The sequence below is a fragment of the Microcaecilia unicolor genome, chromosome 3 (assembly GCF_901765095.1).
Source record: "Microcaecilia unicolor chromosome 3, aMicUni1.1, whole genome shotgun sequence".
Taxonomy (NCBI): domain Eukaryota; kingdom Metazoa; phylum Chordata; class Amphibia; order Gymnophiona; family Siphonopidae; genus Microcaecilia; species Microcaecilia unicolor.
In genome coordinates, this window is record NC_044033.1 from 5,545,853 (window position 1) to 5,834,210 (window position 288,358).

At 46.1% G+C, this 288,358-nt stretch overlaps 2 protein-coding genes and 1 long non-coding RNA gene across 7 annotated transcripts in view; 1 reads left to right on the forward strand and 2 right to left on the reverse strand.

Moving 5' to 3' along the window:
- The first annotated feature begins 97,880 nt into the window (after positions 1 to 97,880).
- Positions 97,881 to 210,778, forward strand: STUM (stum, mechanosensory transduction mediator homolog). 3 transcript variants are annotated; one of them, XM_030194597.1, is made up of 6 exons: positions 97,881 to 98,097; positions 158,193 to 158,372; positions 176,760 to 176,768; positions 187,265 to 188,284; positions 205,041 to 205,241; positions 210,182 to 210,778. In XM_030194597.1, exons 1-4 carry the CDS (start codon positions 97,926 to 97,928, stop codon positions 187,297 to 187,299), a joined length of 396 nt encoding a protein of 131 aa, XP_030050457.1. In that variant the 5' UTR covers positions 97,881 to 97,925; the 3' UTR covers positions 187,300 to 188,284; positions 205,041 to 205,241; positions 210,182 to 210,778. The 3 variants fall into 3 exon arrangements, with proteins under 3 accessions (XP_030050457.1, XP_030050456.1, XP_030050458.1); XM_030194596.1 differs by lacking the exon at positions 205,041 to 205,241; XM_030194598.1 differs by lacking the exons at positions 176,760 to 176,768; positions 205,041 to 205,241.
- LOC115464208 lies at positions 100,323 to 104,539 on the reverse strand. Its single transcript, XR_003941244.1, has 3 exons — positions 104,227 to 104,539; positions 101,870 to 101,878; positions 100,323 to 100,332 (listed from the first exon to the last, which is right to left on the reverse strand). It is a non-coding gene; the product is annotated as an uncharacterized LOC115464208 (long non-coding RNA).
- Positions 210,779 to 260,517: 49,739 nt separating the features above from the next.
- The window catches only part of ITPKB (inositol-trisphosphate 3-kinase B), a 163,922-nt gene continuing 136,081 nt past the window's right edge, over positions 260,518 to 288,358 (reverse strand). For 2 of the 3 annotated variants that reach the window (XM_030195734.1, XM_030195732.1), the window contains 3 exons: positions 278,519 to 278,620; positions 273,471 to 273,542; positions 260,518 to 260,968 (listed from right to left, as the gene is read on the reverse strand). In XM_030195734.1, coding sequence (XP_030051594.1) covers positions 260,753 to 260,968; positions 273,471 to 273,542; positions 278,519 to 278,620 — 390 coding nt within the window. In that variant the 3' untranslated portion in view covers positions 260,518 to 260,752. Of the gene's footprint in view, positions 260,969 to 267,688; positions 267,756 to 273,470; positions 273,543 to 278,518; positions 278,621 to 288,358 lie in introns of those variants that run through there. The other variant, XM_030195733.1, reaches the window with a different exon arrangement.

Here is a 288,358-nt window from a genome sequence, read left to right on the forward strand (position 1 = left end):
TTTCCCAGTGTGGCATTACTTATGTACCAGTAGAAGTGATGGCAGGTAAATTGCATAGCATGGCTGGTGGCAAATCCAGAAAGGGAAAAGGAGAAGAGGGGTGGGTGACATTTGGGCAGAGGAGGGAAGGATAGGTTGGAAAATAGAGGAGAGGAAAAGATGTAATGAAGAGATTTAGGGGAAATTCAGAGAGGGGATATTGGGAAATAAAGTGTGTAAAGGTAAAAGAGTGGTAAATCAATCCACAACAAGGAATAGAGAGTCCTAAAACTACTAAACAAAATAATCTCTCTAGTATAGGTAGCAAAGTACGTTAACAAAACCATAGTCCTGTGAGGTGCAATAGAACCTTGATAAGAAAAAGGGAAAAAGCCTCTGAACCCAACCCAGCCTCCAACCAAAATCAATGTTTTCAAAAACAAAGGTTGAGGAAAATATATGGGTTACTTCTCTTCATCAGCATAAAAAAAACCCTTAATTCTTTGGTTCAAAAATGCAAAACATCACAGAACTGACTACTGATGGATCCACAAAAAGAAGTAACATAGTAGCATAGTAGATGACGGCAGAAAAAGACCTGCACGGTCCATCCAGTCTGCCCAACAAGATAACTCATATGTGCTAATTTTGTGTATACCCTACTTTGATTTGTATCTGTGTTCTTCAGGGCACAGACTGTATAAGTCTGCCCAGCACTATCCCCGCCTCCCAACCACCAGCCCCGCCTCCCGATCTTGACTAAGCTCCTGAGGATCCATTCCTTCTCCACAGGATTCCTTTATGCTTATCCCACGCATGTTTGAATTCCGTTACTGTTTTCATTTCCACCACCTCCTGCGGGAGAGCATTCCAAGCATCCACTACTCTCGCCATGAAAAAATACTTCCTAACATTTTTCTTGAGTCTGCCCCCCTTCAGTCTCATTTCATGTCCTCTCGTTCTACCACCTTCCCATCTCCGGAAAAAGTTCGTTTGCGGATTAATACCTTTCAAATATTTGAACGTCTGTATCATATCACCCCTGTTTCTCCTTTCCTCCAGAGTATACATGTTTAGTTCAGCAAGTCTCTCCTCATACGTCTTGTAACGCAAATCCCATACCATTCTCGTAGCTTTTCTTTGCACCGCTTCAATTCTTTTTACATCCTTAACAAGATACGGCCTCCAAAACTGAACACAATACTCAAGGTGGGGCCTCACCAACGACTTATACAGGGGCATCAACACTCCCTTTCTTCTGCTGGTCACACCTCTCTCTATACAGCCCAACAACCTTCTAGATACAGCCACCGCCTTGTCACACTGTTTCGTCAACTTCAGATCCTCAGATACTATCACCCCAAGATCCCTCTCTCCGTCCGTACCTATCAGACTCTCCCCGCCTAATACATACGTCTCCCGTGGATTTCTCTTCCCTAAGTGCATCACTTTGCATTTCTTCGCATTGAATTTTAATTGCCAAACCTTAGACCATTCTTCTAGCTTCCTCAGATCCTTTTTCATGTTTTCCACTCCCTTCCGGGTGTCCACTCTGTTACAGATCTTATTATCATCCGCAAATAGGCAAACTTTACCTTCTAACTCTTTGGCAATGTCACTCACAAATATATTGAACAGAATCGGCCCCAGCACCGATCCCTGAGGCACTCCACTACTCACCTTTCCCTCCTCCGAGTGAATTCCATTCACCACCACCCTCTGGCGTCTGTCCGTCAACCAGTTCCTAATCCAGTTCACCACTTCGGGTCCAATCTTCAGCCCATCCAGTTTATTTAAGAGCCTCCTTCCCCTCATTCCCTTTCCTCCTTTCCTGAAGTTACTATTGAGGAAACTACACTTCTCCTTTCTTCCTCAAAATGTACCACCTATTCCTCTGATCCCATTCCCACCCACCTTCTTAATGCCATCTCTCCTGCTCTTATTCCTTTTATCTGTCACATTCTCAACCTCTCACTTTCCACTGCGACTGTCCCTGCTGCCTTTAAACATGCTGTGGTCACACCTCTCCTTAAGAAGCCTTCACTTGACCCTACTTGTCCCTCTAATTACCGACCCATCTCCCTCCTTCCTTTTCTCTCCAAATTACTTGAGCGTGCTGTTCACCGCCGCTGCCTTGATTTTCTCTCCTCACATGCTATTCTTGACCCACTACAATCTGGTTTTCGCCCTCTCCACTCAACCGAAACTGCACTTACCAAAGTCTCCAATGACCTATTACTGGCTAAATCCAGAGGTCAATATTCCATCCTCATTCTTCTTGATCTTTCCGCTGCTTTTGACACTGTCGATCACAGCATACTTCTCGATACCCTGTCCTCACTTGGATTCCAGGGCTCTGTCCTTTCCTGGTTCTCTTCCTACCTCTCCCTCCGCACCTTTAGTGTTCACTCTGGTGGATCCTCTTCTACTTCTATCCCTCTGCCTGTCGGCGTACCTCAGGGTTCGGTTCTTGGTCCCCTCCTCTTTTCTATCTACACTTCTTCCCTTGGTTCATTAATCTCATCCCATGGCTTTTCCTACCATCTCTATGCTGATGACTCCCAAATCTACCTTTCTACCCCTGATATCTCACCTTGCATCCAAACCAAAGTTTCAGCGTGCTTGTCTGACATTGCTGCCTGGATGTCTCAACGCCACCTGAAATTAAATATGACCAAAACCGAGCTTCTCATTTTCCCCCCCAAACCCACCTCCCCGCTCCCCCCCGTTTTCTATTTCTGTTGATAGCTCTCTCATTCTCCCTGTCTCCTCAGCTCGAAACCTTGGGGTCATCTTTGACTCTTCTCTCTCCTTCTCTGCTCATATCCAGCAGACCGCCAAGACCTGTCGTTTCTTTCTTTACAACATCCGTAAAATCCGCCCCTTTCTTTCCGAGCACTCTACCAAAACCCTCATCCACACCCTTGTCACCTCTCGTTTAGACTACTGCAATCTGCTTCTTGCTGGCCTCCCACTTAGTCACCTCTCCCCTCTCCAGTCAGTTCAAAACTCTGCTGCCCGTCTCATCTTCCGCCAGGGTCGCTTTACTCATACTACCCCTCTCCTCAAGACCCTTCACTGGCTCCCTATCCGTTTTCGCATCCTGTTCAAACTTCTTCTACTAACCTATAAATGTATTCACTCTGCTGCTCCCCAGTATCTCTCCACACTCGTCCTTCCCTACACCCCTTCCCGTGCACTCCGCTCCATGGATAAATCCTTCTTATCTGTTCCCTTCTCCACTACTGCCAACTCCAGACTTCGCGCCTTCTGTCTCGCTGCACCCTACGCCTGGAATAAACTTCCTGAGCCCCTACGTCTTGCCCCATCCTTGGCCACCTTTAAATCTAGACTGAAAGCCCACCTCTTTAACATTGCTTTTGACTCGTAACCACTTGTAACCACTCGCCTCCACCTACCCTCCTCTCTTCCTTCCCGTTCACATTAATTGATTTGATTTGCTTACTTTATTTATTTTTTGTCTATTAGATTGTAAGCTCTTTGAGCAGGGACTGTCTTTCTTCTATGTTTGTGCAGCGCTGCGTATGCCTTGTAGCGCTATAGAAATGCTAAATAGTAGTAGTAGTAGTAGTAACCCTGTCAAAAGCTTTGCTGAAATCTAAGTAGATTACGTCCATAGCTCGTCCCTGATTCAATTCTCCTGTCACCCAATCAAAGAACTCAATGAGATTCGTTTGGGATGATTTCCCTTTGTTAAAACCATGTTGTCTCGGATCTTGCAACTTATTGGCTTCCAGGAAATTCACTATCCTTTCCTTCAGCATCGCTTCCATTACTTTTCCAATAACCGAAGTGAGGCTTACCGGCTTGTAGTTTCCAGCTTCTTCCCTATCACCACTTTTGTGAAGAAGGACCACCTCTGCCGTTCTCCAATCCCTCGGAACCTTTCCCGTCTCCAAGAATTTATTAAACAAATCTTTAAGAGGACCCGCCAAAACCTCTCTGAGCTCCCTCAATATCCTGGGGTGGATCCCATCCGGTCCCATGGCTTTGTCCACCTTTAGCTTTTCAAGTTGTTGATATACACTTTTTTCCGTGAACGGTGCTCTATCCACTTCATTCTCATTTGTACTATTTCCAGTCCATCGCGTTCCTTCTCCAGGATTTTCTTCTGTGAAAACAGAACAAAAGTATCTATTTAGCAAATTTGCTTTTTCTTCATCATTATCCACATAGCGGTTCGAAGTATCTTTTAGTCTCACAATTCCCTTTTTAGTCATTCTCCTTTCACTAATATACCTGAAGAAAGTTTTGTCACCCCTCCTTACATTTCTAGCCATTTGTTCTTCCGCTTGCGCTTTTGCCAGTCGTGTGTGTGGTCAGTCAATAACACCAACTGCTTAACTTGTAGTGTTGATGGGATGTGAGACCTCACTTCGAGAGCAAGGGTTGGGGGATGCCCAGCGCAGGTTTACTCTACTGGCTACTCTGCTAGTAAAGAAGTGTATATTACAGGCCTGGGTAGCTCCTGAAGCTCCTTCCATAGTTGCTTGGAGACGAGCCATGAGGGAAATGGCTTACTTCACTGAAATTTGCTTCTTCCTTGGTATTCCGACAGTATCAGGATTTGTGGAGCAGGGTCCTTTCTTTGTTCCCTTCTGTGGGCCTGCTGGATGAACCTTGCTGATCTGACGTTAAGCGGACAGGGTTGGGGGGGGGTTGATTTATTTTATTGTTATTATGAAAAGTTAAAATGAGTAAAGACAATGTGATTTACATGGAGGGGCAAAATGGAAAGATCGTCCAAGTACGAATTAGGGCGTTCTTACGATAACGTCCAAAAATAGACCTGTATAATGGAAAAATAGTGTGGGCGTTTTTCGATAATCGATTATCCCTGTAAGAAAACAATCAAATGACGAGCGCAGAAGCGTGACTAAATTGGGCGCCCTAAGATGGTCGATTATTGCAGGTGCAAATGACCAAATCACGTGGTGTGTAAAATAATGTACAAAGGTGTATCGCAAGTACAGTACATGTTGACGCATATATGTGTCAACTACAGACATATCATGCTGCTCCACCCATACTTTCATCATATGTGCCCATCTGAATGTCCGGATCTGCATGCACTGTACACCTACTGAACATGCAGTAAATGCATATTGTGTATATGTGAAAAGGGTCGGGTGGGGTGCGTCATACTCATCTATATAAGGCACGTTTCACACTCCTGCAGGCATGTGCACGTCAAAGACGTCTATGCTTACGAGGGCGTCCACGTGCTGATAGGGGCCATATATGGAATGGTCATCCATATATGGAGCTGTGCATGAAACGACGTCCCTCACGCAAGGTCGTCTATATAAGGCACTTCTTTTCCAACACGTGGAAAAATGGCACAAAGGCGAGAGCCCAATTTTGGCGAGGAGGAGAGTTTGCTCCTCGTCAGGCTGTGCCTAAGGCACCGGCACACCCTATTCATTCAGCACCATCACCTGCCCCCCAGGCTGCAGGCCATGCGAGCCTGGTCCCGCATCCGGGAACGATTAGAAAGGTAAGGTTATGGCCCAACCCCCCTCCCCTCCTGTACCTACACATATAACAGCTCCGTCATCAATGTTACCACCAGTAACTGGAGTGTCCATGCAAGGATCATGAGTAATATAGGAACATGCACAATCACTAATAATTTGTATGTTATTTAAACGACCACCATTCCCACATCCCTACAAGAATGTATTTCTTAGGTTAGTATCGTGACTATGCTATTAGTGTTATGTGAAAATTTCGTTAGTTATGTGAAGGCCACATTTTCCAACCCCTCTTTGCAGCCAGTGGGTCCGAATAGTGGAAGCATGAGACCAATAAAACCTATACCATACTTTATAACATGGTCATGATAACACATATAAAGTAGTTTAACAAGCATACATTATAATGTATACAAACGGTACTGTCTGGCCTCATGCCCACCTCTCTGGCATCATCTGCATAGGAACCAACTCGGTGGCTGCTGTGGGTGCTTCACCACCCCACCCCCAATATCAAATATGTATGGAGGGAGGGGTCATCTCCACTGGGGGTTCCACCCCCCAAAATGGTAAAAAGGTGGCTCCTATGATTCACTACCAATGGAGGTGCCCCCCCCCCAACACTGTAGACCCTCTCTCTCTGGTATGTGAATAGCAAATGAATGTGTGCAGAGGACAAAAAGGACCAACACCCCTGACCCCTGCTCTACAAACTTATATCTTACAGACGCTTTGGAGTCCACCGGGACCTCGAGTCCCTAAGGAGGCGGTTCCGCCGGGTAAGGCGGGAGAGGCCCGACCTCATCCGGGCGGTGCGAAGGCACCTCAGGGCTCGCCGTAAGTATTCAAAAACAGGACACCTGTACACATTACTACATACATTTCATGAATAAAGCAAATGTGTTGTACAATATCACTTCCCATGTGCCTAATAGCCACCTAGTAATACCATATCTGTCCCAGATCAAGGATGCAGGTTGCAGGGGTTCTCCCATGAGCGTGCTTGCAACGTCCGACCATCCCCCCGAGATGAATGAGATGATATGCCACACTTTACTATTCCCCTTATTGTGGTGGCTGATTACTGTGTCCTGGTACAGGTGCCTGAGGCCCTACTTTTACTGCATGTTATGGCCTAAATCACATAAAAGAATTGTGCTCAACACCCTTCCCACTGCCCCCCCCCCCCAATAACTCCTACAACAACTGCCCATCAACCCCTCATTGCATCTCACAATGCAAACATGCTGGTCAGCAATGAATTTGGTATGCCCACATGTCCTGCATGGTGTGTGTCAGAGGAGGGGCCAGGGTTCTGTTTCATGTCATCTGATGCAGCTCATTCCCCGTGGGCATAGGCTACGCCTTACCACACCCTGCCCCATCCCCTGCCTCACGCCACCCAGCTACTGCACTATGCAAGCCATGGTGTATGCACTGATCTCAATCACACTCCTTTTACATACACAGGGCTCCACCAGCAGGAAGTTGAGCGGCAGGATGAGGAGGGCCACCACCTCCAGGAGGAGGAGGAGGAGGAGCAGGAGGAGGAGGAGGAGCAGGAGGAGCAGGAGGAGGGGCACATGGAGGAGGAGGAGGAGCAGCAGCCAGGCCAGGAGGCGGGCCACCAGGGAGAAGAGGAGGAGGAGGACTCGGAGGAGGGAGTCCTCATCATAGACATTCCTGAGGACCCCTCCCCACCTGCAGCTCCTTATGAGGGCTCTCCCTCCCCACCTGCAGCGCCATCGCCTGGCCCACCTCCATCCCCTGGGCCAGCTTCTGTGTCCCCTGGCCCACCTCCATCCCCTGGGCCATCTTCCGTGTCCCCTGGCCCACCTCCAGCCTTTGGCCCGGCTACGGTAGTGCGCCTCCTGCAGCAGCTGGTAGATGGCCAGCACCAGTTTATAGTTGGCCAGCAACAGCTGCTGCAGGAGGTGACAGCCCTACGGCAGGGCAATGAGCAGCTCCAGGGCCCACTAAGGGTACTGCTGGGGCTGCTCATTGCCCTGCTACAGAGGGCCTTACTAAGAGGGCGTGGCCGCCCTTAATTTAAATAGGGGGGGGCCTGTTGGGGTTGTGTGTGTGGGGGGAGGGAAATGTTGGGGTTGTGTGTGTGGGGGGAGGGAGGGAATTGTTGGGGTTGTGTGTGTGGGGGGAGGGAAATGTTGGGGGTTCTGTGGGGGGTGGGGGAGGGAATTGTTGGGGTGTGTGGGGAGTTGTGGGGGGGAGGAGGGCATTGTTGGGGTTATTTTGTAGGGGTGGGGGTGGGGGGGGGGAAATAAATGTTTGTTATAATATAACTATCAGGGTGTGTGTGTGTGTGTTTGTCTCCCTTGTGCATTACATATCACCAAATGGTGCCGTTGAGTTGAGAGGAAGGAGGCAGCAATATGCATAGCATTAAATGTGCTGTGTGAATGAGAAGGTGATGTATGTCTGAGAATGTTGGCCAGACAGAACGCCACCTGTTCATTCCAACCTGCATGGCTATATATGTGCAGGGGGGTTGGGCCGGGGAGGCTGGCTGGATATTTGTGTTCATGAATAAAAATGGCCAGCCAGCATCTCTCTCTCCCTTCCTCCCTCCCCTCCACCATACTGACCCACAATACAGAGTGCCATCAATAAGAGATGAATATTGTACCACGTGTGATCTGCCAGGTACACACTTCCACATAACTCCAGGTACCACATACACAGTGTTTGCTGTCTGATGGACACATATCCTTACCCACAAGCCACATTGGTGGGGTGGGGGGGGGGGGGCCAAGAAGGACCTACAAACAGCTGGCTCATATTTTCACATTGAATACATCAGCTATGGTATATAATGCTGAGGAGCAAAAGGGAAACAATGGGAAACCCAATAGATGGATGGTTACTTCATCACAGTTGCAATGTAATACTTGTGTTAGGGAAGGGCACAAATAAAAATGGTGCTCATTATTTGCAGGTGTGATCACACTTTCTCCAGTAGTTGATCAAGGTGTGTTATATTCAAGTATTCTGGGTTTGTGTCAAACTTTGTCCCTGAAGTGACTTGCCTTAGGTGGGATTTGAACCAGCAACCTTATGATTATAAGGCTGGTGCTCTAACCACTAGGCCACAGCAGCCACCAGGCTTTAGCCACCACCAGTTACTTTGGGTTGGTACCTGTACACACACCCCTCTCCCTCACCACCACGTCATAGGCCTCAGTGGCACTACCTGTAGCCACCTCGATCATTTTGTCCAGGCTACCGATTAAAAACAATGTAATGTGCATGTTCCCTACCCTACTACCTATGGAGCAATTTAGGAAGGTGTTCCATAATGTGCTATACACATCCATTGCATTAATCATTCTCCCCTCCCCCGCCTATGGACCTTGAGAATGGGTGGCCACTTCATAAATGGGGACTGGGGTACACCACATAAACAAGGAAGATGGAACCTACCGGGAACCAATACAGCACCTCCAACAGCTGGCCCACACCACTGAGGACCTGCCAACCCCACAGTACAGTGCACAGGAACCTGGTGAAAACAGAGCTACCTAACATCTGACTCCAGACTACATACATACAGTGAATGCACACTCCTTGACTATGAGCACAAAGAGAGCTTACCATGAACGTCTGTTTCAAGACTGTGTAGTGCGCCTTTTATCTTCTGGAACATTAGCTGCACATCTCCCTGATTGAAATGACCCTTACCGAGGGGTGCTTGATTTGGGGTGAGTGTAGCAAATTCGTGGCCCCCACACACTGCCTGCTACAACCAGGCAGAGAGAATGGGAGAAAGGAAGGGAGCATCAGGCGATGTGGAAGAGAGGAAACGGAAGGCGTGGTGGCTGAGGGCCAACAATAATTTCCCCCCCCCCCCCTAAATACACAGGTGTACCCAAGCATGCTAAGTGAGGGTAAAACCCTGTAAATGATTATTACGAACAACCGGCAAGGTCTCAGTGCAGGAAATGGCAGGTAAAATGGCAATGAAGAAAGGGAAGGCAGGTGGAGACGCCCATACTTAACTACTCATAATCGAAACCATGTGTTCCTAATCGCTATCTGAGCTGGGCACGCTTAGGAATTATGTGTATAATGGAAAAAGAAACGCCCATATCAGAATCGCCTATTCCCCCGTCTCAATGGGCGTTCTTGGCGCCCATATAAACGCCCACTCCGTATTTTCGAAAACCCCATTGGTACAATGCCACCACGCATGCCGCCGACCCGGAAGGGTAATTTTGTCGATGCAGAGGTGGAGCTCCTGGTGCAAGAAATTGTACAGCGGCACCGGAGTCTGTTTGCTCCCACAGGGCAGAGGCTGGCAGCAACAGTAAAGCAGCGGGAATGGGAGGCAGTACGGGACAGCCTGAATGCTGTCTTCCATGCTGGGAGAGACGTGGAGGACTGCAAGAGGAAGTGGCGGAAGCTGAGGAGGGATGTTCGGAGGATGGCGGGGGCCAATCCCCCAGGCAATGACACTGCCAACCTTACACCCATGGAGCTGATGGTGTACTCCCTCCTACCCCAGGAGGGCATCCACGGGATTGGCTCCATGGACACCTCGGGCCAGGCTGAGGACTCAGGTAGGTGTTTCATTATGCAGTTGGGGTATCTGTTGTGCTGCAGTACACTTGTGTTATAGAAGTTGGGGTCAGGGGGAGGGAGGTGAGGAGTGGGGGGCAGGAGGAGGGAGGGAGATAGGTGGGGGGGGGGGGGAGTATCTCTGGCTGTCTTTATGTATATTAACAGGCCACCTTTATGATGCTGTTTTGACCTGGTAACCCCTACTCACTAGCTCTCTACCCTTACTCCCTATCCCTACCATTGTCATTGGGTTTCCTCTTACTTGTCCTGTGTGCCCATATTTATAGAATTAATTGTAAGCTCTATTTGAGTAGTGGTAGTGGTCATGTGTGTTATAGGAGCAAGCAGACAGGGTGGGTGCTGTGTGTGTGTGTGAGCACCCCCAATATTGAGGAAAGATCATGTAGCTGTGCAGGGAGGAGTGTTGGTCACTGGGCTTAGCACCCCCAATACTACTTTCCAGTTGGCTCCTATGGGTGTGTGTAGGTTACTACTGTGGCAGAACTTTGGGGGCCGTCCTTCCCTACTACTCCCTCCTATTTTCCCATTACCAAACCGTGCCTAGTTCCTCCTGTGACCTCTGTGCTCTACTGAGTGTGGGCCACATGCATTCAACTGAAGGAGCCTGTAATGGGGGTCATAAAGCAGTTCTATGCAGTTTAGCAAGTCAGTAGTAACACAACACATGCTGCAATGTTGTTCAATTTAACAATTATACAACTAACAGCTTGAGCACAACGTTGTGAGTGGTGTCCTTCTCTTGGCTGCTCATCCACCACCTCTACCCAGCTGCCTGCGGGCCTCTCTCTTTCGTACCCGTGTCAATTCCATTCCTCCTCACCATCTCTTTGCTGGGTCATCAGGTTGGAGGACATACCAATGTATATGAATGCTGAAAGACAAAAGTGGGTTATTTGCACCAACACTATTCCTGACTCTTGTGCTATACAGGTGAAGACTCAGAGGAGGCTGGCCCTAGTGGCCTGCAAGGCCAACGCCCTACACCATCCGTCCAGCCTCAACCTCCACAGCCTGCAGCACCAGCAGTCCAGCCTCCACCACCTGCACCAGCTGTGCATCCTCCGCATCCACCACCACCTGCACCAGCTGTCCAGCCTCTACCACCTGCACCAGCTGTGCATCCTCCGCGTCCACCACCACCTGCACCAGCTGTCCAGCCTCTACCACCACCAGCTGTCCAGCCTCTGCCACCACCACCACCACCTGCACCAGCAGAGGCCGCACCTCCAGCACCGGAGGACTTTGTTGAGGAGGAGGAGGGCCCAGCTCCCCGCCAGAGGCCATCCGGCCAAAGGAGGCAACTCCTGCGGCTGGCCACGGAGCTACTCCGCCACAACGTGCGCTTGGAGGAGTACCGCCAGCAGAAACTGGAGCTGCAGCGCCAAGCACTGGAGGCACAGCAGCGAGCACACCAGGAACTCCTCCAGGCGCACCGTGAAGGCCACCAGGAGGTGCTCCAGCAACTGAGACGGCTGGAGCAGAGCATCCAACACCTGCGCCCTCAGGGCACCGCGCCTACTCCAGCCCCCGTGCTGCTGGAGCAGCCCCTGCCATCAACATCCTCCTCCACTGACCACCAGCAACCACCAGCTAAGAGGTGGGCATTGCGCTCCTCAGCCTCCGCACCCACTCCTGCAGCACCCGCGAATTCTGCTCCCATTCTGGGTCCTGTGGCCAGACCACTAGAAGCAAGAAGGTGGCCCGATTTCCACGGTGCAGCCGAAGCCGCAGGCTGCCGTGGGGATAGGGAGGAGGACACTGGGAGCAGCAGCTCAGAAGAGACTTCCCATGCAGCACCAGCTGCAAAGGAAGGGCGTGGGAGGGGTAGGAGGGGACGGGGGAAGGGAAGGGGAAAATGATGGGACATGCTGTAGGGTGAGGGTTGGTGGGAGGGGGGTGGGTGTGGGAGGGGGGTGGTGATGGTGGTGGTGGTGGGGTTGACCAAACACATATGCACTGTATGTAAAAAATAAATGTTCACTTACATTCACCTAAAACTTGTTTCAATGAGTCTTTGTCTTGCTCTTACGCCAAGCTGGTAGGCATTGAGCTCTGCTCTGTGGGCTGGGGGTGGAGGGGGCTCCTCTTCCAGCTCATCTGGGGCCTCTTCTGGTGGTGGCTGTGGCTCCTCTGGGAGAGGCTGTCCTCTGCGCTGGGCCAAATTGTGTAACATACAGCACGCCACAAAGATCTTGGCCACCTTTTCTGGACTGTAGAGCAGCTCTCCTCCAGACCGGTCCAAACAGCGGAAGCGGTTTTTCAATAAACCAAAGGTGCGCTCAATGATCCCCCAGGTGCTGCGATGTTTCCTGTTGTAGGTTTCTTCTGCCCCTGGTTGTGGGTGGATCAGGGGGGTCATGAGCCATGTCCTCTGCGGGTAGCCTCGGTCACCTTTGCAGAAAAGCAGAATGAGATAGATGAGTGTGTATCGCTTGGAGCAGGTACAGGGGGGGGCGGGGGGATTTGGATAGTGGGTTGTGGTGGAGGAAGCCAGGGCGGAGGGTTGCCCAGTGGAGGAGGTCTAGTATGGGTGGTACATGCATGTTGCACTTACCTAGTAGCCATCCACCAATGAACTCCCCTCGCTCGAACCTGCGGAAGATGCCCGAGTGCTGTAGGATGTAGGCATCGTGGCTGGAGCCGGGGTACCTGGCACACACGTCTAATATCTCCCCCTGGGCATCACATACAACTTGCATGTTCATAGAATGAAATGCCTTCCTATTTCTGTAGGTGGCTTCGTGTGCCCGGGGGGTCTGAGGGCTACGTGTGTGCAGTCTATCACACCGATGACCGAGGGGAATCTAGCAACAGCATAGAAGGCGGCCATGTTGTTGTGCAGGGCCTGGGGGGTGGTGGGGAAAGTGATGTAGTGTGAGGTGTGAGTTATGAAGGCATCCAGGAACTGGGTGAGACAGTGTGAAATAGAAGCCTGGGTGAGGCCTGTGTTAGCAGCTAATACAGATTGAAAACTGCCAGTGGCCAGGACAGAGAGAGCGGAAGTGATTTTGAGGTGGGCAGGGATGGGGTTATTCCTACGTGTCTGGGGCTGAAGGAGGGGTGTCAGCTGCTCACACAGCTGACGAATGGTGGCCCTATCAAACCTGAACCTTGTTAGACACTGCTGGTCAGTGAGTTGTAGGAAGGTGGTGCGGGGCCTAAACACTCGGGGCCGTGAATACCTCCTGCGGTGGGTGGCCTCTTCGTGTAGCATGCATGCCACAAGTGCATTAAGTGCATCCATATCCCCACCACCAGTGCAAGTATTAGGACTAGTAGTCAAACAAACAGCAACACACACAGATCTGTCACTTCCAGCCACTACGCCCCTCTGGCCACTCACTCGCCAAACAGTACAGGCACACAGAGACAAACGGAGGTCAGGGAATAGAGTATACACGTGGGAAGAGTGAATGGGGAGGGATAGGGGGAGGGGAAGGGGGCGATGGAGCAAAGGAGTAGGAGTAAGGAACGGTGAAAGGGTATGACACAAAAAGAGGCAGGGCACACAGACGACGGTCACAGGTACTCAACACGCTCGGCTTTCTCTCTTCAACCACCACTTCCGCTCTTCCACCAACAATATCGCCACTCTCCAACTACACACAATCGCTAATGGGTCTCAAGATGCTTTCGCCCTTGCTCTGGTCGCTTTTATTTCGGGTCCATCATATTACGCCCATCTTCCCGCTCAACCAGAGCCATTTCGCTATTCGTTATACGTTGTACCCATCCACGTCGTATCACCGCCCCTAACACGCCCCCGACACGCCTCTTATTTGGGCGTTTTTACGTCCACGTACGAGCGACACGGACGCACTGAAACATTGCTTTCTATTATATGGATTTACTCGTTTTTGTGAGATTAACGTCCATCTCCCGATTTAGGTCGGCTCTTGGGCGTTTTTTTCGTTCGATTATAAGCAGGTCAGTAACATAGTAGATGACGGCAGAAAAAGACCTGCACGGTCCATCCAGTCTGCCCAAGAAGATAAATTCATATGTGCTACTTTTTTATTTGTACTGTCCTCTTCAGGGCACAGACTGTATAAGTCTGGCCAGCACTATCCCCGCCTCCCAACCACCAACCCCGCCTCTCAACCACCAGCTCTGGCACAGACCGTATAAGTCTGCCCAGCACTATCCCCGCCGCCCAACCACCAGCCCCAGCACAGACCGTATAAGTCTGCCCAGCACTTTTGTATAGTAAAGAGAACCTAATTATTTAGTGGGGGCTGTTTATATCCCCATACATTGTTCTGTAAAAGATTTTTCTGTATAGATGATCTGCTGGGGGAGTGATGCGAGCTACTCATTTGTTTTGTCATTGTCTTTGTGAATCAATAAAGAGATTTAAAAAAAAAAGAACTACTTAACTTAAACTTGAAAGTGCAGGTGAGCAAAAACGTGTGTGTGGTCAGCCAATAACACCAACTATGGCCAGAGTTTCGCTGCTGGGAGCTGTCTCAAGGCGTGCATGACCTTAAAAGGAAATGTGTATTAAACAAAATAATAATTAAAGTGCAAAAACACATAAGTGAAAATGTGTAAAGTAAAGAATGCAAAATACAAACAAACTTGATCCATAAAGTCAAAGACTAAAATATATAGTTAAAGGGAAATACTTGCCAGTAACTTTAAACTCTATGCACCAGGGGATTAAGGGGCTGGGCCTTTAGTATTTATTTTGTGGGAGAGTCTTCAGGAGGATGAGTTAGTAGATAGAGACACTGGAAAATATTGGGATTTGATTTCTGTGGTTACAATCAAAGAGGTTTACATATTATATACAGGTATGTATTTTGTACCCGGGGCAATGGAGGGTTAAAGTGATGCCCAGAGTCACGAGGAGCTGCAAAGGGAATTGAACCCAGTTCCCCAGGATCAAAATCCATTGCACTAACCACTAGGCTACTCCTCCACTAGCAGCATTCCATGTAGAATCTCAAATAATAGCAACATGAACCTTGGAGCAGGGACCTGTTCTACCAGGCATGTCCCCACTTCCCCCCTGTACTCTTTCAATCAATAACTCTTTTGCACACAATTGTGGGATAACCATAGGCCGCAGCTTGATTTATTAACATTTAAACTTCCAATTAACATCCGTATAGGATAACCCCCAGCCCCGAGCTACAGTTGTCATAAAAACACAAACAGTTGCCCCCTCCGCCGCTCGCCATGATAGCAAAGCAGCAACTTCCACTTCCGGCTGTCACCGCAACTCTTCACCTTTCCGACTCCGCCTTCACAGCAAGAGCCCTGGCCTGTGAGGACCTCCACACATTCTTCCAGGTCACCTGACCTATCTTAATGAGCTGGCTCAGCCCCCCCATGAGCCATTGCTCCTGTAGCTCAGTGTTTTTGCCGCTGCGACAAACTCCAATGCCATTCCTGAAAAACAACATCTACAACACCACACAGATAAGCCTCCTCACATCCAGTACATGCGAGGGTGGGAGGGAGGGAAAACTGCCTCCGAGGATCAGACAACGCCCTGAGCCTCGGAGGAAGCAGAGCCCTTATTCCCTTTCCACTGCCCCCGCCCCCCGGCAACCTATTCTCCAATCAGCTGCCTGTATCGTGTCTGGGCTGTTAGCTTCTATTGAGCTGACCAATCCCAGCTGCCCTCATGCTCTCCATCCAAACACAACCCCCACCCCCACCCCCATGACCACACGCTCTTCTCTCCCCCCTCCCGCCTTCAGAGCCTTCCCGAATGGGCCCAGCCCTCGTTTAACTGAGCCCGTCGAGACAAGCCCTCGGGCCTTTCATTCCATGTAGAATCTCAAACAGTAGCAACAGAATCTCAAATAGTAACAACATTCCATATAGATTCTCAAATTGCAAACTGAAAAGTGCAAAACCCCTAATAGAGAAATTACACTGGCTCCCACTTAAAGAACGTATCGCGTTCAAGATATGCACGATTGTTCATAAAATTATTTACGGAGACGCCCCGTCATATATGCTTAACCTCATGGACCTTCCACCCAGAAATGCTAAAAGATCTTCCCGCACTTTTCTTAATCTACATTTCCCCAATTGCAAAGGATTAAAATACAGACTAACACATGCGTCCAGCTTTTCCTACATGAGCACGCAGTTGTGGAATGCACTACCAACTCACTTGAAAACGATTAACGTAATAACTAACTTTCACAAATCGTTGAAAACCTATCTCTTCAACAAAGAGAATCTCTTCTACCACGAGAATCCATAACTAATCCACAACACATCACCACATCCTCTCTTATTCTGATTGTCTTATCTCCATAATTGCTTGATTAGATCGACTTGTTAGCCTCGATATCTTTGTAACACCAATTGTATCTTTTATACCCTGAAAATGGTGATGCCATAACAGGTCTTTGTAAGCCACATTGAGCCTGCAAATAGGTGGGAAAATGTGGGATACAAGTGCAATAAATAAAAAAAATAGTGGCAACAGAATCTCAATAGTAGCAACATTCCATGTAGAATCTCAAATAGCACAACAGAATCTCAAATAGCAGCAACATTCCATGTAGAATCTCAAATAGTAGCAACAGAATCTCAAATAGCAGCAACATTCCATGTAGAATCTCAAATAGTAGCAACAGAATCTCAATAGTAACAACATTCCATGTAGAATCTCAAATAGGGAAAGGGAACTGGGACTTGATATACTGCCTTTCTGAGGTTTTTGCAACTACATTCAAAGTGGTTTAAATAGGATATACAGGTACTTATTTGTTCCTGGGGCAATGGAGGGTTAAGTGGCTTACCCAGTGTGTGTGTGTGTGGTGTGGGCGGTTGCTGCAGGGAAATGGAAGAAAACATTAGACAGAGGTTAGACCAAAAACTCCTTCCTCCATGGTACATCTGATTAATTTGCAGTACAAGGTTCACTCTCAACAGCCTAGCGATCCTGCTGTGATGGAAGGAGTATTGTAAGCCCATGTCAGATGCACAATTTTCACAGCAGGTGAGAAAGGAGACCAGGGAGTAGGTGTTTGGTCCCAGAAGTATTCTTTGTTCATGGGAGTGATACTTGTATTAGCCTCTGTTTCTGACAATGGCTTAAATGCTGTTCTATTTAATATATTGTATAAAATTACAGGCAATTCCTGTTGCATAATTTTGATCTTTTTGGCATGTAGGTTCCCTGGGGTGTGAGATATTCAGGAAGCGAGTACAGCAGTTCTGAATGCTTCCACTTTAAAGCATTTGTTAGCCTCATTAAAAAAAAAACCATGTGCATGGTTGGGTTTCTTTGAACAAAATAGATGTTTTTGGCAGGCTGGATGGTGCACTTCTATTTCAGGAGATACAATTTCACATCACATCATTGTACAAGCAGTGGTGTTAATTCAGAAAACCAAATATTGTATGAAACCAGGCACCAGTTACATACAAGAACCAGGTTACTATAAATTTCCATATAAGAATATAAGAGTAGCCATACTGGGTCAGACCAATGGTCCATCTAGCCCAGTATCCTGTTTTCCAAACAGTGGCCAAGCCAGGTCACAAGTACCTGGCAGAAACCCAAATTGTAGCAACACTCCATGCTACAAATCCCAGGGAAAGCCGGTTCAATATGGATTTTTGTTAAGTAACTGGTGTTTGTTACGTGCCACATATTTGTAAAGGACATTGATATTTAAATTTTGAGAGACATTCAGACCTGTGGAATATTGGTTCATGAGACGCTTGTAGAAGTGAAAGATTGTTAAAAGTGAAAGATTGTTAAAATACTGCGGAAATTGATAAAGTGGAGGGGTTTTTTTGGCGACATGATGGTGCGCAGTACCTATACCTTATAGTCAGTTGAGTCTGGTTGGCTGGGTGGCTTTTACTGAAGCCTTTTTTCTCCACTTTTTTTTTAATGTTTTAAATTAACTTTATTGATAACTCAAAGTTAAACAACATAACTTACTCAATATTTCCAACATACAATCAATAAGATACCATGCATGAACCATACAGCTTGTAAATTGCCCTTTCCCTCCCCCTCCTCTCCCCTCCAACCCAACCCCCCTCCCACTCAATTTCCATAGTCTCAGGGAAACTTCTCCACTTTTAAATAAGTAAATTTAGATACTGCCTTTGCAGAGTCCAAGCGTGTCGTGTACCTAATATACGACACAGTGAGTGTAAAGCTGTGGTGTTGGATCTTCTAATTAAGAATAAAAAAACTTGAGAGAATTATTAATGTTTTAATCCCAACAACTTTATTGCTCTACAATACTAAATTTTGAAAATGGCTGTCACTCATGCGAGTGCACTTGTGAGTCATTAATCCAGCGCAGCTAAAAAGGTGATCTACTGCACAAGCATAAAGTGGATTGTTCAGACTGCTAAACTTTCCTTCAAATCAGGCCAGACTTCAATACTACTGATGTCTTCTGACTGGATCTGCAGACTTATACAGTCTGTGCCAGAGCCGGTGGTGGGAGGCGGGGCTGGTGGTTGGGAGGTGGGGATTGTGCTGGGCAGACTTATATGGTCTGTGCCAGAGCCGGTGGTGGGAGGCAGGGATAGTGCTGGGCAGACTTATATGGTCTGTGCCAGAGCTGGTGGTGGGAGTCGGGGCTGGTGGTTGGGAGGTGGGGATAATGCTGGGCAGACTTATACGGTCTGTGCCAGAGCCGGTGGTTGGGAGGCAGGGATAGTGCTGGGCAGACTTATACGGTCTGTGCCAGATCCGGTGGTGGGAGGCGGGACTGGTGGTTGGGAGGCACGGATAGTGCTGGGCAGACTTATACGGTCTGTGCCAGAGCCGGTGGTGGGAGGCGGGGCTGGTGGTTGGGAGGTGGGGATAGTGCTGGGCATATTTATACGGTCTGTGCCCGATCCGGTGGTGGGAGGCGGGACTGGTGGTTGGGAGGCAGGGATAGTGCTGGGCAGACTTATATGGTCTGGGCCAGAGCCGGTGGTGGGAGGCGGGGCTGGTGGTTGGGAGGCGGGGATAGTACTGGGCAGACTTATACAGTCTGTCCCAGAGCCGGTGGTGGGAGGCGGGGCGGGTGGTTGGGAGGTGGGGATAGTGCTGGGCAGACTTATACTGTCTGTGCCCTGAAAAAGACAGGTACAAATCAAGGTAAGGTATACAGAAGAAGTAGCACATATGAGTTTATCTTGTTGGGCAGACTGGATGGACCGTGCAGGTCTTTTTCTGCCATCATCTACTATGTTACTATGTTACATTGGTAAAAGTAAAAGTAACAAACGTTATCCTGTATTTCTTTACTAGTAAAAGTGACAAAACCTTTACTTAAGAACAGAAACAAGTTACTTTCATACTTAGTTACTATACAACAAAGCCACTTTGGTTGTAGCACAGAAAGACAGTATATCAAAAATGCATGACCCAAGTTGTATTAGGATGGTTTTAGGTATTTAGGACAGTTCATTAGAGATCATCCCCCACAGGGAACAAATATCACTTCTGAGAAAAAACCCAATTGTGACAGTCATAAAAAAGGCATATTTCAAATATTTACGTGAAAAGGTCAAGGTATCCAGAGCTCTCAATTGTAAAACTCTTGTCTCGTCAGCAAGAGCTGCCTTCCATTGCATTTGGGTAGACCGTGCCACGCTGGAAAAACTCCCCGTTTAGTATAGCATAATAATTAGATGGAAGCCAAGGGGACAGAGGGAAGAGGACCCTTAGTCTGGTGAGAGTGTCTGACAGTGTTCCAGAGACCCACACAAGAGGAAAGAGCTGGACCCAGTCCAAGCAGGAAGGAGCATTGGAGGAGAGGTGAATCCTGAGGGAGATTACCACCCACAATTCCATCAAACCTGTGCAGAAAACCTTTTTCATTTCGAGTTAGTTAGTCTTTCCATAAGAACTGATAAATTACAGAGAACTGGTTTACTCTTATTTGTTGATCACCCAGTAAATTGATATTTTTAACCAGTTCATTGGGTGTAGTTAACATGTGTGAAGGGATGAGAACGGAGAAAGCGCCTACAGAATGTGTTGTGCTCTGACGTAGGGCCTTGAAGATATTCCTCCTACCGCCTCTGCTTAGGACCCAAACAAAACTCACGCTATCCTTGGGGGCCCCAGACACTTAATGATAAGTTATTTCCTAACTGATGTCGGAAAACATCTGTAATGACATCTGTTTTTCTATCAAGATGCTGCATAGGGGTGATTGTCTGTGTATTACTCACTCAAAGACTTAATTTCCCACTGCTCACTATGAGGGAGGTATGTTCCGCTTGGAGAAAAGGTGGCTGAGGGGAGATATGAACGGGTAGATGTGAAGCGTCTGTTCACGCTTTCCAAAAATACTAGGACTAGGGGTCATGCGAAGAAGCTACAATGTAGTAAATTTAAAACGAATCAGAGAAATGTTTTCTTCACTCAACGTGTAATTAAACGCTGGAATTCGTTGCCAGAGAATGTGGTAAAGGCGGTTAGCTTCTCGGAGTTTAAAAAAGGTTTGGACGGCTTCCTAAAAGAAAAGTCCACAGACCGTTATTAAATGGACTTGGGGAAAATCCACTATTTCTGGGCTAAGCAGTATAAAATGTTTTGTACTTTTTTGGGATCTTGCCAGGTATTTGATCTGGATTGGCCACTGTTGGAAACAGGATGCTGGGCTCGATGGACTTTTGGTCTTTCCCAGTATGGCAATACTTATGTACTTATGTACAGAAATGACCGGACAATCAAAGAAATGTGACAGGGCTGGTGCCTGGGTTTTTAAAGGTAGCACATGGGAGCAAAACCTCATGGTGCTTTTCACAGCATGTTCTGCTTGAATGATCTGTTCCTCTGGATTTTTTCTTCTCTTTATGGAAGCTGCAGTAAATTAAATCTTGGGCAAAAGATGTGTTTTCTGAATTGTGGAAGCAGACGGGCTTGTTCTTTTTGCAGGGTTTTGCCCAAACTGTGAGTAGTTTCAATCTGGTCCACGGCACTTCTGTTTGGAAGCAACATCATTTGGCTGGAAATTCATCATCAGACTTACTTCTTTTCCCTGTTGAGTCCGTCTTTTAATTTTCTTTTATTTATGCATTACAATTTTCAAGCAAGATGTACTTGTAAGGAAAATTATGAAAGAAGAGAAATACTTGTAAGCAATGTACAGAAATTATTCATAATAAGAAATAAAATTATTTCTACTAACATAATCCATAGTCCACAAATGTAAGGAATGGAGCTATTACCCATGGGAGCAAACTTTAATAAAGCTTAGCGTGTGCTAGTGGACATTAGAATGCGCTGGCATGTGGCCCATAGGCATAAAATAGGATATCAGGCATTTAGTATGTGGTTATGTCCCTTAGCACACGTCTCCAATCTCGTCTCTATTCCCCTACTCCCCCCTTCTTCCCTCCCCTTCTCCTGCGCCTTGTGGAATGCTCACTCAGTTTGCAACAAACTGCCCTTCACCCACGATCTCTTCATCTCCCACTCCCTTCAACTGCTCACCCTAACCGAAACCTGGATCTCCCCGGATGACTCTACCTCAGCCGCAGCCCTTTGCCATGGTGGTTACCTCTTCTCTCACACTCCCCGCCCAGCTGGCCGCGGTGGAGGTGTTGGGTTACTACTCTCGCCCTCCTGTAGTTTCCAACCCCTCCTCCTACCGCAGTCTCACTGTTTCTCATCCTTTGAAGCCCACTCCATCCGGCTATTTTACCCGCTACCACTCAGAGTGGCAGTCATCTACCGCTCCCCTAATAAATCCTTCTCTTCCTTCCTTACCGACTTCGATGCTTGCCTCGCTGTTTTTCTTGAACCCTCATCTCCGTCTCTCATTCTTGGAGACTTCAATATACATGCTGATGACCCATCCGACCCTCACGCTTCTAAGTTCCTCACCCTAACATCCTCCTTCAACCTCCAGCTGTGCTCTACCACCCCTACTCACCGTGACAGCCATTGTCTCGACCTCATCCTCTCCTCATTCGGCTCACTTTCCAATTTCCAAGCTTCAGCTCTTCCTCTCTCCGACCACCACCTGATCACATTCACACTTCTCCACCCCCCCTCCACCCCACCCAACCTTAACCACCACATCCAGGAATCTCCAGGCCATTGACCCCCTCACCTTATCCGCTAGTATCTCTAATCTCCTCCCATCCGTCATGTCCTCCGAGACTGTCGACAAAGCGGTCTCCGCTTACAATGCTGCTCTCTCCTCTGCCCTTGACACTCTCGCACCTTCCACCACCTGTCCCACAAAGCGTACTAATACCCAGCCTTGGCTGACCCCTTGCATCCGCTACCTTCGCTCCTGCGCACGATCTGCTGAACGCCTCTGGAGGAAATCTCGTACTCATCCAGACTTCCTTCACTATAAATTCATGCTATCCTCCTTCCACTCCTCCCTATTCCTTGCAAAACAGGACTATTACACCCAATTGACCAATTCCCTCAGCTCCAACCCCCGTCGGCTCTTCGCCACCCTTAACTCTCTCCTCAAGGTGCCCCCCGCTCCCACTCCCCCCTCACTCTCTCCTCAATCACTGGCTGATTACTTCCACAACAAAGTGCAAAAGATCAACCTTGAGTTCACTACCAAGCCATCACCCCCCACCCCCCCTCTTCACCCATTAACCCTCTCCCTCAACCAACCAACCCAGGCCTCCTTCTCCTCCTTTCCAGAGATCACTGAGGATGAAACCTCCCGCCTTCTTTCCTCCTCGAAATGCACCACCTGCTCCTCTGATCCCATCCCCACCAACCTACTTAACACCATCGCCCTTACTGTCAACCCCTCCATCTGTCGCATCCTTAACCTCTCTCTCTCCACTGCAACTGTCCCTGATACCTTCAAGCACGCTCTAGTCACACCTCTCCTCAAAAAACCATCACTTGACCCTACCTGCCCCTCCAACTGTCACCCCATCTCTCTCCTACCCTTCCTCTCCAAAATACTTGAACGTTCATAGCCGCTATCTTGATTTTCTCTCCTCTCATGCCATCCTCGACCCACTCCAATCCGGCTTCCGCCCTCTCCACTTGACAGAAACAGCACTCTCTAAAGTCTGCAATGACCTGCTCCTGGCCAAATCTAGAGGCCACTACTCCATCCTCATCCTCCTCAATCTCTCTGCCGCTTTTGACACTGTCAATCACGATCTACTTCTCACCACTCTGGCCTCATTTGGGTTCCAGGGCTCTGTCCTCTCCTGGTTCTCCTCCTATCTCTCCCACCGCACATTCAGGGTGCACTCTCATGGATCTTCCTCCACTCCCATCCCACTATCTGTTGGTGTTCCCCAGGGATCTGTCCTCGGACCCCTTCTCTTCTCTATCTACACCTCTTCCCTAGGCTCACTGATCTCATCTCATGGCTTCCAGTATCATCTCTACACTGATGACACCCAGCTCTATCTCTCCACACCAGACATCACCTCAGAGACCCAGGCCAAGGTATCGGCCTGCCTGTCCGACATTGCTGCCTGGATGTCCAACCGCCACCTGAAGCTGAACATGTCCAAGACCGAGCTCCTCATCTTTCCACCTAAGCCCACTTCTCCTCTTCCCCCACTCTCTATCTCAGTTGATGGCACCCCCATCCTCCCCGTCTCATCTGCCCGCAACCTCGGGGTCATCTTCGACTCCTCCCTCTCCTTCTCTGCGCATATCCAGCAGACTGCCAAAACCTGTCGCTTCTTCCTTTTCAACATCAACAAAATTCGCCCTTTCCTCACTGAGCACACCACCCGAACTCTCGTCCACGCTCTCATTACCTCTCGCCTCGACTACTGCAACTTGCTCCTCAGTGGCCTCCCACTCAGCCATCTATCCCCCCTTCAATCCATTCAGAACTCTGCCGCACGTCTTATGTTCCGCCAGAACCGATGTACTCATATCACCCCTCTCCTCAAGTCACTTCACTGGCTTCCGATCAGATACCGCATCCAATTCAAGCTTCTCCTCCTTACTTACAAGTGCACCCGGTCTGCTGCTCCTCACTACCTCTCTACCCTCATCTCCCCCTACGTTCCTGCCCGTAACCTCCGCTCACACGACAAATCCCTCCTCTCAGTACCCTTCTCCACCATTGCCAACTCAAGGCTCCACTCATTTTGCCTTGCCTCACCCTATGCTTGGAACAATCTTCCTGAATCCCTACGCCAAGCCCCCTCCCTACCCATCTTCAAATCCTTGCTTAAAGCTCACCTCTTCAATGCTGCATTCGGAACCTAACCTTTCGAACATATAGGTTGCCCCAATCTGTCTGACCTTTCAGATTATCTGTACATTTGTCTTTTAGATTGTAAGCTCTTCGAGCAGGGACTGTCCTTCCATGTTAAATTGTACAGCGCTGCATAACCCTAGTAGCGCTTTAGAAATGTTAAGTAGTAGTAGTAAGGTAAAAAAAAAATCCTACCAGAAAAAATAATTCAAAGACTTGCAAACTCAGTCATTTTTGATATGACGTCTAAATTTTTTTTTTTTTGCTAAAAACATCCAAAAATCAAGTGACGAACACAGCTATTTTCAAACCAGAAAAACATTCTTGTTTTAAAATAGCTATTTCCTAGACATTTTGAGCTCAGTGCATCTTTCTTTTGTAACCATTAAAAAAAAAAAAGTCCAAGGGAAAAATACACAAAAACAAATCTTTGGGATATTCGGGGGGGGGGGGGGAGGGGGGCATTCTTAGTAGACTGGCCACACAGACCAGTGGCATAGCTAGGTGGGGCCATGGGGGCCTGCCCCCCCCAATTTTGTCTGGGCCCCTGGTTTTGCTGGCGGGGTCCCCAACCCCCACCAGCTGAAGCCTTGTCTAATGCCAGTCTGGGGCGCCACCGCATTCACTTCCCTGCTCTCTCTTCCCCCTGACGTCCTGCACGCTTCTTTCACTGAAATAGAGCATGCTCACTTTCACTTAATGGAGTGTGCAGGACGTCAGAAGGAAGCGAGAGCAGGGCAAGGAATGCAGCGGCGGTGGCACCGGAGACTGGCGCTGGAGAAGGCTTCAGCTGGCCAGTTGGGGTTGGGGACCCCCACCAGCCAAGCTATTTGCTACTGTGGGGTGTGGCAGGGTGAGCAGCGAGGCGGTGGCAAACTAAAATGTGCCCCCCCCCCCACTTTGGGCTCTGGCCCCCTCCTACTGCGAGGTCTGGCTGTGCCCCTTACACAGATATCCCGGCAGAGCAGTGGGGCACCCTAACGGGCACTGCAGTGGACTTCATATAAAAGGTCCCAGGTACACATATCACCATTACCCCCTTATATTAAATGGGGAGCCCTCCAAAACCCACCAAAAAACCTGCTGTATTCAACTATACACCACTACAATAGTCCTTATGCCTGTAGGTGTCACCTATATGTAGGTATAGTAGGATTTTGGTGGGTTTTGAAGGGCTCAACATTTTCCACCACAAGTGTAACAGAGTCTCTACTGTGCACTGCACCAACCACCAGGCTACAGCAGGAACCTGCTTGCTGCTCTAATAGAGCTGGCTATAACATCTGAAACGGTCATGGGGGGGGGAAGGGAAATAGGACTTGAAATACCGTCTTTCTGAGGTTTTTGAAACTACATTCAAAGCGGTTTACATATATTCAGGTACTTATTTTGTACCAGGGGCAATGGAGGGTTAAGTGACTTGCCCAGAGTCACAAGGAGCTGCAGTGGGAATTGAACTCAGTTCCCCAGGATCAAAGTCCACTGCACTGACCACTAGGCTACTCCTCCACTCATTCCACCAATAAGAGCCAGCCTCATCAGTGATGTCACAATGGCTTGATTGCCTGATACTTGGCTCACTTCTGATATTGTGATGTCATAAGGGAAAGGGAACTGGGACTTGATATACCACCTTTCTGAGGTTTTTGCAACTACTTTCAAAGCGGTTTACATATATTCAGGCACTTATTTTGTATCAGGGGCACTGGAGGGTTAAGTGACTTGCCCAGAGTCACAAGGAGCTGCAGTGGGAATCGGGCTCAGCTCCCCAGGATCAAAGTCCACTGCACTAACCACTAGGCTACTCCTCATAGAGGTTGGTATGTACTGTTTCAAATCTTTGGGGGGCAGAAGGGGTTCAGTGACTGGAGGAGTAAAGGGGAAGGTCATGCCTTAATTCCGACAGTGGTCATTTAGGGCACCTTTTAGTGACTTAATCGTGATTGAGAAACCTCCAAAAAAGGCTTTTTTTTTTTTTTTGGCCGAAAATGAACATGTGGCAAAAAGGAAAATTGGCAAGCATTCATTTTGAACCTGAGACCTTACCGCCACCCACTGATCATTGACTTAGCGGTAAGGTCTGATGCGTTAACTGAGCAGTAATCATCAGTGTTCGTACAATGCCCATATTAGGAAAGGAATGGAAAACACAAATGAGGATGTTATAATGCCTTTGTATCGCTCCATGGTGCGACCACACCTTGAATACTGGGTGCAACTCTGGTCACCGCATCTCAAAAAAGATATAGTGGCATTAGAAAAGGTGCAGAGAAGGGCGACGAAAATGATAAAGGGGATGGGACGACTTCCCTATGAGGAAAGGCTAAAGCAGATAGGGCTCTTCAGCTTGGAGAAAAGGCGGCTGAGGGGAGATATTATAGAGGTCTATAAAATAATGAGTGGAGTTGAACGGGTAGATGTGAAGCGTCTGTTCACGTTTTCCAAAAATACTAGGACTAGGGGGCATGCGATGTAGCTAAAATGTAGTAAATTTAAAACAAATCGGAGAAAATTTTTCTTCACTCAACGTATAAATAAACTCTGGAATTCATTGCCAGAGAATGTGGTAAAGGCAGTTAGCTTAGCGGAGTTTAAAAAAGGTTTGAACGGCTTCCTAAAGGAAAAGTCCATAGATCGTTATTAAATGGACTTGGGGAAAATCCACTATTTCTGGAATAAGCAGTATCAAATGTTTTGTACATTTTTGGGATCTTGCCGGGTATTTGTGACCTGGATTGGCCGCTGTTGGAAACAGGATGCTGGGCTTGATGGACCTTCGGTCTTTCCCAGTATGGCAATACTTATGTACTTATCATAAGACTCCTGAAGAAGGTGCTCCGACGCCGAAACACGGCTGTGTTGAATCTTTTTTTTTTATGCTACTAATAAACTTCTTTTAATCATACGTCTTTCTCTCTGTTTGGAAAGAGTCTACCTTCCCCATTCCTTCTCTGCCTTGTGTTAACAGTAAAGTAACAGATTGGAAAGGTGGCTTCCATCGATGACTTATCCATCTAGATCAGGTCTATATGTTTAGCAGATAAGTCTGGCTTAAAATCCCCATGAAAATATCCAGATTCCTGCCCAACTGAACATTTCCCAAAATATATGTACTTTGCTAGTACCACAATCACTTTCACTGAAAAACTGAATTTTTCTGGTTCCGATCTTTTTAGGTGATGCATTTCAGCTTCGGTGTTGCCTTATTGACAGGCAGCAAAAGTCAAATCGCGGATCGCCTCAGAGAATGCGGAGGGCTTCATTCATTCACCCTATGTCCAAACGCAAGGCTTCATCTCTCTGGCTCTTGACAAAGGGTTTTGCTGGACAGAGATGACTGGGATCTGCTGAGCTGTGATGGGATCCAGGTGGTAATTGCATGTTCTCACAAAACCTTTCAGAAATAAAATAAAAACACACACACGCAGGCGTGTTTGCTTTCAAGTGTTCCTCATCTGAACAGTTTCTCTGCTTGTGGTATCTGCAGACAAAAGGAAAGAGGGTTTATTCAAATCTTAGCAATTCCTCCTACTCTTTTCAAACACCATGGCAAATGAATTTTTCTCTCTCCCCCTCACCCCACAGATAAAATGATCTCTAGGCTGTTGAAAAAACATAAAAGAGAAAAAAAAAACCCTATAAACTTGAACAAGCAAAGATTGATCTGCTCAGTGATATAATTGGGTCCAGGCAGACTTTTAAAATGTCATTATGCCACTCAATCTGCAGCCCCCCATTACCTCTCTACCCTCCTTTCCCTGTATGTTCCCACCCATAACCTCCGCTCTCAGGACAAATCACTCCTATCTGTACCCTTCTCCACCACCGCTAACTCCAGACTCCGCCCCTTCTGCCTCACATCACCTTATGCCTGGAACCGACTTCCCGAGCCCATACGCCATGCCCTCCTTGCCCATTTTCAAGTCCTTACTCAAAGCCCATCTCTTCTCCCTTGCTTTTGGCGCATAACCACCTTCCCCATTCATGATACCTACACTGACTACATAGTTTGTAACCTTTAGATTGTAAGCTCTTTCGAGCAGGGACTGTCCTTCCCCATGTTAAACTTGTACAGCGCTGCGTAACCCTGGCAGCGCTATAGAAATGCTAAGTAGTAGTAGTAGTAGTAGTAGTCATTATGCTGGTGAATAAGCCAGGCAAGATAAAAATGAACCACAGCACTAGAGAGATCTGGGGCTTAATGTGGAGCAGGGGTTCTGAACTCAATCCCTGGGACACACCCACCCAACTCAGGGGTTTCAGGATATCCACAGTGACTATGCAGGAGAGAAATCTGCGTGCAGTGGAGGTAGGGCGTGCAAATTTCTCTTGTGCGTATTCATTGTGGGTATCCTAAAAACCCGACTGGTTGGGTGTGTCCCAAGGGTTGGGTTGAGAACCCATGGAGTAGAATGTTGAATGCTCCCTGGGTTGCAAATTTGGATGCTTTGAGATTCAAAACAGAAACTACGATAGCAGGCGACAATGAAAAGGCCCCCCGTAGGCTATTTATCGTCCTCCATATTATGATACCATAGACCAGTAGTTCTCAACTGAGTCTTTGGGTAACATGTAGTTAGTTGGGTTTTCAGGATTTCCGCAAAAAGTATGTACGAGAGAGATTTCCATACAATGGAGGCAGTGTACGCAAATATATATACAGCATATTCATTATGGCTATCCTAAAAATCCAGTTATATTGTGTTAAATTCTGATCGCCGCATCTCAAAAAAGATATAGTGGAATTAGAAAAGGTGCAGAGAAGGGCGACGAAAATGATAAAGGGGATGTGATGACTTCCCTATGAGGAAAGGCTAAAGCGGCTAGGGCTCTTCAGCTTGGAGAAGAGACGGCTGAGGGGAGACGTGATAGAGGAATATAAAATAATGAGTGGAGTGGAACAGGTGGATTTGAAGCGTCTGTTCACGCTTTCCAAAAATACTAGGAGTAGGGGGCATGCGATGAAGCTACAATAGTAAATTTAAAATGAATTGGAGACAATTTTCTTCACTTAATGTGTAATTATCTGGAATTCGTTGCCAGAGAATGCAGTAAAAGCAGTTAGCTTAGTGGGGTTTAAAAAAAGGTTTGGCTGGCTTCATAAAGGAAAAGTCCAAAGTCCAAAGTCCCCATTAAAATGGGGAAAATCCACTGCTTATTTCTAGAATAAGCATCATAAAATGTATTGAGCTTTTCTGGGATCTTGCCAGGTACTTGTGACCTGGATTGGCCACTGTTGGAAACAGGATGCTGGGCTTGATGGATCTTCTGTCTGTCCCAGTATGGAAACACTTATGTACTTAGGATATCTGGAGAGGGAGTAGCAGTGTAGAGCGAGCTGTGGTTCAGGAATATTAGCAATGAGTAAAGCAGTGCAAAAAGTGCAGACAATTATATTATATTTATATTTATTGCATTTGTATCCCTCCTATTTGTAGGCTCAAAGTGGCTTACAGAGTGTGGCTATGTTTTTCTACATCTTTTTTTATTTGTTAAACACAGTTAGGACAAAGGTGATGATGGTCACAGCCTGGCACACTGGGGCCGATATTCAGACTGCAGGAAGTAGCTGGGCTGACTCCCGCGGTTGGTGCTGAGCCCGGGTATTCAATGCTGGGCTGTTTCCAGTGACCAGCATGGATCATCCAGGCGCTTTTTGGCCAGTTTAAACTTAACCGGCTAAGTCAATATTCAGCGCTGGCCGGTTAAGTTGAAACCAGCCAAAGATAGACTTGCTATTTCAGCAGCCTAATTTGGCTGCCAAACTTAGCATAGCCAGCTACCTGCTAAGCACTATCCAGCAATATTCAGTGGGAGACATGACCAAGACTGAGCGTCTTATCTGTCCCCCTAAACCAACCTCTCCTCCTCCCCCATTCTCTATTTCTGTGGATAACACTCTCATCCTTCCTGTCTCATCAGCTCCTAACCTTGGGGTCATCTTCAACTGCTCTCTCTCCTTCTCTGCACATATTCAACAGACTGCTAAAACCTGTAATTTCTTTCTCTATAATATCAGCAAAATTCACACTTTCCTTTCTGAGCACACTACCAGAACCTTCATCCACACTCTTATCACCTCTCGCTTAGACTATTGCAACTTGCTTCTCACAGGTCTCCCACTTAGCCATCTCTCTCCTCTTCAATCTGTTCAAATTCTGCTGCACAACTAATATTCCACCAGTGTCATTATGCTCATATTAGCCCTCTCCTCAAGTCACTTCACTGGCTTCCTATCCATTTCCGCATACAGTTCAAACTCCTCTTATTGACCTATAAGTGCATTCACTCTGCAGCTCCTCAGTACCTCTCCACTCTCATCTCTCCCTACATTCCTCCCCGGGAACTCCGTTCACTGGGTAACTCTCTCTTATCTGCACCCTTCTCCTCCACTGCTAACTCCAGACTCCGTTCCTTTTATCTTGCTGCACCATATGCCTGAAATAGACTTCCTGAGCCGGTACGTCAAGCTCCATCTCTGGCCGTCTTCAAATCTAAGCTAAAAGCCCACCTTTTTGATGCTGCTTTTAACTCCTAACCCTTATTTCATCATCCTCACTTTAATATTCCCTTATCTTTTTTTTGTCCTGTTTGTCTGTCCTAATTAGATTGTAAGCTCTGTCGAGCAGGGACTGTCTCTTCATGTTCAAGTGTACAGCGCTGCTTACGTCTAGTAGCGCTATAGAAATGATGAGTAGTAGTAGTAACCAGGTATCTCCTGCTGAATGTCGCTGGATAGCCGTTCAAGTACCATTTAACCAGCCAGGAATGGCTTCTGACCAGTGAAATCGTTTTAAATATCATCTGGAGCTGGACTGTATGTAACACGTGTCCTGATTTTCAGTGTGCTGCTTGGTCTGTACTGTCAGACTTAGCTCTGCGCTGCGAGCGTACCTCGGATAAAAACCCAGAAGTGGTTAAGAGTCTTTTGTTGTTTCAGAGAAACAGTAATAACAGAATGCCTTAGTTATTACAGCAACCAGCACGGCACGCCTTTACGCTCCTCTGTGAGATAAGCCAGGAAAGCAGCCGTCTCTGGTCCATCCCTGGAGATCCTACAATGAACATCTCTTCACTAAGGAGAAGCATTTAAAAAGCATCTTCATTTACAAAAAGGAATTGACTTTAATTACCATAATTATGCTAAATGGAAACTGTGAGTGTTCTCTATTAAAAATAAAAGAAAAGAAAAATTGCAGGTGCCTCACCTTATTCTAGGCTTTGGTTGTTTCATTAACTGCTCAGAATTGGGATGGAAAAGGTTGTCCCCTGCTGAGAAATTCCCTCATGACCTACTGACGCTTCTCCTTGAAGGCTCTTTTGCACCTGCAATATTATCCTCAAAGTATGCCTGAAAACATACCCATAATCTCTTCCCATTTTTCCTACCCATGAGTCTACAGTCTACTTTTTTCTAGGAGGGCTTGATTTGCACTTGTATTTTGTCCAAGGAGACGCTGATCACAAGGACTGGCACTTCTTCTAAAGTGCCGCTCAGACAAAGCCCCCTCTGCAATAAGTTCCTTGATACAAACTCCCCACTGCAGCAGAATCTATTCACATATGGAGACCCCTTGGGATCTACCAGATTTGGAGGGTCGCGACCTCTATTACATCTTCTAACGATTGTATGTGACCTTTTTTTTGCCACCCAGCACTTTTACTACTACTACTACTACTTATTTCTATAGCGCTACTAGACGTAGGCAGCGCTGTACACTTGAACATGAAGAGACAGTCCCTGCTCGACAGAGCTTACAATCTAATTAGGACAGACAAACAGGACAAACAAGAGATAAGGGAATATTAAAGTGAGGGTGATAAAATAAGGGTTCTGAACAAGTGAATAAGGGTTAGAAGTTAAAGGCAGCATCAAAAAGGTGGGCTTTTAGCTTAGATTTGAAGACGGCCAGAGATGGAGCTTGACGTACCATCTAAGGAAGTCTATTCCAGGTATATGGTGCAGCAAGATAAAAGGAACAGAGTCTGGAGTTAGCGGTGGAGGAGAAGGGTGCAGATAAGAGAGATTTACCCAGTGAACAGAGTTCCCGCGGAGGAATGTAGGGAGAGATGAGAGTGGAGAGATACTGAGGAGCTGCAGAGTGAATGCACTTATAGGTCAATAAGAGGAGTCTGAACTGTATGCGGAAACGGATAGGAAGCCAGTGAAGTGACTTGAGGAGAGGGCTAATATAAGCATAATGACACTGGCGGAATATTAGTCGTGCAGCAGAATTTTGAACAGATTGAAGAGGAGAGAGATGGCTAAGTGGGAGACCTGTAAGAAGCAAGTTGCAATAGTCTAAGCGAGAGGTGATAAGAGTGTAGATGAGGGTTCTGGTAGTGTGCTCAGAAAGGAAAGGGAGAATTTTGCTGATATTATAGAGAAAGGGCCCTCCTTATCAACGAAGTAATGCAGGGCTGGTGCAACCCCGTAGGCACTGAAAGAGTGGCAGAGGGGTGCTGACATTTGGAGCTGACCAAAAACTGCCACAAATCAAGTACTACTTGTTCTGCTGGCCCTGCCACATTTGGGCCTCAGCTGATTTCCCCTCTCGTTGCTGCCTTTGCAGTTACCGTGTACCACTACTGGACCTCTGTTCCGACTCTTGGGGGCCAATGTCTCCCCCAAGTGTCCAGCCCATCTGTCTCCCTTTCTTCTGCCCTCGGGTTCAGCATTTCGCCCTTCTCTATGAACCCCCCCTCCACAACATTGTACCTTAAATGGTGTCTCGCCCCGAGTCCCTCAAGTCTACAGCTCACCAGCAGCAGCAATGATTCACCTACACCGCAGGTGGCCAGTCCCACAACCTAATTCTCTGCCGGAGGCAGGCATTAGGGTTTTTGAAGAGAGGATTCCCATCATTCTCTTCCTTTAAATCTGCACATTTTTCTCTCCTACCTCTATCCCCCCAAAAAGCAGGAAAGTTGAATTTGCACCACAGGAAATTTGCAACCCCGATTGTTCAGCCTTCTCAGTTGCTCCTTTTTTTTTTTTAACTTAAGACAAAGAAGGGAGCTTTGCATTACAAGGGCTTGACTGCATGGCTAGGATATCAATAAAAAATCTCTAATGTTTAATGTTTGTCATGAGCTCTGTCGCCGAACTGCCTCTGCTCCCCGTTGACTGGGCATGAGCGTAAGAGTTGTGCTTACCAAACAGTCCTTGTGCGCAGGCCCCACACACACAATCCTTCTCCTTAATTTCCTAATGCTCTATGCTAACAGTGTGCATGTCATTTGCATACTATTAGCATTGAGTATTAGAAAGTTATTTTTCGGTACTGTTGTGGCGGTATTTTCCAGCGCTGTACGGGAAGAGCGCTGGAGTTTTGAGCATCTGCCTGTCAGTGCGTTGGGTGCTTCCACCCACCCTGTCTTTAGAGGCCTCACCCTAGAGCTCCATGTTAATGCCCGACTCTTGCCTACTCAAGAAAGGGTTGTTGGGAAATGTAGTCCAATTCTGCTTTCCTTGCTCAGAGGGATTTTTGTTCACTAGTACCCACTCTAACCTTCCCCTGATTCCCATAAGCATATAGATACTCCTTCATAACCCCATTATTTTACATCATAAAAGAAAAAACAATACCTGGCACCATGCAAGCCAGCAGAAAGACCCCTACAATGAACAGCAAAGTTCACGTCTCCAGGTGTACAATTCTAGAGATCACATCTTTAAAAAATATTAACAGGATGGAGTCGGTCCAGAGAGCAGCTATTGTAATGGTCAGTGGTCTTTGTCATAAAGCGTATGGGGACAGCCTTAAAGATCTCAATACGTATTCTTTGGAAGAAAGGTGGGAGAGGGGAGATATGATAGAAACATTTAAATACCTACACGGCATAAATGCACATAAGGTGAATCTCTTTCTATTGAAAGGAAGCTCTGGAATGAAGGGGCATAGAATGAACATGAAAGGGGGTAGACTCAGAAGTATCCTGAGAAAATACTTCTTCATGGAAAGACTGGTGAGTTCATGGAAATCCCTCCAGGTGGAAGTGGCGGAGACAAAAACAGTATCTGAATTCAAGAGAGCTTGGAATAAGTACCTAGGATCTCTAAGGGAGTAACAGGGAGAGTAGATGCAGTGATGATCCTGGGTCAGCTGCCAACTGGGGCGGATCGCCACTGCGCACCCCCCAGGTGCAGCGGCATCCGTCCCCCCAAGGTACAGCACGACACCCCCATGGCGCAATGACCCCCCCCCCCCCCCGGGTGCATTCTTAGTTGCTGGGAGCAGCCGCATGGCTCTCAGCTCCGCTGGCTCCCTGCTCCCTCTGCCCTGGAACAGAAAGTAACCTGTTCCGGGGCAGAGGAAGCAGGGAACCAGCGGAGCCGACAGGCGCGCGGCTGCTCTCTGCACCCCTCCAGCAGCGTGCACCTGGGGCGGACCGCCCCCACCGCCCCACCTCTGTACGCCACTGAGTAGATGGCATGGATGGGCAGACTGGATAGATCCTATGACAATGGTTCTCAAACCTGGTCCCCAGCCAGTCAGGATTTTAGGATATCCACAATTAATATTCATGAGATAGATCTGCATGCAGTAGAAGCAGGGCATACAAATCTCTCTCATGAATGTTTATTGTGGATATCCTGAAAACCTGACTGGCTGAGGTGCCTCCAGGACCAGGTTTGGGAACCATTGCCATAGGGTCTTTATCTGCCTTCATTTTTCTATGTTTCTATGCTTGTAGGTATTTTGTCTTTCCCTTTCTCCTCTGCCTAGAATTGCTGGAAATTCAGTCTGGCCAAAACGGAATTGTTGTGGTTTTATAATGATGGGAGTAATTTTACAGCTCCTCTTCATTGGTATTCAAATGTGTGTTATTGCCTATTCTAGTATCTGCTAGGAGCCTGGCAGTAAACATAGATTCACAGGTAACTTTACCAATGCAATTTAAGATAATAATTGTGTCTTCATTCTCTAAGTTAAGGCTCATTTGCAAACTGAGGTATCTGTTTGTCCCTGATCAGTTTCATGTTGTCTTGGATTACTGTGTATAGACCATAACGTTCTACTCCTTTAAGGATTTGCAGAGACCTCTAGTGGCTCAGTATGAGTAATGAATTTTAACTTTTGCATAACCCCACAACTTCTGGTACAGCCTCAATAGCGAGACCATTTTGTATTAGTAAAATATTAGTTTATGTTGGTTCCTGTTTTTTCTGTTCAATACTGTTCTGAAAGGTGCAGAGGAGGAAAATGGATGTTACTAAGAGTTTTTGTGTGGTGTTGTTTGATGTATTTAATGCATTTGACTCCATTAATTTGGAGCTTTTGTTGTTGAGATTGAAGCAGTTGGGAATAAGTGGATGCGTACATCAATGCCTTTCGTCCTACCTTGTGGGACATACTTTGTGTGTGAGAAGTGGGGAGAAAGTATCTCAGGTGGTGCATGTGGATAGAGGGGTGCCACAGGGTTCAGCCCTATCAGCGCTCTTATGTAATATCTACATGTTTGAGTAATTGAATGTGTCATATTGTATGTATGCAGATGACGTGTAGTTTTTTCCCCCAATCAATGTCTGAGGGGATGCATTAGCTGCTCGGTTAAAATTATGTATGGGGAGTATACAGGAATGGATGTTGGAAAATGGTTTGATGCTCATTGTAGCTAAAACAGAACTTACGATCATGGGCTAGTCTGTGGTAGATCTTTGGCTTGAGTGTTTGTGTGTGGATGGGGTGTGGTTGTGTCACAAACTCAGGGAAAAGTGAGCTCTTAGGCAGCAGGCGAACCACCAAAACAAGGACTGGAACTGGAAAACTGGACTGGACAGGTAGGACTGGAACAGATTAGAAGTGTAAATTTACACAGGCAAGAACAGACTAGAAGTGCAAAAATCACACTGGCAAATACAAAGAAACAGCACTTGGCTAGGCAGGAACAGGATACACAGGAGCAGAGCTTAGCTAGGCAATAACAGGATACACAGGAGCAGAGCTTGGCTAGGCAGTAACAGGGTACACAGGAACAGAGCCAAGTAAAACTAGAAAAAAGACACTAAAATGTGCCGCAAGGCCAAACTGGAACCCAAGCATGACAGCAAAAGGCAAAAGAGAAGGCACATACACACAGGCAGCAAGACTGTGCTGGAACCCACAGAGACACAAGAGCAGTAGACAAGCCCAAGCTCACATAAGCACATAAACAAGAACCAAGGCAGATGTGCAACACAGCACACTAGCAAGCAAACCAGAACCGAGGCAGAACTGCTGCAAAGTTAGGGTTACCATATTTGCTCCCCCCCCAAAGAAGACACATGCCCCACCCTTGCCACACCTACCCCATGCCTGTCACACCCTGCCCTGCCCCCTGTCACTTCCCCCTAAGGGTATCCTATTCTCCCACCCTCCTTTACCTTACTGTAGTACCCTGGTGGTCTAGTGATCTCTTTGGGTGCAGGAAAAAGCCCCCCCTTTCCTGCCTGGTGCAGCTGCTGCCTCTCGTCCTGGTGCTGATTCAAAATGGCTGCCAAGAGTTCAAGCAACGATCTTGCAAGACTTCTGCTGTCAGGTAAAAAAAACAACAACTTTTATTCTTCACCTTTTAAGGCACTGGGCTGAGAAAGGGGGCAGGATGGGAGAAGGGGGGAGGGAGAATAGAGAAAGGAGATGCTGGACCAGGGGGAGGGCACCAATTGATAATTTGCAGGGGGGTGTCAGAGACCCTAGCACTGGCCCTGTCCTCTTGGTCTTTCCGATATACAAAAGCTTACAGGGACACACGATACAGAGGACATTAGCAGTATTGCAGTCTGATGTATGGTTGATATTGTACTTCTTGTTAGTGCAGGGATGAATGAATGATGAGATCTCCAGAGCATGCTTGCAAACACTACATGTTCCACATTTAAAGGGTCCCTGGGGAGTGGTGTTCAAGCTGGGATCTAGTAACACGCGAAGAGCAGATGGTACTAATTTTTCTCCGAGGTTCTTTTTTCTAGAGTAAGCTACACAATGAGCCTTTTCTCTTTACAATATTCATGGCTTCACTGGATGCACTTCTGGATTTGTCCAGCTAATCCAGCCAGAAGTGAAAATCTAAGTGTGCAGATGATGTCTGAAGATGACTTTTCTTTATCCTGAATTTGTTCCTTCAGGTAGCCCCAACTTTCAAATCTTTTTTTCATGATGCTGGCTTAAGTACATAAATACTGGAAGAAGCACATAAGTACTGCCATACTGGGACAGACTGAAGGTCCATCAAGCCCAGTATCCTGTTTCCAATAGAGGCCAATCCAGGTCACAAGTACCTGGCAAGATCCCAAAACAGTACAATACATTTTATTCTACTTATCCTAGAAATAAGCAGTGGATTTTCCCCAAGTCAATTTTAATAATGACTTAAGAACCTTTCTTTTAGGAAGTTAGCTAAACCTTTTTTAAACCCCGCTAAGTTAACTACTTTTACTACAGTCTCTGGCAATGAATTACAGAGTTTAATTAAACGTTGAATGAAGAAAAGTTTTCTCTGATTCGTTTTAAATTTACTACTTTGTAGCAGTTAAAATTTAATGCCAAGAAGTGAAGTGATGCACTTGGGGTGCAAAAACCCAAAAGAGAGATACCAAATAGGAGGGGAGAGATTAATAAGCTCAACTCAGGAGAGAAACCTTTGGGTGTTGGTGTCAGAGGATATGAAGGTGAAGAAACAATGTGACAAGGCGACGGCCATGGCCAGAAGGATGTTAGTTTGCATAGAGAGCGGATTAACCAGTAGAAGAAAGGAGGTGTTGATGCCCCTCTACAAGTCATTGGTGAGGCCCCACTTGGAGTAGTGTTCAGTTTTGGAGGCCGTATCTTGCTAAAGATGTAAAAAGACTGGAAATGGGGCAAAGAAAAGCTACAAAAATGGTATGGGATTTGCATTGCAAACCATACGCGGAGAGACTTGCCGACCTGAACATGTATACCTTGGAGGAAAGGAGAAACAGGTGTGACATGATACAGACGTTCAAATACTTGAAAGGTATTAATCCGCAACGAACCTCTTCCGGAGACGGGAAGGTGGTAGAACTAGAGGACGTGAATTGAGGTTGAAGGGGGGGGCAGACTCGCGAGTAATGTCAGGAAGTACTGGGCAGAATTCTACAGCCTATGCCCTGATCGTAACTGAATAGATATGGATGGGCTGGAGTATAAATTTTAAGAGGCTTCAATGTTAGCTTCAGAACTTTTAGTACAAGAACAGTACTGGGCAGACTTCTACAGTCTGTGCCCTGAGAAAGGCAAGGACAAATCAAACTCGGGCATACATATAAAGTATCACATACCATGTAAAATGAGTTTATCTTGTTGAGCAGACTGGATGGACCATTCAAGTCTTTATCTGCCGTCATTTACTATGTTACTATGTTCATTGTGTGCCCCCTAGTCCTAATATTTTTGGAAAGAGTAAACAAATGGTTCACGTCTACCCGTTCCACTCCACTCATTATTTTATAGACCTCTATCACATCTCCCCTCAGCTGTCTTTTCTCCAAGCTGAAGAGCCCTTAGCTGCTTCAGTCTTTCCTCATAGGGAAGTCTTCCCAGTCCCTTTATCATTTTCATCGCCCTTTTCTGTACCTTTTCTAATTCCAGTATATCTTTTTTTGAGATGTGGCGACCAGAATTGAACAGAATATTTGAGGTGCAGTCACACCATGGAACAATACAAAGGCATTATAACGTCCTCATTTTTATTTTCCATTCCTTTCCTAATAATACCTAACATTCTATTTGCTTTCTTCGCAGTCTCTGCACACTGAGCAAAGGGTTTCAACATATCTTCAACGTTGACAACTAGATCATTTTCCTGGTCGTTGACTCCTAATGGAACCTTGTATCACGTAGCTATAATTTGGGTTCCTCTTTCCCATTTTCATCACTTTGCACTTGCTCAAATTAAACGTCATCTGCAATTTGGATGCCCAGTCTCCCAGTCTCATAAGGTCCTCTTGTAATTTTTCACAATCCTCTTGCGATTTAACAGTGACCACTGAAGAACCCCATAGTCAGTGTCCATAATCTGGATATTCATTGGTAGGTCAGGTTTACTAGACTGAAATAAAGACCCAGTAAACAGCGGAATAAAGATCATGAACTGTCATGTATCTACCAAAGAGAGGGAGGTGGATGCTTGTGGACCTGAACATGTATACCCTGGAGGAAAGGAGAAACAGGGGTGATATGATACAGACGTTCAAATATCTGAAAGGTATTAATCCGCAAACAAACCTTTTCCGGAGATGGGAAGGTGGTAGAACTAGAGGACATGATATGAGATTGAAGGGGGGCAGACTCAAGAAAAATATCAGCAAGTATTTTTTCACGGAGAGAGTGGTGGATGCTTGCAATGCCCTCCCACGGGAGGTGGTGGAGAGGAAAACGGTAACGGAATTCAAACATGCATGGGATAAACATAAAGGAATCCTGTTCCAAGGGAATGGATCCTCAGAAGCTTAGCCGAGATTGGATGGCAGAGCCGGTGGTGGGAGGCGGGGCTGGTTGGGAGGCGGGGATAGTACTGGGCAGACTTATACGGTCTGTGCCCTGAAAATGACAGATACAAATCAAGGTAAGGTATACACAAAAAGCAGCACATATGAGTTTATCTTGTTGGGCAGACTGGATGGACCATGCAGGTCTTTTTCTGCCATCATCTACTATGTTACTATGCCCTCCCAGAGGGGGTAAGCACTGCGTACGCCTAGTAGCGCTATGGAAATGATAAGTAGTAGCAGTAGTAGTCCAGTGAAGAATTGAGAGAATTAAAAAAAAGGAGTCGGTTATACATAGAGGATGGAAACTGAACATTGAGTGTTTCTACTACTACTACTACTACTATTTAACATTTCTAAAGCGCTACTAGGGTTATGCAGCGCTGTACAATTTAACATAGAAGGACAGTCCCTGTTCAAAGAGCTTACAATCTAATGGACAAATGTACAGTCAGTCAAGTGGGGGCAGTCAAAATGGGTCAGTCTAGATTTCCTGAAAGGTAAAAGGTTAGGTGCCGAAAGCGACGTTGAAGAGGTGGGCTTTGAGCAAGGATTTGAAGATGGGTAGGGAGGGGGCTTGGCGTAGGGGCTCAGGAAGTTTATTCCACGCATAGGGTGAGGCGAGGCAGAATGGGCGGAGCCTGGAGTTGGTGGTGGTGATGGTGGAGAAGGGTACTGAGAGGAGGGATTTGTCCTGTGAGCGGAGGTTTCGGGCGGGAACGTAAGGGGAGATGAGGGTAGAGAGGTAAGGAGGGGCTGCAGATCGAGTGCATTTGTAGGTAAGAAGGAGAAGCTTGAACTGTATGCGGTATCTGATCGGAAGCCAGTGAAGTGACCTGAGGAGAGGGGTGATATGAGTATATCGGTTCAGGCGGAATATAAGACGTGCAGCAGAGTTCTGAACGGATTGAAGGGGGGATAGATGGTTAAGTGGGAGGCCAGTGAGGAGTAGGTTGCAGTAGTCAAGGCGAGAGGTAATGAGAGCGTGGATGAGAGTTCGGGTGGTGTGCTCAGAGAGGAAAGGGCGAATTTTGCTGATGTTGAAGAGGAAGAAGCGACAGGTCTTGGCAGTCTGTTGGATGTGCGCAGAGAAGGAGAGGGAGGAGTCGAAGATGACTCCAAGGTTGTGGGCAGATGAGACGGGGAGGATGAGGGTGTTGTCAACTGAGATCGAGAGCGTAGGAAGAGGAGAAGTGGGTTTTGGTGGAAAGACGATAAGCTCGGTCTTGGCCAAGTTCAGTTTCAGGTGGCGGTTGGACATCCATGCAGCAATGTCGGATAAGCAGGCCAATACCTTGGCCTGGGTCTCCACGGTGATGTCTGGTGTGGAGAGATACAGCTGGGTGTCATCAGCATAAAGATGATACTGGAAACCATGAGATGAGATCAGTGAGCCCAGGGAAGAGGTGTAGATTGAAAAAAAAGGGGTCCAAGGACAGATTTCGGTTCAAAACAGGTGTGAAATGACTTTTGCACTTCTAAGGTGGGGTGGGGATAATAAGTTACACCATGTGGCAATATCATATTGAGCCATCATAAACGGCCTAACATCAAAACTCTATTAGAACCAGATGAAACCGTATTCTCTACACCTGATTGCATCAATCAATTTGTCACCAATGAACATTAACGCACTACCCCCTTATCTCCTATGCCTGTAATGAACTGTTTATCCAACTTACTTTATAATTTCCTGTCTCATTCCGGAAATGGCGATTGCCATTACGGCATAATGTAAGCCACACTGAGCCTGCAAAAAGGTGGGAAGATGTGGGATACAAATGCAATAACTAAGTAACTAAGTAACTAAGTAACTAAGTAACTAAGTAACTAAGTAACTAACTAACTAACTAACTAACTAACTAACTAACTAACTAACTAACTAACTAAGCCAAGCACCTTGCAGGGCAGAATCTAGACTGAGTTTGAGTCTTTCATCTGTAATAATCTGCCATTCTTTTGTTTTTTTAAATCTCTGGCATCCTTTATATATAAAGAAAAATAAGTCAATACAGCAGAATGGTTGGAACCATCGACTGTGTAAACTGATTTGCTGTTCATCTCTGAAACGCAGTTAAGCAAATCACCAATACATCAAAACTAAACAAATCTAGTCTGTTACGTCTTAAGTGAAAACCTGCAATCAGCCTTTTCAGACATACCAGTAACAGGGGTTCACTCAGATTTTACAAAAGGGACAAGAGTGGAGGTGGGATTCAAACCTGAGAGTTTCTGGTGCCCTGTTCAGGGGTAAGTACTCAGACTGCACTTTGGAAGAAAGTTTGCTGCACTTTTTGACTTGGAAATGCTGCACTAAGAAGAAAGTACGCAGGTTTTTGTGAAAGTAGATTTGCAAGCAAAATGGATGTAGACTTGATAATACAATTTACAGGCCTCAGTTTCCAAACCCAGGGGAATAGCTCTCTTAAATACGGTTAATTTATTTTCCGGAGCTACATAGTAACATAGTAGATGACGGTCCACCCAGTCTGCCCAACAAGATAAACTGACGTGTCATTTTTTGTGTATACCTTACCTTGATTTGTATCTGTCAATTTCAGGGCACAGACCGTATAAGTCTGCCCAGCACTATCCCCGCCTCCCACCACCGGCTCTGGCACAGACCATATAAGTCTGCCCAGCACTATCCCCACCTCCCAACTACCAGTCCCGCCTCCCACCACCAGCTCTGGCACAGACCGTATAAGTCTGCCCAGCACTATCCCCACCTCCCAACTACCAGTCCCGCCTCCCACCACCGGCTCTGGCACAGACCGTATAAGTCTGCCCAGCACTATCCCCGCCTCCCAACCACCAGCCCCTCCTCCCAACCACCGGCTCTGGCACAGACCGTATAAGTCTGCCCAGCACTATCCCCACCTCCCAACTACCAGTCCCGCCTCCCACCACCAGCTCTGGCACAGACCGTATAAGTCTGCCCAGCACTATCCCCACCTCCCAACTACCAGTCCCGCCTCCCACCACCGGCTCTGGCACAGACCATATAAGTCTGCCCAGCACTATCCCCACCTCCCAACTACCAGTCCCGCCTCCCACCACCGGCTCTGGCACAGACCGTATAAGTCTGCCCAGCACTATCCCCGCCTCCCAACCACCAGCCCTGCCTCCCACCGCCGGCTAAGCTTTTGGGGATCCCTTCCTTCTGAGGAGGATTCCTTTATGTTTATCCCACGCATGTTTGAATTCTGTTACCGTTTTCCTCGATAGTTTTCTTAGGATGGAGTGGGGAATTTGTAACATTAGGTGACAGATTGCTCCTCCCTTTTTCTGTTGCATGCGCATCTGATGGATGTACTTTTTGATACTGTCATCAATAAAATGTTGAATGATAAACGGATTTGGGGGCGGGGGAAGTTGGGAAATTTTGCAGAGTAGGGTAGGTGGTGGGGTGGTAATGGGAGTTTTATGTTTGGAAAAAATATTTATTTGTTTCAGTATTTGCTTGTTCTTTTTCTGAATATCATCAATAAAAATGATTTGAACAGGCAGCTGCCACTGGAAACGTAAGATCACAGCGAGATGGGTTCTGAGCGCCAGTCTTCCCCAGGCCACATATATCTGCATGTACCGAATCCGAGTGCATCCTGTGGGTCCTCAGTGGTTGCATTCAGAGTACGGCTGCCCCTTAGCTGCCTCCTTTCTCAGACAGAACTAGACGACGGCTGAATTATCCTTTTAATCAAACACCGGTGATACAATGAAGACAGGCCATGCTAATTTCTACAAGCACGGATAAAGGAGGCCACCGTGGCTTAGCTGATCTTCCCCAGCTCACAGCCATCATGAACACAGGATTGTATTCACCTTGATGCCAGCCTGCTTATGATTCACTAACAGAAGAAATTGTAGGGTAGATTTCTACAATGAAACTCTGGATTAAAAAGAAAAGGCATGAGAGTTAGAAGTGTGGCTTTAAGAAATGAATAATAGGTACGGCTTCTTCCCGGTTACTGTGTGATTAGCTAATGCTTCCGACTCCTTTAATGCGATGGTGCCCTCGTCATTTTTTGATAACTTTATAACAGGGTTGCACACACACACTCTCTCTCTCTCTCTATGTATGTGAATATCATTGAGAGAACTATCACAGCCTGAAAAGACAACCTGGAAATCACTGGGTTACGTTCATGGCCTTGCATTTTGAAACGGAGATATCCAGCTCTGGATCTGTCCAATTCCAGCAGAACACGGAGCCTTTTGTGAAATATATATAAGGGCACAGGGGAAGAGGAATGCCTTTTTGTTTAGGGGCCCAAAATCTACTCCCAACCCCACCCCCACTATCTCACCTTCCCTTACCTACCCCCCCCCCCCCCCTGAATAGAATCTGTTCTGCCCTACCTCTCAATCCCTCCTCCTATGGCATCCAACATTTCTCTCCATCACTAATTGTCAACCCCTGCCCCCTGCCCAGCATCTTTCTCCTTCCCTTCCCCCACCTTTTCAGTGTCTCTTCCCCTATTCCCCATGATCTGCAGTATATTTTCCTCACTTCCAACTCTCTCCCCATGTTACATGTTAATTTCCTTATTTTCATCCCCTGAGGCAGCGATCTGCAGTCATCAGAACAGGCATTGGGTCGGCCAGCACAGGTCTTGAGTAGAGAGTTGCACGGGGACAGAGATCTTACCCATCCCTGCCCGTCCCTGCTAGAATCTCACCCATCCCCACAAAAATTTAATGGTACATAAAAGAAAATTCTGATCAGCTCCCTCAGTCTCTCTCTGGATTTCAGCCACATCACTGTAGGCAAGGAAGGAATGGAAGCTGAAACTTAGAACACTCTGGTGTGCACATGTAAGATTTGTCTCTGATTTCTGGCACTGTGTGCTGAGAGGTCACCACATGCACGCGCCAGTAGGTCAGGTGACATCCGATGCTCTTGCCTGTGTCAGAGCTGAGGTCTGCGCATCAGCCCGGGAGCAAAAGAGGATTAATTGTAACATAGTAAGTGACAGCAAATAAAGACCTGAATGGTCCATCTAGTCTGCCCAATAGTCACACATTATCAATCCATGATTAAATCAACGAGTGTGATATTATATACTTTCTTTTGTGTTTCTGGAACATAGACCATAGAAGTCTATCTGGCCCTATACTTATGTTCCAACTGCTGGAGTTCTCATTGAAGCCCACTCCAGTCTATTCGTCTTCTCATTTGTGGGATACAGACCATAAAAATCTGTCCAGCACTGTCCTTATGTTCCAGCTACTGCAGTTGCTGTCTAAGCCCTTTCTAGCCCATCCTAAACCAGATTGCCATGTATGAGACACAGACCATACAAGTCTTCCCGGTATCGGCCCCAGTTAATCACAGCCAGAGTCGCCATCTAAGCATCACTTGACACATCCACACACATGCAGCCATTTAAGGTTAGGTTTTATATAACTTCCATTTTCTAATTAGAGATCCTCTGTGTTCATCCCACGCCTTTTTGAATTCCGTCATCATTTGTGACTCTACCACCTCCTTAATGGAAGACTTTCCACATTTGTGCTGTTAAAGCAAGGAGGAAGAGGAGGAGGAGGAGACAGCACTCAAGGTACTCGGTAGATGAGAGACTGATGCAGTGCAGCTTACACTTCCACGGGAACCCCGCAAAACTGCTTCCATCCCCGCGAGAACCCCGCAGGACTTGCTTCCGTCCCCCTGGGAACCCTGCAGAACTGCTTCCGTCCCCACGGGAACCCCGCAGGACCTGCTTCCGTCCCTGTGGGAATCCCGTTCCCGTGCAGCTCTCTAGTCTTGAGCATCATGTTGAAAGCCCGTCAGCTCCTACTCCTCTGAACTTCCTGTTTTAGTGAGGGGGGGGGGGGGTGAGCCCAACAGGTCTAGAGCATGTAACTTCCGTCATTCTGGAGTTTCCCTTACTTGCTAACTGCAAGCTTCCAACCGCGGTATTAGCCCTATCTTGGCATATTTTTGTTATCACTGTACACCCCCCTCATGTTACATTTTTATGCCATCTCTGCACTGCTCCTTGACCTCACTTGTGACGCCTCATGTCTCATATCTCAGAAAAACTGGCCAACCGACACCAGGTGCAAAAAGTCCTTTCTTGTTCTGACCTATGTGTCAGAGAGTGGAATATATTTTTCAGCAATTTATTTCCAACATCTTAACCCTTTAGTAGCTTATTACCCCAGGCTGGTTCTCCTTTGTCTATTCTTATAGCGGTCACTTTGCATACCACACAAGGTAAAACGCCTCTGTAATTCAGTAAATACAGTCATAAGCAGGCCTCTGGCTGGCAGGGCCAAAACACAGTCACCTTGTAAGTTCTTCTCTGCCCTTCTCAGAGTTCCAGGTCTGGTTCCAGACCTCAGAGCAAGGCCTGCAAGTCTCAAAACAGGAAAAAGGGTGGTTTACCTCAGCCACGTCATGATCATTAGACATAACTGTGGTGGCATATGCTGGGGCTTCAGTTCTTCCTTCCCTGGGCCTCTTTAACCTCAGTCCAGGGTTGCCAGGTACCCGGTCCCCAAACTCGCCCAAAAAGTTCACACCCCCGCCGTCATCAACCCCGCCCCCACCTCTTCCGTTATTGGCCCTGCCTCTTCTGTCATTGGCCCTACCCAAAATGTAATCAGCCCCGCCCAAAACGTCATCTAACCCCGCCCAAAATGTCACTAGCTCCGCCCCCGCGGCCCAAAAAACCGCACAAAAACGCGGAAATAGCCCAAAAACAAGCCCAAAAAACCGCAACCCACAGCGGGCAAAAATTTCCCGCAGCGGGTCGCGGAAAACCGCCCACCTGGCAACCGCGCCTCACTCTAGCCCTGCCTTTTGTACTTCCTGGTTCTGACTCCACCCCTTCCGGCTCAGCAAACTTAAGGTGGCTCAGGCTATCTGAGGGATCCTTCTTAAGGGTGAGGGGCACTGTTCTGTATACCCCCTCACCTACCCTTCCCCTCAGCTCAACCCTATCCAGTTGAGCACCTGCCATGTCAGGGTCCACCTTCCAAGATAAAAACCCAGCCAGATTTTGGGCATGTGACCCCAGCCAAAGTGGTAGACAGTGGGGTACAGGCTTCTCCCCTTCATCAGTTCCACCCTCTTCCTCTGTTGAATTAGTCTAGGGCTTCCTGATCATCCACATCAAAAGCCCAGACCTGTCAAACACAGGGGCTGGAGGTCCATGGGACCACCAGACCCCAAGCAGTATGGCCCTGGTGGCCTAATACCCCCACCTTGAGCCAAGCGACACAGGGGCAGAAGGTTCCAGTCCCCATTCCCCCCAATGCAGCAGCCCTCCCCACAGGAACCTTCAGTCTCCCCCAATCCCTCCACGATACAAGTTCAAGGGGGCTGGAGATCCAGGGCATCTCTAGCCCCCCTAGCATCCTCTCAAATAGAGCCCTGGTGGCCCAGTGGGCCACAAGTCGACCCCCTCCCCAGACCTGGTGGTCTAGCAGCCCTCTTTCCCACCCCCTACCTTCAATGGAGAAGGTAGGTGGTTTCCCTCCTCTTCCACCATGCGCCGCCTCGAAAATGGTGGCGCCCAGCCCTGCCCAGTGTATTTTCGAGGCAGCACCGATGGAAGAGGATGTAGGCCACCTCCCTCCTCCAATGAATGTAGGAGGTGGGGAAGAGGGGCCGCTAGACCACCAGGTCGGGGGGGGGGTCGACTTGCAGCCCACTGGGCTGAGGGGATGCTGGGGGGGGGGGTTATGGGGGCTGGAGACCCACCGGATCTCCAGCCCCCCCTGAACTTGTGTCGGGGGAGACTGGATCTCCAGCCCCCATGTCACTGGGGAGGGGGTCTGCTAGCATGCAAATGAATGCTGGACAGGGCTCACCATTCCTCCCCAATGGTCTGCAAACCCTAATGCCAGCTCTGAGCTGCCATAGGGTTTGCCGTGGACAGAACGAGAATGGTGCGCTGGTCGCAAATCATTGGGGAGGAATATATTTAGCATATTTCACACACTCGGGGGTTCTGATCATGGGGTGGTAGCAAACGCAGGCGCTATAATGGCGCTAACAACCTCTAAACCCTGCGTTTGCTTCTGATCATTGGCCCATCAGTATTTCACAGAAGCTCAGGCAACTCAATCAAAGCTAAACCTCCCTCCTGAACTAAAAGCAATCAGGCCCCGACTTGTCTGAACCCGCCCCCCCCCCACACACACACAACCTCTCAGTCTCTTAATTTCTGGCTTCTGCAGATGCTCCAGGTTTTCCCTCTTGTAGAGCTGAAGCTGGCTGGAAACTGAAACTGGATATTTACAAGGAAGAAAAGAAAAAAAAAGTAATCAGAATTGAGAGAAATATTTTTAAAATAACATGAAGAAAATAGACAAGAGTTGTGTAAAGAGAAGAAGGAACTTGAAAGGCTGTGACATGGTTGCTTGGTAATAAATAAGAAAATGTAATAATGCTGTGAGATCTCAAATCAAACAAATCTGTGTGGATCTGAAACCTTTCTGCGAGATTTTTCTTAGCAACCCATTTAAAATGCTCATTTGATACAGCAACTCACACTTCCTAAACTATCAGAGCAAGTCTCCCCCTTTTACTTGCTGAGATATTGCTTTTCTTATTCATTTGGAATCTAATTAAGACATGATTCTAGGTCACCAGGGACAGATATTTTTTTTGTTGTTACATTTTTGTACCCTGCGCTTTTCCCACTCATGGCAGGCTCAATGCGGCTTACATAGGGCAACGGAGGGTTAAGTGACTTGCCCAGAGTCACAAGGAGCTGCCTGTGCCTGAAGTGGGAATCCAACTCAGTTCCTCAGTTCCCCAGGACCAAAGTCCACCACCCTAACCACTAGGCCACTCCTCCATTCCACATAGAGAATTGAAGTCCTGCTTTTTTTTTTTAATTTAAGAGAAAGGAAATCTAAGGTCAAGGAATCAATGGGACAAAACCTGGGCTGGATTAGTGGGTCCCTGATCTTACTCAGAATCAAAAACCTTGTCATATATGGACCAGGATTGCTTGATCTAACCCCTCACCCCCTTCTCGGATGTCAGTCGTCTGACATATAACAAGTTAAGGCGCTGGTATTAGCAGATGGCCTTCCTGCAGCCAGAATATGTAATCCCCCCCCCCCCCCCCCCCCGTTATAATGAGGATAATTAAACTGATAGAGACCCCTCCCTTGAGTTACTGGGGGAAGGGAAGTAGGATGGAAAGTAAGGAGTGTGAAGCCCAGCCCCAAGGGGAGTGTTTTTGGGCAAGTGGTGAGGGACATGTTTCTTCTTATTGAATGACTGTAGGGGAAGAGTTCGGAATTATTAAAAGTTGATGTTGGGGAAAGCACAAGGTCTTTGGTTGCCTTTACCCCCGCCCGCCAAGACCCTTGAGGAGAGGGGGAGTCCTGAATGGGTTAAAGAAACAAAGGCTGACCAAAGAGGAGGTTTGTGCTAGTAAAGCATTAACTGTGAAGTTGATAATGCTCCAGGTGGGAAACAGGGAAACTCAGAGCCAGATGCACAAAGGTCCCGTTAAGAATCCGTCCGCATTTCCAAATCGGAAAAGATTTACCAATTTAGAAACACAGAGGGATTCACAAAGAGAATCGCATGCAAATGAGCTGCTTGTTGCTTTTGCGACCCAGCTCATTTGCATGCGATATGGGGGAAGCCAGTCGGTGAGCTGAGCAGCGCAAAAGTGCTACAGACTCAGCCTTAGGTTGTTACCAGGGCCGCCAAGATTGGGGGGGGGGGGGGGGGAATTCCCTGGGCCCAGCCAGCTTCTTCCTGCCTACTTCTGGGTCTGTCCTCTCCTGCGTGCCACCCAGGACCTGGATGATTGCATTAATCCAGGTCCTCTTGGGTGGCATGCAGAAGCAGGAAAGGACAGAGCGAGGGAGCAGTCAGAAAGGTGCAGGAGCGGCAGCCCTAGTGTGGGGGAGCAGGGGTGTGGCACAGCGGCCTAGGTGGGAGGGAAGGCACGGGGGTGGGTGCGGATATGGCACTCCAGTCCTGCCCTGGACCTAGCTGTGTATCTCGGAAGCCCTGGTTGTTACACTAGAATGGATGGGTATGGACAGGAACAGCTGTAAATATGTACATGCTTAGGGTTGCCATACGCCTGGTTTTACCCGGACATGTCCTGTTTTTTAAGACATGGCCGGGCAACCAGGTGGGTTTTTGCCCATTTGTCCGGATTTGAGGCAGGCAGGTGGGCCTCAGGGTATCCTATCCTCCCCTCCCCTCCTTTACCTTAGTGTAGTGCCCTGGTGGTCTAGTAACCCCTTCAGGGCAGGAAAGAGCCCCTTCTTTCCTGCCCAGTGCGTCTGCGGACTGTCTTTCTCCCAGCACCGATTCAAAATGGCTGCTGAGAGTTCACACGGCAGCCTCGCAGAGACATCCGCAGAAGTCTTGCAAGGTTGCTGCTTGAACTCTCGGCAGCCATTTTGAATTAGTGCCAGGAGCAAGAGAGGTCTACAGCCGCACCGGGCAGGAAAGAGGGGGCTCTTTCCTGCCCTGAAGGGGTTACTAGACCACCAGGGCACCACACGAAGGTAAAGGAGAGGAGGGGTAGTGAATGGAGTCATGTGGGTGGAGGGAGGCTGGAAAATTGGAGAGGGGATCTACATGGGGGGAGAGAGAGGGAATCTGGCTTTCTTTGGGGGGGGGTCAAAGTGACGGGGCGGGGTGGGTGTTACAGGGAGCGGAGTGGGGTGTCATAGGTGACAGGGTGGGGTGTCACAGGCAGCAGGGCAGGGTTTGATGGGGCGGGTGGGGTGCGACAAGGGGCGGGGCATGTGTCCTCTTTTTTTCTTAGGGCAAATATGGTAACCCCTATCCATGATGTAGGATTTATAAATGGAACTAGAGAAGGTACAGAAGTAAAATAGGAAGTGGGAAATAGACCAGGCTGACCAGAGACTTCAAATCAATTGTAGATAATTTATTGGTAAAGACTTGACAAGTACCATGTCTCTAATTAGATTTAATTGGCACTTACATGCCTAAATTTTTATGCGTGTTTAAAAAAGAAAGGTGCAGAAATAGGAGGGTTATGGGTGGAATGGGGACGTTCCTAGCATTTACGTGCGTCGTTATGGACTACTGGGGATACGCGCCCAATTTAGGTGCATACATTTCCCCAAGTTTCAGCTGCTGCAGAAGTTTGAACAGATTGAAGGATGTAGACACTTTTCTTATAACAATAGATTCACTGTGGGATTCTTCCAAATAGTATTCTCTCCTACACACATCAGAGGGCATTTGCTCAATGTACTTCCCGAAAGGAATCTCTGCCACACCACTAACTGCCCAGGCAGGTTTCTTTGTCTGATTACTACTTAAAAAGTTTTCAATCAGCGCCCTATGGTCAAAGCTTTTAAGGCTCTTCCGCAGAGCGGATAAATGGAGCTCATTCCCTGACTGATTTGGAGGCGAGAGGTCGTTCCTAATGAGCACCAATAAATTAGTTCCTGACTGACATGCATGGCTCTCCAAGACTATCCAGATCAGCTCATCAGTGAAAATGATTATTACAAGTGGATGTGGGTGAGCCTCGCAGTTCACGAAAAAGATGTGGGCTGGAAATGGAAATGGAGAGAAAAGATCAGATGAAAACCTGGATATTTATAAAGCAGCAACAGCAGTCTTGGTTATTGCTTGGGGGGGGGGGGGGGGGGGGGGGGGGGGAAAGAAATCTTTTTACACCATAAAAATGTCTTTGTTTCTTAAAGCTTCCTAAAGAGTTATTTACTACTACTACTACTATTTCTAAAGCGCTACTAGGGTTACGCAGCGCTGTACAATTTAACATAGAAGGACAGTCCCTGCTCAAAGGAGCTTACAATCTAAAGGACAAATGTACAGTCAGTCAAATTGGGGCAGTCTAGATTTCCTGAAAGGTATAAAGGTTAGGTGCCGAAAGCAACATTGAAGAGGTGGGCTTTGAGCAAGGATTTGAAGATGAGTAGGGAGGGGGCTTGGCGTAAGGGCTCAGGAAGTTTATTCCAAGCATAGGGTGAGGCGAGGCAGAATGAGCGGAGCCTGGAGTTGGCGGTGGTGGAGAAGGGTACTGAGAGGAGGGATTTGTCCTGTGAGCGGAGGTTTCGGGTAGGGGCGTAAGGGGAGATGAGGGTAGAGAGGTAGTGAGGGGCTGCAGACTGAGTGCATTTGTAGGTAAGAAGGAGAAGCTTGAACTGAATTCACCCAGTGAAGACTTTAACCTTCCTCAGAATACTTGACCCCTAGGAAAGAGCGACAGTAGCTGCCTGTGTTAAATGTAAGATGCTCCAATCATCCAATAAATAGAAACAGAGATAAAGAAATCCCACATGTGCTTTTCACCCTCGTCCAGTATGAATCTTTAATCCCTTTATTCTTCAACAGGTCAAATAAATTTGGGTCCCTTTTACGAAGCGGCTGTAAGCACACTGCGGGTCACTGTGCGCCAATCAGGAGCTACCACTGGCCGAACTCGGGCACCGGTGGTACTTCCACACCCAGCGTGCAGGATTTCCAGGACTAGCAAAAATATTATAAGTACATAAATATTGCCATGTTGGGACAGACCAAAGGTCCCTCAAGCCTAGCATCCTGTTTCCAACAGTGGACAATCCAGGTCACAAGTAACTCAAACAGTAGCAACATTCCACATAGAACCCCAAAGAGTAGCAAGATTCTAGAATTCTAAAGAATAACAAGATTCCATGCAGAATTTCAAAGTGTAGCAACATTCCACGTAGAACCCCAAAGAGTAGCAAGATTCTAGAATTCTAAAGAATAACAAGATTCCATGCAGAATTTCAAAGTGTAGCAACATTCCACGTAGAACCCCAAAGAGTAGCAAGATTCCATTCAGAATCCGAAGTACATGCCATACTGGAACAGACCAGAGGTCCATCAAGCCCAGCATCCCATTTCCAACAGTGGCCAATCCAGGTCACAAATACCTGGCAAGATCCCAAAAAAGTACAAAAACACTTTATACTGCTTATCCCAGAAATACTGGTTTATGGTCTATGGACTTTTCCTTTAGAAGGCTGTCCAAACCTTTTTAAAACCCTGTTAAGTTAACTGCCATTACCACATTCTCTGGCAATTAATTCCAGAGTTTAATTACACATTGAGTGAAGAAAATAGCAACCACTGTGTATATGTATGACCACCGGCAGTAGTTCCACACCCAGCGTGCAGCATTTCCAGCACTAGCAAAATATTATAAGTACATAAGTATTGCCACACTGGGAAAGACCAAAGGTCCATCAAGCCCAGCATCCTGTTTCCAACAGTGGCCAATCCAGGTCACAAGCACCCAATAGTAGCAACATTCCATGTAGAACCCCAAAGAATAGCAAGATTCTAGAATTATAAAGAATAACAAGATTCCATGCAGAATTTCAAAGTGTAGCAACATTCCACGTGGAACCCCAAAGAGTAAAAAAATTCTATTCAGAATCCCAAGCACATAAGTACATAAGTACTGCCATACTGGGAAATACCAAGGTCCATCAAGCCCAGCATCCTGTTTCCAACAGTGGCCAATCCAGGTCACAAGTACCCAATAGTAGCAACATTCCATGTAGAACCCCAAAGAATAGCAAGATTCTAGAATTCTAAAGAATAACAAGATTCCATGCAGAATTTCAAAGTGTAGCAACATTCCACGTGGAACCCCAAAGAGTAAAAAAATTCCATTCAGAATCCCAAGCACATAAGTACATAAGTACTGCCATACTGGGAAAGACCAAAGGTCCATCAAGCCCAGCATCCTGTTTCCAACAGTGGCCAATCCAGGTCACAAGTACCCAATAGTAGCAACATTCCATGTAGAACCCCAAAGAATAGCAAGATTCTAGAATTCTAAGAATAACAAGATTCCATGCAGAATTTCAAAGTGTAGCAACATTCCACGTGGAACCCCAAAGAGTAAAAAAATTCTATTCAGAATCCCAAGCACATAAGTACATAAGTACTGCCATACTGGGAAATACCAAAGGTCCATCAAGCCCAGCATCCTGTTTCCAACAGTGGCCAATCCAGGTCACAAGTACCCAATAGTAGCAACATTCCATGTAGAACCCCAAAGAATAGCAAGATTCTAGAATTCTAAAGAATAACAAGATTCCATGCAGAATTTCAAAGTGTAGCAACATTCCACGTGGAACCCCAAAGAGTAAAAAAATTCCATTCAGAATCCCAAGCACATAAGTACATAAGTACTGCCATACTGGGAAAGACCAAAGGTCCATCAAGCCCAGCATCCTGTTTCCAACAGTGGCCAATCCAGGTCACAAGTACCCAATAGTAGCAACATTCCATGTAGAACCCCAAAGAATAGCAAGATTCTAGAATTCTAAAGAATAACAAGATTCCATGCAGAATTTCAAAGTGTAGCAATATTCCATGTGGAACCCCAAAGAGTAGAACGATTCCATTCAGAATCCCAAGCACATAAGTACGTAAGTGTTGCCACACTGGGACAGACCAAAGGTCCATCAAGCCCAGCATCCTGTTTCCAACAGTGGCCAATCCAGGTCACAAGTACCCAATAGTAGCAACATTTTATGTAGAACCCCAAAGAATAGCAACATTCCATCTAGAACTGCAAAGCATAGCAAGATTCTAGAATTCTAAAGAATAACAAGATTCCATGCAGAATTTCAAAGTGGAACCCCAAAGAGTAGAAAGATTCCATTCAGAATCCCAAGCACATAAGTACATAAGTGTTGCCACACTGGGACAGACCAAAGGTCCATCAAGCCCAGCATCCTGTTTCCAACAGTGGCCAATCCTGGTCACAAGAACCCAATAGTAGGAACATTCCATGTAGAACCCCAAAGAATAGCAAGATTCTAGAATTCTAAAGAATAACAAGATTCCATGCAGAATTTCAAAGTGTAGCAACATTCCATGTGGAACCCCAAAGAGTAGAAAGATTCCATTCAGAATCCCAAGCACATAAGTGTTGCCACACTGGGACAGACCAAAGGTCCATCAAGCCCAGCATCCTGTTTCCAACAGTGGCCAATCCAGGTCACAAGTACCTGGCAAGATCCCAAAAAAGTACAAAATATTTCAGCAGGCGCTAACTCAGAGGTAACCTAGCAGAGCCATGTGCTACCCAGTTACTGCTGGGTTACCTCTTGGTATATTTCACTTAGTTTCCACTTTATTCATAAATATGTTTTAAAATTTGATTATTGATATATACAGTAAAATTCATATGTATCTCCATTTGCAAACCATTTAAAAAATATTTAATAATTTTATTTTTAGGATTTAACTTCTGTTCACAACCCATATTATCTTCTTTAATTTATATTCAGTATTTTGGTCCGAAGTACAATAACAGCATCTATTGCACTGATTCATGATAAAACCTATCCCAGTCTAGCAAGACCAAGTCCAAATTAGCAGCCCAAGCACTAAAGTAACAGCTTCTAAACAAGTTTATTTATTTATTTTGTTTGTTACATTTGTACCCTGCGCTTTCCCACTCATGGCAGGCTCAATGCGGCTTACATGGGGCAATGGAGGGTTAAGTGACTTGCCCAGAGTCACAAGGAGCTGCCTGTGCCTGAAGTGGGAATCCAACTCAGTTCCTCAGTTCCCCAGGACCAAAGTCCACCACTAGGCCACTCCTCCACTGTTGGTGCTATTTGAGATTCTACATGGAATGTTGCTAGTGGAATAGCAACATTCCATGTAGAATCTCCAATAGTAGCAACATTCCATGTAGAATCTCCAATAGTAGCAACAGAATCTCCAATAGTATCTATTTATTTTTGTTACATTTGTACCCTGCGCTTTCCCACTCATGGCAGGCTCAATGCGGCTTACATGGGGCAATGGAGGGTTAAGGGACTTGCCCAGAGTCAGAAGGAGCTGCCTGAAGTGGCAATCAAACTCAGTTCCTCAGGACGTCAGACTCACAGAAACAGAAGCCTGCGCAGCCTTCTACATGGAATGTTGCTAGTGGAATAGCAACATTCCATGTAGAATCTCCAATAGTAGCAACCGTATCTCCAATAGTAGCAACATTCCATGTAGAATCTCCAATAGTAGCAACATTCCATGTAGAATCCCCAATAGTATCTATTTTATTTTTGTTACATTTGTACCCTGCGCTTTCCCACTCATGGCAGGCTCAATGCAGCTTACATGGGGCAATGGAGGGTTAAGTGACTTGCCCAGAGTCACAAGGAGCTGCCTGTGCCTGAAGTGGGAATCCAACTCAGTTCCTCAGGACCAAAGTCCACCACCCTAACCACTAGGCCACTCCTCCACTGTTGCTACTATTTGAGATTCTACATGGAATGTTGCTATTCCACTAGCAACATTCCATGTAGAAGTCGGCCCTTGCAGATCACCAATGTGGCCGCGCAGGCTTCTGCTTCTGTGAGTCTGACGTCTGTACGTGCAGGACGTCAGACTCGCAGAAACAGAAGCCTGCGCAGCCTTCTACATGGAATGTTGCTAGTGGAATAGCAACATTCCATGTAGAATCTCCAATAGTAGCAACATTCCATGTAGAATCTCCAATGGTATCTATTTTATTTTTGTTACATTTGTACCCTGTGCTTTCCCACTCATGGCAGGCTCAATGCGGCTTACATGGGGCAATGGAGGCTTAAGTGACTTGCCCAGAGTCACAAGGAGCTGCCTGTGCCTGAAGTGGGAATCGAACTCAGTTCCCCAGGACCAAAGTCCACCACCTTAACCACTAGGCCACTCCTCCACTGTTGGTGCTATTTGAGATTCTACATGGAATGTTGCTAGTGGAATAGCAACATTCCATGTAGAATCTCCAATAGTAGCAACATTCCATGTAGAATCTCCAATAGTATCTATTTTATTTTTGTTACATTTGTACCCTGCGCTTTCCCACTCATGGCAGGCTCAATGCGGCTTACATGGGGCAATGGAGGGTTAAGTGACTTGCCCAGAGTCACAAGGAGCTGCCTGTGCCTGAAGTGGGAATCGAACTCAGTTCCTCAGGACCAAAGTCCACCACCCTAACCACTAGGCCACTCCTCCACTGTTGCTACTATTGAGATTCTACATGGAATGTTGCTATTCCACTAGCAACATTCCATGTAGAAGTCGGCCCTTGCAGATCACCAATGTGGCCGCGCAGGCTTCTGCTTCTGTGAGTCTGACGTCCTGCACGTACGTGCAGGACGTCAGACTCGCAGAAAACAGAAGCCTGCGCAGCCTTCTACATGGAATGTTGCTAGTGGAATAGCAACATTCCATGTAGAATCTCCAATAGTAGCAACATTCCATGTAGAATCTCCAATGGTATCTATTTTATTTTTGTTACATTTGTACCCTGCGCTTTCCCACTCATGACAGGCTCAATGCGGCTTACATGGGGCAATGGAGGGTTAAGTGACTTGCCCAGAGTCACAAGGAGCTGCCTGTGCCTGAAGTGGGAATCGAACTCAGTTCCTCAGGACCAAAGTCCACCACCCTAACCACTAGGCCACTCCTCCACTGTTGCTACTATTTGAGATTCTACATGGAATGTTGCTATTCCACTAGCAACATTCCATGTAGAAGTCGGCCCTTGCAGATCACCAATGTGGCCGCGCAGGCTTCTGCTTCTGTGAGTCTGACGTCCTGCACGTACGTGCAGGACGTCAGACTCGCAGAAACAGAAGCCTGCGCAGCCTTCTACATGGAATGTTGCTAGTGGAATAGCAACATTCCATGTAGAATCTCCAATAGTAGCAACATTCCATGTAGAATCTCCAATGGTATCTATTTTATTTTTGTTACATTTGTACCCTGCGCTTTCCCACTCATGACAGGCTCAATGCGGCTTACATGGGGCAATGGAGGGTTAAGTGACTTGCCCAGAGTCACAAGGAGCTGCCTGTGCCTGAAGTGGGAATCCAACTCAGTTCCTCAGTTCCCCAGGACCAAAGTCCACCATCCTAACCACTAGGCCACTCCTTATTGGGACCCAACATGCTCAGTGTTTTGGCAACAAGCCTTCTTCAGGGGTCAAGTAGCATAAACAACAGCAGCAAGGCCAGAAGGCACAGATGTGCTAAAAAAAAAGCACAGGCAGGATAACAGGGTAGCCACAAAATACAGTCTGTGGGAAACAGCCTTATCCCAGTCCCAGGACCAGCCATGCCACTAATGGACTGGGGATCAGCCTAGGGCAACAGAATCTCCTCTTCCCCACTCCTCCGTCCCGTGTAAAGCATAGATCTCTCCTCTGCCTTGCCATCACTGCTCTATCTGTTCCCTGGCCCAAGTCACATGTCAACACAGCACTGGCATGGGCTGGGGCCTTTAGTTTTCAGGTTTTTTTATTGACGAGAAAACAAAACAAAGCTTGTTCATCAAATTGCAAACCACACAGAGTGAAAAACACAGATAATACAAGCATAAAAAAGATCCATCGTCAAACTTTTCATTTTCACACCCCACCCTCTCCCTCCCTTAACCCCACTTTGATGCAACACTATTGGATAACAAGCCTCTTAACCTGCTCTTTCAGAAATAATCAAATAATGAAATATATGGGCAGACTTGTACGGTCTGTGCCAGAGCCGGTGGTTGGGAGGCAGGGCTGGTGGTGGGGAGGTGAGGATTGTGCTGGGCAGACTTATACGGTCTGTGCCAGAGCCGGTGGTTGGGAGGCGGGGCTGGTGGTTTGGAGGCGGGGATAGTGCTGGGCAGACTTATACGGTCTGTGCCAGAACTGGTGGTGGGAGGCGGGGCTGGTGGTTGGGAGGCGGGGATAGTGCTGGGCAGACTTATACGGTCTGTGCCCTGAAGAGCACAGGTACAAATCAAAGTAGAGTATACACAAAAAGCAGCAAATATGAGTTATCTTGTTGGGCAAACTGGATGGACCGTGCAGGTCTTTTTCTGCCGTCATCTACTATGTTACTATGTTACTATGTCATCCAGCTGTTAACTCGTACTTCCCCCCTACTACCCTACCTTCTTTAATATAACACTGTAATATGCAGGAATCAAAAACTGGAACTACTCCCCCCCCCCACCTACCCCCCTTCTCCCCCCTACTCCCTAAGCCTCCTCTCCCTTGTACCCACCTAGACCTGAACTCTGATAGTCCAGGGGGCCCAGCCCCCCCTCTTAAAAGTGCTGCGCGGGGCCTTTAAATACAGGCCCAGACTCACGTACTGCCGTGTCCCACTCCCTCTCTTATCAACAGTCCAGTCGATTATCTTGCAGAATCTTCTCACATCCCTAAGCATTGCCCTGACTTGTCGATATCAAAACTGTAGATTGCTACGGTGTGAATCCTGGCATAGGCCATTACCTAAAGGGCAATATTTTAAATCAAGGAAGTGAAAAATCTGTGGCACTTGAATTCATAGAAGAATGCCAAATTTCTGATCTGTCACGAAGAACACCAAATATTATCATTGCAAAATGCAAATATCCCTTATTAAAGCATTCCTGATTCTTAGCCTGCCCATGGAAACAGATGGAGTTGCTGGAACATTTTAATAAGGGACTTTTTTCATTCTCCTGTCACGCTTTGTGACAGATCAGGACACTACTGTCTTGTACATATTTATTAATACCACTGAGAACAGACTCAGTTAAAAACAATTCCAATGCAGAATTCCAGGTTTTTCAGATATTAGAAGTATATGCTTGTATTGTTCAGGAAGGTGTGTTGGCCCTTGGGGACAGGAGAGGAAGCTGAGATAAGACCTGTAGGATGCCTGTGAGTCAGATTGAGAGTACCTTTATCCAGCATTTGGGCACCATTTACTGAACCTAGTCCCAAATGATTTGATAACATCGATATATTTGTGTGTGCTGGGTTAGGGGAGGGTAGGCCAAAAACTGATCCAGATAGCAGTGGCTGAACGGCAGCTGAGGTACAGAGACTACAATCAGGGCCGCCGAGAGACTGGGCCGGGCCTGGGGGAAGGCCGTCCCTGGGGTCCCGCTGCTCGCCACCGCCGCTCCCCCTCTCCACCTGCCCCCCTCTGTCCGCCACTGGGCCGGGCCCCCTGCAGTGAAATCACAGTGCCTCTCACCTCCGTGTGAAAGCGCTGCAGGCAGCAGCAGATTGCCTCCCTTCGGGCCTCCTTCCTTCCCTGTGTCCCGCCCTCACGGAAGTTATGTCAGACAAGGGTGGGACACAGGGAGGGAAGGAGGCCCGAAGGGAGGCGATCTGCTGCCCTGCTGCCTGCAGCGCTTTCACACGGAGGTGAGAGGCGCTGTGATTTCAACGAAGGGGGCCCCGGCCCGGTGGCAGACAGTCGACGACGGAGGGCGGGTGGGAACTTTGTCCCCCCCTGCCCCCCCCCCCCGACTACACTACATATGTATTGAACACTGCTACCTATCCGAATAGAGGCCCTGAATATATATACTAGCTCCCAAATTCTATTTATTGTGGCTTCATTTCCGTGCGTAATTGAAGCATATTCTATAACAATGCGCATAAATTCATTGGTTAACTAGGTAATCAGCGCTGTCAACTGGATGTTAACAAACAATTATCAGCACTAATTGGCATTAATTACAATTTACATGCACAAGTCGCCAAGTGTATTCTGTAATGTGTTGCGCCTAAATTCTAAGTTGCATAGTTGAAAAGGGCCATATGCAGAATCTAACCCTATGAACTGGATTCGGCACCTTAACATAGTTCGGTCACCGCCTGAACTGAACATTGACCCCCCACCCCCCATTGCTACTGCAGAAGAAGTGGGTCTGAAGAGATCTTTAATACAGACTTTCATGAAATTTTTTCTCTACGGATGTGTGAGACTCAGAATGTTAAAGTCTGTTCCCTGATTTTCTGCCAAATTGAGGGAGCGGAACTGAAAGCACTGACAGGTGGAGAGATGCTAGAGAAAATCTTTTTCACATCCTGATATGAATTCCTATAAGCCTAGGGAGAGTTGATTGTATCATATCTAGCTTTTTTTTTATTTCAAAACAAGATAAGAACTGCACTGAATCATCCTTGTAAAATGTTTTCCATTGTGAAGTTCTTGATGTTAAAAGCTGATCTCTCTCTTCATTACAGTATAAAAAAAAATGAGGATTTTGCTAGTTTTGTTTCTTTTTCCAGCAACATTTTTCTGTGATTTCTGAGCCTTTTTTTAAATATTCCCTTCCCCTGCTCCACTGACTTTAGTAGCAGTTAATGGCTGCTGGAATCTCTCTTCACTGGTCTCACTCAGAGGAGGAAGTAATGTATTACCCCATCTTCAAAAAAAACACACAACGAAAACGGAAGATGTACAGAAAGACCAAACTAAAATCACAAATGTAAAAAAGCCAATATCATTTATTAAGACCCATTTGTGATTTTAGTTTGGTCTTTCTGTACATCTTCCGTTTTCGTTGTGTTTTTTTGGTGCTTTTTACGGGAGATTTGGACTCTTTTTGTCGTTGTTACCCCATCTTCAGTCTTTCAACGTGCAGTGGCCTGACAACCTGAGGAACTGGGATCGATTCCCACTGCAGCTCCTTGTAGGGCTGCCATATTTGCCCTAAGGAAAAAGAGACCACATACCACGCCCCCTGTCAACCCCCCCCCCCCCAAAGAAAGCCAGATTCCCTCTCTCTCCCCCCATGTATATCACCTCCCCAATTTTCCAGCCTCCCTCCACCCACGTGACTCCGTCCACTACCCCTCCCCTCCTGTACCTTACTGTAGTGCCCTGGTGGTCTAGTGGCTTCTTTGGAGCAGGAAAGAGCCCCCTCTTTTCTGACCGGCACGGCTGTAGACCTCTCTTGCTCCTGGCTGGCACCAATTCAAAATGGCTGCCGAGAGTTCAAGCAGTGACCTTGCAAGGCTTCTGCGGATGTCTCACGAGGCTGCCGCTTCCCTAGGGTTACCATTCGTCCGGATTTCCCCGGACATGTCCTCTTTTTGAGGGCATGTCTGGGGTGTCCGGCGGGTTTTGCCCACACGCACATTTGTCCGGATTTCTGGACAAACGTGCGGGCGGGTGGGCGGTGCGGTGGGTCTCCCCTCCCCTTCCTTACTATCTGCCCTGGTGGTCTAGTGACCTCTTTAGGGCAGGAAAAAGCCCCCTCTTCCCGCCCAGAGCGCTGCCTTGCCTTTCATCGGTCTCGGCTGGGGATTCAAAATGGCCGCCGAGAGTTGAAGTCTCACAAAGCTGCTTCAACTCTCAGTGGCCATTTTGAATCCCCAGCCGAGACCAAGAAGGATGCAGGGCAAGGGCAGGCAGCGCTCCGGGCAGGAAAGAGGGGGCTCTTTCTTGCCCCGAACAGGTCACTAGACCACCAGGGCAAATAGTAAGGAGGGGACTATGTGACAAGGGGGAGGGGAGGTAACAGGGGAGGCAGGGGATGGGAATATGTGACCGGGGGGGGGAAGGGAAGGGGAGGGGAATATGTGACTGGGTGGGACGTGGATCCGAAAGGGACGTGGTGTGGGCGGGGTAGGGGGCATGACATGTGTCTTCTTTTTCAGAGGACAAAATATGGTAACCCTATGCTTCCCCTGTGTCCATCTCAATAACAGACTATAGACTTTTCCTCCAGGAACTTGTCCAAACCTTTTTTAAACCCAGATACGCTAACCGCTGTTACCACATCCTCCGGCAAAGAGTTCCAGAGTTTAACTATTCCTTGAGTGAAAAAATATTTCCTCCTATTTGTTTTAAAAGTATTTCCATGTAATTTCATATTTAAGGTTTGCAAATCAGTAAGTGTTCCCTGATTTTTTGGGTCAGTTGTTTTTTCTCCACAATTTGGAGTTTTTTATGACTGCCCTTTTTTTCTAGGAACACTTAGAAACTGATCATAAGATTTTACTCCCATTTTAGAGTGGTTTTGTCTCACACAGGTATTTCTGTACCTGGGGAGTTCTGAGGTTTCATTTTTTTTCTAAATTTGAGATATGCTAAATATTCTTATGCTACATCCACTAAACTGAGTTGTTGCAAACGATAATTATGCATAGGTGGATGTTTTTTGTTTGCGTCCTCTTTTTGTGTAAAGATTTGGAACAATGAGAAAGATTATACATTTTACACTCTTATTCCACATTGGATCTTTGGCTGAGGGACTCATTGTCCCGTAAATATATTTGTGCAGTTGAGATACATTCCAGAACATGGTCTGATCATGCTCCCATCACGGTGCACCTGACTGTGGAGAGAAAAAGGCAAAGTTCTATCCCATGGCATTTGAATGATGCTCTCCGACACGACCCTCTTCATTTACAAGGTTTAAGTACATAAGTACATAAGCATCGCCATGCTAGCACAGACCAAGGATCCATCGAGCCCAGCACCCTGTCACCGACAGTGGCCAAAAGAACAAGCAATTTGTCCTGCCCATCCTAGAAATAGTGTATTATTCCCTCGTCCATTCAGTAACATTTTATGGCCTTTTTCTCCAGGAAGCCGTCCAACCTTTCTTTGAAATCCGCTAAGCTAACCGCCTTAACCACTTTTTCCGGCAGCAAATTCCAGACTTTAACTACGCATTGAGTAAAGAAACATTTCCTCCGATTTGTTTTAAATTTACCACACTGTAGCTTCATCGCATGTCCCCTTGTCCTAGTGTTTTTGGAAAACGTAAACAGACTTTCCACATCTACCCGTTCCGTTCCACTCATTATCTTATTGACCTCTATCATATCTCCCCTCAGCTGCCTCTTCTCCAAGCTGAAGAGCCCCAGCCTCTTCAGCCTTTCCTCATAGGGAAGTCATCCCATCCCCTGTATCATCTTTGTTGCCCTTCTCTGCACCTTTTCCAATTCCACTATATCTTTTTTTAGGTGCGGCGACCAGAATTGAACACAATACTCGAGGTGTGGTCGCACCATGGAGCGATACAACGGCAGAATAATATCCTTATTTTTGTTTTCCGTCCCTTTCCTAATGATACCCAACATTCTATTCGCTTTCCTAGCCGCAACAGCACATTGAGCAGAAGATTTCAACGTATCATCAACGATGACACCTAGATCCCTTTCTTGGTCCGTGACTCCCAATGCCGAACCTTGCATGACGTAGTTATAGTTTAGGTTCCTGTTTCCCACATGCATCACTTTGCACTTGTTCACATTAAATCAAAGAATTCCATATATGAAATAATTGCCTCGGTTTTCGTCAATTGTTTTCGGACGGATTATCGATGAAAACCGAGGTATCAGATAAAAGGTCTTGCAGAGAAGGACATTTGACGCATTATCTCAGAAGCTGTGGAACTTCAGCGCCGTGTCCCAGAACAGAATCTGCAGTGATGGAAAACAGCAATTCACTTCCCTCTAATATTTGCAAGGGGCTTAATTTTAAACTGCACATGCCCAAATCAGGAAAGCGGAAGAGGTAGCAACCATAGGAGCCAACTTTTCAAAATAATTGGGGGTGCTAAACTCAGTGGAAATGACCAGTTACACACTCCCTAGACAGAGTCAAGGAGTCTGATCGATATTGGGGGCACACAGCACTCGGCACCGGAGCCTATGGTATCAACAGTAGCAGTAGTTAAAGCCAGGCCTACGGGGCATTGCGCACTTAACGAAAACTGCTGAAGACTTACCTCTTCAAACAAGCCTATCCAAATGACCCATCCTAACTCTCAAACCTAATTTGAAACCACTAGTATTACCCATACTCCAATCCTTTCCCCATATCTCTTACTAATGTCCTACTCTATGTAATTATGTCATCTCTGCGACACTTTGTTCCATATTTTGTATTATCTCTGTGATACTTTGTAAGCCGCACTGAATCTGCTATCGAGTGGGAAAGAGCGGGATATAAATGCCACAAATAAACATCATCTGCCATTTAGACGCCCAGTCTCCCAAGGTCCTCTTGTAGTTTATCACAATCTTTTGAAAAGGATCTGCTAGAATCTTTGCAATTTAACAACACTCCAGATATGGCCCCTCTTACAATATGGGAATTTTTATTTTTGTTACATTTGTACCCCGCGCTTTCCCACTCATGGCAGGCTCAATGGGGCTTACATGGGGCAATGGAGGGTTAAGTGACTTGCCCAGAGTCACAAGGAGCTGCCTGTGCCCGGAATCGAACTCAGTTCCTCAGTTCCCCAGGACCAAAGTCCACCACCCTAACCACTAGGCCACTCATCTCCTACCAGGTCCATGCTCAGAAAGATACTGGAGTGGCGGAGTGGCCTAGTGGTTAGGGTGGTGGATTTTGGTCCTGAGGAACTGAGTTCAATTCCCACTTCAGGCACAGGCAGCTCCTTGTGACTCTGGGCAAGTCACTTAACCCTCCATTGCCCCATTGAGCCTGCCATGAGTGGGAAAGCACAGGGTACAAATGTACAAAAAAAAAATACTCAACAGAAAGAGAATATGTTAAGAAGAGAAATTCATTCCTTGGAGAACTTATATAAGGGGGGTGGGGCTCCCCTGGCCATTATATGGGTCTCCATAAGCTTATAGGAACTAGAATACCATGTTATTAATGAACAACTAAACAAGAATATTTTGAATTTAATAATAAGATCAGCAGCCTATTGGCCCACAAATTAAAACATCAGCGTACTCGTAATTATATCCATAAGATCACAGATAAGGGACAAGTCGACATACAGATATAAAGCAGTCCTTTCTGGCAGTCTACAAACAGCTTCCTACGAAGGCAATGGTCAATAACTTTTTAGCACAGGTCATGCTACCTGTTCAGGCCCTCTCAGAAACTGCAGGACTAAGGAAGTATTGTGGGCAATGATCAAACCTCTTCCAATGGATAAAGTCCCAGACTATGATGGATACAGTAACAAATGTTACAAAAAGATTCAAGGGCTTATTGGCCATGCTCTTGACTAGAGTATTCATAGTGGAGAATTGGACGAAATCCAACTTTCTTACATTTATGACTGTTTTACAGTAACAGTGTGCTTCTACTCAGGGCCGCAGAGAGACACAGCCGGGCCAGGGGCAGGACTAGGCCGCTGTTCCACCTCCGCTCCCTCACATTTGGGCTGCCACCCCCGCACCTTTCTGTCGGCTCCCTCGCTCTGTCCTCTCCTGTGCTGTTCCTGTCAATACCAGGAGTCGGGACCTGGATGATTGCATTAACGCAGGAGCAGGAGAGGACAGACGCGGAAGCAGGCAGGAAGAAGCTGGCTGGCTTTGAGCCCGGGTTTCCCCATTTGGAGACCAGGCTCAGGGAATTCTGCCCCCCCCGCCCCTCCCCTCTCGGCGGTCCTGCTTCTACTTCAGCTGCTTTAAAATATAGCCATATACCCTCCAAAGGGACACCACCTTGTAGGGGTGGAGGGGCTTCTGTGTTTCAATGACTTAGAGGGCTATGCTGAAGGGTTACCCATATCAGACAGGCCTCTGAGGAGAAACCAGACAAAGAGTGTCCCAAACTGGGAGAGTGGTAAGATGGTGACCTGAAGTTCGTATGCCCAACGGCCCAGCTGCCCTCTGAAGTTTCATCTTCTTTACGTAAATTTCCTCTCTGCAATTGCAGTTACCTTAACTGAGAGGAAGGGGCAACCGGCGGTCAGCTGCCGATGGCCAGCGATTTATCCCCTGAGCAGCAAGTGCGGGACCACTGTGCGACAAACTGCCCACAGATGAAAGGGTTGGCGAGTCCTTTGATTAGCGCCGGCGAAGGAGCGTCGACGCTCTTGGACCTGGAAAAAACAACTCCATCGCTCCCAAATTATTCAACCACCATGCCGAAAGGAGTAGAGGAGTGAGTTACAGGTATATGCTGGAACGGAGGACGTTAACAGCAGAACCCGAATCGGCGGAACCACTCCTAAACACCTCAAGAGAAATCATCTTGGAGTTTTTGGCTCCCGTGGAGGTTACATTGAATACCATCTGGAAGGTGCTTCGGGACCTAACGGTGGCAGTACATAATTTTTGTTTCAGATATAATTTTATTAGAGAGTTACATGGACAATTCAACTGAACCCTTTGAGAGTAAAAAATTGATATAACAAATGATTCTACATGAGCAAGAACTGGTTATGATTTTGAAAATGATAATAGACCAGAAATTTTGAATAATAAAATGAATATTATTATAGATGATTAATATCGAGATTATTGTTTTTCCCAGAATTCCGGGTATGACTCCTAAAGTTTTCCTCAGAAATATTTCCTCAAATTATTACTTTAAAAGGAGTGAAGCCTCTGAAAACTGGGATTACTTTAATCAGTGGGATTTGAATTAGAGACTTAAGTATATGTATTGTTAAATAACTTCAGGTTTTTAAAAGAGAAAGAATGTAATCAGATGTATTATTTCTAACTAATATTGGACAATAAGTATGTTTTTCAATTAAATGATTTGACTATACACCGTATGTTGTTGTTATATTTGTACCCTGTGCTTTCCCACTCATAGCAGGCTCAATGCAGCTTACATGGGGCAATGGAGGGTTAAGTGACTTGCCCAGAGTCACAAGGAGCTGCCTGTGGTGGGAATTGAACTCAGCTCCTCAGGACCAAAGTCCACCACCCTAACCACTAGGCCACTCCTCCACTCCTATTGGCCTTGAAGAAGCCAACCAGATGATCAATGTGGAATAATGAATTAGACGAGTAATATCTGAGGATAATCAGGTTAATACCACAGGGTTTTTTTTTTCTGTTTACTGTTTAATTGATCTCCTTGTCTTGTTTCACTCTCCCTATTTAGTGGTCTAAGGAAGAGAATAGAATTACCTGACTGAAATAATTCCTACATATTACCTTCTCTGTATTTCCAGCAAGTTGTTTTATCGCTTGTAAAAAATTAAATGGTTATAAATAAAAATTAAAAAAAAAATATATATATACAGTATATAGGCATATAGGAGAGGGGGAAATAAAGAGAGAAAGACTGAGGCCTAGTGGTTAGAAGTTTAGACTGAGAATCACTGTTCAAATCCCACTGATGTTCATTGTGGCCTTAGCAAGTGACTTCAACCTCCGTTGCTTAAAGTATTTAAAAACTGCAGTTGGAAATGACTTCAAACATTTATACCCCTATATTTAAATACTACTACTACTATTTATCATTTCTATAGCGCTACAAGGCATACGCAGCGCTGTACACCATACACAAAAAAGACAGTCCCTGCTCAAAGAGCTTACAATCTAGATAAGACAGGTAAACAGACAGACCAAATAAGGGTAAGGGAATAATAGGTGAGGTTAAAGGACAGGGTAAGTGAGAAGTGGTTAGGAGTCAAAAGCAGTGGTAAAGAGGTGGGTTTTAAGTCTGGACTTGAAAACGGCCAAAGACGGGGCTAGACGCACAGGCTCGGGAAGTCTATTCCAAGCGTGGGGTGCAGAAAGACAAAAGGAACGGAGTCTAGAATTAGCAGTAGAGGAGAAGGGGACGGATAAGAGAGATTTATCTACAAAACGGAGTACCTGAGGGGGGGGGGCATAGGGAGAGACAAGAGTGGAGAGGTACTGGGGAGCGGCAGAGTGAATACATTTATAGGTCAATAGGAGAAGTTTGAATTGAATACGGAAACGGATAGGGAGCCAGTGAAGTGACTTAAGGAGGGGGCTAACATGAGTATAGCGACTTTGGCGGAGAATGAGTTGCGCAGTTAGCATTTAAATTGATACCAGTATATTCAGCACTGGGCTGTATCTGGATTCCAGCAGGGAGTATCTGGGTGTAAGATGGCCGCCAGATACTTACCCGAGTATCCGCATTGACTGTTAGAGCCCCCAGACCACCTCGGTATTATTCATTTAGAAAAAGACAGCGCACGAAGGTTTGCAGGCCATGGCTGAAATAGCTCTGGACATGTTCATGGTACAGAATAAACTGTAGAGCACAGAGCAAACCTGTAAAAACGTTCAATTCAAGTGGAAAGGACCTCCAGCATTCACAGCACCCCAGAGACAAGTACCAGCTATACGCCATAGCAGAATCTAGGGCTGAAACTCAGGACGCAGGCGGAATGGCTCCCCTGAATGGGGGAGGAGGATTAAAAATGGAAGGACACCCCAGAGAGTTGCAGAGAAAGGCTTGCTGTATCCTACAGCCAGTACGAACAGGTTCTGATTGAAATGGAAATCTGACAAAAGCAGAAGGAAGCAAATCTCTTCTCCCGGAAAAAATATCCACCAAAATTCAGCTGCACCAAACCAATGTTGGTAGAAACTCCTGAAGTGAAATCTGATCACTGCTTATTAATTGCCATAATTAACCTATGACTAAGAGGGGCAGGCTTATGTTATTGTAATTTGCTTCAATCTGCTCCCTTTCTAGACATGTATCTCTAAGATAAGGCAGATGATAATCCACTGTAACATCAGAAAACACTCTTCCCTTTCATAAGCATTAAGTCCAGTATGGCACCATCCTGCATGGGTGCCATTACCAGTTGCTAGAATTAGAGGCAGCCCACAGTAATCTGCTGCTGCCTGAGGTGAGCGATGAGATAATTCCCCCAGCCCCCCATTATCCCGCTCCTGCCAACTTCATCCTCAGAGCTACAATCAGGAAGTAAGGTGGTGGGGAGAGATAGAAAACTACAAACTGACAGAAGCCAAGCAATAAAGTTTATTACAAAACCATACATATTTACAGGGCCGTGCCAAGGGTCTGTGGCGTCCCCCTGCAGATGATCAGTTGGCGCCCCCCCGCCCCCGCAGATGAACAGTTGCTCGCCCACCCCCCCGTTAAGGTGATCGCTGCCCTCCCGCTCCCTGGGCCATGTCCCAACTGCCCGCCCTCTTCTTCCCCCCCCCCCAAGATCTCTTTTAAATTTACCTCCGGCAGCGAACAAAGGCGCAGCGAGAGTGAAGGAGGCGGCACTTCCGACGTCTCTAGTCTTCCCTTCGCTCAATGTCCCGCCATCTTCTGACGTCATTTCCTTAACGTCAGAAGAAGGCGGAACACTGAGCAAAGGGAAGACTAGTAGAGACGTCGGGAGCGCCGCCTCCTTCACTGACGCTGTGCCTTCGTTCGCTGCCGGAGGTAAATTTAAAAGGGATCTTGTTGGGGGGGGGAGAAGAGGGCGGGCAGTTGGGCCATGGGAGAGGGCAAGGTAAGCATGTGCAGCGGGGCACCCCCCCAGAGGACGGCGCCCTCCTGCCGTGCTTACCTCGCTTACTGTGTTGGCACGGCCCTGCATATTTATATATTATATGCACATAAAACCAACGTAGAAGAGACTAATGGAATCAAACCACACACAAAAGAACATAAGAACAGCCGTACTGGGTCAGACCAATGGCCCACCTAGCCCAGTATCCTGCTTCCAACAGTGGTCAATCTAGGTCACAAGTACCTGGCAGAAATCTAATTAGTAGTAACATTCCACGTAGAACCCCAAAGAATAGCAATATTCCGGAATCACAAAGAGTAACAAGATTCCATACAGAATCTCAAAGAGTAGCAACATTCCAAGTAGAACCCCAAAGAATAGCTGGAACCCTAAACAGTAACAAGATTCCATACAGAATCTCCAAGAATAGCAAGATTCCAGAATCCTAAAAAGAGTGACAAGATTCCATGCAGAATCTGAAAGAGTAGCAACTTCCATGTAGAACCCCAAAGAATAGCAAGATTCCGGAATCCCAAAGAGTAACAAGATTCCATACAGAATCTCCAAGAATAGCAACATTCCATGCTACCAATCCCAGGGTCAAGTAATAGTTCTCTGCATTATGGACATAAGAACATATGAATAGCCATACTGGGTCAGACCAATGGTCCATCCAGACCGGTATCCTGCTTCCAACAGTGGTCAATCTAGGTCACAAGTACCTGGCAGAAATCTAATTAGTAGCAACATTCCATGTAGAACCCCCAAAGAATAGCAAGATTCCATACAGAATCTCTAAGAATAGCAAGATTCTGGAATCCTAAAGAGTAACAAGATTCCATACAGAATCTCCAAGAATAGCAAAATTCCGGAATCCCAAAGAGTAGCAACATTCCATGCTACCAATCCCAGGGACAAGTAATAGTTCTCTGCATTATGGACATAAGAACATATGAATAGCCATACTGGGTCAGACCAATGGTCCATCCAGACCGGTATCCTGCTTCCAACAGTGGTCAATCTAGGTCACAAGTACCTGGCAGAAATCTAATTAGTAGCAACATTCCATGTAGAACCCCCAAAGAATAGCAAGATTCCATACAGAATCTCTAAGAATAGCAAGATTCTGGAATCCTAAAGAGTAACAAGATTCCATACAGAATCTCTAAGAATAGCAAGATTCCGGAATCCCAAAGAGTAGCAACATTCCATGCTACCAATCCCAGGGACAAGTAATAGTTCTCTGCATTATGGACATAAGTACATATGAATAGCCATGCTGGGTCAGACCAATGGTCCATCCAGCCCAGTATCCTGTTTCCAACAGTGACCAATCTAGGTCACAAGTACCTGGCAGAAATTTGAAATGTCTTGTTCATTCCACCAGGGTTGAGTCCTCTGGTGCTGGTGGCCACCAGGAACCTCCAAGGCCTGGAGTGAGAAGCACAAGCACTCACAGAGAAGTCAACTGTAAGTAATTATTTATTCATATGGGTATTCCCAGATCAACCAATCAAACTCTCCCAATAAGAGGTACAGAGCAGAAATAGAATGTTTCACTATACAACTTCTAATTTGATTTGGCTTTTCACTTGCACAATATATTTCTGTTATATCATCTTCTAGCAAGAATTATATGAAAGAGCCTTTTTTTCTTTTCGGAAGGAGGAAAGACCTCAGATACTCAATATATGTTTATCTACAGCTTGCAGTACATTTAACTGCTTTATCTTGAGTTCCTTTGTTAATTTATTTTTATTACATTTGTACCCCGCGCTTTCCCACTCATGGCAGGCTCAATGCGGCTTACATGGGGCAATGGAGGGTTAAGTGACTTGCTCAGAGTCACAAGGAGCTGCCTGTGCCTGAAGAGGGAATCGAACTCAGTTCCTCAGGACCAAAGTCCACCACCCTAACCACTAGGCCACTCCTCCACTTGATAACTTATACTTAATATCGTTATCTATCAATAACTGCAAGTTGAGTATGAATGACTTAAAACTGGCGTTTACAGTATCCGATCTCTTCAGATCTCTTCTCTTTGTTCAGCAGAGCACCTGCTGTTTTGCTGCTGCTTTGTCAAGAGCTTTTTCTTATATTGTCGTCAATCAATCCTAAAATAAAAGGTCTCTGTTAGATTCTGTATTATTGTGGATAAACATGCTGTGTAGATTCAACTTGCCTTTATCGCTATTCTGACGCTATTACTTAGCACTCCATCTCATCTGCCATTAAGTTCTATCAAAATGGTGCCTCAGCGTTTAAATAGATCAAACAACCAAGGTCGTATCCTCTTTTTTCATTAAGTGAGATAGTCTTCTTAAAGGGACCATGTAGGTATGCCCTAATGTTGAAAAGGGTTATTTAAAACAATGTATTCCTGGCTGAACAATAAAGTTTCTTGCAACAGATATAGAAAAGGGTTCCAGTCAATTCGTATATTGTGTCCTTTTGGGATAACTGTTTGTAACCTATGAATCCAGCATTATTCTCTTTGTAATAATTTTTTACCCATATCCCCTCCTCTTACAAATTCTTCTATTTGATCAATTACCCAACATTTTAATTCTTCAAAATAATGTGGAGTTTTCAAACAGTGTGACACCATGGGAGCTTTCATTCTGGAATGTGCTAGACATGATCTATGCTCAGTCATACGTGTGTGGAAAAGACGTTCTGTTTTCCCTATATAAAATTTGTTACAAGGACAGCTTATGATATACTAGTAAAAAAGGCCCATTTCTGACACAAATGAAACGGGCGCTAGCAAGGTTTTCCTCGGAGTGTGTATGTTTGGGAGAGTGTATGTGAGAGTGACTGTTTGAGAGTCAGAGTGAAAGTGTGAGTCCAATCCATGCTCCTCTGTCACCTGGCCCCTCCATTCATCCCTATCCAGCAATTCCCCTCTTCCTGAGTCCTGCCCTTCCAATCCATGCCCATCCATGCTCCTTTGTCACCTGCCCCCTCCATTCATCCCTATCCAGCAATTCCCATCTCTCCCTGAGGCCTGCACTGCAATCCATATCCATCCATGCCCATCTGTCCCCTCCATTCATCCCTATCCAGCAATTCCCCTCTCCCTGAGTCCTGCCCTTCCAATCCATGCCCATCCATGCTCCTTTGTCACCTGGCCCCTCCATTCATCCCTATCCAGCAATTTCCCTCTCTCCTTGAGGCCTGCCCTGCAATCCATATCCACCCATGCCCATCTGTCCCCTCCATTCATCCCTATCCAGCAATTCCCCTCTCTCCCTGAGTGCTGCCCTCCCAATCCATGGCCATCCATGCTCCTCTGTCCCCTGCCCCCTCCATTCAGCCCTTTCCAGCAATTGCCCTCTCTCCCTGAGCCATGCCCTCCCAATCCATGCCCATCCATGCTCCTCTGTCCCCTGCCGCCTCCATTCATCCTTTTCCAGCAAGTCCCCTCTCTCCCTTCCATGACCCCCCCTCGCATCCATGCTCCTCTCTCTCCCATGTGCCAGCCTGGGCCGGCCTCTTCTCCCCCCCCCTTCGCATCCATGCTGTGGTTTCTCCCCTGCCCTCCCGCTCCCATTGTTGTAGTTTACTGGCCACCCTCTTCTCTCCCCCCAACATGCGTTTTTTTTTTCTTGTTTTTAAATTTACCTCCGTGGCGGTTCCGGCAGCGAAGCGTCAGGGAAGGAGGCGGTGCTCCCGACGTCTAGGTTTCCCTTCGCTGTGTTCCGCCTTCTTTTGACGTCATCCTTGACGTCAGAAGAAGGCGGAACACAGCGAAGGGAAGGCTAGACGTCGAGAGCGCCGCCTCCTTCCCTGACGCTTCACTGCCGAGCGATGCGATTGGTTGTGTCATTGCTCCGCCCTCGACGTCATCACGTTTGACGCGTGGGCGGGGCAGACACAATGCGATCTCACCCCCTTCACTTTGCTAAGAGAGGCTTCAATAGAACGTTGGAGGTGCGTTTTATATAGAGAGATACTACATATGAACTCTTACAATCAGTGTGTTTTCAGTGTGTTTCTTTAATACACTGGATAGTTCCATTGTAGCACAAATTATACAAAACTATTGGCAGATTATACAAGCGCATCCTGCGTTGCAAGAGCACAAATTGTGGATGGCGTATTCTAGGAATAGACATTTGAAGGAGTTTGTGAAGAAACAGTGTATTTTAAGCCTGTAAAATGTATTGGATATTTTCCTTTCTTAATTGATTCTGAAGTGTATTTCTCTAGTTTAGCCTGCAGGTGGTGCATGTTTATGATTAAAGCTGTTACAAAAGACTGACCCCTCTTTCTTAGTTAACACACAGATAATAGGAAGTGCCTTGAAGTGATGTAACCAGTTTTTATTTGAAATTTGACTGTTCTGGGCTCTGATTGGCCTGGAGTTTTGAAATTACCCAGCCGTAGCTAGCTGTTGATTCTGTTTCACCCTGGGAGAAGAGAGAGAGAGAGAGAGAGAGAGAGAGAGAGAGAGAGAGAGAGAGAGAGAGAGAGATCTTTTGCCTGAAGCTCTGTGAACAGATATATGCCCTGATCTCCCCAGGTACTTTCTAGGAAGTAAACAAATGTTTATGTAGTTTTATAATTGATCCATATTTCAGTTACGTGTTATTGTTTTGCTGATTGCATTTTTTTGTTCATTGTTCAATTTTTAAGAAAATAAATAATTGCCTCTGCCTGTCTGGACTGATAAAGAATCCTGGTGGTTTGTGTGTTGGGTCTATGAGTGCTTTCTGGGAACTGTGGGCCCCCTGTGTGGCCCCAGTAACCTAGAAATCACTGGGGATTATTTGAGAGCGGGAGACTCACCCAGAGGTGGTTGTGACCCTACACAGTGGGAGGAGGGTGCTAGTGTAGCGAACAAGCTGCAGGTGTAAGCGGACCTGAGCTGTGCTGGGGATAGACCCTCTAAGTAGCCGTGGAGTAACCCCAGGCGGGTGTCTAGGCGTTTCGTGACACAGTGTTTACAACAACCTTCAGATTTTTCAGCCAAGGCAAATTCCATCATGAAGCCCGGCCATTTTAAATGCGGCAAGTTAAAACTTGCTTTATAAAAGAAGAAAAACCTGAATTTGTGAATCTGGTGACTTAAAAAAAATATATATATATTAAAGAAAGACACCGATTGTAAGAGTTTGTATGTAGAGCACTGTGCTCTGATCGTACGGGCAGAATACTGCCTTAACCCTACGCCAGAGCTAGCGTTAGGGTTCCTTCCCCCCCCCCATCAGTCCTAGGGATCCACTGGAACCCCATCACCGCCAATGGCTAAGCCTCCCCCCAGGCCCCTGGAAACCGATAGAGGGAGGCTGGAAGTCTGGTGGACTTCCAGATTCCCCTACCCCAATACAAAAAAAATACCTGGTGGTCCAGTGGGACCCTAGCTCTAGCCCCCTCCAGTCAACCAAACCTCAACCCCCCCCTCCCGTACCTTAAGACAGAAGGAGGGAGTAGCGTTCTTTGTTCCTGCAAGCACTGTCTTAATTACAGATGGTCTTTCCTTTCCATGAAGCACAATTTCCATAATTCTGCCGTGTCCCCTTACCTTGTACTATTACACGATAGACTTATATCAGTAACTCGCTGTCTCCATATACTGCCACATACCTTTACCTTGTGGAGTGCTGCATCCAGATTCCAGATAAGGAAAAACAGAATAATGGTAACAGGTGCACCTGAAGGAAGTGTTTTGATTACGCACAGATGGTTTTGTCTAGCGATGTTTTACTGCTGACTTTAAGAGTGAGCTATGCTTTGACAAGTTACTCATGCTGAACTGTGATGACTGCTCAGGAGACAACGATATGTAATATTTTGTGTCCTGTGTTTACTCTCACATTCACCTGCAGAAAAGTAAAATGCTGTTGGGAAAGAGAACAGTTGAACACCTCTGCGTCTATGGTGTTCCCAGAGATAAATCTACAATCTGCCGCACAGCTGCCTCATAGTAACATAGTAACATAGTGGATGACGGCAGAAAAAGACCTGCACGGTCCATCCAGTCTGCCCAAGAAGATAAATTCATATGTGCTACTTTTTTATTTCTACTGTTCTCTTCAGTGCACAGACCCTATAAGTCTGGCCAGCACTATCCCCGCCTCCCAACCACCAACCCCGCCTCCCAACCACCAGCCCCGGCACAGACCGTATATGTCTGCCCAGCACTAGCCCCGCCTCCCAACCACTAGCTCTGGCACCCAGTGAATCAGATGCCCCTGCTGTAAGGAAGTCTTGAAGGGTTTGATGCTTAGGCTCTGTCACGGAGAGGGGCACTCAAAATGCCCTTGCCTTCCTTTCTGGGGAGTGTGTTATAGCAATATTCACGCTCAAAAATATGAAACAGGGACTATAATGAAAAATAGTGGCTCAAAATGGAAACTTAAGAAAATAAAACCACTTAAATATCACACAAAAACAAACATAAATACTAAAAATATGTATATTGGTGCTCTGAACATAGTGCTCACGATCACTTGTGACCATAAAATCACTTGTCAATCACTAAATTCAATCATTGCATCATAAAACCCTGCTCACCCAAATAATCACCTTCAAAGAATGGAAAAAAAGTAGGAGACTTAGATTTATTCAGTTGAATGATCTTCAATAAAGCAGTCTTTTCAGGAAGGGGGTGCTTAGCGTGCCCGGACAGTTCATAAGAACGCTCCAAAAATCAGAGTTCAACAGTCTTCACCACCAAAAGGTTTTTCCAAAATCCAGTCGTCTACATGACGATGTTCCACCATAGGCTTCTTCAGGAGGAAGGATCCATAATTCATTCATCAGACCAAGACTGCTGGCAACCATCACAAGTGACCACGGGCACAATGTTCTGAGCACCATTCTCACTTTATACATATATTTAGTATTTATTTTTGTTTTCGTGTGATTTTAGCAACATTTGAGCCAACAGATTCTCAATGCATTTTAAGTGACAGCGCTTCAGAGATGCAGGAGCAGCCGCCTCTGCTGTTTCCTGGCACCCCACCCCCCCCCCCCCCCCCCCCCGGAGTCCATAATGGGGTCTCTTTGGGCCAGAAATTTCCTACTGTTGTTTTGGAACTTCCAACAATCAGATCCAGACCTGGGATCTTATGCAATCAGTGTGTTTCTTTTTTTTTTTTTTAATTTGTAAAACGTCTTTATTGAAATGTAAGGAATCCCTGTACAATGAATTCTAGCATAAAATAAATAACTTGTGATATACCACTTAAGAGACAACAGAGCCATTACTTCACAATCAGCTGGCTTACTCTTTGCAGCTAACCCTGAACAACAGGAATTCCAATTCTATCAATAATATACTTTTGTGACTTCCATTTTATAAGATTTTTGTTTTTGAAGTACGTAAGATTCTACGTACCCCACCCTCCCTTCCCTACTTAACCAAGATCCCTCCCCACCCACACCTCTCCCCCACTAACATTGACAGTGATTCAAGAAGGGCTCCCAAATGGCTTCCCGTTTTGCCTCTGTATGAGCTTGCACAGCCCGAAGTCTCTCCATCTCACATATGTACCCTAATTTATTTAACCATCTCGTCAAAGGTGGAACTGTTGAGGACTTCCAACAACTTGCAATCACGACTCTCGCAGCCACCATAGCTTGTCTAGATAACAAACCCTGAGATTGAGTAAGACCTGGTGGTTTTTTTTGCAAATATAAAAAATTCCGGGGACTACTTAATCGGCCTCCGGAACCAACATTGCAGCCTATATTGTATTGCTTTCCAGTAAGCCCGTATTTTATAACAACAATCAGTGTGTTTCTGTAATATATATATATTTTTAAGTCACCAGATTCACAAATTCAGGTTTTTCTTCCTTTATAGAGGAAGTTTTAACTTGCCGCATTTAAAATGTCCGGGCTTCATGATGGAATTTGCCTTGGCTGAAAATTCCAAAGGTTGTTGTAAACACTCTGTCACGAAACGCCTAGACACCCGCCTGGGGTTACCCCGCAGTCGCTTCAAGGGTCCAGCACAGCTCAGGTCCGCCTGCACCTGCTGCTTGTGCTCTGGGTCACAACCACCTCTGGGTGAGTCTCCCACTCTCAAAATTATCCCCAGTGATTTCTAGGTTACTGGAGCCACGTAGCCAATAGAGCGCCTTCAAAAACCCTGTAATCATGGATTCTAAATCGAGGCACTAGGAGTCACTGTTGCACAGTGACTGGGATGCCCTTTCTCCCCAAAGGTTGTGAAAACTGCCTCCACAGTGTCCCTAAACCTGGGAGTGGAAGAGCTGAACCGAGAATCAAATCCATGTCCTGTGCTTGGCAGTTCAAAGCAGTTATCACGCAATCAGTGCTGAGCAAACAGATACTGGGACATAACAGAGCCTGAGGAAGTTCATCAGAAGTTACCGCACTGCAGCTAATTTAATATTCCAGGTCTATCTATCAGACCATATCCTATCCAGATTTAGTAACCATAATGGAATTTTGCTTTTACATGTATTATTCTGGTTCCTTTACAGGAAATATTTAATATAGTGGAAGAAACGGTTGCATGGCATTTTAGTTCACTTGTCCAAAGCAGGAAGAAATGTGGAAATCAGGAGTGAGGAGAAGAGATGCTCAGAAAAAGGGGGCGAGAGAGTTTTATAAAACTTTTCCTTTTCAGTTGATATATATCAAGGTCAGTATTCAGCTCCACAGTCAACATCTTATTTCAAACACTTTACTTCGATGGTTTTAAATAAATATATTCAGCAGATAGCACTGTTAGATAACCTGACAATGTCTAAGATAAGACAGACTATTCCCTGGATTCTATAAATGGTGTTTAAAGCGCACACAATTTAATTGAATAATGAGCCAATTAGCACCGATATCTGGGTACTAACAATCAGTTATTGCCATTAGATGGGAAGAATTTGGATTTGGGTGTGCATCTCATTGAGAACTATTCAAGATGTTATGCAAATCTTTTAGGGCGTAACTGAAAAGAGGGTGCGGGCCATGGGTAGGGGCATTGGTGGGTCAGGCGCACATTATAGAATTCAGGGGAACTGCACCTAATGTAGACATGAGAATCTGCACCAGGTTTCAGTAGACGTAAATCCTTTGGGTGCAAATCCTGACGCTATACCTCAGAGCACCATTTACCAAATAATGCTCATAGCGCATATTTTTTTCAGCATCCACATCTGGGCATGTATTTATTGAATCCAGTCCTACGTTTCCTGCTTGGCATCTAGTTTATTGCATGTTGTTAAGAAAGAAAAATTCAAATCAATTCTTGTATACCGCTAAAATCCCCTTTCCAGGGTTCAATGTGGTTTACATTCTAGGTGAGACAAAAGCAAGCAGTGTTACTGTGAGGTTTGAGAAACGTTACAGACCACTGGATTAATACACAAGACTAAAAACATACTAAAAGGTAGAAGTCAATGGATTGTGGATATAGTGGAATTAGAAAAGGTGCAGAGAAGGGCGACGAAAATGATAACGGGGATGGGATGACTTCCCTATGAGGAAAGGCTAAAGCGGCTAGGGTTCTTCAGCTTGGAGAAGAGACAGCTGAGGGGAGACATGATAGAGGTCTATAAAATAATGAGTGGAGTTGAACGGGTAGATGTGAAGCATCTGTTCACGCTTTCCAAAAATACTAGGACTAGGGGGCATGTGATGAAGCTACAATGTAGTAAATTTAAAACGAATCGGAGAAAATTTTTCTTCACTCAACATGTAATTAAACTCTGGAATTCATTGCCAGAGAATGTGGTAAAGGCGGTTAGCTTAGCGGAGTTTAAAAAAGGTTTGGGCGGCTTCCTAAAGGAAAAGTCCATAGGCCGTTATTAAATGGACTTGGGGAAAATCCACTATTCCTGGGATAAGCACTATAAAATGTTTTGTGCATTTTGGGGATCTTGCCAGGTATTTGTGACCTGGATTGGCCACTGTTGGAAAGAGGATGCTGGGCTTGATGGATCTTTGGTCTTTCCCAGTATGGCAATACTTATGTACTTATGTTATGAGCAGTGAGCAGAAAATGACCACATTTTGTGTTTTTTTGATTTGCCGATAATAGTTTGCCCTGCCCTCTTTGCAAAGCAATGCATGCATGCGTGAACCATTTCTTAGGCATGCTCAGGCACATGCCCTTTTGGAAACAGAGTGTGTTACAAGAAATTATTTATTTTGGGGAAAATAGCTCTAGAGCAACTCGCCACTGTTTATAATTTAAGAGCAGGTGCTGTATTTATAAGTTTTAGGATATTAATTTCTCCACCAATCACCAAAGGTGATAATTGCAATAAATTAAATAGATTAAGTATATATAAAAGATACCATATACTCAGAACACAAAGAGACCATATTTTTAGCTTCAAAAAGATTGATTTAATATACAATTGCACACGAGAGGTAGGTTTTAAGAGATCTTTACAGGTAATCTGTGCATAAAATAGAACAAAGTAGCAGGTAGGTTAACTTACAAGTCCTTGTTACAAGCATGCTGTGGTCCAGCTGATTGATGAGCACATGTTTCAGGAGCAAGGCATCAGCAGACCCCAAAGAGAGCAGCAGGTCCCAAGAGGAGGCAGGTCCCAAGAGAGCGAGCTGGGCTGTTTCCAGCCCTTTTATAATGTTAGCAGAGAAGCATGGTGTGTGCCTGTCCTCGATATTTTGCAAGGCATTATGGTTAATGTAGTCTGTTCACATGACCACATTATAAGTCCTTCCTTTCTGCACATGTCTGAAAGCTGATGGGAGGGGCAGGTATACCTTTGACAAGCAAATGTCCTGTTTATGGTCTCCCCTCTGAAGTCTTAGTCTGGAGAACCCATTGAAGACATTCTGTCTCTTGGGTCTTTGGTTTTCAGAGATGTCCTGATGAGCGTCCAGGTACCCACCTTTTGTTCAGTCTTTTTAGGTGGGAGGGCAGAGAGAGTTATATATCTCTCTTTTGTCTTTGTTAAGTGTTTGTAATTAACTATCCCTGCTATCAGAAGTTCCCGGAAAAAGGGATGGGGAGAGAGGGTCTTGAAATGAAACTATTCTCTCTGCTGCAGTGTCAAATATATATTTTTAAAAGCTGCACAAATATATTGGTGTATATATATGTATCTGATCCAACACAACATCATGCTACACATTTAATTCTGATGATTGGCTTATACCATAACAAGTGCACTAGACATTGCTCATTAAATGAAAATGAAGGTTAACCAAAACAAAAGAAAGAGAACAATGATGCAGTAAATGAAAGAAAATGAAAATGTTTGGGCTGCCCATCCTACACGAAGCAGAGGATTGAGATTCCTACCCTGGCCAACAGTCTTTGAGCTTATGCAGTGGCCACCCTGTGATGGATGGTAAAAGCAACCCTGTGGCTGATGACCCCTTGGAAAAGGCTTACAAGGCAGCTGCCTCTATTGCACCCTCCCCCTCCGCTCAGTCCAGCGGTGCCCATAATCATAAGGCAATGCTTGAAGAGTTACATAGAGCCTACGAAGACTCGTGTGTTAAAACTCATTTATTGAATGCCTTTTCGGTTGTTTTTGTTCTGTGTTACAACATTGCATGACAGGAAAAAAGGGGAAGAAAGAACGCTTACATAGGTGGGTTCAGATGAAGGTTGCGTTTGACAGACCTTTGGTCTTCTTTCTTCTACATTGCTTAGCAACTACCTGTACATGGCTGAGGAATATGAAATGAACCCAACTGTGTATCGTTAGCCAGTCCTGCACCACTGTGAAACAAATCCTCTCTGATCCTAAATGTCATGATGAGCCTAACCCCTGGATCATCAGCCTTCATCCTTAGTAACATAAAAAAAAAAAAAATAGAAAAACATTTACACTGCATTTTAATATGGACACAAAACTTAATATGCAAAGTGTGAGAAGCTGACTACTTGCTCCCACATCATTTACTGTTAAATTATTTCTTAATTCTGGTTGTCAGGATTATGTCACCCCTTTACTCGTCTCTGCTAGACTTTATTTTGAAACGTTAAAAGTTTTGTACAAGGGGCTGAAAGCACAATCTCCTGTATCTCCGGCTGATCCTCTTATTCCCTTCTCTCCTTCTCAAGCCTGTTACTTGCTCTTTCCCCTCCCTCATATATCCGTTTTGATATCTCTAGAGATTCCGCCTTCGGTTCTGTAGGGCTTAAATTGTGGAACTCTCCCCCCCCCCCCCCCCCCGACATCCTTGCAGAGCCATCATGCCAAAAAAGTAAGAATCTGCTAAAAAACTATTTCAACTAGTCTAGGGTTGATTTTCCGTCCTCCAGTACTGGGCTGCAACAGAACCCTCTGCTCCCTTCCCTTTGTCCTAGTGCCTTATTCCCTTTCAGATTCCCTTTTCCCCTTTTATCCTGTTTTTCCCTCCAAGATTGTAATTTTTTCCTCTCTTTCCTTGGATATTACTAATTTTATTTTGTAAACTCCCTAGCAACACATATCAGAAAATCATTATACGATAGTTTTGTCACTGTGGATGACTTCTTTATATGAAAGGAATATTTAACAGCCCATAAGGATGCAGGTGAAATTTAATGTGGACAAATGCAAAGTGATGCACATTGGAAAGAATAATCCAAATCATAGTTATCTGATGCTAGGGTCCACCTTGGGGGTCAGCGCTCAACAAAAAGATCTGGGTGGTGTTGTAGATAATACGCTGAAATCTTCTGCTCAGTGTGCGATGGTGGCCAAAAAAGCAAACAGGATGCTAGGAATTATTAGGAAAGGGATGTTGAATAAGACTAAAAATACTATAATGCCTTTGTATCGCTCCATGGTGTGTCCGCACCTTGAGTATTGCGTTCAGTTCTGGTCACCGTATCTCAAAAGAGATATAGCAGAATTAGAAAAGGTTCAAAGAAGAGCGATTAAAATGATAAAGGGGATGGAACTCCTCTCATATGAGGAAAGGCTAAAGAGGTTAAGGCTCTTCAGCTTGGAAAAGAGACAGATGAGAGGAGATATGATTGAGGTCTACATAATCCTGAGTGGTGTAGAACGAGTAGAAGTCAATTGATTTTTTTATTCATTCCAAAAGTACCAAGACTAGGGGACACTCAAGGAAGTTACATGGAAATACATAGGAGGAAATATTTTTTACTGGAGAATGTGGTAACAGTAGTTAGTGTATCTGGGTTTAAAAAAGGTTTGGACAAATTCCTGGAGTAAAAGTCCGTAGTCTTCTATTGAGACAGACATGAGAAGCAACTGCTTGTCCCGGGATTGGTAGCATGGAATGTTGCTACTCTTTGGGGTTCTACATGGAATCTTACTATTCATGGGGATTCTGGAATCTTGTTACTCTTTGGGGTTCTGGAATGTTGCTACTCTTTGGGGTTCTACATGGAATCTTGCTATTCATGAGGATTCTGGAATCTTGTTACTCTTTGGGGTTCTACTACTACTACTACTACTACTTAACATTTCTAGAGCGCTACTAGGGTTACGCAGCGCTGTACAATTTAACAAAGAGAGACAGTCCCTGCTCAAAGAGCTTACAATCTAATAGACAAGTGAACGGTCGGTCCGATAGGGGCAGTCAAATTGGGGCAGTCTGGATTCACTGAACGGTAAGGGTTAGGTGCCGAACGCAGCATTGAAGAGGTGGGCTTTAAGCAAAGACTTGAAGACGGGCAGGGAGGGGGCTTGGCGTAAGGGTTCAGGAAGGTTGTTCCAAGCATAGGGTGAGGCGAGGCAGAATGAGCGGAGCCTGGAGTTGGCGGTGGTGGAGAAGGGTACTGAGAGGAGGGATTTATCCTGTGAACGGAGGTTACGGGCGGGAACATAAGGGGAGATGAGGGTAGAGAGGTAGTGAGGGGCAGCAGACTGTGCATTTGTAGGTAAGAAGGAGAAGCTTGAATTGAATGCGGTATCTGATCGGAAGCCAGTGAAGTGACCTGAGGAGAGGGGTGATATGAGTATATCGGTTCTGGCGGAATATGAGACGTGCAGCAGAGTTCTGAACAGACTGAAGGGGGGATAGATGGCTAAGTGGGAGGCCGGTGAGGAGTAAGTTGCAGTAGTCCAGGCGAGAGGTAATGAGAGCGTGGACGAGAGTTCGGGTGGTGTGTTCAGAGAGGAAAGGGCGAATTTTGCTGATGTTAAAGAGGAAGAAGCGACAGGTCTTGGCTATCTGCTGGATATGCGCAGAGAAGGAGAGAGAGGAGTCAAAGATGACTCCGAGGTTGCGGGCAGATGAGACGGGGAGGATGAGGGTGTTATCAACTGAGATAGAAAGTGGAGGAAGAGGAGAAGTGGGTTTTGGTGGAAAGACGATAAGCTCGGTCTTGGACATGTTCAGTTTCAGGTGGCGGTTGGACATCCAGGCAGCAATGTCGGATAAGCAGGCCGATACCTTTGCCTGGGTCTCCGCGGTGATGTCTGGTGTGGAGAGATACAGTTGGGTGTCATCAGCATAGAGATGATACTGGAAACCATGAGATGAGATCAGGGAGCCCAGGAAAGAGGTGTAGATTGAGAAGAGAAGGGGTCCAAGGACCGATCCCTGGGGAACACCAACAGATAAGGGGATGGGGGTGGAGGAAGATCCATGAGAGTGAACTTTGAAGGTGCGGTGGGAGAGATAGGAGGAGAACCAGGAGAGGACAGAGCCCTGGAACCCAAATGAGGACAGTGTGGCAAGAAGTAAGTCATGATTGACAGTGTCAAAAGCGGCGGATAGATCCAGGAGGATGAGGATGGAGTAGTGGCCTCTGGATTTGGCAAGGAACAGGTCATTACAGACTTTAGAAAGTGCTGTTTCTGTCGAGTGAAGAGGGCGAAAACCGGATTGAAGCGGATCAAGGATGGCATGAGAGGAGAGAAAATCAAGGCAGCGGCTGTGGACTGCGCGCTCAAGTGTCTTGGAGAGGAAGGGTAGGAGGGAGATGGGGCGGTAGTTGGAGGGACAGGTAGGGTCTAGTGATGGTTTTTTGAGGAGTGGCGTGACTACAGCATGCTTGAAGGTGTCGGGGACAGTTGCAGTGGAGAGAGAGAGGTTGAGGATATGACAGATGGAGGGGGTGATAGTAGGAGAGATGGTGTTAAGTAAGTTGGTGGGGATGGGATCAGAGGAACAAGTGGTGCATTTTGAGGAGGAAAGAAGGCGGGCGGTTTCCTCCTCGGAGTTATCAGGAAAGGAGGAGAAGGAGGTCTGGGTTGGTTGGTTGAGGGAGAGGGTTGAAGGGTGAAGAGGAGGAGGTGGATTTGTAGTGAACTCAAGGTTGATCTTTTGCACCTTGTCACGGAAGTAGTCAGCCAGTGATTGAGGAGAGAGTGACGGGGGGGTGGGAGCGGAGGGCACTTTGAGGAGGGAGTTAAGGGTGACGAAGAGACGACGAGGGTTAGAGCTGAGAGAATTAGTCAATTGGGTGTAATAGTCCTGTTTGGCAAGGAATAGTGAGGACTGGAAGGAGGATAGCATGAATTTGTAGTGAAGGAAATCTGAATGGGTGCGAGATTTCCTCCAGAGGCATTCAGCAGATCGGGCGCAGGAGCGAAGGTAACGGATGCAAGGGGTCAGCCAGGGCTGGGGATTAGTACGCCTTGTGGGACGGGAGGTGGATGGTGCAAGGGTGTCCAGAGCAGAGGAGAGAGTGGCATTGTAAGCGGAGACAGCCTCGTCAACAGACTCGGAGGACATGATGGAGGGGAGGAGATTAGAAATACTAGATGATAAGGTGGGAGGGTCAATAATCTGGAGATTCCTGGAAGTAGTGGTTAATGTTGGGCAGGGCTGAGAGGGAGGGTGAAGAAGTGTGAAGGTGATCAGGTGATGATCAGAGACAGGAAGAGCTGAGGTGTGGAAATTGGAGGGTGAGCCGGAAGAGGAGAGGACGAGGTCAAGGCAATGGCCATCACGGTGAGTAGGGGTGGTGGAACATAGCTGGAGGTTGAAGGAGGATGTTAGAGTGAGGAACTGAGAAGCGTGAGAGTTGAACAGGTCATCAACGTGTATGTTGAAGTCTCCGAGAATGAGGGATGGAGATGAGGGTTCAAGAAAAACAGAAAGCCAGGCATCGAAGTCGGTGAGGAAGGAAGGGAGGGATTTATCAGGGGGGCGGTAAATGACTGCCACTCTGAGTGGCAACGGGTAGAATAGACGGATGGAGTGGACTTCAAAGGATGAGAAGCAGTGAGACTGTGGTAGGAGGAGGGGTTGGAAGCTACAGGAGGGCGAGAGTAGTAACCCGACGCCTCCTCCACGGCCAACTAGGCGGTGAGTATGGGAGAAGAGATAGCCTCCATGGCATAGAGCCGCAACTGAGGCAGAGTCGTCAGGGGAGAGCCAGGTTTCAGTTAGGGCAAGCAGGTGAAGGGAATGAGAGATGAAGAGATCGTGGGTGAAGGGAAGTTTGTTGCAGACCGAGTGGGCATTCCACAGTGCACATGAGAAGGGGAGGGAAGAGGGGGGGAGGAGGGGAATAGATATGAGATTGGAGACATCCCGGAAACGTTTGCATGGATAGGACGAGGACAGGTGTGGGGGACCTGGATTGGGATTGATGTCTCCTGCGGATAGCAGGAGGAGGAGCAAGAGAGTGCGGAGGAGGGTGGGGGAGGTAGGGCGACGAAGGCGACGAAGACGGGATGCGCTTAGGAGGAATGGGGATGGGTTAATGGCAGGAAGGAAGTGTTGAAGGTTGAGAGCTACGAAGGAGGAGGGGGACAGGAGAGATGGTGAGGTGGTGAGGGACGGGGGTGAGTAGGGTATTGCAGTAGTGAGCAAGATGGGAGAGGACATGGGTGGGCAGTGAGTTCCAGTGGTAGACAGCGGTAGGGGGAGGGGAAAAAGATTAGGAAGGGACAGGGCAAGGAAGAGAATGTGTAAAGGGGCCATAAGTAGTAACTGAGGTGTTATGGGTATATATGTAGTGACTGAGGTGTTAAGTGATAGATAGAACGGCAGAGCTGGATTAGAGGCTTAAAACTGGAATGGTAGGCAGCAGGCAGGTAGGCACTGCCCAGTAAGAACAAGTCACACCCACTATGTTTGAAAAATGTGGGAGGAAAGGAGATGAAGAGCCTGAACACAGAGACAGAGCAATTATCTGCAGGCAGATTAGGTTGCTTGGGAGGGTATATAAGAACTATCACCCTAGAGGTGGGTGGATAGAGGGGTGGGTGGGAGGGATCTAAGTCTAAAATGTACAGACAGAGCTGCAGCACAGCCAGTTAATCTGTAAAAAAGGTGGATTTCTCAAGAAAAACTGGTATAGAAGGCTGCCCCTCTAACAGAGAATCAGGTCACACCCACTAAGTTTGAATTTGTGGGGGAGATTCAGAGACAGAGCTGCAGCACAGCCAGTTAATCTGTAAAAAAGGTGGATTTCTCAAGAAAAACTGGTATAGAAGGCTGCCCCTCTAACAGAGAATCAGGTCTAGGGTTACCATACGTCCGGATTTCCCCGGACATGTCCTCTTTTTGAGGGCATGTCCGGGGCGTCCGGCGGATTTTGCCCCCGCCCACGTTTGTCCGGATTTCTGGACAAACGTGGGCGCGGGTGCGGGCAGGCGCATGCGTGTGGTGGGCGTGTGGGCGGGCGATCGGCGCGTGGTCTCCCGTCCCCTCCCCTCCCCTTCCTTACCATGTTCCCTGGTGGTCTAGTGACGTCTTCGGGGCAGGAAAGAGCCCCCTCTTTCCTGCCCGGAGCGCTGCCTCCCCTGTCTATCATCCTTCTCGGTCTGGCTGGGGATTCAACATGGCCGCCGAGAGTTGAACTCTCGCGAGGCCGCTTCAACTCTCGGTGGCCATTTTGAATCCCCAGCCATACCGAGGAGGATGCAGCAGGCAAGGGCAGGCAGCGCTCCGGGCAGGAAAGAGGGGGCTCTTTCCTGCCCCGAAGAGAAGACGCTACTAGACCACCAGGGCTAGACAGTAAGTGAGGGGGGGGGTATGTGATGGGGGGGAGGGGACTATGTGACGGGGGGGGGGGGGAATAGGGGCGGAACCCGGACCTGAAGGGGGCGTGGCAGGGGCGGGGCGGGGGCGGGGTAGGGGGCGTGACATGTGTCCTCTTTTTCAGAGGACACAAAATGGTAACCCTAATCAGGTCACACCCACTAAGTTTGAATTTGTGGGGGAGATTCAGAGACAGAGCTGCAGCACAGCCAGTTAATCTGTAAAAAAGGTGGATTTCTCAAGAAAAACTGGTATAGAAGGCTGCCCCTCTAACAGAGAATCAGGTCACACCCACTAAGTTTGAATTTGTGGGGGAGATTCAGAGACAGAGCTGCAGCACAGCCAGTTAATCTGTAAAAAAGGTGGATTTCTCAAGAAAAACTGGTATAGAAGGCTGCCCCTCTAACAGAGAATCAGGTCACACCCACTAAGTTTGAATTTGTGGGGGAGATTCAGAGACAGAGCTGCAGCACAGCCAGTTAATCTGTAAAAAAGGTGGATTTCTCAAGAAAAACTACATGGAATCTTGCTATTCATGGGGATTCTGGAATGTTGCTACTCTTTGGGGTTCTACATGGAATCTTGTTACTCTTTGGGGTTCTGGAATGTTGCTATTAATTGGGTTTCTGCCAGGTACTTGTGGCCTGGCTTGGCCACTGTTTGGAAAACAGGATACTGGGCTAGATGGACCATTGGTCTGACCCAGTATGGCTACTCTTATGTTCAAGACTAGATAAATTAAATCAATAAATAAATTTACCTCAACTGCTATACTTCCTGTGGGTAGAAGTAAATGTCCTAGGCATCCGCCTGCTTCTCCCTAATCGAGCAACACATCATTCTGAGTCAAGCACCCCTCTCTCATGCCCTGAGGCTCAGAAGCAAACGCGGGCGCTAGAGGCATTAGCAATGAACTAGCGCCCGCACTGGTAAGCGCAGAATGCTCAGATGCTCTAACGTAGTCAAACACGTTAATGAGGTCATTTCCTATTCCTTCCCAATGCTCAGTGAACAATAGACAAAACAAAGCCAACTTACTGCTGAAAAAATAACACCAGCTTGGAGCAGGCTTTAGGGTGTTTGAAGAGAGGATTTCTCACGATTCTCTGAAATCTGCTGGGTTTTATACAGTTTGGATGCAGAAGGAAGCCTGTGCAACCTCTAAGTGCCAGTAGAGAGAAACAAATGTGCATAAGTCCGAGCAAACCCAAAAGTTTAAATATAAGCGTTCCAAGTAAAAAAGAAATTGAGAAGTCTATTTATAGACACCAAAGTATGCTTCACGTTCGGGTTTGCCTGGCGCACGTGCACAGGAGCTGCGCTTACCGCGCTAACTCTTCTGCGCATGCACGTCTCCCTTCCTTGCTTTTGCTTTAACAGTGCGCATATAATTTGAATACCATTTCCTTTAAGCATTGGTGAGCTAATCTTCTATACTGTTTCGGAGGTATTTTTTCAGCGCTGTTGGCTTACCGCCGGAGTTCTGGGCATTGGGGCACCAGTACTCAAATTCCCAATGCATTGCTGGTAGCGGGTTTAACTTCCTTCCTCCTGAAACCACATATCCCAGGGTTTAACTTCTCAGCTTTTTTTAATAAAGGCTTCCGCTGAGCTGGTCGTCCACCAATATTCAGTGCATGTGGGCTGGTAGTGGAGGAGTAGCCTAGTGGTTACTCCAGCAACTTTTATGCTGGGGAACTGGGTTTGATTCCCACTGCAGCTCCTTGTGACTCTGGGTAAGTCACTTATATACTATGTAAACCACTTTGAATGGAGTTGCAAAAACCACAGAAAGGCATATATCAAGTCCCAGTTCCCTTTCCCTATTTGAGAATCTACATGGAATGTTGCTACTATTTGAGATTCTGTTGCTATTATTTGAGATTCTGTTGCTATTATTTGAGATTCTACATGGAATGTTGTTACTATTTGAGATTCTGTTGCTACTATTTGAGATTCTAGATGGAATGTTGCTAGTGGAGGAGTAGCCTAGTGGTTAGTGCAGCAGACTTTGATCCTGGGGAAGGAGAAATGAGACCTTACCTGCTAATTTGCTTTCCTTTAGTCCCTCCGGACTGGTCCAGGATTGGCCTGATGGGTTGTGCACACCTTCCACCAGATGGAGACTGAGAAAAAAAACTCTGACTCTAGAGAGCCAATAAGAGCCCTGGCAATGTGACCCTAGCCTCAGTATTTGAATAACAAAGCAGAAAGGAAAAGAAAGATCTACATTCTGTGCCCCCGAGGAATTCAAGCAGCCAGAAAGCACAAGAGAAACGTGCTTAAACTACGGCTTAGCCCTGAAAACAGGGCTCACCAGCAACTCTCTTCAGAGCTGAGGTATGGCCAATTATGTACAGATTTATGTATTTCTTTAACTGTTTAACTTACATAACAGCTCTGAAGACGACAGTTGCATATCTGTACACAGTAATGTTGAACATAGACCGAAAGATATAACACGGGAGGGGCCTAGGCCAGTCCGGAGGGACTAAAGGAAAGCAAATTAGCAGGTAAGGTCTAATTTCTCCTTCCTTCTTCGGTCTGTGTCCCAGAAATGGCAAACAATGACCAGGATCAAGTACTTTTTAACACATTCATTGCTGGTTTAATCGTGATGAGTGTGACTGTTGGGGAGACTGGATGGCCCATTCAGGTATTTATCTATCGTCATCTACTATATTACTATGTTACAGTAACCTTAACTTCCTGAACTGGCTTTTGATGGAATAGATAAGATCAAATTTCTCAAAATTAATTTTCAGTAAATAAGTTTTTGTACAGACCTCTCACGTACTCCGAGCAGTTTATTAGTGTTTCCAGCCCAGCAGACGTTGGAATGAAATTACAGCATAAGTAGTCAAGAATCGTCTGTCTGAGGCAAAGCAAATTCTGCATAATGGAAAAATAGTCATAAGATCCATTAGTGTGAAAATGGGTCAGATTAGGCAGGGGGTTCCAGAGGTATACATATATACACAGGGATTGGAAATAATTTCACGAGTCATGTTTCACATGCTTTCCCCATCCCCATGCTGCCACACCCAGATATGTACTCCATTTTCTTTATTGTGAATTCTACTGTGAAACCTAACTTTGTACTTGGTTGCTATGTATACTGCCAGCTACTGGTGGAAAAGTGCAACAATGTCTTGCCATTCAATAGTGGAACTCTATGGTTAACCTGTGAAATTCCTTTGTTGACAGTGGCATCTAATGGTTTGATATATATTATGAGACTTGGTTTAATTTCATTATTTTTTTTTTTCAAACAAACTGAATGGCACACCTGGGTCTTGAGGTTAATTAATCCCTCCCCCTAGAAAAGGATCCATATCAGATTTTCCAGTGGTAAGCCGTGAAAACCTGAAACCCTGTCAACTCCCTGTGCATCCCTAGGAGAAACAAGACAGTAGGTCTACTCTGGAAAACCTTTTGTGTTGGGATGCCTGGAGCTCGGAATACATCACTCAACAGTAGAGGGGCTGCTGCTGGCTAAATGCCCCGTTTCAGAGTACAAATGTTTATCATCTGAAATTCTCCGCTTTTAAATGCATTTGTTTCCAGCTGTTGCTAAGAGATTTGCTCAGTCAGAAAAGATAAAAAGACAAGAGAGCCAGTTTAGTCTAGGAATATCTATGGAGTCTTAGCCACTGGCTGTTAAATCTAGTGAGAAGACTGCTCTTTCCAGCTACAGCTGTCAGGATGCTCAAGCAGTTTATGGTATCGGATTCCAGAACTTTCTTCAAAGGCACAAGGGGGTGCCACCTCCCCTCCAAATGTTGGCAGGTGCTAACGCTGAATTGGTCCATTTCCACCCACTGCCAATGTGACTTCCTTACTATTTATTCCCACAACGTAAGCAGGGTAAACTACACCTCTGAGCTCAGCAATACATGTAGTTCTTGTCTCCAGATGTTTACACTCGGGATGGAATAATGATCAGAAAACTAGAGCAGAACAGCAAGTCTGTCTCTGACAGGGATTATCTGTCCCCTTTTCTTCGGTTATCCTATGATATCTCCCTGTCTGTCATCATGTGCAAAGCTCTCAAATGTTGGGGGATGAAGGTTACCCCAGAGGCGGCTTCAGTATTCCCACTTGTCTCACAGCACACAGGCTCCCCTGCTAGTGAAATAGCGATTGCTAGGCACAGTAAGGTAAAAGGCAGAGAAAGACTGAACACTGTTATGGTTTTAAAAATAAAATTTCCCTTTAACAGGATCTCTAGTATGTACAAGTATATAGAAAATAATTATAAAAAAACAAAATGCAAATAGTACATAAGTATTGCCATACTGGGACAGACCAGAGGTCCATCGAGCCCAGCATCCTGTTTCCAACAGTGGCCAATCCAGGTCACAAGTACCCAATAGCAGCAACATTTTATGTAGAACCCCAAAGAATAGCAACATTCCATGTAGAACCCCAAAGAATAGCAAGATTCTAGAATTCTAAAGAATAACAAGATTCCATGCAGAATTTCAAAGTGGAACCCCAAAGAGTAGAAAGATTCCATTCAGAATCCCAAGCACATAAGTACATAAGTGTTGCCACACTGGGACAGACCAAAGGTCCATCAAGCCCAGCATCCTGTTTCCAACAGTGGCCAATCCAGGTCACAAGTACCCAGTAGTAGTAACATTCCATATAGAACCCCTAAGAAAAGCAAGATTCTAGAATTCTAAAGAATAGCAAGATTCCATGCAGAATTTCAAAGTGTAGCAACATTCCACGTGGAACCCCAAAGAGTAGAACGATTCCATTCAGAATCCCAAGCACATAAGTACATAAGTGTTGCCACACTGGGACAGACCAGAGGTCCATCAAGCCCAGCATCCTGTTTCCAACAGTGGCCAATCCAGTCACAAGTACTCAATAGTAGTAACATTCCATATAGAACCCCAAAGAGTAGCAAGGTTCTAGAATTCTAAAGAATAACAAGATTCCATGCAGAATTTCAAAGTGTAGCAACATTCCATGTAGAACTCCCAAAAGTAGCAAGATTCCATTCAGAATCCCAAGCACATAAGTGTTGCCACACTGGAACAGACCAAAGGTCCATCAAGCCCAGCATCCTGTTTCCAACAGTGGCCAATCCAGGTCACAAGTACCCAGTAGTAGCAACATTCCATATAGAACCCCAAAGAGTAGCAAGATTCTAGAATTCTAAAGAATAACAAGATTCCATGCAGAATTTCAAAGTGTAGCAACATTCCATGTGGAACCCCAAAGAGTAGAAAGATTCCATTCAGAATCTCAAGCACATAAGTACATAAGTGTTGCCACACTGGGACAGACCAGAGGTCCATCAAGCCCAGCATCCTGTTTCCAACAGTGGCCAATCCAGGTCACAAATACCCAATAGTAGCAACATTCCATGTAGAACCCCAAAGAATAGCAAGATTCTAGAATTCTAAAGAATAGCAAGATTCCATGCAGAATTTCAAAGCGTAGCAACATTCCATGTAGAACCCCAAAGAGTAGAAAGATTCCATTCAGAATCCCAAGCACATAAGTACATAAGTGTTGCCACACTGGGACAGACCAGAGGTCCATCAAGCCCAGGTCCATCAAGCCCAGCCAACAGTGGCCAATCCAGGTCACAATCCAGTACATAAGCGTTGCCACACTGGGACAGACCAGAGGTCCATCAAGCCCAGGTCCATCAAGCCCAGCCAACAGTGGCCAATCCAGGTCACAAATACCCCAGGCAAGATCCCAAAAATGTACGAGACATTTTATACTGCTTATCCCAGGAACTAAGAAGAAGTGGGGACTAGGAGATTGAGTGTTTAGGGTAAAAGCAGGAGAGCAAGCCAGGATGAAGAAACATAGGAAGGGTTCTAAAAGTAGGAAGGACCATGGAAGAGATATGACGAAGGAAAGTGACCGGCCTTTAAGGGGAGAAGAGAGGGGGGAGAGGTAGAATGGAAAGCCAGGTAGAGGGTAAGAGGCAGAAGAAACAGCCTGGCGCAAAGAAGGAGCTGATGCTAGAGAGGGCGTAAAAGGAAGAGGACTAGAGGGTGGGTGGAAGGGAAGAATTGGAAGAGAGGGAAATGGGAAGATGACAGAAAAATACAATGATCAGACACAAGTAATGACTGGAATATCTCACCTTTGGTAATGTACTATCTTACAGCTTTGGATTTTGGTCGGTACTTGGTATGGATAGGCCACAGGGTCTTTATCTGATATGATTTCCTGTTTCTCACTTTTGATGCAGAATGGTAACATAGTAACATAACATAGTAGATGACGGCAGAAAAAGACCTGCACGGTCCATCCAGTCTGCCCAACAAGATAACTCATATTTGCTGCTTTTTGTGTATACCCTACTTTGATTTGTACCTGTGCTCTTCAGGGCACAGACCGTATAAGTCTGCCCAGCACTATCCTCACCTCCCAACCACCAGCCCCTCCTCCCAACCACCGGCTCTGGCACAGACCGTATAAGTCTGCCCAGCACTATCCCCACCTCCCAACCACCGGCTCTGGCACAGACCGTATAAGTCTGCCCAGCACTATCCCCGCCTCCCAACCACCAGCCCTGCCTCCCAACCACCGGCTCTGGCACAGACCGTACAAGTCTGTCCAGCACTATCCTCGCCTCCCAACCATCAGCCCCTCCTCCCAACCACCGGCTCTGGCACAGACCGTACAAGTCTGCCCAGCACTATCCCCGCCTCCCAACCACCAGCCCCGCCTCCCAACCACCGGCTCTGGCACAGACCGTATAAGTCTGCCCAGCACTATCCTAACCTCCCAACCACCAGCCCTGCCTCCCAACCACCGGCTCTGGCACAGACCGTACAAGTCTGTCCAGCACTATCCCCGCCTCCCAACCACCAGTCCCGCTTCCCACCACCGGCTCTGGCACAGACCGTATAAGTCTGCCCAGCACTATCCCCGCTTCCCAACCACCAGCCCCTCCTCCCAACCACCGGCTCTGGCACAGACCGTATAAGTCTGCCCAGCACTATCCTCACCTCCCAACCACCAGCCCTGCCTCCCAACCACCGGCTCTGGCACAGACCGTATAAGTCTGTCCAGCACTATCCCCGCCTCCCAACCACCAGCCCCGCCTCCTGATCTTGACTAAGCTCCTGAGGATCCATTCCTTCGGCACAGGATTCCTTTATGCTTATCCCACGCATGTTTGAATTCCGTTACCGTTTTCATTTCCACCACCTCCCGCGGGAGGGCATTCCAAGCGTCCACTACTCTCTCCGTGAAAAAATACTTCCTGACATTTTTCTTGAGTCTGCCCCCCTTCAATCTCATTTCATGTCCTCCCGGCTCTAATTTGGCTATGACCACTAAGGAGTCAGGTCTTTATGTCATGTTGGGATGTTGTGGAAAAACCTATCTTTGGCAAGAGTGGAACTGAGGTCAGTGTTTTGCACTTCTGTACATGGACTCTACAAAACCACAGCGAGAATCAATTTTGCTGATTTCTGCTAAAGCAGACTGAATAGATGTAAGAGAAAAGCTTTTGCTCTGGAAACCAAAGAGAAATGTAATAAAAATTTGGCTGCAAGCTTTTATTTTTTTAAAGTAGGACACAATGCATAAAATTAAAACTGTGGAAGCCTCAGTCTCTGCCTCTCCATGTTTCAAAGGGGACTTCATCTCAGGAACATCTTTCCTGCCAAAGCAAATCACCTTAAATAAACGGTGACCACTGGTCTCTGGCAATCAAACTCCTCTGTTACAAGAGTAACCAAGATCTAACCCTGGAAAGGTCGCACAGTGAAATCTACCAGTGCTGTAGCCAAAACTGTTTTTGAGGGGGTGGGGAGGAAGAGTTTTGGTTTCAGCCAAAAATGCACAACCGTTTTTGGTCAAAACCCAAATCTGGATTCTGGGTCACTTTGTGCTGAAACTGAAATGTGGTTGGTCTCTAGTGTCAAAGTCTGCTTCCAGTTTAGGTTTTACTGAGACACACAGTGCCTGCCTCTAGGGGAGTTAGTGTAGCCGTCCATCAGTGAGATTAGGGGTGGTTGTAGAACAAAACAAAAGGGGTCATGTTTTGGGTGGTTTAGATAGGAATTTCCCCTGCTGATCTGTTTTATTTGAATCTAGTTAGTCCACAAGTTCCTTGCCAAAGAAACTACTGATTGAGGTTAGCACATACACCGAGCACAGAAAGTCAGGGTTTTCCTTTTTTTAGTTTTTTTTGAGTCAGAGCAGTAGGTGTCCTGGACTTCCTGAGCCCGTGAGCTGACCTCTCCAACCGAGAATCCGTGGATGTAGAGAAGACCAAGGTACCCAACGCAAGGGAGCTGCGATGCTAGCGAAGATTTTGACATACCGGTAACTTTGTTTTGTGTGCACACAAACTGAAAACTATATATATCAGATCTGAGTACACTAATTAGTGCTGTGTACATGTGTGGGATGTTTTGGGTTACTGCAGATGTGGAGTTGGGGTCTTGATAGATGTGATCCTTGATAACTGTGATTCTTGGTGACTGTAATTGTAGTTTTAAAATTGTTATTGCCTTTATTTCCTTTGTGACTTATTTAAAAGCATTTAACATCTTGCACTAATTTTATTTAATACCATCAACCTGTAAAAATTGGTACCAACATTTAAGAAACATAACCAACAAGTGTTTCTATTTACTTTACCCTCTATCCCTTTTATCCTTTAATAAAACCTTTAATATTTTTTTCTTGCTAAATCCCTTGGTTGTGTGGAGTTTATTTGGGAACCCTATTTAAAACTGTGACACTCATATATTTATTTCTTCCATTATTCAAATTTACCTGCTCCACGACTAGGGGGTTTACACCTCCCATCTGCCTTTGAAACTTGGAGGGGCTTCCTTCTGATTACAAAAGGAGACAAAACTGGTAGTTACATCGGAAAACCTTGTATGCTGCCCCAGAGCTGGCAAAAAAAATTGTCATGGTAACTGCATCAAAAGCCCCTGTTTTACCTCTTTGCATTGCCATGGAATACTCAATGATGTCATTTGCATTAATTTTAATGCAATGTGCAGCCATGTATTCTGCACGGGGGGGAAAAGACTCATGCTGGGTGCATACAACCCGCTTTAGCCTCAGAGGTCTTTTCTCCTCCCCAACATGTGCCCAAATGCATCAGTGAGCCCTGGCATAAGCAAGAGGACTGCCAGAAGGACTGAATCAATGAGGCAAACAGAGCCCTGGCAGATGAGAAGAGCCATGATGAGGCCAACAACAGTGGTGGCTAAAACAGCGACTGAAAAGAGCTGCAGGCAGCAAAACTACTGGCCCTCATCAGGGTGGCAGAAGACAGCAGCGAGAGAATTCCCGCCCGTAACCTCTGCTCACAGGACAAATCCCTCCTTTCAGTACCTTTCTCCACCACTGCCAACTCCAGGCTCCGCTCATTCTGCCTTGCTTCACCCTACGCTTGGAACAATCTTCCTCAACCCCTACGCCAAGCCCCCTCCCTACCCATCTTCAAATCTCTGCTTAAAACTCACCTCTTCAATGCTGCCTTCGGCACCTAACCTTTCGAGAAACTTAGTATGCCCTATCAGATCGACTCTACACTTGTCTTTAGATTGTACACCTATCTTTGATTGTAAGCTCCTTGAGCAGGGACTGTCCTTCCATGTTAAAATTGTACAGTGCTGCGTAACCCTAGTAGCACTTTAGAAATGTTAAGTAGTAGTAGAGCCACAGGGGTGACAGAGGAAGAAGCGGACCAGGTGGTCACCTAGGGGCCTTTTTTACTGAGGATTAGCTTGACTTATTTGCAGTAGGACCCCCTAGGAATAAAATGGACCCTGCTGCAGATAACTTAAGCTAATCTTGAATGAAAGACCCCCCCCCCCAGGTAGCAGTTTGTACAGGAGCAGTAAAAAGCAGCTGCACTACAGTCCAACATAGGCTTGGAGTTTCTTTCTCCTTTTTATTTATTAGGGTTTATTTACCGCCTTTTGAAGGAATTCACTCACTATAGTTAAGTTGGCCGGGGGGGGGGGGGGGGGGCTGCCAAAGGGAGCAGCAGATGCTCAAGTGGGTTGGCTCTATTTTTGGAGGGAAAGAAGGGGAAAAGCACTGGACAACACCTGTCCTCTGGAGGCTAAACCCACTTTCAGAGCTAACGCTTAAGAACCGGGTCACCTGGGTCGGGTTCTTCTTAATGGTCCCGTTTTGTAGCGCGAGGAAGGAGGCGGCGTCTCTCTCTTTCTTGCACCTGTAGCAACCGACACAGGCACAGGTGCAAGGGGGGGGGGGGGGGAGGGGAGGAGCTCAGAACTAAAAGAGAGAGAGAGAGCGGAGCGCGCGCACAAGCTCAGCGGCACCCGCCACCCCAGACCCCTCCCCCTCAGCCGCACGCGCGCCCCTCCCCTCCTAGACTAGAGTGAGTCCTCGAGCTGTCGGTCGTGTGTGTCTGTCGCTCCTCCTCGTGCCCCGCCATGGAGGCGAAGGACGGAGAGGGGGCCGAGCGGGCCGCCGCCCCCTCCTCCAGCAGCGGGGTGGTGGTGCAGGTGCGCGAGAAGAAGGGGCCGCTGCGCGCCGCCATCCCCTACATGCCCTTCCCGGTGGCCGTGCTCTGCCTCTTCCTCAACACCTTCGTGCCCGGGCTGGGTAAGTAACTGGGGGGGGGGAGCGAACGTTGAAAAGAGCGACCCCCACCCGCTTGAACAGCAGGAGTCGGGTCCTGTCCGCTGTACAGAGGAGAGGGGAAGAGAGCAGCATCCCCCAGATTGAGCAAAGAGACCCCAAGCCAGTTGAACAGCTGGGTCCAGTGGAGGGCAAGAGGGAGGGGGGGGTCTGGTCCGCACAGGGGGGGGGTCTGGTCTTTGGGAAGCGAACGTTGAAAAGAGCGACCCCCAGATTGAGCAAAGCGACCCCAACCCAGTTGAACACAGGGTCCAGTGGAAGGGGGCGGGGCTGTCCGCTATATAGAGGGGGCTGTCCGGTCCGCACAGGGAGCAGCAGCGCTGGCTCCAAACCTTGAGCAAGTTTTCTCTCTAAGGAGCTGCCTTAGGCTCGGGGAGGGGGATCCAGGATCGCAGCTCCCCCGGTTGCTTCTACTGTACCTTCACTGCCACAGGATCCACGTTATTGAGCAGGGACGGTTCTGATCCCCCCCCCCCCCCCCCAATGGTTTAGAAAAGTTGCCTCCAGTGTAACATTTCTTCCACCTTAGTCACGCTTTTTCCTTAAGCTTTATGTTTCCAGCTCTGGTACCCAGACGCTGTTCCTCTGTTACCTGCTGAAGCAGTGGGGGCTGCTAATGAGCATGTAATAAAGACCCCTAGAGGTATTCAGTGCCACCTCGGGGGTAGCTGGAGGCATAGGAGCCAACTTTTCAAAATGATTGGGAGTGCTAAGCCCAATGGAAATAACCCCTCCCTGGACACATACAAGAAATTTTCTCAATATTGGGGGTGCTCAACCACCCAGAGTCGGCTCCTATGGCTGGAGGAGCCATGGGCAGGCAATCAAGGGAGCAGATGCGGGAGGGCTCATCAGTTCAACCTTGGCTTCTTTGGTCATTTGCTGATGGTTATTTTTCTGGCTTTTGTAATATCCCATTTTGCAGTCACCTCATAAGCAGTAATACCAGTTCTTGATAAAATAGTGCAGTTATTGTACCAATCCAACTTAAAAAAAAGAAAGTTTAACAAGCACAAAAACCAAGACAATACTTTGTTTTAACGATTAACACTTTGGGGACTAAGGTTCATCTTCCAGGGCTTAGAACAAAACTAGAATCGCATTAGAAAAATCCAGACGTTTTCATGGATCCTTTTTTCCACTTGCAAAGTGATAATTTTAACAGTAAATGTCAGCCGTTATCAGTACGGATCCTACAGATCTACCTGCAGGTTACACCTCTCTCTACCTTAGTTTAACTTCAGGGTCTTAGGTTTCTGAATTGTGTTAAAATTCCCTTTATGTAGTGGTCTGGTCCCGAAAAACCTTCTTCCATGGAGGTGTCACTTCTGTCTACTTTATGGTATGTGATCTTGAGTCTGTGGGTTGATTACCTTTAACCTCTGATCTCTTATCAATACAGTAAGTATCCTATTTCACACTTTCTGCGCTGAATAATATATGTGTTCACGTTTTAAGTACTACTTTGTAATCACATTTGAATATTTTTACTGCTGTAATTGTCTATTGCTTATATTTGATTTATTCTTATGTACAGCACCTTGAGTGAATTCCTTCATAAAGGTGGTAAATAAATCCTAATAAATGAATATGTTATAGTAAGGCAGGAGCTTGAGTAGGGACTCCTGTTGCTAAATGTTCTCATAGGGGTGATATGTGCTGTCACAGTCTGCACTATATTGCAGGGACTGATTCCTTTCTCTTTTTTTTTTTATGTCTGTTGAGATCGTGTTTTTTGCTAGTCTTTGCATCAGATTGCCGGAAGGTGGAGCAGGGAATAACTTTCAGTGACATGGTCTCCCGGAGTCAGTGACTATTTCTTTTGTTACAGTTCTCAGTTCTTCTGTTCTGGATTGCATGTGATTACAAAGTGGGGAAGGGGATAATACTTGCTGTATGATAGTTCTCAGTTCTTCTGTTCTGGATTGAATGTGCTGTCCTTGGACCCCTTCTTTTCTCTATCTACACCTCTTCCCTGGGCTCCCTGATCTCATCTCATGGCTTCCAGTATTATCTATATGCTGACGACACCCAGCTTTATCTCTCCACACCTGACATCACTGCGGAAACCCAGGCCAAAGTATCGGCTTGCTTATCTGACATTGCTGCCTGGATGTCCAACCGCCACCTGAAACTGAACATGGCCAAGACCGAGCTCATTGTCTTTCCACCAAAATCCACTTCTCCTCTTCCTCCACTCTCTATCTCAGTCGATAACACCCTCATCCTCCCCGTCTCATCTGCCCGCAACTTCGGAGTCATCTTCGACTCCTCCCTCTCGTTCTCTGCGCATATCCAGCAGATAGCCAAGACCTGTCACTTCTTCCTCTATAACATTAGCAAAATCCGCCCTTTCCTCTCTGAACACACCACCCGAACTCTCATCCACTCTCTCATTACCTCTCGCCTTGACTACTGCAACCTACTCCTCACTGGCCTCCCACTTTGCCATCTATCCCCCACTTCAGTCCGTTCAGAACTCTGCTGCACGTCTTATCTTCCGCCTGGACCGATATACTCACATCACCCCTCTCCTCAAGTTACTTCACTGGCTTCCAATCAAGTACCGCATACAGTTCAAGCTTCTCCTACTAACCTACAAATGCACTCGATCTGCAGCCCCTCTTTACCCTCATCTCCCCTTACGTCCCTACCCATAACCTCCGATCTCAAGACAGATCCCTCCGTTCAGTACCCTTCTCCACCACCGCCAACTCCAGGCTCCGCCCTTTCTGCCTCGCCTCACCCCATGCTTGGAATAAACTCCCTGAGCCCATTCGCCAGACCCCCTCCCTGCCCATCTTCAAATCCTTGCTCAAAGACCACCTCTTCAATGTCGCCTTTGGCACCTAACCACCATACCTCTATTCAGGAAATCTAGACTGCACCAACTTGACATTTTGTCCTTTAGATTGTAAGCTCCTTTGAGCAGGGACTGTCCTTTATTTATTTGTACAGCGCTGCGTAACCCTAGTAGTGCTCTAGCAATGTTAAGTAGTAGTAGTAATTACAAGGTGGGGAAGGGGATAATACTGGCTGTATGACAGTTCTCAGTTCTTCTGTTCTGGATTGTGTGTGACCACAAGGGGAGGGGCAGATACGTGTTCTGTGATTTTCTTGTCTTTGTACTGCAGTAGCTTTGCCTTGGATGTGTCAACAAGCAATGTTCTTGGTGCTGATGTTGGCATTGAGGACTCGGCACTTTGAGGTGTTGGCCTTGTCTCTTGCGTCACAGCATGGTTAACATATGTATGCCAGAGTCTCTCTGAGCCTTTCCACAAGCAGCCTGTGAACCTCTCTCAACTTAACCTTTTAACAGTACCAAGTCCCCATTTCAGAGCCTGGGGTACTGGGCGGTAAAGATGAAAAATTGTGGCAGAATGCAGCCCTACCTGGGTTAGATAGCAGAAGACGGGGTGGGGGAGAAATCGGAGCTTCTGCGAGATAGGACCAACTAGGCTGGATGGACCAAGGCAATTGTGGTGCCTGCTCTGTGGCCCTTGCATGGAAACTATGCAGCCTGTTTTGTATTTTCTAGCAGAATAGTCACACTGGAAGTGAAAGAAATGACGCTACTGAGTACCTGCTGTCTGCAGATTGTCAGTAGGAACCTGTTCAACTCGGTGACAGAACAAGTCCTGACGCCTACCAATACCCCAGGAAGTTGTACCATGTTCACCTGCTCTTTTTCCATTATTCACCTGGTTTCTGGAATAGAAGCCAGAGATATTTTTACCCTTTTTTTCTTTCTTTCTTTTAATTCAAACAAGGCTTCCTGGAATTACTGTCCCTGCTCCATCTCAATAATGCTTTTTTTTTTAGAGGGGCTGGAAGGATAGTGGGAGGGAACTGGGTCATTAAAAGGCAAGCAAAATAAGTAGTTTTGAGTGGGAAATAATTACCCCTGTTAGGAATCAAAACCCTGTTTTTCCTCACTTTCTCACCATCATAAAGAGAACTTTTTTAAACCTGTGATGATCATTTCCAAGCGGAAAGAATAGAAAAATTTGCTGGCACTGTCTGTGGAGTGAATGAAAGATGTGAGCTTGACCTTTTTTTTTTTTTTTTTTAAATGTCCACCATTGGGAAGAACTAACTGTGGGCTCTGTTCAGTGCTTCCCCCCCCCCCCCCCTCTCCCGTGGAAACTGACTCTTTCCTTTTAAGGGCATCCACTCTCTTCTTCTCATGAGTACGAAACTGGATGTACTGCAAACTGGTGAAATTCAGTGCAGTCTCAGGAGCCTGAGATGGTTGGTATTAGTAAGAGAGCCCTTACGCCAAGCCCCCTCCCTACCCATCTTCAAATCCTTGCTCAAAGCCCACCTCTTCAACGTTGCTTTCGGCACCTAACCTTTATACCTTTCAGGAAATCTAGACTGCCCAAATTTGACTGACTGTACATTTGTCCTTTAGATTGTAAGCTCCTTTGAGCAGGGACTGTCCTTCTATGTTAAATTGTACAGCGCTGCGTAACCCTAGTAGCGATTTAGAAATGTCAAGTAGTAGTACTAGAAGAGTCTCGGGAGCCCGAGACGACTGGCACAGCTGGAAGATCCAGTGTGCAGGCTCAGATGAGAGACTGGTGTGTGTTCTGTATCAACCAACTTTAAAGAGCTGAAATACAAGATTTGGAAGGAGGCAAGGAATCGTTTATTTGGATTTAGCTCACACTTTTCTGTGTAGTGAGTTACGTTCAGGTACACTAGATATTCCCTTGTCCCTGGAGGGATTACAGTCTGTTTGTACTAGAGAGCTGCACGGGAACGGGGTTTGCGGGAATCCCGCGGAACCCGCGGGATTCCCGCAGGGACGGAAGCAGTTCTGCGGGGTTCCCGCGGGGACGGAAGCAGTCCCTGTGGGGTTCCCGTGGAAGTGTAAGCTACATCTGCACCAGCCTCTCATCTACCGAGTACCAAGTTCTTTGAGTGCTGTCTTCTCCTCCTCCTCCTCTTCCTCCTTGCTTTAACAGCACAAATGTGGGAAGTCTTCCATTAAGGAGGTGGTAGAGACACAAATGATGATGGAATTCAAAAAGACGTGGAATGAACACAGAGGATCTCTAATTAGAAAATGGAAGTTATAAAAAACCGAACCTTAAATGGCTGCATGTGTGTGCATGTGTGAAGTAATACTTAAATGGCGACTCTGGCTGTGATTAACTAGGGCCAATACCGGGCAGACTTGTATGGTCTGTGTCTAATATATGGAAGTTTGGTTTAGGATGGGCTGGAAAGGGCTTAGACAGCAACTTCAGTGGCTGGAACATAAGGATAGTCCTGGACAGATTTTTACGATCTGTGTCCCACAAATGAGAAGACGCATAGACTGGAGTGGGCTTCAACGACAACTACAGCAGTTGGAACATAAGGATAGGGCCAGATAGACTTCTATGGTCTATGTTCCAGAAACACAAAAGAAAGACCATAATCAAGTATATAATATCACACTCGTTAATTTAATCATGAATTGATAATGAGTGTGACTATTGGGCAGACAGGATGGACCATTCAGGTCTTTATTTGCTGTTACTTACTATGCTACAATTAATCCTCTTTGCTCCCGGGCTGATGAGCAGACCTCAGCTCTGACACAGGCATGAGCATCAGATGTCACCTGACCTAGTGGTGCGTGCATGTGGTGACCTCTCAGAGACAAATCTTACATGTGCACACCAGAGTGTTCCAAGTTTCAGCTTCCATTCCTTCCTTGCCTACAGGGCTGTGGCTCAAATCCAGAGAGAGACTGAGGGAGCTGACTGGAATTTTCTTTTATGTACCATTAAATTCTTACAGTGATGGGTGGGGATGGGTTAAATTCTTGCGGGGACGGGTTGGGATGGGTTATATTTTTGCGGGGATGGATGGGGATGGGTAAGATTCCAGCAGGGACGGGCGGGGATGGGTAAGATTTCTGTCCCCGTGCAACTCTCTAGTTTGTACCTGAAGGTTAAGTGACTTCCCCTAGATCACAAGGTGCAGCAGCAGGATTTAAAGGGAGCCTCCCTAATTGACAGCCAGTGCTCTAACCTGCTGGGCTACTGCTCTCATGATTGTGGACATCCTGAAAACCAGGCCTTGTTGAGAGTTTTGGACTCAAGTTTTTAGCCCTGGAGGAAAGGCAAGTGATGATCGTCATCAGTATCTCCTTCCTGCTGTTTTTTCAAGAACTCATTATTCTGTCGAGAACCTACCATTTCAAGGTTCACGTGAATAACATTTATTACGACGAATGATACCTCTGAGATTTTTGCCCCTGACGCAGCCCTTCTTGGGCGAAACACGGACTGTGTCGGGCAATAAGTCTGGTATTTGACACCATCAATAAATTTTTGAACATTCTTCCGTTTTGTATCTGCTGTTTTGTTGTCTACGTTGGAGTTTGCTGATCGTTTGCCCTGTTGTTTTTTTTAAGGGCTTGTGTTGAACATTCCTGAACTAGAAGAATACAGTGCTCAGAGGTCCCCATTAGAGAATGACACGGGGACAGGGACAGAGCCCATGAGAACAGGGTGGGGACAGGAACAGATCCCACAGGGATGGGGACAGAGCCCGTGAGGACGGGGACAAACTATGAGGCATATTTTCAAAGCACTTAGCCTTCCAAAGTTCCATAGAAACCTATGGAATTTTGGAAGGCTACGTGCTTTGAAAATATGCCTAAATTTGTCACCATGTCACTTTCTACTTTGAAGCCTGTTAATGAACTGGACTGTTATTTGTTTGATGCAGACAATATTTTTATTTTTTGGAAAATCAAGGAAACATGCTGGCCACAGATAGCAAAATTTGCATGGGGGATCTTGTACATCTTCTAAGAAGACATCTTCTATTGCAGGAAGGACGGTGGAAGACAGGAGAGCTTAGGCTGAATCCTGAGATTGTTGATGACTTCTTATTCATCCACAGATTAAAAAAATCATAACAGTGCTTCATAGGGTATATTTCTCCCCTCTAGGGCATACAGAACGGGTTGCATTTTGTACCCCTGGACATTTAAACAGGATGGATTAGGAATCCATGGGGTAGTAGAAGTCAACTACTGTTGGGGTTGGAAGGGTAGAGGGTGGTGGTGAGGAGGGTTATTAAAGTTGCTCGCTGTTATTGTTTTCTGTTTGTAACTTATACACAATAGTTGCACAGCATATTGTTCCTTTTTGATACTTTAATAAAAAGATTGTGTTCGAGGTTTCTGCAGATGAGAACAGAGCCCACGGGGATAGGATGGGGACAGAACCTGCGGGGACAGGACAAGGATGGAGAGAGAACCCACGGGGGCAGGGACCGGGGACAAATTTTATCCCCGTGTCATTCTTTAGTCCCCATGGATCACTATAGAGTCAGGAGTCAAAATTTGGGCTGATACCACCTACACTGAATTATGTATTGTTCTGCTTGCGAATGGTCAGGCTGGCTGTTCTCCCTGCGCCCAAGGGCGTAGCTACGTGGGGCCATGGGGGCCTGGGCCCTCGTAGATTTGCCCCTGGACCCCCCTGCCGACGACCCTCTCAACCCCCCCCCCCCCCGCTGCCAACAACCCGCTGTCGCCTACCTTTGCTGGCGGGGGAACCCAACCCCCGCCAGCTGACGTCCTCTTCTACCCAGTCCCGCGCAAGGCTTCGTTCTAGTCTGATGTCCTGCACGTTGGATGTGCAGATGTCAGACTCACAGAAACAGAACGAAACACAGGAGCTCGGCTGGCGGGGGTTGGGGTCCCCCACCAGCAAAGGTAGGTGATGGCGGGTTGTTGGCGGGGGGGGGGGGGGGTCGAGAGGGTCGTTGGTGGCTGGGGGGTTTGGCAGTGGCGGGTGGGGGGCTAAAATGTGCCCCCCCACCTCGGGCTCTGGACCCCCCCTCCTGCTGAAGTCTGGCTATGCCCCTTCCTGCACCCAATCAGCAGCCACTGAACTGGCTTCCCTAGTTAAGACACATAGGTGATTCAATGCTGTGATGGTTATTTTTTCTGATCCCCAGCTGGTATTAACCCAGATTTTGACTCCTGAGTCTACAGTGGTCCATGGGGATCTCTGAGCACTGTATTCTTGTAGTTCAGGGATGTTCAACCTCAGGCCTTGCTAGGTCAGGTTTTCAGGATTTCCACAGTCAATGTGTACCAGATCTATTTGCATGGAAATACATTTCATGCATATTCATTGAGGAAATCCTGAAAACCTGACTGGACTACATCCCTTGAGGACTGAGGTTGGACACCCCTGTTCTAATTATTGAGCTGGTGGTTACAGCTAGCAAACTAGAATTCAAAAATGAAGCCAAGCATTAGAAAAAAAAGCATACACAGAGGAAAATTTCTTAAGTATCCAAGTCACATTTAGCTCCGTCCATCTTAGAGCCATTTTCAAACAGAAAGAAGGTCTGTATTTCCTTTTCAAAAATGGCTCAAAGATGGATGTTTTTCACAGAAAATGTCTTAAAAAGAAGAGTCATTTTCCAAAGTGACATGTCCCACTTATAAACGCCAAAAAACCAGGCAGAAGAACTCCACACGGACGTCCCTAAAGAGCAAAGGGGCAGCCCTAGTGGTCAGTGCAGTGGACTTTAAACAATGGCCCCCAGGTACAATTCCCACCATAACTCCTGTATTTTTGTATTCTGAGCCCTCCAGGAACAGAATAAAACCTAACTGTACACTACTACAATCGCCTTCCACCCTGCAGTAGGTAATTTTTGTAGTCTTGGCGGTCTCACAGTTTCTATCACATATGCACTGGGCAGAGTGGGATTTGAACCTGGATCCTCTTGTCCACTGCACTAGGCTGGTTCTGGGAGCTGCTTGCTGCTCTGTTGGGTATGATCATACCTGATGCTGTCACCTTAGCCTGGTGTCCCCTTTCAGTTTCACTTCTTTGGGGGTGGCAGGTGTCGGCCTTAATCTTTCCACTGGTTAGTCAGAGCACCTTTTTGTAACTTGATTGAAACAGGTCCTTCTTTATTTGACTTGGAAGTTTCTTCCTGTTCCATTATCGCTGAAAGACGTCCTGATTTTGGTCCCACCCAAAACATGTCTCAAACACCCCCCCCCTAACTATTTGGATGAACTGCAGTGAAACATGGCCTAATTTTCGCATTTTTGAAAATTGCAATTTAGACATTTTCGGCATATGGATTTTTTTTGGCCATTTTGAGATGACTGTGCTTTGAAAATAAGCACCATAATAAGGTAGTAAGACAGTAGAAAAGAGCAGTTATAGCACCCTGCAAGAATTAACCAGCTGTACAATCTTGACTGACTGGAGGCTGTCACTTTTCTTCCTCCCTTTGTTCTCCATCAGTCTGACTAGATAAGTTATTCCAGTGTCTTGCACCCTATGAGGCATATTTTCAAAGCACTTAGCCTTCCAAAGTTCCACAGAAACCTATGGAACTTTGGAAGGCTTTAAGCGCTTTGAAAATATGCCTCATAGTATTACCTGGAAGCTTTTGTTTTTAGATGAGCAAACCTGTGGTCAGAACATGTAGCCCCCTGTCAGGCTTATTTTCGAAAGAGAAGGATGCCCATCTTTCGACACAAATCAGAAGATGGTCATCCAAATCGGTATAATCGAAAGCCGATTTTGGATGTCCTCAACTGCTTTCAGTTGCAGGGATGGCCAAAGTTCACAAGGGCGTGTCGGAGGCGTGGCGAAGGTGGGACTTGGGCGTGGCTAACACATGGACGTCCTCGACCCATAATGGGAAAAAAAAAGGGCATCCTTGACGAGTACTTGGACGACTTTACCTGGTCCTGTTTTTCTTGCGACCAAGGCACAAAAAGGTGCCCGAACTGAACAGATGACCACCGGAGAGAATTGGGGATGACCTCCCCTTACTTCCTCAGTGGTCACTAACCCCCTCCCACCCTCAAAACAAATCTTTAAAAATATTTTGTGCCAGCCTCAAATGTCATACTCGGGTCCATCACAGTAGTATGCAGGTCCCTGGAGCAGTTTTAGTGGGTGCAGTGCACTTCAGGCAGGCGGACCCAGGCCCATCCCCCCCTCCACCTGTTACACTTGTGGTAGTAAATGTGAGCCTCCAAAATCCACCACAAACCCTCTGTACCCACATCTTGGTGCCTCCCTTCACCCGTAAGGGCTATGGTAGTGGGTTTTGGGGGGGCTCAGCACACAAGGTAAGGGAACTATGTACCTGGGAGCAATTTATGAAGTCCACTGCAGTGCCTCCTAAGGTGCCCGGTTGGTGTCCTGACATGTCAGGGGGACCAGTACACTACGAATGCTGGCTCCTCCCACGACCAAAGGGCTTGCATTTGCTCGTTTCTGAGATGGGCGTCCTTAGTTTCCATTATCGCCGAAAATCAGAAACGACCAAGTCTAGGGACGACCATCGCTAAGGACGACCTACATTTCAAGATTTGGGCATCCCTGACCGTATTATTGAAACGAAAGATGGACGTCCATCTTGTTTCTATAGTACGGGTTTCCCCGCCCCTCCCATCGTGACGTTTTGTGAGGGTGTCCTCAGCTAAACTTGGTCATCCCTTTTGATTATGCCCCTCAGTGTCTCCATGGTCTTACTGGACAGCCCTTGTCACCAGCAGCCCTGGGGATCCAGTTGGTTTCTCAGGAGATGTGGTCTGCTGGTACTTTGCTTGCTGTTCTGTGGTCTTGGTAGTATTGTGACATCGTGCTTCCTTTTGTCTGCTTTTGTTTTGGCCCTATCGCTTTTCCCCCGCTGTCTGTGCGCTATGTGGAGTGAATCTTTTCCAACACCCCAGAAACTCCAAAGTAGGCAAGTGCTGTAAACCAAAAAATCACTTCCCACCAAAATGTTCTATATGATGTGAGGGATCCTCAGACAGGAGCAAACAAGTTCTCAAAACACATGAGCATTGTGAAAAATTGCAGGAAGACTGGGCATCAGAATGGCAGATTTAATGTAGACAAATGCAAAGTGATGCACATTGGGAAGAATAATCCAAATCATAGTTATTTAATGCTAGGGTCCATCTTAGGAATCGGTACTCAAGATAAAAGATCTAGATGTCTTTGTAGACAATATGCTGAAATCTTCTGACCAGTATGTGGCAGTGGCCAAAAAAGCAAACAGGACCCTAGGAATTATTAATGCAAAATAAGATCAAGAATATTATAATGCCTCTGTATGGTGTGACCTCACCTTGAGTATTGTGTTCAGTTCTGGTCGCTGTACCTCAAAAATAATATAGTGGCATTAGAAAAGGTTCAGAGAAGAGTGAACAAAATGATAAAAGGGATGGAACTGCTCTAGAATGAGGAAAGGTTAAAGCGGTTAGGGCTCATTCAGCTTGGAAAAGAGATGGCTAAGGAGGGATATGATTGAGGTTTCTAAAATCCTCAGTGGTACAGAACGAGTAGAGGTGAATCAATTTTTCACTTTTTCAAAAAGTACAAAGACCAGGGGAAATACCTTTAAAACAAATAGGAGGAAATTTTTCACTCAAAGAATAGATAGGTTTTGAACTCACTGCCAGAGATGTGGTAACAGCAGTTAGCGTATCTGGCTTTATAAAAGTCTTTGATAAATTCCTGGAGTCCATAATTATTGAGATAGACATGGGGAAGCCACTGCTTGCCCTGGGGTTGATAGCATGGAATCTTGCTATTCCTTGAGATTCTGTATGGAATTTTGTTACTCTTTAGGATTCCACAATCTTGCTATTCTTTGGGGTTCTACATGGAATGTTGTTACTCTTTGAGATTCTGTATGGAATCTTGTTACTCTTTGGGATTCCGAAATCTTACTATTCTTTGGGGTTCTACATGGAATGTTGTTACTCTTTGAGATTCTGTATGGAATCTTGTTACTCTTTGGGATTCCGGAATCTTGCTATTCTTTGGGGTTCTACATGGAATGTTGCTACTAATTAGGTTTCTGCCAGGTACTTGTGACCTGGCTTGGCCACTGTTAGAAGCAGGATACTGGGCTAGGTGGACCATTGGTCTGACCCAGTATGGCTGTTCTTATGTTCTTTTGCACCAACTATGTTTTATTTCATTTGATATGCTGCCTTTACAAGGTATGGTCAAAGTGGTTTATAATAAAATGAAATAGATAAAATTAGTGGGGGTGGGGGGGGGGGGAGAGAAAGGAAATAAGTCAATCACACACAGAAGTCTGACAGACATCAATAACAGAACAGGACAATACCACTCAACAAGCTTTGTTACATCCACGAGGTCAGTGGGGTAATGTATCAATGGGTAAATTAAATATAGTAACATAGTAGATGACGGCAGAAAAAGACCTGCACGGTCTGCCCAACAAGATAAACTCACGTGTCATTTTTTTGTGTATACCTTACCTTGATTTGTACCTGTCTTTTTCAGGGCACAGACCATATAAATCTGCCCAGCACTATCCCCGCCTCCCAACCACCAGCCCTGCTTCCCACAGCCAGCTAAGCTTCTGGGGATCCCTTCCTTCTGAGGAGGATTCCTTTATGTTTATCCCACGCATGTTTGAATTCGTTTACCGTTTTCCTCTCCACCACCTCCCGCGGGAGGGCATTCCAAGCATCCACCACTCTCTCCGTGAAAAAATACTTCCTGACATTTGTCTTGAGTCTGCCCCCCTTCAAATGCAGAAACAACAACAAAAAAGACTCTTGAGTAGGGCTTTAAACTTAGGGAGGGAAAGCTCTGATCTGGGGGGGGGTTAAGTCATTCTAAAGTTTAGGTGCCAAAAAATAAAAAGCAGAAGATTGTGTGGTTTCATAGTGAGTGGATCTAGGGGAGGGTAAGCCAAGGTGATGTGTGCCAAGAGAATGGATAGGGGTATATGGAATAATCACAGAAGGAAAGGTAAGAGGGGAACCAGAGTGGAGTACTTTGTGGGTGAGAAATAAAATTTGTGGGTGAGACCTAAAAGGGGGAAGGGCGTAAGCAGTGAAGTTGAAGGAAAAGGGATGTTACACAGTCAAACTTCTTAGCATTTAGAAGTAGACGAAGTACTGAGTTCTGGAGGGTTTGCAGACGGTGATGTTGAGTTTGAGAGATACCAGTGTAGACGGTGTTGCAATAATCCAGACGGGAAATAATGAACACATGGGTAAGAGTATGCATAGCAGAAAAGTCAAGGTACTTTGTTATAGGCCAAAGACGTCATAGCCAATAAATGCCTAGATAAACTACTTTGAAAATTTGATGTTCTAAAGTTAAATGGGAGTTAATTATGACTCCTAGAGAGCGGAATGAGGAGACAGGAGTAAGCATCGTGTTAAATAGGGTAAGAGGCAGATTGGAATTCAGTCGCCCAGCAAGCAGTGGTCTTGGCTGGGTTCAGGACCAGCCTGTGAGCCAATTAGACATAGTTTGAGTAGCAGCAGGTCAGGAGAAGAAAAGGAAGTGAGGAAGATAAGGATATCATCCATGTAGAAGAAGAACTGGATGTTGAATTCCTGGAGAACAGTTGCCATGGGGCTAAGAAAGATATTAAAAAGTCAAGGAGGGAGAGGACAGAGCCCTCCTTTCAGTACCCTTCTCCACCACCGCCAACTCTAGGCTCCGCCCTTTCTGCCTCGCCTCACCCCATGCTTGGAACAAACTCCCTGAGCCCATACGCCAGGCCCCCTCCCTACCCATTTTCAAATCATTACTCAAAGCCCACCTCTTCAATGTCGCTTTCGGCACCTAATCACAACACCTGTACTCAGGAAATCTAGACTACCCCAACTTGACATTTCGTCCTTTAGATTGTAAGCTCTGAGCAGGGACCGTCCTTAGTTATTAATTTGTACAGCGCTGCGTAACCCTAGTAGCGCTCTAGAAATGTTTAGTAGTAGTAGTAGCCCTGTGGCACCCCACGCTGAAGGTAAAAAGTGCTAGAACGGGATGAAGGGTTATCAACAGCTACTCTGTACATCTATATTGGCTTTTGTTTGTTGGTAAACCAATTTGTACTCGTTCCTTTTGTCCCAAGGGGTATTAAGGAAAGGGATGCATGAGGGAGGTACCAATGCCATCCCTGCGAGGAAGACACATTGAAAACTGCTAACCGTCACTACATGTACTCGGGCTGATGCAGAAAGCTACCTCGATCGGAAGCGTGAAGTTCCTGCAGGATGTACATGCGTGTTGCCGACTGCACAATGCAGAAGGGGGTTAAGTGTGAAAAGTAACCCATGGGCGCATACTGCATTAAAATATATGGTAATGAGGCCTTTAAGTATTCCTCTAGGTGTCTTTTTTAACGTGCTGGTGACAAATTTATCATCATGTCCAGGGCAGCAGAGAAGGGTTGGTCAAGAGGATTTACTACCAGTTTCTGGGGTTTAAATAACAAGTTTTGAATTTTGACCAGAACAAGTGCCTTCAACTGAAAAAGACAAGATGAGAAGTAATGGCTCATGTCCAAAAAAAAAAAAAAAAAAGCCAGCACACACCTGCATCAGTCTTGCAAAACTCATTTTTTTCGGACGTGTGCACAGTGAGCTGCCCTCCCCAGAGAACCTTTGTGTGGATGTGTCTGGCACGGTACAAGTTCGGTGTGCATGATATTAGCATCTTAGTAACTTAGTGCATCATGTGGTCTTAATTTTATGGTAGACTAGTGGAACCCAGCCCGTTTCCTCAACAATGAAACGGGCCCTAGGAAGGCTCTCTTGTAAGCGATATTTTTGTCTCTCCCCTGCCCTCCCCCCCTCCATGTCCAGCGATTCTCCTCTTCCCTGCCCATCCATGTCCTGCGATTCTCTTCTCTCCTGTCCTCGCCTCCCATCCCATTCATGTCCATTGATTCTGCTCTGCCCTCCCCTTTATGTGCCGCGATTCTCTCTTCCTTTGTACCTCATCGTTTTCTGGCTGGCCTGGCTGGCTTCCCTTCCGTTGGTAACATCCTGACGTCAGCTTGCCTCCAGCGTTCCCTTCCCTCTCACTGTTCCGCCCTCTGTCATAATGTTTTGACGGAAGGGCGGAGCAGTGAGGGAATGGAATGCTGGAGGCTGGCTGACGTCATGAGATGATACGAACTCAGGCAGCCAGACAGCGATTGAATGTTGGAGGTGCAAATTATTATATAGGAAGACTATATGCGCAGCCATGCACACGGTTCTACCACATGACTTCTGTACCAGAAAAGCACTGGGATCATGACCCCTAAGACAATGTTAGTGTATGTTGATTGTGTGTTCAAAGTTTTGTAAGGCACACTAGCAAATGTATGCCCTACCCCCCTTTCTCTTCCCACATCTTAGGGTGGTCTCTGGAATATAATGCATGTATGCCCTGTGTCTGACCTCAAGTTGGTGCCATTCTGTGATGCCTGGGTGGTGCACCCAGGTCTTACTCATGGTTATGCACTTAGCCAAAAAATGGTTTGTAGAAGACACTGATGGTTTAAGCTTCGGCAGGTTGTATTTTATTTTTGTTCTTTTAATCAGGGGTGTCCAACCTCTGCCCTCGCCAGGTTGGGTTTTCAGGACTTCCCCAACTGAATATGTACGACATTTATTTGCATACAATGGAGGCAGTGCATGGAAATAGATCTCATGCATATTCATTGAGGAAATCCTGAAAACCGCACCGGATTGCAGCCCTCGAAGACCGATGTTGGACAACCCTGGTTTCAGTGTTGAAGCCAAATGTCTTGCTCTTGAAATTTTTTAAGAAGAAAAATATATTGTGATCCCTCAGTAAACCAAATTGATACTGGTAAGGGCTCTTACTGGCTCTCCACCTGCTGGAAGGCATGCACAGCCCATCAGTCAATTGCTGGGCTGGTCTGGAGGGTCTAAAGGAAAGCAAATTAGCAGGTAAGGCCTAATTTCTCCTTCATTGAAGGTCAGTGCCCTAGAACATGTTTTGTGTTGGGTGTGTCTTTTAATAGTAACATAGTAAATGACGGCAGAAAAAGACCTGCATGGTCCATCCAGTCTGCCCAACAAGACAAACTCATATGTGCTACTTTTTGTGTATACCTTACCTTGATTTGTACCTGTCCTCTTCAGGGCACAGACCGTGTAAGTCTGTCCAGCACTATCCCCGCCTCCCAACCACCAGCCCCGCCTCCCACCACTGGCTCTGGCACAGACCGTATAAGTCTGCCCAGCACTATCCTCGCCTCCCACCACCGGCTGGCTCTGCCACCCAATCTCGGCTAAGCTCCTTAGGATCCATCCCTTCTGAATAGGATTCCTTTATGTTTATCCCATGCGTGTTTGAATTCCGTTACTGTTTTCATTTCCACCACCTCCCGTGGGAGGGCATTCCAAGCATCCACTACTCTCTCTGTGAAAAAATACTTCCTGACATTTTTCTTGAGTCTGCCCCCCTTCAATCTCATATCATGCCCTCTAGTTCTACCACCTTCCCATCTCCGGAAAAGGTTAGTTTGCAGATCAATACCTTTCAAATATTTGAACGTCTGTATCATATCACCCCTGTTTCTCCTTTCTTCCAGAGTATACATGTTCAGGTCAGCAAGTCTCTCCTCATACGTCTTGTAACGCAAATCCCTTACCATTCTCGTAGCTTTTCTTTGCACCGCTTCAATTCTTTTTACATCCTTAAGATACGGCCTCCAAAACTGAACACAATACTCTAGGTGGGGCCTCACCAATGACTTATACAGGGGCATCAACACCCCCCTTTCTTCTGCTGCTCACACCTCTCTCTATACAGCCTAACAACCTTCTAGCTACTGCCACCGCCTTGTCACACTGTTTCGTCTCTTTCAAATCCTCAGATACTATCACCCCAAGATCCCTCTCTCCGCCCGTACCTATCAGACTCTCCCCGCCTAACACATACGTCTCCCGAGGGTTTCTATTCCCTAAGTGCATCACTTTGCATTTCTTTTTAATGGCATATATGAACAATATTCCTCAGACGTCTGGTCTAAGAAATGTTAATTTGTGTGTGTTTTAATCTTGCATTGTCAGTATTATCAATATGAGAAACTATGTACTGTATAAGTAAACAGCTTAGGTATTGCTATAATAGCTTTCTTATTTGAGCTCTGTAGCATGATTGCTGCTGGAATCCTGTTCAGAAGGAATGGATCCTAAGGAGCTTAGCCGAGATTGGGTTGCACAGCCGGTGGTGGGAGGCGGGGATAGTGCTGGGCAGACTTATACGGTCAGTGCCAGAGCCGGTGGTGGGAGGCGGGGATAGTGCTGGGCAGACTTACACTGTCAGTGCCAGAGCCAGTGGTGGGAGGCGGGGCTGGTGGTTGGGAGGCAGGGATAGTGCTGGGCAGACTTTTACACGGTCTGTGCCCTGAAAAGGACAGGTACAAATCAAGGTAAGGTATACACAAAAAAAATGCACATATGAGTTTATCTTGTTGGGCAGACTGGATGGACCATGCAGGTCTTTTTTTTGCCGTCATCTACTATGTCCCCCACTCCTTCCTTTTCCAGGATTGTAATCCTTGCAGTTTTTAAGAGTGGCTGTTCTCATTTCATTTGCAGAAGTGTTAAGGGAGGGCATTTTCTCCACAGGCTGTGCTTTGGGACCATGAGTCTCCCAAGAGAGACATGATTCTAGGGAGATTTATGTTCGTAAGGCAGTAACAACCTGATTGTTTTGTGAGGCTCTTGCTTATGATTAATCTGTAGGATAACAGAATTTCTCCTTCCGAAGCTGAGAGGATATATGAATTATATCATTGCACACTTGGAGGCTAGATAGGTTTAAGGATATTGATTGATTGATATGTCTTTGTGGATTGTGTGAAGCACAGTTTTGCTTAGGTCAGGGTCTTCGGTTTGCAACTTATTTTACAAAAGGTTTGCTGAACGCGGAGCCTTTCACAAAGTATAATTTTGCATGAAAAGTATGTGTAATTGGTAACACAGAGCAGGAAATGAAATAAAAGTGGGAGGGCGACCAAGGATTCCAAAGACTGAAAGGATATATAATAATAAAGATGTTTATTGAGGTATAAAGACTCGACACAACCTCGTGTTTCGGCCGTTAGGCCTGCATCAGGAGTCTATAATCAAATTTTGAATACATAAATCATAAAAACAATATAAAAGTAGACAACATATATATATACACGTTTAAATATTTAAAATTAATTTTAAATGTTATTATATAAAAAAGTATGTATAATAATAACAAATTAGATGCATTTAAGAATGAATATGAATTTAAACGGATGATTAATTTCTTTCTTCAATTTTCTGATTCTGCCATTAATTGATCACTTTCGTTTAATTTTTATTTTTTTAAACATATGCATATATGTGCTATAATCTTTTATGTGTTTAGACATGAGAATTCTTTGACATATTTGTATTTATTCATGTGCAAATTGTATTTATATAAGCACACCATTTTATGTGATAATATATTTATTCATTGTTTGACCCCCTTTTTTTTAATGTGTATAAATTCACCTTTGAATGCATTTGGTTATCCATGTTTAACGTATCCAATCCACACTGCTTTCTTACTTTGTGTGGACATGAGAATTCATTTACATATTGTTATTTATTTATATATGTACATCATTTTTATACAAGCACACCATTTTTTGTCTTTACATATTTTTAAATATGGAAGGTTTTATTTTATTTTTTGATGAATTTAAATTTTATTTTCTTAAAAATTTAATCATCCGTTTAAATTCATATTCATTCTTAAATGCATCTAATTTGTTATTATTATACACTAGTAAAAAAGGCCCGTTTCTGACACAAATGAAACGGGCGCTAGCAAGGTTTTCCTCGGAGTGTGTGTGTTTGGGAGAGTGTATGTGAGAGTGAGTGAGAGTCAGAGTGAAAGTGTGAGTCCAATCCATGCTCCTCTGTCACCTGGCCCCTCCATTCATCCCTATCCAGCAATTCCGCTGTCTCCCTGAGGCCTGCCCTGCAATCCATATGCATCCATGGCCATCTGTCCCCTCCATTCATCCCTATCCAGCAATTCCCCTCTCCATGAGTCCTGCCCTTCCAATCCATGCCCATCCATGCTCCTTTGTCACCTGGCCCCTGCATTTTTCCCTATCCAGCATTTCCCCTCTCTGCCTGAGGCCTGCCCTGCAATCCATATCCATCCATGGCCATCTGTCCCCTCCATTCATCCCTATCCAGCAATTCCCCTCTCCCTGAGTCCTGCCCTTCCAATCCATGCTCCTCTTTCACCTGGCCCCTCCATTCATCCCTATCCAGCAATTCCCCTCTCTGCCTGAGGCCTGCCCTGCAATCCATATGCATCCATGCCCATCTGTGCCCTCCATTCATCCCTATCCAGCAATTCCCCTCTCCCTGAGTCCTGCCCTTCCAATCCATGCTCATCTGTCACCTGGCCCCTCCATTTTTCCCTATCCAGCATTTCCCCTCTCTGCCTGAGGCCTGCCCTGCAATCCATATCCATCCATGGCCATCTGTCCCCTCCATTCATCCCTATTCAGCAATTCCCGTCTCCCTGAGTCCTGCCCTTCCAATCCATGCCCATCCATGCTCATCTGTCACCTGGCCCCTCCATTTTTCCCTATCCAGCAATTGCCCTGTCTCCCTGAGGCCTGCCCTGCAATCCATATCCATCCATGCCCATCTGTCCCCTCTATTCATCCCTATCCAGCAATTTCCCTCTCTCCCTGAGTCCTGCCCTCCCAATCCATGCCCATCCATGCTCCTCTGTCCCCTGCCCCCTCCATTCATCCCTTTCCAGCAATTGCCCTCTCTCCCTGAGCCCTGCCCTCCCAATCCATGCCCATCCATGCTCCTCTGTCCCCTGCCGCCTCCATTCATCCTTTTCCAGCAAGTCCCCTGTCTCCCTTCCATGACCCCCCCTTGCATCCATGCTCCTCTCTCTCCCATGTCCCAGCCTGGGCCGCCCTCTTCTTCCCCCTCCCCCCCCTTCGCATCCATGGTGTCGTTTCTCCCCTGCCCTCCCGCTCCCATTGTTTTTCTTTTGTGGCCACCCTCTTCGCTCCCCCCAACATGGTTTTTATTTTTTTTTCTTGTTTTTAAATGTACCTCCGTGGCGGTTCCGGCAGCGAAGCGTCAGGGAAGGAGACGGTGCTCCCGATGTCTAGGTTTCCCTTCGCTGTGTTCTGCCTTCTTTTGACGTCATCCTTGACGTCAGAAGAATGCGGAACACAGCGAAGGGAAGGCTAGACGTTGAGAGCGCCGCGTCCTTCCCTGACGCTTTGCTGCCGAGCGTTGCGATTGGATGAGTATCATTGCTCCGCCCTCGACGTCATCACGTTTGACGCGTGGGCGGGGCAGACACAATGCGATCTCACCCCCTTCACTTTTGGCTAACAGAGGCTTCATTCGAACGTTGGAGGTGCGTTTTATATAGAGAGATACTTTTTTTATATAATATTTAAAATTATAAAATTAATTTTAAATATTTAAACGTGTATATATATGTTGTCTACTTTTATATTGTTTTTATAATTTATGTATTCAAAATTTGATTATAGACTCCTGATGCAGGCCTAACGGCCGAAACACGAGGTTGTGTCGAGTCTTTATACCTCAATAAACATCTTTATTATTTTATATCCTTTCAGTCTTTGGAATCCTTGGTCGCCCTCCCACTTTTATTTCATTTCTTGTTGTTGTCCGGGGGGCGTCTAGAGTTCTCCGCCTTCTGGCGGATATTTTTTCTCAACACAGAGCAGGAACAGCTGTTTTAGAAGAAAACACTCTGTAAAGAGTGGAGTTTATTCAGAATGTCTCACTATAGCTGCATAACCTGATCCTCTTGTCTTATTCTATCCCTCTGTAACACCAATTGTATTTCTTCTCTGTTACGGCGATGCCATAACAGATCTCTGTAAGCCACATTGAGCCTGCAAATAGGTGGGAAAATGTGGGATACAAGTGCAATAAATAAATAAATGCTGGTATTTATACATGTGAAGATTTTACAACCTGCTGTCAGATTTAACCAAAGCAGCCTGTCCTAACGGAGCCAAACAAGAAGCTATTGATTTGATTTATTAACTTAACTAGACTTTGAGCCCATAAAAACGGGCTATTATAGGAAAGGGGGGTTGAAAGGCCCGCCCCCACCGCCGAGTTCGCCGCTGCCCCTCCCCCTCCGAGTTCGCGCCCCCCCCCCCCCACCGAACCGTCACCACCCACCTTCCACCCGGCCGGGCCCTTGCTCCGCTATTGAAACAGCGAGGGTCCGGGAACGCAGCACTGAGCTCTGCTGAGCTGCCGACGTCGGCCTTCGTTCTTCTTCTCTGCCTGTCCCGCCCTTGTGTGACGTAACATCGTCGAGGGCGGGACAGAGGCAGAGAAGAAGAAGGAAGGGCGATGTCGGCAGCTCAGCAGAGCTCAGTGCTGCATTCCCGGACCCTCGCTGTTTCAATAGTGGAGTGAGGGCCCGACCGGGTAGAAGGTGGGTGGCGGCGGCGACTCGGGTGGGGGGAGCATTAGACGGCGGTGTCCCTCCCTCAGCAATGCGCAGTACAGACCCTCTGTGTTCCGCCCCCCCCCCCCCCGTCATCACGTATTGACGTGGGGGCAGGGCAGAGAAGGTCTCTACTGCGCATTTGCGAGTGAGTACGGTCACTCGCCGTTTATATGTTTGATACCACTTAGTACAACAGTTATAGCAGTGTGCAATAAAAGATTTAAATTGCTGCTCCAATCCTAGATCCAACAATTATGCTGTTTTGAAATATATGTGTATTTCTATTACAAAATGGGAAATACTTGAATACGTTTTTAAGGTCTGTCCAGAACATTCCTCCTTATGTTATGGTGTATATGTACAAGTCACATTTGTTTTCTAAAATCGCTTTTGGTACGTACTTGTCCATTTACACAGGTAATTCAGCCTTGTCACCTAACCCTTCTAAAATCCTTTCCTAAATGCATCAGTCTCTGATCAGGATTTTATGTTGTAGTTTGCAATGCAATTGTTATATGAAACAAAGTTTACACGAATTGCACCTTGAAGCTTTTTGCATTCATGTATACAAGTTTATTTTGTTAGGTCATGCATTGCTTTCATAGCATTTGGTAGCGTATTCCAGAGTTGTGTACTTGTTGATCGATTGGGCTACGCTTTCGTCGGTGAGGATAGTGAAGTTTGTCCAGGTCTGGTCAGCTGGGTATTCATCGAGGATTGGGTCCATGCAGTCCATGAATTTTTCGATGTCAGTGGTGTTCTGTGGTAATGTGGTGCGTAGATTTTACAATTTTCTCGTTGAAGTTTTTAGCAAGTTTGTCTGCAGTTTTATTATTTATTTTATTTATTGCATTTGTATCCCACATTATCCCACCTCTTTGCAGGCTCAATGTGGCTTACAATACATCATGGATAGTGGAAAGGAGAAAAGGTTAGGCATTTGGAGTTACAGCAGGGTTTGTGTTGGATGATAAAGGAAAGCATAAAAGTAAGAGACAGGAGGCATTGATGTTACATTCATGGTATAGGTGTGAGTTTCACATGACTTGGTCTTTGTGATAAGTCTTGTCGAAGAGATGAGTCTTTAGTAGTTTCCGGAAGTTGGCATTGAAGGAAGGAGGCATTGATTTACATTCATGGTATAGGTGTGAGTTTCACATGACTTGGTCTTTGTGATAAGTCTTGTCGAAGAGATGAGTCTTTAGTAGTTTCCGGAAGTTGGCATTGAAGGAAGGAGGCAGTGATTTACATTCATGGTATAGGTGTGAGTTTCACATGACTTGGTCTTTGTGATAAGTCTTGTCGAAGAGATGGGTCTTTAGTAGTTTCCGGAAGTTGGTTAGTTCGTGGACCGCTGTCAAGTTACGTGGTAATGCGTTCCAGAGCTGTGCGCTCGTATAAGAGAAGGTTGATGCGTGCATTAGTTTGTACTTTAGACCTTTGCAGTTGGGGAAATGAAGATTGAGGAATGTGCGAGAAGATTTTTTAGCATTCCTGGATGGTAGGTCTATCAAGTCTGACATGTATGCTGGGGCATCGCCATGGATGATTTTATGTACTAGGGTACATACCTTTTACACATATAAGCCCACTTTTTATATGTGTAAATGGTACCTGTAGGTTTAAAATGTACTCCCAGTAGCCTAGAGTTAGAACCCATGCTAACAGTGTTCTGAAAGGGGCCCCAGAGCCTGGACCCCAGCCAAGTACTGTCACTGCAATGTCTGAACTGGAAAAAAAAAACCCCCCAGAAAAAATCTTTCCGTAATGAGAAACGAAGATTCATAGTACTGGATTCCAGTCCTGGTTCCAATTTGAGCTGGAAGTCCAAAAGTGCAGGAGGAACCTGTCTACTCCCCCCCCCCCCCCCCCAAAAAAAAAATGTAAGTGATTTAATTTTGTTGCCTTCATAAATTACCTATCATTATACAGCTACGTGGTGTACAAATATAAACATTTATATGCTGTGGTTCACTGTGAATGAGTTGTATCGGCAATGCTGCGTGGAAGAAACAGACCCCATCAGGGCCACCGAGAGACTGAACTGGGCCCGGGGCAGGTCTGCTACTGCCCCCCCCCCCCATCGCTGCCACTGCTGAAATATCTTGGCTGGCGGGTTCCCAGACCCCACCTGCAAAAGATGTCTTCTTCCTCCAGCGCTGATTGGCTGCCCCTGAAGCTGCTTTTCCTCTCGGGGCATGCTGGGTTTCATAACCGAGCATGTGCACCTGAGAGAAAAAGCAGCCGCTCAGCAATGGGCAGAAGAGCAGTGCTGGAGGGAACTCCGGGTCCTCCCCAGCCTCCAAGGGGGCTGGATGCTGGAGTTTTTTTTTTCTCTCCTGCTCTTGTCAGGATGCGATCACTTGGGTCCTGTCAGGAGCAGGACAGAGAGAGAAACCCTGGTGCTGGGGCCCTTCTCTGTGGCCCTGGACCCCCATTATGTTTACAAAAATGTCATAAAACCTCACATTGAACAATAAAATGCTCTAACTAAAAAATGTAGCAATCAAATGTGCTTCCAGTTACTTCCATAATATTAAGTCTGATTGTCTCGGTAAAGCGTTCTGTAACTGACAGCCATGGAATGCGCTCTTGCACGAGTAGGATTCGTCCTTCCACCTTAGGTATTGGTATCATCCCCAATGCTTTGTTACTTGAACTGACTGAATGTGAGGCATTCATAAAACAAGTTTTTTGCCTTTGCTTTGTTACCATGGTGGTTATTTTTAAAAGCTTGTTCTGAGCCTGAGCTGTTGTCATGACAGTACTTCTACTCATAAAGTATCTGTGTATTTGTTTTGCATGTTGAATGCTGTAGTGGAAATTATTATATTTTATCCTTAAAGTTCTTTACTGTTACCTCCTGAACAAATCAGCCAAAGTAGTATGCAAAAGTCCCGCTCCTTTGTTTCAAACTTTTATTTCGATTGTGTTGCACTTCTAGAGATCAAAATGTTGACTAGAGTTACAGTGATATGGAAGAGTCTTCGATGGCCTCTTAACTCTAGTCAATACTTTGATTCATCAAGGGCTCAACACAATAAAAATAAAAGCAGACACATATAATACACCTGTCCATAAAAACCAACCTCCCCAACCCCATTTCCCTGCTCCATCAATTTCTTAAACAGCCACCGAGTCTTTAACTGGTTCCCAAGTTAAGTAAATTCCATCGGTTTCATAAAAGGGTCACAAGTTCTATATCGTTGGGTTCGTCATGGAAAAAGCTCATCTGTTATGCTTCTCTGACCTAATCTTTTGGCAGGAATTCTCAGAAGTCTCCTTTGAGGTAGCCTAAGCAATCTACCAATAGCTTACATAAGTGTTGCCATACTGGGACAGATCGAAGGCCCATCAAGTCCAGCATCCTGTTTCCAACCGTGGCCAATCCAGGTCACATGTACGTGGCAAGATCCTAAAACAGTACAGTATATTTTCTGCTGCTTATCCTAGAAATAAGCAGTGGATTTTCCCCAAGTCCATTTTAATAATGGTCTATGGACTTTTCCTTTAGGAAGCCGTCCACACCTTTTTTTTTTTTTTTAAACCCCACTAAGCTAACCACTCTTACTACATTCTCTGGCAGTGAATTCCCGGGTTTAATTACACGTTGAGTAAAGAAATATTTTCTGTGACTTTAGTTTTAAATTTACTACTTTGTAGCTTTATGGTGTGCCCCTTAGTTCTAGTATTTTTGGAAAGAGTAAACCAGCGATTCACGTCTGCCTGTTCCACTCAAAAGCCTCCAGCACCTTAAACATGAAGATCTTGTGCTTAAACTACTCTGCAGTAGCCCATACAAGTCCTTTAAAGCAGGGGGACTCATGACCCCCCCCCCCCCTCCAGTGGAGGCCACAGGCCAGGCTCTGAGTTCTATTCTGGACTAGATATAGCCTTTGGAGCTGTAATTAATATCAAGTAGCACAAGACAAAAGATCACATCTGCTTAATCTTCTTTAACTGACAAAATGCTCCCTTCGTAGTCGTCATAACTTGTGCCTCTGAGTTAAGCTTTGAATCCAACATCATTCTTACATCCTGAACCACCTGGCTGGCTTTTAATGTGGTCCCCCCTCCTTGCAACTGGAAATCCCAATCGCAGTCCCCTCTTCCTACTCAAAATGCCTCAGACTTTTCCACATTTAACTTTACATAATGAACCAAACCTTTCCTCTTTCCCCTTGACACCATGACGCCTGATTCACTTCTACCTCATCTGACCTCAACACAGTCTTGTATTTGTTATCAACCGAAATGGCAAACAACTTTACGGTACTTTGTAAGCCACATTGAGCCTGCAAATAGGTGGGAAAATGTGGGATATAAATGTAACAAATAAATAAATTAAACCCATTCCTCAGCAATCCTCCAGACCGTTCAAGACGCTTGGGTTATGCACTCCTACCAGCAGAGGGAGACTGAGAACACTAAAACTTCTTATACAAGTAGCCTGTGCAGACCTTCTACTAACCAGTATTTTCTCTGTGTCAGCAGAGGGTAGATGTGTGCAGTATACTCAGTCAGGTAGGCCCGTTTGGGGTTTCTAGGTTGGGTTGTAAATGTTAGAGAACCCACACTTGGATCTCTATTACAGGATGGCAGTCCTAAGGGGCTTCTTATTCCCTGTGGGGTGTCACACCCGGGTGGCCGGGTCCCTCCCCCTGTGCTCTTCCTCTGGAGGACTGCTTGACCTCGGCTACAGACCTCGTTCTGTACCCTTGAGGTGTTTAGGCATCAGCAACGAGGTTTAAAAAAAATAATAATAAAAAACGTTTTTAAAAGGCGGCTATTTTTGCCGTTCTTGTGGCAGTCCAGAGATAAAATGTCTTCAAGGGCGTTCTTTCCTTAGGTGGTTTTGCCTATTAGTCTGTCAGAGCACAAAGCAACTGTTTGTTTTTATTGTGTTCGCGGCCATTATGTGTAAGCTGGTGAGGTGTCGGTTTTGCACGAAGTGCGGCGTTGAAGTGAAAGTTGGCCAGTGTAAATTTTGTGGGGAGCGAGGGGGGTCCGTCGCGGAGACTGCGGGAAGTGTTGTTGGGACTTCAGCAGCGTCGGGGGAGGGGTTGTGGCTTTCCCCCTGAGTTTGTTTGGTCTCTGTATAATGCCTGGCGAGCTGGCCCCTCTCAGGCTGTTTGCCGGAGGCTGCTAGCTCAGTGGGAATTAAGCGCCTACGGGTGGATATTTCGGAGCCTAAGGAGATACTTTCTCAGGTGATTTCGTTGCTGGTCTTGGGGGACCGGATGGGGGATGCTTCTCAGCGTCATTTGGCGAAATTGGATGTGCGCAGTGTTGAAGGTTTACTTGTGCAGGTCGGAGGAATTCAGGTCTTCGGACAGGTTATTTGTCCTTCATGGGGGGCCCAAGAAGGGAGCAGCTGCTTCTAAGGCATCTATAGCTCGGTGGTTGAAGGATGCCATCTCTTCGGCTTACATATTGCATGGCCGTACGGTTCCGGCGGGGCTCAAGGCACATTCCACTAGGGGGATGGCGGCTTCTTGGGCAGAGAATAGTTTTGTTCCACCGGTGGACATTTGTAGAGCGGCGGTGTGGTCCTCCCTGCATTCTTTCTTTTCAAACATTACAGAGTGGATGTACAGGCAAGGGAGGATGCCAGTTTTGGAGCTGCAGTCCTGTCCTCTGGGCTTTGCAGGTCCCACTCTTAGATGTGTTTACTGCTTTGGTATATCCCAAGCATCTTGAACGGTCTGGAGGATTGCTGAGGAAGGTGAAATTAGGCCTTACCTGCTAATTTTCTTTCCTCTAGATCCTCCAGACCGTTCAAGAGCCCACCCAGTGTATCGGACAGTTCAGTATGATATTTTCTTTAGACTTCAGTTGCTGATATTTCTAGTAGCTCCTGTGATTTGGGTCCTGGAGTTTTACTAAGGGCAGTTTGTGGTACCGTTTGTGCCCATCTGCAGTTGAATTCCCCTGTCTTAAGGGGAGGAGATCTGAGTGTGGATTCAGTGGTTTTGTTTAGGTGGAGGTGTTTTGTTCCTCTGCTTTGTTACTGTTTTACTGGTTAGTAGAAGGTCTGCACAGGCTACTTGTATAAGAAGCTTTAGTGTTCTCAGTCTCCCTCTGCTGGTAGGAGTGCATAACCCAAGCGTCTTGAACGGTCTGGAGGATCTAGACTAGAGGAAAGAAAATTAGCAGGTAAGGCCTAATTTCACCTTATGCTGCAGCCTGTAAACATGTATTTATTAAAGTAAAATTTCAGTCCCCCATCTTGACCCCTAAACACCAGATCATCCAGAGGCACCTGCTTAAAAGAACCATATACAGATCAAAAAGGGGAGTAGACAAAACTGACCCCCTGGGGGCTCCATCAGTGATAAATGATTCCTTAGTATCATCGTTTGATCTGTGAAAAGGAATGAAACCATTTCCACATATATCTCTTCTGTTCCTATTTCCTTATGTTACTCCAACAATACTCATGATTTCCTATGTCAAGGATGAAAAGCAGAAATAAAAGAGGCTATTGCCTTATTTCCCTTTTTTCTTGGACTAACAATACATTTTTTTGACAAGCTTTTGAAGGCACAGCCATCTTCAGGTCAGTTAAGAGCAAAAGATAGGGACAGCGAGGCATGAAAAGCATTCCTCGAGGGAGGGGGGGGGGAAGGAGTGACTGAAACAGGAAGAAATGGATAGGTCAGGGCTGCCGAGAGGGGAGGGCAGGGGTGACAAAATTCCCTGGGCCTGGGCCTCCAAGGGGGGCCCGGCACCGGGGTCTCTCCTCCTGCTCCCAGGCCACGGTGCCGCAGTCCCCATTCTCACCCACCTGCCCCCGGCTCCATCGACAGCCCCCCTCTGTCCGCCACGGGCCCCTTGCATTCAAATCGGCAGCGCCTCACCTCTGTGTGAATTGTGAAAGCGGCAGGAATCAGGATTGCCTCCCTTTGGGCCCTCCCTCACTGTGTCCTGTCCTTGTCTGATGTAAGTGTTTCCGCCATGGCGGACCACAGTGAAGGAGGGCCCGAAGGCAGGTGATCTTGCTGCTTTCAGAATTCACACGGAGGTGAGGCACTGCCAATTTGAATGCAGGGGGCCCAGTGGCGGACGGCTGTCAACGGGGTGGGCGGGTGGAGACCGACGACTGCAGCGCCAGCGGCTTGAGAGCAGGAGAGGGAGGCGACAGTGTTAGCGATTGGGGGGAGGGTGGTGGCGCGGTGGGCGCCCTGGGGGCAGCCTTGTCCCGGGCCCAGCTCAGTCTACTACTACTACTACTATTTAGCATTTCTATAGCGCTACAAGGCATACGCAGCGCTGCACAAACATAGAAGAAAGACAGTCCCTGCTCAAAGAGCTATGTAATAAAAGTGAGCCAAGTATAGGACAATCAAGCCATTGTGACATCACTGATGAGGTTGGCTCTTATTGGTGGCCTGAGGCATTATGACATCACAATATCACCTCTGATTACAAGAGACTACTACTACTACTATTTAGCATTTCTATAGCGCTACAAGGCGTACGCAGCGCTGCACAAACATAGAAGAAAGACAGTCCCTGCTCAAAGAGCTTACAATCTAATAGACAAAAAATAAATAAAGTAAGCAAATCAAATCAATTAATGTGAACGGGAAGGAAGAGAGGAGGGTAGGTGGAGGCGAGTGGTTACAAGTGGTTACGAGTCAAAAGCAATGTTAAAGAGGTGGGCTTTCAGTCTAGATTTAAAGGTGGCCAAGGATGGGGCAAGACGTAGGGGCTCAGGAAGTTTATTCCAGGCGTAGGGTGCAGCGAGACAGAAGGCGTGAAGTCTGGAGTTGGCAGTAGTGGAGAAGGGAACAGATAAGAAGGATTTATCCATGGAGCGGAGTGCACGGGAAGGGGTGTAGGGAAGGATGAGTGTGGAGAGATACTGGGGAGCAGCAGAGTGAGTACATTTATAGGTTAGTAGAAGAAGTTTGAACAGGATGCGAAAACGGATAGGGAGCCAGTGAAGCGACTTGAGGAGAGGGGTAGTATGAGTAAAGCGACCCTGGCGGAAGACGAGACGGGCAGCAGAGTTTTGAACCGATTGGAGAGGGGAGAGGTGACTAAGTGGGAGGCCAGCAAGAAGCAGATTGCAGTAGTCTAAACGAGAGGTGACAAAGGTGTGGATGAGGGTTTTGGTAGAGTGCTCGGAAAGAAAGGGGCGGATTTTACGGATGTTGTAAAGAAAGAAACGACAGGTCTTGGCGGTCTGCTGGATGTGAGCAGAGAAGGAGAGAGAAGAGTCAAAGATGACCCCAAGGTTTCGAGCCGAGGAGACAGGGAGAATGAGAGAGCCATCAACAGAAATAGAAAACGGGGGGAGTGGGGAGGTGGGTTTGGGGGGGAAAAATGAGAAGTTCGGTTTTGGTCATGTTTAATTTCAGGTGGCGTTGAGACATCCAGACAGCAATGTCAGACAAGCACGCTGAAACTTTGGTTTGGATGCAAGGTGAGATATCAGGGGTAGAAAGGTAGATTTGGGAGTCATCAGCATAGAGATGGTAGGAAAAGCCATGGGATGAGATTAATGAACCAAGGGAAGAAGTGTAGATAGAAAAGAGGAGGGGACCAAGAACAGAACCCTGAGGTATGCCGACAGGCAGAGGGATAGAAGTAGAAGAGGATCCACCAGAGTGAACACTAAATTTGCGGAGGGAGAGGTAGGAAGAGAACCAGGAAAGAACAGAGCCCTGGAATCCAAGTGAGGATAGGATATCAAGGAGTATGCTGTGATCGACAGTGTCAAAAGCAGCGGAAAGATCAAGAAGAATGAGGATGGAATAGAGACCTCTGGATTTAGCCAGTAATAGGTCATTGGAGACCTTGGCGGCCCTGGGATAGGTAATCGGAAGGTGACAAAAGTGTAATTTTATGGTTTTAATGTGATAGGAAATCTTTATTTCTTGATTGATTCCTTTTACTGTCTTTTATATAAAACATTCACCCTAGGTGGTAATCCTTGTTAAGCCCTGTCTGGCGGGTGTCAAAATATTTCACCTTTTTAACTCGAAAGGTCTTGCGTTCCTGGACTGTTTTAAAGTTACCTTTTAGTATTGTGACGATTAAGGACATTGATGCAGTGTCCAGGTTTTGAAAAATGCTCACCCATGGGTGATTTCTTCTAATGGGCAAGTTTTTTTTGCATGTCAGTCACAAGGAAGTAAGGACATAGGAGCCAACTTTTCAAAATTATTGGGGGTGCTCAGCCCAGTGGAAATAACCCTTCCTTGGACACATACAAGGAATTTTCTCAATATTGGAGGTGCTCAAGCACCCACAGAGTCGGCTCCTATGAGATGGACCAAAGACTTCCAGAAGCCAGTTGTGGGTGTATAAATATTAACCAAAGCACCTCATAGGATAGGACCTGACACAGGACTGTGTTTTAGCAGGGTAACCACCTGCCTCAGGGGTCACAAACACTAAGAAACACAATCGAGTGTATAAGGTGCTGTATACATAACAATGTGATGGGAAGACTTTAAAACGCACTCCTGCTCGGACATCACAGGGAAAATACAATGGCAAGAATGAAACTCCTAAGCCAGGGTGTGTGCAGTCTGGTCTCAGTCTCTCAAATGTGCTGCTAACATTCGCCATAGTACTTGCATTGTGCCAAAGAGAGTTCTTAAGATGTATAGGCAGCTTATCCAGGTGTCACTTGGAAGTTTTTCTTGATCAAGCCGTTGGTACCGAAATGATGGGAAACATTTCTGCCACATCTTAGTTTCGGGCTGCGTTTCTTGATACTTGAAAATCTTCCCTATGTCCATGCGATTCACCGAGTAATCACTTGCCGTTCTGGTGTGTTTTCCTGTTTTACCACTATATATCTGGTTTTCTGGCATCCAGCTTTTTATCAGTCAACGGGAATGTCGCAGGTGATAACTTCTTCGTTTTCCACAATTGTCTTTCATTCATGATCCCAGTTGCTTTTCTGGTACACTGATGTTGTAATGTTTACAGTAGTGTTTCCCAAACAGTGTGCCGCTGCACATCTTGACCTTCCTCCCGCCACCCACAATCTAGCATCGCTCTCTACTTCCCCTCCCGCAAGTCCGGAATCTGCCGCTTCCCTCGCTGCACTCCAGGGCCTCCCTAGTCTGACACATCTGGCACTCTCTGATGCAACTTCCTGTTGTGAGGGCCAGATGTGGCAGGGGGAAGTGCCTGTGTGAATTGCGGACGGCCCAAAAGCGTAAGCTACAAGCACTGCAGTGGCAGCGAGGGAAGAAGCAGGAAGCGGCAGAATCCGGACCTGCGGGAGGGGAAGTAGAGAGCGATGCTAGATTGTGGGTGGCGGCTTACATTTTCGGGCCATCCGTGATTCAGTGGCGGGGAACGGAGAAGGAAGCGGCAGTGATCCTGGACCTGCAGGAAGGAAAGGTAGTGATAGATGCTGGATTTGGGGAAGGCAGAGGTGTGCTGGATTTATGGCAGGAGAGGGGCTGCAGCGATGGTGCGCTGGAGTTTCTGGGAAGAAGGGGCTGCAGGGAAAGGGAGAGCCACGTGGCTGGAGGGGGGGGTACGGTGGCCCACGTGGCTGGGGGCTTGGGGAGACCCATGTGGATTTGGGGGGAGGAATTGCTCAGACACTAAGGGTGCCGTGAGCCGAAAAAGTTTGGGAACCTCTGGTTTACAGAGTTTCCATCAGATGTGATGCTCCACCTTATTGTGTCTTTCTGTGGAAACATTTTCCGCCATCAGCACTTTGCAGCCAGACACGAGTTTGAGTTTCGAGCTTTTTCTTTACAGAATCTACAGGTGCTTGTTGCTTTGTGGTTTTTGATGTGACCTTCAGGGCTTTAATCTACTGTGTGAGTTGATTCTTGTCCTTTAGAATTTCCCTTGTCTCCCCAGTATACGACCCGTCCTCATACAATATTTGAGGAGGAACAGGAGTCGCCTCCTTTCATGTTGAATGTTAGTGGGGTCCTGTGATATGTGCTGGCTTAAGGTCTAGTTCCTTTCTTTCCTTTTTGAGCTTCTGTTGGGATCTTGCTGTTCACTCATTTTTCCTTCATATTTGGTGGTTTGTCGAAAGCAGCAGTCTGGTGTAAGAAGACCACCTACTACTACTACTTAACATTTCTAGAGCGCTACTAGGGTTACGCAGCGCTGTACAATTTAACAAAGAGAGACAGTCCCTGCTCAAAGAGCTTACAATCTAATAGACAAGTGAACGGTCGGTCCGATAGGGGCAGTCAAATTGGGGCAGTCTGGATTCACTGAACGGTAAGGGTTAGGTGCCGAATGCAGCATTGAAGAGGTGGGCTTTAAGCAAAGACTTGAAGATGGGCAGGGAGGGGGCTTGGCGTAAGGGCTCAGGAAGGTTGTTCCAAGCATAGGGTGAGGCGAGGCAGAATGAGCGGAGCCTGGAGTTGGCGGTGGTGGAGAAGGGTACTGAGAGGAGGTAGTCTATCATGTTCTACTACTCACTTACCCTGTACCCTTCTATCCCCTCCTCTTTAATTCCCTTACCTCTTATACTACTACTACTTGACATTTCTAAAGCGCTACTAGGGTTACGCAGCGCTGTACAATTTAACAAAGAGAGACAGTTCCTGCTCAAAGAGCTTACAATCTAATAGACAAGTGAACAGTCGGTCCGATAGGGGCAGTCAAATTGGGGCAGTCTGGATTCACTGAACGGTAAGGGTTAGGTGCCGAACGCAGCATTGAACCACCAGCATGTACTCACTAAGAGGGATGAGTTTATTTTTGTGGTGGAATATGACAATTAATCCATTTGGAGACATTGTCTCGGCGCCCTCCCCCCCCTCAAGAAAATCCAGTTTTCCGTACACTGTCCAAAAAGGCTACCAGTAGGTCTTGTGTGCTCTGCTTATTACTAAGCCCCAGTTGGAAATGTTTTAGATTGGTACCTCTGCCCCTCTTGGCAAGGAAGCAGGTCAGCCCGTCTGTAAGGAGAATTTTTCCTTCTGCATGTCTGTGAGAAAAAGTCCTTTCAGAAACAGTATGTAATTTTAAAAATAAAACCAAACAAACAAAAAAACCCCAAGCAGCTCCACTAAGGGATTTACGTGCACATGAAATAAAATGCAACTCGTTTGCATGCCTTAGCAACGGTACTCGCTGTATCCAAATCACTTGATCTCTGCCAGGTTTTTGAAAAAATATCCCTGAGAAAGAAGTAGCAAAAGAGGCCCAAAGTGTGGGGGTGTTAGAGGGCGTTTCAGTAGGAGCTTGCACGCCTTAGAAATAAGTGCAGGTGCTTGCCCGTTACCAATGAATATAAATCAGTCATTTAGCAGGTTCTGTTATATTTTATATTTTTTATATTTTACCACTCAAATATGTACAGTTCCTAGAATGCTTATAAATGTTCAGAAAAGGGCACGATTTTTATTTTCTTAAATCCTTTTCCCAATGTCATTCAGAGCGCTGAGTGCAACAAAATAATGCACGAGATAAGTGTTTGGCAGACATGGCAGAAACCTTCCATAGAGGTGAAATCGTTTTCTAAAGTTTTGGTTTACAGGTGTATTATTTCGGGAATCAGGGGTGGTGGTAGCGAGTGATCTTTGTTTTAATTTCCTGTTAAAATGGCTGGCACTAAAGGAGCATGTAGGCAGGTAAAAGTAAAACTTTTATCTTTGTTTCCTCCAGTACCTGATTTTTGCCATGTGCAGATGTCGTTCTCATTGTTCTACAGCGTGTTCAGTAACGGTGCTTCCTGAGGGAGATGCTGGTGTTTCCTGATCCCAGTGTTGTGGCTCTGCCGTACCTTCTGCCCCAACGCACCTTTTTCCTGAGGGTCCCTTGGCATTCCCTGGGGCAGCAGCCCGTTCCTGTGCTGCGGCTCTTTTTCCTGACCGGCTCCTTAGGGTGTGTGCATTCGCCAAAACATTGTTTTGTGCTCCCACTGTCAAAGGACCCCACGGGGAGCGTTGCTTCCTGCTTTGCCGTATTTAAGGAGCCTTCTGACTTGGTCTTGACGCCTTTGCAACAACGTCTTCCGGTCTCCTTGTCTGTATTCCAGCTGAGTACTACCTTTTTCCAGTTCCTGGCTTGCCTTGTCTTCAAGTTCCCGCCGTGCCCTTGTTTCCTAATTCCTGCCTTGCCTGTCATCTTACCTTGTCTGGATCCAGTTCTAGCCTTGCTTGCCTTGCCTCCTCCGAGTCCAGTTCCTGCCCAGTCTCTCTTGTCAGTCTTGTCCTACCTGCCGTGTCTTCAGTCAAGTCCTGCACACCTTGTCTTCTGCCAAATTTCACCTAGTGCTGTGCGTAACCCAAGTGACTCGCCCAACATGGTCCCGGCTGCGGTTCAAGGTCTCACCTCTTGGATTGTGACACCCAGCTTCTGGGCTAGCTGGGATTGGGATGCTGCTGAGATAGTGTTCAGAGTTCCTAGATGGGGCAAGGGGGAGGGGCCTCTGGCATTGCTGACACCTGGTAGCTAGTCTCATGGTATACATGTATCAGCTTTGGGAGGGAGCCATGAAATATCTGGGCTAGATGAGAGGATGGAGTGGGTTAAACATAGACTTGTTCGTGGTCCTGTAGTGCAGTAGATGGCAATTCTGTTTGGGTTGGAAGCCTAAAGAGCAGGAGGAAACGAGCTAAAAAAGCAAAACTAAATATCCGTGCAAGCAGTAAGGCAATTCGAAGCAATACTACGTGCACAGAGAATCTGCCATAAAGCCATCTGGTCACCGTATGCAAGATTCCATCTCTTTTCTAAAGTGAAGCATTGGTACCTTCTCCATCTCCATGATCTTGTTGTGTATTAGAAGAGCAGTTATGCCGATAAGGCACTCAGGAGCCCTTCTATATCTGAGGGTGCAGAATTACACAATGAAACAGAGAGCTTAAGGAATGCTCCGTGGATGAAAGAAATGGGGGGGGGGGGGGTGTTCTCCTAGAGAAATAACTACTTTTTGAATAGCGTCATGTTTTAAAATTTGGATCCTTCAGTAGGATCTCCAAAGACAAGGTACGTACAAGCTAGTGTTCTTGGTGCCCACTCTCTCGCGGTAACCGTGCAGTAATCGCCTATGCACGTCACGTCGGAGTTACCCCCCTGATTTTCATTGCGCGTCAGAAAATAATTTTCTGGCGCACCTCAAAAATGAAATGACCGCATTGGCCGTGCGGTAGCCCCGAATTGATGTGCGTTGGGAGTGCATTGCGTCTTCCCGGCTTAGTGAAAGGGCCCCTGAGCACAGTGGTGAGTATTTAACTTTTGCTATGGTTTTTGTTGTTGCTGTCTCTGTTTCTAGGCTAATCCAGTCAGCTCTATCTTTCTTGGCAAAGCATATTGGTTGCGAACCTTATGAATCCCTTCTCATTAGCTTTCCTTTTCTGCCAGGGATATATCCTTAATGTGGATAAAATTATTGCATAGGGCAGTTGCTATTTTCCTATTATCTGGAGTTTGAAAAGCTATAGTCTGCCATTTTGCCTAAGGCAAGTGAATTTATTTGACTGGTGAAAGTTGCTAGTGATTTCAGCTGAGAGGTCCTAATTGTTGTTGGGTTGCTCCTTTGCATGCAGTGTACCATTGAGGACTGCTGAAATTTATTTATTGAAAACATTTATATCCCACCAATCCACAATGTTCTGGATTCTAGCATTAGGGTCTTGCATTCTGATCAGCCCTGTGTACCTGTCTGATTGTTTAATCCTTTGTCTCGTCATGCAATATTGTGATAAGACACCTTCTGATTACTCATTTATTTTATTTAAACTTGAGTGAGGTGGTAGAGCAGGAGAAAGGGACAGAGAAGTCTTCTGGGAGAGCAGGGAACTGAGGACAGAAGGGAAAGGGAATGGATGAGGAGAGGGGCTGTACCAGGATGGGGTTGGGAAAGAATTGTATTCTCCTTGTGCACCTCTTCTGAATTCAAGCGTGTGGGATAAACACAAAAGAATCCTATTTAGAAGGAATGGATCCGCGGAATCTTAGCGGAAATTGGGTGGCAACACTGGAATTGGGAATCAAAACTGGTGCTGGGCAAACTTTTACGGTCTGTGCCCTGAGAATGGCAAGCACAAATCAAACTCGGGTATAAAGAATCGCATACCATGTAAAATGAGTTTATCTTGTTGGGCAGACTGGATGAACCGTTCAGGTCTTTATCTGCCGTCATCATTTACTGTGTTCTCATCCAATGTACAGCTTTTTATCTTACCATGCCCCCAGCGTGCTTACACAGGGACAGTGTCCAAAGCCTTACTAAATTTCAGATACGCAACATCATATAGTACCATAGTAAATGACAGCAGATAAAGACCTGAACAGTCCATCCCATCTGCCCATCAAGAGAAACTCATTTAACTTGATATACAATACTTTATATATACCCGAGTTTGATTTGTCCTTGCCATTCTTAGGGCACAGACCATAGAAGTCTCTTGTACTAAAAGTTCTGAAGATTCTGGAATCCTAAAGAGTTACAAGATTCCGGAATCCCAATTAGTAGCAACATTCCATGTAGAACCCCAAAGAGTAACATAGTAAATGACGGCAGATAAAGACCTGAACGGTCCATCCAGTCTGCCCAACAAGATAAACTCATTTTACATGGTATGTGATACTTTATACCTGAGTTTGATTTGTCCTTGCCATTCTCAGGCCACAGACCGTAGAAGTCTACCCAGCACTCCTTTTGTACTAAAAGTTCTGAAGCTAACGTCAAAGCCCCTTAAAATTTACAGTTCAACCCATCCCTATCTATTCAGTCACAATCAGGGCATAGACCACAGAAGTCTGGCCAGCACTGATTTTTGCTTCCCAGTTACTAGCGTTGCCACCCAATGTCCGCTAAGATTCCATAGATCATCAGCTGGACACCTGACTGTCACCTGATTTAAAGAAGGCAATTTAAGTGTAACGTGATCTTCCCTTTGTGAAAATATGATGTCCAACGTCCTGCAGTTTATTTGTTTCAGTGTTTACATAGTTTTTACCCACTGCTGAAGTTAGGTTTCTAAAGTCTGTGGTTGTCTGCCTCCTCCATGTCCACTGTTTTATATACTGCAGTTAGATCTGGTGTCTTTGGGTTCTTTAGAACTGACCCGTCACCCTCCCCAGTATTCATAGGTAAATTGTAACAGAGCCGCAAGGAACGCAGCCAGCATGTTCTTTCGGTATCCTGCAGTGTATTGCATTAGATCTGGTGCCTTTTTATCCACTTATCTGTGTAAGTGCCTCATGTTCTTTCTCCGCTATGTAAATTGGATTAATGGGTTTGTAATCATTTCACATTTATCAGTGCCATTTCCTGTCTTTGATCCATCGCCTTCCCCCTTCTGTATTAAATACTGAATAAAAGAATTTATTTACAGCTTCTGTCTTCTTCTGCTCTTCCTGTTCATTCATCACACTTTCTTTTGTCTTTTTTTTCATCTCTCCCATATTAATCTAAAGATTTTATTTCCTTTTTTCGTGGATTGTCAATTCTTCTTTGGTTTGGGGCCTCCACTTGTCTAACTGCCCTTTCCTTGTCATCAAGCAGATGAAGCCATTACGTATGGGTTATGTCCATCAACCAGCAGGGGAGATAGAGAGCACTCAAACTTTCACAGTGTCCTCTTGGCCAGCTAGCTCTACTGCCTCTTCAGTATTCTCTATCTCCCTTAGCAGGGTGGCTGCAGCTTGTTCGAGCCAGGGGCGTATCTGGACTCCGGCGGTAGGGGGGGCCAGAGCCAGAGGGAGGGGGCACATTTTAGCGCCCCCCCCCCCCCGCCGCCGCCGCCGCCGCCGCCGAGCCCCCACCGCCACCAATGACTTAGTCTCTCCACCCCCCTCCCGCCGCCAACCCTCCCCCGCTGCCGTTCTTACTTTTGCTGGCGGGGGACCCCAACCCCCGCCAGCCGAGGTCTGCTTCCACCTGCCGCTGCCTTCAAACCTTCTTCTTCAGCCGGCGGGGGACCCCAAACCCCCGCCAGCCGCCCCGCGCTGTTTAAAATTCATCTTCGGCCTCCGTGGCCGTGCTGCTGGGATAGGCGGCGCTGTTGAAATCCACTTCGGAGTCTGACGTCGTTGTACGTTGTACGTGCTGCGACGTCAGACTCCGAAGTGGATTTCAACAGCGCCGCCTATCCCAGCAGCACGGCCACGGAGGCCGAAGATGAATTTTAAACAGCGCGGGGCGGCTGGCGGGGGTTTGGGGTCCCCCGCCGGCTGAAGAAGAAGTTTTGAAGGCAGCGGCAGGTGGAAGCAGACCTCGGCTGGCGGGGGTTGGGGTCCCCCGCCAGCAAAAGTAAGAACGGGCACGGGGGAGGGTTGATGGCGGTAGGGGGGCCAGGGCAAAATCTGCGGGGGCCCAGGCCCCTGAGGCCCCACGCAGATACGCCCCTGGTTCGAGCTGCAGAAAAACCTGCCGGGAGGTGGTTCCTGGCTTGCCAGTTGTTAACCGGGGTGTTGGAGGCTATAGCAGCCTCACTTTAAAGGCACATAGGTTAGCCCTTTCCCTGCCTTACCCATACCTCTGTGGATGTGGACATATTGCCTTGCTTTCCCTGTCCTTACCCACCAACAGTGGATGCAGGCATCTAGGTTCGCCCTTTCCCTGCCTTTCCCACTCTTCTGAGCCTCCGGAGTCTTCAATACCTCTGCTTTCCTCACAGCGTTAAAAAAAAAAAGTCGCGTCGCGTTTTTAAACGCAGAGACGCTGGAGCAGAGGTTTTTGACCTGATTTTCAGCAGGATCGTAGTTGTACGCTAGATCCTTTGAGGTAAGAGTGTTTTCCAACTCCTCCGGGGTGGGCCCGCGGTCGGGGTGATTTTGGCGTGAACCGCCATTTTGGATTTTACCGCCGTTTTTCGGCGATGGCTGCGGACAATGTAAAGCGCTGTTCCACTTGTGGCAAGCGCAAATCAGCAGCAGGGCTCTGTAAATCGTGCTGTATTGGCGTAGGAGCCGGCCCGAGCATGGCGAGCGATGTTTCTTCCCGCTCTGAGCTGGCAGCGGGCGCCATTTTGCTTACACCGCATGGCGCGGCCTCCGTGGACACGGAGAGACCTGAGCCGGGTGGGAAACCTCGAGATGAGGTTATTTCAGGAGTGGCTAACACCGGACAGGATTTGGGTGCCCAGGGTGAGATTTTCTCCCCGGATTTTGTGCTTTTGCTGCATAAAGCATACATGATGAAAAGAGCCCTTCCTCAAGGGTCGCCTGAGGCTCCTCTGATTGCCCCCCCCCCCCCCCCCCCCCCGATGGATTCTGGACTGGGACTGCCCAGTGAGGCTTTTTTCCCGGATGCTTGGCCTAAAGATAAGTGCAGAAGGGTTAATTCCCCTTCAGATTGTGGTGCACCTTTCCCCCCCCCCCCCCCCCCCCCCCCCCCCCCCCCCCCCCCCCCCCCGTGGTCGGGGTGTGAGGATTCGGAGAACTCTGACAGACGTTCTTGGTCTGAGGAACCAGAGTCAGGTGCGGATTTACCACAGGATCTGGGTGATCCCTCCGCAGTGAGGATTTTCCACCGTGATGAGCTGCCAGCGCTTATTTCAGATACCCTGCAGGCCCTCTCGATTGAGGATCCTGACAGTGGCATGGCCTCCTCGGGTAATCCCAGGATGGCTAGTACCAAGAAAGCTGCTCGGGCCTTCCCTTTGCATGACTCCATCCTAGAGCTTGTGTCGTCTCAGTGGGCTGACCCCGAGGGACCTTTGAGAGTTTCCAGGGCTATGGGGCAGTTATACCCTCTGCGTGAGGGACATATGGCTCGTTTTCAAATGCCTACAGTGGATGCCCTAGTCACTGCGGTGACAAAGAGAACTACCCTCCCTGTTGAAGGAGGTGTTGCCCTGAAGGATGTTCAAGACCGTAGGCTGGAAACAGCGTTGTAACGGTCCTTTGAAATTGCAGGTCTCACTGTTCGGGCGTCTGCATGCAGCTGTTATGCTGTGAGAGCCTGCCTAGCTTGGCTGCAACAGGCAGTGGCTCAGCCTGGAGATGGAGCGGAGCCCTTCTTGGATGTGGCTCCGCGGATGGAGGTGGCCTTGTCCTTTCTGGCTGATGCCCTTTATGACCTTGTCAGAGCTTCGGCTAAACAAATGGCAGTAGCAGTGGCGGCTCACCATCGTCTGTGGCTACGACACTGGGCAGCGGACATGGCCTCTAAGCAAAGGTTGGTGAAGTTGCCTTTTCAAGGACTTCTCCTATTTGGTGAGGAGTTAGAGAAAATTGTGAAAGGCCTGGGTGATCCAAAACCCCAGCGCTTGCCCGAAGATAGGCAGATGCCTTCCTCTAAGGGCCAGGCGGTCCACTCCTCGTACAGACCTCGCTTCCGTGAAGCTAGAAGGTACCGCCCGGGGCGTTCTGCTGGTTTCACTTCACGTGCCCGTGGTCAGCAGAGGAACTCCTTTCGCTCGGACAAGCGTTCTGCAGCCGGTGGCTCAAGACCAGGAGTTCAGGGGCGACCCTCTCAATGATGGTGCGCCGGCCCTCTCCTCGATGCCTGTCATCGGAGGACGGCTTTCCCTCTTTGTCGAGGAGTGGGCCAAGATTTCCTCAGATCAGTGGTTCTGGACCTGATCAGAGATGGATACAGAATAGAATTCAACGCCCCAGTAAGAGACGTGTTTGTGGAGTCCCGATGCGGTTCTGCCGTCAAACGGGCGGCGGTGGAGGAGACTTTACAAGATCTGATTCAGTTAGGGGCAGTGACCCCGGTGCCTCCCGCCGAGCAAGGCTGCGGCCGATACTCCATCTACTTTGTGGTGCCGTGAAAAGGTGGGTCCTTTCGCCCTATTCTGGACTTAAAAGAAGTGAACAAGTCCCTGAGAGTGCGGCATTTCCACATGGAATCCCTGCGCTCTGTCATTGCGGCGGTTCAGCCAGGAGAGTTTCTCACGTCTCTAGACCTGAAAGAAGCTTACTTGCACATACCGATTTGGCCCCCGCACCAGAAGTTTCTGAGGTTTGCGGTGTTGGGAAAACATTTCCAGTTCAGGGCCTTGCCTTTTGGCCTCGCCACAGCTCCCCGAACCTTTTCGAAGGTAATGGTGGTAGTAGCTGCTTTTCTCAGGCGAGAAGGTATCAGGGTTCACTCGTACCTAGACGACTGGCTTATCAGAGCAGACTCTGCAACAGAGAGCTTACAAGCTACAGCCAGAGTGGTCTCAGTACTGCAATCTCTAGGCTGGGTCGTCAATATGGCCAAAAGTCACCTGTCCCCTTCACAATCTCTAGAGTTTTTGGGGTCAGGTTCGACACAGTCTCGGGCTATGTGTTCCTACCCGAGCTAAGGCGGTGCAAGCTTCAGAATTAGGTCCGTCTGCTCCTGAGGATGCCCCGCCCGCGAGCTTGGGACATTGTCCAGCTGCTGGGATCGATGACAGCCACGATGGAAGTGGTACCCTGGGCGAGAGCGCACCTGAGACCTCTACAGTATTCCCTACTCCGGAGATGGTCTCCTATTTCTCAGGATTACCAATGCAGACTTACTTGGCTCCCTGCGGCCCGTCTCAGCATGGAGTGGTGGCTCTCGGACAGCATGCTGCGGCGAGGAATGCCGCTGATGCTCCCCGTTTGGTGCCTAGTGGTAACAGATGCCAGCCTGAAGGGCTGGGGCGCACTCTGCAAGGGGAAGCATGCCCAGGGTCTATGGACACCCGAGGAGTCGGAGTGGTCCATCAACCGCCTAGAGTTGAAAGCGGTGTTTCAGGCGCTTCTGGCCTTTCAAGTGACCCTGGAAGGATTGGCTTTCAGAGTGATGTCGGACAACACGACAACGGTGGCCTATATAAATCGACAAGGCGGAACAAGGTGTAGAGCACTAGCCGCGCAGGCCGAACTGATTTGCCACTGGGCCGAGCTGCATCTTCAGTGTCTGTCGGCAGCTCATATTGCAGGTCAGAGCAATGTGCAGGCCGATTATCTGAGCAGGCATCAGATCGATCCAGCAGAATGGAATCTGGCAGACGAAGTATTCCTGCAGATCTGTGCCAAATGGGGCAAGCCCGTGATGGATCTAATGGCGACAAGTGGCAATACCAAAGTCCCGTGCTTCTTCAGCAGACGGAGAGATCCTCGCTCGGCGGGATTGGATGCCTTGGCTCAACCCTGGCCTCCGGGTCTACTTTATTTGTTTCCCCCATGGCCCTTGATAGGGCGCCTGCTCTTGCGGATTCGGCTGCACCCAGGAGAAGTGGTCCTCATCGCCCCGGATTGGCCAAGGAGACCTTGGTATGCAGACCTCCGACAGATGCTCCTGGAGGATCCTCTGCCGTTATCTCTGGTACCGAACCTGTTGACTCAGGGACCGGTAGCCATGGAGGACGCCTGCCGCTTTGGTCTTACGGCATGGCTATTGAGAGGGCGCAATTGAGGGATAAAGGTTATTCCAATAAAGTTATTTCCACTCTCCTGCAAGCCCGCAAGCGGTCCACTTCCGTGGCTTATGCCAGGATTTGGTGCCTGTTTGAGTCTTGGTGTGCTTCCAGAGCCATTGTTCCAATGTGGGCTCCTGTCTCGCCGATTCTGGACTTTTTTGCAGGAAGGTGTACAAAAAGGCTTGGCCTATAATTCCCTGCGGGTGCAGGTGGCAGCGTTGGCCTCCCTTCGTGGTAAGGTGGAAGGCGTGTCTTTGGCTGCTCACCCAGATGTGGCACGGTTTCTTAGAGGGGTGCTTCGGCTCCGACCTCCAGTGCGAGCACCCTGTCCAGCTTGGAACCTGGGGCTAGTTTTGAAAACCCTGCAGGCATCTCCTTTTGAGCCGCTTCAGCGAGCATCGGAGAAAGACTTGACACTGAAGGCCGTTTTTCTGGTGGCCATTACCTCGGCGAGACAGGTGTCAGAGCTCCAGGCGCTGTCCTGTAGAGACCCATTTCTGCAATTTTCAGAGTCCGGAGTCACGGTTCGGACCGTGCCTTCCTTTATGCCTAAGGTGGTTCAGCCTTTCACTTAAACCAGCCTATTTTCTTGCCCTCTTTTTCAGAGGAAGAGTTTCCAGAATCTTTTGGGCAGCTGCACCTTTTGGATGTGCGCAAGACTCTGCTGCAGTATCTGCGAGTTACTAACTCTTTCAGGACGTCTGATCATCTGTTTGTTTTGCTATCCGGTTCTCGCAGAGGGTCTTCAGCGTCTAAAGCCACTCTTGCCCGCTGGCTCAAAGAAACTATCTTTTCAGCTTATCTGCTGGCCGGCAGGGTTCCGCCTGTAGCCTTTAAGGCACATTCTACTAGAGCGATTTCTTCCTCTTGGGCTGAAACTGGAGCACTCTCTCTTCAAAATATATGCAGTGCAGCAACATGGGCTTCTAAGCTCTCCTTTGCCCGACATTACAGGCTGGATATGGCTGCCATGAGGGATACGCGTTTTGGTGCACAAGTGCTAGCGCGTGGTGTGGCTTGTTCCCACCCTATCTAGGGATTGCTTTGTTACATCCCATACGTAATGGCTTCATCTGCTTGATGACAAGGAAGGGAAAATTAGGTTCTTACCTTGGTAATTTTCTTTCCTTTAGTCATAGCAGATGAAGCCATGAGCCCTCCCTGTTGGATTGTCTGTATGCTGTGAATCTGTTTTTCAGGTTCTGTTCTAATTTCCTTAAGTTCCTTCCTTGGGAGAAAGTTGGAAAACAATCTTCAGGATTCATGTTCAGTTTAAATTTAGGAGGATGTGTTCATTCCCTCCAGCATGTTTTTTTTTTTTTTTGGAGGATGTGTTGATTCTCTCCAGGAGGCGCGTGTGTTCCCCTCCAGTTCTATAAATAGGAGGATGAGTTCTTTGCCTCCAGTGTGTTGGGAGGATGTGTGATTCCCTCCAGGAGGCGAGTGTGTTCCCCTCCACTTATACAATAAGGAGGATGAGTTTATTCCCTCCAGGAGGCGAGTGTGTTCCCTCATTTATGAGTTCATGCCCTTGTGATGGGCCATCGTTCGCTGTGAGGAAAGCTCTTGTGATTCCCATTGCGGTTTGCCATACTGCTTTGGAAGCTTCAAATACTGAAGAGGCAGTGGAGCTAGCTGGGCAAGAGGGCACTGAGAAAGTTTGAGTGCTCTCTATCTCCCCTGCTGGTTGATGGACATAACCCATACGTAATGGCTTCATCTGCTATGACTAAAGGAAAGAAAATTACCAAGGTAAGAACCTAATTTTCCCTTTGCCTCCCAAAAGATTACCTGGAGCTTTGCTGTCTTGATCCAGGAAAACTGTAGAAAGACATTCCCTCTTCACATACAAAATTAAATTCTGTGCTGGAGAACATGTCCTAGGACCAGACTTTCATCTTCAACATACAGTGATATGAAAGTTCTTCCCCCCCACCCCCCCCCCCCCCGTCCCCCCACGATTAATAAAGAAAATTCCCAAAGCAACAAGCAAAGATACGAAAGGAAAGGGAATATATCACATCAAATGGTTTCTAATCTTCAAACAAAATATAACATTAGACAAAGGGAACCTGAGTAAACGCATAACAGTTTTTTTTTTTACATTATTGCGTCATTTAAGGAACAAAGGATTTCTTACACTAAACCATGCTAGCGATTCTGCAAATGAGAAGAAGCCCATTCAATTCCTTTGGACTTCCTCTCATTTGCTGCGTGGCTTTGTAGAAGAAGTAATCCAACACCTGTATGAAAAAGTAACTGCCCTCTAAACTTAATAACTGGTTGTTACTACCTTTATTGCAACTATAATTTGACATCAACCTTTCCCATCGCTCTTGAGGAATCTTAGCCCCTTCTTTGAGGAATTGCTTTAATTCAGACACGTTTGTAAGTTTTTGTGCATGAACTCCTTGTTTCAGGTCTCACCACAGCATCTCTGTTGGGTTAAGGTGAAGACTTTGACTAGGCCAGACCAAAACTTCTAATTTTGTTTTCTTCTCAGCCGTTCAGATGTGGACTTGTTTTTGTGTTCTGGGATCATTGTCTTGCTGAGTAACCCATTATGCTTCAGCCTCCACTCACACATTCTCATAAGTACATAAGCACTGCCACGCTGGGAAAAGACCAAAGGTCCATCAAGCCCAGCACTCTGTCTCCGACAGCGGCCAATCCAGGCCCCAAGAACCTGGCAAAAACCCAGAATTTAATAACGATCAATGGACTTTTCCTTCAGGAATCTGTCCAGACCCCCTTTAAACTCAGCAAGGCCAACTGCCGTCACTACCTTCTCCGTCAATGAGTTCCAGAGTCTAACCACAAGCTGAGTAAAGAAAAACTTTCTCCAATTTGTTTTAAACCTACCACATTATAATTTCATCTTGTGTGCCCTGGTTCTATTATTGTTAGAAAGTGTAAACAAACGCTTCACATCAGTTCGCTCTACCCCACTCATTATTTTGTAGACCTCTATCATATCACCCCTCAGCCGCCTTTTCTCCAGGCTAAAGAGTCCTAGCCGTCTTAACCTCTCCTCATAAGGTAGTCGTCCCATCCCTTTTATCATTTTCGTTGCCCTTCTCTGCACCTTCTCCAATTCCTTTATATCTTTTTTTGAGATGAGGCGACCAGAACTAAACACAATACTCCAGGTGCGGTCGCACCATGGAGCGATATAACGGCATTATAACATCCTCATGCTTGTTTTCCATCCCTTTTCTAATAATACTCAACATTCTGTTCGCCTTCTTAGCCGCCGCAGCACATTGAGCGGAAGATTTCAACGTTCTATCCACGATGACTCCCAGATCTCTTTCTCGGTCCGTAACTCCTAAAGCGGAACCTTGCATGACATAGCCGTAATTCGGGTTCCTCCTTCCCACGTGCATCACTTTGCACTTGTCAACGTTGAAACTCTTTAAGAGTTTCCTGGTACACGGCAGAATTCATGGTTCCTTCAATAATGACAAGTTTTCTAGGTCTTGTGGCAGCAAATCATCCTCACAGCATCACTCTAGCACCATCATGCTCGACTGTTGGTACATAAGTAATGCCATACTGGGAAAAGACCAAGGGTCCATCGAGCCCAGCATCCTGTCCACGACAGCGGCCAATCCAGGCCAAGGGCACCTGGCAAGCTTCCAAAACGTACAAACATTCTATACATGTTATTCCTGGAATTTTGGATTTTTCCAAGTCCGTTTAGTAGCGGTTTATGGACTTGTCCTTTAGGAAACCGTCCAACCCCATTTTAAGCTCTGCTAAGCTAACCGCCTTCACCACTTTCTCCGGCAACGAATTCCAGAGTTTAATTACACGTTGGGTGAAGAAAAATTTTCTCCGATTTGTTTTAAATTTACTACACTGTAGTTTCATCGCATGCCCCCTAGTCCTAGTATTTTTGGAAAGCGTGAACAGACGCTTCACATCCACCTGTTCCACTCCACTCATTATTTTATATACCTCTATCATGTCTCCCCTCAGCCGTCTCTTCTCCAAGCTGTATAGCCCTAGCCTCCTTAGTCTTTTTTCATAGGGAAGTCGTCCCATCCCCGCTATCATTTTAGTCGCCCTTCGCTGCACCTTTTCCAATTCTACTATATCTTTCTTGAGATGCGGTGACCAGAATTGAACACAATGCTCAAGGTGCGGTCGCACCATGGAGCGATACAACGGCATTATAACATCTTCACACCTGTTTTCCATACCTTTCCTAATAATACCCAACATTCTATTCGCTTTCTTAGCCGCAGCAGCACACTGAGCAGAAGGTTTCAGTGTGTTATTGACGACGACACCCAAATCCCTTTCTTGGTCCGTAACTCCTAACGTGGAACCTTGCATGACGTAGCTATAATTCGGGTTCTTTTTTCCCACATGCATCACCTTGCACTTGCTCACATTAAACATCATCTGCCATTTAGCCGCCCAGTCTCCCAGTCTCGTAAGGTCCTCTTGTAATTTTTCACAATCCTGTCGCGATTTAACGACTTTGAATAACTTTGTGTCATCAGCACTGTATTTGCTTTATGTCAGACCACTGGCGTAGCTACAGGGGGCCACGGGGGCCTGCCCCCCCTAAATTGGCTGTGGGGCCCCTGATTTGGCTGGTGAGGGTCCCCAACTCCCACCAGTTAAAGCGTTTGTCCCGCACTGGTCTGTTTTTATTCACTGTGCACGCTCGTTTTAATGAAAAAAAACATTTTAGCTGGCAGGAGTTGGGGCCCCCGCCAGTCAAGGTACCTTCGCAGTGGTGATTGGGGGAGGGGAGCGGCGGCAGCAGAAGTGTGGTGGCGGGGAAGTGGTAGCGACCATGGGGGGGGGGGGAGTGTGGCGGCGGAGAGGTGAGCCAAAATGTCGTCGTCCCCCCCCACCTTGGGCTCTGGCCCCACCTCCCATCGAGGTCTGGCTACACCCCTGTGTCAGACATAATTGGACCTGTGTTGTCTAAACAGTTTCACATTTGGCTCGTCTGTTCATATAACATTATCCTAAAAGGGATCATTGAAAATGTGAGATGAGCATTGATGATAACTCTTGGATGGTAGCAGTTTGGCTACTACTATGTCACTCTCCCATGAGTCCCATTTTGCCCAGTCTCTTTCTTATTGTGGAGTCATGAACATTGGCCTTATCTGAGACTAGAGATTCCTGATTTATTTATTGAAAAACTTATATTCCACTTAATCCATAGTTCTTAGCCTTCTGTTCGTGGATTGTTCTGGGAAGTTCTATGACTTCCCGGATGAGTTGTCACCCTGCCCTTGGAGTAATTTTCACAGGCTGGCCATTCCTGGGAAGATCCATCATTGTTCAAAGTCTTCTCTACTTGGAAGCTTCAGAAATGGCTTTGTAACACTTTTCAGACCTGATATTCCAACAACTGTTTCTCGTCACTTCTGCAATTTCCTTCGATCGTGGAATAATGTTCTTGTAGAAACTTTGTGGTGACTACTTAACTCTCATGGTAAGATTCAATTTATATACTGAAGTTTATATTCAACAGAGCTGGCAGCAGTCGGTCCTGGCTGTGTTCAATCAGCTGAAACTATCGTTTACATTTTTAGTTAATTGATTGTGTAGCGAAGGGGGCAGTTACTTTTTAACATGGGTGTTGGATAACTTTGTTGCTGAAATAAATGAACTGTGTCTCTTATACATTTTGTTTAGAGATGAGAATCCATTCAGTATGACGTACAGGGTGAGGCAAAAATAAAAAGTAACCCCCTACAGTTTTTTGCAGGTTTTTGTTTTGTTACATTTGTACCCCGCGCTTTCCCACTCATGGCAGGCTCAATGCAGCTTACATATACAGGTACTTATTTGTACCTGGGGCAATGGAGGGTTAAGTGACTTGCCCAGAGTCACAAGGAGCTGCAGTAGGAATCAAACCCAGTTCCCCAAGATCAAAGTCCGCACTAACCACTAGGCTACTCCTCCACTAGCAACATTCCATGTAGAATCTCCAATAGTATCTATTTTATTTTTGTTACATTTGTACCCTTTGCTTTCCCACTCATGGCAGGCTCAATGCGGCTTACATGGGGCAATGGAGGGTTAAGTGACTTGCCCAGAGTCACAAGGAGCTGCCTGTGCCTGAAGTGGGAATCGAACTCAGTTCCTCAGTTCCCCAGGACCAAAGTCCACCACCCTAACCACTAGGCCACTCCACTGTTGCTACTATTTGAGATTCTACATGGAATGTTGCTATTCCACTAGCAACATTCCATGTAGAAGTCGGCCCTTGCAGATCACCAATGTGGCCGCGCAGGTTTCTGCTTCTGTGAGTCTGACGTCCTGCACATACGTGCAGGACGTCAGACTCACAGAAACAGAAGCCTGCGCAGCGAATGTTGCTAGTGGAATAGCAACATTCCATGTAGAATCTCCAATAGTAGGAACATTCCATGTAGAATCTCCAATAGTAGGAACATTCCATGTAGAATCTCCAATAGTATCTTATTTTATTTTTGTTACATTTGTACCCTGCGCTTTCCCACTCATGGCAGGCTCAATGCGGCTTACATGGGGCAATGGAGGGTTAAGTGACTTGCCCAGAATCACAAGGAGCTGCCTGTGCCTGAAGTGGGAATCGAACTCAGTTCCTCAGTTCCCCAGGACCAAAGTCCACTAGCAACATTCCATGTAGAATCTCCAATAGTAGCAACATTCCATGTAGAATCTCCAATAGTATCTATTTTATTTCTGTTACATTTGTACCCTGCGCTTTCCCACTCATGGCAGGCTCAATGCGGCTTACATGGGGCAATGGAGGGTTAAGTGACTTGCCCAGAGTCACAAGGAGCTGCCTGTGCCTGAAGTGGGAATCCAACTCAGTTCCCCAGGACCAAAGTCCACCACCCTAACCACTAGGCCACTCCTCCACTCGGCAACCGTTTGAATTTTAACGCAAAATTTTACGTACTTACATATTTCTATTAAAAAATATTCAAGTGCTCATTTTCAAAGCACATAGGCTTACAAAGTTGCATAGTAGTTATAACTGAATGTTAATCGCTGTTACCGCAAGCAATGCATCAATTAGTAATCGTGATTAAAACATTTAATCATGCTTTAATAATTAATCGTGTGCTGCCTGGCATCACTGGCTCCCAGACCTTCCCGTAGCTCTCCCACTGCACCCCCAGTACCTTTTGAAATGTGAAGTCTTTGGTCCTGTAGGCCAGCGGCAGTCCTACTGAAAGGCTGCCTGTGGCCTGCAACGGGCTTCCTTATGACCCGCCCTCCACTTGTGCAAACAGGAAGTTGCATCAGAAGGGGTGGGCTGGGTCAGAGGGAAGACCTGGTGCAGGCTGCAGGGAGCCTTTCAGTATGGCTGCCACTGGCCTGCAGGGCTGAAGACTTTCCATTTCATAAGGTACTGTGGGGAGGTGATTCAGGAGGGGAGATGGCAGAGGGGGGCCTGCAGTTAGGTCCAGGAGCGGAGGGGGGCCTGCAGTCAGGTCTGGCAGAGAAGAGAAGCCAAAGAGTTTGTACTTTGAGTGTGAGTGTGCAGGGGGGGAGGGGAGTGAGTGAGCCACAGGTGGGTACAAGGGGGAGGGGTGCTTGAGAGAGAGTAGTGGGGGGGGGGCTTGAGAGGGGCGGGAAAGGAAGAGATGCCGGATCTTGAGGGGGGGAGGGAAGGGTGGAATTGAGAGAGAACCATGGACAGGGTAAAAGAGGAGTTAGAGGTGATGGATTGTGCAGAGGGGAAGGGGAAATAAGGAGAGAAGCCGAATTGAGGGAGGGAAGGCAGAAAGGAAGATAATGGACCTGGGATGGAGTGGGTTGAGGAAGGAAGAAGTGTTGGGGGGGGGGGGGGTTGGGAGAGAGGGAGAGATGTTGCATTCAGAGAGAGAGAGAATGGACCTGGGGTGGGGTAGCTCAAGCCCTGCCAGCCGAAGAAATCCTCATCCTCAATCACCCCCTTCCTCCTTGTACAGCCTCAGGAACGAGGAAGTCGGGGGCATGCCTCCAGCCACTGACGCTTGCACTCCCCAAGCTCATGCATGAACTGAGCATGCTCGGGGAGTGGCGGCTGGAAGCACGCTGCTGACTTCTTCGCTCCTGAGGCAGTAGATGGAGGAAGGGGGCTGCTTTGGCAGGCTGTCCCAGATCATCTGCTGCCACCTTGCCCACGATTGCCATTCTGATCCATAATTCTGTTAAATGATCTGTAAATTATCATTATCAAATTCAAATTATTATTTACAAAAATGTGTTACTGTGACATCATTAACAGTAAGCTGGTACCCCATTTGTTTTCCAAATAATGGTAGTTTTTACAGTGAAAACGTTTTTGAATGCACAAAAATTGCTGAGTGCTCACGCTAAAAAGTCTGTAACTTTACCGTTTCTAAAGATCATCTCATTACACTCGGCACATAAACGTAGATGGTAACAAAGCTTTAAAATTTCATGTTGAAATTCCAAGCAGTTGATTCTAGGGGGGCTGCTTCTTTTTTTTTTCATCACCCTGTGTATGCAATAATAGGGGAAATAAAGAGGGGGGTGGACTTTTTTTTACATCACACCCCCCCCTCTCCTTTATCTTTGTACTTTGCTTAAATAAGTCTCCTGACTCATTCCAAAAGTAAAAAGCAAATGTAGATCCTTTCTTCAAGAGGAAAGGAATAACCACCTTTCTTCCAGCCCCTTTTGCCTTCCTCTGCTCTGTGGCCTTCATTTCACTGAGGTGTCATTTTACCAAGCTGCGGGGGGGGGGGGGGGGGGGGGGGAGAAAGGGACCTGTGCTAGCGGTGAGGGACGTTTTTCCTGCGCACCTGGGCCTTTTTACCGCGGCGCAGAAAAAAGCCCCCAGCACACATGGCCATGCAGTAAGAGAACTCTTACCATGTGGCCGTGCGGCAGGGAGCCCTCGCGTGGAGATAAGGACTTCCGCAGTAACCCAGCAGTGTGTAGCGATGCCCAATTACTGCAGGGTTATCGCTACGCAAACCATTTCCAAGGGTTTTCTTTTTCCCCTGGAAATGGTGCACGCTTGGAGCAGGACTACCACCGGCTGCTGTGTTGGGCCGGCAGTAGTCCCGGAAGAGCGAGCGGTAAGCTTGCGTTGGGTTTACTGCTTCTCTGTAAAAGGACCCCCCCCCCCCCCCCGAGGTTCTTGTAAACCTGTTATATTATGTAAGCCGCATTGAACCTGCTAATAAGTGGGAAAGCGCAGGGTATAAGTGTTACAAATAAATAACCCTGCCCCCACCATGAGAAGCATGGAGAACCTACCTCTGAGATCTGAAGAGTTCCCTGTGTTAACTTACTGAACTCAGGAATACCTGGGGGTCTCCAGATGCCTGTTATGCTTTGGGAAGGACGCAGTGTCAAAATAATTGATTTTCTTTTAACTGTTTAGCTGATTATTAAAAGAATAAAACACAGCCTCCAATGTTTAAGATGATGCTTTCAAAACGATGCAATCTTTTGGAAGAGTATTAAAAAAAACCCCAACAACTCCTATGTAATCTGCAGAGGCATCTAAACGGATTAATTGTTAGCTTTGAACTTCATTTATTCCTGGCTAGCAGCCCAGCAAACGCTAATCCAAACTCTGTCCTTGAAAAAAATATATTTGTACTATAAACATATATTTTCAGGGAAATGCAATGGCCTGATTTTCTGAAACTGTTTTCGTTGCCTTAATAAGGCATTTTCCATGCTTGATACGGCTCCCAGGGTGAAATGCTTTAGCCTTCTCCTCCAATTCGACATGTCTAGTGCATTCGACATGGTAAACCATAATATATTAATAAGATTACTAGATAAGTTCGGGATTGGTGGAAACTTACTTAACAGGATCAAGGGTTTCCTAACCTCAAGAGCATATCAAGTAAAATCAAACTCCAACATATCATCACCGTGGAAAGCAGACTGTGGAGTACCACAAGGATCACCACTATCACCGTTCCTATTCAACTTAATGATGACCCCACTTGCCAAGTCCTGATTCAATGGCCTTAACCCTTTCATATATGCAGACGATGTCACAATATACATTCCTTACAAAACCAAACTGACAGAAATCACCAACGAAATCAAGCTCGGCCTGAACATCATGGATTCGTGGGCAAATGCATTTCAACTAAAACTCAATAAAGAAAAAAACTCATCCTCTCATCCCAACATCCCAACATAGCGCGGACATCCCCACAAGTATCAACACCCCATATCACACCGATCCTATCTCAGACAGCTTGAAAATCCTCGGTGTTACAATGGACCGAAACTTCAACACTAGAGAGCCAAGTGGCATCCACAACAAAGAAAATGTTCCACTCAATGTGGGAACTCGAACGCGTGAAGCAACTCTTCCCGAGGGAAACATTTCGCAACCTGATACAATTAATGGTACTAAGCCACTTAGATTACTGCAATGGAATTTATGCAGGATGCAAAGAACAAACATTAAAGAAACTTCAGACCGCTCAAAACACGGCAGCTAGGCTTATATTTGGTAAAATGTGATTTGAAAGCACAAAACCCCTCCGTGAAAAACTACACTGGCTCCCAATCAAAGAACACGTCGCCTTCAAAATCTGCACCCTGGTTCACAAAATCATCTACGGAGAAGCCCCGAGTTACATGACACACTTGATTGACCTACCAATTAGAAATATATCTGAATCTGCACTACCCAAGCTGCAAAGGACTTAAATACAAAACAACTTACGCATCTAGTTTTTCCTACATAAGCACACAACTGTGGAACGCATTACCAAAAGCCTTGAAAACAACGTACGACCACCTAAACTTCCGGAAATCACTAAAAACCAACCTGTTTAAAAAGGCATACCCTACCGATCCAACATAAATGCCTGATCTCTGCAACACAACCAAACTAAAGCACGTAATGGACATAACACAACTCTTTCGTTCTCCGATTCCCTAAGGTGGCTGTGCCACATGAACTTGATCTTACCACAACATCACCCTGTATTTGTTCACACCGGAGCCTGCGAAGGTCTCTCTGGTACTATGTAAACCACATTGAGCCTACAAATAGGTGGGAAAATGTGGGATACAAATGTAACAAATAAATCTCTAGCCTCGAATTACCACCAAGGGCCCCTTGTTCTCTAACATCATCCCACTGACATCTCTCTCTGACTCGATTACTGTGATTTATGATATATGCCTGAATTTTTTTTTTTTTTTTAAAGAGGGAAGGATCTAATCTGTTTAATTTTCTTCAACTCCAAAGCTTCAGAAGAGAGGAAGTGTTCCACGTAAATGAACCACGGCCTGAATTTGGAAGAGGTTAGTGAAAAGCCGCATCTGCTGGGTCACCCAACCAACCGTTTATACAGTTTGCATAGGAGATTTAACACCGAAGCAGAGAAGGGCACAGCTCTGTGTTACTGAATCTGTACTCGTTGCAAGACTGAAAGCTGTTTTTGGTTTCCTCTTGGTTCTGGCCATTCCTCTCCCTGTTCACCTAAGCATCTTTCTAGCTTTTGCCTTCTCTGCTTGTTTGGCCACCTTAAGATCATCATATATGATCACAACCAGGTCTTGCTCCTCTTTTTTTTTTTTTTTTTTGTTACATTTGTACCCCACACTTTCCCACTCATGGCAGGCTCAATGTGGCGGGCAGTGGAGGGTTAAGTGACTTGCCTAGAGTCAGAAGGAGCTGCCTGTGCCTGAAGTGGGAATCGAACTCAGTTCCCCAGGACCCACCACCCTAATCACTAGGCCACTCCTCCACTTTTGTCCTCCTTGTCCTGTATTGACAATATTACCACCAGTAACCTCTCAATACACACCCCAAATCTAACTATTCTTTGCAGCAGATTTCATAAATAGCATCGTAAATAACACAGACCTTCTGTTCCCTTTACATAATCCATTCTTCCGCCTGAATCTACGCTGCGCTCTGTTCTGCTGAGAAAAGCATCGCGTTTCCACATTTTATTGTTTCGAAGAGAAGTAATCTTGCAGAACGACGATAAGTGTCACTGTGGAGCAGCAAACTCACAATAAACATGGCCCGTGACTGTGTGAATACATGGCCTTCATTTTGCTGCTCAATATTTATAAGGACTAGATTGCTTCCTGATCTGGGGGCCGGAGCTGGTTATTGGATAAACAAATTAAAGAAGTGTCAGTAGGAAGAGGTAGAAATGCCTAATCCCACCGGCCCATTCTCTTGCTACAAACTCGGACGTCCAAACCACCAAGAGATCAGTATTCAAAAGATTTCTCCAGGTAGCGTTCAGAGTTACCTGGACAAAATTTTGCTTCTCTTCCATCTGACTGTTTTTTTGTGACATAATCAGGGGCATCCCAGGAGCACAGACGACAAAGAGTGGGCAGAGGCTACCCTAAAGTTAAATTTATTTATTGCATTTGTATCCCACATTTTCCCACCTCTTTGCAGGCTCAATGTACATAAGTACATAAGTAGTGCCATACTGGGAAAGACCAAAGGTCCATCTAGCCCAGCATCCTGTCACCGACAGTGGCCAATCCAGGTCAAGGGCACCTGGCACGCTCCCCAAACGTAAAAACATTCCAGACAAGTTATACCTAAAAATGCGGAATTTTTCCAAGTCCATTTAATAGCGGTCTATGGACTTGTCCTTTAGGAATCTATCTAACCCCTTTTTAAACTCCGTCAAGCTAACCGCCCGTACCACGTTCTCCGGCAACGAATTCCAGAGTCTAATTACAATACATCAGGAATTGTGGAAATATATTAGAAAATAGACATTTAGTGTTGCAGAAGGATCTTGGGCAACATGATGATGATAAGACATGATAGTATAACAAGCAGAAATTGTAAGACAGTTCTGAATATATGTGGAAATCGTTTTTAAGTTGCGTGGCAATGCGTTCCATAGCTGTGTGCTCAAGTAGGTAAAATTTGACGCGTGCGTTAGTTTGTATTTCAGACCTTTGCAGTTAGGGAAGTGCAGATTCAGGAATATGCGGGATGTTCTTTTGGCATTCCTGGGTGGTAAGTCTGTCAGATACATAAGTATTGCCACACTGGGACAGACCAAAGGTCCATCAAGCCCAGCATCCTGTTTCCAACAGTGGCCAATCCAGATCACAAAGACCTGGCAGAAACCCAAATAGTAGCAACATTTCACATAGAACCCCAAAGAGTAGCAAGATTCTAGAATTCTAAAGAATAACAAGATTCCATGCAGAATTTCAAAGTGTAACAACATTCCATGTAGAACTCCCAAAAGTAGCAAGATTCCATTCAGAATCCCAAGTACATAAGTATTGCCATACTGGGACAGACCAAAGGTCCATCAAGCCCAGCATCCTGTTTCCAACAGTGGCCAATCCAGGTCACAAATGCCTGGCAAGATTCCCCCCAAAATAGTTTAGTACGTTTTATGCTACTTATCCCAGAAATGAGCAGTGGAGTTTCCCCAAGTCCATTTTAATAATGGTCTATGGACTTTTTCTTTAGGAAGCCATCCAAACCTTTTTTAAAGCCCGGTAAGCCAACCGCCTTTACCACATTCTCTGGCAACGAATTCCAGTTCATCAGACATCTTTATCCAGTTTCATTCAGCATTTCAGAAACATCACTGAATATCTGGACTAAGTTAATGGAAAAAAAAAATCCACATTTAATTTGGCCACTCCCTGGGCTGGTGAATATTAGGCCCCAAGAGAAGAGATCGTGCTTGGAAGGCCCCCCCTGAATTTGAGTTTGACTGCTGCCTCCAGGGCTGATCTTAAGCAGGATGCAGGGCCAGAGCAGAATGAGCCAGAGGAAACATTCTTGTGCCTGAGGACCAGGGTCTGGGGGAGTAGAGGGGACTCATTTGGGTAGTCTAAAATTGAACTTCTGTCGCTGCTCACTCAGTACTATGGGAATCCTCTCATTCACCATCAGCAACTGTGGGAAGCAAGCAATGTCAGACCTGATTCAAGTGGATACAGCTGCAGTGGCTCCAGCATTCTTTCCAATGTTCTGTCTAACAAAAATAAGCAAAATTTCAGAAGCCCTAAAAAAAACTACAAAATCTGGCAGAGTACCAACCAAAACACATGGCAGGGGGGTGTTTATCTATCATGCCCAATGTACTCCAATTTCCCAGTTTCAGAAAGCGTTCAGAGTGCATTTCAGTCACGGAGAAGAGCTTAAGATGGAAGGACCAGAGGGAACCTCTATAATGCTCCACAGCCTTGATTTATTGACTCACTTCTCACCTCTTTTCAAATGTATCCTGGAACACGAAGGCTTTATTTTTCAATGCACATAACCTGCTTTATATGAAGTTAATAACGGGGACAAGAGGTTTATGGAACCTCAGAGAGCCTTGAGGCAGGCTAATGAAAGCCATTGATCACTGCTGTAATCCTCCTTCTGGCCCAGTGATTTCCGAGATAATTATATTTATGACAATCAACCTTATGGTCAGAAGTGATGCCTGAGGCCAGGTTCTTATGGCAGCAGCATCTGGATAAAACATTTGTCAGCTGAGCAGGAAATCACATAGGAAAAAGTTATATTCTCTAGAATGTCTTTCCCTTGCTGCTTCCAGAATGGCTTTTTTTTTCCTCTGCAGTATTCACATTTTCATTGTCCCTCTCAAGATGAACACACCTTGGAAAGCACAAGCTCCGAGCGCTGCAGAAAGATGCGTTTCTCTAGGTGGGTGGAACTACATGGACAGTGGCTGGATGGCTCCGAATGTAGAGGGGAGGGGTTGAGGGGGTCGAATGTGGACACCATGAGAAGCTTGTATAGGAGTGTTTGGCTGGCCGTGCACAGGTAGCGTAAAATGTGGCTGCACAGCAGGCCCATCCTTTTGTTCCCTCTTCTATGACCTCCCCTCTCCCTTCCTGTTTTTTTCTTACTCGTCTCAAACTAGGCCTCATCTTTTCCTTTGGGAAGCTGGCACTTGACACTGAAGTGACGGCAGAAGAAGACCTGTACAGTCCATCCAGTCTGCCCAACAAGATAAACTCATATGTGCTACTTTATCTGTATACCTGACTTTGATTTGTATCTGCCATTTTCAGGGCACAGACTGTAGAAGTCTGCCCAGCACTAGCCCCACCTCCCCAACCACTAACCCCGCCTCCCACCACCACCAGTGCTGCCACCCAATGTCTGCTAAGCTTCTGAGGATCCCTTCCTTCTGAACAGGATTCCTTTGTTTTCATCTCCACCACCTGCCGCGGGAGGACATTCCAAGTATCCACTCCGTGAAAAAATACTTCCTGTCATTTTTCTTCAGTCTGCCCCCCTTAAATAGAAATAAATAGAAATGAATCCACTCTCATTCCTTGTAGGTCTTTCTAAACCTCACCCCTGTACCACTTGTTAGATAACCAACTCCCAGTCCAAGGACAATTGTCAAAGCAATTTTCTGAGGAATCAAAAGACATCCTCTTCAGATAGTGTGAGGTTTCTAATGATGGTATTATTTTAGCCAGATTAAAAAAAGGGCTACGGGGGGTGGGGGAGGTCTAGGTTGATGGAATCAGGTATGCATATTGAACAGTAATCTTCAAACATGTCTGCATACTTTACCCTTCCCAACTGTATCAATACAAAAAAGGTGTGAAATCCATGTGTACATCTATCTCTGTATGCCAGGGGTTCTCAACCAAGTCCTCAGAACCCTACCCCCCCTCAAACCAGTAAGGTTTTCAATGAATACGCACAAGATGGATGTCCACACAGTGCAGGCTTCATATACACTCTTCAGGTGATTTGGAATAAGTCTTTGTCGAAGTCATGGCATATGAAACGCGGAATACCATAGGGCTCACCGCTTTCTCAGATTCTTTTCGATGTATATTTAAGTGAATTATATCAAGTGTTGAGGCCTTTTAAGATCAAATAGTTCAATATTGCTCAGGGTGGGAAAAGATTTAAAGGATACTATTTCCTTGATGACTAGTGTGTTTGAAAAGATTTCTCAGCGGATGCTTCAAAATGATTTAAAAATAAATCCTGATAAAACGAATATTCTATGGGTAGCAGATAGAGGTTGAAGGGCCACAACTCAGTCAGATTAGCTACTGCAGAAGTTTCACTTCAAATTAATATTAAAATCTTGGGAGTAATTCTAGACTCACAATTAAAAAATATGTTGATAAAATAGTCAGGAAAGTACTCACTAAATTTAAACTTTTACAACAGATTGAACTTGAGAACAGTACTTCAAGCAATGATTATGAGTCAATTAGACTATTGAAATATCATCTTCTTAGGATTACCTGATTCACAAAATAGACAAATCCAAATTGTCCAAAATGCAGCAGCTAAACTAATTCTGGGGGGCAGAGCTACTGATCTTGCTTCCCCGTTGTTGAGTAACTTGCATTGGTTGACTGTAAAAGCAAAAATTGTATTTAAGTTATTACAGGACCCGAGGCAACATGGTTTCACTAGAGGCAGGCCTTTTCAGACAAATCCGATTAATTTCTTTCACTGGGTGACCAGAGAGTTGGATCGAGGGAGAGCGCTAGATATGGTATATTTAGATTTTAGCAAAGCCTTTTACATGGTTCCAGATAGACAACTAATGAATAAACTCAGTGCCTTCAGTATGGGCCCTAAAGTGACTAATTGGGTTAGGAACTGAATGAGTGGAAAATGAAAGAGGGTAGTGGTAAATGGAGCTCACTCTGAGGAAAAGAATGCTATCAGTGGTGTGCCTCATGGTTTGGTTCTTGAGCCGGTTACATAAGTATTGCCACAATGGGACAGAAAGGTCCATCAAGTCCAGCATCCTGTTTCCAACAGTGGCCAATCCAGGTCACAAGCACCCAATAGTAGCAACATTCCATGTAGAACCCCAAAGAATAGCAAGATTCTAGAATTATAAAGAATAACAAGATTCCATGCAGAATTTCAAAGTGCAGCAACATTCCATGTGGAACCCCAAAGAGTAGAAAGATTAAATTCAGAATTCCAAGCACATAAGTGTTGCTACACTGGGACAGACCAAAGGTCCATCAAGCCCAGCATCCTGTTTCCAACAGTGGCCAATCCAGGTCACAAGTACCCAATAGTAGCAACATTCCATGTAGAACCCCAAAGAGCAGCAAGATTCTAGAATTCTAAAGAATAACAAGATTCCATGCAGAATTTCAAAGTGCAGCAACATTCCATGTGGAACCCCAAAGAGTAGAAAGATTCCATTCAGAATCCCAAGCACATAAGTACGTATTAGTGGATATCTGGAAAACTAGACTGGATAGGTGATGCTCAAGAATCAGGTTGAGAACCCATGCTTTCATTGGATCAGAAAAAAAGAGCAAAAGGCATGAGCTTTCGAGATCTCACAGGCCTCTTCTTTGGATGAAGGTCTACAAAGGTTTGAAAGCTCTTAACTGTATCTTTTCTGTGTGTCTTCGTGCAGCTCTGTATCATGCACACCAGGGACTCTTTGGGGTGGGGGTGGGGGGGTGGAAGCAGTCTAACCAAGATAAGTGACTTCTTGCTTTTTTATTTCTTTTTCTCCAGGAACATTCGTGTCTGCATTCACCGTGCTTTGTGGGGCCCGGACAGATCTGCCTGATAGACACATGTGTTGTGTGTTCTGGCTGAACATTGCTGCTGCTCTGATTCAGATACTGACGGCCATCGTGATGGTGGGCTGGATCATGAGTATATTCTGGGGAATGGACATGGTTATTCTAGCCAGTAAGTGACTGCGTTTTCCCACTTTTACTGAAGACTGTTAACCTAGATGAGGCCAGTGGTTGCATAGGAAAAGTGGTATATCAAAGAGTAAAGCAAGACTAGGTTATAGTAATCCAGTCCTGTTTTTATCCCTGTCCCCGCAGTGTAGGCCCTGGAGCCTTCCCTCTGATGTGTTCCCACCTATGCAGAAAAAGGAACTTGTGTCAGAAGGAAAGCTCTGAGGCCAGCACAAACAGCATGTGTGAGTCGCTGCTAGCGACCTCTGGAAGTGAAGTTTTTAAAAAGTACACTGAGGGGTAGGGGGAGAGAGATGTTGGACTGAGGGTGGGAGTGTAGAGGAAATTTCATGCCCATCCACTTTGGGCTTAGTCCCACCCAAATTTGGCCATCTGACTACACTACTGTTGCAGATTCTTAGTGTTCATAGTCTCTTTGAGGGAGGTATTCTTAACCATCCGTGCATGAATGACACCATCCAGTCTGCCATACAGCATGCTGGTACCAGGTTTCAAAGGGTTCCTCTCAGCTGAGGACCCTGGATGCAGTGACAAAGCTGGTGGAAGAAGGAGAGGCAGAGATGAGAGGAAGTTCAAAAGAAGGGAAGACCTTAGAAGCTAGGTGTGAAGGTCTATGATCAGGGCCGTGCCAACACGGTAAGCGAGGTAAGCATGGCAGGAGGGCACAGTCCTCTGGGGGGCGCCCTGCCGCGCCATGCTTACCTTGCCCTCCCGCATCCCAACTGCCCGCCCTCTTCTCCCCCCCAAGAGCCCTTTTAAATTTACCTCCGTCCGGCAGCGAAGGCACGCCACAGCGTCAGTGAAGGAGGCGGCGCTCCCGACGTCTCTACTAGTCTTCCCCCTTCGCTCAGAGTTCCGCCTTCTTCTGACGTCAAGGAAATGACGTCAGAAGAAGGCGGGACATTGAGCGAAGGGGGAAGACTAGTACGTCGGGAGCGCCGCCTCCTTCACTGACGCTGTGGCGCGCCTTCACTGCCGGATGGAGGTAACTTTAAAAGGGATCTTGGGGGGGGGGGCAGTTGGGACATGGGAGCGGGAGGGCAGCGATCATTTTCACGGAGGGGAGGGGGGCGCCAACTGTTCATCTGGCGGGGGGGGGGGGGGGGGTGCCAACTGATCTCCTGCAGGGGGGCACCACAGACCCTTGGCACGGCCCTGTGTATATCTTGAACCCCAGGTGAAGAGGGGGAGGGGGTGCATGAGATAAAGGCCTAGAAAATAACACTTAAAGCTGCTGGGCTATTAAGAAAATTAATAAATATTTTTCCATTATGTCACCAAAGGATCAGTCTATGCTAATGGGTTATGCCTATCTGCCAGCAGGTAGAGGTAGAGAGCAATAATGACCTGTGCTTTATAGGGTATTGTGCAGCCTAGCTCAGCCAGTATTCTCTATCTCCTGCAGGCGGATAGCAGCTCCTGTGCAGCTCTGTGACTGTTCCTTGGTGGTCTCCTATCTTTTCTGGAAGGTTTAGAGGAATTGGGGTTGAGGTACTGGAAATCTTTGGGGTGTAAACCTGGTGGTCCAGGTCCCTCCCTTCTCTCCCACACCCAACCTTTTTTCTGCCTTGTTGCTTCCCTATTCCTCTGCCTCCTTTAAAAAACAAAAAAAGGTTTTGGGCCGATGGGTTTGCCCCGGTGCGGTGACAGAGAAAGGGAGGTGACATGGTTCTGTGATAAGATGAAGGAGATAATGTAAAAGACAGCGATGGTGTTTACCTATGTCTCTTCGGGACCCTTGTAACTATGAGTTATAATCCGGGGTAAAACCCTGGATGACAGTTGTATCAGCTTGACCTAAAAGCACAGTCATGTTTTGTAGCTTAGATATGACCTTAATGTTGTGTAACCCCGTAAGATGAAGGACTGAATAGTAACTATCTGACTCCATATCCATAAGTGATCTTTGGGGATGGAAGGGGGGGATTCAAAACAAAAAGAAAAACTGTCTAGACTACTAGAGGCTATCGGCTCTGTTACATGGTTACTGTTCTTCAGTTGTATTTTCTGGTGTAGCCCTGTATATTGTATCATTATTTCTTTAATAAACAGATTCAAACATAAAAAAACAAAAAAAGGCAAGGGTTTTGGGCAAAGTGCAGGAAGCACGTAAGCCTCTTGGGAAGTTGTTGTCTCTATACCTCAGGGCTAAGCAACCGGCAGATTGATTCTTACATAAGTACATAAGTATTGCCATACTGGGAAAGAACAAAGGTCCATCGAGCCCAGCATCCTGTTTCCAACAGTGGCCAATCCAGGTCACAAGGACCTGGCAGAAACCCAAATAGTAACAACATTCCACATAGAACCCCAAAGAGTAGCAAGATTCTAGAATTCTAAAGAATAACAAGATTCCATGCAGAATTTCAAAGTGTAGCAACATTCCATGTAGAACTCCCAAAAGTAGCAAGATTCCATTCAGAGTCCCAAGTACATAAGTATTGCCTCACTGGGACAGGCCAAAGGTCCATCAAGCCCAGCATCCTGTTTCCAACAGTGGCCAATCCAGATCACAAATACCTGGCAAGATCCCAAAAAAGTACAAAACATTTTATACTGCTTATCCCAGAAATAGTGGATTTTCCCCAAGTCCATTTAATAATGGTCTATGGACTTTTCCTTTAGGAAGCCGTCCAAACCTTTTTTTAAACTCCGCTAAGCTAACCGCCTTTACCACATTCTCTGGCAATGAATTCGAGTTTAATTACACATTGAGTGAAGAAACATTTTCTCTGTTTCGTTTTAAATTTACTGCATTGTAGCTTCATTGCATGACCCTTAATCCTAGTATTTTTGGAAAGCGTATACAGACACCTCATATCTACCCGTTCAACTCCACTCATTATTTTATAGACCTCTATCATATCTCCCCCTCAGCCACCTTTTCTCCAAGCTGAAGAGCCCTAGCCGCTTTAGCCTTTCTTCATAGGGAAGTCGTCCCATCCCCTTTATCATTTTTCGTTGCCCTTCTCTGCACCTTTTCTAATTCCATTATATCTTTTTTGAGATGCGGCGACCAGAATTGAACACAATATTCGAGGTGCGGTCGCACCATGGAGCGATACAAAGGCATTATAACATCCTCATTTTTGTTTTCCATTCCTTTCCTAATAATACCTAACATTCTATTTGCTTTCTTAGCTGCAGCAGCACACTGAGCAGACGGTTTCAACGTATCATCAACAATGACACCTAGATCCCTTTCTTGGTCTATGACTCCTAACATGGAACCTTGCATGACGTAGCTATAATTCGGGTTCCTCTTTCCCACATGCATCACTTTGCACTTGCTCACATTAAACGTCATCTGCTATTTAGATGCCCAGTCTCGTAAGGTCTTCTTGTAATTTTTCACAATCCTCCTGCGATTTAATGACTTTGAATAACTTTGTGTCATCAGCAAATTTAATTAACTCACTAGTTACTCCCATTTCTAGGTCATTTATAAATATATTAAAAAGCAGTGGTCCTAGCACAGACCCCTGGGGAACCCCATTAACTACCCTTCTCCATTGAGAATACTGACCATTTAACTCTACTCCCTGTTTTCTATCTTTTAACCAGTTTTATAATCCACAATAGGACTTTTCCTCCTATCCCATGACCCTCCAATTTCCTCTGTAGCCTTTCATGAGGTACCTTGTCAAACGCCTTCTGAAAATCCAGATACACAATATCAACTGGCTCACCTTTATCCACATGTTTGTTCACCCCTTCAAAGAAACGTAGTAGATTGGCGAGGCAAGATTTCCCTTCACTAAAGTCTCATTAATCCATGCTTTTGAATATGCTCTGTAATTTTGTTCTTAATAATAATGTCTACCATTTTGCCCGGCACTGACGTCAGACTCACCAGTCTATAATTTCCCTGATCTCCTCCGGAACCTTTTTAAAAAATTGGCGTTATATCAGCCACCCTCCAATCTTCCGGTGCCATGCTCGATTTTAAGGATAAATTACATATTATTAATAGCTGTGCAAGCTCATTTTTCAGTTTTATCAGTACTCAGGGATGAATACCATTCAGTCCAGGAGATCTGCTACTCTAGTTTGTAGAACTGCCCCATTACATCTTCCATTTCTGGCACCGGTATCCCACCCAAATCTTCCTTGGTGAAGACCGAAGCAAAGAATTCATTTAATCTCTCCGCTACGGCTTTGTGTTCCCTGATCACCCTTTTACTCCTCGGTCATCTAGCAGTCCAACCGATTCTTTTGCTGGCTTCCTGCTTTTAATATACCTAAAAGTTTTTTTAGGTATATTAACTCTTAATTGAGGTCGCTGGATGAGCTACCTCTCCAGCAGCCAAGGAACAGAAAATAACTGCCTTTTAGAACAAGAGTTTTTGGCTGTTTAGTTTCTACCTCTAGAAAAGGTTTCAAACTGTGGGAAAAATGCCTATTTCTAGAGAGAATTTCTGTTTAAAACTATGGGAAAAGGGTTTGTACAGTATGGCATCTAGTTAATGATGCTTGTGTGTGTGTCTCTCTCTCTCTCTCTCTCTCTCTCTCTCTCTCTCTCTCTCTGTTGATATTTTGTAAACCTGGAGGATGTAATGGGGCAGTTCAGCAAACTGAAGAGTAGCAAATCTCCTGGACCGGATGGTATTCATCCTAGAGTACTGATAGAACTGAAAAATGAGCTTGTGGAGCTAGTGATATGCAATTTATCCTTAAAATCGAGCGTGGTACCGGAAGATTGGAGGGTGTCCAATGTAACGCCCATTTTTTAAAAAGGTTCCAGGGGAGATTCGAGAAATTATAGACCGGTGAGTCTGACGTCGGTGCCGGGGAAAATGGTACAGGCTATTATTAAAAACAAAATTACAGAGCACATCCGAGGACACAGATTACTGAGACCAAGTCAGCACGGCTTTTGTGTGGGGAAATCTTGCCTGACCAATTTACTTCAATTCTTTGAAGGAATAAACAAACATGTGGACAAAGGGGAGCCGGTTGATATTGTGTATCTGGATTTTCAAAAGGCGTTTGACAAGGTACCTCATGAAAGGCTACAGAGGAAATTGGAGGGTCATGGGATAGGAGGAAAAGTCCTATTGTGGATTAAAAACTGGTTGAAGGATAGGAAACAGAGAGTGGGGTTAAATGGGCAGTGTTCACAATGGAGAAGGGTAGTTAGTGGGGTTCCTCAGGGGTCTGTGCTAGAACAGCTGCTTTTTAATATATTTATAAATGATTTAGAGATGGGAGTAACTAACGAGGTAATTACATTTGCTGATGACACAAAGTTATTCAAAGTTGTTAACTCGCGACAGGATTGTGAAAAATGACAGAAGGACCTTACGAGACTGGGCAGCTAAATGGCAGATGACGTTTAATGTGAGCAAGTGCAAGGTGATGCATGTGGGGAAAAAAGAACCCGAATTATAGCTACGTCATGCAAGATTCCACGTTAGGAGTTACGGACCAAGAAAGGGATCTGGGTGTCGTCGTCGATAATACACTGAAACCTTCTGCTCAGTGTGCTGCTGTGGCTAGGAAAGCGAATAGAATGTTGGGTATTAGTAGGAAAGGTATGGAAAACAGGTGTGAGGATGTTATAATGCCGTTATATCACTCCATGGTGCGACCACACCTTGAGTATTGTGTTCAATTCTGGTCGCCGCATCTCAAGAAAGATATAATGGAATTGGAAAAGATGCAGCGAAGGGCGACTAAAATGATAGCGGGGATGGGACGACTTCCCTATGAAGAAAGACTAATGAGGCTAGGGCTATTCAGCTTGGAGAAGAGACGGCTGAGGGGAGACATGATAGAGGTATATAAAATGAGTGGAGTGGAACAGGTGGATGTGAAGCGTCTGTTCACGCTTTCCAAAAATACTAGGACTAGGGGGCATGCGATGAAACTACAGTGTAGTAAATTTAAAACAAATCGGAGAAAATGTTTCTTCACCCAACGCATAATTAAACTCTGGAATTCGTTGCCGGAGAACGTGGTGAAGGCGGTTAGCTTGACAGAGTTTAAAAAGGGGTTAGACGGTTTCCTAAAGGACAAGTCCATAAACCGCTACTAAATGGACTTGGGAAAAATCCACAATTCCTGGAATAACATGTATAGAATGTTTGTACGTTTGGGAAGCTTGCCAGGTGCCCTTGGCCTGGATTGGCCGCTGTCGTGGACAGGATGCTGGGCTCGATGGACCCTTGGTCTTTTCCCATTGTGGCATTACTTGTGTACTTATAAGTTCCCAAAGCACAAAGCAAAATAGCGTTCACTTACCAGAGAAATGTTCTCTTCTCTCGGAACTTCTCTGGTATCTTTTCAAGAAGAGAGCATCACAAATTTGTAAACTCATGTTGAAATGTGAGGTACCAGAGGTGCTTCCAACTTCTGTTTCTTTAAACCTTAAAAATGTTCAGTCGAGCCTTAAGAGTTCCAATGATCTTTCCAACATAGATTTTCTTACATATACTATTCGTTTGCAAGGCTTCTGCCAAGTTAGCAGTGCAAAAAAAAAAAAAAAGTCAATCTTTTAGATCTGGTTACAGTGGTTCCTGTACCACTTCAGGAACAAGGATTCAAAAGGTATTCAATTTATTTTGTGGTGCCAAAGAAGGAGAGCACGTTTCATCCAATCTTGGACCTCAAAGTGGTCAATTTCAATAAATATTTCTTCTGATCATTTGGATTGTTTTAAACGTGCAATTTAAGGCAGGATTAAGACATAGGCAAACTAAGCATATTTAGGACAGGCTGTTTGAGATATTAGTTGAATGGCTCCGAAGGCAGATTTTCGCTTTGATAAGTCAACTGGTTACTGAAAGAGTGATATTGGTGGCCTGGTCACCTTTCCAAGGTTCACTACAATCTAAAAATCGAATGCTTTTGTATTTTCCAGAGACTTGAAGGGAGTGAGAGAGAAACAGATTTTTGCTACAAATTTTACGCATCGGGCCACAAAGATGTGTAATGATCTTCCAGAGTCTTGGAATTTATTAATGATTATTAACGTTTTAGAAATCGCCTTAAGATTTGGCAGTGGTAGAAAGTACTGTATTACAGGAACTGATTGAATAACGCAGTTGTGTACATATATTGCTTCTTCCTCAGGCATGCCTAGGTTTTCTTAATTTTTGAATGTTTGTAAATCGCATTGAACTTGGTATATACAGGATAGAGGTATGGAATTGTTATTAGTATTAGAACCTGTGTTGGTCTGCATAGGTTTCTCTCTTCTCCCCTTGTCCTTTGTTCTCCAGATCAGGAGTAGTTGGCGAACAGGACCTTTTACTTGCTGTTTCTTTGTCTTCTACTTTCCCTCTGCAGTCAGAACCACATGGCCTACATTTGTGGAACCCTAGCGATGGGTTTATATTAGGATGAAGGTGCAACACACTTATTTGCCTAGGGCCCACCAAAGGGGTTAATCCAGCCCTGGTGCTACTACGTAACTTCATGGATTGTCCTCTAGTGTTTGTACCTTTTGAAAGAGTAAAAAAGATTAATTTACGTTTACCTGTTCCACTCCATTCAGGGTTTTATAGACCTGGAATAAGCTTTCTGAGCCCCTACGTCTTACGCCCCATCCTTGGCCACCTTTAAATCTAGACTGAAAGCCCACCTCTTTAACATTGCTTTTGACTCGTAACCACTCGCCTCCACCTACCCTCCTCTCCTTCCTGTACACATTAATTGATTTGATTTGCTTACTTTATTTTTTGTCTATTAGATTGTAAGCTCTTTGAGCAGGGACTGTCTTTCTTCTATGTTTGTGCAGTGCTGCGTACGCTTTGTAGCGCTATAGAAATGCTAAGTAGTAGTAGTAGTAGTAGACCTCCATCTTATCTCCCCTCCAGTGTTCTCTTTTCCAAGCTAAAAATCCCTAACCTCTGTAGCCTTTTATAATATGAGTCATTCCATCCCTTTAATCATTTGATCTCCCTTCTTTGTACGTTTTCCAATTTCACTTTCTTTTTTTTTTTTGAGATGTGGTGACCAGAATTGTACACAATACTCAAGGTGTAGTCTCACATGGACCGATACAGAGGTATTATGAATTGTTTGGTTTTTTTTGGCTGCACACTGAGCAGAAGATTTCAATGCATTGTCTATGATGACAGCTAAATCCTTTTCTTTGGTGGTGACTCCTAATATGAAGCAATAATTTGGGTTATCCTTCCCAATGTGCATCACTTTGCACTTGCCCACATTAAATTTCATTTGCCATTTGGATGCCTTGCAAAAGGGGTCAGGGAGTAGGTGGGTACCACACCAGGATTTTTTTTTTTTTTAAACTTTTGGGGTGGGGAGAGTGGGGGGGGGGGGCTACTGGACCACAGGGACTATTTTTTTCTAAATAAAATAAAACAGGACTGGTGGGGGGATACCACAAGGCAGGGAGGTGTGCGCCAATCTTGTCAGGTTTGGGAGGGTACCAGAGGAGGATTCATGTAAAAATTTTGTGGGCTATAGGGGAGAGAGATGGGAGCCAGTACTGACCATGGGGCATCTCCACCAGTCTCAGACCTGGTGGTAGGTTTCTGGCGTTGAACCCCCCAAGTTGGATATCAGCGCAGGGCCTTGCATTGCTGTGGGGTAACTGATCAGCTCTTTAGCATATATTTTAATAGGCTGTGCGCTGATATCTACCACAGGAGTAAACGTCAGCACAGAAACCTTTTCAGCATGCAGTGACCTTTAAGGAGCAGGTAAACTGCATTGCAGCCCAGGGCAGCTTTCTGCATTGGCCCCTATGTCGCTGTATGTTGCTGTCTATCCTGCGTGGAATCTCATTAACTACTCTTGTAATTAAATAAGGGTGAGGTGACCCAATTAGATACTGATGCCTCTGACAGCCTTTTAGTGCTGAACACACCGGCACTGAGAACAGATCTTTCCTGGAATGAGTTTTAATTATGTTTTCTCTTCTTGTAGCAGTTAATGTCCTTGATAGCCCAGTTTAAAAGAACATTGAGAAAAAGATGTCTGTTAGTTGAAATGTATTACAAACAAGAGAGTTTGGGGAATAGATAGGGATCTTCCTAAGAGGGGAAAAGGCTTTTACGATAATCTCTTAAGGCAGCGGTTGCCAAGCCTGGTCCTGGAGGCAGTGCATGCAAAATCTCTCTCGTGAATATTCATTCTGGATATCCTAAAAACCTGACTGGCTGGAATGTCTCCAGGACCAGGTTTGGGAACCGCTGTCTTAAAGTATTTTATGATGACTGAAATGAAAAGTACGCCAATAGATATATCGGAGGGAGAATGTTCCCCCCCCCCCCCCCCCCCAATATTCCTCTTATTTCACTCTTTCTTCTGTTTCACACTTCTCTCTGACTTCTTTGCTTGCTTCCCCTTTTCTATCCTTCCCTTCTTCTCTCATCTCTTTACTACTTGAAGACTGAAGGATATTTATATTACTAGCAGCCTAGATGAACCCGTCCCAGTCTAGTTAACTCCAAACCATCAAACAGAGTATCTGTCATGACTCTTGGAGCTTGGTAATTAGAAGCCCCAATATCATGGAGTATAACCCTGGCACAGCAATCACCTGAAGTCTCTATTATTTTATGAAGTCTCTTTATTGAATAAATCACAGATAATTTACTCACAGATAGATGTTCAGGATACAGAGACTTCTTAATCTGGAGGCTGTGGGAGGTGGAGATCTGAAGAGAGGTAGTTGTATTGCAGGGGGAGGAGAAGGTAGTTGAACAGGTAGAAATAGTCCAAAGCTGGGTGACTGCAATGTGCAATATCTCATTTGGAAGAAGATATTTACAGGGTAAAAAATCCAGGTTCGTTACAGGGATTTTCAGCAGGACAGAGCTGTCTGGAGTGAGATGGTGTTGGCTCCATGTCCCTGGCTATAATGGAGGAAGAAGCCCCACGTGGCTGAAAGGACAAAAGTGGTGGGGCTTCACACAGGGAGGAGCAGATAGAGACCAATGGGGACAGAGCCTGCTATCGGATAGCAAGGGGTAGTCCTAGAGATAGGAGGGAAAGGTCATACCTGGCTGACCTCTGAGGACAGATAGTAAGACTGAACAGGAAGACAAAAGAGCCAAGCTTGGCAGAGAGAGAGAGAAGGTCTGAGCAGCCTCACAACCAGTGATAGCAGTTCTTACACAGCCAAACAAGTGTGGTTGCACTGCCTGTGAACTACATTACCCACAGTGCATTGCTCATGTATTTTTCCAGTGGGGAAACTGCAGCAATGATAGTCCTTGGGACTGAGAATAACAGTAAAGGCATTGCACACATTTTTAGGATCATGTTATAAACTAGTGCGAGTCTGTCGGAGGACAGAACAGTATCTATCAGTCTTTTTTTAGTTCTTGCTTCTCATTTTGGCACTTGCAGGTCCTAGAATTTCTTTCCCTACCATTTGTTGGTTTACTGTATTAACAGGTATTAAGAAAACCAGATTGTCACTAAGTGTCCTGCGTTGTTTTAGTTAGTTGGCAGCCATCTATAAAAAAAACATTTGGAAAGTGGAGTTGATAAACTTCTCTTACCTGAGTACACAGTTATGGAACACATTACCGCTCAGCTTAAGAACTACTTATGAACTAACTAATTTTCGTAAATCCCTGAAGACCCACCTATTCAACAAGGCATACCAGTAAGAGCAACGACTATAAATGTAATACATCGCAACCTTATCCATTGTATTTTACATCTGCTTGTTGAAACTCGATTACGTTATTTCCTATGACATCTCCACCTTCCTATTACCAACACTGATTTCTACTTATATTTACCTGCTTAGTTTCGATTATGCTATTCTCTATGTAACAATAACTGTTATCTCCTAATCTGCTATCTACCGATAACGACACATTGTAAGCCACACTGAGCCTGCAAAGAGGTGGGAAAATGTGGGATACAAATGCAATAAATAAATAAAACAAACGTGGACAGGCTTCCCTATCCCTCCTGACATGGCATTAAAGTCTGCCTTAGGATATTAATGCTCTGTTTAAATTTTAATTGGAAAACTGACCGGTTCATCTGTAGCCAGGGTTGGCTTAACTGTCAGGGGACAGCAAAAATCAGCTACAGTGATTCTCAACCCAGTCCTTGGGATATACCCAGCCAGTCAGATTTTCAGGATACCCGCAATGAAAACACATGAGAGAGTGTTCCATGTAATTGATGCAATGCATTTATCTCATGCAAATCTGACAGGCCTAGTGTGTCCGAGGACTGGGTTGAGAATCCCTAGTCCAGACACTCACACAAACCTCATCAGACTACCCTTCAGGGGAAAACTTTTATTTTGAGAAGATTTTTTAGAGATTTGGGTGACGTAGACCTCAGAGGCTTCTGAGGACACATACGTTTATCCACAAGGAAGGTGGCTAATTTTCAAATACCTTTTTTACCCAAGTAAATGGCTTTGGACATTCCTTGTATGTATGTATGTGAGATATATAGATAAGGTATAGCTATTTTAAAAAGTTTTATTTCCTTAGCATTCATATCAGACCAATCCAGGACATGTGAGTTGTGCCTGTTGACCAGCAGATGGAGACAGAGAAAACTTAAGTAGTTCTGTGTGATTTGCCCTTCAAGGGCACTGGGCAGCCATGGAATGCTCAATATGTCTCTGTCTCCAGCAGATAGTGACATGCGGACATGACTCCTAGACCAGGTCAGAGGACCTGATATCAGCTGAGCAGGGAAGCTTTAGACTTTGAACATGGGTTTAAGTGGCTAGCTCAGAGGAGTCTGAGATCCCTCTCTGTCCCCTCCTTCCTCTTCACAATCCATCTGAGCTTGGTATTCTTTTAAAAACCAGAGCCTTTTGAATGTTCTCTCCTTCCTGGTAAAATGTATTTTTTTTGTTGCTCTTATCTGAGGTCTCAGAGAGGATTTCCCCTTGGTTTAACAGTCGGGGTTTTTTTTTTGTTTTTTGTTTTGTACAGTCAGCACTTCATACTTGTGGCTCTGTCCAGGAGAGATGAAGCAGAGAATTTTGGCCTACCTGCTAAGCCTTGACACAGCACATTAAACGCTGCTCACAGTTCAGGGGCAGAAGGGCTCTGTTGGGGGACTGTTTTTTCATGTAACAGTTCTTCTCCAATATGCCTGCATCATGGTGGCAGCCTAACTAAAAGGAAAATAATTATCTCTGGGGACAGGGAGACACATTGCAATTTGACTCTCTGTAGGCATGCATTACTATTGCAGCAGATGCAGGAGGAACCACCATTTTACAGAGACCCTGCAGAGGCTAAGACACTGCCTCTGCAGGGTCTCTGTTAATCATATCCTTCAAGCTGTCAGACTCCAGATGAACCGGCTGGAACTGTATTAAAGGTTTCTTGTTGCCTTTTCTGCAGTTTTCTCGGGCTCCTATTCTGCGCTACATGAGCCATATTTATTAAGAGGTACCCAATCCCCATAGGTGGGAAATCTTCTTTCTGCATCTGAACAATCAGTTTTTACCTCGGTTCCTCCACCTTTGGATAGGGAGGATAGAACAATTCCAGGATGGCGAACTCCCTGCAGAAAGGAGGATGACTCCTATGTTGTCCATCTTTTCCAAAGGGATGAGCTTCCAGTGCTAATTCCTAAAAACCTGGAAACTCTGGATACCTCCTTATCTCAAGCCAAGATACTCCTAAAGCTGGCGATCCCATCCTAGTAGGATTAAAGAAACTTTCCAAAATGTTTCCAGTTCATGAAACTATACAGACCTTTTGTGTCTGAGCAGTAAGATGCTCCTGAAGTGTGTCTGAGGACTAAGATGCTCCTGAGTCTGGTCTGAAGGTGGACAGGACCATGGCCAGCTCTATTCATTGTTACCTCAGCATAAGAAGAAATTGAAGCAGCTCTGTGGATACATTGGTGACAGCTGTGGAAGGCATCTCAGCCTTGAAGACTTGCAGGATCACAAACTAGACACCTTGCTTAAGCAAGCCTTTGATATTTCAGCCTTGAGTTTCAGCAGCTATTTCCAACTACCTATGTTTCCAGAGCCTCCCTTCTTTGTTTGCAACAAGGCAGAGCAATTTCCAAGGAGGAGAATTTGCAAGACTCTGCTGATACTGCCCATCTGGAGAGTGATGCATTTGGGAAAGAGGAACCCGAATTATAGCTACGTCATGCAATGTTCCACGTTAGGAGTCACGGACCAAGAAAGGGATCTAGGTGTCGTCGTCGATGATACGTTGAAACCTTCTGCTCAGTGTGGTGCTGCGGCTAAGAAAGCAAATAGAATTTTAGGTATTATTAGGAAAGGAATGGAAAACAAAAATGAGGATGTTATAATGCCTTTGTATCGCTCCATGGTGCGACCGCACCTCGAATATTGTGTTCAATTCTGGTCGCCGCATCTCAAAAAAAGATATAGTGGAATTAGAAAAGGTGCAGAGAAGGGCGATGGAAATGATAAAGGGGATGGGGTGACTTCCCTATGAGGAAAGGCTAAAGCGGCTAGGGCTCTTCAGCTTGGAGAAAAGGCGGCTGAGGGGAGATATGATAGAGGTCTATAAAATAATGAGTGGAGTTGAATGGGTAGATGTGAAGCGTCTGGTTACGCTTTCCAAAAATACTAGGACTAGGGGGCATGCGATGAAGCTACAATGTAGTAAATTTAAAACAAATCGTAGAAAATGTTTCTTCTCTCAACGTGTAATTCAACTCTGGAATTCCTTGCCAGAAAATGTGGTAAAGGTGGTTAGCTTAGCAGAGTTTTAAAAAGGTTTGGACTGCTTCCTAAAGGAAAAGTCCATAGACCATTATTGAATGGACTTGGGGGAAAATCCACTATTTCTGGGATAAGCAGTATAAAATGTGTTGTACTTTTTGGGGATCTTGCCAGATATATTGTGACCTGGATTGGCCACTGTTGGAAACAGGATGCTGGGCTTGATGGAGCTTTGGTCTTTCCCAGTATGGCAATACTTATGTACTTATATATGAGAGATACATGTCTTACATTTCCAATGCATTTTATAATTTAACTAGTAAAAAAGGCCCGTTTCTGTTTTAAAGGAAACGGGCGCTAGCAAGGTTTTTTTTTTTTTTTGGTAACCATACAGTTGTTAAAGTACTATAATGAGAAGGAATAATTGTTAAATTTGTAAATCATCTGTTGCCGTGTTGTACCACCATGTGCAGCAACTGTCTTCCCATGTGCAGTGTGTTTGAGAGAGTGTGTGTGAGAGTGACTGTGTGAGAGAGAGAGTGTGTGTGTGTGACACAGAGATGGATTGTGATAGATATGTGAGAGTGGCAATGTATGGGTGCTCTGAATCGGTCCTTTCTTCCAGTAATATCCACATGAGTGTGGGTATGACAGACAAACAGTGTGTGTGTGAGAGAGACAGCATGTGTGTGCAGGACGTCAGACTCGCAAAAACAGAAGCTTGCGCGGCCGCGTTGCTGATCTGCAAGGGCAGCCTTCTACATGGAATGTTGCTAGTGGAATAGCAACATTAACATTCCATGTAGAATCTCAAATAGTAGCAACATTCCATGTAGAATCTCAAATAGTAGCAACAGAATCTCAAATAGTAGCAACATTCCATGTAACATAGAGGGGAATAATCGAACGGCGCCGGCGAAATACATGGCCGGTGATATATTTTGGCGGTGCCGCAAACAGCTGGCCAGACCCGTATTTTCAAAAAGATGGCTGGCCATCTTTTGTTTCGTTAATACGGTTCCGGCCAGCCAAATGCCTTGGATTTGACCGGGGTTTGAGATGGGCGCTTCGTTTTTTTTAGCAATAATGGAAAGTTATGTTGGCCATCTCAAACCCCGGCCAAATCCAAGGCATTTGGCTGTGGGAGGAGCCAGCATTTTTAGTGCACTGGCCCCCCTGACATGGCAGGACACTAACCGGGCTCCCTAGGGGCCACTGCGGTGGACTTCAGAAAAGCTCCCACGTGCATAGCTCCCTTACTTTGGGAGCTGAGCCCCCCCAACCCCCCCGCCCCAAAACCCACTACCCATAAATGTACTGCACCCACTAAAACTGCTCCAGGGACCTGCATACAGCCTCTAGGACTTATTGCTGCTGTATAACTTTCGCACACCAGTTCACACCTGAAGACTAATCTCTCTGAAAAAGTCCTTTCTTGAAATAAGCACGTTTACTCACAGTTAACTGCAGATCAGAGGTTGTGCCCCACTGGCAAAGAGTCCACTGGTACTAAGATTAGCAGTAGGTCAGAGCTGGCACAGTGGTGTACAATGCCGTCTTTCAGCACCATTCAAGGTAAGAACTACGTTCTCTAACGTGGGTAACACAGGAAAGGGAACTAAAACTGGCTTACAAAAATGGCCACTACCGCATGGACTACAACTGGAAACAAAACAGGGCACACTCTGACCCAGTAAGCAGGGGGAAAGCACCAGGGAAGTACCAACTACCAATACCTACACCCACCACAATGCATTGCTGGTGTGACTCTGCAGTGCAAATAACAGAAAAGGTGTCACACTCACCCCAGAGCCACATCACAAGCAGGAAAAGGCTGTCGGAGGACAGAACACATTCTGCTGTCATGGAGGTGGGTACGGCATTTGAGGCTGGCATACAGGCTGGGAAAAAAAGTGTTTAAAGTGGGGTTTTTTTGGTGGGAGGGGGTTAGTGACCACTGGGGGAGTACGGGGAGGTCATCTCCGCTTCCTTCCGGTGGTCATGTGGTCAGTTTAGGCACCTTTTTGAGGCTTGGTCATGAAAATAAAAGGACCAAGTAAACCCGGCGAAATACTGCTTAACGCCGTATTTCTTTTTCCATTATCGGCGAAAGCTGACTATCTGGTAGCCACGCCCATGTCCCGCCTTCGCTTCACCGCCGACACGCCTCTTTCAACTTTCACCTGCGAGGCAACGGGAAAGTGGCGATGTTGTAAAAAAAAAAAAAAAAAAAAGCTTTCGATTATACCGATTTCGCCACTTTTCCCAGATCGCCGGCCATCTCCCGATTTGTGTTGGGAAATGGCCGGCGATCACTTTCGATTATGAGCTGGATAGTAACATAGTAGATGACTGCAGAAAAAGACCTGCACGGTCCATCCAGTCTGCCCAACAAGATAAACTCGTATGTGTATACCTTACCTTGATTTGTACCTGTCTTTTTCAGGGCACAGACTGTATAAGTCTGCCCAGCACTACCCCCACCTCCCAACCACCAGCCCTGTCTCCCACCACCGGCTCTGACACAGACTGTATAAGTCTGCCCACCACTATCCTCGCCTCCCAACCACCAACCAATCTCCAATAGTAGTAACATTCCATGTAGAATCTCAAATAGGGAAAGGGAACTGGGACTTGATATACTGCCTTTCTGAGGTTTTTGAAACTACATTCAAAGCGGTTTCCATATATTCAGGTACCAGGGGCAATGGAGGGTTAAGTGACTTGCCCAGAGTCACAAGGATCTGCAGTGGGAATTGAAAATTAAGTGAATGTTTTTAATTTTCTTTTTTTTTTTTTCTTTGCTCAAAAAAAAATCATCTAGCAAAAGTCCCAATAACATAATGCCACAAAAAAATCTAAATATGGCCACTTGTTTATGAAATGCAGCCGCTGTCCTCCCGATCTTGTTACTTCCGAAGGGGACCCGTTTTGTCCTCCGTCTTTCTCAAGGGAGATTAAAAGGCATTTTGTCTTCTGTTCCATATCAACTTGGCAGCATCAAGGATACAGGGATATCAGCCAATAAGTGACCCTATAATCTGAAGCTGTAACACCGTCAAAATGTTGAAACAACAACACGTAGAAATTAAGATGGTTTATGAAGACTAAATGATGTCTTTTTTGACACCTAAATGATCGGATTTCTACACGTTGTTTCATCATTTTGACAGTGTTACAGATTTGTTATAGTGGTCTCCCCCAATTGTTTTTCTTTGTCCTTGTGTTGTGCTTTGGGGTCAGTCGTCTTCTTTTTTTTTTTTCCATTTATTATTTGAAATACTGAGCATTCCATGGCCACACAGTGCCTTGAAGGGCAAATCTTGTAGAACTACTTTTTCTCTGTCTCTATCTGGGGGCCGACGTACCAAATCCATGTGTCCTAGACTGGTTTTGTTAGACTAAAATAGAGAACACTAGCAGGTAAGCCATCATTTCTCCGTTTGAAAGTGTGATGTATGTGAGTGGGATAAACACAAAAGATTCCTATATGGAAACAGAATGGAAGCAAGAGGACGAGGCAGATACAGGAATTTACCTACATTGTGGCTGTACGTTCTGACAGCCTCATTTGGTTTTGGTTTCTTGACTGCCCCAACTTGACATTTCATCCTTTAGATTGTAAGCTCCTTCGAGCAGGGACGGTCCTTCTTTGTTAAACTGTACAGCGCTGCGTAACCCTAGTAGCGCTCTGGAAATGTTAAGTAGTAGTAGTTTTCAAGAGATTTTTTTCCCAACCCCATTCTTCGGAGGTATCGGATAGACACAAATTTAACATTTCTTACAGCCGAACCTCGACCCCTGAGTCAGGTGTCATTTGACGCCGAAACACGGTCCATGACGGGTCATTTATCAATAAAATACTCCTGTTGTTTCAGTCTTGAAAGCCCAGTGGTGCTTTTTTTTGTTTGTGTACTTCCTATGTATGCTGATTACCCTCTCTGTTTGGCTTGAGTTTAATTATCAACATCTTGGGGGGGGGGGGGGGGGGAACGGTTCCTGGAGGCCTTAGAATTAATTGGAGGGGTGGGGCAGAAGACTGAAGCTTCACCTAGGACACCTAGCATCCTTCCACCAGTCCTTTCTATAGCTCTGTTTTACAAAGTAACTTAGTAGATGGAGGCAGATAAAAACCAGTATGGTCCATCCAGTCAGCCCAACAAGATAAACTCATTACACATGGTACGAAGTGATACACCATATGTATATCTGATCTTGATTTATCTTTGCCTTTTTTTAGGGCATAGACCGTAGAAGTCTGCCCAGCGCTATCCTTGTTCTAAAATGTCTAAAGTTGTTGTCGTAGTCCCTGAAAAGCTCCAATCCAGCCCATCCAAGACTCTGCAGCCTCAGTCAGGTCACAGTTCGTAGAAATCTGCCCAGCATCGGTTTTCCTACCTAATCTACTACTACTACTATTTAGCATTTCTATAGCGCTACAAGGCGTACGCAGCGCTGCACAAACATAGAAGAAAGACAGTCCCTGTTCAAAGAGCTTACAATCTAATAGACAAAAAATAAAGTAATCAAATCAATTAATGTGTAATCTCCCCTAAGCTTCTTTGGATCCAATCCTTCTAAATAGGATTCCTTTGTGTTTGTCCCACACATTTTTAAATTCCATTAAAATTTTCATCTCTACCACCTAAAGATGTCTAAAGATGTGTTTTCAAGTGATTGTCTTCAATTGCTTTCTAAAGACGTGTTTTCTCTCTTTCTTTTATGTTTTGCCCTTCCTCTGTGGTGAAGTTTCACAGGGTAAGTTCATTTTCTGTGTTCTGCAGTTGTCTTTTTTGTTATTGTTTTTGTTTTCCTAACAAAAACCAGCAGGACTTTTCAGATTCCCTAACCATTTATCACAACTGGCTGATATACTGTAAAGCTATTGTACAGCACAGTTTGCAAAAGTCAGCTGCTTGGCAGTTAGGATTTATGCACCCCAGTTGTATAGCGTTACCCCTTTTTCCACCTTGATTCCTAAGAGGCTTTATGCAGTAGGAGGGGAGAGACCCTGATCTAATGGTGTCTGAGGATTTTCAGGGTAGCAGATCAAAGTGGTGGCTGAAACCAGAGAGATGCTAGGCTGCTGAAATTCCCTCCCGGAGGGAGGTGGTGGTGAGGACCAAAATGGTAACCGAATTCAAAAAATACATGGATAAATGGGGGAACCTGCATGGAATGAAAAACATCGGAGAAATTATTGTGCTTTCAGCATGCTGTCAGTTACACTCTGAACACCTTGCTGGACAGATTGGATGGAACGTTCTGATCATCTGCCATACTTTACTATGTTACTGTGGGGCTCATTTTCAAAAGAGAAAAACGTCCAAAAAGTGACATAAGTCTGCATTTGGACGTTTAACTCACAAAAACGTCCAAATCAGTATTTTCGAAACCTCCTTTTAGACGTGTTCAAGGGCGGGACTTGGGCGTTCCTAAGACTTGGATGTCTTTCAGCCATAATGAAACAAAACAAAAACGTCCAGGACTAAAACTTAGACGTTTTGAGCTAGACCTGTTTTTATTAGGAATAAGGCACAAAAAGGTGCCCCAAATGACCAGATGGCCACTGGAAGGAATCAGGGATAACCTCCCCTTACTCCCCCAGTGGTCACTAACCCCAAAAGTGTGTTGAAGAACATTACTTGCCAGCGTCAGATGTCATACTCAGGTCCATGACAGCAGCATGCAGGTCCCTGGAGTAGTTTAGTAGTAGGTGCAGTGCACTTCGGACAGGTGGACCCAGGCCCATACCCCCACTACCTGTTACACTTGTGGATGAAACTGTGAGCCCTCCAGAACTCATCAGAAACCCACTGTACCCACATATAGGTGCCCCCTTCACCCGTAAGGGCTATGATAGTGGTGTACAGTTGGGGGTAGTGGGTTTGGGGGGGGGGCGCTCAGCACACAAGGTAAGGGAGCAATGGTCGGATGTGTACCTGGGAGCAGTTTATGAAGTCCACTGCAGTGCCTCCTAGGGGTGCCCTATTGCTGTCCTTGGATGTCAGGGGGACCAGTCTACTAAAAATGCTGGCTCTCCCTACATCCCAATGGCTTGATTTCGTGTGTTATACACTTGGACATTTTTTTTTTTTTTTTTTTTCAAAAATGGCCCAAAAACAAAAACGTCCATAGTATTTTCGAAAACAAAAGATAGAAGTCTGTCTTTTTTTTGAAAATGACTTTCTTTCCTGTTTAGAATTTGGATGTTTTGTGCAAAACGTCCGAATTCTGATTTAGACATTCTATCGAAAATGCCCCTCCACGTCATCTTTGATCTAAATGCATCAAGATGCTGTAAGTATTTCTCTTACGATATAAGAGATGTCATGATATAGAGGTTGGAAATGAAATTGAAGAGACATAACGAAAAAGCAAGATGATAAATTGATGCAAAAGTGGTATAGTAATAAGGTTCAGTATCGATTATCCGACGTAAAGAGGGCTGAGCCATTGTCAGGTAAGTGAAAAGTCAGATAATATGGAAAACAATGGTAACCCCTTAAAAAATGCACGGCAGACATACTTTATCAATAAAGAACAACAGGCATAGGGTATCTGTATTTAAAATACAGTATTCATTAACAACACTGATCCAGCTGCATTCAAAGCTGGAAAACAGGAGGAGAACCTGCGCCCTTAACAGCAGTGCGATGACGTCACTGGGGGTGGGGGTCTGTCGGATATGTCGAATGTTTGGATTAGTGAAGGCTGAATAATCAACACTATACTGTACTGTACTTAACTGTTTCATATTTCATTCTTCATACTGTCTCTCATTTCATTCACCTACCTTAGTAAATGACGGCAGATAAAGACCTGAACGGTCCATCCAGTCTGCCCGACAAGATAAACTCATTTTACACGGTATGTGATACTTTATACCCGAGTTGATTTGTCCTTGCCATTCTCAGGGCACAGACCGTAGAAGTCTGCCCAGCACTGTTCTTGTACTAAAAGTTCTGAAGATTCTGGAATCCTAAAGAGTTACAAGATTCCGGAATCCCAGTTAGTAGCAACATTCCATGTAGAACCCCAAAGAGTAACATACTAACAAATAGTAACATAGTAAATGACGGCAGATAAAGACCTGAACGGTCCATCCAGTCTGCCCGACAAGATAAACTCATTTTACACGGTATGTGATACTTTATACCCGAGTTAATTTGTCCTTGCCATTCTCAGGGCACAGACCGTAGAAGTCTGCCCAGCACTGTTCTTGTACTAAAAGTTCTGAAGCTAATGTCGAAGCCCCTTAAAATTTAAACTCAAGCCCATCCATATCTGTTCTGTCACGATCAGGGCGCAGACCGTAGAAGTCTGCCCAGCACTAGTTTTGTTTCCCAATTACCAGTGTCGCCACCTAATCTCTGCTAAGATTCCGAGGATCCATTTCTTCAAAACAGGATTCCTTTGTGTTTATCACACGTATGTTTGAGTTCCATTACCGTTTTCATCTCCACCACCTCCCGCGGGAGGGCATTCCACATATCCACCACCCTCTCCGTGAAAAAATACTTCCTGACATTACTCCTCAGTCTGCCCCCCTTCAACCTCAATTCATGTCCTCTAGTTCTACCCCCTTCCTGTCTCCGGAAAAGGTTCGTTTGCGGATTAATACCTTTCAAATATTTGAACGTCTGTATCATATCACCCTTGTTTCTCCTTTCCTCCAGGGTATACATGTTCAAGTCAGCAAGTCTCTCCTCGTACAGTTTGCAACGCAAATCCCATACCATTTTTGTAGCTTTTCTTTGCACCGCTTCCAGTCTTGTTATGTCTTTAGCGAGATACGGCTTCCAAAACTGAGCACAATACTCCAAGTGGGGCCTCACCAACGACTTGTAGAGGGGCATCAACACCTCCTTTCTTCTGCTGGTTATACCCCTCTCAGTGCAGCCTAGCATCTTTCTGGCCACGGCCGTCGCCTTGTCACATTGTTTCTTCACCTTCAGATCCTCTGACACTAACACCCCAAAGTCTCTCTCCTGACTTGAACTTACTAATCTCTCCCCTCCTATTCAGTATTTCTCTTTTGGGTTTCTGCACCCCAAGTGCATCACTTTGCACTTCTTGGTATTAAATTTTAACTGATATACTGTTAACAGAAACCAAAGTAAAGATATATTGATATCACAAAAAGAAAAAATAAATGTGTAAAATATGCAGAAATATACTTATATATAATATTAGTTTGTGCTCAGTTTTTTCGGTGTATAAACAGTGACCTGGAGGTTCAAAATGTGTATAAACACCGCACTTATATCATTGCACACCCTGCCTCCATCCTAATCGTAGCACTAAAGAAAATAGCAAAATAATTTATCCAAAGAAGCTGATACTATGTTAAAAAATGCATATCAGCTACTTAGCTTAGATGGAGTTTGTTCCTTCTTGATGTTATAGACAGATGTAAGTTCTTGATCACTGCAATACTTTTTAAATCTCAATCTGTGCAAAGGTTTGTTCAAAAATCAGTGTTCAGAGTTCCTAGTTCCTAGGTATCATTGTGGACAACACATTGGAATCTTCTGCTCAGTGTATGGCGGCAGTCAAAAAAGCAAACAGAATATTAGGAAAAGAACACAGAATAAAACACAACATATCATAAATACCTCTGCATTGCTCCACGCTGAGACCTCAATGCATCTCACGAAAGAGATAATGGAATTAGAAAAGGTCCAGAGAAGGGTGAAGATAGCTTAAGGGGAGATACGATAGAGGTCTACAAAAACCTGAGTGCAGTGGAACGGGTGATTGTGGATCTATTGTTAGCTTAGCAGGGTTTTAAAAATGTTTGGATAATTTACTAAAAGAAAAGTCCATTAGCCATTATTGAAGATGGACTTGGGAAAATCCACTGCTTATTTCTAGGATAAGGAAAATGGGGTGTTTTTTTTTTTTTTGCTACTACATTCAAAGTGTTTTACATATATTCAGGTACTTATTTTGTACCAGGGGCAATGGAGGGTTAAGTGACTTGGCCAGAGTCACAAGGAGCTGCAGTGGGAATCGAACGCAGTTCCCCAGGATCAAAGTCCACTGCACTAACCACTAGGCTACTCCTCCACGAAATCTGTTTTACTATTTTGGTATTGTGGCAGAACAGGGGATTTTCATGCTTTTGATTTGTACTACTTATTTTTATGACATTTTCTCTTTCAGTGAGTTTTCCTTGTTTGGCTGGCTGGCAGGTGGTGTCTGACCTCTGCATTATATCAGTAACAGAGACCTGTTTACTTCTTAGTTTACCTTTCCTGAGGTAAAGAACAAATCCCTGGGGGAGAGTAACCTGCAGTGCCATTGACCAGAAACCACTCAGTGCTAATTCTCTGGGCCCTGATTAACCCTGAAGTGCAAGATCCAGCCAGAATATGCTGGAATTCTCCAGTCTCAAAGTGGGAGTGTGGAGAGTGAAGACGATCATTTTTCCTGAACTCCCCAGGTACTTAGAGATTCTGATGCCATCAAGGAATCATTTCCATGAAGAAATCTTAGCTATGTCTTCATATCGCTCTGCCCAGTCTAAGTATAGAGCTTTTATTTGGCGTACTAAATCCTCTTATTTCTATAATCAAATTCTTTCTTTCGGCAACTATCCACATCAACTCTTTTCCTTGGTGAATATGTTTTGTGGCACTGACTCTCAAGTTTATACTCTTCCTTCATATCACCTAGACACATTTGCTACCTTCCTTCTCTGTAAGATTTGCCCTCTGCAAATTACTTCCACTCTCGCTACCCACGCCCTTTTCGCCCCCCCCCCCCCCCCCCCCCCCCCCCTCAGCCTGTTGGCTGCTTCTTCTCCAGCTCTATTAACTACGTTTAGCAAATTCCAACCTTTGTAATTCATTGCCATGGGTAAGCTCATATCATCCATGAAACCCACATTTTCCCACCTATTTGCAGGCTCAATGTGGTGTACAAAGGTCTGTTATGGCTTCACCATAACAGGGTCAATAATATAATTGGTGTTACAGACAAATTAGAGAGAGCAAGAGGATCTGGTCAAGGTGTAGTAGAGTAAGACAATCTGAATAGAAGGTGTTTAACAAGGCCTACCACGAGAACCCATAACTAATTACATCACAACAACTAAAGAGGTATGTTTTCAGAGCTTTAAGGAAGCTATTTAGTTCATTAAAGAATTGTGGTCCTCCTTAGCCCTGATTTTCTTGATATTTATTACCTCCAGCCTGGATGAAGGTGGTATGCCTTTATCTTGGAAAAAAATCCATTATTCATCCCTGCATCAAAAAAATCAAATGCAGACTGTTCTTCCTTTTCAAATTTTAGGCCCATTTGTATGCTCCAATAAGTTTAGAAATTCTGGTATGATAACCTCTTTCACCCTTGCCAGCCGGGATTTTGTGAAGGCCACAGCAGCAAAACCATTCTTTTCCTCCTGTTGCTTAATGATTTAGTTTGCCATCTTCACTCTTCTAGAAGTATCCTTTGATTCAGCTTGATCTTACATCAGTATTTGACTCAATTGACCACTCTCTGCTACTGTCTTGACTCTATGACTCTGGCTTGAGAGGTTCAGTTTTAACTGTTCCGTTCCTATTTCTCCAATCGGTGTTTCCAAGTCTTCTACCATGGCTCTCTTCCCCACTCATTTCCACTCTCTTGTGGTGTGCCTCAAGACGCAATGCTTGCCACCTGTTGTTATCCCCATTTGCTACCCTTGCACAGTAACTACCATTCTTCCCTAGATCCGTCTTTCGCAGCCTAGTGCAATCCCTCGTGCTCAGCCATCTGGATTACTGCAACTCACTATACGCAGGCTGTAAAGAGCAAATACTGAGGAAACTTCAAACAGCCCAGAACACAGCAGCCAGACTCATCTTCGGAAAACCAAAATACGAAAGTGCAAAACCCTTACAAGAGAAGCTACACTGGCTCCCACTTAAGGAACGCGTTACTTTTAAAGTATGCACATTAGTCCACAAAATTATTCACGGTGAAGCCCCAGCCTACATGTCTGATCTAATAGACTAACCACCCAGAAACGCTAAAAGATCATCCCGAACTTTCCTCAACCTCCACTTCCCTAATTGCAAAGGCATAAAATACAAGGCGCTGCACGCATCAACCTTTTCTTACATGAGCACGCAGTTCTGGAATACATTGCCACGCAACCTGAAAACGATTTACGAACTGACCAACTTCCGCAAACTGTTGAAGACTCATCTTTTTGATAAGATCTATTGAAAGGATCAAAACACATGAAGTCCACACTCACTGTTCAGCAATGCATCAATATACTCTCTTCTGAATTCTCATCCCCCGTAATGTCACCACATTCACACCTTTACTCACAGAAAAATGCTACCCCGATTGTTCTCTTGTTATTGTCTTGTTGCTCTATCAGTTTCCCGTTGTTTCTTTCCAATGTTCCATTGCTCTTTTCCATTGTTCTGTTCCCTTAATGATACTTTAACTCTGTTTTCGCATAACTCATCATAATGTAATCCATAACCGAATTGTAACAAATTGTACTCCCATCATTTACAATGTATTGTAAGCCACACTGAGCCCGCAAATAGGTGGGAAAATGTGGGATACAAATGCAATAAATAAATAAATAACTAGGTGTCTTGCCCCACATATATGCTGATGACATCCAGCTTCTTATACCTGGGATTCCACTTTTTCAAGTGGCAGTAAGTTCAGGTCTGGGCCAGTTATGCTCTTGGTTTAGTGTTGACCAGCTTTTTCGAAATCCTCAAAAATGTACGGCTGTCTGGTTTTCTTCACAGGACGCTCCACCGCCCTTTCAGCCGTCTATGGCTGAGGTTCTATTGCCCTCGATGGGTTCAATTCACTCTTTAGGGGTGATTTTTGACTGTCAACTAAGTTTTTCCAAACACGTTTCATCCATGATTACCAGTGTTTTTTATCTCTTAGGAAAAGTTCGTTGTCTTCGCCCATTCGTAGCTACTAAAGCATTAAAAGCACTCATTTATGCATTGATTCTTAATGAGCTGGATTATTGTAATTCCTTATTGACTGGCTTCCCTTCTTATCAGATACATCATTTGCAACTTATACAGAATACTGCTGTGAAGATCCTTTACAATGCTAAAATTATGATCATGTCACCCCCTTTTTTTTATTCGAACAACACTGACTTTCTCTTATTTACAGAATTCACTATAAGATTCTTTCGTTGACTCTCACTGCTTATTACTCCACGATGCCCAGTTGTGTGGCATCTCTGTTATCCCCATACTGGCTTTCTCGCTGTTTGAGATCTGCCGGGTCTCACTGTCAGGAAGTGCCTCTGATGGCATGTGTACGTATAGTCGCTTCTCGGGGAATTGCTTTTACCTATTGTACCCCCTCCTTATGGAATGCTCTTCCCTCAGATTTACGTTAAATCACTTCCCATCCAAAATGTTAAGTCCACATTGAAAACAAGGCTTTTTCGACAGGCCTTTGAATCTTTATTTTGGTGATAATGCTATTTGCTGTTTCTTTTTTCGACCCCTGCTCTGCACTTTCTTTGCTCCTGCTTCTCCTTCCCTATGCCTTTTGTGTTTAGGTGTCTTTCTACATTTAAGTATTGTACTTTGGTAACAACTGTCATGCTACACCACTCTCGCTCTTATGTACTTAGTTTTCCGTCATTGCATGTGATGTTCACCGCTGGGGGGGTCCAATTAGCCTTCATTTCTTTTTTGTAAACCGCCTTGATATCTTTTGATTATTTGGCGGTATAACACATGTACAAAATAAATAAAATTAAATTCAATAAGAGAATTTCCATTTGGTGTTCTGCCAAGGACAAGATCTACCTGTGTTGCCACTAAATGTTATTCTACAATACCTTTAAGCACCTCTATCGATTGTCTAAATAAGGTGGACTGGGATGAATGAATCACGAGTGGTTTGAAGGGGAAAGGAGCACGGACAGGGTGACATGATACAGACGTTCAAATATTTGAAAGGTATTAATCCGCATACAAACCTTTTCTAGACGGGAAGGTGGTAGAACTAGAGGACATGAATTGACGTTGCAGGGGGGCAGACTCGGGACTAATGTCAGGAAGTATTTTTTCACGGAGAGAGTGGTGGTTATATGGAATGCCCTCCCGCGGGAGGTGGTGGAGATGAAAACAGTAATGGAATTCAAACATGCGTGGGATAAACACAAAGGAATCCTGTTTAGAAGGAATGGATCTATGTAGACATTGGGTGGCGACGCCGGTATTTGGAGAATAAAACCGGTGCAGGGCGGACTTGCTATGGTTGCCAGATGGGAAAAATTTTCCCCACCCAAAATCAGCCTTAAACCAGCCCAAAACCCGCCCAATGTCAAACCCCGCCTCCGTCATCGACCCCGCCCCCTGATGTCACCTCTGACGTCATTTCCCCGCCCCCAATGACACCTCTGGCGTCATAAACCCCGCCCCCGATGTTAACCCCGCCCCGGAAAAGCTTCTAATGGACCAAATTGGACCAATAGAAGCCCTGGAAAAGCTTCTAATGGACCAAATTAGACCAATAGAAGCCCCGAAAAAAGAGCCCACACCCTGCACAGCTGCAGTGAAATATAAGCCCAATTTCCCGCAGCCCGCAACCTTCGATAATTTCCTGCATCCTGGCTTAAAAACCAGCCCAATTGGGTGGGAAACCAGCCCACCTGGCAACTCTATCTACGCCCTGAGAAAGGCAGGGATAAATCAAACTCGGATATATATAAATTCATGTTACATGGTATGTAATACTTTATATCTTGTTGGGCAGACTGGATGGACCGTTCAGGTCTTTATCTGCCGTCATTTACTATGTATGTTACTATCAGGAGGGCCTTCAGTTGTGCTATGGTACTCCTTAGTTCTCTTTTGGATTATGTGTTGATAGATTTGGGCTCCAGCTTCCCACTGACTAGTTTTCTCTAAATTTATGAAGGAGTATATTATTCATAACGGACTTCCACTTCAAAAGCCATCATCAACCATGTAGGATCTGAACATTGTGCTTGCTTGCTTGCTTCTTTCGTGAGGCAATTTTTGACCAAATGGAATCCCCATTGCCGCTGGAAATCCAGACAGACTGCCTCGATACTGTCTGGATAGTTCCAGGATGGTTTGAGTGCAGAGTTGACATTTACCAGCTGGTGGCGATATTCAGTTCAGTAACCAGTTAACTAGCAGATAAAGTTAGGACAGTCTCTTTACTATCCTAACTATATCTTGCTACTTATCTAGGTTCCAGTCTAAATATTATTGGTGTCCATATAAGTAGTTCCAACTGAGTTATACACAGTTATTCAGTGCTGGCTGCCTGGATAGCAGTACTCGATATCCAGGAATAAAAACCCCACAGCCTCACGTATTTAAAAATTCTCTGATCACTGCGGGCTGAATATTTTATTTTTGTTACATTTGTACCTCGCGCTTTCCCACTCATGGCAGGCTCAATGTGGTGGGCAATGGAGGGTTAAGTGACTTGCCCAGAGTCACAAGGAGCTGCCTGTGCCAGGAATCGAACTCAGTTCCCCAGGACCAAAGTCCACCACCCTAACCACTAGGCCACTCCTCCACTGTTGCTACTATTTGAGATTCTACATGGAATTTTGCTATTCCACTAGTAACATTCCATGTAGAAGTCGGCCCTTGCAGATCACCAATGTGGCCGCGCAGGCTTCTGCTTCTGTGAGTCGACGTCAGACTCAGAGAAACAGAAGCCTGCGCAGCCTTCTACATGGAATGTTGCTAGTGGAATAGCAACATTCCATGTAGAATCTCCAATAGTAGCAACATTCCATGTAGAATCTCCAATAGTAGCAACATTCAATGTAGAATCTCCAATAGTATCTATTTTATTTTTGTTACATTTGTACCCCGCGCTTTCCCACTCATGGCAGGCTCAATGCGGCGGGAAATGGAGGGTTAAGTGACTTGCCCAGAGTCACAAGGAGCTGCCTGTGCCGGGAATCGAACTCAGTTCCTCAGTTCCCCAGGACCAAAGTCCACCACCCTAACCGAGGATACGTTTTGAAGTCTATCTTAAATTTAGTGTAAGAAGACTCGTTGAGTAAGTAAGATGAGAGAGAAGGATGGAGGCAGAAGGAAAAAGGCCGTCTGATGAATTGAGTTCAGTCGTGCATGAATTATTGGCACAGATTGGCTATTTTGTGACCTAGTGTGCCCCCCCCCCCCCCCCCCCAAAAAAAAAAGCTTAGTAAATTAGGCTTTTATAATAAAATAATATTTTGTCTTTTTGTTGTTTTTTGCTTGCAGGCTACAAGGATCAAGGGATTCCACAGCAGCTGTAATTGAAGTTGACAGAAGATGATACCAAATGAGGTGGAGGGGTTCAACCATAGCACTTTGTTTTATATATATGGTGAACCAGATGGGACGAGCAGATGGTGACCTCTGTGGTGCTAACCTTTCCAAATGAGGGATGTGGAAAAAAAAATATATACAACCAAATCTATCAGGATCAAGATTGCAGTGGGGGAAGTCTCTGAAGCTATCGGACCGGACTGGTCTGTTAGGTGCTGATGAGTTATCCCTAACTGCCCTCCAGATTCACATGCGCTGGAAGCTGTACAAGATTCCTGTCTGAGCACAGCCTGCAGAAACAACATCATCAACCCCCTTAATCTCAGCATCCATTTTACCATAGAATAATTCCCAGCCTTGGAAAATAGATTCAAGTACAGTACTGATAATTGAAATACACCCACATATGGTAACAAAGAGCAACTGTATGTAAATGGTACCTGGAAAGGGTCAGCCTGGGTCTCCTTTCACTGCTCCATCTCCACTGGTTATATGATACTGGTGTCACTTTTTTGAACCTGCTTAAATTTTTTTTTTTTTTTTTTTTGGCTACTGCATTGTACAGATATTGGCCACTCATACTCGGTACCAGATTTTGGAGGGAAGCAGAACTTACTTCTTACATGGTCTATGTTTCCTGCTGCATCACATGACTGCCTTCCCGTGTTCAGGTACAGTAGAAGAACTGTTGTACATGAAGAACCTGGCTGGAAAACACAAACCACATCCCTGGGATGGGAGACAGGACAGATGAAGACCTGGAATGTTCTTGTGTCCTTCACAATTCGAAATCATTTTAGCAAGTTATAAAAGAGAGCATCGTAGTTGCCAGGTTCATCAAGAAATTTAATGCATACACGTAGACTGCTGTTTCATTCCAGGGAAATTCATTTTCTTCAGTTCAACCTGTTTCATATTCCACAAGTGCTTCACGGAGCAAGCTAAGAAGTGGCCCTCGGTGAAAGACGTAAGGTGAGCTGATGAAGACGGGGGTTTGCTGAGGCAGCTGTTTTAAAATGTGTCTCCGGGTTTTTGCTTTGTAATTTAACTACCAGGCTACAGTGTCAATCAAGAGCTTTAGATGTCTCCCATGCAGCAACACAGTGGGAGACCCCTGTTCCTTCCCACTATAATTACAGCTTGTAGTTTGTTTCTGGCACAGCTATAATTGTTTCGAAAGGTACATGTGTAATGTAATTGTTTGATTAGGAATGGTATAAGCAATTCACCTGACTTTTTTTCTTTTCTCTGAGGACAAGTAGGCCAGATGTATTCTCACAGGTGGGTGGCATCAATTGACAGAGCCCGGTGTGGGCGAGGACTAGTGAGATTATTATAGAACTTTCTAGCAGCGTCCCATTGCGCATGCGCTAGTGCCTTCCCGCTCAGTGTACGAGCTTGGGTCCCTCGTCTTTGTTTATCTGCGGAGCAGGGAGGACACATCATTGTAGTCTACTACTACTACTTAGCATTTCTATAGCGCTGCCAGGGTTACGCAGCGCTGTACAAGTTTAAACATGGGAAAGGACAGTCCCTGCTCAAGAGAGCTTACAATCTAAAGGTGACAAACTATGTAGTCAGTGTAGGTATCATGAATGGGGAAGGTGGTTAGGCGCCAAAAGCAAGGGAGAAGAGATGGGCTTTGAGTAAGGACTTGAAAATGGGCAGGGAGGGTGCATGGCGTATGGGCTCGGGAAGTCTGGTCCAGGCATAAGGTGATGTGAGGCAGAAGGGGCGGAGTCTGGAGTTAGCGGTGGTGGAGAAGGGTACAGATAGGAGTGATTTGTTCTGAGAGCAGAGGTTATGGGTGGGAACATACGGGGAGAGGAGGGTAGAGAGGTGCAAAATTTCTCTACTCTCTCTAGTGCCTTCTCGTATGGGTATTTTTTGTCCCTTTCAGTTATTTTTCCCTTTCTCCTAATTTTATTCTATTTCCCTTCTTATTTTTTTGTAGTGTTTTCTGTTCTTAGATTCCTGTCTTTTTTTGCAGGTTGGTAGGCCCAATTACGCCAGAGCACCAACCTTGATCTAAATGCTGCCTCTTTTTACTGTTCACAATTGAGGATTTTAATTTGGTTGCGATTCTTTTCTCGATGTCCAGGAAGACCCCCAAGTAGCTTCAAAAGGTGTGCCCAATGTAATTGAGTGATTTCCATGATGGACCTTCACAGTTGGTGCATCCGGGTGCCTTGGGTCTGACCGTTAGCCCAACTCTTGTTCTCTCTGTTTGCAAATGCAGTTGAGGACACAGAGGATGCAACAGGTTCAACAGAAGAGACTGTTTGGCTCCTCAAAGGCCGAAGCATCAACTTGGGCACCGGAAGCATTTGACCTTGATGGCTGCTAAGACTTCAGCTACCACTGGGAGTGCATCAGCCTTGAGAAGGTCTCCACTTCTCTTGACATTGGACACTGAAAATAGACCCCGGGACCGATCGGCATCGGACCCGACACCTAGGGGGCATACAGGTTTGAAGTTGTCTTTGCCCAAGAAGCATAAGCATTGCTCCTCATCGAAGCACGGTGCCAGGAGCACTAGAGCATCAGCATCCTCTGGTACCTGAGAAGCATCAGCACTAGGAAGAGCAATCCTCCTCTTTGTAACAGGTGCCGATGCATAAGTCTCCAGGCACCCAGGTCCCCGCTTCTGCACCGATACCTTTTGAAGCTGCCTGTCTTCCGGCTCTCCCATGTTTGCCAATGCTTACCTTCGATGAGCGGTTCCGAGCCATACTCCCTTGAGCTGGCTCAGATTCTGCAGTTGCAATCTGCTCAAGTATCAAGGGCACTAGGGCCAACTGTGGGTCAGCCCCCAGTTCTTCCTAAGGCTCCATCCATACCTGTGGAGAGATCCTCGACTCCAGTGCCTCGAAGGGTGTCAACATCAACACATTCAGTACTGCTCTCAACTTTGGGAGAGGAAGCTTCCCTGGAGTCTGAGGATACGGCTGTGTACCTCCGTGCTCATCGGGGTATGGACGTAGATCTACTGAGCCGAAGCAAGCACAGATTCACTAAGTCCAATCAGAGTACATTGAGGAGTCTGAATGGGACCGCTCATGGGACTCAGAAGAAGACCCTCATTACTCCTCGGAGGAGGAGTCTTATGGGGTACCTTCTGATCCCTCCCCACCTTAAGAGAGATGTAAATCTCTACATGAGAGTCTCTCTTTTACTAGTTTTGTGTTATCTGTTCTGGACTGAGTCATGTCCTAAGTAAGAGGTTATGGTACCATTGCACACTATCCTTAAAAGATGCACTGATGAAGAATCTCCCCTCTCAGTTCAGATCGTACCTAAGAAGGTGGATACATAGTATCGTATCCAAAAGGCCATGGGTGTGGGGATGTGCAGACTCTCATGGCTTTGTTTCTCTGACTTAGAACCAGCTGTTCAGGAGAGGTTGGCGGATGTACCTTGCCAAGGAGACAACTAAGCTTCTGAGGATCCATTCCTTCTGAACAGGATTCCTTTATGTTTATCCCACGCATTTTTGAATTCTGTTACCGTTTTCATCTCCACCACCTCCCACGGGAGGGCATTCCAAGTATCCACTACTCTCTCTGTGAAAAAACACTTCCTGACATTTTTCTTCAGTCTGCCCCTCTTCAATCTCATTTCATGACCTCTAGTTCTACCGCCTTCCTATCTACTGAAAAAGGTTCGTTTGCGGATTAATACCTTTCAAATATTTGAATGTCTCTATCATATCACCCCTGTTTCTCCTTTCCTCCAGGGTATACATGTTCAGGTCAGCAAGTCTCTCCTCATACGTCTTTTAACACAAATCCCGTACCATTCTTGCAGCTTTTCTTTGCACCGCTTCAATTCTTTTTACATCCTTAGCAAGATACGGCCTCCAAAACTGAACACAATATTCCAGGTGGGGCCTCACCAACGACTTATACAGGGGCATCAAAACCTCTTTTCTTCTGCTGGTCACACCTCTCTCTATATAGCCTAGCAACCTTCTAGCTACGGCCACTGCCTTGTCACACTGTTTCGCCTTCAGATCCTCAGATACTATCACCCCAAGATCCCTCTCCCCCTCCGTACATATCAGACTCTCACCGCCTAACACGTACGTCTCCTGTGGATTTCTACACCCTAAGTGCATCACTTTGCATTTCTTCACATTGAATTTTAATTGCCAAACCTTAGACCATTCTTCTAGCTTCTGCAGATCCTTTTTCATGTTTTCCACTCCATCCCGGGTGTCTTCTCTATTACAAATCTTAGTATCATCCGCAAAAAGGCAAACTTTACCTTCTAACCCTTCAGCAATGTCACTCACAAATATATTGAACAGAATCAGCCCCAGCACCGATCCCTGAGGCACTCCACTACTCACCTTTCCCTCATCCGAGCGAATTCCATTAACCACCACCCTCTGGCGTCTGTCCGTCAACCAGTTCCTAATCCAGTTCACCAGGTCAGGTCCTATTTTCAGCCTGTCAAGTTTATTCAGGAGCCTCCTGTGGGGAACCGTGTCAAAAGCTTTGCTGAAATCTAAATACGTCAATGATTCAATTCTCCGGTCACCCAGTCAAAGAATTCAATGATATTCATTTGGCACAATTTACCTTTGATTAAATCATGTTGTCTCTGATCTTGCAACTTATTGGCTTCCAGAAAATTCACTATCCTTTCCTTCAGCATAAATAAATAAAAAATTTTGAAAGAAACACGATAAAATCATAGGAAAGATATTCATACATACTTAATACAGACTAGAAAAAAAGACAGGAAATGGACATATAGGTGGCAATGTTCCCCATGGACCAGATGTGATCATACCTGTGCAATCCACTCCAGATGTCAGTTCTGAGTTGGGCATAGCCATGATCTGTACTGAGTAATCTGTATTCATTTGGGAAGGCACATGCTGGGGTGGGAGGTGAAGAACTGATCCTCTGTTCACATGGGGCCTGTGTGGGATACGCTATCTCCAGCATTGGTAAACACATTGCAATGGTCATCTGCAAGGCTGACTTCCCCTTCACCCCGATCTGTGATATCGGTCAACGGCCTGGGGCTCTTAGGGCAAACACTGATGTAGCTGCTGATGTTTCATGTCCTCAAAGAGAACAAGCGTATCACTCTCCTAATCAGAGCAGACTGGAGGTCCCAGGGAGAGACAGGGCAGACCTCTGGGGCAAAAGGACTGGGATGAGGCACAGGAAGGTGGAAGACTAGGTCTTCTGAACCAGGGTTGCATCCCCCCCCCCCCCCCCCATGCTGCTGAAATGTGCCATGCACCTTATCCCGGAGACTAACTAGAGTTGCTTGCTCCCATAGCCAAGATGGATCTGGAAGGAGATGAAGAGGCCTCCAAAAGCTATGGAGCAGCAGCACCTCCATGATGAGTACAAACCCCAGGATGGGTCACTGAAGGCCCACACCACCATCTTGGGCTCCTCCACCTTTGAAGCCAGTGTCGGCAGGAGGAGGGGGAGGCAAGATGAGTGACTTGGGCCCTAGGCTGGCCCTAGGAGCCCATCCTTACCACACCAAGGCAAGCAGGGAAGCCAGGAAGACGTCTGCTGCAGGCAACAGACACGCTGGCCCTGGCATGCTCCTGCAGCCGACACCCTGCCTGGAGCCAGTTGCCCCCCACCCAGACACTTAGGATGATGATCATTAGGGTCCTGAGCCACGATGGCTGCATGAAGTCCAGCAGCAGTTCTTTCTCCTGGAGAGGACCTGCTGCCAGCCTTCATGTATGTGCACCACATCATGGGCCTCATGGTCACCACCATGGAAGAGATGTGGGCTGAGATAACGTGTCTTCATAGAGACCATGAGGCAGCTCAGGGCACATAGCTCTGCCTTTCCCCATCCCAGCCCCACACTCACAATATTAAGGACACCTGAAGATGTAAGTGTTAACTAGCCAAGGGCTCCCATAAGAACACTGCCAGTACACAGCCAGCACCTTACTGCCCAACACAGGGCCAGAGTTGACGTTACGGACCTTAACATAGCAACATTGTGGAATCCATTTTGTCTGGTGTGTGACATGTTTAATTTTCTGTCAGACCCTGTAATTAATCTATCATTAGACAGCTATAAATATATACAAGTTGTTTCAAACACCCCCGCCCCCCCTTAGACACATACTGTCATGCATTACTAACCCCCTTCAAAACAAGTATGAACTATTTACATTTTGAAAACCCTCCCCTGAATACACTCCCAACACTCCCTGTTTTTCCACAACCCCTCCCCACTTTGCACATTGCCCCTCATACATTCATATAATCCCTGTGGACAGGGGTGACACTAGTTACACCACAGTTTCAATCATAAACCCTCCCCCCAACCCTTTCTATACCCCATATCCCCACAAACTAGAGACAAACAGGATACAGATATTGGCCAACTTTTGGGTAATGCTCTTAGATGTCTATCCATTCAGCCTCTGCTGTACTTCCTGCAAAAGGGGTTCGCAGTTTCCACAAAAATTCAACAAAAGAAGGAGGTGGAAAACACAACTTCAAGAGATCAATCCGAGACACAGGGTGAGATGCTCCAGGAAAACTTTATTAGGACCCTAGGAAAACTTTATTATAAAGTTTTCCTGGAGCATCTCACCCTGTGTCTTGGATTGATCTCTTGAAGTTGTGTTTTCCACCTCCTTTTTCTGAGATCTGAGGAGCATAGAGAAGGCAAACATGAGGGCCACCCTTAGAAAATATGCAGGTCTCTTCCGATAACTAGTGCTGTTACAATTCTGGACCTGACAAACCCATTTCCACTTTGGGTGCACTTTTCAAATTTTCTATAGTTTTAGAAATACCTTGATTTGACAAGACCACTCCAGTCAAGGTAGTAATAGGATTATGCATCACCACAATCGCATCCCATAGCGACCCAAGAGTAACAGTCTATGGTTTCTCCAATGGAGATTCTACTACTTTTGACCTTTGAGCTTCCAATATCTGGATAGATTGAGATGAACCCACCACAGCAGACGACCCTGGCATTTCAGAGGGCTTCTCTTCAGCTGTAAGTTCTTCTGAAGGTGCTTCAGCAAGGAGCTCCCATCTGCGTTTTGACACACCATCCTGTGGCTATTTTGACCACTGCTCCCCGCTGGATGAAGCCTTCCCAGGTGGAGGAGGAATGACCCGCGGTTACATAGTAACATAGTAGATGACGGCAGAAAAAAGACCTGCACGGTCCATCCAGTCTGCCCAACAAGACAACTCGTGCTACTTTGATTTGTACCTGTGTTCTTCAGGGCACAGACCGTATAAGTCTGCCCAGCACTATCCCCGCCTCCCAACCACCAGTCCCGCCTCCCGATCTCGACTAAGCTCCTGAGGATCCATTCCTTCTGCACAGGATTCCTTTATGCTTATCCCACGCATGTTTGAATTCCGTTACCGTTTTCATTTCCACCACCTCCCGCGGGAGGGCATTCCAAGCATCCACTACTCTCTCCGTGAAGAAATAATTCCTGACATCTTTCCTGAGTCTGCCCCCCTTCAATCTCATTTCATGTCCTCTCGTTCTACCGCCTTCACATCTGCGGAATGACCCGTGGTTCAAGTCTCAGTGTAGTTTCGAGCGTTCCAAGAGACACCACTTCTAGCAGAACTTGGCCAGACTTTGTGGTAAGGAGCTCCACTATGGTAGATTGCCAGTAGGGGATTGTTACCTGGGCTTCAGAGGAGAAATCCCCGGTCTTCCCCTTATGCTTTTCCCCCATGACTGAGGAAAACTTCAGAGCACTCCTTACTTTGTCCTCCCATCAAGCCGCCTGTATATACATTTTTATAAATAAAATGACCACCTTTGTCTCTTATTTGTTTTAAGATTACAGCTATAATTAATGTACCTCTTATGCAACAGCAGACCTGTTTCATGAGAGACTGTTTTTATATATATATTTTTTAATGTAATCTGCTTTTTACTGGTTGTACCTTGTGGAGTGGAAGAGTGGCCTAGTGGTTAGAGTGGTGGACTTTGGTCCTGAGGAACTGAGTTGGATTCCCACTTCAGGCACAGGCAGCTCCTTGTGACTCCGGGCAAGTCACTTAACCCTACATTGCCCCATGTAAGCCGCATTGAGCCTGCCATGAGTGGGAAAGCGCAGGGTACAAATGTAACAAAAATAAAATAGATACTATTGGAGATTCTACATGGAATGTTGCTACTATTGGAGATTCTACATGGAATGTAGCTATTCCACTAGTAACATTCCATGTAGAAGGCTGCGCGGCCACATTGGTGATCTGCAAGGGCCGACTTCTAGTGGAATAGCAACATTCCATGTAGAATCTCAAATAGTAGCAACAGTGGAGGAGTGGCCTAGTGGTTAGGATGGTGGACTCTGGTCCTGGGGAGCTGAGGAACTGAGTTCAATTCCCACTTCAGGCACAGGCAGCTCCTTGTGACTCTGGGCAAGTCACTTAACCCTCCATTGCCCCATGTAAGCTGCATTGAGCCTGCCATGAGTGGGAAAGCGCGGGGTACAAATGTAACAAAAAAAAAAAAAGTAAAATATAAAAACCTAATCAGTTTGATTTAAAATGGCAGGCAATATTTTACAGGCTAGTAGTACAGCTTTCTCATTAGTGGAATCATATGAGCTCTATTGTCAAAGTTAGCAAGGAGTGTAACTGCCAGATTCTAGACACGATGCAATCTCTTTAGTAGCTTTTGGGGGTGACCCAAAATAGATTTTTGCAAGGGCTTCAACCCATCTGGCTGAATTCTTACACTACCTTGAATTTTCAGTTTGAAGGTGCCAAATTAAATTAAAGATTTATGTAGGGAAAAAAAGGCATGTCCGTCGGTAAATTAAGAAGCCTTTTACTAGTAGAAAAACGACGATGTTTTTAGGATAAATAATAAGGACCGTGGGAAACTCTAGCCTATAATGTTTTCTTGAGCAAATTGAGTTTGAGATCTGATATGTGGCAGGTGTTTTCCCAAGCTATAGAGCTGCACATGACAGCTTTGTCTTATTACATCTTAATTTATCCGTTACTTACATTACAAACCTTGTCCAACGTTAAAAAAATTTAATATGTTAAAAAAAATCTTCCTTCTCAGTTGGCAACCTCAAGGAAAATAAGATTAATTGGGCAGGTTGGCATGGAAACATGCAAATTTCTGCAAGGCTGGGATATTGTAATTATGCTGTTGGATCACTGTGTTATTGTGTTAGCGATGTTGGCAAGAAATATTTTGTATTGCATACATTTAATCCAGCTTGCATAATTCATTATATATTTTTTAAACAGGAGGTTGCATCTAGAAAGGTACCTCTGTTTTTTTTTTTTTTTTGCCTAGTTGGTTTCTTCTCCTGATTTAGGCTTCCAGCTCAGTTGGAACTAGTGTTTATTGATCTTACAGTGCATAAGCCTTCATTTGAAACTGTGCTAGTATTTTCTCATTTTTTAAAATTGTTCTTCCATAAAACACAGCCAGAGATCACAGGCCGTGGTGCCTTCCACTGTTGAGGGAGATGGGAATGGAATGAAGATCACCATCATGACTAGTTGCTGAAATAACCCACTTACCGTACATCAGTACATGCCACACTGGGAAAAGACCAAGGGTCCATCAAGCCCAGCATCCTGTCCACGACAGTGGCCAATCCAGGCCAAGGGCACCTGGCAATCTTCCCAAACGTACAAACATTCTATACATGTTATTCCTGGAATTGTGGATTTTTCCCAAGTCCATTTAGTAGTGGTTTATGGACTTGTCCTTTAGGAAACTGTCTAACCCCTTTTTAAACTCTGCTAAGCTAACCGTCTTCACCACGTTCTCCGGCAACGAATTCCAGTTTAATTATGCCGTCTCTTCTCCAAGCTGTATAGCCCTAGCCTCCTTAGTCTTTCTTCATAGGGAAGTCGTCCCATCCCCGCTATCATTTTAGTCGCCCTTCGCTGCACCTTTTCCAATTCTACTATATCTTTCTTGAGATGCGGCGACCAGAATTGAACACAATACTCAAGGTGCGGTCGTACGAGTTGCTTTCTTTCTGTCTGGACCAGCTGGTGGGAATGGGATTGCTCCTCCTGTGGGAATGCTTCAACATCCTCCTTTGTTTTCCTGGTCTTGTACTTCTCCCTCTGGAAGGGGTTTATGCAACCTAGTGTCCACTTTCTGTCTTGCCTCTGAGACAGAAGTAACCTTCTGGAGGTCTCCTGGGGGGGGGGGGGGGGCGACCCTCGAGTAAATCTTTACTCCCCCAGGCAGAATTCCAGACAAGAAACACTCTGGCTACTAAATAAGCATTATACATAATAAATGTTTATTCAGATTGTCAAAGAAGCCAATCAGTAATTATTGAAATAGTAAGAAATAAACTCCCAATACAGTATAATATGTAGCAAATAAAATCAGAGTTTTCCCTGGGAGCTGTCAATATGGCCATCTGCTAATGTAGGCAAAACACACAGTGGATCCAAAAAAAAGTCCTCTCACAATGAGTGTCTTCCTGAACAAGGTCTTTATTAACAGTAGCAGAATTGACCCGACACGTGACGTGTTTCGGCCGTGAGGCCTGCGTCAGGGGTCTATAAAATAATATACATAGAAATGCATAAAAATACAAATATAATTAAAAACATGAATAAAACATGAACATACAAATAAACTTTTTTATACATGTTTAAACCATTAAAACATCAGAATGAAAAATGAAAAGTGTGTATAATAATGATGAGGACTTCCTCAATCAGTGGTGTTCGATTCTGAACAAGTGTTCTCTTGATCTGATGATTCTTATTATAGAAACGTCAAAAAAAAGGAACGATATTTTAAGACCATCAGTCAATGAAAAATTAGAAGTATTAAAGAATACTGATCCATTTTATTATACACACTTCATTTTTCATTCTGATGTTTTAATGGTTTAAACATGTATAAAAAAGTTTATTTGTATGTTCATGTTTTATTCATGTTTTTAATTATATTTGTATTTTTATGCATTTCTATGTATATTATTTTATAGACCCCTGACGCAGGCCTCACGGCCGAAACACGTCACGTGTCGGGTCAATTCTGCTACTGTTAATAAAGACCTTGTTCAGGAAGACACTCATTGTGAGAGGACATTTTTTGGATCCATTGTGTGTTTTGCCTAACGTTGGTTTTCCTGTGGAGAGCTCACCTTCTGTGGGTGTTTGCATCTGCTAATGTAGACACATTGAGGCTCACCATTCTCAGTTCTGTTTCCTCTTAAATACTTTTTTCTTCCTTTCTTCATTATAATTACCCTTCCTACCTAATGAATATGGATCTTTCCAGAATATTCTGTTTCCTGTTATGAATCATGTTTCATCAAATTTTATCATTTATTCCCTTATTTTATTGGCAGTTAGGGCCTGTCATGCATATAAGCATAAGTTTCGTTAGATAATGGGTAAAATTACTCTGTTACTACCCCCATCCTCTTTCTAAGGCTATAATTTTACTCACACCCACTTACTTCTCCTTTTGATTGTTTATCTGGATACAGCAGAAGGGTGTAATCTACATGGAAAAGCAGGTGCAACCCTAAACAAAGGTTTGAGGGGGCAACCTGCATGGAGTGCTGGGTACTACTGTAGCCACCTTTCTGTACATCTTAGATGGACCATGCTGGGGCTTGGTCAGTGGTGGTTGAAAGCAAGTTACATTCAGGTACTGTAGCTATTACTCTGTAAGAATCTTTTGTGTGACTTATAGTCCCCTTTCTCTATTAAACATTTTTTTTTTTTAGTGTTCAAGAAAATGGGGAAAAAATAATTACTTAGCTCCAGAGAAATGAAGCTGTTAAATTTTGGTGTTCTCTTAGGACAACATCAACTTACCTTTGTAAGAAATTGAAGACTTCTTTATTTCAAAAATATTACTGTTAAAATTGTGTGTGTGTGTGTGGGGGGGGGGGGGGGGGGGGGGGGGGGGTTTAAATGTATTTCTTTATTTTAATTTTGTAACTTGCTTTGAACCAGTTAATTGGGAGTTGCTGGGTTATAAGAATCACATCACTCAAATATCCAACATATTATGAGTATCTACCTTGTAAACAAACTCTGTTTCAAATCTCTGCCTCAGGGATCCTGCACCATCATTTCTCATACCTTTTAAATAAAACATGATGTCCAGGGCCGCTGCCTCCCCCCTCCCCCCGGTGGATTCTAGTAATATTTAATGAATGTCCTGAACATCATTTACACATGTAGTCAGGGCTGTGCCAACACGGAAATGATGTCAGAAGAAGGCGGAACACAGCGAAGGGAAGGCTAGAGACATCAGGAGGCGAGTGCCGCCTCCTTCACTGACGCTGCGCTGCTGGACCGCCACAGAGGTAAATTTAAAAAGAAAAGACAAGAAAAGGGATGTTGGTGGGAGAGAAGAGGGCGGGCAGTAGTTGAACAATGGGAGCGGGAGGGCAGGGGAGAGACGAGTATGGATGCAAAGGGGGAGGGGAGAAGAGGGCGGGCCAGGCCAACTGGGACAAAATGGGAGCGGGAGGACAGAGGAGAGAGGAGCATGGATGCGAGGTGGGGGGGTCATGGAAGGGAAAGAGGGGAATTGCTGGATAGGGATTAATGGAGGGTGACAGAGGAGCATGGATGGGAGGGGCAGGGCTCAGGGACAGAGGGGAATTGCTGGATAGGGAATTAGGGATGAATGGAGGGCACAGAGGAGCATGGATTGGGAGGGCAGGGCTCGGAGAGAGGGGAATTGCTGGAAAGGAATGAATGGAGGGGGCAGGGGACAGAGGAGCATGGATGGGCATGGATTGGGAGGGCAGGGCTCGGAGAGAGGGGAATTGCTGGATAGGGATGGAGGGGGCAGGGGACAGAGGAGCATGGATTGGGAGGGCAGGGCTCAGGGAGAGAGGGGAATTGCTGGATAGGGATGAATGGAGGGGACAGATGGGCATGGATGGATATGGATTGCAGGGCAGGGCTCAGGGAGAGAGGGGAATTGCTGGATAGGGATGAATGGAGGGGGCAGGGGACAGAGGAGCATGGATGGGAGGGCAGGGCTCAGAGAGAGAGGAGAAATTGCTGGACATAGAGGGGAGGGAAGAGAGATGAAGGAGATGAAATGAGGGAAAAGGAAGAGAGGAGAAAAACTGCACATGGATGAAGAAAATAGGCAGAAGCTGAGGACCAGAAATGAAGAAGAAAGGAGGAAAGGAAAGAAATAAATGAAAAGGAAGCCCTGGAAACGGAGTTAAGAGGACAGATAGCAGCAGAATCAGATACTGGGCCACCATGATCAGAAAAAGAAAGTCACCAGACAACAAAGGTAGAAAAAATCATTTTATTTTCATTTTAGTGTTTGGAATATGTCCACTTTGAGAATTTACATCTGCTGTCTTATTTTGCAATGTATAGCAGTTTGTTTCTAAGAATATTGCTGACAATTCCTGTCAGTATGGCAAGTGATGAGTGATCATTTTCACGGGGGGTGGGGGGGTGGCGCCAACTGATAGTCTGCAGGGGGGGGAGCGCCAGAGACCCTAGGCACGGCCCTGCATGCAGTGGGATTAGAGAGTTAAACTAGTACGTTTCTACATGAATTTTCATTATAAATACTGGAAAACCATGTAAAAAGAGCAGTAGAAGCCTATAACACACCTACCCTTCCATAACAGCATGGCCAGGACTCAAAGCACCATCCCTACCTATATAAAGGCAGCCTTATAAACTTTCCAATAGCCCTAGAGAACATCAGTACATCTGGGGAAAACAGATCTCTACACAGCAACTATGTATCATTCCCGTCTCATCTGCCCGCAACCTCGGAGTAATCTTCGACGACTCCTCTCTTTCTCTGTGCATATCCAGCAGATTGCCAAGACCTGTCGCTTCTTCCTCTATAACATTAGCAAAATTCGCCCTTTCCTCTCTGAGCACACCACCCGAACTCTCATCCACTCTCGTCTTGACTACTGCAACCTACTCCTCACTGGCCTCCCACTTAGCCATCTATCCCCCCTTCAGTCCGTTCAGAACTCTGCTGCATGTCTTATCTTCCGCCTGGACCGATATGCTCATATCACCCCTCTCCTCAAGTCACTTCACTGGCTTCCGATCAGGTACCGCATACAGTTCAAGCTTCTCCTATTAACCTACAAATGCACTCGATCTGCAGCCCCTCCTTACTCTCTACCCTCATCTCCCCTTACATTCCTACCCGTAACCTCCGCTCTCAAGACAAATCCCTCCTCGCAGTACCCTTCTCCACCACTGCCAACTCCAGGCTCCGCCCTTTCTGCCTCGCTTCACCCCATGCCTGGAATAAACTCCCTGAGCCCATATGCCAGGCCCCCTCCCTGCCCATCTTCAAAGCCTTGCTCAAAGCCCACTTCTTCAATGTCGCCTTCGGCACCTAACCACTATACCTCTATTCAGGAAATCTAGACTGCCCCAACTTGACACTTCGCCCATTAGATTGTAAGTTCTTTTGAGCAGGGACTGTCCTTTTTTGTTAAACTGTACAGCGCTGCGTAACCCTAGTAGCACTCTAGAAATGTTATGTAGTAGTAGTAGTACTAACAGAATACAAACACAGAAAATGGACCACACATCCTGTTTAGATAAAAATTGAACTGGAAACATCAGTAAGTCAACACTGGAGAATTAAAAACATATTCATTCTTCTTATATTGAACAAAAGACATTAACAGGGCAACATGTCCTAAAACTAACAAATTCCAGTTAATGAATTCAATATAAAATATTTATTTCCACCTTTGTTGTCTGAGCATTTTGTTTTTCCAGTCGTATTGGTCCCAGTGTCTCTCTTCTAACTCAGAGTGGAGGACTGGCCTAATGGTTAATGTAGTGGACTTTGATCCTGGTAATCAGGGTTTGATTCCCACTGCTGCTCCTTGTGACCTTGGGCAAGTCACTTAACCCTCCATTGCCCCAGGTACAAAAACACAGATTGTGAGCCCTTCCGGGACAGAGAAAGTACCTGCATGCAATGTGAACAGCACCGCATATGTCTAGAAATGATTAGTAATAACTTTGTTTGCTATCCAACTGCCATTTCTGCTCTCTTTTCCCACATCCGTCTTCAACGTATTGCAGGGGCGTACCCACGGGTGGGCCTGGATGGGCCCAGGCCCAGCCACTTTTGCTCCAGGCCCGCCCACCCTAACTAGCCCCAACCTAACAACATCGCTGCTTTTGGGTCTGGTCCGGGAGTGTTGCCTGCCTGAAATTGTTCTCCCCGCTGCTGCCTCGGTCCCTGCAGCATTCTTTATTTTCGCCCGTCGGCATCGCTGGCAGCGCTACGATTCACAGAGGCCGCTCCGCTCCCCCCTGCAGCGTCCATCTGGCCCTACGAAAACAGGAAGTGCATCAGAGAGGGCCGGATGGACGCGGCAAGGGGGAGCGGAGCAGCCTGTGTGAATCGCAGCGCTGCGGCGAAGGGCGGGAAAAAAGAATGCTGCAGGGACCGAGGCAGCAGCGGGGAGAAGAATTTCAGGCAGCAGGCACCGAGCAGTGGAAGACGCTGAAGTTCCTTGAGGTAGGAGCAGGACAGGAGCAGGACAAGCTGATGTGATAAATGTTTGGGAAGGGGGAGGGGAGATTCAAATAAAGGATCGCAACAAAGGTAAAGAACTGCATGGAGGGGAGGGGCTGAAAGAGGGTGCTGCACATGGGGAGGGAAGAGAGGATTAATTTTTTGAGGTGAGGGAGGAAGAGATGCTGCATGGGGTGTATGTAAGAAAAAATAATTATTTGGGATGGGAGGGAAAGAGGTGGGGTGGGAGGGAGAGTTGCACAGGGGGTAAGGAGTGAGGGAGAAAGGTGGACATGGGATGGGAGGGAAAGAGGTGGGGTGGGAGGGAGAGTTGCACAGGGGGTAAGGAGTGAGGGAGAAAGGTGGACATGGGATGGGAGGGAGAGATGCTACATGGGTTGGGGGAGACAACTGTTGGAGGTGGGGTGGGAGGAAGAGCTGCTGCATGGGATGGAGAGAGAGAGAGCAAGAGATGCTGCACAGGGGGGTAGAGGTGAGAGAGGGAGAAATGGACATGAGGATGGAGGGGGAGAGAGAGAGGAAGAAATGCTGGATGTGGAGTGGGAGGGAGGGAGAGATGCAGGAGAGAGAGAGAAATGTTGGACATAGAAGTAGGAAAGAGGGAGAGATGCTGTATGGGGAAGAATGAGAGAGATGTTGGACCAAGGGCACAAGGAAGGGAGACAGTGAGAGTGATGTGGACAGAAGGAGAGAGGGAGGAGGAAAGAGAGGTTGAACAATGGGGGTGGATGAGAGGATGAAATGTGGGGGTAACATGTGGAAGTAGGACAGGGGCAGAAAAAATGTTATGCCCATCCAATTTGGGCTCAGGCCCACCCAAAATTGGCTGTCTGGCTACGCCACTGACGTATTGATCTGTTTCTTTCAAATGTTACCTTCTTCCTCACCTTCCAGTCTCCAATCTCCTCCTTTTTTTCACTTTTCACCTACCCTGTGAACTTTCTATCCCTTCCTCTCACCTCCTGCCCAGCCTGTCGCCCCTAATCTTCCAATTTGCCTGGCCTCATATGCCCTTCTGTCTTTCACTCCCCAGGACTACATTTTAACCCTCTACTCATCTTCATTCCAACCCCCACAGCTTCTCCCTTACGATTCTACAATGTCCAGCATCTTCCCTCTCTCTGTCCCCCTTTCTCCCAGTTCCCAGCATCTACCTATCCATTCACTGTTCCCCCTCCACCCCATGTGACGCATTTCCCCTTCCCCTTGTAGTCCTGCATCTCTTCCCCTCTCAATCCCACAGCTTCCTGTCCTCTCCCCCAATCAATCAATCCTACTATATAAATGAGCTTGGACAGATTCACCCGCAAATGCTCAGTAGAGAGCAGCTGTCAACGTTCTGCGCATGCGCAGCAGGTCACAGTGATCCATTACCGGCATCGCTGTCCCACCCCTTCCATCGACAGAGGCTATGTGCGTTGCTAAGGGGAGGGAGACAGCAGAAAGAGCAGCAGCAGCCCCCCCTCTCTGAGAACTGGACGGCCGCAGAGTCCACCATGGGAACCGCCTTTGAGAGCCCGGCGTCCCGAGGTCGCTGGCGCACCAACCTCCCCCCCCCCCCTGACGTAGTCGCTCCTGCCCCCCATGCCAGGCCCCCTAACTACACTGCCGTTTCCACCCCTCCACCCCCATGAGGTCGCCGCCGCTGGCACTACCCCCTCCACCACCCTCCCCAAGGTCGCCGAAGCACCAACCTCCACCCCCTTCCCCGAGGTTACCGCTGCTCCCGCCCCCCTCCGGGCCCCCTGCACTGACATGACAGCGCCTCTCATCTCCATGTGAAAGCGCTGCAGGCAGCAGATAGATCGATCTGGTTCCTGCAGCACTTTCACACGGAGGTGAGAGGTGCTGTCATGTCAGTGCAGGGGGCCCAGCACAGAGGGGGGGGCAGGAGCGGCGGCGAGGAGGGTAGCTGGACATGGGGGAGGGCAGGGGAAGAGAGCAGGGTTGCTGGATATGGATCGATGGAGGGGAGGGGAGGGCAGAGGAGAGTGGAGGGTTGCTGGACATGGATGGATGGAGGTGAGAATTATTAAACAACAAAAACTCGCCCCTCAACTTTCATTTCTTCCTTTAGCTCTTTCATTACCTTTTTAAAAACAAAAAGGTTTTAACGGGCTTAATGGCTAGTCACTTCTATAAGTCAAAAGCAGTACAGGGCATTTGAGCTTTGGTGTTGCAGGTCTAACACGTCCCTTCCCCTTGGTAACAGGAAGTGTTGGAAGAAGTGGAGACCCATCAGACCCAACAGAGCACACGGACAGACTCAAGAGACCCGGTGGAGATTTCAGCCTGCTATCACTTGATGCCTGCTGCCCCATTGAGGCTGGGCCCGGCCAGCAAACTGTACCCCGAATGTGCCGCCCCATGTCGGTGCATGGTTCACACAGTGGGCCACACCAGCCCTGATGATGTCAGTTGTTTATTTCCTTTTGCAGATTTTTTTTGTCTCCCATATGTACTGATAGAATTATCTAATACTAGTAAAAAAGGCCCGTTTCTGTAGGCAAGGAAACGGGCCTTAGGCAGGCAATTACCCCCCCCCCCCCCGTGCCAGCGAAAACTGTCGCCACCGCCGCCGTTGTACTACCTTCTCTTCCCGTAGGTTCCTCAATCATCTTCTTAGAAAGTTTAACTCCGTGCGTCAGACGCACGGAGTTAAACTTTCTAAGAAGATGATTGAGGAACCCACCCGAAGGTAGTGCACAACAGCGGCGGGGGGGGGGGTGCGGTTTTTGGTGTTCGGGGGGGGGGGGGGGGATCGACAGATTCGCGGGAGGGGGTGGGTTTCGAGGGGGGCGTAGCGCGGGGGGGTGACAGCTGATTCCGAGGCAGTAGGAGGAGTAGGGAAACATGCTCCTCCCCTTGCCTTGGAATCAGCTGTGTTGACGTCAGTGACGTCCATGCGTGTCTGCCTCACAGACCACTTGCAGCCAGGGAGCCACGGTCCTAAGCATAGAACGTTGGAGGTGAGAATTATTATATAGGATGAAAGTGGAAGGGAACCTGAGTAAACGGTTAACATGATTTCAGGATTTTTGTTGTGTACTGTGTAGAGCTCGGAAATAGAGGTGTGTAAAAACTGCTCGAAAAATAGGTTTGTAAATTAAATTAGTAAACCTGGACAAATTTAGTGGTTTCACCAAACTTCATAAAATCATTCTTTGAAGAAAAATCCCCCCCCCCCCCCCAAACATGGAAAGCAGATTTGAAAATGTACATCTAAATGAACACTTGTTAATCAATTGTTTTAATCGCTTGCCTTTTCATTAAAAACAGAAAAACAAACCACAGAGGCTTTTGTTGGCTTGTCAAACCCCCCCCTGTTGCTGCCTTCAGATACCAGACTGGTGCTGCCTCACTCGGTGCCTGGAATGGTTTCCCTCAACGCTTTCATCTTCGCTGTCGGACACGTTCAAATCCCGCTTAAAGACCTGACCTGCCTCTTTGAGATTGCTTTCAAATCTTTAAAAAAACTGTGGCTTTTCCTGTTCCTCACCATTTCATGCTAAATATTTGACTAATATTTAAGGGATTATTATAAATTATTTGCCTTGTCTGTGTCTCAGCTAGATTGCAAGGTCTGCAGGGTCTGTCATTTTCATTACTAGCCATAGGGTAACAGTCATGCTAACTGGGCAGAATTCTAAGTGACTTTCTTTTTTTTAACTAGACCAATGTACTACATCTGTTATTAACTTGCAAAAGCTAAATTTCCTTCGTCAAGTGAGTACAGCATGAGTTTAAGGGTGATGGGATGCTGCCCAAACAGTAGCTCCTGAAAGCTAGTTAGTCTAGTAAAAGACAGATCATGTAATGTAACTTGTGGGCTGACCCTTATTTTCAGGCTTGTAAAAATTGCTCCATTAGAATCCTGCTTTTCCCCACAAATTAAGGTGCTGGGTGTAGAAAGTGATATATCCTCGGTGCTCTCCAGTCTCTTAGTCTATAAAAAAATAACCAAATTAAAGATATCCCTATTGGGAAGTTCAGTCACGTCCTTGTCCTAGGTTTAGAATGCATGGATTGGTTTTATGCACGTCAATGCTCTGGGAACATTTGTTAGATATGTTTAACATTAAAGGAGATGGGGTACAATGCACTGCACAAGGTACCTCTTCACCCCCACCCATAAGTGTGAGCGTGTGAATGGAGCCACCCTAGAATAGCTAAGTTAGCTTGCCCTCAAGAAAACAGTTTTATTCCTAGGGCCCTGTTTACTAAGCCATGCTAGAGGCACGTTAGCGTTTTTAGGGTGGGCAGAGCTTATAGATACCCATAGAGGGGCATTTTCGAACGAGCACGACCATCTCTAAGGGTGCCCAACTCTAAGGATGGTGCCGTGAAGGGGCAGGGCAATGCGTATTATCAAAACAAGATGGACATCCATCTTTCCTTTTGATAATACGGTCGGGGACACCCAAATTTTGATATTTAGATTGACCTTAAAGATGGTCGTCCTCTGTTTTTGGCGATAATGGAAACCACTACTACTACTACTACTTAACATTTCTAGAGCGCTACTAGGGTTACGCAGTGCTGTACAGATTAATAAAAGGACAGTCCCTGCTTCAAGGAGCTTACAATCTAATGGGAGAAATGTCAAATAGGGGCAGTCTAGATTTCCTGCATAGAGGTTATGGTGGTTAGGTGCTGAAGGCGACATTGAAGAGGTGGGCTTTGAGCAAGGATTTGAAGATGGGCAAGGAGGGGGCCTGGCGTATGGGCTCAGGGAGTTTATTCCAGGCATGGGGTGAGGCGAGGCAGAAAGGGCGGAGCCTGAAGTTGGCGGTGGTGGACAAGGGTACTGAAAGGAGGGATTTGTCTTCAGAACGGAGGTTACGGGTAGGAATGTAAGGGGAGATGTGGATAGAGAGGTAAGGAGGGACTGCAGATCGAGTGCATTTGTAGGTTAGTAGGAGAAGCTTAAACTGTATGCGGTACCTGATCGGAAGCCAGTGAAGTGATTTGAGGAGAGGGGTGATATGAGTGTACCGGTTCAGGCGGAAGCTAAGATGTGCAGCAGAGTTTTGAATGGACTGAAGGGGGGATAGATGGCAAAGGGAGGCCAGTGAGGAGTAGGTTGCAGTAGTCAAGGCGAGAGGTAATGAGAGAGTGGATGAGAGTTCGGGTGGTGTGCTCAGAGAGGAAAGGGCGAATTTTGCTGATGTTATAGAGGAAGAAGTGACAGGTCTTGGCTATCTGCTGGATAAGCGCAGAGAAGGAGAGGGAGGAGTCGAAAATGACCCCGAGGTTGCGGGCAGATGAGACTGGGAGGATGAGGGTGTTATCAATAGAGATAGAGAGTGGAGGGAGAGGAGAAATGGGTTTGGGAGGGAAGACAATAAGCTCGGTCTTGGCCATGTTCAGTTTCAAGTGGCGGTTGGACATCCAGGTCGCAATGTCGGCTAAGCAGGCCAGTATTTTAGCCTGGGTTTCTGCAGTGATGTCTGGTGTGGAGAGATAAAGCTGGGTGTCGTCGGCATAAAGATGATAGTGGAAACCATGAGATGAGATAAGGGAGCCCAGGGAAGAGGTGTAGATTGAGAAAAGAAGGGGTCCAAGGACAGATCCCTGAGGAACTCCAACAGAGAGCGGGATGGGGGTGGAGGAAGAACCCTGAGAATGTACTCTGAAGGTACGGTAGGAGAGATAAGAGGAGAACCAGGAGAGGACAGAGCCCTGGAACCCAAGTGAGGACAGTGTGGCGAGAAGTAAGTTGTGATTGACCGTGTCAAAAGCGGCGGATAGGTCGAGGAGGATAAGGATGGAGTAGTGACCTTTTGGATTTGGCAAGGAACAGGTCGTTGCAGACTTTAGATAGTGCCGTTTTCGTCGAGTGTAGGGGGTGAAAGCCGGATTGAAGCGGATCGAGGATGGCATGAGAGGAGAGAAAATCAAGGCAACGGCTGTGAACGGGGCGCGTTCAAGTATCTTGGAGAGGAAGGGTAGGAGAGAAATGGGGCGGTAGTTGGAGGGACAGGTAGGGGTCAAGTGATGGTTTTTTGAGGAGTAGTGTGACTATCGCATGCTTGAAGGTGTCAGGGACAGTAGCAGTGGAGAGAGAGAGGTTGAGGATATGACATATTGGGGGGGGGGGGGGAGGGTGACAGTAGGAGTGATGGTCTATCTCAAAAACATCCAAATCCAAGCCCCTTTGGTCGTGGGAGGAGCCAGCATTCATAGTGCACTGGCCCCCCTCACATGCCAGGGCACCATAGGGGGCACTGCAGTGGACTTCAGAAATTGCTCCCAGGTGCATAGCTCCCTTACCTTGGGTGCTGAGCCCCCCCCAAACCCCCCCCCCCCCCCTCCAGGTCCGCCTGCCTGAAGTACATTGCACTCACTACAAGTGCTCCAGGGACCTGTATACTGCTGCGATGGACCTGAGTATGGCATTTGAGGCTGGCAAAAAAGTATTTTTAAACTTGTTTTTTTATGGTGGGGTGGGGGGGGGGGGGGGGTTAGTGACCACTGGGGGGGAGTAAGGGGAGGTCATCCCTGATTCCCTCTGGTGGTCATCTGGTCAGTTGGGGCACCTCTTTGAGGCTTGGTCATGACAAAAAATGGACCAAGTAAAGTCGGCCAAGTGCTTGTCATGGACGTCCTTTTTTTCTATTATCGGCCGAGGACAACCATCTCCTAATCACGCCCGAGTCATGCCTTCACTACCCTGCTGACACGTCCCTGCGACGGAAAGCAGTCGAGGATGTCAAAAAATTGGCTTTCGATTATGCCAATTTTGACAGCCTTGCGAGAAGGACAACCATCTCCCGATTTGTGTCGAAAGATGGGTGTCCTCCTCTTTCGAAAATAAGCGTGATAGTATTCCTATGGGCATCTACACAGTTAGCGCATGCTAAAAACACTAGCCTACCTTAGTAAACAGGGCCTTTACTCTGTGATGAGCTTTTACACTGATGTACATAATATGCTCATCAACTTCTCTTCCCCTCCTCATCTGTGTGTGCACACGTAAGAGATTGCCAGAGAATGTGGTAAAGGCAATTAGCTTAGCGGAGTTTTAAAAAGGTTTGGACAGCTTCCTAAAGGAAAAGTCTACTGACCATTATTAAATGGACTTGGGGAAAATCCACTGTTTCTGGGATAAGCAGTATAAAATGTTTTGTACTTTTTTGGGATCTTGCTGGGTATTTGTGACCTGGATTGGCCACTGTTGGAAACAGGATGCTGGGCTTGATGGACCTTTGGTCTTTCCCATTATGGCAATGCTTATGTACTCTGATTCCCTCAGTTTAATTTCCGACTCAATCCTGCAAATTGCGATCACTGCACAGTTGTTATTGCAATGGATTTGTTAAGAGAAGTCCTTTCTGATTTTTTTTTTTTCAGAATTGCAGTTCTGAAGCGAAAGAGGGCTTGTACTTCCTTTGCCTCTAGACTTCCTACCACATTGTTCTGAGCAGTGGAGAAAAGGGACTGCATGAAGCGACGCAGAAAAAGAAGGGAGAGCACGTCTGTTCACCGGAGCCACCGGACAGCTGCTTCGATGTGGGTGGTGAGGACTTTGGCGTTACCAAAAGTCCCGGTCAAAACGTGGTGGGGAGGGAACTTAGAGAATTGTTGGAAGCAGATTCAAGCGTCTGGGGTGGGCGGATTTGCAGAGCAAATTTTCATTAAAATGTGTGGGAACAGAAGGCGTGTAGTTACTTCTTGAGAAGCTTTGTTTCATCCATTGTATTAGATACTCATAGAAAGGTGAAGCCTGCAATGGGCCTTGAGATGATCCCATTCATCACAGGATTCAGTCTAGCATAGGTGTAAACACTGCACAGATTACTGGAGTCTGCTCAATATTTTGGGGTGCTTGGCAGCCACTGCACACACACAGCTGGCACCTGTGCACTGTCCCCTGAAAATGACCGAGCAGAGTAACATAGTAAATGACGGCAGATAAAGACCTGAATAATCCATCCAGTCTGCCCAAGATAAACTCATTTTACATGGTATGTGATACTTTATACCCGAGTTTGATTTGTCCTTGCCATTCTCAGGGCACAGACCGGAGACGTCTGCCCAGCACTGTTCTTGTACTAAAAGTTCTGAAGATTCTGGAATCCTAAACAGTTACAAGATTCCGGAATCCCAATTAGTAGCAACATTCCATGTAGAACCCCAAAGAGTAACATAGTAAATGATGGCAGATAAAGACCTTACGGTCCATCCAGTCTGCCCAACAAGATAAACTCATTTTACATGGTATGTGATACTTTATACCTGAGTTTGATTGGTCCTTGCCCTTCTCAGGGTAGAGACCGTAGAAGTCTGCCCAGCACTGTTCTTGTACTAAGTTCTGAACCTAACATCAAAGCCCCTTAACATTTACACTCCAGCCCATCCCTATCTATTCAGTCACGATCAGGGCGTAGACCGTAAAAGTCTCTTGTACTAAAAGTTCTGAAGATTCTGGAATCCTAAAGAGTTACAAGATTCCGGAATCCCGGTTAGTAGCAACATTCCATGTAGAACCCCAAAGAGTAACATAGTAAATGACGGCAGATGAAGACTTGAATGGTCCATCCAGTCTGTCCAACAAGACAAACTCATTTTACATGGTATGTGATACTTTATTTGTATACCCGAGGTGACCTTTTCTTCCTAATCTTTACATTCTTCGTTGAGTGCAATCACTTTGGGGATTTTGCTTCATTCTGAATTTGAGACTAGCTGTCTGGGTGATACTGCGTGGAGAATTTAACTTCAGTCCCGTCCCCCAAGAACGCATTCTGATGGCACTGGCTTATTTTTGCAGGGTGCTGTCTACAAGCTCAGATTCTTCTGCCTTTAAATTTAAACATTTTCAGGATGAATTTGTGGTTGGCTGTCCTCATCTACTCAAATGCAGTTGCACCACCAGGGGTCCCCAGAAGTATCCCCCCACACTTGCCAGTCCTCCCGGATGCAAAAATTGAAATATGCTTGCATATTGTACCAAGTTTGTAGAACAAATTTTTTGTATTCATGTTTATATATATAAATATAAAATATTTTACTGTGACTTGACGTGTTTTGATACTGTGGCTGTTTTTAAATTATTTTATTGAATAATAGTAATGTGACAGAACAGACTCGCTCCTGATTCAGCCAGAGGGATGCTTTTGGGTCACAGCTGCTGCCTGGTAGCATTCAAGATGCACGGGCAAGGCCTGACATTTGAATTGAGCTGCATTCTGAAAGCATGTTACGTGGGAACATAAGAGAGGATTTTAATGTCTTGATCCACCTAGAACAAAAATGATCTTTTGGGCAAGATGCAGACAGATTTTGCACCTAGTACAGGGAAGACGTATGATTGTATAGGCTGCTGTGTACGATACTGCATGACAAAACATTTTAGCAGTGCTGAAAGTAATAAGGTACAAAACCACCATCTTTTATGGGGCTGCTGGCTGACAAAATCGCTCCTGACAGGTCAATGCACCGCTGGATTCTTTACTGCATCCGTGAGCTGGTGCTGCGATCGGGCTATGAAGAACCACACAGGGGGTATTGAGTACATAAGTACATAAGTAGTGCCATACTGGGAAAGACCAAAGGTCCATCTAGCCCAGCATCCTGTCACCGACAGTGGCCAATCCAGGTCAAGGGCACCTGGCACGCTCCCCAAACGTAAAAACATTCCAGACAAGTTATACCTAAAAATGCGGAATTTTTCCAAGTCCATTTAATAGCGGTCTATGGACTTGTCCTTTAGGAATCTATCTAACCCCTTTTTAAACTCCGTCAAGCTAACCGCCCGTACCACGTTCTCCGGCAACGAATTCCAGAGTCTAATTACACGTTGGGTGAAGAAAAATTTTCTCCGATTCGTTTTAAATTTACCACACTGTAGCTTCAACTCATGCCCTCTAGTCCTAGTATTTTTGGATAGCGTGAACAGTCGCTTCACATCCACCCGATCCATTCCACTCATTATTTTATACACTTCTATCATATCTCCCCTCAGCCGTCTCTTCTCCAAGCTGAAAAGCCCTAGCCTTCTCAGCCTCTCTTCATAGGAAAGTCGTCCCATCCCCACTATCATTTTCGTCGCCCTTCGCTGTACCTTTTCCAATTCTACTATATCTTTTTTGAGATACGGAGACCAGTACTGAACACAATACTCCAGGTGCGGTCGCACCATGGAGCGATACAACGGCATTATAACATCCGCACACCTGGACTCCATACCCTTCCTAATAACACCCAACATTCTATTCGCTTTCCTAGCCGCAGCAGCACACTGAGCAGAAGGTTTCAGCGTATCATCGACGACGACACCCAGATCCCTTTCTTGATCCGTAACTCCTAACGCGGAACCTTGCAAGACGTAGCTATAATTCGGGTTCCTCTTACCCACATGCATCACTTTGCACTTGTCAACATTGAACTTCATCTGCCACTTGCACGCCCATTCTCCCAGTCTCGCAAGGTCCTCCTGTAATCGTTCACATTCCTCCTGCGACTTGACGACCCTGAATAATTTTGTGTCATCGGCGAATTTAATTACCTCACTAGTTATTCCCATCTCTAGGTCATTATAAATACATTAAAAAGCAACGGACCCAGCACAGACCCCTGCGGGACCCCACTAACTACCCTCCTCCACTGAGAATACTGGCCACGCAATCCTACTCTCTGCTTCCTATCTTTCAACCAGTTCTTAATCCATAATAATACCCTACCTCCGATTCCATGACTCAGCAATTTCTTCAGGAGTCTTTCGTGCGGCACTTTGTCAAACGCCTTCTGAAAATCCAGATATACAATATCAACCGGCTCCCCATTGTCCACATGTTTGCTTACCCCCTCAAAAAAATGCATTAGATTGGTGAGGCAAGACTTCCCTTCACTAAATCCGTGCTGACTTTGTCTCATCAGTCCATGTTTTTGTATATGCTCTGCAATTTTATTCTTAATAATAGCCTCCACCATCTTGCCCGGCACCGACGTCAGACTCACCGGTCTATAATTTCCCGGATCTCCTCTGGAACCCTTCTTAAAAATCGGAGTAACATTGGCTACCCTCCAGTCTTCCGGTACTACACTCGATTTTAGGGACAGATTGCATATTTCTAACAGTAGCTCCGCAAGTTCATTTTTTAGTTCTATTAATACTCTGGGATGAATACCATCAGGTCCCGGTGATTTACTACTCTTCAGCTTGCTGAACTGACCCATTACATCCTCCAAGGTTACAGAGAATTTGTTTAGTTTCTCCGACTCCCCCGCTTCAAATATTCTTTCCGGCACCGGTGTCCCCCCCAAATCCTCCTCGGTGAAGACCGAAGCAAAGAATTCATTTAATTTCTCCGCTACGGCTTTGTCCTCCTTGATCGCCCCTTTGGGTGAGTGCAGACTCTTTGGTTAATTGTGCACTGGTTGATATTCAGACTTATTATTTGTTACATTTGTATCCCACATTTTCCCACCTTTTTGCAGGTTCAGTGTTACATATAACCGTTAACGGCGTTAGCCGATTCCGGTGTGAACAAATGCATGATATGAATGAATACAAAGTGATATTGTGGTAGAATGAGGTACATGTATGGTAGGTACAATTGGGGGGAACTTAAGGAGGGAAAGGTTAGGATGGTGGATAAAGGTACGAGAGTTTTTTTTTTTTTGCTGGCCTTCCTTTAGCCAATTACTTAAGCAGCTAGTGGACTGAATATCACCGCTAACTGGTACGTCCACCCCAGGACTAAATGGTTAGTGCTGTGACAGTCACAGGCAATATTCAGCCTCTCCTGCCTGGTTACACCCTTTTTGAATATTCTTTCCCTTGAATAACACTAATAATGAGCCAAATAAATCAGTAATTACCTGAAATCATAAGGGGAAGAAAGAGCACGGGGAAAAGTTAAATATTTAAAGGAAGAACAAAATCCAGCACTCAAGCCAGCGGACGCAGCACATGCTGCTCTGCTTGGAGCCTGGAGCGCAACCGTGTTAGGCATCCCCCGGTCCAGGATGGATCCCTTTGTGCTCTCTGCTTCCTGATCTTTTCCAGAAGCAAAAGGAGATTGATGAGGAAGGATCTGGCCCTGTATGCCAGGATGCTGGATGTAGTGCACCCTAAAATAACACAATTGAGGAAAAATTAAGCTGAAGCTGCATTAACCATTTTTTTTTTTAAATTAACCCAAAAGGGCGGCAGCCTGGCAAGAGATAGGAGGTAAGGAGAGTGACCTATGCACAACTCCCCTGTACTGACAGCACCATGCCAGAGTTTTGCGTTAAGGTTCTGGTGGTTTTTGGGTTGACTTGTGATAGAAAGCTCCCCACAGAGGTGGTGGTGTGTTTTTAAGTGGGGGAGAGTCTCGTCTTCAAATGGGAGCAAAGCATCGCACCAGTATAGTGCTTAGGTAGGAGAAAGGGGTGAGGAAGTGAGCAGAGGTTCCACCTTGACATGGTATAGAACCGTGTTTCAAGCAAAAAAAAAAAAACAGCACAAAGGGCCCTTTAAAAACAAAAGGGAGCACAGTTCTTTCATTAAAAAATCCTTTAATAGTGAACTTTGATTGAAGAAAGACCCGACACAGGCAGTGTTTCGGTGCTACCGCACCTGCATCAGGGGTCTCCGAATAAAATGCAAAGCTCACACACACCGACAGTGTAAATCGGTGTGTGTGAGCTTTGCATTTTATTTAATGAAAGAACTGTGTTCCCTTTTGTTTTTAAAGGCCCTTTGTGCTGTTTTTTTTAGCTTGGTCTTTTTCTGTACTTGGTTCCCTCTCTTTTTTCACATTATAGAATCATGTTTCAGCAGTCTCCAACATAGTAACATAGTAAATGACGGCAGATAAAGACCTGTACAGTCCATCTAGTCTGCCCAACAAGATACTTTATATGTATACCCCAGTTTGATTCGCCCTTGCCTTTCTCGGGGCACAGACCGTAGACGTCTGCTCAGCACTGTTCTTGAACTTTCCATATCTATTCAGTTACGATCAGGGCGTAGACTGTAGAAGTCTGTCCAGCAACGGTTTTGCTTCCCAATTACCGGCGGCCTTGACAGAATCTGGAGGCTGCAGTCCCAGAGAGGCAGTGGAGGTAAAACCAGAACTGGCTGAGCCTACCAGGGTTAGCCTGAGTCAGGTGGAAAACTCACTCCACTGGGATCCATGATTCTGCATTCATAGGGCAGGGCTAGTGACATCTGTGATTTTTTTGGGTGCTCATTTACAAACATTTAACCCACATGCATAAATTGTAATTGTCTGTAAATGACCACATGTCTGAGGCTCCCTCCCAAGTGAAACATCCTTGAAGACATTAAAGTACCTTAGTGATCTGCAAATACTTCATTCTAGCAGTGAAACGTGATAGCAGGAGTCCTTCTTAACCCTCTCTGACTGAGGCACACCTAATCGGCCCGCTTTTCAGAAATAGCCACAATGAGCATACATGCCAGAGGTCTCCCCTTAAATCTGCCTCATGCATATTAATTGCAGTGTGCCTCCAGAACAGGACTGGGACCTTTGAGGGTTAAGAACAGTAGTGGGGCTGATAAGTGAATCACAAAACAGACTTTTCCAGCAGGGTGGAACTGCAGCCAGGCTGATTTGTAGCTCCCCTCCTGGCATACATCAGGAGCATAGGCGCCCCGTATAAGAGGCTTGGGGAGGCTAAGCCTCCCCGGCCCAATCGTCGACTTCCACTTGTGGTGCAGCCCACCCTCCCGCCCCGCGCATTTTCTTCTTTTATTTCCGTGGCAGCGACGTCAATGAAGAAAAAGACTACAGGCTCGCCGCCAGCTTCTCCCTTCTCTCTGCACACAGTGTCCCGCTCTCGCGGAAACAGGAAATGCATCACCGCAGAAGGCGGGGACACTGTGTGCAGAGAGAAGGGAGAAGCTGGCGGCGAGCCTGTAGTCTTTTTCTTCATTGACGTCGCTGCCACGGAGCGTATGGAGGTAAGCTCCGCCCCCTTCAGCCTCCCCAAACATTTGGGCTACCGACCGTCTATGATCAGGAGGCCTTGGAAAACACAACTGAATTCAGGCAGATAAAGAAATCCTCTCTCGTGGCGACCCTTTTGAAACTTATATGCCTATTATGCAGCTCTATCTGTGCTGCTGAATACGTTGACCATACAGTGCATTTCTTCTGGCCATTCAGAGCAAATTGCCCAGTGCCCCCGTCTCTGTAGCTGTGGCTCTCAGCATTGTACCACGAAAGTGAACCTCTTCTGTCAGCTTAAACTGTGCAGCAAACCAATTCCTTCTAATTGCAGAAATGATTACTGTATGTGCAACAGGAGATTCCTGTGCTGTTCGAGCAGAGAAAAGGCATGGCGTTCCTTTCTGATGGTTTTTTTAAACTATGAAAGACTTAGATGTTTGAATACCTTTTGTTCTTGCCCATCTTTTGTATATAATAAACTTTTAGTGTGACATTTAAGCGTGTGCTGTGTCATGTTGTTTCAGGTCCTTGTAGGGGGTTTCTTGTTCGGAGCTGTTCTGAAAGGTCTCCTCTAGGCTGAGCAAAGCTGTCCTGCTGTTCACACCCACCCTCCCCTTCTTCAAGCTCAAAGACAACAGCTGTTAAATGGTAGGGATCAGCCTACCTCACCTCAGATAGTTGATGGCTTGTTCTTTATGCACCAATTTGTTGGGTTTATGGAGGGAATGAGATTTCCTGGATCCCAGGAGATTCTGTCAGACAAGCAACATTACAGTGGGAGTCCGCGACCTCTCCTAGATCTGCTCTGTGTCGCCCAAAGGCACCCGGTATAAGAGGTTTGGGGAGGCTAAACCTCCCCAGCTGCAAGCAGACCCAAGAAGCCTCCTCATGCTACCATTACAGCGCTGCGCAGCACAAACAACAGGAAAGACAGCAAGAATCCATTAGCGGGGACCCGTCATCATTTTCAGATTTCTTCACCGCCGTATTCCCCCCCACTCCCCCCCCCCCCCCAACTCTCACAAACTGTAGCAGTCGGTAACGACTGCGGCAGGCTTGCTGCAGGAACTCAGCCTTCCCCCCACCATAACGCATCCCACCTCCTCTGATGCAACTTCCTGCTTTCGCGAGGGCAGGACGCATTACAGGAAGAAGGCTGAGTCCTCGAGGCAGGTCTGCTGCGATCGCTAGAGCGCAGACCACTACCGGTTGCACTGCACATTGCAGCAGGAAGACATCTAAGGCAAATGTGGGAGTGCTTCCTTGGGGGAGGGAAAGTGGGAGAGACCGGGGGGGGGGGGGGAGAAAAGATGCTGGATGGAGGAAGAGGAGGGGTGGGTTTAGAGGGAAAGATCAGAAGCTCAGTCTTGGGCATGTTTAGTTTCAGATGGTAATGACGGGGCCGCTGAGAGACTGAGCTGGGGCTGGCCCAGGGCACAATCGTCATCACCGCCGCCCCCTTCCTGCCCACCCAAAGTACCTTGGCTGGCCCCACCAGCTGCAGGCAGCGCACCTCCTTCCTCTGCTCAGCATTGCCTGCCCTTGCAGCTGCTTTCCTCAGGTCGCACATGCTCAGTCTCAAAACTGAGCATGCACGGCCTGAGGGCCCAGCAGCTGCTAGGCAGGCAATGTAAGGGGGGCCCAGCACCGAAGTTTTCTCTCTCCTGTCAGAATGCGTTCACCTGGGTCCCATCAGGAGCGAGAGACTCCTCTGCATGGCCCCCCCCCCCCCTAGAGGCCCAGGCCCGGGGAATTTTGCCCTCCCTCTTGGCAGCTATGGGCAATGAGACATCCAGGCACAATGTCAGACAGGCAGGCTGAGACTTGGGGGCCTGGATTCATGCTGCATCACATGGTTTTAATTTCACAGTAGAAGCGGCATGCTCCGTTGTCCTGCATCGACTCCTGAGCTGGCGTGCTGTGCCTAATGTCTGATAATGCTGATGTTTTTTCACGAATGTTGGATTTGGGGTTCATTTTACTCCTAACCCAAGACATTCTGCAGCTTTATGGTTTCAATTGGAAAAGCTGGACCACAAACCCCAGAATACATTGGAACAGGGGCGTAGCCAGACTTCGGCAGGAGGGGGGTCCAGAGCCCGAGGTAAAGGGGCACATTTTAGCCCCTCCCCAGGCGCCGCCGCCCCCCCCCCCCCTGCTGCCAACTTTGATGACCCCTGCCGATGACCCTCTCAACACCCCCTCCCGCCGCCGTGGGCTACCTTTGCTGGCGGGGGACCCCAATCCCTGCCAGCCGAGGAGGTCCTCTTCTTCCCGTGAAGGCTTCGTTCTGTTTCTGACGTCCTGCACTTTTGTACGTGCAGGACTTCAGACTCACAGAAACAGAACGAAGCCTTGCAGATCAGCCAGCGAGGTCTTCTTCTGGCGCAAGGCTTCATTCTGTTTCTGTGAGTCTGACGTCCTGCACACGTCAGAAACAGCGCAAAGCCTTCGCGGGAAGAAGTCCTCGGCTGGCGGGGATTGGGGTCCCCTGCCAGCAAAGGTAGCCCATAGCGGGGGAGGATTGGCGGCGGGAGGGGGGGTCGAGAGGGTTGTCAGCAGGGGGTCCAGGGCCACATCTATGGGGGCCCAGGCCCCCTGGCCCCACGTAGCTACGCCATTGCATTGGAATGAGAATTAAATCCTGGCATCTGGCTAGGAATGTTCTTGCATTGCCTGACCTGGTAATGTCCTTTTAAAATGGTGCCAGGTTGGGGCCGGTGGCAGTCTCCACCTTCCACCCAAGCTGCAATAGGGAAACAGACGCATGTTCAAGAACTGCTAGGCTGATTTAGTGGGCTGTCTTTGCACAGCATGTGTTAGCTCTCCCGCTACACCCACCCTTCATTTTACCCAGTTAAATTCTGAGAATTCTGTGAAGATTGACGCGCCATCTGTGATTTTGTCAGCAGTGGAATTCTCTGTTCTTCATGAAGAGACAGCTGAGGGGAGATATGATAGAGGTCTACCAAATACTGAGTGGATTGGAACAAGTAGACATGAATCTCTCCAAAAATACAAAGACTCTGGGGCAGGCAATGAAGGCACTACGTAATAAATTTAAAACAAACTGGAGAAAATATTTCTTCACTCAACGAGTAATTAAACTCTGGAATTCATTGCCTGAGAATATGGTAAAAGCAGTTAGCTTAGCAGGGTTTAAAAAAAGGTTTGGGTAACTTCCTAAAAGAAAAGTCCCTAAGCCATTATTAAGATGGTCTTGGGAAAATCCAGTGCTTATTTCTAGGATAAGCAGCATAAAATCTGTTTTACTGTCTGGGATCTGACCAGGTACTTGTGCTCTGGATTGCTCACTGTTGGATTCAGGATACTGGGCTTGATGGATTTTGGTCTGTCCCTGAGTGGCACGCAGTACAGTACTTGGGGTTGAGGAGGGACAGCACACCAGTATTTTGGGTGCAAATTAGTACTATGTTTGCTCTTTTATTTGCCAAAAATGACAGCCTAGAGCATGGTGCTCAACGGGGACATTTTCTTTAAAGGACAGTAAATGTTAGGTGCCAAAAATCTATACGCTATGAAAGTTTTCTAGAATTGGCCTCTGGGCAGGCCATTTTCATTGTAGAACAGAGCATAAATTCATTCTCTATCTCTGTGGATAACACACATCCTCCCTGTCTCATCAGCTCATAACCTTGCTGTCTTTTTCTCTGTACATATCCAACTGACTGCTAAAACCTATCATTTCTTTTTTTTTAAATTTTTATTCCTTTATATATTTTACAACTCCAAAAGAGATGATACAGAAACTGGAAAATAACAACTTAAATCTATTATACATCAATCTATATAAATGAGCTTGGACTGACTCACCCGCAAATGCGCAGTACAGCCTGAACGTTGAAGCCCCGCCTCCACCAGAACCAGAAAGGAGGAGGAGTCAGAGGCGGGGCGAGGAGCGGACAGTACAGAAAACAGCCCGAACGTAATGCAAACATTCTGCCTCTCACACACATGGAACTCGGAAGGGGAGGGAGGGTGGAGGGAAGGACGGAGCGTGGGAATCGGAGGGGGAGGGAGGGAGGAGGGCAGGAGGGGGTGTGGAAATCAGAGGGGGAGGGAGGAACGATTGGAGGAGGGGGCGTGGGAATCAGCTGTCATGAACAACCGGTGTCGCAGTCAAAAGGGAGGCTCTAGGGAGGGAGGGAGGGAGGCCAGCACCAGGAGCACTTGAACTCAACCAATAGGAAGGAACTCTGGCAGAAACATCAGATACAGCACTTGAAGCCGCCCCTGCATTGAAGCCACCCGCGGCACCCGTTGCAGAAAGCCAGGAAGAATCAGAAGAAGAAAATGGCGCTGCCTCCACAAATTTTGGACGCTTCTGCAATGGGCCGTTAAGGACGTCCAAAACTGGATGTTTCTATGAGAAAGATGTCTTTCTCATAGAAACATCCAATTTTCGATGTCCTTAACTGCCCATTGCAGAAACGTCCAAAATTTAGACGTCCTCTACTGCCCCGTCACAGAAACGTCCAAATTTTGGACGTCCTCAACTGCATTTGCATGCTGGCAGGCCCCCATTCCCCCCGATGACGCAAACCACCCCCCCAGCGACGGGAGTGGAGGTCTGGCAGACCTTCGGTCCCCCTGATGATCCAACCCCCCAGGTTCAGGGAGGGTTGGAGATCCGGTGGGTCTCCAGCCCCCCCAACCCCCCAGCAAATGGTCCCTGGTGGTCCAGTGGATGCCGACCGAGCCCCCCCCCCCAGCAACAGGGAGGCTGGAGGTCCGCTGGACCGCCGGTCCCCCCTCCTCAGCCCAACCCCCAGCACTGGCAAGGGTCCCTGTGTGATGGTGTCACTCCATCCGCCGCCTGCCCCCCTACCTTGGTTGGAGGAGGGACGCAGCCTGCCTCCCTCCCTCCTCTTCCTTCAACGCCGCAAATGGTGGCGTCCAGCCCTGCCCAGTGCATCCTGGGATGCGCTGGGTGGGGCCACACACCATATAAGGGAGATATGGTGTGTAGCTCTGCCCAGCACATCCCAGGATGCAGTGGGCAGGGCTGGGTGCCGCCATTTGCAGCGTCGAAGGAAGAGACAGGCTGTGTCCCTCCTCCAACCAATTACTGCAATTGGGCACACATAGACACTTACGCAGCTTAGTAAAAGGGCCCCATACTTTGAAATGTCTATATGCGAATGCCAGGAGCCTAAGAAATAAGATGGGAGAGTTAAAATATATTGCACTAAATGAAAAATTAGATATAAAAGGCATCTCTGAGACCTGGTGGAAGGAGGATAACCAGTGGGACACTGTCATACCGGGGTACAAATTATATCGTAGTGATAGGGTGGATCAATTGGTGGAAGGGTAGCATTGTATATTAAGGAGAGCCTGGAATCAAATAGATTGAAAATTCTGATGGAAACAAAACACTTCTTGGAATCACTGTGGATTGAAATTCCATATTTAGTACAATCACTGGTAATAAGTCATCTGGACTACTGCAACGCACTATATTCTGTATACTAAAAAAGGAGGATGGAAGACCAAATGACAGCCAGCATGGTTAAAAAGTGAAGTGAAGGAAGCTATTAGAGCTAAAAGAAAATCATTCAGAAAATGGAAGAAGGAACCGACTGAAAATAATAAGCAGCAGCATAAGGAATGTCAAGTCAAATGCAAAGCGCTGATAAGGAAGGCAAAGAAGGACTTTGAAAAAAAGATTGTGTTGGAGGCAAAAACACATAGTAAAATCTTTTTTTAGGTATATTAAAAGCAAGAAGCCAACAAAAGAATCACTTGGAGGGGCATTTTCGAAAGAAACGTCTACGTTGGAATTTGGACGTCTTTGTAAAACGTCCAAATTCAGAGGCGGGAAAAAGGTCATTTTTGAAAAAAGATGGACGTCCATCTTTTGTTTCGAAAATACCAAGGACGTCCTTAGACTTGGACGTCTTTGATTTTCGGCGATTTTCGAAACCAAATACATCCAAGTCTAAAATGTCCAAATGCAAGCCATTTGGATGTGGGAGGAGCCAGCATTTGTAGTGCACTGATCCCCCCGACATGCCAGGACAGCAATGGGGCACCCTAGGGGCCACTGCAGTGGACTTCATAAATTGTTCCCAGGTACATAGCTCCCTTACCTTGTGTGCTGAGCCGCCTAAAACCCACTACCCACAACTGTACACCACTACCATAGCCCCTACGAGTGAAGGGAGGCACCTATATGTGGGTACAGAGGGTTTCTGGTGGGCTTTGGAAGGCTCGCTGTTTCCTCCACAAATGTAACAGGTATGGGGAGGTATGGGCCTGGGCCCACCTGTCTGAAGTGCACTGCACCCACTTAAATTACTCAAGGGACCTGCATGCGCTGTCATGGACCTGGGTATAACATCTGAGGCTGGCATAGAGGCTGACAATATTTTTAATTATGATGGGGGTTAGTGACCACTGGGGGAGTAAGGGGAGGTCATCCCCAATTCCCTCTGGTGGTCATCTGGTCATTTCGGGCACCATTTTGTGCCTTATTCGTAAAAAAAAACACGTCCTGGTGAAAATGTCCAAGTTTTAGTCTTGGGCGTCTCTGCTTTTTTCCATTATGGCTCAAATATGTCCAAGTCTTAGGAATGCCCTGATGTCGATACCGGACAAAATGGTAGAGAAAATTACAGAGCATATTCAAAAGCATGGATTAACGAGGCAAAGTCAACATGGATTTAGTGAAGGGAAATCTTGCCTCACCAATCTACTACATTTCTTTGAAGGGGTGAACAAACATGTGGATAAAGGGGAGCCGGTTGATATTGTGTATCTGGATTTTCAGAAGGCGTTTGACAAAGTACCTCATGAAAGACTGCAGAGGAAATTGGAGAGTCATGGGATAGGAGGTAGTGTTCTATTGTGGATTAAAAACTGGTTAAAAGATAGAAATCAGAGAGTAGGGTTAAATGGTCAGTGTTCTCAACGGAGAAGGGTAGTTAGTGGGGTTCCCCAGGGGTCTGTGCTGGAACCTCTGCTTTTAGAGATGGGAGTAACTAATGAGGTAATTAAAATTTGCTGATGACAGAAAGTTATTCAAAGTTGTTAAATCACAAGAGGATTGTGAAAAATAACAAAAGTGGATTTTACAAGACTGGGAGACTGGACATCCAAATGGCACATGACATTTAATATGAGCAAGTGCAAGGTGATGCATGTGGGAAAAAAGAACCCGAATTATAGTTTCGTAATGCAGGGTTCCACATTTGGAGTCACCAACCAGGAAAAGGATCTAGGTGCCATCGTTGATGATACGTTGAAACCTTCTGCCAGGGCCGTGCCAACACAGTAAGCGAGGTAAGCACGGCAGGAGGGCGCCGTCCTCTGGGGACGCCCTGCTGCACCATGCTTACCTCGCCCTCCCGCTCCCATGTCCCAACTGCCTGCCCTCTTCTCCCCCCACAACAAGATCCCTTTTAAATTTACCTCCATCCGGCAGCAAAGGCGCAGCATCAGTGAAGGAGGCGGCGCTCCCGACATCTCTACTAGTCTTCCCTTCGCTCAGTGTTCCGCCTTCTTCTGATGTCAAGGAAATTACATCAGAAGAAGGAGGGACATTGAGCGAAGGGAAGACTAGTAGAGACGTCGGGAGTGCTGCCTCCTTCACTGACGCTGCGCCTTCGCTGACGGACGGAGGTAAATTAAAAAGTGATCTTGGGGGGGGAGAAGAGGGCGGGCAGTTGGGACATGGGAGCGGGAGGGCAGGGGAGAGAGAAGAGTGGATGGGAGGGCAGCGATCATTTTCACGGGGGAAGGGGGCGTGCACGCCAATTGTTCGTCTGCGGGGGGGGGAGCGCTGGGGGCGCCAACTGATCTTCTGCAGGGGGCCGCCACAGACTCTTGGCACGGCCCTGCCTTCTGCTCAGTGTGCTGCTGCGGCAAAGAAAGCAATAAGAATGTTAGGTGTTATTAGGAAAGGAATAGAAAACAAAAATGAGGACTTTATAAAGCCTTTGTATCAATCCATGATGCGACTGTACCTCGAATATTGTGTGCAATTCTGATCACTGCATCTCACAAAAGATATAGCAGAATTAGAAAAGGTACAGAGAAGGGTGACAAAAATGATAAAGGGGAGGGAATGACTTCCCTATGAGGAAAGGCTAAAGTTGATAGGGCTCTTCAGCTTGGAGAAAAGGCGGCTGAGGGGAGATATGATAGAGGTCTATAAAATAATGAGTGCAGTGGAATGGGTAGACGTGAATTGCTTGTTTACTCTTTCCAAAAATACTAGGACTAGGGGGAACGCAATGAAGCTACAAAGTAGTAAATTAAAAACGAATCAGAGAAAATATTTTGTCACTCAACATGTAATTAAACTCTGGAGTTCGTAGCCAGAGAATGTTGTAAAAGCAGTTAGCTTAGCAGGATTAAAAAAGGTTTTGATAATTTCCTAAAAGAAAAGTCTTAAGCCATTATTAAGATGGACTTGGGGAAATCCACTGTTTATTTCTAGGATAAGCAGCATAAAATGTACTGCTTTGGGATCTTGCCAGGTACTTGTAACCTGGATTGGCCACTGCTGGAAACAGGATACTGGGCTTGATGGACCTTCGGTCTGTCCCAGTATGGCAATGCTTATGTTCTTATCGTAGTATGCAGCCTGAAAAGTGGAGAAAGAAGGGAGTGTTCTCTGTTCAAGTTCAGATAGTTAATCTGGTCCCTTTAAAAGGCATCTTGACTGCAATTCTCCAAAGGCTGTAGGCTCTGAATTCAGCCAGCTGTAAGGAGATCAGCTGGGCTAATTAGCATTGCCTTCTTGGAAAGAGAAAGAAGGTAATTTAGAAGGTTGTGAAGGGAGGAAACACACCCAAAGGGGTAGAGCAGCACTCCAGGGTTACAGAGAGGCTCCACAGGGCTGCTGGCAGCTGTGTCTGGAGTGGAGGAAGGAAAGCTCTCCCTAATAAGCAGGGCAGGTATCCATTAGGCAGAATAGGCACCGTGCCTAGGGTCCATGAAAATGTTTTGATTTTTTTTACATCGTAAAGAATAAAAATAGAACTTATTTATTTTCATGCCTTGCCTTTTGGCCTTCAAAATATACACAATAGAATTACACATATATACATACACAACAGCAGATATGCCAAGTTACCCATTCCAGGGGGGAGACTTTTTGGCCAGTCCTGGATTTCTGCCAGCTTCATCCTGGTGCATTATGGGACCTGCAGCACTGATTTCAATGGACAGAATCATGGCCTACAAATACTACACTGCTTTGGGATGTAAGGTTAAGACCAGGGACTGGCCAAAACGTCTCCCTCCTGGAATGGGTAACTTGGAAGCACTGCAACAGAGGTATACGGGTTGCCAAGAGGTCAAAGGTAACCTGTGTCATTATTCTGGGGCTCAAAAGAGCAGGGGATCAGGACTCCAGAGGGATTAATATTTTGAACCTTTCTGAGTGCCATCATGTTGTTTGACCCAATTGGTCCGAGGATATTTGGTGCTAAGAGCAGCAAACATGTCAGTGTTAATTGTCCCATGAAAGTGAGACATAGTTGGTTGATCCCAGTATTGATATGGAAGAAGATGATCCATTAAATCTTCATGATAAAGGGGATGGGACGACTTCCCTATGAGGAAAGGCTAAAGCGGCTAGGGCTCTTCAGCTTGGAGAAAAGGCGGCTGAGGGGCTCCATCTCTGGGCATCTTCAAATCTAAGCTAAAAGCCCACCTTTTTGATGCAGCTTTTAACTCCTAACCCTTATTCACTTGTTCAGAACCCTAATGTCATCATCCTCACTTTAATATTCCCTTATCTCTTGTTTGTCCTGTTTGTCTGTCCTAATGAGATTGTAAGCTCTGTCGAGCAGGGACTGTCTCTTCATGTTCAAGTGTACAGTGCTGCGTACGTCTAGTAGCGCTTTAGAAATGATAAGTAGTAGTAGTAATGCTGGGACACTAAGGGGCTCATTTTCAAAGCACATAGACTTACAAAGTTGCAAAAGTAAGCTATGGAACTTTGCAGGTGTAAATGCTTTGAAGACGAGCCCCTCGCTCACCTGGCAAACAGCTTTGAACACTGCCCTTCCCATTGTCAAGGAGTCCTGAGTATGACATGTTCCAGCCTTCGAAACAGCCAACCATACGAATCTCATAAAAACAAAAGACATCTTTCTCAGAGTGTGAAATGTGAATGAAATGACTGTTCTATGCTTTTGTGAAGGGTAAGACACCTCCATGACCGTCCTGGTAGGGAGGGGGAGGCAGGAAGCAAGTGTCTAGGACGTGTACACCATATCTCCGAGGCCCATGGGATAGGGAAGCAAAAAATATAAAAAGTCTGCAGTGACTCAAAGCTTCCACAAACACTGAAAACACAAACAAACAGCAGTACGTAATCAATGCAGTGTCTTCTGTGACCAGCAATATGAACAATTAATTTGGCTCCTGGCATTCAGCAGTGTCTTGCATTTTTCCTGTTAATCGTCTGTTGTGTCTTAGATAATACTTTACATATTTTTTTCCCTTAGTTGAACAGCCTAAATGCTTAGATACTTTGACTTAATTGATTTGTAACCTACAGTGGTGGAAATAAGTATTTGATCCCTTGCTGATTTTGTAAGTTTGCCCACTGACAAAGACATGAGCAGCCCATAATTGAAGGGTAGGTTATTGGTAACAGTGAGAGATAGCACATCACAAATTAAATCCGGAAAATCACATTGTGGAAAGTATATGAATTTATTTGCATTCTGCAGAGGGAAATAAGTATTTGATCCCCCACCAACCAGTAAGAGATCTGGCCCCTACAGACCAGGTAGATGCTCCAAATCTACTCGTTACCTGCATGACAGACAGCTGTCGGCAATGGTCACCTGTATGAAAGACACCTGTCTACAGACTCAGTGAATCAGTCAGACTCTAACCTCTACAAAATGGCCAAGAGCAAGGAGCTGTCTAAGGATGTCAGGGACAAGATCATACACCTGCACAAGGCTGGAATGGGCTACAAAACCATCAGTAAGACGCTGGGCGAGAAGGAGACAACTGTTGGTGCCATAGTAAGAAAATGGAAGAAGTACAAAATGACTGTCAATCGACAAAGATCTGGGGCTCCACGCAAAATCTCACCTCGTGGGGTATCCTTGATCATGAGGAAGGTTAGAAATCAGCCTACAACTACAAGGGGGGAACTTGTCAATGATCTCAAGGCAGCTGGGACCACTGTCACCACGAAAACCATTGGTAACACATTACGACATAACGGATTGCAATCCTGCAGTGCCCGCAAGGTCCCCCTGCTCCGGAAGGCACATGTGACGGCCCGTCTGAAGTTTGCCAGTGAACACCTGGATGATGCCGAGAGTGATTGGGAGAAGGTGCTGTGGTCAGATGAGACAAAAATTGAGCTCTTTGGCATGAACTCAACTCGCCGTGTTTGGAGGAAGAGAAATGCTGCCTATGACCCAAAGAACACCGTCCCCACTGTCAAGCATGGAGGTGGAAATGTTATGTTTTGGGGGTGTTTCTCTGCTAAGGGCACAGGACTACTTCACCGCATCAATGGGAGAATGGATGGGGCCATGTACCGTACAATTCTGAGTGACAACCTCCTTCCCTCCGCCAGGGCCTTAAAAATGGGTCGTGGCTGGGTCTTCCAGCACGACAATGACCCAAAACATACAGCCAAGGCAACAAAGGAGTGGCTCAGGAAGAAGCACATTAGGGTCATGGAGTGGCCTAGCCAGTCACCAGACCTTAATCCCATTGAAAACTTATGGAGGGAGCTGAAGCTGCGAGTTGCCAAGCGACAGCCCAGAACTCTTAATGATTTAGAGATGATCTGCAAAGAGGAGTGGACCAAAATTCCTCCTGACATGTGTGCAAACCTCATCATCAACTACAGAAGACGTCTGACCGCTGTGCTTGCCAACAAGGGTTTTGCCACCAAGTATTAGGTCTTGTTTGCCAGAGGGATTAAATACTTATTTCCCTCTGCAGAATGCAAATAAATTCATATACTTTCCACAATGTGATTTTCCGGATTTAATTTGTGATGTGCTATCTCTCACTGTTACCAATAACCTACCCTTCAATTATGGGCTGCTCATGTCTTTGTCAGTGGGCAAACTTACAAAATCAGCAAGGGATCAAATACTTATTTCCACCACTGTATGTTTCCTTATCTGGTGGTCTACCTCTTGCACAATTTAACTTCCCACTTTGCACGCTTAGGTATTCCTAGTTAAGCGGTATATCCCATAAAGATGATACTTGAACAGCGGTACGAAAACGGTAGACCTGGGGGTGAGCCAATGCTTATCTTTGAGGAGAGGGAGCATGAAGATTTAGGGCCCCTTTTACCAAGCTGCGGCAAAAGGGGGCCGGCACTGGCTTCGGTGCGTGTTTCACATGTGCACCAAGGACCCCTTTTACCGCAGCTGGTAAAAGGGAAGGTCTCGCTTTCCTGCAGGAAATGGCCGGGCGGCAAGTAAAGCACATGTCGCATGGCCATTTCGGGGCGGGGGAGCCCTTACCACCACCAATTGAGGTGGCACTGCCAATTACCGCCAGGTACAGTCCGGCATTAAAAAAATACATTTTTGTAGTGCTGGAAATGATGGCGCAGTAGGGATGGGAGGTACCGTCGGACTGCTGCAGTAGCCTTGCGGTAATTCTGTTCTAGCGAGTGGTAAGCCTGCGTTGGGCTTACCGCCGCTTAGTAAAAGAATCCCTCACTAACTTTAAGGGTTCTGTCACCGGGACTGGCCACTGTTGGAAGCAGCAGCTTCGTTCTGACCCAGTATGACAAGTCTTATGTTCTAGCAAGAAGAGCAGCTTGTAAACTCAGGGACCCTTTTACTAAGCTGCGTAAGCATCTACGTGCGCCAAAATGGAGTTACCGCCCAGCTACTGCGTGTCCGATACAAGTGGCTGAAATTTAATTTTTCGTTTCAGATCTATGTATCAGACATGCGCCAAGTGGCATTTGATGCATGTAGGTCATTACCGCCCGGTTACCACGTGAGACTTTATCGCTAGGTCAATGGCTGGCTGTAGGGTCTCAGACCCAAAACAGACATGCGGCAATTTTCATTTTTCCGTAAGTCCATTTTTACATAGTAACATAGTAAATGACGGCAGATAAAGACCTGTACGGTCCATCCAGTCTACCCAACAAGATTAAAACAAAAGAAAAAGCAGACACAGGGCGGAAGCAACATCAAATCCAAATTACCAACCCAAACGGAGAGTAAGAAATCCACAACAAGTTTATTAGGACCCAACTAGAAATACATCGAACTTGTTTTGAAGCTCTTACTCTCCTGTTTGGGCTGCTCATTTGCATTTGGGTTTGCTTCTACCCTTTCTCTGCTTTGCTTGCGTTTCTGAAGACGTAGACACCCCTCCCCCCCCCCCCTTGTTCCTGTTTCCAAAAATTGAAAAAAGGCATTTTTTTTGCAGGTGCGCTGAAAAATGATTCTGAGCATGCCCAAAGCACGTGCCTACACTACCGCAGGCCATTTTTCACTGCACCTTAGTAAAAGGACCCCTCAGTGGGTCTTTTACTAAACCACGGTAGCACTTTTGGCTCACGGTAGAAATCAGCTGGTGGGAAATGCCGAGATTTCTACCAGGAGCTAAAAATGCTACTGCAGCTTAGTAAAAGACCTCCTCAGTTATATAAGAGAAATAAAAGTAGCAGGTCTGGCAGCTAAAAAAAAAAAAGGCTGAATTCAAATGTTATTAAAAGGTCATCAAAATAACAGTTTTCCAGACCAACAGTTGTAAAAACAGCCCAGCGTGTTTTGGAGTTCACAGCGCCTGCATCAGGAGCAAATGTTACGTTAAATGTATGCCGGATTGTAATATATAATCCACGGTACTCACCCACGCTGATTACTGTAATAGTATCTTCGTTGGATGTAAAGCCCGAATCATGAAAAAAACTTCAGACTGCCCAGAACACAGCAGCTAGACTTATCTATGGGAAGCCTAGATTCGAAAGTGCAGCACCCTTCCATATGAAACTTCATTGGCTCCCTATTAGAGAACAAGTCAACTTTAAGGCCATCACAATAATCCACAAGATCATCCATGGAGTATCACCAAGTTACATGGTCAATCTATTAAACCTTCCGACCAGAAACATGTCAACATCTTCACGATCATACCTTAACCTCCACCTTCCCAATTGCAAAGGACTAAAGTACAAAACATATCATGCATCTAACTTCCCCTACCTTGGACCCCAACTCTGGAATGCTCTACCCAGTGGCATAGGAAGGGGGGGGCGGTGGGGTGGTCCGCCCCAGGTGCACGCCACTGGGGGGGGGGGGGGGTCGTCTCAGTTGGGTCCTTGCTCCCTCTGCCCTGGAACAGGTTACTTCCTGTTCCGGGGCAGAGAGAGCAAGGAACCAATGGAGCCGATGCAGCTCCCAGCGACATAGGCTTGGGGGTGGATCGGCCCTCCCGGCGTCCCTCGCTGCCAAAGTAAGCTACAATGCATTCCGGCGGGGGGGGGGGGGGGGGGGAGGGTGCGTGGCGGTGACCCACCCCAGGTGCCAGCCGCCCTCGCTATGGTACTGGCTCTACCCAGATACATTCGGTCAATTAGTGAATATCTTCCCTTTAGGAAACTATTGAAAACCCATCTATTCAAACAGGTTTACCCAATGACTTGACCTACCATAAGCAAACATAAGCAACCCATCTATTTACCTGTTCGACTAATCATTAACAACAATGACTCAGAAAATATCTCCTACCAACCTTCTTACCCTCCATGCTCTTCCCAACTTCTCCTTTATCGTCCCACTTCCTTACCTATCTCTATCCTTTTTCTCACACCTCTTCTATCCCATCTACTCCTTGTTCATTTGTCCTACCACAGACCTCCTTTGTTGATTCTGATACTACAGATTGTATTCTCTTGTTACTATGTAAGCTGCATTGAGCCTGCGATGAGTGAGAAAGCACGGGATACAAATGTAATAAATAAATAAATATATGCACCTGATATAAAGACAGAGCCCTTAAGTAATACTACAATAAAAGTTCAAAGCAGCTTTTCCAGCTTGTAGCAATGTGCCCAGCCTGGTGGACGTTAGGAAGCCTGGCAGTCCTGAAAATCATAATTTAAAAATACTGATATAGAAGCAGTTTTGAAGCTAAATCCATAAACTGAATTGATTTCATATCATATTGAGTAACGTGATGCAGCCCTGTTAGTCCACTTTTAAAAGTAATCAAAACAGAGAAAAGAAAATAAGATGATACCTTTTTTAGCTTTCAAAGGTAACCCTGCTTCACCTCAGAAATAAGCAAATGATTTATATTTGGTAATACCGTAAAGTTCTAAGCAGATCACAGTAAGAGAGTTAGGAACTGACAACTAATAAACATATATATTGAATCTGAAAGCATGTTAAGGAACAAAAAAGCTTTAACCAATCTTCGGAAAGTTAGATAATCCGAAATTAACTGTAAATCTCTGGGGAGTTTTTGACAAATTTTTGTGGCTTGGTAAACAAAAGAAATACGAAATAGGACAATTGATCTCTTACCTTTAGATGTTGGGAAAGCAAAAATTCCATTACTACATTTCCTTCGCAGCAAATGGAAATGAGTAAACATATATGCCAGTAAACTACCATATAAAAGTTGATGAAGAAAATTTGAACTTGATTCTCCTCTCCTCTACTGGTAACCAGTGCAATTTCAGATAAGAAGGTGTAATTCAACTAACCTTAGGCAGAGAAAAACAAAAAAATCTGTCGAAGTGAAGTATTTTGAATTGTTTGCAGTTTTCTCATCAAATTTTTTGAACATCCCAAATAAATAAAATTACAATAATCAACCTGTGATAATAATAACACTTACACCAATAGCCAAAGTTGGTGATGCTCAGAAAATGTACGAATGTACCGCAACTTGTGCATACGTAAAAAAGTTTTCTTAATAAGCTGGTGGACTTGGGGTTCTAATGACAGCATCTTGTGAAACAGGATTCCTAAAGTGTTGATTGCAGGTGACAATTGGTAGTCTTTATTATTCACTCAAATATAATGATTATATTTCAACTCAAATGAGAAGATAGTTCATTTCCTAACAGAAATTTGGTTTTATCCTTATTAAGTTTCAACAAGATCCTATGAGTACCAGACATTTCTGAATTTGAGGTAGATCCCACCAAAGAATCCCTTATTATAGAAAGAACGACTTTAATATCATTGGCGTATATTTAAGAACAGAAACCTACACTTTCTAATTCATAACCCAAAAAATGCATAACCTTTTTGGCCTGTGTGAGGCCCAGGCCAAATGGCCCTGCTTCACCTTCCCCCCCCCCCCCCCCCCCCATATGCAAATATTTAGCTGCATACTTTTCTCTGCAATGTGAAAGAAAAATCACAGCTAAGTGCCACGAGATGAGGACCAATGGCTCAAAGAGAGGTAGAGTAAGAGCGCCATCTAGTGCTTATTAGAGAAACAGCTGGAGAGAGAAAGGAGGTGGTGGGTGTGTGAAGAAAGTAGAGCTTTCTTTTCCTGTAAGAAGGGAGAGGGAAATGGGACTTGATATACCACCTTTCTGAGGGTTTTGCAACTACATTCAAAGCGGTTTACATATATTCAGGTACTTATTTTGTACCAGGGGCAATGGAGGGTTAAGTGACTTACCCAGAGTCACAATGAGCTACAGTGGGAATTGAACCCAGTTCCCCAGAATCAGAGTCCGTTGAACTAACCACTAGGCTACTCCTTCACTAGCAACATTCCATGACGTCAGACTCACAGAAACAGAAGCCTGTGCAGCTGCGTTGCTGGATCCGCAAGGGCAGGCTTCTACATGGAATGTTGCTAGTGGAATAGCAACATTAACATTCCATGTAGAATCTCAGATAGTAGCAACAGAATCTCAATAGTAGCAACATTCCATGTAGAATCTCCAATAGTAGCAACAGAATCTCAATAGTAGCAACATTCCATGTAGAATCTCAAATAGGGAAAGGGAAATGGGACTTGATGTACCGCCTTTCTGAGGTTTTTGCAACTACATTCAAAGCAGCTTCCATATATTCAGGTACTTATTTTGCACCAGGGGCAATGGAGGGTTAAGTGACTTGCCCAGAGTCACAAGGAGCTGCAGTGGGAATTGAACCCAGTTCCCCAGGGTCAAAGTCCACTGCACTAACCACTAGGCTACTCCTCCACTCAATGGAGGATAAAGGATAATGAATGTCTGAAAGAAAAATATACACTTATTAACCTTTTTTGGTCACAGCACTTAATCTTGTGATTAATCTTAATCACTAATCATGTTAGGCTAATGGGTTATAAATTATGATTCTTGTCTTCATTATAGGAGACGCCCTCTAGTGGTAAAGTGGAAATACTAGTTGTATGCAAAAGTTTAGACACTTCTGCTCAAACTGTTATGTTTCCAGGACTCCTCCCTGGCTGGACAGAAGCTGACACAACCTCTACATTGTGCAAAGTTAAACATCAACAAAAATACAGAGGCTGCCCTTAAAAATAGCTTGGCTGATTAATACAGTCCAATAAACCAAATCAACCAATCAAATCAAAGATAACATAAAGGTCCACAAATATGAATGCATAAAATGTTTTGTTTCTATTAAACTTTGTGACCTATTACCTTTGATTTGGTTCTGATAGAGCTACCCCAAAAAAGCAGAATCCGTAGATCACTGCACACTGGACTAATTATCCACAGTGTTACTGACATAGCAATGATCTTCATGGGAGAGTTGTCAGAAAGAGACTTTTTCTCCAAATATACCCTATGTGGTTGTGGTTGGACGGTTCAATTTTTTTCAAAGCTCTTTGATCTAAAAGGTTTGAGGCTTATCGAGGTTCTCTTCTGCATACTTCTGATAATATACATAGTAACATAGTAGATGACGGCAGAAAAAGACCTGCATGGTCCATCTAGTCTGCCCAACAATTTAAACTCATAATACACACTAAGTGTAATTAAGATCCCACATAAAATAACACATTTATGGCATAAACACACACTAACATTGTAGGTCACTTTGGTAACTTCAACTATTAAATTGTAAGCCCTCTGGGGTCAGAGAAATACCTACTGTAACTGAATGTAATACACCCTGAGCTACAAATATCGGGGAAAACCCCCACACCTTTCCCCCTTTCCTCCAGAAGTGCTGATGGAGGTAAGATGCAGCCTGCAACAGCCCCACCTAACTCTGTGCTCACTGTCACTGAGCCCAGTCAGCAGCAGGTGCGGGGAGGCTGCCCTTCTGATGGCCAAAGAGGTAAAAGGTCAATCCGAATCCCACTGCTGTCAACACTCACTCCTCAGATCTAAAAGAAACAGAAAATGTTTGATGGGTCAGCTTTAGTTATATCAGAGTGTCAAAATACTGCTTTCTTCTTGTTATTATTTACGAAAAAGTGTTGTTCAAGTGAAGTGATGCAGTCTTACTTCAAAAAAAAGGGCTATTTGGAATAACGAGGAAATGACGTCACGGGGCTGAATGGACGCCTGAGAGTTTAGCTCCTGCACTACCCTGCTTTTCATTGCTTCATCCACCAACATCTACTTCCTTATCCGTTTCTACTTACCTGGGAAGGTTCGTGGTGAGTTCTTGGTAGCCATGAGTAAGCTTTCTTCGTCGCAGCATAAGGAGGGTGAGCGCCACTCGGTGAGGCAGCTGGCTAAGGGCCTATCGCGCCATGCGTCTCCTGCTCGCTCGTCAGAGTCAGACTCAGCCTCTTCCCACACGGCCCTGCGTCATTCTCTCCCCAAGAAAGGCTTCCCGAAGGAATTAGCAAAATGCCTCAAGGAGATCCGTGCAGATATTAAGGCCTCTAAGGTCGAAATCTTGGAGCACATGGACGTCATCAGTCTGGATTTGCGCGAGCTCGGGGGCAGGGTGGAGGTTTTGGAGGAGCGGGCTGACGAGCAGGCTCAGCGAGCGGCAGTTGTGAACACTCAGTTTTCTCAGTTGTTGGAGCAAACTGAAGAGCTTTGTTACAAAGTTGATGATCTTGAGAATCGGGAACGCAGGCACAATCTCTATTTCCAGTGGGGTGCCGGACAAGGTAACGTGGAAGATGTTCCCACAGTGTGTTTACTGTGTGTAAAAATCATGGGCAACACTCTGGATTCAGGTGCAGTGAAAATAGACCGGTTGGGGAAGACACTGATGTTGTTGATGAGGTTGTAGTAAAAAAAAAGTCTTGCCAACTGTTAAGCACCAGGTTAGAACTATTGGGTTTTACAGTTGTGTTGCAGGTGGTGGCACAGAAAATATTGTGTGGGAGGAAGGAAAATGGATTCATGCAAATATTAGCATAAATGAACTCAATGTGAGTGTCCAGGTCTCTAAGGTACATGTTGAGGTTTCTAAGCCTGTCCCTATATGTTTTACAACAGAGACACTAATTTTGTAGCCGCCCTCTGGACCAACTCCATCCTGTTTATATCTTTCCCTAGGTGCGATCTCCAGAATTGTACACAGTATTCTAAATGGAGCTTCACCAGAGACTTATACAAGGGTCTTATCACCTCTTTTTTTTTTCCTGCTGGTGATCCCTCTCCTTATGCAGCCAAACACCTTTCTGGCTTTGGCCATTGCCTTTGGTCCAACATCTCTCCCTTTCACTTCCCTCCCTCCCATCCATTGTCCACCATCTCTGTCTCCCTCTTCCCTCTGCCTCCAGATCCAGCATCACTAACCCTCCAACGATCCCTCCCTCCCATTATCCAGAATCTCTCTCTCCCTTCACTCCCCTTCCCCACTGTGGTGTAGCATCTCCCCCCTCCCCCATCTATATTAATATGTGTCTTTGTGTTTTGGGATTGGCAGCAATTCTCTTACTCTGTCTGCAGCTGACCCTGGAGCCTTCCCTTTGCTGCATCCCACCCCTGCAGAAACGTGAAGTTGCGTCAGAGCAAGTGAGATGCAGCAGAGGAAAGTTGTTGGGACGGCTGCAGGAACCATGAATGAATCGCTTCTACTGCTGGCAACCCCTATAAACAAAAACACGTATAAGGTAGACTGGGGTGGGGGGGAGATAATGCACCACAGGGTTCCCCCCCAGGGCGCCTCCCCTCCATGCCAGCCCTGACAAGGGTGCATTGCTGCTGGGGGTGGGCTTGAGTTGAATGTGCCCACCCATGGCTATGCCTCTGATTGGATACATAAATTGCAAAGAAAGAGGTCAATGAAACAGCATTTCCAGAGGTAGAATGTGCTGTGGTCCAGCCTATCAGCTCAGAAGAGAACTGAGTAGTTGCATATTTACCTCAATTAAAGGCATAAAAGAAAGGAGATGAAGCAATAAGAAAATGTTCACAATGATGTGGATACTGAAACGTGTAAAACCATATCTACCCCTGAAAACATTCCAGAACTTGGTGCAATCCACAGTACTTACCCACGTTGACTACTGTAACAGCATCTTCATAGGCTGCAAAGCCCACATCCTGAAAAAACTTCAGACTGCCCAAAACACAGCAGCAAGACTCATCTTTGGCAAATCACGCTTTGAAAGTGCAACTCCTCTCCGTGCAAAACTACAGTGGCTCCCCATCAAAGAACGTATCAACTTTAAAGTCCACACATTAATCCACAAGATAATACACGGCGATTCTCCGGCCTATGTGACAAATCTAGTTGACCTCCCAGCAAGAAACATGTCTGTATTCTCGCGAAACTTCCTCAACCTACACTATCCCAACTGTAAAGGTCTCAAGTACAAAACTTATTATGGATCCAGTTTCTCCTTCCTGGGCAGCTAACTCTGGAACGCCCTCCCTAGACATATCCGATCAATCTATGACCATCTGCCTTTCAGGAAAGCATTAAAAACCCATTTATTCAAGCAAGCCTACCCTAAAGACCCTGATTTCTGCCTCGCCTCACCCCATGCCTGGAATAAACTCCCTGAGCCCATAAGCCAGGCCCCCTCCCTGCCCATCTTCAAATCCTTGCTCAAAGCCCACCTCTTCAATGTCGCCTTCGGCACCTAACCACCATACCTCTATTCAGGAAATCTAGACTGCCCCAATATGACATTTCATCCTTTAGATTGTAAGCTCCTTTGAGCAGGGACTGTCTCTCTTTGTTAAATTGTACAGCGCTGTGTAACCCTAGTAGCGCTCTAGAAATGTTAAGTAGTAGTAGTAGTATTACATATAGCAGTGATTTAACCAGAGCTGAGATTGTGATGTCATAATGCCTCATTCCACCAATGCCTAAGAGCCAACCTCATCAGTGATGTCACAATGGCTTGACTGTCCTATATTTGTCTCACTCTTATCTATTAGATTGTAAGCTCTTTGAGCAGGGACTGTCTCTCTTTGTTAAATTGTACAGCGCTGCGTAACCCTAGTAGCGCTCTAGAAATGTTAAGTAGTAGTAGTAGTAGTATTACATATAGCAGTGATTTAACCAGAGCTGAGATTGTGATGTCATAATGCCTCAGTCCACCAATGCCCAAGAGCCAACCTCATCAGTGATGTCACAATGGCTTGACTGTCCTATACTTGGCTCATAGCAGTGATTTAACCAGAGCTGACATTGTGATGTCATAATGCCTCATTCCACCAATGCCTAAGAGCCAACCTCATCAGTGATGTCACAATGGCTTGACTGTCCTATATTTGTCTCACTCTTATCTATTAGATTGTAAGCTCTTTGAGCAGGGACTGTCTCTCTTTGTTAAATTGTACAGCGCTGCGTAACCCTAGTAGCGCTCTAGAAATGTTAAGTAGTAGTAGTAGTATTACATATAGCAGTGATTTAACCAGAGCTGAGATTGTGATGTCATAATGCCTCAGTCCACCAATGCCCAAGAGCCAACCTCATCAGTGATGTCACAATGGCTTGACTGTCTACATAGGCTTACTTTTATTACATATAGCAGTGATTTAACCAGAGCTGAGATTGTGATGTCATAATGCCTCATTCCACCAATGCCTAAGAGCCAACCTCATTAGTGATGTCACAATGGCTCGACTGTCCTATACTTGGCCCACTTCCCCCCTTAGTGTGAAGAGTTTGTCTCTGGTATCCAGAGCTGATATTGTGATGTCATAATGCCTCATTCCACCAATGCCTAAGAGCCAACCTCATCAGTGATGTCACAATGGCTCGACTGTCCTATACTTGGCCCACTTCCCCCCTTAGTGTGAAGAGTTTGTCTCTGGTATCCAGAGCTGATATTGTGATGTCATAATGCCTCATTCCACCAATGCCTAAAAGCCAACCTCATCAGTGATGTCACAATGGCTTGATTGTCCTATATTTGTCTCACTCTTGTCTATTAGATTGTAAGCTCCTTGAGCAGGGACTGTCTCTCTTTGTTAAATTGTACAGCGCTGCGTAACCCTAGTAGCGCTCTAGAAATGTTAAGTAGTAGTAGTAGTATTACATATAGCAGTGATTTAACCAGAGCTGAGATTGTGATGTCATAATGCCTCAGTCCACCAATGCCCAAGAGCCAACCTCATCAGTGATGTCACAATGGCTTGACTGTCCTATACTTGGCTCATAGCAGTGATTTAACCAGAGCTGACATTGTGATGTCATAATGCCTCATTCCACCAATGCCTAAGAGCCAACCTCATCAGTGATGTCACAATGGCTTGATTGTCCTATATTTGTCTCACTCTTATCTATTAGATTGTAAGCTCCTTTGAGCAGGGACTGTCCTTCTTTGTTAAACTGTACAGCGCTGCGTAACCCTAGTAGCGCTCTAGAAATGTTAAGTAGTAGTAGTAGTGATTAAACTTATGAACCGATCTACCTAACGAACACCGAAGAAGCAACGACAACGACATTGACCCAGACTACATCTCCCACATCACCCCCCACCTCACCTATCCCTACCAACCCATCCATTCTTCCACTTCTCCATCCAATCACTACCCCATATCGCCTATATTTACCGACCCATCCAAGCTATTCCTATGCTTCATTTAATTTTCCTACCTATCTAACAAAATTCTGTATAACCTAATACTATATAAGTCGCATTGAACCTGCTTTTAGTGGGAAAGCGCGGGATACAAATGTATTAAATAATAAATAATAATAAAAAGAGGAGGCAGAAAAGCCAGGGGTTTATCTAACCATCTTCTTCTTTTGAGATGCAGTAATCTAATCTTAGCTCCCAGTAAAAGGAAACCAGGCCTTTGGCAACACTTTCACTGTAGCGTCTGCCCAGAAGGATCTCGGAGAGGAAGAATTAAGTATGATTTGTGCATTAACGACAATCTTCCCAGTGACATTTAAGGCTGATGTTTAAGGAAAGAGACAAGAATTTCTCAGTAAATACCATATGCATCTGTTAAAATTCAGTTTTTGGTAGTTTTGCATCATAAACTAGTGGTTTTAAGAGTACAAATCTATTTAGCACATGACAAACAGAATTTGGAAACTGTGACTAATGCACAGAAATATAAATGCGTAAGGTATTCTTATTATTAGCCTTTAGTAGCAGATGACCACAGAGCTGTACAAAGACATGTATTGAACTCACAGTCTAAACCAGAGGGTCCTCAAATCCAGTTCCTGAGGTACACAACCAGGGGCGTAGCCAGACAGACAATTTTGGGTGGGCCTGAGCCCAAATGGATGGGCACAGAATTCAGCTCCTCCTGACCCCCCCCTCGCTTTCCACATTCTGCCTCTCCCCCTACCCTCAAACGCAAAATATGAAACACCTGAACGGGTGGGGGATCCCCAAACTGCACCAGCTGAAGATTTCCTCCTCCTCCTCGGGCAGCCAGTGCTCTTCAAACAGCAGATGGCAGCACTTGACTTGAGCTGATGCCACTGAGAGTAGTCCTTGCATGGTCAGTGCTTTCGCCTGGTGAAAACTGAGCATGTGCAGAGGGGCCAGTGTGTGGTGCCAAGTCCCATTTGGAAGAGCATTGGCTGCCTGAGGAGGAGGAAATCTTTAGCTGGTGGGGTTTGGAGATTCTCACCAGCCACAGCAAGAGTGCCACAATTTTGGGTGGGCCAGAGTGCAAATTGGGTGGGCCACAGCCCACCCAGGCCCACTTGTAGCTACGCCACTTTACAGAACCCAGACTGTTTTTCAGGATTTCCATAATGAATATGTATGAGTGGAAGCACTGAATGCAAATAAATCTTAATATACATATTCATTGTGGAAATCCGGAAAACCAGGCTGGATTGTGTCTCTTGAGGACTGGATTTGAGGACTCCTGGTCTAAACAGTCTAATCAAGACAAATGAGCCACAAAACAAGAAGCACAACAAAAATTAGGAAAGAGGGGGGGGGGGGGTCCTGAGTGCCACCCCCTGGTTTATTTTAAAGGTTGTGGGACTTAAGAGGCAGAGGAGGAGACTAAAGAGGACAGTGGCAAAAAGGGAGTCTGGAAGAGGCATATGAAGGTTTACAAGAAGACTTTTCTAGAAGCTAAGGTTTCATTTATGACTAGAATGGTTGAAGGGGTAGGAACGAATTTTAGCGCTTTGTTCTCATTAGTTAAGAGGTGGATAACTCGCTGTCATTGACAATGTAAGGATACTACATTCGTGATCTTGCGAATCAAATTGTACTTATTCTCTGTGGATAAAGTGGAATTTAATCTGATGTGGGAGGGAGGGGGAATCAGCGGAGTAGATGGACAGGAATTGGGCGGTAGGAAGGGTGTTCATTCGGAGGTCTCTAACGCTCAACAGTCATCTGGAAGTGAGGTCAATGGCGTGTGTTACCATAATACACAGAATAGACTCTGGATGCAAGAGGAGCTTATGTTGGAGATTTTGAGAGGCCTTAACCAACCACCAATGACTATGACCCTCGTCCACCAACTTTATTAAAGGTTGTTGGGATCAGAAATACAATATAATGTTATAGCCCAAGCATGGAATATGGACTTGGGTCTAACACTGCCTGAAGAAATATACAGAACGCACATTTTAAGCATGAGAAGGTCAATGTGGGCCCAGTCGCACTGGGAATTACAATATAAAGTGGTACTGCGCTGGTATATCCCGCCCAGAAGAGCTTTCCATATGGGAATATCGCCAGATGGCGCCTGCCCTAAGTGCGGGGGGGAAGGTGCAACTTTAGGACACATGTTTTGGACATGCCCACATATCCAACGTTTTTGGACACAAGTTACACAACAAGTGAGCAGATGGTGGGCGACAAGTTGGAAACTGGACGCCGAACTGTTGTTTGGCCGACCGGCTTTGGGAAAACCAACACCAAAAGGTTTGAGAGACTTTGCTGTGCGGACTACTGTTATGGCAAAAAAGGTTATCCTCATAAAGTGGCTATCTGCAGAGGAACCAAATGTCCAACAATGGCGAACACAAATGATCACACTATTGCGCCTGGAGAGAGTTGGAGTGGGAGATATATCATCATCAGCAGGACAGAAATTTAAAACACGGTGGGCTCCGTTTTGGATGACTTTGTCCCCGGCGGCAAGAAGCCGCCTGTTGAACATTTGAACATTTATAGATATTAACAGTGACAATCAGGCCTGTGGCAACCTTGAACTGGAAATAATGGGGAGAGGGGAGGGGAGGGAGAGGAGGGGGGAGGGAGGGGGGGACAAGGGAGGGGAGGGGGGGAAAAAGGGGGAAAAAGAATAAGATGTTCCAGTTGTGGGAGTTCTGTTTATGTATAACACAGTGATAACTTAATGGAAGATAAAACGGAAATGTTATGATTGTTTGGAAAGTAGAACATCAATAAAAATGATTGAACTATAAAGGTTGTTGGGACTGGGGTGATAGATAGACTAGCTCAGATTATGAATGCTTCTTTCAGTGGAGGAAGATACCAGAGATGCTTAAGTAACAACAAAATGGAGGAGTGGCCTAGTGGTTAGATCACTGGTCTTGACAGCCAGAGGTGACTGGTTCAAATCCCTCTGCTGTTCCTTGTTATCTTGGGCAACAAGTCACTTAACGTCCATTACCGCAGGTACAGAATTAGATTCGGAGCCCTCCAGGAACAGGGAAATACCCAGTGTACCTGAATGTAACTCACCTTGAGCTACTACTGAAAAAGGTGTGAGCAAAATTCAAATAAATAAAGGCGTGCCCTATCCTTAAAAACCCAGCCTTATAGACTAATCTCCAGTCTCCCCTTTTTCAAGAAAGATATTAGAGAAGATGGTGGCAAAGTGGTTGATTGCATTTTTGAACAAAGTGAAGGTGTGTTAGATGAGTTATAATTCAATTCAAGATGTATCACTTGCTGGAGATGCTGCTTATATCACTCTTATATGAAGCTCTTCTAAAAATGGATAGAGGGTTGAATATTGCAATTGTCGTATTTGACCTCTCTTCTGTGTTTAATACCATCTATGTGGTGAACCATCTGAGGGAGAGGGGGCGGTCAGTGGGGTTGTTATGGACTGGTTTATTCCTTCCTTTCAGATAGATCCTAGAGAGAACAACTGGAAAATTTCACTTCCACACCACAGTAAGTGTGTTGGGGTTAGCCATAGGGATCTATTCTGTTGAGGGGTAGACTGAGGAGGGACTTACAAGTCAGAGGACTGGCTGAAGAGCTCGAATTAGGAAAAAGTCAGAACTGTTGAGATATGGGACAAATGAAGCACCTTCCACACTTCAGGTGCAACTTGAAGGTGCTCCGATATCAGTTAATAGATTTATAGGGGATCTTAAGGTCAGTAAAGCAGAGCTAAATAAATAGTTTGCTGCATAAGTTGCTTAGACAACCCAACAGCAGCAGCAGTGATCCATGGAAGGATGAAAAGGCAAGAGTGCATCCAAATAAAACTTTAATGGAAACAGGACCCAACCTGGCCAAGTTTTGGCTTCCCACAATACAAATGCAGGAATAATTGTGCTGCAGTTCCTGCATAAAATGGTTCAAATGCCAAAACTCAACTGCTAATTCTTTAATGACATCGGGGCACCAAGATTCCATGACAGAATTCTAGCGTAAATGGACGTCTGCATGGCTACGATTAAGCTCGTCCACTTACACCACATCAATAACACCTGTGCACGCCTAAATACGACACTTTAGCACCAAGTTAAAATATTGCAGCATACACACAACCACAAGTAGGTGCAGTGTCCTACATCAATGATCTTATGGCGAGAATACTAAAAGTGACATCTACCAAGGCTTTGAACTTGCTAAAAACATATAATCACTTTGCAAATTTATCAGACTTTACTAAGTCAGGTCCCAAACTAAAAATAGTTTGGAATTGTATTTTTGCACATTGAAAATTCTTCAAAAAATATACAAAGTAAAAGAATTGATGAATATAACCTTGAACAATGAAAAGAAAATGGAGGTTTTTTAAGACTCATGAGGAAGCTGCTCAGTCACTAGTCCAGTAGGTTGAAAAGCAGGACAGATAAATGAATTTCCGCCATTTTGATATCTTCATGTATGAACTGTCTTAGTAAAGTTTGATAAACTTGCATAGTTAGGGGAGTGAGAATATTAAAAGGAAATTTAAAGACAATCCAGGAACGTAAGACATTTGAAGTCAAAATGATGAGATATTTTGACACCCATCAGACAGGACTTGACAAATATCTGAGTTTTCTAGTCCATTATAAACCACTCTCTTATCACCCACCCAGCTCTCCCAGTCTCTCACCTAACCCACCGCACCCTCTTCCTGTGAGACTGTCATTGGAAGGCTTTTGTGTTCACTTATATATTCTGATATTCGTCAACATTTGCTTATTTCTGATCTGAAGAAGAAGGGTTTCCTTTGAAAGTAAATCAAAAAATATTGTTAGTCCAAAAAAAGGTATCATCTTACATAGTAACATAGTAAATGACGGCAGAAAAAGACCTGCATGGTCCATCCAGTCTGCCCTACAAGATAAACTCATATGTGCTACTTTTTGTGTATACCCTACTTTGATTTGTACCTGTCCTCTTCAGGGCACAGACCGTATAAGTCTGTCCAGCACTATCCTCGCCTCCCACCACCGCCTGGCTCTGCCACCCAATCTCGGCTAAGCTCCTTAGGATCCATTCCTTCTGAAAAGGATTCCTTTATGTTTATCCCACGCGTGTTTGAATTCTGTTACCGTTTTCATTTCCACCACCTCCCACGGGAGGGCATTCCAAGCATCCACTACTCTCTCCGTGAAAAAATACTTCCTGACATTTTTCTTGAGTCTGCCCCCCTTCAATCTCATTTCATGTCCTCTCGTTCTACCGCCTTCGCACCTCCAGAAAAGGTTCGTTTGCGGATTAATACTTTTCAAATATTTGTACGTCTGTATCATATCACCCCTGTTTCTCCTTTCTTCCAGAGTATACATGTTCAGGTCATCAAGTCTCTCCTCATACGTCTTGTAACGCAAATCCCTTACCATTCTCGTAGCTTTTCTTTGCACCGCTTCAATTCTTTTTACATCCTTCGCAAGGTACGGCCTCCAAAACTGAACACAATACTCTAGGTGGGGCCTCACCAACGACTTATACAGGGGTATCAACACCTCCTTTCGTCTACTGGTCACACCTCTCTCTATACAGCCTAACAACCTTCTAGCTACGGCCACCGCCTTGTCACACTATTTCATCGCCTTCAAATCCTCAGATACTTTCACCCCAAGATCCCTCTCTCCGTCTGTACCTATCAGACTCTCCCCATCTAACACATACGTCTCCCGTGGATTTCTATTCCCTAAGTGCATCACTTTGCATTTCTTCGCATTGAATTTTAATTGCCAAACCTTAGACCATTCTTCTAGCTTCCGTAGGTCCTTTTTCATGTTTTCCACTCCCCCCGGGGCGTCCACTCTGTTACAGATCTTAGTATCATCCGCAAATAGGCAAACTTTACCTTCTAACTCTTTGGCAATGTCACTCACAAATATATTGAACAGAATCGGCCCCAGCACCGATCCCTGAGGCACTCCACTACTCACCTTTCCGTCCTCCGAGCGAATTCCATTCACCACCACCCTCTGCCATCTGTCCGTCAACCAGTTCCTAATCCAGTTCACCACTTCGGGTCCTATCTTCAGCCCATCCAGTTTATTTAAGAGCCTCCTGTGGGGAACTGTGTCAAAAGCTTTGCTGAAATCTAAGTAGATCTTATTTTCTTTTCTATGTTTTGATTTATTTCTATTTATTACATGTAAATAATTTGAAATCATTGTATGCAGCATATAGATTAAAGTCTTTAAAAAAACAGCTAGAAGTTTCTGTGGGAAACGTTTGAAGTAATTAATCTGTTTTATCAAACCCACTAACCACTGGAAAAATATCGCTCTACAATAAGATCATTCGGGCTTAGAAAGAACTGTAAACTTTACATTTTTTGAGATTTTGTTTAGTTTAAAAATAAATGTGCTATGTGCTGAATGGATTAAATTGCTTTGTAATTTAGAAGACTAATTAAACCTGCTCTACATAAAAGGTTTTCTTATAAACATATTGCGGGGAAAAAGCCGTTGATTAATCCAGTTGTCTATTACTGTTGGAAGTCTACTTAAGAAATGCAAGCTATTGTCATTTGCGCTTAAATTAAGAACACCCATGTGTAATGTAATGCTGAGACATTTCCACTTAAGTTCAGAATGTGAGTATGCAAGAAGTAATACAGTGTAGTAAAGGCGGTTAGCTTAGCGGAGTTTAAAAAAGGTTTGGACGGCTTCCTAAAGGAAAAGTCCATAGACTGTTATTAAATGAACTTGGGGAAAATCCACTATTTCTGGGATAAGCAACATAAAATGTTTTGTACATTTTGGGGATCTTGCCAGGTATTTGTGACCTGGATTGGCCACTGTTGGAAATGGGATGCTGGGCTTGATGGACCTTTGGTCTGTCCCAGTGTGGCAACACTTATGTACTTATGTGCTTGGGATTCTGAATGGAATCTTTCTACTCTTTTGGGTTCCACATGGAATGTTGCTACACTTTGAAATTCTGCATAGAATCTTGTTATTCTTTAGAATTCTAGAATCTTGCTGTTCTTTGGGGTTCTACATGGAATTTTGCTACTATTGAGTACTTATGACCTGGGATTGGCCACTGTTGGAAACAGGATGCTGGGCTCGATGGACCTTTGGTCTTTCCCAGTATGGCAATACTTATGTGATAATCAAAATTAGCAGAGAGTAAACTGTGATTATTATTGGGTCCCTGGAATTTGAGTTCTCCTCATAGGTCTTTCTCTCTTCATCACATTGATGCACAGCTGAAAGTCAAGAAGAGTTTTATAGTAAGAGACAAAAAGTATTTGTTGGAAGATTTCTCTAAATCAAGTTGGGGTTCAACCAACTCAAGTTCATGCAAGCAGGGGCATAGCCAGACACCCAATTTTGGGTGGGCCTGGGCCCAAGATGGGTGGGCAGAAGAACTCCGCCCTGCCCCACAAGTGATTTGGTCTCTCCCTCTCTCGCCTGCATGCCATATGGTCTCTCAAACATCCCCCTCCCCCCCATACCTTTTAAATAGCAGATTTTCACTGGCAGCAAGCAGCAAATAATACACACTGCTCATGTTGGCTGTACAGCCTTTCCCTCTGATGCAACTTCCTGTTTCCGCATAGGCATCAGAGGGAAGGCTGGTATGCAGGAAGGACAGGAATTGTCGGCTGGTGGGGCTTGGGAATCCTGCCAGACACTTCATAGGTGTGGTGCTGCTGGGTGGGCCTGAGCCCAAAGTAAGTGGGCCTGGGCCCACCCAGGCCCACCCTTTGCTATGCCACTGCATGCAAGTGAAAGGTAGGTTCAGCCTCTGCTGGTTCTCTCCCTTGTTTCATTGCCTTCTTGGCTGTAGTCTGTCTGCCTCAGCCCTTCTCCACTCTCTCTCCCGCTGCCAGGCCTGCCAGTTCATTTATACATCGTAGAGACCCCTAAGGCAGTGCTTCTCCACTGAGTCCTCACTGCACAGCCCACCAGTCAGGTTTTCAGGATATCCACAATGAATATGCATATGATAGATTTGCATATCAAAGAGGCAGTGCATTGTGGATATCTTGAAAACCCGACTGGTGGGCTGTGCCCTGAGGACTGGGTTGAGAAGATTCTACCAATTTAGAGGGTAGAGACCTTGAGTGGTTCTGCTAATTATTGTATGTGACCTTTGAATGCCTCAGTACTTTTCAGAATCGGAAGGGTCTCCTTGTCAGTCAGTAATAGCTGGAGGAGACTTGGTATTGGAGATTGGTACAAATACCAGCCCAAAAGCGGTTTCCTTGTCTTTGGCTGGCTAAGCCTCATGCCACTACATGCTTTTGCCAACTATACCACAGGGCATATGCTTCTCAGAGGGGCACAGCCAGGGCACTAGCCAGGACCTTGAAGATTTTTTTAGCTGGCTAAGTCAATGCCTTTGTATCAGTGAAGTATATAGTAAAGGAGTCAGGGGCATGGGAGGTTTCCACGGATCCTGGGAGGTACTTATTACCCGTCTAATTATCTTAGGCTTTTTAATGCTGTCCGTTTTAGTTTAAAGTATGTTTTCTGGTATATGACAACCAAGTGGCCAGTGACTAACATATATTTCAGTTCACCCCTGTAAAATCTTCTTGAATGCCAAACTGTTGTTTTGAAACTTTACTATTTTACTGTTAAAAAATTAAAACGTATTGGTGACTTATAATATGCACATTGGGCCCGATATTCAGAGCACGGGAGGGAGTCTGGATAACTCTCACGGTTGGCGGTCAGCCCGGATACTCAATGCTGGACCATATCTAGTGACCAACATTGTTTTTTTAATTGAACCAGCCAAGCCGATATTTACTGCTGGCTGGTTAAGTTTAAACAGCAAAAGATATTCAGCGCATCGCCAGCTAAGTTTGGCTCGGCAAAATAGCAAGAAGGTTAGTGGATAGCTGGTTATATCGTGCGATATAACAATTATCCGCTAGGCGCTAACAAGTAATATTCAGTGGGAGATAACCAGCGATCTCCCGCTCAGTATCGTGGCTAAGTGCCATTTAACCTGCCAGGAGCCGTTCTTGGTCTGTTAAATGGTTTTAAATATCGGAAGGTTTCACATCAAGCTCACGTGCAGCACTTTTGCTTTCAGGCTACGAAATGCTCAGTTTTCTCAATGGGAAACAATCTGAAGCGTAGCCAGGATGCGACACCAGTGGGAGCGGAGAACGGACTGCGTAGAAGCAGTGGCGATCCTAGGGCGGCTGCCACCCGGGGTGGATCGCTGCTGCACACCCCCCCCCCCCCGGGTGCAGCGGTGTCTGTCCCCCCATGGTGCAGCACGACACCCCCTGGCACATCAAGCCCCCCCCCGGCGCAATCACACCCCCTCCCTGATGCATCAAGCCCCCTCCCCCCGGGTGCATTCTTGACTGCTGGAGGGTTCAGAGAGCAGCCGTGCACCTGTCGGCTCCACTGGCTCCCTGCTCCCTCTGCCCCGGAACAGGAAGTAAGCTGTTCCAGGGCGGAGGGAGCAGAGAACCAGCGGAGCCGACAGGTGCGCGGCTGCTCTCTGTACCCTCCAGCAGTGTGCACCCGGGGCGGACCGCCCCCACCAACCTGCCTTGCTACACCACTGCGTAGAAGCGACGGACTGCCTGAAAAATAGGTGTCGTCGCAAGTCGCTCCCCTGGTGCCCCACCTCGCTACACCTCTGGAAAAGGTGACTAATGGACCATCCCAGGGATCTGTACTGGAACCGCTGCTTTTTATCTATCTGCGCCCTTGCAGGAGACTCACTTTTCCTAGTTTTCAATTGTACTTTTCCTACTTTTTAAAACATTTTTAAAAATAGGGGTCTTGTTACCAAAGGTGTGCTAATGAATTTAGTGCACATAAATGATTAGCGTGTACCAGGGGCGTAGCCAGACTTCGGCAGGAGGGGGGTCCAGAGCCCGAGGTGAGGGGGCACATTTTACCCCCCCCCCTGCACCGCTGACCCCCCCATGCCATTTTTGACCCCCCTGCCACCACCACCTTTGACCGACCCGGCATCAACCCTTTTGACCCCCCTTCCGCCATTGGGTACCTTTGCTGGCGGGGGTCCACAACCCCCGCCATCCAAAGTCCTCTTATCCGGCACGGCCGCATTGCTGATCTGCAAGGGCAGGCTTCTACATGGAATGTTGCTAGTGGAAGAGTAGCCTAGTGGTTAGTGCAGCAGACTCTGATTCTGGGGAAGTGGGTTCAATTCCCAGTGCAGCTCCTTGTGACTCTGGGCAAGTCACTTAACCCTCCATTGCCCCGGTACAAAATAAGTACCTGAATATATGTAAACCGCTTTGAATGTAGTTGCAAAAATCTCAGAAAGGTGATATATCAAAGTCCCATTTCCCTTTCCCTATTTGAGATTCTACATGGAATGTTGCTACTATTGAGATTCTGTTGCTACTATTTGAGATTCTAAATGGAATGTTGCTAGTGGAAGAGTAGCCTAGTGGTTAGTGCAGTGGACTCTGATTCTGGGGAAGTGGGTTCAATTCCCAGTGCAGCTCCTTGTGACTCTGGGCAAGTCACTTAACCCTCCATTGCCCCTGGTACAAAATAAGCACCTTAATGTATGTAAACCGCTTTGAATGTAGTTGCAAAAACCTCATAAAGGCAGTATAAAAAAGTCCCATTTCCCTTTCCCTATTTGAAACTATTTAAAGATTCTAGATGGAATGTTGCTACTATTTGAGATTCTACATGGAATGTTAATGTTGCTATTCCACTAGCAACATTCCATGTAGAAGCCTGCCCTTGCAGATCAGCAACGCGGCCGCGCAGGCTTCTGATTCTGTGAGTCTGCCGTTGGGTCTTTGGAATGATGATCTGTGTGTTAAGTGTCACCTTTCTTCATTCCTTCTTGGAATGCCCCTCTCTATCCGCTCTATGGACCCAGTTCCTTCCAGTCATTGAAGATACACTGCAAGGCTCGTTTGAGTGGTCGTACTCGGTGCTGATTCTGGGAAGTGAGAAGCCTCTTCACAGGGGTGGCCTTTCTAAAGTGCAATCTAGATTTGAGTTACTTGCTGCCTTATTGGTTTAAAAATGCATCTTATAGTCTTGGGCAGAGACAGTGGCCCCTTCCAGAGTCACTTGGCACAATTCTATCAGTGAGATGGCCGATTGTCTCGTAACCCAGTTCCACGTCTCCTCTCTGGGGAAGCGTCAATATTATGCTCTTTGGTGCTATTACCTCAAACGCATTGTATGGGGGGGGGAGCGGAGAAGGGGGGATTTAAAATCTAAAATGGCAGAGGGAGGGTGACAGTGTTATCTACTGTATGGATTCCTTTGAATTTATAGGACCTGTTGGTTTTGTTTACTGCTCGTTTATTCTTCCTATGCTTATAACACATCTCCACCTTACCTATAATCAGAACTGCTTTTTCTTATACCTGCTTGTTTAATTTTCTATTATGTCATTCACGGCCATTACGTAACACTAATTGTTATCTTCCAATCTTTTATCTACCAAGAACGATACATTGTAAGCCGCATTGAGCCTGCAAAAAGGTGGGAAAATGTGGGATACAAATGTAATAAATAAATAAAAATAAAATAAATACATTTGGTTGTTTGAATTGTAATTTGTATGGTGTACTCACTCTTGGATTCTAATTAAAACAAAATCACTGCTTTAAAAACACTGGAAATCACTATAAATGCTTTAAAAACTGATGCATTCCAATGGCGTGATTCTGACGTCATTGGGACTAAAATGCACAGAGACAGATGACTTCTTAAATACACTTAGGGGCCCTTTCACAAAGCTGTGGTTGGGCTACCGTATGGGCAGCACGTGGTGCAGTGCGGTACTTCTGTTTTTGCTGCCAGAAAATGTTTTTATATTTTCTAGCGTGAGGGGCAGAGAGTAGGGCAAGACCTGGTGGTCATCGGCCATCGGCACACACTGTCCAATTACTGCCGGGTTAGCATGTGAGCCCTTCCCACCTACTAACAGCAGGTAGAAAGGGCACAGGCTGTAAATTGGCGCATTTCTTAGCGCATGGCCATTTAAAACAATGCAAATTGCCGCTGCGGTAAAAGGGGCCTTGGCGTGCGGCAATTTTCATGTGCCCACGTTACTGAAGGCCACTTTTTTCTGCAGTTTTTTTAAGACGGCCCCTTAGCAAGCTTATTTAAATGAGTAGAATGTGTGAAAATCCTTATTAAAACTTCATAAAAGACTGAACCCCCCCTCAATACAAATAATTTAAAGCACATATTGCTTAAAAAGCATGGTGGTTTCAAAACACATAAAAATAAGTTATAAGCAAATAATATTTTAAAAAAACGATGAAAATCTAAACCAAACACACATTAAAAGGCTTAAAAATATATTGTTTAATTAGTGACCAGAAGGTGTTCCAGATTCCTGTCACAAATACACGCTCAAACCCAACTCTTCATTCAGTCCACTAGGAATTACAGTCTTAAACTGAAACATAAATCTTCGCTCTGTTCCCTCCGTGATATCCGAGTTCTAATTAGCACAAAGTCCTGAAAGGAATGATTAAACTGAACTGAGGTTTCTTCTAATTGCGCTGTGGCGTTCAATGAGTCTTGCACACAGTACATCAAGCCCCAGGGGCATAATCCTGCATAAATTACTCTCATTTTTACAATTACAGACGGCTCTTCAATGATATGGCTTCCCCGTGGCTGGAAGTACTCCGGTTGCATTAACTGGCCAAATAGGACAGTGCTTGTTTGCCTCTCGTCGCTGGCTATGTTTCTCTACACCAGGTGCACTTAGATCGCAGGTACTCTGAAATGCTGAGGGAACAATAAAAGTCCTTCACATTTTTTTTGCTTCTACTAAGAGATCTTTGTTTCCAAAAGAAGAATTGTTCTATAGTAGAGGCCAATGTTTTCTTAATATTTTCACAATGTCATTGGAGAACTGAGTAAATTCAACGGTGCACACAATCCTCTATTCCTTCATTCCATCACAAGATCTGGCACTTAAAACCCTGTTCAAGACATTTCTTGGCATAACCCCTCTCTGAAAACCTTCCTTTCATATCATCTGCCTGTTTCATGAACTGATTCCTTAACCTCAAGTCCTTTTTCAAGCTTCTGCTGTGACTGCTCTCAAAATGTAGTAATTTATTGACATCTTTCTATCAGTGGTGTAGGCAGACCCAGTATTTTGGATGGGTCCTTCCATGCCCCCCCCCCCCCTCCAATATCTTCCTGGAGATTATATATATTACAGGTTTTTCCTCCTACTTCATATCTAACATCTCTCCCCTCTCTTCTCCGTGGTGTCCTGGCCTCAGCCCCCCATCCCTCCCTGGTGTACTTTACAGGTGTCCCTGGTACCTTTAATTCATTTTTGCTGCCTGCATCAGCCCCGCAGGCTTCCATGTGGCACGTCTTGCCCTTGCTGACATCATTGTCTGTTTCCTGTCTGGCAGGACGCAGCAGATGGAAGCAAGTGGGGCCAGGGCAGGCACCAAGGATGCCTGTAAGGTACACCAGAGATGGACAGGGGGGCAGATGCCAGCATCCCGCAGAGGAAAGAGAGGTGAGAGCAATGTGCCCACCCATGGTTACACCACTGCTTTCTATAAATGCTAGTGCATGTGTCGAAGAAGTGAGCAAGGACCGAGGGGTCCGAGGGAGGGACAGTGTCTGGTACGTGGCTGTTTCTTCCCTATTAATATTGGGGAAATGGGTTCAAAGTAACAGTGGACATGAGAGGCAGGTGGCAGATCAAGCCATGGGCAAGATTGGTGTGCTCAGGGTAGACTATGGCCTGCCTTCGCTAGTAGGATGGAGGCTTGTGGGGCAATATGTTGGGTACCAGTGTCAAAATATAGCTCAGGCATTGCTATTTTAATAGTGGGAGAACACTGTACCTCCTGGGAAAGGAACAGGTTTGGGTGCAGCTGTCCAAGGAGGGCAAAAGAATGAAAATGTGTGTGTGTGTGGGGGGGGCAGAATCAGATAGAGGTCCATCAATATTTGACTAGGAGAGCAGCACTTGGCTGGCTGTATTGGAAGGACCTTAGAGGGAAGAATTGCAGGTCAGTCCCCCAGAAGGAGTGTCTTCCTCTTAGCCACAGGAAGTTCAGGAAGAGGTGGTGCAGTTGGATGATACCCTGTTGATGTTGGGATGTGCTCAGGCTAGTTAAATGTAACAGTTGATGCTGCTCACTAGGTAAGTTATGGGCTGCCACCAAAAGATGGGGGAGGCAGAAATCTCCAGCTGGGGTATCCTGCAGGTACAATGGGTAAGCATCTCTCACAGTGCCATTTTCTCGTGCAGGTTCCAGAGAGTGGATGCTCCCATCTAGCACCCCTGGTAATAGCTATCAAAGGGCCCTGGGCATCAGGCATGGAAGTACAGCCTGACGGGATAGCAGTTGTCATGATGACAGAAAAAGAAAAATGAACAGAGCATTATCAAAAAAGGGCATTTGTCTAGAGAGGCAGCAGGCATCGCAGGTGTCTGCAATGCCCCAATAAGAGATCTGTGAGAGGCTGGACTGTTCCAAGCTCTGTTAACTTGACTCACGCATGAGTGGAGCAGCTGGAACAAGTCAACCACACAATCAGGTAAAGCAGGGATGGGCAACCACGGTCCTCGAGGGCCGCAAACCCAACTGGTTTGCGGCCCTTGAGGACCGTGGTGCCCACCCCTGGTCTAAAGGGTCCGGGATGCTATCCATCACCAGCTGATGACTACGGACTTAAGGAGAATATCATATGATGGTGTACCTCTGCCCCTAGGCTGTGGCGGATACTCAAGCCTTAAGCCTACTCCTAGGGGAGAAGAGGATTGGAGTCACCTGGTTGACCAGATGGAGATGCTTGGGAAAGGAATGTGGGATGGCAGTAGACAGCCAAGCTAGGCGCTGTCCTAGCCAGGAATGGCAAGCTGACGGGCATACAGGAAGACTGACTGTCTAGTTGGGCCATTACTGCAAAACCAATAACACTGTGATCTTGTAACCCCAAGAGTGAAGAGTGTGCAAGCAATTATTATGGGGGGTGGGGGGGGAGATGATCAGTGTATATTAGGAATTGCATCTCACCCAGCCCTAGAAGGATCAACCTTCTTGTTTAAATTCTGACATGAGCTACTAAAGAGCACCCCCTAGTGGTAAGGAAGTGAGAGATGTTGTAGGTTTCTTTCAACTGAAAGGAAGCTCTGGAACGAAACAGCATAAGATGAAAAGGAGACAGACTCGGACGTAAACTAAAGAAATACTTCTTTATGGATGTGATGGATGTTTGTACGTTTGGGAAGCTGCCAGGTGCCCTTGACCTGGATTGGCCGCTGTCAGGGACAGGATGCTGGGCTCGATGGGCCTTTGGTCTTTTCCCAGTGTGGCATTACTTATGACCTCCTGGAGGAGGCAGTAGAGACAGGGACTGTCTGAGTTCAAGAAAGTGTGTGACAGGCACATGGGATCTCTCAGAAACAGATAGTGGGCAGCCTAGATGGACCATGTGGTCTTTTTCTGCCGTCATTTTCCATATTTCCATCAGTCACACTCTCACCACAAGGGGGGGTTTAGTAATACTCGTTCCCACCCCATCACCACATTAAAAGACAAACCCAAAAATAGCTTCAATATGCCTTTATTTTAAAAATACAGGACTGAGGCACAGTGTTGGTGTTTATTTTCAAATCCCTTTACATTTTTTCTACACATTATCCAATAACCTGAAAAACAAAAAATTCACAGCCAGTGTTTCAGAAAGGCACAAACAACTGTGAGAGCCCCAAAAGCATAAGCCAAAAGCAAGGACCTGCATTGTTATGTTTGGAGAGCGGCCAGGAGAAATGCAAGCTACTGCATGCGATCCAATTTCAGGAAGTGTAAAAGAACATAAAATCTAAAAAAAAAAAATAACAAGAGGAACACATGCAATGAACATTAGTGTTTCTGTGCAAGTAAAACAATGAAATAAATAGAACACAACCATCTACCCCGCAAGCTTCCTGTTAATCTGATGGGACAGAGCCCCGGATTAATAAAGGCACTTTAGTTCTGTGGCACAAACACATCTTCATTACTAAAAGGTGCAACCGAAATCCAGGAGCTCTTTTTGCTTCAATAGAAAGCTTGCAGTGCGCTGTGAATTATAAAGTTTAAAAATGGCCTAAAATCTAAGCAATTTATGCGTCTATATTAAAAAAAAACATTTTGTAAAATGGCCCCTTCCCAGATCTCTCTGCACTCCTCTAATAATGTGACTCTTGGGTTTATTTCGAGGGAACGGTGATAGTTCGATTCCTTCAAAAAGGTTTTAAGCAAAGACTACCTAAAAGGCTTGGAAAGAAGCTGGTGCCGGTGTCGGTAAGTACAAGATTGCCCAAGCTGGTGAATTCCAGGGTTTGTACACACTCAGTAGGGTTCCAAGATGGCACCAGGCAAACAGCAAGGTAGATGGATGAGTCTTACAACAAGAAATCACACGTAACGAGAGGGGATTCTCAAAGTGTGGTTTATTGGAGAACAAAGGACCTCACACGGGATCGTGTTTCGGCTTAAAAAAGCCTGCCTTAGGGGTCTTTTGATAAGTTGAGTATGATCAAAATCTCCAAAAATATCAAACCACAGCAAACTTCAGTTGACTAATGGTACGATGCTCACTCTTTAGTGAGCTCAAGCCATCTTCAGCTTTGAGTGCTACAGAGTGAGCATGGAACCATTAGTCAACTGAATTTTTTTTTTTTTATCTCTCTTAGCGTTCACACTGAACTCTGTTGTGATCTCTCAAAGACATTTAACACTTTTACACTGGGTTGCGGAACGTTTTTTCGACACGAAGCAATTGTAAGACTCGCAAAGCATTTATCTTGACCCCTGAGGCAGGTGCTGTTGAGCGCTGAAACGTGGACTGTGTCAGGTCCTTTGTTCACCAATAAACCACATTTTGAGAATCCCCTCTCGTTACGTGTGATTTCTTGTTGGAAGGCTTATCCATCTACCTTACTGTTTGCCCGATTCTACAGTCTCCATAAGGTTCCTTTCGTTCCTCCACTCCGGTGGTATCTCCTCTTTTGCCACATTGTGGCAGACAGGACAAGCTGGTTCTGCTTCTACAGTCTTTTTCTTTCATAACAGGAATCCCAAAGGTGTCATGGGCTAAAACTAAGACCAGCTTGGCCAATCTCTAATGACCAGTAGCCACCTGACAAGCAGCATCCTGGGTGACCCAACATTTCATTTTGGCAGAGCCCTGATAATTTCTCCTTGGAAGTGGGGAAGAGCCCCCCCACTAAGCAATCTGGTTCCATCTAAATCAAAATTCTGCAGCGGTTGGACTGTGTTGACACCAACACCAAAGCCAAATGCCAAGTCCTACTGCTGGTAATCTCTCATCACAGGATCGAATCGAGAACAGTCACAGATCCAAAAATGAGACAGAGGCACAAAGCCATCAAAAAATTATATAATACTACTGAAACCCTAACAGAGGGCCCTGGGTACCAACCTCTGAGCGACTTTGGGCTGTGCATGTTCTCTGGAGCAGCACCAGGAGCAGCTCAGGAAGCACGGCTCAAGCCTAGCACAGTATGTCCATGTTGAAGGTTTAAGGTTTAAATTTGAGACTTATGAGGCAGGACTTTAACTTTTTTTTTTCCTTGGCGTAAATGGAAAAATCTAATCTGTGTGCATCTGTTTCTCTAGTACTCCAGAGGGAACCTCAACAGAACAATGAGCAGAAGTTCAAATGGTGAAACTAATTAAAAACCATAGAAAAGAGAGTATAAAAGCAGGATGGCTCAAGGCTCCTCAACTCAACCCCTTCTACAGAAGGGAGGGGACAAGGGTCTATAGCAAAGGACTGAAGACACTCACTGCTCCAAATCAGTGGACAACTACGACATCGCGGTTACCCCTCCAGCACCTATAAAATAACCTGAATTAAACCTTTTATTCTCTTGGCTTGTCTGATTGTCTCGGATGCTCTAGTGAATCCATGTGTGAACCAGTCACTGTGCAGCCCTCAGAATCTAGAATAGGGTTGTCCAACCTGTGTCCTCGAGGGCCACAAACCAGTGGAGTTTTCAGAATTTCCCCAATTAATATGCATGAGATCTATGGACACCCCTGGTCTAGAATAAAATACTCAGATATAACTTCTTTCCGGGCTCTCTGTAGCAGATGTGGGAATTCCAGTGACAGTCTCAAGGGGTTAGCCCTTTTCATTATTTGGGTTTCTGGCTTGGCCACTGTTTGGAAAACAGGATACTGGGCTAGATGGACCATTGGTCTGATCCAGTACGGCTTCTCTTATGTTCTATTAGTCAATACACCTTGAGACCAGGCGTCATTAGAATGGTTTTATGGTTCACGTCTATATTCCGATGTTGTCATCTTATGCTCATACTTTTCTGACCTGAGGAAGGAGTTTTTGACCTCCCCAAAGTAGTTAAAATATATTATTCAAGGATCATTCATTTCTATTTTTATTTAAAGAGGACCAGCACAGCTGCTATGCTATTTTATCCACCATGGAAAATCTCCTTCTCTAAAGACTAATAATTACTGTAAGATGGTGATGAAGTGGACTCTGGTCCTCAGGAAACTGGTTCAAGGTGCCACCTGCCTCTGTCACACTGTTTGGAGTCAGTTTCTACACTTGGGCCTATCGGATACAAACCCACAGGATCACAGTGTGTCTTGCAGCTGCCCACAGGCCAAGATGACCTACGATAGGGCAGGTACCCTTAACTCCACTCCTTCTGGGATTTAAATCCTCGCTCCATCCTGATGAGGAACACAAACCCAGGAAGTTCACGATAGGTGAAAAACTAGAACTGGGACAAAATGTTTCTTGTTCTCTGGTCCCACCTGGTCACCCCAGTGGACGGCTGTTTGTTCTTGTAAAAGATGGCTGCTCTTCCTTTGAACATTACAGACGTAATCCAAGCCAGAATATTTAAGTCAGCTTGAACGGAGGTCTCTGTCAAATCTGGAAAGGAGAAACCTTCAAGAGTGTTACAACATATCACTTAATGAACATATCTTTTGGTCTGCTTGAGATGCCAGTGACTAGAAGGAAAATTCTTTCTAAATCTTTTGATCTATAGGGTCAGGATTCCAGCACCTTGGCTACCTTTGCTGGAACTAGCATGACTACGGTACTGTTGGCTCTAGATCAGATGTTTGCTCATTATTCAAGGGTTTATTTGATGTGTACAGCACAGACAAGTGACCACACCTAGTCACCTCTCATTGCCAGTCCTGGCTGCAGGTAAATCCCACCACTGCACTTAGGAATGTGTCAATCGAAGTCTGACCTTAACCTCCTGTTGAAGACTCTTGCATATATGGAATTAACTTTTGGGTTATGCATTTCACCGATATGTTAAAGGCTCCAACTGGAGGTTCCTCCCACTTCTGGTGAGATACTGTGCAGAGTCTAAGCAAACACCCGAGTTTGGCCCTTTTCCTTGCCGTTTCATGAAGTCTCATTTCTGTCACTGTGGGCTAATCTGAAAGATGGCAACGAGGCCAACCCAGTGGTTCAGTGGCAGGGCTGCAGGCTGCCAGGTGCAACATCCTAGGTCAAGATTTTGGTTCCCAAACTGGAGGATAGGGACAAAGTGTTCGTAACCCCTGCTCACAGTGACACCTAGTGGCCAGACTGGACCCACACTCCCAGGTTCCAAAGGGAGCTGCGCTCTATGGTCTCCAGTTTATGGAATGACTGGACTAAAGTAAGCTGGAGAACAGAGGGTTAAAATAAAATAAAAATCTCCCAGTAGTGTGAACAAAGGCTCTGAGGAAAACCCAAAAGAACAGGAAAAGACGTTGAACCAAAAATATTTAAAATATCGTTAACTAAGGCCAGGGAATGTGCTCTAAAGAGAGGCATGCTGGGACAGTATTTAGGTGCCAAAGCCAAGTTGCTCTCCTGCATTCTACTGCAAAACCCACTTTCTGTTCCAATGCTTTCAAACTCCAAAGCCCTTTCCTCAAGCCACAAGTCCCACATGACATGTTGCAGGAGCAGAACATTGTGCCCACTCCCTCCACTAGAGGGCAGCTTTCCATACCGATGAAACGTAAGCAAGAATGCCTCAGGTAACCAGTAAAATTCCACTTCTGGCCAGTGTGTGAGCCAAAGAATTAAATCAATCTGAGGAGCAGCCATCAAATTATTCTGTCCAGTGGATACCACATCAACCAGGACAAGCTAAGCCATACACCACTTCAAGTCCACAAATGAAGTGCAGTGGCTTAATCGTATTTTCATATCAACATCTTGGGTTAGGGAAGAATCCAATCTAAAAGTATCAAGTAGCCATTTTGGGTTTTTATTATTTCTTTTGGCAAAAGGTGGTCCCCTGTTTACGCAGGGCCTGGGGCATTGCACCTTCTGCCCATAGGTAAACGGCTGGGTTAAAACGTCACGTTATCTACACACTATTAAAACTCTCATTAAACTCATCATTATCCACTTCTCTCCCTCACTACTCCTGTGAAGGGGGATGGAATAAAATCAAATCAGAGAAGCTCAGCCAAGGCTTGCTAAAAAAAAAAGAAAAGAAGAAAATCCTGACTGGGATAAAAGGTAAAATGGCATAAACAGAATTAAATTTAAGAACACAGGGTTTTTTTTCGCTTTCTACATTCCACGAACATCATATATATAGTATTTATGGCCAAGATTACTTTTACCTGTCCGAGGTTTAGTTTTCTTAAGCTAAGCTGAAGAGACAAGCTAAAAACAGGGAGATCACAAATATCAGGGGAAGGGGGACAGGCGAGTACCAGCTCAAAGTGAGGGGAGAGGACAGGAACTCAAACCTCTCCCCTCGTCAAAGCTTGAAAGATCCCTTCTCACAGCCTTTTCTAGACAGGAACAGATGAACATGAGGGAAGAATTGCCAGGAATTTGCACAAGCCTGTGTCGTTCCCCTCCCCCCCCCCCCCAACTCCCCGTGAGTTGCTTAAAAATGAAAGGTAAAAAGATCAAAGTCTGTACTGCGAAAACCAGCAGCTTGTTTTTCTTCCTAATGACAGTATTTGCTATTTACAAAACCTTAATTTAGGGTGCCTGAAGTTTCTTTAAAAACGTTTGCCGTTTAAAAGTGTCTTGTAGTGCAGATCTCCAGAGTGTCAGTTTTGGGGGACGAAGGACGGTGGGTAACGCTTTCACTGAAGGTCTTCTCGGTGGGACAGGGCAGTCAGAATCTCAATGAGGTTGTCTAGTCCCCAGAGGTAGCCGTCCTCCCGGTTCCCTTCCACCCACGAGGCCCTGTGGCTCAGCACCTGGCCCTCTGGCAACGGAGTTGTTTTCCCAAAGTCTATCATCCACACTTTGGCCTGTTCCTTCGTGTCGTGGATGAAGAGGAGGGAGCTTCCGATGACCTGAGGAGAGAAAAGCACTGGACTTGTAATCATGTCTAGACAGAAATGAATTCCTCATTTAGGAAGGAACTGAAAACTAGCTCTTTTTTTCTGATATACTTGAGCCTTGAGGTACAATATTTAGCTAATTGTTTGATGCTAATAGCGTATTTTAATTGAATATTTATCTTTTTATAGTAATCTCCTCACTGGCCTCCCACTCTGCCATCTATCCCCCCTTCAATCAGTTCAGAACTCTGCTGCGCGTCTTATCTTCCGTCTGGACCAATATGCTCATATCACCCCTCTCCTCAAGTCACTTCACTGGCTTCCGATCAGGTACCACATACAGTTCAAGCTTCTCCTTCTTACCTACAAATGCACTCAGTCTGCAGCCCCTCATTACCTCTCTACCCTCATTTCCCCTTACGTTCCCGCCCGTAACCTCCGCTCACAGGACAAATCCCTCCTCTCAGTACCCTTCTCCACCACCGCCAACTCCAGGCCCCGCCCTTTCTGCCTCGCCTCACCCCATGCCTGGAATAAACTCCCTGAGCCCATACGCCAGGCCCCCTCCCTGCCCATCTTCAAATCCTTGCTCAAAGCCCACCTCTTCAATGTTGCCTTTGGCACCTAACCACCATACCTCTACTCAAGAAATCTAGACTGCATCAACTTGACATTTCGCCCATTAGATTGTAATCTGTACAGCGCTGCGTAACCCTAGTAGCGCTCTAGAAATGTTAAGTAGTAGTAATCTGTTTTGATGTATTTCTTTGTCTAAAGTGAACTATCAAATATTAATAACTCAATCAAAGCAATAAGCACTACCAAAAGCTATTTCGGGTAGGGGAAGCTTGCTTTGTTTTTTTTATTTTTACTGATTCAGCTACTTAAAATAGTCCCTCTCTTCTGTGGAGTTTCTCTATTAACATCTACGAAAGATGCTGAAAGAGCTGTGAAAAGACGGCTAGATGAAAACTGGAAGCTGCTTTTCGGGTGCAGATGCGCCATGCGTTAAAAACACCCAGATGAAAACTGGCAGCTGCTATTCGGGTGCAGATGCGCCATGCGTTAAAAACACCCAGATGAAAACTGGCAGCTGCTTTTCGGGTGCAGATGCGCCATGCGTTAAAAACACCCAGATGAAAACTGGCAGCTGCTATTCGGGTGCAGATGCGCCATGCGTTAAAAACACCCAGATGAAAACTGGCAGCTGCTATTCGGGTGCAGATGAGCCATGCGTTAAAAACACCCAGATGAAAACTGGCAGCTGCTTTTCGGGTGCAGATGCGCCATGCGTTAAAAACACCCAGATGAAAACTGGCAGCTGCTATTCGGGTGCAGATGCGCCATGCGTTAAAAACACCCAGATGAAAACTGGCAGCTGCTTTTCGGGTGCAGATGCGCCATGCGTTAAAAACACCCAGATGAAAACTGGCAGCTGCTTTTCGGGTGCAGATGCACCATGCGTTAAAAACACCCAGATGAAAACTGGCAGCTGCTATTCGGGTGCAGATGCGCCATGCGTTAAAAACACCCAGATGAAAACTGGTAGCTGCTATTCGGGTGCAGATGCGCCATGCGTTAAAAACACCCAGATGAAAACTGGCAGCTGCTTTTCGGGTGCAGATGCGCCATGCGTTAAAAACACCCAGATGAAAACTGGCAGCTGCTTTTCGGGTGCAGATGCGCCATGCGTTAAAAACACCCTCTCACCACACTGTTCTCTCTGCCAGACCTAATTGTGCAGAATACCTGCTTCCAGTCTTATCACCCTCCACTGCATGCCTGTCATGCAACCGCAGCACGGAACTTTTCGCCACTATAAACCCTTTTGATATTTATCAGAGCTGACAGAGTTAGCCACATTTAAGGGGTCTTTTATTACAGCTTAGCTCGAGTTATCTGCTGCAGGGCCCATAGGAATAAAACGGGGCCTGCTGCCGATAACTCAAGCTAAGCTTTAGTAAAAGACCCCCTTAGTTTAAGAAGCAGCACAAAAAGCTATGTCTGATGTTTTAATAGAACGAGTTTCCTGGGATGGAGTCAGACTGGAGGCCCACAAGGTGGCGCTCTTTCATTACGTTTATTTATTTATTGCATTTGTATCCCACATTTTCCCACCTTTTTGCGGGCTCAAAGTGGCTTACAATACATTATGGAAATGGAAATTACATTTTGTTCCAATTCGGTTATGGATTACATTGTGAAGAGTTATACAAAACAAATCAATCAAATCAAAGTATTGTTAAGGAATATATCAATGGAAAAGAACATAGAAACATTGAAAGGAAAACAACGAGAAACTAGAGATTCTGAGGACGTAACTTGTCCAAAGCATCGTTGGCTACACAGACTTGCTCATGATCTGACCTTGTTTAGAAACATCGACTGTCCAATGCTGATGATTGTAACCTTTATTTTGTACTTTACTGGATTTTGGGGGAGTTGGAAAGGGAAGTTACATTCCTTACAAATATGTCAGACTATCAAATCAATCGATCTAACATATGCATTTCCTTTTTACAAATGCAAAAACTGTTCCTAACTTTGCCCATGTTTGAAATTGTACTATTTGATAGACTAATTTTGATACGGATACAACATTTCTATTGTTGGGAAATACTGTTTCTCTGATTATGGTATTTATATTTTCAGAACTTAATAAAAAAAATTTTTTTAAAGAAGGTTTTAATTTTAAAGAAGGAGTGGAGGAGTGGCCTAATGGTTAGGGTGGTGGACTTTGGTCCTGGGGAACTGAGGAACTGAGTTTGATTCCCGGCACAGGCAGCTCTTTGTGACTCTGGGCAAGTCACTTAACCCTCCATTGCCCCATGTAAGCCGCATTGAGCCTGCCATGAGTGGGAAAGCGCAGGGTACAAATGTAACAAAAATAAAATAGATACAATTGGAGATTCTACATGGAATGTTGTTGCTACTATTGGAGATTCTACATGGAATGTTGCTATTCCACTAGCAACATTCCATGTAGAAGGCTGCGCAGGCTTCTGTTTCTGTGAGTCTGACGTCCTGCACATCAGACATAGTAACATAGTAGAAGCAGAAGCCTGCGCGGCCACATTGGTGATCTGCAAGGGCCGTGATCTGCAAGGGCCAACTTCTACATGGAATGTTGCTAGTGGAAGAGCAACATTCCATGTAGAATCTCAAATAGTAGCAACAGTGGAGGAGTGACCTAGTGGTTAGGGTGGTGGACTTTGGTCCTGAGGAACTGAGTTCGATTCCCACTTCAGGCACAGGCAGCTCCTTGTGACTCTGGGCAAGTCACTTAACCCTCCATTGCCCCATGTAAGCCGCATTGAGCCTGCCTTGAGTGGGAAAGCGCAGGGTACAAATGTAACAAAAATAAAATAGATACTATTGGAATTCTACATGGAATGTTGCTACTATTGGACATTCTACATGGAATGTTGCTATTCCACTAGCAACATTCCATGTAGAATCTCAAATAGCACCAACAGTGGAGGAGTGGCCTAGTGGTTAGGGTGGTGGACTTTGATCCTGAGGAACTGAGTTTGATTCCCACTTCAGGCACAGGCAGCTCCTTGTGACTCTGGGCCCCATGTAAGCCGCATTGAGCCTGCCTTGAGTGGGAAAGCGCAGGGTACAAATGTAACAAAACAAATACCAGTTTAGGGTTTTTTTTCCCTAAAGAAGCTGATTTACTGTTTCGATTGTGTTTTGATGGTGAATATTTGATATTATTAAACCACGGACTCATTGGAGCAAATGTTTTATTTTGTTACTATGTATAGATTTTATCATGTATGTTTTTCTGTAATTCACCCAGAAAGGATATGAAATGCACACGAAGGCCACACTACAACTTCCATACAGGGACTGGTGGTTGGGAGGTGGGGATAGTGCTGGGCAGACTTATACGGTCTGTGCCAGAGCCGGTGGTGGGAGGCAGGGATAGTGCTGGGCAGACTTATACGGTCTGTGCCAGAGCCGGTGGTGGGAGGCGGGACTGGTGGTTTGGAGGCGGGGATAGTGCTGGGCAGACTTATACGGTCTGTGCCAGAGCCGGTGGTTGGGAGGCGGGGCTGGTGGTTGGGAGGCGGGGCTAGTGCTGGCCAGACTTATACGGTCTGTGCCCTGAAGAGCACAGGTACAAATCAAAGTAGGGTATACACAAAAGTAGCACACATGAGTTGTCTTGTTGGGCAGACTGGATGGACCATGCAGGTCTTTTTCTGCCGTCATCTACTATGTTACTATGTAATGAGCCTCAGATCCGTGCTGTCAAACCCAATGATGTTTCTTACATTTGTACCCCGCGCTTTCCCACTCATAGCAGGTTCAATGTGGCTTACATATTATATACAGGTACTTATTTGTACCTGGGGCAATGACTCCGGTGCTGCACAGAACAGCGCCCAACTCCCTCATGAGCCAAGGTAATAGTATGCAAATGATATGCGTTAAGCACAACTTTTGAATGCATGCCCAGGATGCGGGCTATCACTGACAGCCCTGGGGGTCCACTGGACCTCCCCATGCCCCCATCGGTAAGGCCGTGGGAGTACGGTGGACCCCCGCATGCAAATACAAAAAAACCCCACCTTTGTGGCCCAGTGGGACCTGTCTTCCTGTCCCTCACTTCCCCCGTGACAGGGTGCCCGACCTGTCCTGCCTCCCCTTGAAAGCTTTCCCTGGTGGGTTAGTGGTGGAGGGGTCCTCTCAACCCAACCCCCTCCCCAGTATCTTCAAAGTTGGAGGAGGACGGACTAGCATTCCATCCTCCTCAGCGGGTGCCACCTTAAAATGGCGGCGTCCTGCCCGGTGCATCCTGGGATACACCAGGCGGGGCTTAGCTTCCATATCTCCCTTATAAGGAAACTAAACCCTGCCCAGTGCATCCCAGGATGAGTTCTGCAGTATTCCCTGGCACGCTACAGCTCTCCGATCATTCTGTGAAAGTAAATGTGGGCGGTAGTGGCCCTTTGATCATCTGGGCCTCAGAGTGGAGGAGTAGCCTAATGGTTAGTGCAGCGGCCTGAGAACCAGCTCCTCGCGACTCTGGGTAACTCGCTTAACCCTCCATTGCCAGAGTGATGTTCAGCAGACAGGTGGCTTCTCTATAAGGACTGCAGGTACCAAGTGGCCACATTTTGCTCTTGCCTTATTTGAGGCCAGTGAAACGCAGACAAGACAGCGTCCGTACATTTAAAGACTCAAAAACAGCCTTTTAAAATGCAGCTCAAGGGCATATGTGCTAAGCCACTGTGAGGGGGATAATTTTCAGTCAGGGCAGTCGAGCTGGGTCAATGCCCCGTGAAAACTGTCCTCATCGAGGTCAAAAACACCCACAAGGCACATCAATTCTCTGCAATGCTACACACGCACTGTAAACGTGTAAAATCTCTCTGTGCTTTTACGGCAGAATCTACCTGATCTTCTATTCTACAAAGGGCCACTTAACCCACACAGCGCGGATCTGCGCAAGGGGTCAAGCACAGGGGAGGAGCAGGACCAAACATGCACAGAATTTACACACATCACAACTACATTCAGACAGATCTGTGGCTGGCTTTTGATTGTGCCCAAGTGCCTGAACACACAAACACACACATATACCTGGTTATTCAGATGCCCACAGTCCTTTACAAAATGGACTACCACCATATGCCCTTTCAACCCCCTAATAGGAGACTAGAGTGCAATTCATTCCCCGGACTGGCATTGTGGGGGCACAACCAGGGAAACTGCCCCGGGCCCCAGCACACCTAATACCTCCCCTGCTCAACCTCACCTTCCTAAGGCTCTTTCCCATGTGGAAGCAAAGAAAACAGCAGATCACTAGGTGGTATTAATACCACCTAGTGATCTGCTCTTTTCTTTGCTTCCACGTTGGATTTTGCAGATCATCTGTCTTCTTGTTTTCTTAGGCTCTTTCCCACGGGCAGAGGGAAGGGCACTGCCTCCCCTGTGCAGTGTTACAGGAGCGGGACTGTGAAACTTTTTTCTGGACCGTTCTTCAGAGGGGATAATCCACCTGAGTGTCCCATGTACTACTGTGCATAACAAGCTTAAAGATGCCACAGCACAGTTCATCAGCTCGGGGGGGGGGGGGGGGGGGGGGGGGGGGGGGGGGGGGGGGGGGTGGGGGGGGGCTGACTGGGTAGGGTAACCATGGCATTTCTGTAAACTGGTACATCTAAATGGTTTATACAAACTCATTTAACAAAGCAAGAGCTGCAAACAGTGAGGTCATTTTCTAAAATTAAACCAAATCCTCTTTACTAACTGGAAAGAAGTGGGAACGGGCAGGGGGGAGGGGGCTGAAAGGGCTCTTAATGAAGGGAGGAGTGCGGTACTGTGGAGAGAGCGAGGGAGAGAGGCCAGAAGCTGGTGGGCAGATGGAAGTAGTCTGGTGAGGGGGATCTTGGACGCTTCAAGAAATAAAACTGCACTGGAGGACAAGATTCTACATTTAAAATGTGGAATGGAGTTACACACATAGACGGGGCCAGTGGGGGTAAGACTGAAGGTCACAGAAGCCGATGATGCCCCGACCCCAGGAATGATAGCTTCACTTTCTGACACTGTTTCTCCATGAAAAAAAAAAAAGCCGGCAAAGCTTTCACTGCAGAGTCCGCTGCTGTCCTGCACTTGCTCACATCGGGAATGGCCACTTGCCATTTGCAAATTAAAGTTTTGGCAGGAACAGGGACTTCCAGGTGCAAAGGATGTGGTTCAGGGACATGGAAATGTTCTCTTCCCAGTCTACTGTGCAGGACGATCCGCAGAAACCAGTTCCAACCAGTACAGCATCACATTACTGAAAAATGGAGATTAGAGGAATAAACCGGTTGCAATACTGTTGATTGGACTAAGCTAACAGGTCCGTATTTTTTTTAATAGTCACAGGCCATGTGCAGAGAAACCTGTCTATGCAGGAGCTGAATCTACTACTACTTATCATTTCTATAGCGCTACTAGACGTACGCAGCGCTGTACACTGGACATGCTGCTCGACAGAGCTTACAATCTAATTAGGACAGACAAACAGGACAAACAAGAGATAAGGGAATATTAAAGTGAGGATGATAAAATAAGGGTTCTGAACAAGTGAACAAGGGTTAGGAGTTAAAAGCAGCATCAAAAAGGTGGGCTTTTAGCTTAGATTTAAAGACGGCCAGAGATGGAGCTTGACGCACTGGCTCAGGAAGTCTATTCAAGGCATATGGTGCAGCAAGATAAAAGGAACGGAGTCTGGAGTTAGCGGTGGAGGAGAAGGGTGCAGATAAGAGAGATTTACCCAGTGAACAGAGTTCCCGGGGAGGAATGTAGGGAGAGATGAGAGTGGAGAGGTACTGAGGAGCTGCAGACTTTAGGAGAGATGTAAATGACGTGCCCCCTGCAACACGCAAGCTGCATCATTTCTACCACACCCGCACTTGTCCTGGTAACAAAAACAGCTAAAACCAAACGAAACGTTATCCAGGCCTCCCTGTCCTCTACCTTTTCGAGCTCTGTGGAGATCTTCTAACACTCAGAGCTCATTTAAGCATAGTAACATAGGGACCTTATACTGAGCTGCGTTCTGTACTAACAGACACCTAACGCAGCTTAAAATGGCGTACCGTGAACGCGCTCAGTAGACGTTAATCCACGCACTAAAACATTTTCTGGTTTTTTTTGGAGGGGGCATTTCTATACTAATCAGCGCAGCTACGTTAGCGCGGGCTGACAGGTAAGCAGAGGATTACTGCGTCAGACCTTACTGCCTACCAACTCTGGCTGGCGGTAAGTGTTTACGAGGTCACATTTTTCAATGTCTGTGCTGATAACATAAGCATTCTTGATCTTGAGCCGTCCTTGTCGGGGCACAGAAGTCTGCCTTGCGCTGGCTCGTTAAACATGTTAACATGTTTTGAACGTTTCCCGCAGTTTTATGCTTGGAAGTTTCTTGCTTTTGCGTTAACACAGTGAAGGCAGCTCACAATATGAAATAAAAAATAAAAAGCTGCAAATAAATAAATAAATAAATAAATAAAAAGCCTCCCCCCTTTGAATAATTCCAGTGGCACAATTAAAAAAAAAGAAAAGTGTTTCTTTATTGAAAGTGATCCCACCTTTCTGGGATCCTAGGATTTCTCCAATGTGAAGCCGGAAGGGAAGACGGTCACCAGGGAATCCTGCCTCTGCCTGGCACCCAATCCCCGCATGGTATAGGTCAAAACAGCCTTAGTACAATTCTGAGCTGCTTAGGTTAAAGGGACAAGTGTTGCCAGAAATGCTGTGGCACAGAAGCCGGGTCAATCCAATTTATCCCTTTGTAAACATCTGAAGTCTCAGTATGAATTCAACCAACCAACCCAGGCCTCCTTCTCCTCCTTTCCTGAGATCACCGAGGATGAAACCTCCCGCCTTCTTTCCTCCTCGAAATGCACCACTTGCTCCTCCGATCCCATCCCCACCAACCTACTTAACACCATCTCCCATACTGTCACCCCCTCAATCTGTCGCATCCTTAACCTTTCTCTCTCCACTGCAACTGTCCCTGACACCTTCAAGCACGCCGTAGTCACACCTCTCCTAAAAAAAACATCACTTGACCCTACCTGCCCCTCCAACTACCGCCCCATCTCTCTCCTCCCCTTCCTCTCCAAAATACTTGAACGCACCATCCACAGTCGCTGCCTTGATTTTCTCTCCTCTCATGCCATCCTAGATCCACTTCAATCCGGCTTTCGCCCCCTACACTCGACAGAAACAGCTCTCTCTAAAGTCTGCAACGACCTGCTCCTCGCCAAATCCAGAAGCCACTATTCCATCCTCATCCTCCTCGATCTATCCGCTGCGTTTGACACTGTCAATCATGACTTACTTCTTGCCACATTGTCCTCTTTTGGGTTCCAAGGCTCTGTCCTCTCCTGGTTCTCCTCTTATCTCTCCCACCGCACCTTCAGAGTACACTCTCATGGATCCTCCTCCACTCCCATCCCACTATCTGTTGGAGTTCCCCAGGGATCTGTCCTTGGACCCCTTCTCTTCTCAATCTACACCTCCTCCCTAGGCTCACTGATCTCATCTCATGGTTTTCAGTATCATCTTTATGCTGATGACACCCAGCTATATCTCTCCACACCAGACATCACCGCGGAGACCCAGGCCAAGGTATCAGCCTGCTTATCCGACATTGCTGCCTGGATGTCCAACCACCACCTGAAACTGAACATGTCCAAAACCGAGCTCCTCGTCTTTCCACCTAAACCCACTTCTCCTCTTCCTCCACTTTCTATCTCTGTTGATGGCACCCTCATCCTCCCCGTTTCATCTGCCCGCAACCTTGGAGTCATCTTCGACTCCTCCCTCTCCTTCTCTGCGCATATCCAACAGACTGCCAAAACCTGTCGCTTCTTCCTCTTCAACATCAACAAAATTCGCCCTTTCCTATCTGAGCACACCACACGTCCAAGCTCTCATTACCTCTCGCCTTGACTACTGCAACTTGCTCCTCACCGGCCTCCCACTTTGCCATCTATCCCCCCTTCAATCCGTCCAGAACGCTGCCGCACGTCTTATATTCCGCCAGAACCGATATACTCACATCACCCCTCTCCTTAAGTCACTTCACTGGCTTCCGATCAGATACCGCATTCAATTCAAGATTCTCCTCCTTACCTACAAATGCACCCGGTCTGCGGCTCCTCACTACCTCTCTACCCTCATCTCCCCCTATATTCCCACCCGTAACCTCCGCTCCCAGGACAAATCCCTCCTTTCAGTTCCCTTCTCCACCACTGCCAACTCCAGGCTCCGCTCATTCTGCCTTGCCTCACCCTATGCCTGGAACAATCTTCCTCAACCCCTACGCCAAGCCCCTTCCCTACCCATCTTCAAATCTCTGCTTAAAGCTCACCTCTTCAATGCTGCTTTCGGCACCTAACCTTCCGTGAAATATAGTATGCCCTATCAGACGGACTCTACACTTGTCTTTAGATTGTGCACCTGTCTTTTAGATTGTAAGCTCCTTGAGCAGGGACTGTCCTTCCATGTTAAATTGTACAGCGCTGCGTAACCCTGGTAGCGCTTTAGAAATGTTAAATAGTAGTAGTAGTAGAATTCAGGATTAAAAGGAAGCATATATCTAGTCTGGGCAGCAGAAGCTCTAAGGATACACAGCTGCTATTATACCCTTTCCAGTTTATAACGGTGTTTTTCTTACTGAGTAAATCATTAACATTGTAAACTGCCAAGACAGTAATTCCAAATGGCAGTATATCAAGTCTAAATAAACCAATCCGCTGCTCAGACTGCCATTTCCAAGGCTGGTGGAGGTTTTTGTTTTTAAGGCTTCCATTTACTGGACCTGGAGGAATTTGACCATATGCATCACTTTTTCCTACCTCCCCAGGGGTACTTGGTCACTGTTCTCCTCACCCTCCATCACTCTAGTAGCCCCTTCCCACAGGTCACCTCAGTGAAGGCACCTTCAGCCCCACTCTGGCCATCGTAGAAAAATTCACCTTGAAAATGGACGTGAAATCTTTAAATCTATAAAAACCTTCCACAGCATCCAATAGCCTCGACTGGCCAGGGCAGGAAATGCCCCCTACGTTTGCTAGAGTTACTTCAGGTCCAATGTTCAGCTTGTGGTCGCCGGCCTTTTCTAAGGTGCTGACCACCGCGTGCAGAATTTGAGCTGGATATAATCCAGGCTCCAGCGCGGAATCCAGATCTTGCTTGGCCGCTGGGAATTACCCAGCCCTGGCAGATATTTAGACCTAGTACCTGGGTAACTACCCACTTTTTCACTGTCCTAACTTTATCCGGGCACTTACCTGGTTAGCGGACTGAAAATAGTCTTTGCCCAGACTCCACTAACCAGACTCTGCCTCAGTAATCTCCCCAGATTTTCAGTGACGCTGTTGAAAATCCGCGCATCACATAGCCAGCGCGAATTAACCAGTCTGGAGCCATTTTCTTTTTACTCTGTATTTTTAAAAATTTGTCTTAATTTATTGTTACTTTTTAATGCTACGTTATCAGCTTTGGCATTTCATTTCGGTTTATAAAGGAAAAAAAATATAAGTGTTGAAATTAAATACTGCACTGCACAACATATGGCCAAGGACCGTACCAGGCCCTAAGGAGCCCTGGTCTCCACACTAAGGACCATACCAGGCCCTCAGGAGCCCTGGTCTCCACACTAAGGACCAAGGACCGTACCAGGCCCTCAGGAGCCCTGGTCTCCACACTAAGGACCAAGGACCGTACCAGGCCCTCAGGAGTCCTGGTCTCCACACTAAGGACCAAGGACCATACCAGGCCCTCAGGAGCCCTGGTCTCCACACTAAGGACCAAGGACTGTACCAGGCCCTCAGGAGCCCTTGCCTCCACACTAAGGACCAAGGACCAAGGACCGTACCAGGCCCTCAGGAGCCCTGGTCTCCACACCAAGGACCAAGGACTGTACCAGGCCCTCAGGAGCCCTGGTCTCCACACTAAGGACCAAGGACCGTACCAGGCCCTCAGGAGCCCTGGTCTCCACACCAAGGACCATACCAGGCCCAAAGGAGCCCTGGTCTCCACACTAAGGACCATACCAGGCCCTCAGGAGCCCTGGTCTCCACACCAAGGACCAAGGACTGTACCAGGCCCTCAGGAGCCCTGGTCTCCACACTAAGGACCAAGGACCGTACCAGGCCCTCAGGAGCCCTGGTCTCCACACCAAGGACCATACCAGGCCCAAAGGAGCCCTGGTCTCCACACTAAGGACCATACCAGGCCCTCAGGAGCCCTGGTCTCCACACCAAGGACCAAGGACTGTACCAGGCCCTCAGGAGCCCTGGTCTCTACACCATGGACCATACCAGGCCCTCAGGAGCCCTGGTCTCCACACTAAGGACCAAGGACCATACCAGGCCCTAAGGAGCCCTGGTCTCCACACTAAGGACCAAGGACCGTACCAGGCCCTCAGGAGCCCTGGTCTCCACACTAAGGACCAAGGACCGTACCAGGCCCTCAGGAGCCCTGGTCTCCACACTAAGGACCAAGGACCGTACCAGGCCCTCAGGAGCCCTGGTCTCCACACCAAGGACAATACCAGGCCCTCAGGAGTCCTGGTCTCCACACTAAGGACCGTACCAGGCCCTCAGGAGCCCTGGTCTCCACACTAAGGACCAAGGACCATACCAGGCCCTCAGGAGCCCTGGTCTCCACACTAAAAACCAAGGACCGTACCAGGCCCTCAGGAGCCCTGGTCTCCACACCAAGGACAATACCAGGCCCTAAGGAGCCCTGGTCTCCACACTAAGGACCATACCAGGCCCTCAGGAGCCCTGGTCTCCACACCAAGGACCATACCAGGCCCTCAGGAGCCCTGGTCTCTACACCAAGGACAAGGAACTGGGAGCACCAGTCTCATCACAGCAGCTCAGTCCCAGGCCAGCCTAGAGGAAGTTCTAAAGTTTGCGATGGGAAAGACTGTGAAACCCTCCCCCCTCCTGTTTTTAGAAGCAGAGTGTCTGAATTTTGGGTCTCCTACCTCATGTGTCTGAAAGAAAGAAGACGTTTCCAGTGTGGCTCTTATCTCTCTCAGTCGATTAAGGTAACAATTCTGAAATAAAGAGAGAAAAAAAAAAAGATGCTTAGATCATCAACATCAATTTTTATACCATTTGTGGGGGGGGGGGGGGGGGGGGGGGGGGGGGGTGGGAGGGGGGAGGGAGAGTTAAGACAAGTTTTACTGTTAACCAGGGTTATTAGTAATTAGGGGCCCTGTTTACTAAAGTGTGCTAGTGTTTTTAGTGCCTGCTAAATATGAGCATACGCTAACCTTGTAGACGTCCATAGGGATATTATAAACATGGTTGGCGCATGCGTCTAGCACAGCTTAGTAAACAGGGCCCTGAGTCTCACTGCGTGAAATGAGACCTAATAGTACGAGTTCCAGTAAAACTGCCATTTTAATGGCAGCCCATGTTGATAACCCCCCCCCCACCTCACTTAGTGAACCAGGTCAATTCAAAGTGGTTCCCAATAAAATGAAACAGATGCAGTCAGAGACACTTTCCCCTTAAAACACTGCATCAGTGGCATACCAAGGGCAGGGTGGTGGGGGCGGTCCACCCCGGGTGCACGCTGCTGGAGGGTGCAGAGAGCAGCCACTCGCCTGTCGGCTCCGCTGGTTCCCTGCTCTCTCTGCCCCGGAACAGGTTACTTCCTGTTCTGGGGCAGAGGGAGCAGGGAGCCAGCGGAGCCGAGAGCTGCATGGCTGCTCCCAGCAGCAAAGAATGCACCTGGGGGGGGGGGGGGTCGTGCTGCACCTGGGGGGGGTGCGCATTGGCAATCTGCCCCAGGTGGCAGCTGACCTAGGCTCGTCACTGCACCTCATCTCTCATTAATCCAAAGTCCATCCATGTAAAAAGGAAAAAATATCTTTAAGCCCTTCCAAAAGGACCTTGAGGTCATTTAGTCCAAAACTTTAAACATGATGCTAAAAGTTTTATTTCTGTAGCTAATTCAATACACTGAATTTCTAACAACTTTCTAGATCAGGATCTCAAAGCACAAACCGGCTCAGAATGAATTTACTTCAATAAACATCCAGAATCCACTGTAATACCGTGTCTGATCCTCTCTTACAAAATACAGAAGCCACTGGATCTATCCAGGAACATTTATCTGTCAGTGTCTTGACTAAAAGCTGAATTCTTTTCAGAGAAACGTCACTGAAGGGGGACTGCGCTAGCGTGTTTTTGATATGGGTAAAAGGCTCTCTTTTTTGAGGAAAAGAACTGGCCGTGCGGTAAGTGGAACAGTCACCACGCGGCCATTGGGGGGGGGGGGCAGGGGGAGCCATTTCCACCACCCACTGAGATGGTGGTAAGGGCTCCTGCGCTAACCTTGCAGTGTTTATTTATAGCATTTGTAGCCCACATTTTCCCACCTATTTGCAGGTTCAATGTGGCTTACATTGTTCCATAATGGTGATCACCAATTCCGGAAATAGTAAAATGGAGGTAACAGAGTGGATTAAGTAGTCAGATAAAGAAAGTTCATTTTCATAATAAGTAATAAAAGGTATTGGATTAAATTTCAATCATGACAAATTAGCTTAAACAATCAGGAATAAAGAGTTATGATTTGTGTAATTCTGGTGTAAATTTTGTTATGGTAGTTAGGATGGATCTTTGTTTCCCAATTATCGCTGGTTTATTTATTTATTTGTGACATTTATATCCCACATTATCCCAAACAAGTCTGAGTTCAACGTGACTTACAATACACAGTATAGGATACATAACAAAGAGTAATGCATAAGAAAGTAATTTGTTGTAAGAATCCAATTTTACAATACAGTATCACAAACGTACTGGGAAGTTTAACATTTAGAAAATCTATTATGAATGAGAAATTGTACATGAAGCAAAGAGAACGTTAATGGTAAACAGAGTAATAACCAATTCAGGTAATAATTAATTGTTTGAGATATGGTCGTTGTTTGTGAGGGTTTGTTTGAATAGAAACGATTTGAAGATTTTGCGGAATCTAGTATATTCCTGTATATTTCTTTTTTGGGGTGGTCAGGAGTTCCACCATTTGGTAAGTGAAGTCTGCAGAGTGGACAGTTTTGTAGATCACTTTTTTCACAATTTGCAAAATTTTCCAGAGCACTGTCCAGTGTATCCGCTTTCAGTAACTGGATTGCAAAAATAGTTTTGCCACTGTATCCCATCTCTGACAGTTCCCTGCATACCTCCTAAAATGTACGCCCTGGTAAAATTTTGCAAACCTGGTCAGTCACTTTAGGGCCCAAACCGAGCCTAATTTTATAGAGTCAGTCTCACACGTTTGTGAACACAACACATATGTAAATGACGTCTTATAAAAATACCAAACTAGCATCAACGTATGTTCCAATGACATGGTGGACACATTGTCAATGGGCTGTAGAGGGGCGGAGTTCGGGCAGAGAATGGGCGGAGTTAGCAAGTACATGCATAGGTTATACAACACCCGACTCTACAAGAGTACAGAATCCCCCAAATTCTATGTACGACGTAGGTGCAAATGAACTGAACGAGCCCTTAACCATCAATAACAGGGTAGTAAGAACCAATCAGTGATGTTAATTGCACTCATTAATATTTGCATGCACATCTGGCTGCACTCTATTCTATAAGACATGACCCTAACTACTGACGTGTAACTGAAAAGGGGGTGTGGCCACGGGCATTCCAAAAATCTACACGCGTTCTTAGCATTTCCACCAGGTTTCAGCAGGCGTAAATCTGGTGCCATTTATACAACTTGCACCTATGGGGCTCATTTTCAAAGCACAGAGATGCCACAAAATGGCAAAAACATTTTTAAAAAGTCCATCTTTCAAAAACATCTAAATTTCAATTTTGGAAAGGCAGAATTCGGACGCCCTAGACCACGGGCGTAGCCAGACCTCGGCAGGAGGGGGAGCCAGAGCCCAAGGTGGGGGTGGCACTGTTTAGCCGCCTCCCCCCGCCACCGACCCCCCTCCCGCCACTTTGGACCCCTCCTTCGCCACTGCAACCGCCCCCCCCTGCCACCGCCGCCCACCCTCTGCCCCGCCACCGCATCAGGTATCTTGTTTGCTGGCGGGAGTCCCCAATCCTCGCCAGCTGAAGAGTCTTCTTCAGCGCTGGTCAACTCCGGCGCCTTTGTTGTGTGATCATTTGTTTCTGACACCTTACATCCTGCACGGGGCTACATGCATGGTGCAGGACGTAAGGCGTCAGAAACACATGATCACACAACAAAGGCGCCAGAGTCGACCGGCGCTGAAGAAGACTGTTCGGCTGGAGGGGATTAGGGACCCCCGTCAGCAAACAAGGTCCCTGATGATGCAGCGATGTGGGGGGGAGGGCGGGCGAACGGCGGCGGTCAAATGTAGAGGGGGCCAGGACGTAATCTGTGGGCGCCCATGTTCCTGTGGCCCCATGTAGCTACGCCCCTGCCCTAGACTACAGTTTGTCCAAAGAGAAAGGAGGCCTGTTACGGGTGTGTTTTGGGCAGGACTAGGAAAGGCCCAATATTAGGACATCCAACAGTGGTAAGCCACATTGAGCCTGCAAATTGGTGGGAAAATGTGGGATACAAATGCTACAAATAATAATAATAATTGAATGGGAAGAAATGTCCAAATCTATTTATTTAGACCTGTTGCAATCACATCCAGGGTTCAAAAAGATGCTCCGATTGAGCAGCTGATCACTGGAGGGTTTAAGGTGTGACCCCCCCTCCTTAAACCCTCTGTGGTTGCTGTTCCCCTGCCTCTCCCCTGAAAGAGGAATTGGAAAGGGGATACCAGGCTTTGTGACAGCTTCAGGTGTTATGGGAATTCTGAAAAGAGTAGGAAGCAGGTCTGAAGAGTGGCCTAGTGGTCAGTGTAAACCAAGAAACCCAGGTTCAAAGCTCATGTCAGCTCATTTTCTTCTATTAAATTGTGAGCCCTCCAGAAACAGACATATACCTACTGTACTTAAATATTTATGACATGTGCAAACCTGAAGGCTATTGAGGTGGTGTAGGGTCAAGCACGGTGGGTATTTCCCTGTTCCTAAAGGGCTCAAAAAGAGTTGTACCCTGTGTGCCCTGGTTTACAGTGCAGTCCACTGGCCACTAGGCTGCCCCTCTGCTCTGCAAGGGTGTCTGTTTGACCATTTCTGTTAGGGAAGGGAAATGGGACTTGATATACTGCCTTTCTGAGGTTTTTGCAACTACATTCAAAGCGGTTTACATATATTCAGGTACTTATTTTGTACCAGGGGCAAAGGAGGGTTAAGTGACTTGCCCAGAGTCACAAGGAGCTGCAGTGGGAATTGAACTCAGTTCCCCAGAATCAAAGTCCACTGCACTAACCACTAGGCTACTCCTCCACTAGCAACAGTCCATGTAGAAGCTTGCCCTTGCAGATCAGCAATGCGGCCGCACAGGCTTCTGTCTCTGTGAGTCTGACGTCCTGCACGTACAACGTGCAGGACGTTAGACTCAGAAACAGAACGAAGGAAGAAGAGGACCTTGGCTGGTGGGGGGGGGGGGGGGCTAAAATGTGCCCCCTCACCTCAGGCTCTGGACCCCCCTCCTGCCAAAGTCTGGCTACGCCCCTGCCATGCACCACCTGGTTACTGCTGGGTTAGCGCAGGAGCCCTTATCATCACCTCCCCGCTGCATGGCCATGCGATAAGAGTTCTCTCACCAAGTGGCCATTTTTTATTTTTTGGCTTTTACTGGCTGGGGACAAAACGGCCCCCGCCTGTGGGAAAAACAGCCCCCACTGCTAGTGTAGGGCCCTTTTCCCCACAGCTTAGTAAAAAGGACCCCTGTGTGTATAAATATGTACACACAGCCCCAAATGATGAGGCCACTTTCCAAAAGCCTTCCCCCCCCCCCGAATAAATGGCCTATTTGACCTCCTTGCAGGTGAAAAGTAGGCCCCGATGGACCCTTGACTTTCAGTGGCTGTTCGGATCTCTTATTTTGTTTCGACTGCAGCTGCAGCCCTAGGCCACTGCCTAGATTAACCGACAGTTAACACCAACCCTGTTCACAACTCACCAGAATGTTCCGGTTTCCTTTAATGAATTCCCTGAATGCTTCCGTCACCTGCTCCTTTGTTTTTGTCTTCTTAAAGTCTCTGTTAACTGTGCCGTCCTCCTTCTAGAAGGCAAAGAAAGAAATCCAAACAGCAAAATGAACACTTTTTCCACCTCTTCACAGCAAGAAAATATAAGCTCAGTTTTTTTCTGTTTGAGGTGGTGGAGATTTTTTCTTTTTAAATCATTCACTTGTATTAAAATGTGTGATTGGTTTAACAAAAAAACACAACAGGAACTTAAAAGGCAAAAACACTAAGAACACAACAGACTAAGGGGTAGGTTTACTAAGGGATATTATAGGCGTGTTAGCGTTTTTAACACATGTTGATGGTTGGCATGCAGGAAACGCTAATCAGCCCAGAGGAATGTATTGGCATGTTAGCGTTTAACACATCTTAACTTTAAAGGCGCATTAAAAACGCTAGACGCCTTGGTAAACAGACCCCTATATCTGATAGGGGCCTCCTTGATTCATGAACTTTTAGGGTTCTGCTTTATGGGAAAAGGTTAAAGCCCTCGATACAGCTGTGACTCAGTAATGCCAGAGAGTGACTGCGTCAGAGTGCTCTGCAGGATTTGGGAACGGCTGTTCGATGGATTCTGTCCCTTGCTCATTTCTGCACTAGGTTAGTGGCCACCAGTTCACTCCCACCCCAGAACTGTTACCACAGGAGCATCACCCAGTACTTCTCACCCTGATGGATCAGGCCACATTCCGCATCAGTTCAGGTGGTGAAGGGAGGCGAGACTGCGTAAAGTGCTGTGGAAACCTTAGAGCACAATATACAGAAAAACTTCCGGTCAGGGCCTTAGCCACAGGCCCAGGCCTCCTGTCCAATTTTGCTTCAGGCCCATCCAGCAGCGGTGCCCCCTTGTCACGGATCTTCAAGCCCCATCAGTTTAAGACATCTGAAGCCTGCTATAATTCCCTTCAGACAATCTCGGCAATCAGTGGCAGCACCCCCAAGCCGTTCACGCCAGCACTCTGAGCATGCTCAGTCAATATGTGAACTGCTCACTGCCACAGTTGTCCGAGGGGAATTATATCTTAACGTAATGGTTCTGATTTCTATTTTTAAAACTGTGCTTGATGTATTTCTGGGCCTGTACTGCCCCCCAATGGCAAAAGGAAGCAGCTGCCTATTTTTTTACTGAAGCACTTGCTTCCTTTCGCCATTGGGGGGCAGTATAGCCCATTGGTTCTTTCCCTTATTGAGATCCGCCTTGAGCTAATTTCTGGTTAAGCAGAATATAAATATTCAATACCAGCAGGGGCATAGCTACGGGTGGGCCTGGATGGGCCCAGGCCCACCCAGTTTTGTCTCAGGCCCATCCTCACCTTCTCCCACCCCCGCCGTAGCGCTGCCTCCTCTCCTGCACTTCACGGTCTCTGTCTCCCACCCTCGCGGCAGCGCTTTCAATTTGCTATCAGCGCTGCCTGCCTGCCTGCCTGACAGCTGACAGACGCGGCGCGACGTCCTCCTGCTCCGGGGCCTTCCCTCTGCTGCGTTGATTCAACTTCTTGTTTACACAGGGTGGATTGCACGCGGCAGAGGGAAGGTCCCGGAGCAGGACGTCGTCGCGCCGCGTCTGTCAGCTGTCAGGCAGGCAGCGCCAATAGAGCGCTGCCGCAGGGGTGGGAGACGGAGACCATGAAGTGCAGGAGAGGAGGCAGCGCCACGGTGGGAGAAGGTGAGTGGAGGCAGCGCTGATAACTTTAAATGTGCTGGACAGACGCGCGCGCGTGTGTGTGTGTGTGTGTGGGGGGGGGGGGGGTTGTAGTGCCCACCCATCCAACCTGCTGGCCCACCCAAAAATTGTCTTCTGGCTACGCCACTGGATACCAGGCTTCATCAGCTAATCCATTTCAAATTTTTAGTTGGGAGACAAACAGGAAACGGATCATGTCCATCCATCTGGTTAAGCCACTGCTTCTGGTCTATTTGGTTTCAACATGACCATCCTGCTATGAACCACCAGAGTGAGCCTGCAACAAAGCCCAGGACTCCAGTATCCTCCTGGCGTAACCAGACTCCCATTCAAGGAACGTGCAGAGCCAGGTTCAGTCCTTAGGTCAGCAAGGCTGAAGTGCTTCGTGGAGACACGAACTGGATAAACGCAATGCGCAGTCTGCGCAGCCTTCCAGGTTCAAGTTAGAGCAGGGGGCTTGCAAGTGACTAACTGCTGGACCAGGAGTGAGAAGAGAATCAGACTGACTTTTTGAAGAACGCTTTAAAGGTTCCTGTTCAGTGCGTCAGCAACCTATGTTCAAAAATCAAGATACGACAGGTCTAAATCAATCAAACGAAAAATATGGAGCTTCCTTGTCTGCTGTTTTTTATCCCACACGTTTTGTCAGTTCTTAATGCACTTAGAACATTTTATGTTTATTTTACACCTAAACTTCATCTAAAAGCAGCACAATATAAATCTTTAAAATGGGGTGGTTGTGTCATGTTTATCTACTGGGATACAGAAAAATAAAGGTCAAATAATCTTTATATATTTATACCTGAGTTTGATTTGTCCTTGCCATTCTCAGGGCACAAACCGTAGAAGTCTGCCCAGCACTCTTCTTGTACTAAAAGTTCTGAAGATTCTGGAATCCTAAAGAGTTACAAGATTCCGGAATCCCAGTTAGTAGCAACATTCCATGTAGAACCTCAAAGAGTAACATAGTAAATGACGGCAGATAAAGACCTGAACGGTCCATCCAGTCTGCCCAACAAGATAAACTCATTTTACATGGTATGTGATACTTTATACCTGAGTTTGATTTGTCCTTGCCATTCTCAGGGCACAGACCGTAGAAGTCTGCCCAGTACTGTTCTTGTACTAAGTTCTGAAGCTAATGTCGAAGGCCCTTAAAATTTACACTCCAGCCCATAATCTGAAGACAAAACCTATTTGTGACTGGCCTCTGGCATCCCCTGCCTCAGCTTCAACAAACATGTGCCCCACAAAATAAGAGGCATCCTGTAGCCATGGGGGAAGCGGGGCTTTGGGGGCCTGAACTCCCCCCCCCCCTTCACTTTGGGTTCAAGCTCCTTTCACAACTGCAGCACCAGCTGCCTGTCCCCACCCATGCTGCCTGAGCAGTGCAAAAACTGGTGGAATGGTTCAGCCACCGAGGCTGGCACCCTCGTGCAAGCTTCCGAAGGGTGGGGACTCAGGCAGTGGACCTCTTTCATTGGCAGGGCTTAGGCTTTCTTGCCAGGAAAGGTACGATTTAAGTGTGTGTTTGTGTGTGTGTGGTGGGGGGGGGGAGCTGAGAGGAAATAAATGGCCCTCTCAGTCTACCCCCTGTGTCCTCCCCCCAAAGTACACCTCTGACTGGTCCCATGTGGCTATTGCAATTCGCTCTGCACAGCCCCTCGACACTGTGGGTGTCCAACTTGCACACAGGAGGCTCCCCCCAGACCCACGGGGGGGATGTATTAAGCCCCTACACCTACAGCTCTCAACAGATGCAGGAGATGTCCTGAAGCCACCGTCAGATCCATATCGGAATCTCCAGTGAATGGGCAACACGAGACGTCCATCTCCTCCAATTTTACCTGAACATTATCAGCACTTACTTACTGTGCTGCTGAATGTATCCGAATATTCAAACCTATGTCTCACCACTTCCATTCCTCTCTCTCTCTTTCCAAAACAACAAATTATTATTTTTTTTTTTTGCTGTCATTGGACCCCCCAAGTGGACTGAATGCTGCTCAACGCCTCTCTGGCAGTTTTAACCCTATATGGGTGGTCGACCTGGCTGCACTAGTCTCTGGTCTTTAGAAGGCCGAGTATTGAAGGAAGCGGTGATCGTTTTTTTTAGTATTTGAACGTGTGCAATCAAACGATACAATAACCACGTCAGAATTTCAGTCACAGTGAATGCTCAGTGTCCACCCTCAGCGGCTTTGGGAAGTCCTTAACAGCCTTGTCGAACGGTCCCTATGGCAGGCTGTCCCAGATCATCTGCAGCACTTCCTTGAGTTTGGCCATTGTTTGCGGCTTTGGGTGGAGCTTGTGATGGGTCTCCAACATTGCTCCCCAGACAAAAGTTTACGTCACTGACGTTATTAACAGTAAGCTGGTACATGGTGCATGCAATCGTTAGTTTCTCTCAGGCAAGCCGGCTTTTAAAATCTGCCACTTACAGTGTAAACGTTTTTGAATATGTGAAAATTGCTGGGTGGTCCCGCTAAAAGGTCTAACTTCACCATGTTTAAAGATAATTTCATTCCACTTAGCACATTAATGTAGATAATGACAAATATAGCTGTAAAAGTTCACGTTGAAATTCAAAACAGTTGCTGAGAAGATGGCAAAAGTACATAAGTATTGCCATACTGGGAAAGACCAAAAGTCCATCGAGCCCAGCAACCTGTTTCCAACAGTAGCCAATCCAGGCCATAAATACCTGGCAATATCCCAAAAAAGTACAAAACATTTTATACTGCTTATCTCAGAAATAGTGGATTTTCCCCAGTCCATTCAATAACAGTCTATGGACTATTCCTTTAGGAAGCCGTCCAAACCTTTTTTAAACTCCGCTAAGCTAACCGCCTTTACCAACTCTAGGGGGAGTTAGTTTTTTTGTTGCCTCACCCTGTACACAGACTGATTTGTTAGATATTTTGTTTCTAGATCTGCCCTGTAAATTTTTTTATTGTTTGTGTGTTTGGTATTTTATGTATGTTTTAATTCAGGGGTTCTCAACCCAGTTCTTGGGACACATCTAGCCAGTTAGGTTTTCAAGAAATCCACAATGAATATCCATGAGATAAATTTGCATACAATAGAGGTAGGGCATGCAAATCTCTCTCATGCATATTCATTGGGGGGGGGGGGGTAACTTGAAAACCTGACTGGCTAGGTTTGTCCAGAGGACTGAGTCGAGAACCCTTGTTATAACTGGAACCCACCTAGAACATTAGGCTACAGCAGGCCATATTAAAAAATAGATATTAAACTCCCATACCCAAATACCAGATTCTTTTCATCCTTTGAAACGGTATCCCTGGGAAAGGTGCAAACAGAGGTTGCATCTTTTGCAGTGTAACTTCTAGAAAGATTCTTAGCAGTGGTACTAACAAGCTCCCTGATTAGGAAAGAAGGCTGCAAAATGCCCTGTGTGTACCAATACTTAGGGGCATCGTTATTCAGTGGGGCGCTTCTCCCAGAAAGGCCAAGCATACTGCGGTTTATTAGGCAGTGGGTTTCAAGCCTTGCAAGTTCTGGGAAAGCATACTGGGCTGGGCAGCTGGGACCAAATGGCGAACTCTCCTTCCCACCCGCACCTGCTCGTGTTGTTTCATTTTCAGATGTCGCAGCTTTTGTGGCTAAAGAGTACCCGAGACTGGGTTGTTGATCAAGTTGAACAGCCTTTGCTGTGTACTGGGGGCGTTCTGTAATTTAGGGGGTCCTTTCACTAAGGTGTACGCAAATGCTGCAAAGCCCACTGTATACCTCTGGTCTGCAGGGCGTTTAACACACACTAATTCATGTAGTAAAAAAGACCCCTAAGTGCTCTGAAGATGCGTCGGTCTTTCTTATAGTGGAGAAGTAGCCTAGTGGTTAGTGCAGCGGACTCTGATTCTGGGGAACTGGGTTCAATTCCCACTGCAGCTCCTTGTGACTCTGGGCAAGTCACTTAACCCTCCATTGCCCCTGGTACAAAATAAGTACCTGAATATATGTAAACCGCTTTGAATGTAGTTGCAAAAACCTCAGAAAGGCGGTATATCAAGTCCCAGTTCCCTTATGACATCACAATATCAGAAGTGAACCAAGTATCGGGCAAAGAAGCCATTGTGACATCAGTGATGAGGTTGGCTCTTATTGGTGGAAAGAGTGGAGGAGTAGCCTAGTGGTTAGTGCAGTGGACTTTGATCCTGGGGAACTGGGTTCAATTCCCACTGCAGCTCCTTGTGACTCTGGGCAAGTCACTTAACCCTCCATTGCCCCTGGTACAAAATAAGTACCTGAATATACTTTGTAAACTACTTTGAATGGAGTTGCAAAAACCTCAGAAAGGCGGTATATCAAGTCCCAGTTCCCTTTCCCTATTTGAGATGCTACATGGAATGTTGCTAGTGGAGGAGCAGGCTAATGGTTAGTGCAGCGGACTCTGATTCTGGGGAACTGGGTTCAATTCCCACTGCAGCTCCTTGTGACTCTGAGCAAGTCACTTTACCCTCCATTGCCCCAGGTACAAATAAGTACCTGAATATATGGAAACCACTTTGAATGTAGTTGGGACTTGATATACTGCCTTTCTGCGGTATTTTCCATTTCCCTTTCTCTTATATGACAGCAGACTGCATTAAGTGTTATGTTAGTTCTTTGCAGTCTCAAGTTGGCTCAGCTACCCTGACGATTTTGAGTGCGGTTATATAATAAATCTGCAGACAAGTTGCTACCATTTGAATTCAGGCGTTTATGTGCTTATTTTAATATAATACGGGATACAGCAGGGCTGGGTCAGGGTGTCATGGCTGCCTATGTAACTAGCTCTTTGTTCTCCACGTCGAGGAACGTGAGTGGGCAAGCAATGGGGGAGGGGGGATTCCTGTCAGAGCACGTCAGAGCCCAAATGAAAGTATGCAAGGAGGAAGGAAACAAGGGCACAGGCATGCTCTGAAGTTCAGAGTATCCTTCCTTCCTTCCTTCCGAGCTGGAAATAAACCTTTGTGACATAATGCAGTTCCTGGTGATTAGGGAGCGGCAGCTGTTCACACTCAAAAATAGTGTAAAGAGAGAATCACAGGGCTGTGGATGAAGCCGGATGGACGTTAAGGACTAGATTCATGTATCACATCTAAAACTTTGCTGCCAAAATGAAATTCGCCCAAGCGCATTTTAGAAATTACGCCTTAATTTAGGATTACCCCCCCTCCCCCCCGTTTACCAAGCTGCACTAGCGGCTGCTGCGTGGCAACGCCGACACAGCCCACTCAAAGTGAACGGGCTGCGTCGGCAATAGCGCACGGCAGCTGCTAGCGTGGCTTTAGGAAACAGGGGGAAAAGCCTAAATTTCCACACACACATCTAAAAAATGTCTTGTCCTCCCATTTTTTTCGTTAGATTTCGATGACTTGTTGAAGTTCTATTTTTATTGTGACTCTGTAACATCGAAGAAAAGGCTAAAAGTACCTTCAAAGCTGTTGGGTTGATTTACTCTTTTCCTAGATTCAAGTCTATTACTCTGTACTTTCTTGACTTACGTTGGTTACCTATAGAGTCCAGAGTGCAATTTACCATTACCCTGCGTGTTCAAGGAATATAAGACCATGTATGCTTCCACCTTTACCTACGTCAGCACTCACTTGCGGAATACCCTACCAAAGTCAGTGAAAACAGTTCAGGATCATCTGATTTTTAGGAAATCACTTAAGACATGTTTATTTGAGCAAGCCCGCCTCAGAGATCCTGTCCACCCTCATTAATCTCAGGAAGCCACCAGTATGGAGTGACACTACTATTGAGGACTGACCCATCTACTTATCTTTACCTCTCTACCCTACTTGCCCCCTTTCCAAATATTGTACCCTATCTGTTATTCAAATGTTGTAAGCCACATTGAGCCTGCCAGAGGTGGGAAATTGTGGGATATAAGCACTGTAAAATAAATAAATAATTAAATAATTTGTGCTCTGGTCTTTAAATTTATTTACGGTTTGGTACCTTTGTACATGGTGAAATTTTTCCCCTGTTAAAGGCTGATTCTCCATATAACACTAGAAATTTATTATTTTATTTATTTTGTTACATTTGTACTCCGCACTTTCCCACTCATGGCAGGCTCAATGCGGCATGGAATCCAATTCCTTCTCAGTTTTCCTACTTTACGCCAGTGGCATTCCTAGGGGGTGGTGGTGGGTGCGGTCCGCCCCGGGTGCACACCGCTGGGGGGGGTGCCACGCGCCTGTCGGCGCCGCTCGTTCCGTGCTCCCTCTGCCCCGGAACAGGTTACTTCCTGTTCTGGGGCAGAGGGAGCATGGAACGAGGGAAGCCGACAGGAGCGCGGCACCCCCCCCCCCCCCCCAGCAGGTAAAAATGCACCCGGGGGGGTCGTTTTGCGGGGGGGGGGGGGGAGGCGCATCGGCGATCTGCCCCGGGTGTCAGCCGCCCTAGGAACGCCACTGCTTTACGCAATATCAAATCTCACAGGCTAATGACGACTTCGTTATCTTATAAGGCTGCTCTTCCCTTTGCTATTAGAATGACTTGTGAATACTCCATGATTAGGAAATCATTAAAGTCCTTTTATATTTCTGAACTATCTTATAAAAGTAAACTCTGATAAGGTCTAGTTAACTTTTATTTACTATCGCACTATTGTGACTGTATTTTAGAAAAACAAAGTGGGAAGTGGACCAATGACTTCAGGACGTCAAGACTATGCTGGTATAAAGAGGAATAAACTTTATTGTAGACTCGACAGAGTACTGTGTTTCGGCCACCGGCCTGCCTCAAGAGTCTAAAAAATCATTTAAAAGAAAAAGTGTTTTATAAAATAATCATGACATAAATACACAAAAAATATATTAGTGACATAAATTCAAAAAAAATTATTGAAAAAAATATAATTCTAAAATTCGTGGGGACAAATATGTATACAGTTATGAACTTTGTTTTTCTGTATCTGCACCCCATGGGATTTTTGTGTTCATCCATCCCGTGGATATCCTTCCCTGAGACTGTATTTTAGAACCAGGTCTGTAATTCCTGAATTGTTATCCAGATGTCTTGGTGTTATCTCTATTGAGTATATGTGGGTTATAAATCCTTATATAATGTAATGTAGCAATTTTTTCTTCCTTTTGCATCTTTGGTTTCCTGACTACTTTACCTGAGTGTCTTAGCTTTTCCAGATATTGCCAACGATGTGATTTCTCCTAAGCCTATTTCCTCTTAATTTTGTCGTATGCCCCCTCATTTCAGGGTTTTCCCTTCATCTGAAAAAGGCTCACTTCCTGTACATTAATGCCCCTAAGTATTTGTTCACAGAAAGGGTGGTGGAAGCGTGGAATGGCCTCCCGCTGGAGGTCATGGAGACGAGGACTGTGTCAATTTAAGAAAGAATGGGCCAAGCACGTGGGATCCCTTAGAAAAAGGAAGAGTTAGTGGTTACGGAGGATGGGCAGACTGGATGGGCCATTTGGCCTTTATCTGCCGTCATATTTCAATCATTCTACTAAACGATAGGTGCATGAGCAGAACAAAGTCTAGCAAATAGCTATTTTCAAAACAAAAAGTTGGTTTGAAAACGGCCCTGTTCGCTACTGGATTTGTAGATTGATTTAGACGTTGTATCGAACATGCCCATCCACGTGGCTAGATTATATCATCATACTTGATTTCATTCTTTGATTTTAAATGAAACGTAGCTGTATGGGGATAATTAGCATCCAGCGGATTGTCGCTTCTTGGCTGCTGAAAGTTGGTTGGGAAGTACATCGGCATGCAAGGGATAACTTCAGCTTTTCCATTAAAATGAAGACAGGTGGGCTGACAGTCAGAGTGCGGGAGTCAGACTGGTTAACTCCCGCGGTCAGTGCTAAGCCTGGATATTCAAAGCCAGGCTGTTTCCGGTGACCGACAATGAATATCTGGTTTATTTTTGGGTGGTTTAAAGATAACCGGCTAAGTCAATATTCAGACTTAGCCGGTTATCTTTAAACTGGCCAAAGATGTACCAGGTACACTGGCCGCAAAACCCAGTTTTAAAAAATTGGCAGATAGCCGGATAAACGCTATTTAACCAGTCAGCAGCTGTTCTGATCGGTTAAATAGCACTGAA

Excerpts from the sequence above, each read along its gene's own strand:
- STUM (XM_030194597.1), top strand. The coding sequence starts at position 97,926 with ATGGAGGCGAAGGACGGAGAGGGGGCCGAGCGGGCCGCCGCCCCCTCC. Across the intron at positions 98,098-158,192 it reads CACCTTCGTGCCCGGGCTGG|GAACATTCGTGTCTGCATTC; the intron begins GTAAGTAACTGG and ends CTTTTTCTCCAG.